The sequence below is a fragment of the Dryobates pubescens genome, chromosome Z (assembly GCF_014839835.1).
Source record: "Dryobates pubescens isolate bDryPub1 chromosome Z, bDryPub1.pri, whole genome shotgun sequence".
In the NCBI taxonomy this organism is placed as follows: Eukaryota; Metazoa; Chordata; class Aves; order Piciformes; family Picidae; genus Dryobates; species Dryobates pubescens.
The window spans coordinates 87,074,009-87,325,061 of NC_071657.1; the positions used below are offsets into that span (position 1 = coordinate 87,074,009).

Here is a 251,053-nt window from a genome sequence, read left to right on the forward strand (position 1 = left end):
CCCCAAAAAAACCCCAACAACCCTCCTGCCCCCCCCCCCATAAAACAAAAACCAAACCCTAAGCCCAACACCCCCCCTCCCCCCACCAAAAAAACTCCACAAACCCAACAAACCCAAAACCAACAAAAAAGAAAAATAAATAAGAAAAAGCAATCCCTGGAGGAAACCATCTGCCAGGACTCACGCTACTGCAACGTGTCTCCTGTCAACGTTCTGCACTGAGAGCCATGGTCACAGGCTGTGCCCAGACACCAGCCATGCCCTGCGGCTTAGAAGTGTAGTTTTAATGTTCTCAACTCCTTTGCCAGGTATGACAGAAAAACTGGCACTGGTGTGCAGCTGATAGTTTGGCTCTTCTTATGCTTACATCAGTGGATTTGATAACATCTCTTTCATCCAGCTGTTCAGCTCCTTTCTGAAACAAAATTATTGGTTTGATGACGACGTTAATAAAAAGATGCCAGCAAAATGTCTTGAGCGTGGACGGTTTTGAGGAGAGCTCTGTTCTTGTAGGATAGCGTTTTTTAGTTAAGTTTCAGCCCCTTTCTTAAACGTGTGTTGTGTGTGAGTAGTTAGGAGAGGTGTACCAAGTGTGAGGTTTATATGGAAAATGTTTTCAGTGCAGTTCTGTGTAAACTGTGAAGCATGCATGGCATCTCTGGTAGCCTTGTCTAGTCTGTTTTGAAGGCTTTGCCAAAATGTCTTCACTGAAGCGAATTCTTAGCTCGAGGATGATGCTACAGGTTTTTCTTCCTTCCTTCCGAAGGTTCATCCTCAAAACATTCTCAAGCTGTCCTTTGCAAAAATGTTGTACTGCCACTTGAAGCTGCCTGTGTTAAAGATGTATTTACACCCCATCTGCTGAGGGAAGTGAAATAACAGAAACTGGAAACTGTAGTGACTTTTCAGGATGTTTATTCTTGGTCTTTGAGACAAAAGCATTTCAGTAGCCTGAAATGATATGGTCTTGTGTTTGGTTATATGTAAAAACCTAGAGAAGAAACTTGAGGTGGCTGATGACTGCGAGTGATGGAGAATTGTTGAGAAAAATGACGTATTTCCTTTCCATCTGCTCTGCTAACCCAGTGGAAAACACCACCAGAAATTTAAGTAAATGACACTGAGCACTTTGTCATTAAGAATGCAAAATGCAGTCAATTTACTAAACTTGAAGGAACATGTTTTCTGAAATAAGTATGATAAGTAAGCTGAGGAGATCTTACAGGTATGAGCCATTGAGCCTCATTAAGCAGAGGGCCAGCAGTCAGAAACACAGCCCTGGATGCCATGAGCTAGAGATACAAGAATAACTTCTGGGGTTAGAAGAAAGTTGTGTTACCTGTCAGTTATTGAAGTAAAAGGAAGGTGCTACTTTTCTTGCATTTTCCCTTTCCACTGAAAGGAACTTGTATTGCTGAGAAAGCAGTGCAGCTGTTAAAAAGAAAGTGGCAAAGCTGCTTTCTTTCCCTTTATAAAAGGTGTGGCCTAAGACTGCATAGTAATGTGGTGTTGGATGCTGTAGACCTGAGATTAAGAAAGAAAGACAATAAAAAATCCCTGTGGAATAAAGGTAGGTGTTTGGGACACTGTGAATAGCCTCTGAACTGCAGATAAAGGGAAATGTGGAAAACCCATAAGTGTCAGTGTAGCAAGAGACCTGTCAGCCAGAAAAGCTAGTGTTGCAGCGTATTTATGTGTTTCCCCTTGAATTACACACATTACAGTATTTTAATGAATGGGTAATCTAGAACAGTGCACACCAAATGTCTCTGAGTGCAGCCTCTGTTCCTGAAAGAGCAGATAACGTGCATGGCGTCTTCATCTCATGTTTAGTGGTACATTTATTTCACATTTTCTTCTTGGAGAACAATTTGTTTTGTTGTGTTCCCCACCCTTCCCCAAATCGTTGCACTGTATCTGCTGTGGAAGTACCTGAGAGAAAATTGTGAGTCTGGACTCATTCACAAGTGTTCAGAGGTTGTGTGAAGGGAGCCAGTGGTAACAGGCTGTTGTAGGAGCAAATTAAAGTATTCTTTTGGAGCAGGAAAATGTGCAGAGGGTGTAAGTGAAGTGAAGGAGAAAACAGATGCTAAATATTATATGACTGCTTTTTAGAGGAGACCTCATTGTATTTTGATTCTTCTGCTAAAGTGCAAAAGAGATTTCATATCCTCCTCTTCAGAGCAGCTGTGTCTGGATTATGTCTGTTAATCTTCTCTTGGCATAGTTTGCTTTATTAGTTTGCATTTAGTGTTGTATTTGTGAAAATAGCACATATTAAATAAAACTAATCCCAGTGAAGCAGTCTACTTTTTCACATCAGTCTCCCATTGTTAACTTTCTTGGCCTTATTATCAAGTCTTGATTTTACCTCACATCTCAATTAAATATCTTCTGATCTGTCCTGCCTTTCTGTTGTGTAGAAATAACTGCTATCTCAGCACAGCTTGCAGTGGTCATAGCAAAGGAGGTCTATGCTGAGGCTGAATTATGTAGTCAAAGGTGCTTCATCTTTCATTCCTTTTGTTCTGTTTGCATCATTGTCTTGCTTTCATTCCTTTTGTTCTGTTTGCATCATTGTCTTGAGACATGCCTTACCCTTTTATTTTCTCACTTTTGTTACATCTTACTTTGCCCCTAGCCTCTGATACCTCAAATTAGTAATGATTCTCTTCTAGTTTCCCCCCTCTACTTTTTTACAGGTTATTATAACAGGTTATACTGTGTCTTCAGTGCTGTTGTGTTCCTAAGTTCTTGGCCTAACTTATCCATGTGATAATTAGAGCAAAAACTCTGTGTCTCATATCCTCTTCACTCTATCAATGTCTGAAGTGCTTTGCTGTTCCAAGGATATTGATAGTGGGGGGTCTTCCCACATCTGTGTGCATGATACCTGGCTCAGTCCCACTTTTGTCTAATGCACCTTTGTTTTGTGGCCCAGTCCTCAGAATCTGTGTGAGATTTGGCTGCCTGAAGTATGAGTTAGAAAGCTTCCTTATCTAGTGAAGCATTTGTCAGAGTAGCTGGTGTGTTGGAATATGCTCAGTGAACTTAAACGTGCATCCTAGTGTTGCCAGCAAAACCCAGGTTCTAGTACCTGTCCACCAACCTGAACTCCATTGGCACAGAAGTGAAAGAAGCAAACAGCGAAAATGGAAATGGGTGTTAATGGTAATAGAAATTAAAACATGCTCATCTTGTGGACTAGTTTGAAGTATCCATAACCTGAAGCCCTTCAGTGAAATGCCAGGACTTTTCCTTTGTATTTAATGAATTTTATTCTTATTTTTCCCTCAATACAATAGCTTACCTTGGTGTTCTCTGTTTTAGGTTGAGTGTAGTCCTCCCAGCTTTTTCTGTCTCAAGGGTGAAGGTCTCAAGCTGGAGCTCTTTTCTATTGCACACTTGTAAATGGTAGCCTTTGCGATAGGGTACTTGTTCTGAAATGGTTGTGAACTTGAAGAAAAACCTTCCTGTCTTTGTGTGGATTGAAAATGGAAAAGAACAGAATTGGACATTAAAAGCAGTAGTAGTACAAGTTGTAAAGGTAGGATATTAATGAAAATATAATACTTCATGAGGACTCTGCAGTGTAAGTATTATAAACTCCTTTTCTCCAGCTGCAGTTAGTCAGGAAGCTAGCAGTATATGTAGTGTTGGAACAAAAGAAAATGCTTTAGAAATGTGGATAATAACACTACAATAGGAGTCTTTGCTGCTAAATGAGCTGCTTTGCATTGGGACTCAAGTTTGGAGTTTGTAAATCTGTAATTGGTGTCTTAATTAGAGAGAAGACTTTTAAACTTTCCTTCACTACAAACTTCAAAGCATTTTCTATTTAATAAGACTTGGAACGTTTAAAACACACAAGCCACGTTTTCCTTGTGATGTACAGGTGATCAAGCTGCGCCAGGGGAGGTTTAGACTCAAGGTGAGGAGAAAGTTCTTCACTGAGCGAGTCATTCGTCATTGGAATGGGCTGCCCAGGGAGGTGGTGGAGTCACCGTCCCTGGAGGTGTTCAAGAGGAGACTGGACGTGGTACTTGGTGCCATGGTCTAGTCATGAGGTCTGTGGAGACAGGTTGGACTTGATGATCCTGGAGGTCTCTTCCAACCTTGGTTATACTGTGATACTGTGATTTATTTTCTTGTTTCAAACCCTCACTCCTTTGCTTTTGGACACTGTTACTGCAATAGTTTCAACGAAGAACAAGGAGTCTTAAGTATTTAGAGACTAACAGCTATTTGGAAAACCCTGTAATTTTGGATGTGGTGAAGGGAATGGAGAGCTGTGCTTCCTGAACATGAAGAGTGTCTGCTGGCTTCTTGCTCACTTGGTGTTAACTAAGTTCTTCTCCCAGGCAGCCAGTACCAGAACAAGAGGACACAGTCTCAGGCTGCGCCAGGGGAGGTTCAGGCTGGATGTTAGGAAAAAGTTCTATACAGAAAGAGTGATTGCACATTGGAATGGGCTGCCTGGGGAGGTGGTGGAGTCGCCATCACTGGAGGTGTTCAGGAGGAGACTTGATGGGGTGCTTGGTGCCATGGGTTAGTTGTTTAGGTGGTGTTTGATTGGTTGATGGGTTGGACGCGGTGATCTTGAAGGTCTCCTCCAACCTGGTTTATTCTATGTATTCAAGTTGGCTCTTTCAAGCTGGGACCGGCTAGGTCAAACTTACTAAAGTTGTTATTAATATGCAACAAAGTGCTGGATTTAATCCAAATGTTGAAAGACCTTATTTCTGAACTGTAACAGTCTTGAGAGAGAGTTGCAATTTACCCTATGGTGTATAAAGTCCAAGCAAATCAAGCTGCTTTTTGAAATCCAGGGCCTTATTTCAAAACTTTGACTTGGAGGCACATGAAGTGCATTAGTCTGATAGCAAATAATTCTCATATAAATTTCCTTTGAAAAGAAGGAAAAAAATCCTGTGAGAAGAGTCTACTCAATGTTTTGAAAAAACACTTCAAGCACTTGGTGAAAGCTGTTCTCAGTGCTCTTCCAAGGGAGCTTAATGTGCCTAGTAAGTCCTTCTCTCTTGCTTTTTCATTCAGATAATTGATTGTCTGGTCTTGCAAACAGATTGGGAGGTGCTGTCAGGGTGTTGTAGGCTCTCCTGTTACTCTGCCTCATTGGTAGGTTAAAGCTTACTAGTACCTGGCATTCTCTTGGTGTGGAAGTGTATGAAAGCAATTTGCTCTTGCCTCTTGTTAGATAGAGACACTTCTGGAGACTGTAGTTTAAATGGTTTCTCCTTAGCATTTAAACTTCCTCTGCTTTGCAATCTTTATTTTCTGATCATTCTTCTGAAGTTGCTTTGGGAATGTAAATTGCATTTAATATTAATTGTTCTTAAATGGAGGACTAGAATCTGCTTTACTCCTCTTGCCAGTTTATGCTTATCTGTGCAGAAGGACTTTGCTGAAATAATATTTTGCTTGTCTACTCTGACCTGGAGAATTTGGCAGATGTTTCCTGTGATACAAATTCCTATTCTATAGGTATATCCTGTGTGCTTGGAACGGCTCTGTCTTCATTTTGCAGGATTTCAGATGGATTTTCTTTTCTGTTAGGGCTGCCTTACACCAAACTAGGCTGCTGTGTATAATGCTGGTTTTATTATTAACCTCTTCCCTGGCTCCCGTGCCTTGCTTGGTTTTGTGTACATGGCAAATGCCCACTCTAGGAGTGAAAATCATGAAATGTGGCAGGAATTTGGTATGGGAAGCCCTGCTAAACATGACTGGTCACTCAAGTGGATAACCATGACTGCGTTTCACTGGCTTCCTACAAAGCTGTGTCATTCTGCACCTCAATCACGCTATCCAGCGTAAGTAAGTAACGCGTCTCAAAATGCGCTGTGTTAAGTCTGCACAGTCTAGATCACTCTCTCCAAACTAGTGTTGAGCGGTAAGCATGACTTTCGCAACTTAAACTCCTTTCAGACATTTGTCTGATGCATTTACTGATCTGTAAGTACCTGCTCTCCCACAAGCATGCTGTGAGGTCATCTCACGTGTTACACTCTGCTCTCCTTGGAGCATCTTTTGTAACCTCTTGGGGTGCATTTACAGAAGATGTTTCTGGCCTACAGAATCCTTCACTGACCTCTGTGCAGTGGTTATCTAGACCTTTGATTTTTATTATTTGCATCTTGGATGTGTAACATTATCTCCAGTTACTGGTGGGCTGGAAAGTGCTCTCCGACAGAGAGCCATGAGGATGATTAAGGGACTTGAGCATCTCCCCTATGAAGAGATTGAGAGACCTGGGGCTGTTTGGTCTTAGGAATAGAAGCCTGAAGGGGGATCTCATCAATGTTTATAAATACATGAGGGGTGGGTGTCAAGTGGAGGGAGCCAAGCTGCTTTTGGTGGTGCACAATAATTAAGATTAATCAAGATGCTGGTTTTCATCTGCATCTAACTTTCTGTATCTAGGGCCACACAGCCTGTGTTGACACTATTTGTCATGCATATTCTACTGTGGTCTACAGATCTTTGAGGTAGAATGGACCTCGACTGTCTTTGAGGAGTAGTGGCTTTTTCCCCCCCATGAAAACTCATAATAAATTATTCCTGCATCTAATATCACAGTTTCCATTAAAATTTATTCTTCTCAGTCAGTTTTCTAATAATTATCCTCAGCTTTATGAAATTAATTCCCTTGGCCACAACAACCCCATGGAGTGCTACAGGCTGGGGTCAGAGTGGCTGGAGAGTGGCCAGGCAGAGAGGGACCTGGGGGTATAGGTTGACAGTAGGCTGAGCATGAGCCTGCAGTGTGGCCAGGCAGACAAGAGGGCCAATGGCATCCTGGCCTGCATCAGGAACAGTGTGGCCAGCAGGAGCAGGGAGGTCATTCCGCCACTGGACTCTGCACTGGTTAGGCTGCACCTTGAGCCCTGTGTCCAGTTCTGGGCCCCTCAGTTTAGGAAGGATGTTGAGTTGCTGGAATGTGTCCAGAGAAGGACAACAAAGCTGGGGAGGCGTTTGGAACACAAGCCCTACGAGGAGAGGCTGAGGGAGCTGGGGTTGCCTAGCCGGGAGAAGAGGAGGCTCAGGAGTGACCTTATTGCTGTCTATGGCTACCTGAAGGGAGGCTGTAGACAGGTGGGGGGGTCTCTTCTCCCAGGCAACCAGCACCAGAACAAGAGGACACAGTCTCAGGCTGTGCCAGGGGAGGTTTAGGCTGGTTGTTAGGAAGAAATTCTACACAGAGAGAGTGATTGCCCATTGGAATGGGCTGCCCGGGGAGGTGGTGGAGTCACCATCACTGGAGGTGTTTAGGAGGAGACTTGGAGTGCTGTGTGCCATGGTTTAGTTGATTAGGTGGTGCTGGATGATAGGTTGGACACGATGATCTTGAAGGTCTCTTCCAACCTGGTCTGGTCTATTCTATTCTATTCTGTTAAATGTCTCTTGTGTATTGCTTGGGATTTTCTTTGGATGATCCATGTTTGATTTGATCACAAGTATTGCAGGGAACTTTTAAATAATTTGTCTGTAGAAGTGAATTGCAGCTGGGGTCCAGAATAGGTGTTCTCCTTTGTAACAGTCTTTGGGTTGGAATGCTATTTACAAGTTTTAGAATAGCAAAAACAACATGGAACTGTTGGAGCGAGTCCAGAAGAAGGCCATGAATATGATCAGATGTCTGGAGCACCTCTCCTATGAAGACAGGCTAAGAGGGTTGGGCTTGTTCATCCTGTAGAAGACAAGGCTCCAGGGAGACCTTATAGAGGCTTCCAATATTTGAAAGGGGCCTACAGGATAGCTGGAGAAGGACTTTTTACAAAGGCGTGTGGTAGGATGAGGAGTAATGGCGTCAAACTGGAATGAACTAGATTTAGTTTAGTCTTCAGGAACAAATTATTCACTATGAGGGTGGTGAGGCCCTGGAGTACATTGCCTGGTGAAGTTGTGGAGGCTCCAACTCTGGAATTGTTCAAAGACAGGCTGGATGGTCTGTTGACCAACTTGGTCTAGTAGGTGAGGTGTCCCTGCTCGTGGAAGGGGGGTTGGAACTAGGTGATGTCTTTGCTGGCTGGGCTTAAATTTGAAAAGGTCTTTAATACTGCTGAGTAAGGGTCATGGGTTAGAAACTGTTACAGGGATTTAAAAACTGGTTTTATTCCCTTTTTGCTTGCCTACATTTGGGGAGTTGGGGCATTTAAAAGAAGGTGTGTATCTTTCAACAACCTTGTGCTGACTTTACCCGTTTGGTGCTCTTCCTTGCAGTTCAACATTTCATGAGTTGGGCTAGAATAGCACATCTGTGGGATAAGAGGAAGTGTCTTGTTTGAGATCATCTCTATCCTAAAACTGTTTGCAAGTTTGAAAAAAACCCCAATTGGCTCACTGTGTCCCTTTAAGGAATACTGGTTTTAACCTTATTACTTAAAAGTCATGTGACTTAACTCTCTTAACTCTTTGCAGCTATATGCTCTGCTAAAGAGATGCCATTTCCACTATGGAGAGATAATGTAAAAAAAGTATAAAATAACTGCAGAAATTACCCTACAAAGTAATGGCATGCCCAATGCTTATTTTATCAGTTCAGGCCAATATAGTCAAAGAAACATCATTAAAAACATAATTAAAACATTATATGCTAAAGGACTTCTTGGGTCACCGCTCTGTCCGGATAAAGTCTGCAATATCTAACCAATCTGCTGCTGGTTTTGTTGGCCTCTCCAGAGGAATGGAGTTTGGTTCTGGAGCTGAGTATGGTAGCCCACAAAACCCTCCCTTCTTTTAAGCTTTTGTGGCAGCACAGTGGTGCAAGCCTTGTGGCAGGGATGCAGGTGTGCTTGAATAAAGCAAAGTGAACTGGTGAAGGGACTGCAACACCTGAAGCTCATCCTGGAGGGTGATACAGGGCTGTTGGATAAGGCCTGGGCTAGGAAACGGATGGTTGACTTGGGAGAAAACAAGGGGTTTGCTTGAAATTCTGTGATGTTGTAGCAAATCTGTGCTCTATTGTCCTGTTTGGCATTTTTTTTAACTTTGTGCTACCAGTCATTCTTTCTGCTCAGTGTGCCAGGGAAGTGCTTGATCCGGGGTGTGGAATGGGTTGTGGTGCACTGCACAGAGACCTAACCTCGCAATTCAAGCTCTGATTTGGAACCTTGTGTGCTGAGCAAGGTGCACTGGGCACCTCTCTTGGCATGTCATAATTTTTTGGAGTCGTCATAGATTTATTTTTAGTGGTGCTGGACATCTGCTCAATGCCAGACAGCTTTATAAACTTAAAGCCTGGAGTGCTTTACTCTTCTGTGCACTGAGTGGTGGCATCTTGAGTATCACAGGTGGTTTCTTGGTATAAGGCTTACCTTTTTTTTTTTTTTTGCCTTCCCCCCACCCTAAAAAATCCTTGATCAGATTGTTCAAAGGCTGTTGTGCAGACTGAGTTCTTCTGTAGTTTTCTGGGTTTATTTTATTTGCTCTGGTATGTGTTTTAAAGCTCTTTCAAAGCAGTTCCATAAAGTCCAGTTAGTGATGGAAAGGCTGGTTATGAAGAAATTCTGGGTCAAATTTCACATAAGCTATGTTATAAACTGAATATTGCTGCTTAACAAACATGGCAGTTTCCAAGGAATGAATATATATGTGAATTTATATATGTGTGAATTAATATATATGTATATGCATTAATATGTAATTGTCTAAATATGTAGAGAGAAACCCTTTAGAGACGTCTTCCTCTCATGAAGGCTTTTATAAACTACAGAACATGTTTTCAGGAAATGTCCAGGGACTTCAGACTTTCAGTACCTGTGGTAATAAAAGTTTAGCTGTCACACAGTCTTCTGTTGCAACAGCCATTGTCCCTGTGAGGTGTTATGCCTGAAATTATCCATTAGATTCATACAAAGTGTTTTCCTGGAAATAACTGTGTGTTTCTGTATGGCCAGGAGTAGCAGATGCTAACTGAGATGATGCCAAGACAGCTTTTCAGCTTTGGGTGAGGAAGAAATTTGACTGCTGAGTAAACAACTACACACATTTTAGAAAAATTGTGTCATTCCTGCTTTGTTCACCACCTTGATTTTAATGAGTTACTCTTCCTTGTGGTACCTGTAAAGGCAAGCAGGTGCTGTTCTTCAGAAGATTGGCCTCTGTGGAAGGCATGCTTCATGTGGCTTCTTTTCTGAGAATCTGAAAGATAGCTTGTCTTTGGATTCGGAAGTTCTAACGCTTCCAAAATCATAATGACTGTCCACAGACTAATAAAGTATTGATTTCTTTTATGAAACAAAATATTCCTGTTTTCTGATTCAAACACACTCCAACCTGGATCTGATCTGAACCTAGACTCGTAGTATGTGACTTGAATTTGGCTCCCAACATAGACGTGGATTGGTGGGGAGGGGAAAATGGATATGAAACAGTAATTTTATTTCAGCCTTCCCTACTTGGTGTAATTTGCTGCATGTGCAAAATTTTATTAGATTCTGGCAGATCAAATTAAGTAAGTGGAGTCTGTGTATGCTCTGTTTTAGTAGGAGATGTTTTGAGGAAATTAACTCCTTACAAACTCTAGTTCTAAGGCCAGAATGGATTGTCATAACCATCTAACGTGACCGTTAGCAGAACATAGTCGTTTTCAGTATAGCGACCCTGAGTCCTTCTAGAAAAACAACAGACTCTGAATTAAAATTGATAAAGGATTTTCTACAATTCTTGGCAGATTTATGTTGATTATCATCATATGTGACAAATTTAAGCATTTAAGACTCAACTGTTTCTGTAGCTTCGGTCTAAGTAGGTGTACTTCCCCTTGCAAGTGGAGCAGCAGCTGTTACGAAATTGGTACTCCTCACCCTTCCAGTGCACTACTGAATGCAGTTTGGTAATACCTGTTACTTGAATAGAGCTACATGGCTGTTTTATTATGACTAATTCACTATAATGAGAAGTATTTACATATTTTTCAGTGGCTGTAAAGAGGTCAAGGCATGCTGCGACCTACCAGATTGCAGTGTTAAATCAGTGTTTTGTTACACTTTGGCTATGTGGGAGAACTGCAACAGTGTTCTACCAACAAACCTTTTGCTTCTGTTGTAAGCTGGAGTTTGAAGTCACTCTTCTCTATATATCTGGCACTTCAGTCAAAGATACAGAAATGTGTTCAGGCTTTATTGGAGCAGAGCAGCACGTGACAGAAGTCTGAATGCATATGACTTAACCCTGTGTAACCTTGCTGGGAGCCTGCTTTGTGCATATATATATATATATTTCTCATAGGGCATCAGGAAAGGGATGGTGGTGTTAGATGAAATAGGGATTGTATGGTCCTGAAATGACAAGTGATACAGTTATATAAAGTAAGCTATGAGAAGTATTTTATTTGATAGTAGCTTTGTGTTTGTTTCCATGAGGATGCAAACACAATGTCCTAAAGCAAAATAGGAGGTTGTCATGAAATATTGGTGGAAAGGGAGCTGTTGGTGTAGGGCTTGGAACTAAACCTTGTGAAGTTACTATGAGGAGTGAGGGTTATGAGGAGAACAGAGGTGTTGGAGGGGATGCTCTGCAGAATAAAGGTGACTGGGAAAATTCCACTGTGTTAGTGATGCAAAATTGTAAAGCAGCATTAGAGTGGATAAAAGAGAACCAGCTGGGCTGAAATTGCTTTGGGGAAAGCTGAAAAGAGATTTTGCTGTGATAGCGCAAGAGATCTACTGCACGTAGTCCAGGATTTAAATGTGGGCAGAAATCTCGTAATATGGTTAGAGAGAGGTATTTCTGGGTATTGTCACTGTGAGAGGCTGACTCTCCACACTGAGAATGAATGCTTATGGTAATGGCTGGGTACAGAGTGCTGTGCTGTCTGGCAGTGTCATCATCACTTAGTGACTGAAGCCATAAAATCGATGGAATCAACTGTAGATGTGGCTTTAAGAAGCGGAGAAGATGCTTCAGGGAAGCTAGACATAGAATTGAACTTGGTTAGAGTAATAGGTAATGTTAAACAAACACAGACCAACAACTGTCAAGCCTCTAGAGAAACTGAAGAAACTTTTTCATGAAGCAAGGAGCTTGGGTACAGAGGAGAGCATGAAATTCAGTGAAACTGCAGGGGTAAATATTAGCATCTCAAATAACAGAAGAGGCTCCACCTAGGAAATTGCCTCAGAGCTGGTGATTCACCTGATCATTGTGTCAGGATATGGTGAGCAAACACAAAACCTCAGAGAGGTGTGGGCAAAAGATCAGATTGTAAAGAAAGGTGTATCTTGAGTATCAGGAAGCTCAGGGCTAAGGCAGGGGTATCCACCTCAGCAGGCAAGGTGACGTCTTGCATAGAATGTTAAAACCAGTTAACAGAAGGTGCTTTGGTTGCATGAAAAGGAGAAAAAGAGTCTCACACAGGAAGGAACTGAATTGCTGTACATAGGGACGAGAATTTGGATGAAGATGATACGAATTTGAGTCTGATAATGTGTTGCCCAGGGTACTAAAACACGCAGCAGTTGCGACCTGAATTCTTGTCAGCAGAAGTGTAGCTACTGCTGTAAGCAAGCAGTGGCATCTTCTAGCCTGAAGAGCAGGAAAGGTGTTTTCTGTGGGTTGTCAGGAAGACAGAGATGGGTGATAAATGTGCATAATTATGGGTCTTGACTTCAAAAGCAGGTGAGACTGTAATAATATGCAAAGTTTAAAATAAAGTTTAAAGAGAGAATAATAAAACTTTAGACATGTAGAAGCAGTGTAGAAGATCAGTGGTTGTAAAATGTCTGGGTTTACGAGAGGAAGATTGTGCTGGGCTCTCTAGTTTTTTCTAGATGGAAGGATGGATCTGTTTGGGCTTTTGTAGTCTCACCAATCAGCACAGCCAGTGTTTCTTTTTAAAGGATGTTGGAAGTGGCAAAAGACAGGTAAGGTAATACCTAAGGAACTGTCAGTAGCAGAAGCTTAGTATCATTGCAAAGACCAGCAAGAGAAGCAGATAGCTGTCTTCTGCTGTGACAAAAATAAGTTGGTGAGGGGTTTGGAGCACAAGGAGAGACTGAGGGAACTGGGGTTGCTTAGCCTGGAGGAGACTCAGGGGTGACCTTATTGCTGTCTACAACTACCTGAAGGGAGGTTGTAGACAGGCAGAGGTTGGTCTCTTCTCCCAGGCAACCAGCACCAGAACAAGAGGACACAGTCTCAAGCTGTGCCAGGGGAGGTTTAGGCTGGAGGTTAGGAAGAAATTCTACACAGAGTGATTGCCCATTGGAATGGGCTGCCCGGGGAGGTGGTGGAGTCACCATCACTGGAGGTGTTCAGGAGGAGACTTGATGAGGTGCTTGGTTGCATGGTTTAGTTGATTAGGTGGTGCTGGATGATAGGTTGGACACAATGATCTTGAAGGTCTCTTCCAACCTGGTCTATTCTATTCTAATCTATTCTGTGTGTGTCACGGTTGATTTTAAGACGAGTCCTAATGGCATGATCGGTTTGGAAGTATATAAAATACAATGTATGAAGAATTGACACTGAGGATATTGATAATGAAAATGAGTTGGTATTATGTAGAAGAGCTGTGCACCTAAAGGCAAGTGACAAGAATTTCTAATAATACAAATCTTGGTGAAAGGCGAGGTGTTGGGGAGACCTTGTGACTCAGCATCATAGTGCTGATAAACAAAAACTGATGGGATCTATGACTTCTGCCCATTAAAAACATTCAGGAAATTAAACACAAGGCGAGGAAAAACATTGAGGTGGAGGATGGTGTTGACATAAGATATAGAAGGTATAAGTGTGCCATTAATTAAACTGTAGGCTGGAAGCCAGGAATTATTTTGAATGGCTAAGTGGTATAGGTGATGGGAGAACCAACATGAGAGCTGCTAACCCCAAAGGGCCCTTACAGTCATGTGATTCTCACAGCATTGCCTTCATTATGATGTGAATTACTACTACGACAACTACTTGCTCTAGACAAATTGTATATTAAGGTAAAATTTTGATGCAGATTCTTGCTTAGTTACAGACTTTAATAATAAAAAGTGCCAAACTGCTTGTGAGGGTACTTAACCCATACCTGAGTGTTACCTAAGGCTCTTTATTTTAGGTAATGATTTTGATTCTAATGACATTTAGCCTGGTGGAATTTCACTTTCATTTTTATGGAGGTCTAAATGCAAGCAAGCAGTACAGGTTTCAGGAGAACAGTGCAGGGCACAATCCTTGGTGTTAGTAAGACCTGGTTGTGATTCAGTTCTTTGTGTACACACTGTGCTAAAACAAAGTATTGAAAGGTGAATGCTAGTGTGTTGGGGAGACACAGCTCCTTCAGGTGCTGTGAAAGTGCCATCTGCCTGATTCTCCCAGACAGAGTTAAAAATCACGTGCTTACTCCAGGTATCAGTCTCTAGGCTGAATTGTAGAAGCTGCATTCTGTCCTGCTAAAGGAAAATCTGAAAGCCCCAAATCATCCTTTTCAGGTGTCTTCTGTGGGAATACTGTGACTGATGTCCTGACAATTTGTGAATGCTGAGAGTGCCAAGAGTAAACTCAGGCTGACAAAGAACTTGTATGCCAACAGTGTTCAGTTGGATCTCCTGCTCCTGTCTGGCAACCTCATTCAGTAACACCATAACTCATGGCCTAAATGGCTCTGTTACTTTTTCTTAATGCTAGCTGTCAGCTTATTTCTGTCTCCTAGATATTAATATTTTCTCTGATTTGTGAACTCAAGGAAGTAAATATTTATGTAGCACAATATGAGTATTTTCATTGAAACTGTCTTTTCTTCAAACTAGACCAATCATGCTTCATTATTTGGTGCAGGGAAACACAGGAAACACAGGAAAACAGGTGCTGTTTTTCCTATAAGGTTATAATTTGCTGTAGAATCTTAGGATATTTTAGAATAGAACAGAATAAACCAGGTTGAGATCATCATGTCCAACCTATCATCCAACACCACCTAATCAACTAACCCATGGCAACAAGCACCCCATCAAGTCTCCTCCTAAACACCTCCAGTGACGGTGACTCCACCACCTCCTCGGGCAGCCCATTCCAATGGGCAATTACTCTCTCTGTGTAGAATTTCTTCCTCACCTCCAGCCTAAACCTCCCCTGGTGTAGCTTGAGACTGTGTCCTCTTGTTCTGGTTGCCTGGAAAAAGAGACCATGCCCCGCCTGTCTACAACCTCCCTTCAGGTAGCTGTAGAGAGCAATGAGGTCTCCCCTCAGCCTCCTCTTCTCCAGGCTATGCAACCCCAGCTCCCTAAGTCTCTCCTCACAGGGCTCGTGCTCCAAACCCCTCACCAACTTTGTTGCCCTTCTCTGGATACGCTCCAGCAATCAACATCTTTCCTGAACTGAGGGGCCCAGAACTGGACACAGTACTCGAGGTGCAGCCTAACCAGTGCAGAGTCCAGTGGCAGAATGACCTCCCTGCTCCTGCTGCCCACACTGTTCCTGACACAGGCCAGGATGCCATTGTCCCTCTTGTCTGCCTGGGCACACTTCAGGCTCATGTTCAGCTGTTTCGCTTTTAAAGCTGTTTAGCTTTAAGAAATAGCTACTGAATACAGAACAAATGTGCTGTTGCATTAAAAAAAAATACATCTCTGCTGTTGAATATGCTACAATTCTAAAGCTGAGCAACAAATATTTCTTTGTATCATTTTTTAGCTTGATGCATTTCAGGGCAAGCTTGTGCTCAGTCCTGCTTGACAAGTAGCCATGTTCCAGTTGGTTGGTTGCAGTCCTGTAACTTAAATCAAAACTACCAGAAGATATAAAAAGGCTGTGATTAGGTGGTGATCACTTCTGGTGTAGTTAGTCAGCAACTCTTGTGGCAGAGTGCATCTTGTTTAAACTAAATCTGAACAGGCACTGTAGGAGTCTGAGTCATTCAGGGGGCTTTACAGATGACTTCAGTGTTGTTTGGTTTTGGTTATTTTTCAGTTTTGTTTTTTGTGAATTTGTGTGTGTGGTTTATTTGTGTGTTGTTGGTTTTTTTGTTTTGTTTGTTTGTTTTGAATGAGAAGAGAAGCACAAGCCAAAGGAAAAGCACACAAGTGTGGTGGTTTAGGCTGGGTGCTGGCCCAGATGCCACTGCGCAGGCCACACCTGGGAGGTCCCAAGGGGTGGGCCCAGCCCAGGGGGTGGTCACAGGGACCTGGTATTCCATTCCCATAATGCCCTGCAACCCTATAAAAAGGCCATGCGGGGTCTGCACTTCCTCTTTCGTCCCCTGCTGCTGCCTAGGTAACATGGCGTGAGCCGCCTCCCTTGGGCCTGCTCAGGCCCAAGGCTGGGTGGGGGGGGGAAGAAAGAGCCCTGGGGGGGTTTGGGTGTACCCCCAGGTGGGGATGGGATGTTCTTGGGTATGTTCTGGGATCTCTCTGTCATGGTGCTTGTGGGTCTCTGTAAAACTTTCATTGTTGTTTGTTATTGTTTTCCTATTTAAACTTTCCATCACTTTTTTTGCAATCTGTTTGTCTGAGTCGTTATTTCTGCCTGTGGTGGGGAGGGGATCTGCCCCAACCCATTACAACAAGTTATTTTATTCTATCTAACTCCTGCTTTTTTGTCTTTGCTTGGTACTGGAGTATTTGTGTCTTGCAGCTGTTAACCTTGCCATGGCCAGGCTCATTTGACCTAATGATTCTGGCAAGACTGTAGTCATTTAAGTGGCCTGTACCTGTACATACAATGTCTGGGCCAGCAGCTTCGTGTGCTTTGTATCTTAGAGAAAGAATTATTCTGTAAAGAGTTGTATCTTACTTAAAAACAAACAAATTAAAAAGCCCAGACTAATTTGTCCACTCATGTAGTTTCTGAATTGGTTGTAAGGTGTAGGTTTTTGTTTTTTGTTTCCCCAGCCCCTCTCCCCTGCCCGAGAAGATTGTCTTAAACCAGTTGAACTATTGGTTTGTCAGCAGTTTATTGACTCAGACTGGCTCCTAGCAGACTTAATATCTTAGCAGTCTGTCTCTTTTCCTGCCTTCTGGTGCAAGGATATGGCTTTCATTATGCATATTTCCTTAGTCCTTGACAGCTGGGGGCATATGTGAGTTGAAGCCTATTTTGTATAAAATTAGGAAGTGTGGGTTTTGTTCCCTTCTTCAGTTAAGGTATTTCTACTAATTTTTATATCTGCACCTTATAGAAAGTAAAAGAAAGGTAATTTATGATACTGAAAATGGGAAGTCTCTTTTACTCTTTGCCCAGTATTATTTATCCTCAACATCTAAAAATTCTGAGAAATACAATGGAATTTTTGGTTTGTTTTTTTTTGTTCTGGCTTCTTAAGCAGGCAGAGATTTGGGAGTAGGGATGCTGTCTTTTATCATAATAATAAATTAGAAGTTCAGGAGGAATCTTGCAGGGATCTTCTTGAAGTGACCAAAGCATAATCTAACAGAATATGTGTCTGAGAGAGTTTCACAGACAATGTAGCCTGCTCCAGTACCTTGCACCCAAGATGCTTTTTTACTAATAAAATAAAATAAAGGCTGCAACAGAATATTGGAGGGAAGAGACAGCCTGGATTACTGTTCAGTTCACCTCTTGTTGGGGAACCAGGTCGCCTGACAGAGTTGTCCATGTTGCCAGCATCAGGAGGATTAACCTCGCGTAATCTCTGCGATTTGAATAAGAGATTTGGTTCCTGTCCTCACTGCTCAGTTCAAAGCAGCTGTAAAGCAGAAACTTCATTGAATCTTCAGCAATGTGTCTGTGTTGGTCAGCCAAAAATGGAAGAAGTAGGGAAGAATTAGGAAGATTTTCTCCTAGTTACTCTTTTTAGCAATCTGTTGTAATGTTTGGGTGATAATTGTACAGAGGAGGAGTTCTGTAGAATCAGAGGAGCTTGCTCCATCCTCAGTTTCCTTTTTGCTGTTTAATAAGGTGTTCCATTACACAAAGAGCATCAAATCCATTTCTCCATCGCTACACTGTGCTTCTCCACCCCTTGGAAAGCAAACACTGGACAAAGGCATAATTTCTTGCTTCTAAGCACAGCATAAGTAAACTACAATATGTGTTTGTTTTCCCCCTTCTAGAGAAAAAATGTAACTGGACCAATCACTTGGAGGTGATGCCTGCCTGTCTGTCAGGCTGAAGCTAGAAGGGATTAGTCAACTAACGTTTCTGTATCTACCCTTGAGAAATGGTGGCGGCAGCAATAAGAGACTTACTAGCCACACAAACTTTGAAGAAGGATTTTCTTTTGTGTGTTGTGATTGGAGGGGAGGCAATTTATTTTATTTTAAAAAACCCCACACCTCAGACTGTATTTGCTGTGTCAAACACTTAGGACAGCATCTTGCCTCAGAGTGATCGTCTTTCTCTTCTCAACGGAGAGCGATGCTGGTTTACTTGTGTTGTCTACCTACTTTAAAACGTCTCATACTGCTTTTGGGAGACAGCAAAGATGCATACTAGATCACAGAATCACAGAAACATTCAGGTTGGAAAAGACCCTCAGGATCACCAAGTCCAACTGATAACCCTACCCTGCAGAGTTCACCATATTCCCGAGCACCATGTCTAAATGACATTTAAACACATCCAGGGCTGGTGACTCAACCCACCTCCCTGGGCAGCACACTCCAGTGCCTGACCACTCTTTCTGTGAAAATTTTTTTCTTGATGTCCAGTCTAAACCTACCCAGTCATAGCTTGAGGTAATTCCCTCTTCTTGTATCACTGATTACCTCTGAGAAAAGACCAGCCCCAAACTCTCTTCGATGTCCTTTCAGGTAGCTGTAGACAACGATGAGGTCTCCCATCAGCCTCTTCTTTTCCAGACTAACCATCCCCAGCTCCTTCAGTCACTCTTCATAAGAGTTCTTCTCTAGGCCCTTCACAGCTTTGTTGCCCTCCTCTGGCACTTGTTCCAGCACTTCCACATCTCTCCTGTATTGAGGTGCCCAAAACTGGATGCAGTACTCGAGGTGTGTCCTCACCGGGGCTGAGTACAAGGGGCTAGATTGTTCAGGGAGATCTCTGGAGCGTGTGTTTCACCTTGCTGTTGCCAAAACCTCACCTCTGGGTTGTAATCCTAGAAACTGGGGGCATATTACTATACAGAGTACGTACTGCTATATCATCATGTTATGATCTTTCCTAGGAATTGTGTAGGTGTTTGTGTGGACAAGATATCAGGCTAAACAGGCTTCTTCTGCAGCCCTTCCCATGATGGTATGACTTCTCTTAGTGTTGAAGATACGCAAAGAGCCTTTTGGTCTGTAGAATAGAAGACGTGCTTTGGGACTCAAGTGCAAGATGTCATTGATCTCAAAGTGGCGCTTGGGAAATTTAAGCATCCAGTTTAAGCAGTGGGAGTGTTGAATGTATTCTAACAATTGCCATTTTGGGAACAGTAAATTATGAATCTGACACTTTGTCATGGTGCTGGTGGGAGGAGAAGCAGCAGCCTCAAGAAAAATGTCTGAGAGATGGCAAAAAGGTCTCTGGAGTATCTTTCATGAATAGTCTTGCATGATTTGGTTGCAGTTCTTGATGGAGAAGTAGGCCAGGAGAATTGACACTTCCCTGATGAAGAAAACCATCTGAAGATGGCTTGAATGCTCCATTAACCATCTCAGACCTGGGCCTTTGGTTTTAAGCAGCAAATGCTGAGGTAACAGCTAGGAGTGCAGTTAAATTTAGGGTAAATGTTCACATGTGTGCGAAGGTAATAAAGAAGCAAATCACAATTCTAAATACGCTTCCAAATGTGCTGGCTGCTACCTTGCTAGAATTAACTTGTCAGTTTCCACTGAGGTCATTATTATTATCAGACAAATTGAAAAGGTGAGTAAGGAGGGATCTCTGAAGAGCAGCATGCAGACTTGGCCTACCTTTGAGGCATCTTGTATTCCAGCACAGGTTGTGGGGCTCTTGAGAGCTGGAGCTGATACTTTCTGTGCAAACTTTAAGGGTGATAATGAGATACACTGTTAGAAGAAAGGTTTTTGTTAGGGTGCTGTCATTCCAGCAAGCCCCAAAGCAGGTAGAAGACAGCTTACGATTCTCAACTTGTGCTGGCTACCTGAAAAATGACTTGAACTCTGGTTGATCTGCTTTGTGTTGGCCAGGGAAGTGTTCTGAGACTGCCGGCCTGCTAGCTGAACTGTGGGACCATGCAGGCAGGAACAATGGAACAATGAGGATAGATAGCCTTGTAGCCTGGCAGGGCATCTGCAGTAATGGGAATTCCTGGAAGAGTGGCCTGGTGCTGGGAATTCCAACACTGCATGTTCCACTCCTCTCCTCCAACTGCCTTTGCAGCGTTTGGCCTCACAAGCTGCCTGGAAGTAGAAACTTCTGCACTTCTTCTATTTCCAAGTATATTTTATGTAAAAAAAGGAAAAATATTTTGTGGGCTATTGGCAATGCTAGTTGAATTCAGGAGACTGTGAAGTTCAAGGCTTGCACGTTCCTGCTGTCCCTAACTGCTTCCCAGCATCCGTTTCCAGCTTTTTGCGCTCTGTGCCTCAGGAGTATACAGGCTTCCCCACCCCCTGCCTCCCTCAGACAAGAAAGAGTATTGCCAAGTTTTTTTTCAGCTGCTGCTTATCTGAAATCTATTGAATGCTTCCTACTGCCTTTCAGGAAGATTTTTTATTATTTTTTTTTTCCCTGAGATCAGCTGTAAGTAAACTTACTGCTTCCTTAAGGCAAAGCAGAAGTTTCTCCAAGTGCTAATTCAATAATGATTTGAGCTGTGGTTTACAACATAACCTGTCAATGTTTTAAGTGTTTTATTGGTAAGATCTCCTGAGACTTCTTGAATAAAATGACCTGCATGTTTTAAAATACTGGAATCCTTCTTCAGTATCAAGTGGTCATGGCATATTGATTGTGTTTTGTCAGCATTGATCCTGTTCTTTGTTATCTTTTGGGTAAAAAACACCATAACTACTTAGAAATTCAGAGAGAAAGGGGAGTTCTGAGTTTTGGGACCAGCTGCTTTGTGAGATCTCCTCCTCCTGGTATGTATCCTGTCCTAACCACTTTAATTCAAATTTGTTTTCAAACCAACAAGTAACAGCATTACTTTGCTGCTGCTTTCCAGAGAACTATTGGTGTTAGGATCTTGGGAGAGTGATGTGATGTCTACTCTAACTTCAGGGAAGGAACCAGTCACAGATCTCTTGAATTTTCCTCTTTTTGTTCCCTGTCACAGTTGCACACAGAGTTTCAGATCCATTTTCCTGTGCTGTATTCTCATAGTAAGGTGCTTTGTTTTCACTTTGTATATATTTTAAGATACAGGTTCATTTCCCCACACCCCCCCCCCCCCCCCCCCCCCCGTCACAATTCTTTGCAGCTGCAACCTCCATAGTACTATTTATTTATTTATTTATTTATTTTTAATGATTGTAACATTTTCTTCACCTGTGAATTTCTGTTGCTGAACCAGTTCAAGAGTATTTCAGGTGGATGAGTTCTAGAGCTAAACAACAACTGAAAATGAATCTGAAACTCTTCAGATCAGGAGGTTGAAAACCTGTGTGGTATAAAGTCAGTGTGTCAAAGCAAATCTGGTAACAGATTAACCTGTAAACGAGACCCAGATGTCTCTCTAACTATCTGAATCTATTTTGTCATTGAAAGTGTTTAGAAGCTACTTACATTAACTGCCTACTACATTAAAGCACCAAATAAGTAAACTGAACTGTCACCTTTTCTGTTGCAATAAATACCTTTCAGAGAGTAGTTTTGTAGGAGAGGACTTCTTTTGCTGATGAGGACTGTGTGTCATTTCAAAAAATGAATTTAAATGGCCTTTCTCAAAGGGTTTGCAAAGTTTGTCTTCTGCTCCAGGTGTACTGTGAGAATGTGGCTTTGGCTGGAGTGTTTGCAACTGCCAGAATGGCTTTCCCAACAAGCCTTTTAATTTGTTCTGATTTATGTTATCCAGTAACTTTGTTAAGGATGGAGGAAGCTGAACACTGAAGCTCTCATGCAGCTGAGCTGTGCTGTCTACACTTATCACCAAGTTTTAGACAAAAGCTGAGCTGAAAAGTGACAGCATCTGCAGGAGGTGTGAAATTACCTAGTTCTCTAAGGTGTTCAGACTGAATGCTTGAGCCAAGCAGTCAGGTGTATCTTTAATCTGGTAACTGATTTAGCACATTATATTAACTAGATTTGCTCAGTTTTTTATAGACTGCCCATTGTGTTATTGTGATAGGCCTCCCAAGTTTGTGTGAATGAAACAGCTGCTGTCAGGCACTGTCCAGCAGGCAGAAAAGGTGGAGTGACTTGTAGCAAGCTGTTTGTTGGAAATATTATTGTAAATCTAATAATCTTAGTAGATTTGTGTGTCTCTGGACATGGTAATGAATTTGCAGATCATCTGAGCAGGAAGATGCTAATTCATGTGACTTAGGAGGGATTCTAATTCATTCTCAAGACATCTGGCAAAATGAAAATCCCTTGTGTAGAGCAATTTGCTACCACAAGCAATAGAATAGAAACTCTCTTCCCCACCCCCTTCCCCTCTCCTCCCCTTCCTGAAAAGAGTCTGAGAGTTGTTGCAGTTGCTTGTCAAATGTGGTTGTCCTCTAAATGGAGCATACCTTACCTTTGTTTGACCTGGTTCCCAGGGCCTCCCAAAGGTGACTCAGGTTGTCCTATGGACATTTAGAGTGGTCAGGTCGAAGAAAGGTCTTTGCTGTGTGAACAGGAGCTGCAATGTGTAAGTGTTTGGAACTCTTTTCCATTCTGATGAGCTATTAAAATTTAATAAACTCTGATTGTGTCCATTCCATTTATTCTGGACTACTTATTAAAGCAGATTGATCGATCTCATGGTTCATTTGTGGTTAAGTTTAGTGGTACTGATGGCTTGCTATTGAGGCTATCAGGACTCTTCCACAGCTGTCTCAGACAAACAGGTGATGGACTTTTGAAGCACTGTTTTGAGTATTAAATCAGAAAAATTCTGCCCTTAGATGCAATGTTAGTTCTTCAGGTCCTGATGGAAATCAGCACTATGTTCTTGCACTCTGTCAGTTTCTAAGCAAAGAGGCATTTCGCAATGGCTTTTCTTCCTTCTGGCTGCAGAGCAATTCTCTGTTCAACTCAGTTCTCCATTCACATCAAGTAATAACAAAATGTTATCCTCCATTTACTCTGAATGTTGTCTCAGCTTTTACGTCTGTTGGTACATGAAGGTACCCACTGTGTTTCTGTCATGTCATTCTTGAAGGGAGAATGCTGGGGCAGAAAGTCCTCTCGTTCCTGCTCGAGTGCTTTATACTTAAACCAGTGGGTTTTTTTCTTCTTGGCAGACAAGGAAATTATAGAGTAAATCTCTTTCAGTGGCCCCTGAGGCTCTTAGCTGCACTAACCATCCCAGTTCTGCAGGGCTGTGAGCCCAAGCAGACCTTGCTCTACTGCAGAGTGCTGGTGTGTCCCTGGGGCTTGCTGTGCCATTATCCTTCCTCTGAGCTAGTTCAGGAAGATCTGTTCCTTCTGAACATAATTTGGCTCTGAATGTATGAGAATATAGTGGAGTCTTTCTTTTCAGATCTGTCTCAAGCTGGGAATACCAAGGTGGCTGTGGCATATCAAATCTTCCTTAACAGGCTCAGAAAATCATTAAGCTGCTTTTTTATCCAGCCTCTCTCATTCTGAGAGTTATGAAGGGATAAGAGGAGCTTCCTGGCACGGTCAGTACTATTGCTTTGCTGTGGCACGTGCAATTGCATTTAATAACATACTTCTGAGCTTTTGTAGGGGTCACGTGAAACAAAACAGTGACCGAGATAAAATCAGGTGAGGTCACTGCGTGGCTTTTGCTCCCTCCAGCCCAGAGCACTTTTTGGTTCAGGTAGTGGGAAAGATAAGGATTCCTTGCTCTCAGGTGGGAGGTGAGGAGGTGCGGGTGCTGTGCACGTAAAGCGTTTTGATTTCCTGCGTGTCAGGGTGGGGTCCACAGGGACAGGAGACATTTAGATACATACATAGAATACATAGAATAAACCAGGTTGGAAGAGACCTTCAAGATCATCGCGTCCAACCCATCAACCAATCCAACTCCGCCCAAGCAACTAACCCACAGCACCAAGTACCCCGTCAAGTCTTCTCCTAAAAACCTCCAGTGATGGTGACTCCACCACCTCCCCAGGCAGCCCATTCCAATGTGCAATCACTCTTTCTGTATAGAACTTTTTTCTAACATCCAGCCTGTATCTCCCTTGGCGCAGCCTGAGACTGTGTCCTCTTGTTCTGGTACTGCTTGCCTGGGAGAAGAGACCAACATGCACCACTTGCCAGCCTCCCAAGGGTTTTATAAATAGGTTTTGAGAAGTGAGTAGAAGTGTTGTCACAGAGGTGTGCTGAGTTTCTGGCAGAAAAAATTATTACCAAGGGCTCAGTTTTAGAACATGAACACCTGAAGGGCTAGAGCACTGCCTAGCCAGCCCTTCCCTCACAGAAGAGATTCCCCTCCCTTCTTCATGGATACCACAGGCTGCGTAGGCTGTGAACTTGGTGTGGTGACTTAGTCTTGGATAGCGTTAAGTGCTGTGGTCTCTTATTTCTGTTGCTTGAGCAACCTTTGCACCTCGTGTGGCATATCACTGTGTGCTGAAGTCTGAGCACCTGGAAAAGGTGAGAAAAGCACAGTGGGAAATGGAAATATGTATTGATTCTTCTGTTCATCTGGGCACAATTGCTGTGGAACTTAAGTGTGCTCTTAAACCCATTAACGCTGCATCCCTGTTTTACGGGGAAGAGGAAGCTATTTGTCAAGTTGCTTATCATGCAAATGCGTTTTGAATGGCTTCACTTCCAGCCTTGCGTTTCTTTTTAAGAGCACTAATTAAACTCTGTCCTTTCATTCTTCTAATTTCTCCCACAGCCCCTCTGCTGTACTGTAGTGACCTCTGCATAAGGATGTAGACTTTATTGTAGTGTGGCGAGTGACCAGCTCCTAAGTCATGTGCTTGATTTAGTTAGAATGTAATCTTTTGGCCATCTGCTCAGGCACTCCCTGTATCTGCATCTTTCTGATTTGCAAGCAAACGTTAAAAGGTGATCTCAAATCTGCAGGTGTTCAAGACACTCGGGTTCCCTTTTACTGAACGTGAGCCTGTTTCTACCTAGGGGGTTTGAGCAATGTGTTGCCTGAACCTTGTGGTAATTTGTCTTGCTTGATTTCAGTTTTCTGGCTGGTGAGTGGGGCCACCTAGTACTGAAAAAACCTTATACTTCAGACTGCCTGAAAAATAAGTGTATAGCCAGAATTGCTCTGTAGGACCGAGTTTCAGAATGTTCTATGTTCTGCCATTGTTTTCCCACTCTCCCACAATCATTCCGGATCTTTTTGCAACCTCTGGCTTGTATTTTCCTTTCCTCGTCTTTAAGATTCTGCCTGAACCCCCAGGCTTTGCATCTGAAATCCTGTTGTGGTGGCCTTTTTTTTCGCTTTTCTTTCTTTCTTTCTTTCTTTCTTTTTTTTTCCCCTAAGCTACAAGCAAGTCTTCAACTTGTTTTTGGAAATCTCTCACTGTTTTGGTATTGCTCTAAACAGACAAGACAAAAGAGTCTCTGGGTTAATTCAATGCTTACGTCCATTTTCATTCCTTCTGTATGTGTCTAATTTGCATCTGATTATTTCAGTGCAACTCATCTGCTTTCTAGCAGCTCCTTGAACTGAGGTGCAGTTGGTGTGTCTTTGATATGCCCAAATTGTCTGTAGTGATTAAATGAACGTTCACGTGCACTGTGAGAGCAGATACATCTCTGCCATCTGCATCACGTCGTGCTCACACAAGGTAGTGCAAAACGCTCGGTTTTGCTTTCCTTACTAGTTCTCTGTCGTTTGCATTCCCTTCCTGCTGTTTTTCCTATACCGTGTTGCAGTGATGTAGGTGTAACATGATTCAGCATAGTCCAGTGTTTGCCTCAGAGTGGCTGGACTTCCTCTGCTGCCCAGTTTGATGAGAGAAGGTGTTTGCAACTGAATGGAATGTAACATTTCCAGGTAGTTAAAAAATACGGCTTCCCCGGAGTCCAGCAGTGGCTGTGGGATAAATGGGAGTGAGCCAGGAAATCTCTGCTTTGATTTACTTTGTCTTCATGTTTCTGCTTTGTGGCAACTCACAAGCAAATGTACTTGTAAAACTTAGTATTACTGAGTGCTTTATAGATTGTTTTCCTCCTGTAATACAGGTTTGGTTTTATAAAAGGTAGTGTTTCACGTGGCTTGATTTTAGCATCCCTCTATGGTAGCAGTGAGTTCTCAGCCTTTGTTTCAACAATGTGAGTAATTAACTGTTAATACATCGGGCTGCTTCTCCACTTCATTACTCCTTTGTGTCCTTGCTTGAGTACTTGGCATAGAGGAGCTCTAAGCAGACAGAAGGAGCAGGTGTGGGTACTTAAGTTTCCCTAGGGAAACTAGCCTTGTTGTTCCTGTGGTCCTTTGGCAGTGGCGTGGTGCATGCTGTCCTGTGCATTGCATCCAGCCTGTGAACTCCCTGGACTGATGAACAGGCTGGGTTTTGGCAATGTCTCACAGCTGTTTCCAGCTCTGAACTCCTGCACAGACCTGCTCTGTTGCGGGTGGAACCCTGTGGTCTCCCAGCCAGTCCTGATGTTGTTGGAGGTGAACCTTTGAAATGATTTTTGCACACTCCTAGGAAGTGCTTTCCAGTGGGCTGAAAAAAATAAACCATGTGTGAAACTGTTTTAATATGAACTTTTTGGACGTGCTGTGTAAACTTGCAGATAGTCCAAAAAAGTTACTGATGAGATGGGACTTCCAGCTTGTATTTGTAAGCCCTGCCTCTGCAGCTAAAAGTGCCATTTATTACATGTGGATTGTCTGGAAGCATGGGGTTCATTCCTCGTAGTTACTAAAGATACAAGACTCCATTTTTGTTCCGTGGGTCCAATAGCAGGCTCATAATCGGTTTAACCTTGCTGGTGCCATAGGATGTGCCTGTTACTGTGAGTTCTTGCTGAAGACCCCCACAGGCAGCCTTTTCAGCATTCCAAGGCACTGTAGGATTTGCTGCCTTTCATCAAATGAACCTTTTAACATGTAGAGGTTGTGACGACAATGTACAAACAGCATCTGGGGTAGTTTGCATATCGTGTGCTGCAGAGGCAGTGTCGGTTCTCTGTGTCCAGGAGCTGCTGGCCCACTCTGGATGCTTTTTTCACAAATACCAAATTTCCATACTGGGGTTGCCTCTGCTTCTCTGCTAACAACAGTGGAGGTTTTTGTGATCAGGGAGACAGACCAGCTGAAGCTCGCTGTATGTCTCCTGCCCTCTTTTTCTCATTTTTTCTCTCCCCTCAAGTGTATTCACTCCTTTCTTTGTCCCCAGCCTCTTGCAGAGGAGGAGAGGATCAGAGATAAGCCGGTGCCTGCCCACTCAAGGGCGGTATTTGGTGAAATGCTTTCCTTTGTGTGGTGTGCAAAGGCACCTACAAAGTGGGTAGATTGCCCTGCCTGTTCTCAGTTTTAAAAAAGACTGATTGATTTGGAGATTAAAAAAGAATCTGCATCTTCAGTCAGCAGGAATACTAGCCCCTACCATTGCAGGTTTTGCTTTGCATCATTAGATTTAACAGCAGGAACATGTCAAGCCCTGAATATGGGAAAGAATGTGTCCATGTATTTTGGACCTAATGGCTTGGCAGTCTAACTAAAAGCTACAGCTCTTTTAACTTCCGTTTTAGATGGCTCTGGCTCATACTGTACTGGTACAGCATCTCCTTCATGCTGGCTTGCAAAGGAGAATTTCTTAAACTGGCAGGAGTATTCTCCAGCATCACTCTGTCGCAGCTATGTGCATGTGTCTGTCTGTCTGTGGGCATCTATATATGTACACACACATATATATAATACATATTTAAAAAAAATATTACAGAATTTTACGGGCTGGAAGGGACCTTGAAAGATCATCTAGTCCAAACCCCCCTGCCTGAGCAGGAACACCTATGTCAGATCACACAGGAATGCATCCAGGCAGGTTTTGAGTATCTGCAGAGAGGGAGACTCAACGACCTTCCTGGGCAGCCTGTTCCAGTGCTCTGTCACCCTCACAGTGAAGAAAAACTTCTCCTCCTGTTTACATGGAACTTCCTGTGCCCCAACTTCCACCCATTGCCCCTTGTCCTGGCATTTGGCATCATGGAGAAGAGCCTGACTGCATCCTCTTGGCACTCACCCTTTACATACTTATTAACACAGTCACCCCTCAGTCTTCTCCAAGCTAGAGAGACCCAGTTCCCTCTTACAATGTCACTAAAACATTTGCCTTGGAAGAAACTTCACCATTTTAAACATATTTTTGTTCTCTTGTGTATCTTGCTTTTCAACCTTGTTAAATGTGTTTTCTGGGAAAACTAGCTGGAACTAGGTGTCTTCTCTTAGTGCTTATACTTAGCAGGACCAGTGAGTATATGAGGTGGAAAAGAAGGAAGCAAACAAAATCTCCCCTAAATGACACAGACCTCCATCTGGTGAGATGAGAACCAGTGCTATTTTATGTTTTAACCAGTGCTTTTGATAAATACCATCCTGAAATTAAAGTAACAGAGAAGAGCTCAAAAAAGTGACATTTGAGTCTACACTGCTGCTTGTTTAGCATAGCAGGTTAGTTTTATTTACAGATGTGTACTAGAGAGCTGCTGTCCCATCTTGATCATTTTCAAGTTGTGGTTTAAAGTTTGCTCTGTGCTATTAGGAGGGGTTCTTTGTTTACCAATAAGTGTTTATTTCTTCTAGGCTGTAACTTTTCTAAGTAGAGGTGGTATGAAAATGATGCCTCGCTGAGCAGTAGTAATTTCTGACTGTAAAGGATTGCTTTTGACATTGCCTTGTGTTAGGCAAGTACTTTTTAAAACACATTGATTTGGAGGGTGGAGAAGAAGTTTTGTCTCCAGATGTGCAAAACTGTTAAAATGAGCGCAGATTTCCAGCCACTAGGCCTCCACTGGGAGTGTTGTCCAATTAATGCTCTGACGCAATACCAGAGCAAAATCACTAATGTCTTATCCTTTTTTCTCTTTACAGTAAAAAAAGCTAAACTCCATGGGCCACCAGGTAAGCCATGTTCTGCTGTTTGTGGAAATGATGACACCTGCTCTTTCACTCCTTCATGCTGCTCCCTCCAGTTTTCATTGACTTCCTCATGTCTGCTCTGTGTTCTCCTTAGCAGTGGCAAAAGCTACCCTGAAAATCCAAGCAGCCTGAGACAATAGAAGTCTTGAGGCTGTGGCCTGGTGTCACAGGCTAACCTCTGCCTGCTCTCCTGACCTGAACAAATGATAGATGAGTAAAGATCTATCTTAACTGTCACCAATTTTCACCCCACCCTGCCCTTTCGCTCTTCCCCTGTCTCTGTTAAAAACAGAACCTGAAAATGCCCACCAAGCAGAACTGGTGTGTTCCTGCCTGGATTTGGTGCCTAGTTGGGATTGCTGGACACCAAAGCGATTCATTCTCCTGTGTGCCAGCCCATAATGGCTGTGCTTGGGACTGAATTCTCATCTGCAAAATAAGATAAAATAGAAGCAAATTGCTGGTGAGACTCAGGATTTACTGTCTAGGCGACCCTTCACTGTGGTCCAGTAACTAGCAAGGAGTCCCATAGCAAGAAAATACTTTAATTGAATGAAATTTGATGTAGAGTTTACAAAAGGAAAAGCAGTTTGCTTCTGGAGTAAAACCTGTTCAGATGTTTAGATCCAAAGCACAGATGTATTTATGTCTTATTTGCCCAGTTTTGTTCTCTTGATGCAACTAACCTCAGGTTATAGCAGATAGCTCCTTGTCCATATACCATAACAGGTCAAGATCTGTGCATGCACCAACCTTGAATTTCCAGGGAGGGAAAGCTGAGTGCCCAGACTGGAAGGGAGATAGTGTGTACTTTATCTAATCAAGAAGCCTTCTCATGGTTGCAAAATACTTGTCCTGCAGTCCAGGTTTAATCAACCAAAGCACAGAGTTTCACTGACCAGAGCAGTGTCCTGGGGGATGCAAGTGATGTAGTTACATATGAAGGAATCTGACTAACGGTGATTTCCACTTCTTAGGCTGGATGTTAGGAAGAAGTTCTTTATAGAAAGAGTGATTGGCCATTGGAATGGGCTGCCCAGGGAGGTGGTGGAGTCACCATCACTGGAGGTGTTTAGGAAGAGACTGGATGGTGTGCTTGGTGCCATGGTTTAGTTGATTAGGTAGTGTTGGATGATAGGTTGGACTCAATGACCTCAAAGGTCTTTTCCAACCTGGTCTGGTCTGGTCTATTCTATTCTATTCTATTCTTTTCCTGAGCTTCTGGATCATACAGTTTCCCTTCCCTTCCTTTCTGTCAGGATACTTGAAGCTAGATTCTGGAATGTGCTATAGTAGCACACTGCAGTGATGCATGCAAATTTTGACAGTACTGAAATAGACTGGGATCTAACATACTGGGAACAGATGCAGTGGAGCATTGCACTATTAAAATATGTACTCTGCTTTCTAGCTACTTAGCACAGGTCTTGTTCCAGGCTTGATGGAACCGATAGGTCAGAGGTTTTAACTCTCCTGGATAGGGACTTAGTTTGTTCTCAGATGTTGGTGTTCAAACTCTGTATGTGTCTGTGCTGGGGTGCTTTTGGCTTTACTAACAAAGAGGTAGCAACTGGGAAAAAAAGTTGTACCATGTGTTTTCTTCAACTTTAGAATAAAAAGCAAAGCATCTGAAAAAAAAAGTCTGTCCTGTCCAAATATGTGTAATGTGGGTCAGCTGGTTTAAGAAATGTGGATGGGTTTTAGCACATTTAGCATAAATCACTGTATTTTTCTTCTGCCCCTTGACTAGTCTTTGAAGTTCTTTTGAATTTATGGGTGGAAAACCAGGTTGGAACTAGGAGAGCAGTTGGGTCAGCATAGAGAAGAGATGATGCAGTGAGCCCAACTGCTTCTTCCTTGTATAGTTTGCATGTTTATTCCTCTCTCTGCGTAGTCTGTATGATGAACCCTGTTCCTTCAGATTATCCCTTCTTCCTCTCATCTGCATTTCACTAATGGTGAAGTGTCTGCATTCTTCAGGGTTTTACATGCTTTGTCCTTGACTTACCACAAGTGCTGAGGCACATCTTTGTGCATGCATTTCTGAAGAATGGTGAAAATTTGATGGCATATGAAAAACATCTTTGCATTTGGCTGCTTAATACAGTGATTTTTATTTTTTCCCCTACATGGGCTTTTTGTTTTGGGTCCCCTTGGGATGCAGTATATGGACTTAAAACCTTGACATGTTGCACTTGTGTGATGAAAGGGCATACTGAAGGAGGTAACTTTTTGTCTCTTTTTCCCCAGATAAATTCAATACATATGTGACCCTGAAAGTGCAGAATGTAAAGAGCACGACAGTAGCCGTGCGAGGTGACCAACCCTGCTGGGAGCAGGACTTCATGTTGTAAGTATAGCATGGCAAAGCAATGAGGTGCTTGTGGCAGAGCCCTTCCATGCCACAGACATGTTTATGGAGCTGCTATTGTGTTGTATGAATTGTGAAGTACTTCAGTAGGTAAAATGCAGAAGCCTGGTGACTGCCAAAAGCATTTGCTTTTCTGTTGTACACACTGACTTGTGCTGAAGGTGATGTGTGTTAGTAGATTGCCTGTGCTGGTGACGTGGGCTGTGTAGAGCAGCCTGTGCCCTTTAATAGTACCAGATTGCCTGGATTGCTGTTCTTAGATCTGTGTGTCAGGGTGCAGTGAGGACTGGCCACTTCTGCAGGGAGCAGGAGCCAGAAGCAGAGTATGGTGAGGTAGCAGACAGGGCAAGGTTCTCACTGGCACAGTCCCACAAGAGCAACGCAAGTGGGGCATACCTAGAGGTCCGCCTGGATCAGGCCATTAGACAAGCTTGTATTAATGAGGCAGGTCTAAAATCAAGTTCAGAGTGCCAGGTAGTTAGCAGGCCAGGCTCAGGGTTGTGCTAATGATACTCAAGGTCAGACATAGTCTAGTGATTTCAAGTCAAGGTCTATAGTGACAATGCAAGTCTGTGAGTAGGATCTGAATTGAAGGGATCCATGTTCAGGCACAGGCATGGAGACAAGCACACTTACAGCTTAGGGAAAACTGAAGGTCAGCTGACCTTAAATGGAGCTCCTGGGCAATAGGAGGAGTGTAGGTGGAGGCCACTGGTGAGGCTGGTCTGGGCAGTTAAGGGGTGTCACTAGTGCATTTGGCCTCGACACAGTGATCCTGATTACCTCAGCATGGGACATACTCTTGTATGGTGATGTTGTCTTTTGTTGGCCTAGTGTAGTGGTGTTGTTTGTCATTGGCCTGCTGCCTGTGAATGTGTTTTCCAGCTCGCCTGCTGCAGCTTGAGGGGCTGTCAGTCCCTGCCATGAGCAGTAGAACCAGTTTCTGTTCTCCCAGGGTTTCTGATGCAGCTGGCACTTCTGATTTGCTCTGGTCCTCCTAGTCCTGACATGTAGACAGGGATTTCTCAGTATGTTTTAGAATTGTGGGGGTTTTGCTGGTGGATAGACAACTCATTGATCTGTTACATCTGCTTCTGTAGCACTGTAAGACAAAGCAAACTGTATTTTACAGTATCACGGAACAGTAGAGGTTGGAAAGGACCTCAGAGGTCATCTAGTCCAGCCTACCTGCTAACACAGGCATGCCTAGACCAGGTTGCACAGGAATGTGCCTGGGCAGGTTTTAAAAGTTTCCAGAGAAGGAGAATCCACAGCCTCTCTGGGCAGTCAGATCCAGTGCTTCATCACCCTCAAGGTAAAGATTTTTTTTCTTTACATTTAGGTGAAACCTCCCATGTGCTAGTTTCAGCCCATTGCCCCATGTCCTATCAGTGGACACCACTGAAAAGAGCCCAGACCCATCTTTTTCACCCCCCCACCTTTTAGATATGGATAAGCACTGATAGATCTCTTGTGCATCTTTTCCAGGCTAAAGAGCCACAGGTTTCATTAGCCTTTCTTCATAAGAGAGATGCTCCAGTCCCCTCATCATCATCATCCCCCGTATCATCTGCTGGACTCTGCCCAGTAGTTTCCTGTCTTTCTTGAATCATAGAATCAATAAAGTTGGAAAAGACCTCAAAGATCATCAAGTCCAACCTGTCACCCAAGACCTCATGACTACTAAACCATAGCCACATCCAATCCCTTTTTGAACACCTAAATGGGGGAGCCCAGAATTGGACACAGTACTACAGGCCTCACAAGGGCAGAGCAGAGGGGAAGAACAACATCCTTTGACCTGCTGCCCATGCTCTTCTTAATGCACCCCAGATCACTGTTGCCCTTCTTGGGCATGAGGGCACATTTAGTGGCTCACAGTGAATTTGTTTTCCACCAGCACTCACAGGTCCTTGTCTGTAGAGCTGCTTTCCAGCAGGTCAGCCCCCATCCTGTACTGATACTTGGGGATACTCCTCTCCAGGTGCAGGACTCTACACTTGCCCTTGTAACTTCATCAGGTTACTCTCTTCCCAGCTCTCCAGCCTGTCCAGGTCTTGCTGAATGGCAGCACAGCCTTCTGGTGTGTCAGCCACTCCTCCCAGTTTTGTATCATCATCAAACTTGCTGAGAGTATGCTCTGTCCCTTCGTCCAGGTCATTGATGAAGATACTGAGTAAGACTGGACCCAGTACTGACCCCTGAGGAACACCAATAGCTACAAGCATCTCCTCATTTCAAGGCCTCCAATTAGACCCTGCACCACTGATCACAATCCTCTGAGGTTTGGCATTCGGCCAGTTTTCAATCCACCTTGCTGTCCAATCATCTAACCCATACTTCCTAAGCTTGTCTGTGAGGATATTGTTGGGGACAGTGTCAGAAGCCTTGCTGAAGTTCAGGTAGACAACATCCATTGCTTTCCTCTTGCCTAGCCATCACAGAAGGCTATCCAGTTGGTCAAGCAAGATTTTTCCCTTTCTGAATCCATGCTGACTGCTCTTGATAGTCTTTTCCTTCACACACTTTGGTATGATCTCCAGAATGAACTGTTCTAAAACCTTCCAGAAATGGAGTAGAGGCTTACTGGCCTGTAGTTTTCCTGGTCTTCCTTAGTTTCTGGGGTCCTTCTATTTACTAGACTCCTAAATGTCCTGGAGCTTGGCAAGGACACTGCTGATGCAGGGATAATGATACTGTGTTCATCTTCTGGAGTCAAAGCTAGTACTGTTCTTTTTGAGTGGATCTGAGGTGCTTACATGGTATTCATAGCAAAGAGACTCACATGGGATTTTTTGAGTATGTGTCTCAATGCAGGAGGATTTGGTTTCTCCTCTGTTGAGAGTGGGAAGCTTTTGCCTGTGGTCAAAGAGTTCACCTGGGTCAGTACAGTGTTGCCAGCATAACTGTGCAGCATAACTGGTGGCACTCTGCATTTGGAGCAGCATGTGAGGTGTGTACTCCTACATGGAGAGTCTGAAGCCTATCTTTGTGGCATCTGGTGAAACATGTGCTGATGAACGCTGTGATGTTCTCAGGTCTTCAGTTCCTAGTCAGAGGCTGTGGCTGTTAGTGACATGAACCATGCAGAACATGGGTAAGGTTGGGGCAAGGATCTGTACCTGTTTGCCAGTCATGTACCCATACCCAAACTACCAAAGTATTCTTCCTGTGATTTTTGCTCATCCTGTGGACAGATTAGCTTCAAACACTACTAGTTACCTAGGAGGCTGATCACCAGTGATTTCAGAATGGCACTTCTTTGTGTTGGATGGGGACTTTCACAGTTGCTCCTCCTCCTTCCCGTCAAACAGCTCCTAGAAGTACTCTCTGATATCAGCTGGGAGCTTAGCTAGCATGCTGTAAGGTCACTGTGCTCCTCCGTAATTAGTTGCTAGGGGATATGAAAGCAGAATATTAGCTGAGCTGCCTCACCGTTATTGTCCTCGCTTTAGCCTGGCAACAGCACAGTTGTTCTGTGTTGTTATACAGAAATATTACACGTGGCAGGGAATGTGTTTTGTATGGTCCCACGTATGTGAAGTTGTCCCAGGAGAAATAACACTAATGTTCTTCCCATACTGCTGTTCACTGGGTTGCTCCTTCTCTTTCTGGAGTTGTAAAAGGCTTTTGAACACAGTAATTTCCCCTGAGGGAAGAATGCTTTTACTCTCTGTGTTTGTGTTTACCTTTTTTATGAGGCCTAGCAGAAGAACAGAGTACAAGAAGAAAACACTTTGTCTGTTGTTTTTGCTTCTGACTTCCTTATGAGGCATCATGCTTCAGAATATGGGGTCTGGATTGTTTTTTTTTTCATATTACCCAGACCAGTAAAACACTTTAATGTATTCTTTGTGGGCATCTTCTAATTTCAAAGCAGCTTTAAGAGGACTGCTTATTTGCAGCAAGCACCTCTTGAGTGAAAGTGCAAACTGTTGTTTAAAGCAAGGGGATTAAATCAAGGTTGAAGATATTATAAATGTCTTTCATTTAAATTCTGTGTATGTGTGGAAAGAGAGGGACACCAAATTCTCAGCTCAGCTCTTTTGTTCTTTGAAGCTATTCTGCATTTAACCAGAAGATGGAGAAAGGGAGACACAAAGGCAGTCAAAGCCCCTGTACTGAAATCCTTTTGTCCTTATCTGATGATATGTCCTGTTGAGTTCTGTACAAACCCCATTTAGTTGCTTATGGTCAAAAGCTTGCTGTGTCAATATATGTTGAAGCAAAGAACATAGTTTTACAGTGTGCCTGAAAAAAAAATGGCCAGTATTATGTAACAGCAAAACTTAATTATCTTTTTCTGAATACACAAAGTATCTTAAAGCATCCTTCCTTCCCCTTATGGCTTTATCCTAGTCTAGCCACCAAATAAAAAAATAAATCCATCATTTGTGTTGTTGTTGCAAGTTGTGCAATCAGATAAATATCATTTTCTGAGAGGCAAGCAGTGGCAGGGCAAAACAGTGATGATGCACGTGGCTAGCCTTCGGTTTGGTTGTACTGAGTAGCCACATCTAAACAAAGGAAGCAGGAGGCTCAGTTTCAAGGTATTAGCAGTCAGCTCACGATAAGCCTCTGTAATATCTTGATGTTGCACTATGTACACTGAGTACTGGACATTCATGACCTCATTCCTGTGTCTTAAGAACAGTGGCTCTTGGGTTTAAAATGGATATCAATGTGCTTTGCTCTAGGGTTTTTATTGAACCTTGTAGATTGTCTTTTAGTTTTTAAAGTCTCTAAGACAAAGCTCAAATAGGTGCTGAAATCTGCAGCAGTTCAGTATTTTTGGCCATGATGTCAGTGTATAGAAATTAGTAACCAACATGCTTTTAAATTCCCTTGATAAGCTTAATATGAATACATTTGGGCAGAAGGACAAGAGGCAGCAGCACTGTCTTCAAGATTACAGAATGGTAGGGGTTGCAAGGGACCTGTGGGGATCATTTCTTCCAACCTCTCTGCCAAAGCAGGTTTGCCTGCAGCAGGTTGCCCAGGATTGTGTCCACACAAGTTTTGAATACCTCCAGAGAAGGAGACTCTGCAGTCTCTCTGGGCAGGCTGTTCTAATGCTCCATCACCCTCCAAGTAAAAAGTTTTTCCTTATGGTTATGTAGAATTTCCTGTATTCTACTTTGCTCCTCTTGTCCTATCGTTGGGCACCACTGAAAAGAGTCTGGCCCCATCCTCTGGACACCTGCCTGTTAGCTGTTGATAAGCATTGATCAGATCCCCTCTGAGTCTGCTCTTCTCTATGCTGAAGAGACCCTCATAAGAGAGATGCTCCAGTCCCCTTCCCTAATGATCTTTGTAGTCCTTCATTGGACTCTCTCCATTAGTTCTCTGAAAATACCCCATTTTAGGAAGTTCCTAGCTCAAACAAGTAGGAACAATAGCCTTTTTTCATTGTGTATCAACAGCCACCTCAGGATTCCTTGTTTTTACCAGCATTTGGGCTGTGTTACATGTTTTTTTATGTAGGCAAGTAATAAACCAGCATGAAGGAGGCATAAATGCTATGAAGCATTGAGAAGAAGCAAATTTGAAAGTCATTCTTTCCTTACTGAGAGGGAAGCTGTCCAAGAAAACCTTCAGATAAGTATTTCCAAGACTTTGGCACTCAGTGACCTTGTGGCTGTATTGACTCTTGCTGCCAGAGATTCCAGTGGGTCCTCTGCAGCGTCACACAGAGGAAGGTGCTAGTGCTGGGGCAGGAGTGGTTCAACACGTCCCTGAGCAACAGACATCGCTGCTGGTGCAGCCATGCTGGCTTTGGGACTGTTACTTTTGGCCTGAGGCAGCTCCATTCGCAGGCCGTTGTTGGCCTGTTTGGACCTGCCAGAGTACACTTGTGTTGCTGTGCTGCCAAGGGAAAGGAGACAGACGCTTTGTTAGAAATGGGGTCCCTGGTGACAAAGGACAGCTCACCTGTAGGTTTTGGCACAAGGTGGATTTCCTCCTCCTGTGTACATAGCTGCAGAGACAAATTCCCAACTGGCAGTCTATGTATGACATAGCTCAGAGTTTTAGTTTGCAATCTTTGTGTAAACTGTGAGAAATCAGTCATTAGGAACTTGTGTTCCCTGGGAGTATGAACTGCATTGACTGCGCACTTCCAGAAGCGTTCCATAGCTTGTCACAGCTGTGTGGAAAGAATTCACTGGTATAATGATGATAGTAATTCAGGACCTAAAGCAGAAGGAGATTGTATTCTTGTTTGTTTTGGTTTTTTTTGTTCCCTCACTGGTGCTGCCTTTTCTTTTTTTGCAGTGAGATCAATCGACTGGACCTGGGCCTAATCGTTGAAGTATGGAACAAAGGACTCATCTGGGACACCCTGGTTGGGACTGTGTGGATTGCTCTGAAGGCTATTCACCAATCTGATGAGGTTAAGCTGACACAGAAGCTTATTATCTCCAATGTTGATAGTTAATGTGTTAGAGATCTGACTTGGTGCAGCCTGGGACTGTGCTTCTCAGCAAAACTTCCACTTGCAAAGTCAGGAAGGCTGGGTGATGGGAGAGGGCTGCTGGCACTCGTCATTGTTTTTTTGGTTTTCAGGGAGGCTGCCAACAGTGAGACCAAAAATGAGTTTAAGTGAGAGTCTTTGGTCTCGCTTCACTCATGTGGACTCAAATAGCAGGGCTTAATCTGTTAAGGAGCACACATAACTGACAAATGTCTGAAGTCTTAAGGACTGACTGCTTAGTCTGATGTGCATATTTTTATGAATTCCTCCTGAAAATAACAGGTGCCCTGCTATTAGGCAATCCAGCCTTTGAGGCAGGCCCAGAACACATCTCAGCATCTTCTGGTTGCAGTTCTAGAGGGTTTCTGGGGGTGCTCATCTGAACTGGAAAAAAAAGTAGGAAATAGGATGTGCTGATGTCTGATTGCTCTAACTACTGAATTTGTCAGTTCTTGTAGCTAAGGAAGATATGTTTGCTTTTTTTTAACCTCAAATTTCAGGGTGTTTATTTTAAAAGAGTATTGAATTTGAGCAAGGAGGGAGATCTTATACTTTCTTTAGAAGGAAAAGAGTGATTTTGCCCAGCAGTGTGGCCATAAGCTCTAGTGCTTAGTTCCTCTTGCTCTCCTGGTGCTTCTTGGTGCCTGCCTTTGAGTACTTGGCAGTTCCACTGAGAAGGTAGTAGTTTTACTAGGAGATGTTGGCTGCTCGTCTTGATTCTTGGTAGTCTTGGGATTTGGAAGAAAAGCTGCAAGGATGTGCTGAATGAATGTAATTTGATGTTAAAATCAGTTATCAGGCCTTGGTGATATATTAAGGCTTTTCCTGGAGTCTTTTTGGTTAGCAAATATGTGAGAGTTGCTACGTAAGGACCTGCCAGACTTGAAACCTCACCTGTGACTTGTGATTAACAGGAAGGTCCTGGGGAGTGGTCTACGCTGGAGGCGGAAGTTGTAATGAAACATGATGAAATTTGTGGAACCAAAAACCCAACTCCTCATAAAATTTTGCTGGACACAAGATTTGAATTACCTTTTGGTGAGTGCACTTCAATAGCTTACTGAGGGCAGAGAGAAAACATTCAGGGGCAGCTTGAGTTTAATAAGGAAGTTGTGCTCATTCTCAGTTCAGTCAAAATGGTTCAGTGCTGATCAAATTGGTGGTGTTCCTTTCTCGTTTGACTTGATCAGAATAAAAAGGGAAGATCTGAAGGTCTCTGGGTGCTGTAAATGTTTAGACTAGCAGCAGTTTAAGAAACTATTAATACTATTTCAGGATTGCACTGTCAGACATTTTGTTCCTTAGCAGGGAACATTCACTTTTTGTATCTAGACAAATTTGGCTCCGGAAGAGGTTAAGTGTGTTGTTAGAGCTGTTCTGTGGTAGGTGCACTTAAACCCTGTTAGAAGTGTGCAATTCAGTTAGTGAAACATTAATGCTCAGTGCTTCTGCACATTATCATTAGCAGGGTATATAAATAACTTGGTGTTAGAAGAACTGCCTTTCTGGCAATTACTTGTGGTTGGAAAGTACAGAGTGTGGGAAAGTGGCTAATTGGAGCAAACCCAACTCAAAGTTGTGTGTGGTTTTTTAATTTTTTAATTTAGGATTTTTTTTTTCCTCTAAATGGTGATTTTTTTACTTAAGAAAAGCCCTTCCCCCTTCTCTCCCCTCAACAAACAGATAAACAAACTGTAAAACTAACACCTTAGCCAGAATGCACTCAAGGTTACATAGCTTCTCTTTCTAGCTCTTAGCTGACTCTGGGGACCACAAATGTTTTTGGTGCTTGCTGTATATTTTTTTTCTTCTGCATTGGGTATTGAAGCCTTTCAAAGTTTTCTGGCTTTCCAAGACTCATCTCTCCCTCTTTGCCTGTTGCTTGTCTTTTGCTGCCAAGCCCTGGGGCAATGTGAGCTATTTGTATCATGATCTAAGTGCAGGTGGAGCATTTGTGCACCTGCTGGCATTTGGCCAGCAACTGTCAGGATTGGCCATCTGTTGTGGAAAAGAAATTCAGGTCACCTGTTAGTCTCATGCCCACTTTCCAGGTGTAAGGGAGGATGCAGGCTTTGGCCCTGCAGTACTGCAATCAATACAAACTCTGTCTGGATCTCTGAGTGTACTGTTGTGAGTGCACAGTTCTCTGGATGGTGCAACTCATGGCAAGTGCAGTGTTCTATAAAGGCACTGCTCTTTACTTACAGTTAAGTGTGTAAAAGGGAAAAGGTATTTGACAACTCTCTTGACAGCTAAGCTGTCTAATGTTGGTCTGAAGCCATCCCTCTTCATGAAAATGTCCTGGTAATTCACTGCTCTGGTCACCCTGTCTGTGGGGAGTTTCTTACTGTAATCGCCATTATGTAAGAGGAGGAAGAACTTACTTGACTTCCTTGTGAGGTGTTTAGGCTTCTGGGAGGGAGAGAATAGAGCACAAGTAGCTGAAGGCAAGGTTTGTAGCTGCAGCCTTCTTATCCAAGTTCATTCTGACATAGTTGTTTGCAAACTGTCTCTGCTTTAAAAGAAAACGAAGTTCTGATCGCTCCCTATGTGTTCACAGTATCCAAAAGGGAATGTCCTTTCTTCTGCAATTCAGTTTTTGCAATGCATTGCATTTTGTGATTATATTTACTTTCAACTATAGGGAAACAGGCTCCCTGTGAGCCATTATGTGTCAGAGAATCTCCATTTAAAAACATAAACATTTTAAGGTAATAGTGTGTTTTCTCCCTGCTACTGTAGTCAGAGCACAGTGCTCTTTGTTTTAGTTGTTGGCTTTTTTTTCAGTTCTGTTTTAAAACATGTGATATTCTATAGGACACAGAATTCTGAGAAGCAGGGTTTAATGCAGGAGCCTGAAAACAGTAAGCAAATAATGACTTTTTTGGTTACTCTTCTGTTTTCAACACAGTAGTTTCAGGCATACCTATTGTTTGTTCCTTTGCTTACTATTCCAAATACTGAAGTAACAGGAGCTCCACACTTCTGTATTGAAGGGTTTTTATTTTAGAGTGTGGAATATTGTCTGCCTGTCCAGTATTTCATATGTCCAGGGGGAAAAAAAAGGGTGTATCATTTAGCTCTCAGAAGGCTTCTACTGCTCTTCACTTGAGGAGTGCTGCAGTTTTTCTTGGATCTTCTTTATTTTTAGCCCATCCTGCCATGGCGAAGTCAGAAGCAGGTTAAAAAGCAGTAGGAACCAGGAGCGTGGAATATTCCTCTGAAAAAATAGTATCTGCCCATATCATCTTAACTCTAGTGGTACTTTCGCAAGTGCTGTGACACAATGTCTCATGCCATCACCTCTAGGGTAGAGAATGACCCTGCAAGATGGATTAGGCTCTGTATCCTCGCATTATTGTCTCTGACAGGGCTCCTCTTGCAGTTCTGTGAGACTTGGAGGGATGCATGGAGGTAGCTCAGCTCTGCATCTCTCCAGATGGATTTGTAAGATCACTTTCTCTTTAAATGGAGAGCAGCAGTAGGAGCTCCTGGTGCCCTTCGTGTTAAGTCTGTGTTCTCCTATGAGGTGGGAACTGTTGCTTTAAACCTGTGCAAAGAACTAAATGGATGACTGACCTGCTGTGAAAGTTCTCAAGACAGCAGGTCTGTTGCTATAGAGGTAAGGTTTTAATAACAGCTTGTTTGCAGTGACACTTAGGAACGTTGTGTATCACCTTTTGTTTCCCAGGTGAAGATCTCTTGGCTCTTGTAGATACACCAGAACTGGACCAACATGTGTGCACATGTAGAGCTTGTGCTGCTTTCCAAGTGTGGTAAAACATAGCTGTCTGGGATAGCAGCTTTAAAAATATAGTGTGTTCTTCTGTTTGGTTATGCTTCTATCCTTTTCCTTCTGCCTGCTCCATTTCATTTAGGTTAGATGATGCTCACAGATGCAGTACACCTGGTTATTTAGTTCATGTATTTTAAAGTGTTTCATTGTATTTAGGTGGAGCTTGAGAAGTTTTTAAGGGATTGTAAAAGGGAATAAACAAAATTGAAAACCAGAAATGCTGAAGTCCTAGTTGTAAAACATGATTGTATATGCAAAGAGATTTAGAAACTGGTTTGTTGTTTGCACTATATTTATCCTGGATTAGTTTGATGCTTCTGCTTCCACCTGGTACGTTCAGGATTCTTCTTCCCTGTCTTCTCCTGGTATTCTGGAGACTGACAACAGCTGAAGCTGAAATAAATGCAGAATGTGCTGGTGCTGCTAGAGGTAGTACATGATGATTGCAGCTTAGAGAGGTTTGTTTGTTTGGCTTTTGTTTTTTTAGCTGTTTTTAAGTGTTCACCAGGCATGGACTTGGGAAACAGTCATTTCCCAAGTGAGACTGCTGAGAGTTGTAATTTCTGCTTGTAGTGATAGAAAATAACCTTTCCTGAGATCTTTCATGAGTTAAATTTTGGTAATTCCCAGATCTCTAATGGGACAAAGAACATCTGTGTTGGCCTTAATAGATCCTTAATATGTCCCATTTCATGTTCCAGATGCACCTGTTGTATTGTGTTCAGTACTGTTAATATGACATTAGACCTACGGTATGTAGGAGAGGGAGCAGCTCTGTGGGCCCTTCTGCAGTGAGCATCTGTATGTGATAGACTGTGGTGCTGGGGGCGAGACTGTCATCTGATGTTCTTTCTCAGCCCTGTGTTCTTAAGTGTTCAGTCTTGCAGAAACAGAATGGCTGAAAATCCTCTTCTATAGAAGTGCAGCAAGGCGTAAGCATTTGCAATGTGAAGTGTTAGTAAGGGTTGATATTAACCCCTAGGGTTCAAAGCATTTTTATGCTTGGTAGTCTTAAAAATGGCAATAAACTGCCTTCTTGATGGGAGGAAGTGGTTGTTAGTGAAGACAGGCTGCAGCAGCTTTCTCCACTGATCATAGCTGTTTCTTCTCAGGAAAGGGAGACAGCTTTTCTTCTTGGGTGGTTTAAAAAAATTGCTGGTAGGGAGAAGATGGTCTTGCTGTTATTTTCTTGATGTAGTGGATGTGTGCTGGCACAGACTTTCCAAGATGCTGCTTTTCAGTTGTGAAATTGTGCTGTTGAAAAGTGCAGTGGCTACGTGCAAGTCCCTCACAGGATGGAGTACTCAAAAATGCTTTTGGCTCCTAAGCTACAGCAGTTTGGGTCTCTGCCAGGCTGTTTCCAGTAGATAGTTGAAGTGAAAATGTTTTCAGTGTTCTCACCACTCCCAGACTGGGAGCATGCTGATCTGCATTCAGCCATCAGGTGGAGTAAATGTACTTTTGTTGTTTTATTGTCTAGGAAACTGTACAGAAAGAAATAGGCAAAGTTTATTTCAGTGAGAACTTGTGCTCTAGAAGGTGAGGAAATTTGGGCTGGGAAGACAGGAAGCCAGGTGAAGGCTTATAGTAAAGTGGGGAAAGAGGAGGTGTCACTTCTGCTTCCTGCACTTTGATGACCTAGGGTGTGCCCCTGTACCAGGACTTGCTACCTGGAAAAAACTGAAATGGCACAAAGTTGTGTGCAAGGAGTAGAGCAAGGACCATCAAATAGAATTCTCCCAGGTGTAGGTATCTGAAAAGGTCTAACTGTGAGTGGTCTGTATAGATACAGCAAATTCTGTTCTAGCTCCTCCCTCAGTCTGATAAATCTATACTGCTGTGTCCCCCTTTCTGTGGTGGTGCAGTGTACCCAGGCATGAGGGGCCTGAGAGCACTGGTAGGTCTTAATTGCCTCACCTGGAACCTCCACCCACAACCCCAATAGGTGTCCATCAGGCATCCATCTTCGAATCAGCTCTGAGCCTGCACTCTGGAGTGATGCTGTTGGAGTTACTTATTCCCCACTTCAGCCATAGATGTGTCTGTGTCTGCTTGTGGACAACATAAGATCCAGGCTGAGGTGTGATCCAGGCCTGGACTGACTTCTGGGCTTGACTTCAGACCTGCCTTGTCATCATGGAGCTGCTTGTTGATCTGGGCTCCTTTTTGAACCTCTTCATGGCATGCCCTGCTCACCTTGCTCATGAACAATAGAATGAGGCCCTAGCTGACAAGTCCTCTGCCCTGCTAAAGATGGAATCTCTCTTGCCTCCCTTCCCTTAGGGAGGAGATGTCACTGCTCCCTGATGCCAGGAACCCAGACAAGACAAGAAGTTTCAGCATTCAGCTGAAGATGGCAGTAGGAGGAAGAACAGCAGACGCCTCAAAAGTTACTGAACATAATCTGCCTATCTTCTTCTGTCTGTTCCTATTCAGCAGTTTTGTTTCACTGACACATGGCCTTGCTCCTCTTGCTTACCAAGCATGATGTCAGTGGAGTTCTCAGCTGACATCAGATGGCCTTTGTTTGGACTAGTTCAACTTTTTGTGTGGTAAGCAAAAGTTAATTTAGCAGAGTACCTCACACATGTAATCAAAGCTGAGCATTGATGTAGAAGCTGGCCAGTGGACATGGCTTTGCAAGCAGTCTGTGGTCTCTCTGCTAAGGATTTCTGTTCTCCACATTCCAAAGAACCAGCTTCAACAAAACTGAGGCAAGACAAAAATGGGTGATGAAACTGAAAAATAGCTATAAACTGCTTTCTGGAAACAAAATTAGAGAATTCTATCTCATTGGTCATTTCTTCTTCTGAGCCCGTAACTTGGCTCAGCTTCATAGGCCAGCACTTTCGTGTTTTAAGTTTGCTGTGTAGTAACTGTACTGCCATTATTATTGATGGCAAGACTTTCTCTAAGATCAAGAAGATGTTCTTAAAGCAGCCAGTATCTAGACAGGAGCAGATTTTTATCTCTGACTTGCATACCAAGGTGTTTCAATAGAACAATAGCATTCCTGCACTGAAAATCTGGTAGCCCTGTTTATGAAATGGGCACCTTGCATACAAGATAGGAACAACAAATTGATCAGGTACATGGTGCTCCTTGATGCCTGTGCTTACTGCTAAACTGTGGTCTATGGGACAGCATTGAAGCCTACCCTGAGACAACTGCAATTTCTGTCATGTTGATGGTAATCCTTTGCTTCATCCCTCACAGATATTCCTGCTTTTTGATTTCAGGTTCTAGAGTTGAGTTGTTTTGACTCTGACCTTTAGTCCTCAGTTCATGAATGTTTTTTTTTCATCTTTTAGAGAAATAATGGCTTTCAAAGACAAAGATTCCCTAAGTTTTGCTTTAATGTTTGGATTACTTCAGAGTTTGTCCTCCTAAATCTCATCAGGTTGTATGCAGATAGCCTTTCCATTATTTGATGTCTTCTTGCTAGATCAGTTCTACCCAGACTTCCTTTGAATGATATCCTTAATTTCTGTGGTCCTTATCTATCTCATCTATGCAGCTGTGATCCACAGCCATGATGTTCAAAAGCATGTATGATTTTCTACAGTTCCTGTTGTTGTGGAAGACTCTCTCATGTTCGTTTTACTTTGCTTTCCAACAGCATATAGCAACAAAGCAAGGAACTCTGTGAGAAACAGCAACTAGCTCTGGGTATTATAAACTCCCTTCAAGCAAGGAGAAATAGGTTGCCGCCTTCTGCTAAATGCTGGTTTTCTAGAGCCAGGTATTAAGTTCCCAGCTGTGTAAAACTTTCTCAAGTAGGGGCCTGTTTTATCCCCCTTATCTGGGTGAGAATAGTTGCATAAAAATACAGTGTTATGAAGATGTAGGCATTAATTCAGTCCAAGAAAATACCTGGTTCAGAGATTCAAATTCCACTAAATCTGGCTTGTTCCTTGTTCTTGTTGAAAGCTGTTTATGTTTAGTATACTGGCCACTATTATCTCCAGATGTTTTGAAGTCACTGACTTCATAAGATGATGGTTTGTGTGGCTGAGAGAGGACCTTTGTAGAACAGATCTCCCTGGTCATTTCTGGAAGCATTGCAGATCCTAATAGAATGCTCACCTGCCAATAAATCTTGTTCTTCTTTTTCATGAGTGGGAGTGGACAGAACTTTTAGAACCACCTTCTTCTCCCATTCTTGCCTGTGCATAGCTTGGTAAATCATTACACTGTTCATGGGTTACAGCTCACTGCATGAAAACAAGCTTATTAGGTGTAAACTTCTTGACTCCTAATGAGAGTGTGAAGAGTTAAAAGAAATGGGAAGAGTAACTAAACTATTCTTATGTTCATTTGTTGGCTTGCATGATTGGTGATGCCTAGCTGGAGCAGTCCCTTCCTGTGTGAGCTTAAAATTTTCTGTGTTGGTGCAGTTTTGGGCCATGAATAGCCAAATTTCACAAGTTACTCCAGTCAGGGGCATGTTGAGTGGCTAACCCCCCCGATTTCCAACCCCCGCTTCCTGGTGATATGGTATTCCCCCCCCCCCCCCCAAAAATATTTACTTAAATTATTTACTTAAATTATTTACTTAATTCTGGATTGAGAGCACGATGCTTTGTGTTTCACTGGGTTGTTTCCCTTGGTGCTGTGCACCTCATGCTGTGTTCCTTAAGCACAGTTTGTATCTAACTTGCCTTGTGTTAAGCTTTCCACAGCAGTTCATCCACACCTCCAAGGGTGAGCTTTGAAAAACGAAATTTTGAGTGGCAGAAGTCTCTGTTCCCTGCAAACTACTAGGACACTATATTACTTCAAAGTGTGAAATAGAAAATAGTTACAAAGTGAAGGTGATAATGCTTGCTACTTGCTGTCAGTCATTAATGTGGTAAATCTTCTAGAAGGTAAAAGGGTTGTTGTGATTCACTTCACAATGAAATTGCAGTGTGGTTTAAAAATAGGAATGTGCTTTCATGTGAATGTGACTGCCTATAGCACTGTTCATTACCTCAAAAGATTTGGCTTACTACCTGCAAAATTAAACAAGAGACTTTTTCTTTTTTGTACTAAATTTGTGTTACACCAGACGTGGAAGTAAGATGAGCTGTTCAAAAGCAGCCCGTGTTCTCTTGAGATTGTAGAAGACTACAGAAGAGGCTTTTGATCTTGCTATGTGTTATCAAGCATATAGCAAGTGTATTATAACATCGTTGTGAAATGGCTGTTCATAAAACTAATACTTTAATTAAATCTGAACCAGTCTGTCTTGCTCTTTCCTACCTTTGTGCAGTGTGCTTTTGGTTAATCAGCTTTAAACAAGAAAGCAACTTAAGCCCTTCAACTGTGTTAGTATTTACAGTGTTTATTTTCTATCTGAGTGCTGACATGAGACAGTGCTATCACTTCAGAGTTACGTGTGGGTTTTTTGTGGTGTGACTTTGGAGTACTCTTGCTGTTTTAATGATGCTGGTGATAAATGCAAAGTTACCAGTTTAATAAGATGATGTGATTTACTCTTTTGGTATAGATATCCCTGAAGAAGAGGCCAGATATTGGACCAGAAAATTAGAACAAATAAATTCACTGGGAGATGATGAGGTAAATATCTGTGTTGAAAGATGAATGGGGCTGGGAACGCCTTAACTTGCTTTTATTCTTTATATTGGATCCCTGTGATTATGGTAACTGCTGAATGTTTATCAATTTCAACTTTCCATGAACTGTTTACAGAACTGTTCCATTAAGCTACTGCTAATGTCTCTGCATGCTGGAAATGCTTGAATAGTGAGAACTGTTTTGTTGATGTGCATACATTCAAAGGAAAGCTAATACCATGCTTTACCTGAGAAGAGAGGGAAACTGGTTTTGACAGGTTGTGGTAGTTTTGTGTCATTTGTGAAATCAAGTCAAAAAGGACATTTTGGCTGTTTCTGGGAAGAAGACAAAGCAATATATTGAATCTTTCTTGGAACTGAGCTGTTAGCTGTATCCTAATACAGTTGTTAATGGCTCAGTTTACAGGAATCTTGTAAAACCTGCTAGCTATGGCTGTGGATTGCTGTGTTGGTTTTTTTTCTAGTATGTACTTGGCTAAACAGCTATGAACTTAAGGGTACATTTTTAAACAGAGACTGTTACATGGTAGAAACTTTTTTTTTTTTAATAGTTCATACTGTTTGCAAAATACCATATGACATATTGATGCCTGTGCCAGAAGCTTAGCATTTAAAAAAAGCCCCAAACATTCACATGTTGGTGCTAACATCCTTGAGTAGGAGCATGGTACTTGCTTAAATGCTTGTTAGATCCCTTTCGATAGCAAGATAGCTTGCAAAATGATCTCCCAGTGACTTCAGGCAGTTTTTGTTCTGGGATCCTTTATCTATTCTTTCCTGCTCCATATGTGAATTGTGCACTTCACTGTGCAGATGGTGGCTAAAAGCATAGCTGCTTGAGGACAACCTCTTCTGACTTCTTAAAAGTTTGAGAACCTCTTAGAATTGATGAAAAGCGTTTTGGCTGTCAGTGATCCATACTGTGGTGCCTCCTGCTCCTGTGGACTGTAGCAGTGCTCTGTGCTAGGTACTTCAGTGAAGCATAGCTGCCCTCTAGTGCCTCACTGCGCTGGTGCTTGCTGAAAGACGTCCTGCGCTTTGTGAGAGACCCCTTTTCCGGGAGTGTGCCATCCACCGGCATGCCAAGTGCATGCTTTTATCAAATACTAGTGACAAAATCCTATCTCTGTATTTGTGACCTAATGTTCTCAAATTCATTATGGATGTTCCCTGTTGCAAGTGAGAAAATTGGGGGGGGGGGGGGGGGGGGGGGGGGGCGCGGAGGGTGTTGGGGAGAGGAGGAAAGTCTCTGCAGGGCCCTGACTTTCATCTTGTCCCATGTCTGACATCAACCCAGAATGGGATAGAGTATCTTCTTTTCTTGTTCCACTAATTTGCAGTGACTTGTAGATCAGGAATCTCCAGAGGCAGTATCTTTGCATTTAACAGCAGCTGATGAATTTTTCTTCTGTGCGTGTCAGTTGCTTTTTGGACCCACTGAGGTCAGTTGTGTTGCACCAAAGGAATCCAGCACCTTAATTGTGTACAGACTGAAGAAATACCTAGTTGGTTTTGAGCAAGCAAACCTTGTGTTATGAAACCAGCTGGAGAGGGGTTTATTTGGAGAAACTCTGAGTGACCTTCATTCATCCACTCTGTGACACTCAGCTTTATGGACCTCGCTTTCTTGCATGACCTTTGGGCTGCAGTGACCCAGTCTGCAACTTGGTGCCTCTGTCTTCTCTGTGCATAAAGTTGAGCCATCTCTGTTTGAGACAGAGATGAACAGCCTAAGATTGCACAGCAGTATGTAAGAAGCAGGTTCATTTGTAGTTCATACGGTGTCATAAATATGCTTTCCAGTCTCTGTTCCTACAAACACTTGATAGTCAGTTTTCTTTTGGGATTTGCTTATAGCTGGTGGGCTGACATCTTGAAAAGAACAAACTGCTGCCATTTTTGGATCTCTTGAGTACTGTAATTCAGAATGGTGTCCTATGCTGTTGAAATTGCTCATCAACAAACTTCCTTTCACCATTTTGTCAACCACTCAGTGCTGTCCTGCAGTTCCTGGTTTTACAATCCTGATTAACCCAGGGAGTTGACAGTTTGCTGATGATAAGACTAAACACCTTTCAGGATCACTTGTACATTTTAAGTAGCTCTGATTGGAAGATACCCACAGGCTAAGTCTGCAGGTTGTCACCTTCCATGTAATGAACTGGTCGTTAATCCTTACCAAATCCAAGGAGAGGCTCTCTGGTGGCCTTGTTTTGCACAAATTGCAGCACCAAGTTGCTAAGGTTGCCACTTCCTTTGTCATCAGACTTTTTTTTCCCCCCTAGCAAAGACTGTGCTCATTATTTTGCTCAATTGGCCTCATTTTCTCATATCTCTCTGTAATACGATACAGAGGAGAATAAGGAAATAAAAGCACTCGCATCCCTCTAAGAAACACTTTGATGCTGTAACAAACATCTCTGTAAAAAAATCAAAGCTGGCTAATGGAAGTATCTGTATTTTATAATTTAGTATTAAATGAGATGAAAAATTTTTTGCTCTGGATGTACAGTGGATCGTGGAGATAGTTTGTGTTACTGCCCTGCCAGGCACACTAATTATCAAACTGCTTCAGTTTCATATTGCAATGTTGAGTTCTGAACTGTTGAAGTCCTGCTTGAGTGTCTAAATGTAAATAGTCTTGTACTCAGTTCTGAGCTCACCTTCACAGTGACACTGTGATCTGCTTGCAGTAAAGCAGACTTTACCTTCAGCAGATGTGCACTTTTTAACACCTGGTTATAGTCTCCTTTTTTTGTCACACCAAAGAAATTGAGGAGAATGTTTAATGCTTTGATACTGCCAGGGGTGTTTTCTTTTGTGTGGCATGCTGTACTCTGAAGCCTGTTTCATAGGGCTACCATTTGCTTTCTTACCAATTTGTGTTCCTCTTATTTATTTATTTTTCCCTTTCCTCTCCTTTAGTATTCCTTTCAGGAGGAAGTTCAGAAGAAACCATTGCCCAGTGCTGCCTCCCAGTGTTGTAAGTTAGACTTAATTTCTTAGTCTTTTTTTCTTTTCAGTGTACTTTATTTCCTTCTCTGCTTAGTTATTAAACAACAGTGTATCTGAAAAAAATTGTCTTATCAAAAGTATTCAAGTCTCCATGAAGCCAATAACTTTTGGCAGTTATGAAAAACCCTGTGCCCCTCTAAATGTTGGTCTAAAGCTTCAGGCATTAAGTCTTTAACCTGTCTTTGTCATTCTCTTGGTGCCATGGGAACACAGAATGTGTTGAAAGTCACCTGGATTGTCAGACCTTTGTCTGTCTTGGAAGAAAAAAAAGATTTTGTAAAATTTCATTTTTATATTCTATTATTTTTATCCTTACAGCTGAGTCAGGCTATGTTCTCTTGACACATCATCTGTTGAATATTATTTTTATGACTTTTCAATGAAATTTTAAGGGGAGGACAATAGATGAAGACAAGTACTAGCCATTTAGAATGCTCCAGAGTTTTGTGTACTAGATGCCTAATTTCTTTTGATGTTACTTTTTAATGATGTGTTGATGGATGAAAAATATTTTTACTGATTTCTGCTTGTCTCATCTTGCATATTTTTATGCTTCTGAAAACATGGATAGAAAAATAACCTGGGACAATACTGTACCTGCAAAGCTAGTTTTCTGAAACACTGCTTATAATGTGCAATAGATGGAAGCTCAACAGTGTCTCTTAGGAGTGTCTTACCTACTCTTGGCAACAATATGAAGAAAATTCAAGTCTCATTTAAACAAATCTTTTATCCTCTACTTTAAATCCTTTAACATGTGCATCTTAACACGTTGCAGGCTGTTTATCCATTAGGCTGATTATAGGATCTCTACAAAACTGTTAAGATGAGGAAACATTAATGAATGTTTACCTTTTTTGAGTAGCATTAATTTATTTTGTTGTTCTGTTATCTTAAAACTATTTTCAACAAAATGTGGACCTTAACCAGTTGCCTAGGAAATCTCAGTGTGTTGTGTAGCTGGAACAGGCACAAAGCTGTATGAAAGTACTCTGGAAGTGGTAGCCCAGGTAATACCAAATGTGTCCTCACTGTTTTTTTTTAGATTGTATGTAAAGAATAAAACTCCTTTTTTGTTAGTTTGTTTTTAAATAGTCAAAAAAGTATAATTGGTTTGTAAACCCCACAAATAAGAAGCGTTGTTGAAGAAATTTGTATTGGACAAGGTCCTATTAGCATAGTGTGGAGAACCCCTAGTGTCAAAAGATCAAAGGAGAACAGTCTGGTATGAAAACTGTCCAAGAAATGAATGCGTTATTTGCTGGAATGACTTTCCTGGCTGTGTGCTTTGGACATTGCTTTTGTTTGAGAGAGGCTGCTTCAATTGACTCTTCTAAGGATTAGGAGGTATAGGCGCATTAGGAGGAGCGCTTCTGTGTAGGGAAGGAGCTGCACCTGTTCCCACATGCATGGTACTTTTACATCCTCAACCACCTCTAGCCTATTTCTTCCCTGGAGAACCAACTCGGCTCTTGTAAATAGCCACAGAAAAGAGAAGAGCTGCAGCTGCCCTTTTTGTGTTGCCTGTTAACAACCTGCGTGGGGAAAGTGACCTTTTACAGTAATTAATTGAAGGCCTCTGGTTTGAACAATTAATATCACATAAGAATGAATCATTTAAGGGATTAGAATGCTTCGCATTGATGTTAAATATTTCATAGCAGTATGTGGTTAATACAAGAATTTTCTGGTAATACCATGAAGCTTTTGGCACTGCATGTACTTTTGGTTATTTACTGCCTACAAGTACCCAGTATCTGTTTACATGGACAAATTTAAAATAGACATTTAATATAGAAGCACATTTGAAAAACAAACTCTGCCTGCATCCATCTGTGCATTAAGAATCGTAAACTTACCTGAATGTAGCATAATCCTTTGGAACTCAAGAGTGCAACCTAAAGGATGCATTGATTTTATCTTTGTTGAAAGCTGACCTGACCTTTTGATGTGATGCTGCACCTCAACCCACTTTTACATAGGAGCAGGATGGGTGTCCTTCCCTAACCTAAAGCAAGTTGAGTACAGAGTGTTTTTTACTTACCATGTGGGTTAAAAATTGGTTTGATATATTTTTAGATACAATAAAAATATCCTCTAGAACATTTGTAAGACTTGTCCAATTTTCCACCACTATGTGTTAAATGAGATGTGATTGCTGCTGAAAACAGGACATAATCAGATGAACAACAGGCTAAGTATCTAAGAGCAAGCAAAAAAACATCCTCAGTGTGAGTAGGATTTGCCTTGTGAGAGTATCTTCCCAAATCCTAAAATCCACAAAGTTATCTTAAAGCCTGATGCACTACAGAGCAAAACACTTCCCATAGCTTTCATGTTGAGACATAGTGAAACAGCTGCATGTCCCACTAGTGTCCTGCTTCTTTGTTTTGACTCTTTCATCTTCTTTCTTTTATCTGGAGAAATTCTGCTCCAACAGATAGAGTCAAGCTCACTAAATAGAGAAATACATGTCCTTACATGTTAAAATTAGATTACACTTCTGCCTTTTTCTGCTTCTGTGTTTTTCATACCTGCCTGTTGCCTTTCCCAAACCACACTCTTCTGATGACTGTCCCCATCTCCTGCATGGATGCTACTTATTTCCCCTAAGTATAGATGGGCAGAAGGGTGTAGCAGGATGTGAGAGGAGAAAGCTGGGCCATGTCTGAAAGCCAACATCTGATCTGTGAATGTGGGTTTTCATCTCTGGTCATGTGTGGGCTGCTACCTTGGCATGGTGCCATGGGAAATCTCAGCCCAGACTAGATGCTCCAATTTTTCTGGAGATTATGTAGCTTTCAAGATCCCTTTCAGAGTATCAAATACTGCTTTGTTCTTAGAAGTCTCTGACTCATGATTTTGGAGGTAGTGCTAGATTTGGGCGTCCTACCTATTCTTAAATGAAGCAGGTGATCTTGTACATGCAATCTCTACTAAGCCCTACTGATTTTGGCACTTCCTACCCCGTCCTTCATCATACTTAGTCATTTCATTTTTCCACCTAGGCTTATGTGCTTCCCTATATATTTCCTCTGCCCCAGAAAGACCACATTCTTCCCATTGATTGATTTATCTTTAGTGATCCCAAGCAATAAGCAAAGCACTATGCTGCATAAGGATCCAGTTTTGTTTGCGTTTCTGTTGAACATAATCATAATTCTTAATTTCCTGATACCTCATTGCTGGATAACTGCACCATCCTCATAGATATATGCACACACACATGTTTATTTTTTTTGCCCAGAGCCTGAAACTGGACATAAATTTAAAAGAAAGCAAGCTTTTTGTTGTCTGGAAATTCACTCTAAATGAAGCAGCTTTAAAAGATGACTTTGTTACGTTGTCATTCATTGAGTCAATAAACTCAAAAGTTATTTGTTGTGGTAGGTATAGATTTATTTTCCTTGCATGCTCAAGATTATTTCTGGCAGCAAAAATAGTCCATTCTTATCCATAAGTGACTCACTCTGTCAGTATTTTAAGCATGAGTATGACTTGCAGCAGACAATGTGCAAACTGGGATGAGAAAAGTATTCTCAATCTTTGCAGAAAAGATTTTTGCTGCCTAAGTTTATTTCAGCTACTGTAAATACTGTCCTATCCCTTTGCCAGGGAGTCAAAAGATCTTGAAGAGAGCGGGCTTGTTCAATGTGATTCTCGGAAAAGATAAACTAAGGGCCAGAGAATCAATCAATTGATTATGTCTGTCCTCTTACCTTTAACTGGTCATCTTTCTGATAATGCTTTATCCTCCCTTCTCTGAATATGCTTGGTTTTTTTAATTCCACTTACTTGAGTCTATAGTGTTGCTCTTTTCACAGCAAACCCCCTGATAGACCACAGCACATGATAGCAGCTCTGCCTTGAATGTCTTTTGCTCTATAAAAATCTGTGTTTGTTTATGTTTTTGTTTGCTTGTTTGTGTGTGTTTTGTTGTTTGGTTTTGCTTGGTTTTCTTTTGTTTGTTTTGTTGGGTTTGTGTGTTGTTGTGTTTTGTTTGTGGTGTGGTGTTTTGTATTTATTTATTTATTTAATTCCACTTCCCAGCAGAGGCAAATTTGTTGCTTGGCTTTGGGTTGTGAGTTTGGGCAACAAGGGAGGAAATAAGTTTTCTGACACAGTGTTTTATACCAGCAAAAAAAACCCAAAGCTAGGTGGTGTTTGTTCTGCTGTGTCATCAGTGAGAAGGGAGCAAAACAGCACAGCATCTCCTCCAGAAGAGTGAGGAGGATCCCTAAATGCTATCCAGAGTGTGTGTACATGCATGCAGGAAAAAGTGCTGCAGCTTTGCTGCAGATACGTAGGCAACCATTTAACTATTTAAAAGCTGGCAACATGTTGTATATCCATTATAGGAGTGGATGTCATTTGATGCCAGATGACTTTGTTGTATTAAGCCTTCTTTTCCATTAGTATCTGAGGAAATCTATTGCTTCAAAATGCACAAGGCAAAATTCTGCTAATATCTATGCATTCACTACTCTTTCTGAAAGTCCCTGGGACCCGAGGGAATACACCCACAGGTACTGAGAGAACTGGCAGATGAGGTTGCTAAACCCCTCTCTATTATATTCCAAAAGTCACGGCAGTCTGGGGCAGTCCCCACAGAGTGGAGAAGGGGAAACATTACCCCATTTTCAAAAAGGGTAAGAAGGAGGAACCAGGGAACTACAGGCCAGTCAGTCTCACCTCTGTGCCCAGAGAGATCATGGAGCAGATCCTCCTGGAGGCACTACTGACACAGAAGAACAGTGAAGAGGTGATTTGGAACAGGCAGCATGGCTTCACCAAGGACAAATCCTGCCTGACAAACCTGGTGGCCTTCTATGAACAGGTGACAACATTAATAGATGAGGGGTGAGCAACTGATGTCGTTTCCCTGGACCTGAGCAAAGCCTTCGACACTGTCCCGCACCACATCCTGGTCTCCAAACTGGTGACACATAGGTTGGATGGGTGGACCACTGATGGATAAAGAACTGGCTTGATGGCCACACCCAAAGAGTGGCTGTCAATGGGTCCATGTCCCAGTGGAGGCAGTGACAAGCAGAGTCCCTCAGGGATCAGTCCTGGGACCAGCCTTGTTCAACATCGTTGTGGGTGCCATGGACAGTGGCATTGAGTGCACCCTCAGCAAGTTTGCTGATGACACCAAGCTGTGTGGTGCAGCAGACACGCCGGAGGGAAGGGATGCCATCCAGAGGCACCTTGACAGGCTGGAGAGGTGGGCACAAGCCAGCCTCATGAGGTTCAACAAGACCAAGGGCAGGGTCCTGCATCTGGGTGGAGGCAACCCCAGGCACAAATCCAGGCTGGGCAGTGACTGGCTGGAAAGCAGCCCAGAGGAGAGAGACTTGGGGGTGCTGGTGGACGAGAAGCTCAACATGAGCTCTCAGTGTGCACTTGCAGCCTGGAAAGCCAATCAGATCCTGGGCTGCATCAAGAGAAGTATGGCCAGCAGGTCAAGGGAGGTGATTCTCCCCCTCTACTCAGCTCTGGTGAGACCCCCACCTGGAGTACTGCCTCCAGTTCTGGAGCCCCTATTACAAGAGGGATCTGGAGGTGCTGGAAGGTGTCCAGAGAAGGGCCATGAGGATGATCAGAGGGCTGGAGCACCTCTCCTGTGAGGACAGACTGAAGGAGTTGGGGCTGTTCAGTCTGGAGAAGAGAAGGCTCCAAGGTGACCTAATTGTGGCCTTCCAGTATCTGAAGGGGGCCTACAAGAAGGCTGGGGAGGGACTTCTCAGGATCTCAGGTAGTGCTAGGACTAGGGGGAATGGAATGAAGCTGGAGGTGGGGAGATTCAGGCTGGATGTGAGGAGGAAGTTCTTCACCATGAGAGTGGTGAAGCCCTGGAATGGGTTGTCCAGGGAGGTGGTTGGGGCACCATCCCTGGAGGTGTTTAAGCCCAGGCTGGATGAGGCTCTGGACAGCCTGATCTAGTGTGGGGTGTCCCTGCCCATGGCAGGGGGGTTGGAACTAGATGATCCTTGTGGTCCCTTCCAACCCTGACTGATCGTATGATACTATTTCAAAAGTACCAAAGGCTGACTTGGAAAGCTTTCATCCCTGATGCCCATTAGTTGTATTTTTAAGTAGACCCACTGGTGCATCTGAAAGGCTTGTATCCTCCTCTACACAGAGTGACTAATGCTGAGGTTATGCTGCCAAGGGGTTTTGTCTGCTAAAAAGCCAGGTGACTACCTTCCCTGCCCATGTCTCTCCAGCAAGCCCTGATAACATCCACACTGATTTTGGTATTGAGTGTGATGCACTGTGGATATCACCACCTTTATGCTGCTGTTAATGTGCTTTTGGGTTAGGACTATCAAACCCTGCTGCTGGGATTTCCACAGCACAGGTGATGCAGTTCCAGAAGAATTGGTGGCACCAAGTGCACAGAGCTTGGTTGGCAGGATATGCATTGCAGACAGTTTTCATGGAATGAAGTCACAGCCATCAAATTTGTGCACTCCTCTGAGCATGCCATCTTGTGCTGTCATTGAGTCATTTGGTTTATTCTAGTCAAAGATACTGGCTTTCACCAGTGTTCAGCTTGGTGAGCAGACCCTGTGAATAGAATAGAATAGAGTAGAATAGAATAGAATAGAGTAGAATAGAATAGAATAGAATAGAATAGACCGGGTTGGAAGAGACCTTCAAGATCATCGCATCCAACCTATTATCCAACACCACCTAATCAACTAAACCATGCAACCAAGCACCCTAATCAAGTCTCCTCCTAAACACCTCCAGTGATGGTGGCTCCACCACCTCCCCGAGCAGCCCATTCCAATGGTCAATCACTCTCTCTATGAAGAATTTCTTCCTCACCTCCAGCCTAAACCTCCCCTGTTGCAGCTTGAGACTGTGTCCGCTTGTTCTGGTACTGGTTACCTGGGAGAAGAGACCAACATCCGTCTGTCTACAACCTCCCTTCAAATAGTTGTAGAGAGCAATGAGGTCTCCCCTGAGCCTCCTCTTCTCCAGGCTAAGCAACCCCAGCTCCCTCAGCCTCTCCTCGCAGGGCTTGTGTTCCAAACCCCTCACCAACTTTGTTGCCCTTCTCTGGATGTGCTCCAGCAAGTCAACCTCCTTCCTAAACTGAGGGGCCCAGAACTAGACACAGGACTGAATGTGTGGCCTAACCAGTGTAGTGTACAGGGGCAGAATGACCTCCCTGCTCCTGCTGGCCACACTGTTCCTGATGCAGGCCAGGATGCCATTGGCCCTCTTAAGCTGCCTGGGCACACTGCAGGCTCAGGTTCAGCCTACTATCAACCAGTACCCCCAGGTCCCTCACTGCCTGGCCACTCTCCAGCCACTCTGACCCCAGCCTGTAGCACTGCATGGGGTTGCTGTGGCCAATGTGCAGAACCCGACACTTGGATGTGTTCAGTCTCATGCCGTTGGACTCTGCCCATCTGCCCAGCCTGTCGAGGTCCCTCTGCAGAGCCTCTCTACCCTCCAGCAGATCAACTCCTGCCCACAGCTTGGTGTCATCTGCAAATTTACTGATGATGGACTCAATGTCCTCGTCCAGATCATCAATAAAGATGTTAAAGAGCATAGGGCAGCAGATGTGCTGAAATGACATCCTATTGGGAGATTTTTCTAAATTTTTTTCTGGTTTGACAACAGTACATACTGTTGGTGCAGTACATAACCTGCTATACCAGGCTCTCAGAGCTGGATAGCATCAAAATCCTTTTCAGCAAGCCACAACTCAAACTTCTTAAGTGTTTGTAGAGCTATGTGGCCTCTTACAGTACTATGGCAGGCACCATAGTTGCATGGATTGCTGGGAAGTGATGCAGCTCTCCTGGTTGTAGAGATGTATGCAATAAGTCTAGATTCTTGCCACTTACTTTATTCTGTTTGCCGGCTTGCTTCTGCACTTAGAAGCAACAGAGGTCAGCAGCTACCTATGACATGTCTAAACCAGGCCAATTTAGGAAGAGTAAGGAAGAGCTTAATGAGTATTTTACCCTTCTCAAGGGTAAGTGGCACTAAAGATTGTGCTGTAGCTACTGAAAAGCTTTAGTATGAGTAAAACTACTGGCCACAGTGCAAACAGTTAACCTTACAGCAGTCCTCAAAAAATACTCAGTGTGTGATTGAAAACAGGGTGCATGGATGACTTTTTTTTAATTGTGGTTCAAGAGAAGTCATTGTATGAACTGTTTTGTGGTAGTTTGCTGATAAGCTGGGAAAGAAAGTTCTTTAACCTCTGCTTCTGGGTGACTGGCAGCTCCTGTTTCTCCTCGTTTAGGATCAATCCCATTTGGAGACTTCTGTTTTGTCAGTGTCTTTGTGGTGCTGACCACCAGGGCTGGCTGAAGGCATGGTATCTCTGCTCAAAGGAATGTGAATTCAAGGTCTTGCTGTGGAGCATCTCTCTGTTTTTCAGGATATAGCTGCTGCCTTAGGACTGGATGTGTTTAAGGAAAAGTTTTCAGCAAATGGAATTTAAAAATAAAGGCTATATTAGAAGATTATATAGTAACAAAAGTTTGACTTACTGCTGAGCTCTAGAGGAGAACACATCTGTGGCTTTGCTGTTGATCCTGAACGTGTGCTTTTTGAATTAGTTTTCCTAAACTATGTGTTGTATTCTGAAAGCTGTTGACAAGGAAATAAAATTGACTTCTAAATAGGCCCCAAACCTAAAGCTCTCCCTGAAACGCTGCACACTGCTAATACTGACATGGCTTTCTCTAAGCAGTGATCAAAAAAGGTAAATATTTGGTTAATCACTGGGTTTAATAATTTGTTTAGTGCTTTTCGTGAATGCTTTTTTTTTCCCCTCCTTCTTTTTTTCCCCTCACTGCTGGAAATTTTTTATAGGCCTCTGAAACTTTATTAGTCATCCTTTAATGTCATAGTAATAATAGAAAGTTATTTGAATTTTGTTGCCACGGTGGAATATAACCTTTTTAAAAATTGGAGATCTTAAACTGGTAGAAAAATTATCATTTAACTTTACACACGAGTCACAAATACGTGTCTTTGAGCTATGGGGATTGTACTCAAAGCCCAAGGTTGAAAATCACAAGGAGAAATGGAACCAGATCTTTTATCTCAGCTGTTGTACAATGCTGCATTCCTCTTGGCTTCTGGGCATATAGGTCCTATTAGGTGATCCACTATAATCCAAAATTGTATCTCATGTACAGTAATTGAAAACTTACCTTGTTTCTTGTGCTTAAATCTCCTTGCCAAACAGAGATTGGTAGCCTGTGAATTTTTAAGATGAGACAGCTGTTTCAGGTATGAGTGCAGTGATAGAGAAGGGCCATGAAGATGATCAGAGGGCTGGAGAACCTTCCCAGTGGGGACAGGCTGGGAGATCTGGGGCTGTTCAGCATGGAAAAAAGAAGGCTCTGGGGAGACCTTACAATGGCCTTCCAATACCTGAATAGAGCTGGGAAGGGACTTTTTACAGGGGCTTGTAGTGATAGGATGAGAGGGAATGGATTGAAGCTTGAGGAGGGCAGATTTAGATTGGATATTAGGAAGAAATTCCTTAGAGTGAGGGTGGTGAGACACTGAAACAGGTTGCCCAGGGAGGTCATGGGTGCTTTGTCTCTGGAGGTGCTCAAAGCCAGGTTGGATGAGGCCTTGAGCAATCTTACCCAGTGGAAGGAGTCCCTGCCAAGGCTGGGGGGTTGTAACTAGGTGACCTTTAAGGTCCCTTCCAACCCAAAACTGTTCTATGACATGTTAAAAGTATTTCCACTGTAGATAAAACTGTGTGGCACTGTTCCTGATCCTTTTTACTATAGCTATTATTGAGTTGCACACAATTGTAATAATTTAGTGGATACTCAATAATTTGACGGTGATACAAGCCCTGCTTAAACTCCCCAGCTGTCAGTCTCATTTTGTCTAGCTGCAGTACGTAAAACTTTCTGGTCAGGAGGGCCATTGCATTGAGTGAAATAAAATACCCAAAGGTTTTAGCATAGGTTGAATGCTAAACTAGAGTAAAATGTGGTGAGAAATAGGGAGTAGGGAGCAATGAGAGAACTCTGTCACAGTAGTCTAGTGTCTGTTGGTGTCTCTGTGAGCTCTTTCTAGCTCATTTTCCTCCTGTGCTTGTTCATCTCCCTTTGTGAAGAAGCCTTGGCTCTCATCTGTGGTGTTCCAAAACTGAGCTGGAAATATGTGAAGAGCTTAAATTGTATGAAACCTTCTTGGTCATCCTTCTTTGCTCAAAGTTTCATTTCATTCTGACTATATAGGGAAAAAAAGTGCTTTGTATTTTAAAAGCTTATTCCATGAAGATACCATGTTTTGGTAAGTATGTTGAATACTTTAAGTGTGTCTGTTTTTATGGGATCTGTCATCTGTGTGCACTTTCAGGGTCTTAGCCAGGAGAAAAGGGTATTTATTAAACCTAGAAGAATGAACTGACCAGGATCTTCTCAGCTCTGTGTTCTGTAAACAGTACTTAATCAGCACCAAATGAGTGTAATTTCCCAAACTCTGTTTACTTTTATAGATTTGTTTAGATGCTCTCTCTTTGCCCAGCATGGGATTTAACAGGAGGAGTAAATAATTTGTTGTTGTGATCATAAGGAGTGGACAGCAGTAAATACATAGAATACATACATAGAATAAACCAGGTTGGAAGAGACCTTCAAGATCATCGCGTCCAACCCATCAACCAATCCAACACCACTTAAACAACTAACCCACGGCACCAAGCACCCCATCAAGTCTCCTCCTGAATACTTCCAATGATGGTGACTCCACCGCCTCCCTGGGCAGCCCATTCCAATGGGCAATCACTCTCTCTGTATAGAACTTCTTCCTAACGTCCAACCTAAACCTCCCCTGGTGCAGCCTGAGACTGTGTCCTCTTGTTCTGGTACTGGCTGCCTGGGAGAAGAGACCAACATCCGTCTGTCTACAACCTCCCTTCAGGTAGTTGTAGAGAGCAATAATGTCACCCCTGAGTCTCCTCTTCTCCAGGCTAAATGGTGATGTTCTGACAGGATAGTGGGTCCCAGGCACACTGGGGCTTGTGTAGAGAAATGAAACAAAATGGCACGCAGGCAATCAAATTAGACTGCATTAAAAATTTGGAATGTTCTGCTTTTCTACAGTTGATCCAGGCTTGACAGTGTGAAGTAGGGAGGAGGAGTTCCTCCTTGAATAGTTGCATAATTGAGACACAGAATGAGCATATGTTATGTTCAGCTAACTGAGGGAACTTAAATGTGTTAACGACAAGAATGCTGCTTCCAAGGCACCAAGCTGCTGGCATCGCTTAGTCCTTAATTGGAGGTTTATACGAAACCTCATTTTCTGACTACTGAAACTTACGAATACAAAATAATGTGATAACCAAGACACACACTGTTGATATTTAAGAGCACAGAGAGTAACTAGACTGACTTGTCTGTGTCATCTATTCCAGTCTTAATCTGTGTTGTTGTTGAGTGTATTTAGAATGACAACTTTCCATTTTTTCTGTGTGGACTTCTTGGTGCTTCAACTCCAATCTGTACAGGCTCAAACTTGTTCCCAGAGGTGGTCTGGAAGGGATTTTTTTTCTTAGCAAATTGAGGTTATGCATATTATTTTCATGAAGCAGAAAAACAACTTGAAAAGGCTAAAAAGGAACTCTGTTTTCATTAACATTCAAAATATCAAGGCTGTCAGCCCAGGTCTTCTGTGATTATGCTGAAGGACCGAGATATATACTGTTAGCTCCTGAATCTCAAATGAAGCAGCATATGTGTTGAATCTTTAATAAATTCATCTTTTATCCGAAATGTTAGATGCTGAAGTGAAGTGGGTGTTAGTAAAAACAAACAGAAGTTGGAGTTTTGAGATTCTGGCTGAAAATCCCTTACTCTTTGTTACCTCATCCCTTTCTCTTCCCACAGCATTGCCTTCCCAGTTTGGTTCTGGTTGTTGGTTAGCCAGGATCCATCTTCTCAGTGTGGGAAAATTTGCAGGGTAAGGAGTTGGTGTCTAAAGGTAGCTGCTCTTCTCTTGACTCTTGCCTGGCGTAGCATTGGCTGCTATTTGCCTTAGGCATGGAAATAAGTCTCTAATCTGCTCTTGCGGGGTTTTTACGCTGTTCATAAGTAACTCGGTAGCAGTGAGGTCGATAAGTAGGTGGCTCAAGGATATCACTGTCAGTTTGAGGACTCTTGTCGTTGTGAAGTGGTTCTGTTTCTTCTTTGAGAGCAGAACTTGTATCTGCAGGTCTTGTTTCTTGCACTCGTTTTTCTTCTTGATGCAGTTTGAAAGCATGAGTAGTGTCATGCCAGCCACTGAACCATTTGGTGTCAAGGAAACAAGGACTAGAAACAGTCTGAGCTGGTTCCAGGGGTCAGGCTTTCACTTTTCGCTTGAAGAGCCACCTAGTCCCTCTGTGCAGTGATTTGTGCTGAGGTTTGTGCAGAGGCTGCCTGGGAGTTTTATTTTTAGGAAAAGGTTCAGGGCAGGTAAGCATCATTTTCTTCATTTTGGGAATTTGTGGTATCTTCTGATACTTCTTTCCTAGTTGCTTTGGCATATTAGATGGACATTCCTGTGTGTGTAACAACATACGTTGCACACAGTCTGAGTGCAATAATGTACCGCTGCAGAGTTTGTCTTGATCTTTAATAGCAATCCATGTTGCAAATGCCAAAACACTGTTTTCCTTTGCTGCTTAATTTTTGTCTGAGACAGGAACCTTTTGATAGAAGGAGTTACTGAGGTCAATATCCCATGTGTTAGTAGCTTGAGATTTTTCAAGAGCGAGGTACATATAAGCTACTGTTTGGTATACATTAATAGGAAATTGTCTTATCTCTAAAGTCAGTGGTTTATTACAACAAATTAAAGCTTGGTGCAGAGTTATGTCAATTTCTTGCTCTTTTTCTTCAGCCCTCTCCCCATGCCCTTCTTCCATGCTCCTTCCTCTTCCTGCCTATTGTTTACTTACACTTTCTTCTGGTTGTCTCCTCTTCTCCCTTTGCTGCATGTGCTTTACTTATGTTTTCTTTTCCAGGTTCATTGAGTATTCCTCTTCTCTCCTTTTGCTCTGTTAAACCCATGGATTGGTTGATGATGAGCTTTTAGTTGTTTAAAAAAAAAGCCTGGGATGAGTGTACCATCAGCAAGTCTGCAGATGACACCAAGCTGAGTGGTGCTGTCCATGTACTGGAGGGACAGGATGTCATCCAGAAGCTGGACAAGCTGGAGTGTTGGGCCCAGGTGAACCTCATGAGAATCAACAAGACCTAGTGTAGGGTCCTGCACCTGGCCCTGAGCAATCCTCATTTTCAGTACATATTGTGGGATGAGGTGATAGAAAGAAGCCCTACAGAGCAGGACTTGGGAGTGCTGGTGGATGAGACTCTGGACATGAGCCAGTGTGTACTTGCAGCCCACGAGGCAAGTTGCGTCTTGGGCTACATCAAAAGAAGTGTGGCTAGCACATCCAGAGAGGTGATTCTGCCTCCACTCTGGTGTGACCTTGCCTGTAGTACTGTGTTCAGTTCTGATGCCTTCAACACAAGAAGGATGTGGACCTGATGGAGCAGGTCCAGAAGAGTGACCCACAAGTGATCAGAGGGCAGGAGAGCCTCTCCTGTGAAGACAGGCTGAGGGAGCTGGGCTTGTTCATCCTGGAGAGGACTCCAGGGATATCTAATAGTGGCCTTCCAGTACCTGAGAGGGGCCTTCAAGAAGGCTGGGCAGGGCCTGTTTACAAAAGCCTGGAACATTAGTACAAGGAGCAATGGCTTCAAACTAGAGAAGATTAGATTTAGGTTGGACGTTAGGAGGAATTTTTTTACCATGAGTGTAGTTGGATACTGGAACAGGTTGCCCAGGGGAGGTAGTTGAAGCCTCATTCTTGGAGATATTCAAGGTCAGGCTCAAAATGTCTCAGGGCAACCTGATCTAATGGAGGATGTCCCTGCTCACTGCAGGGGGATTTGACTAGATGACCTTTGGAGGTTCCTTCCAACCCAAACCATTCTATGACAGCCCTGTGGTCAGAGCTATGTAAGCTCTGACTGGTGGATCCTGGTGGGTTTCTGATGCATCTAAGTGTATATCTTCATCTTGCCAAGACAGCTAGTTCAGATGCATTGTCCTGGTGGTGGCCTGTCACCCTTGCTGCTGTGGACAAGAGATGAAGCATTCATCGTGTCTCAGACTGTAGTCTGTTAGTGCTCAACTGTATGGACTTGAATTTTTCTCACTTCTTAAGTTCTGTTTACAAGGGGAAAAAAAAGTTGGTATTTTTGTAACTAGGGAAGGAATAACCCTTTTATAATCCACAGAAACTGCATATATTCAACATTATACCAGTTTAATGTGGGACTCCATTAAAAAATAAAATAAGAAGATTTTTTTCCATGGACATACTTGGTCAGAGCTGCTTTGTTCAAAGCGAATGTGTTTGTGTTACTTTGTGGGAGTAGGAGGGGAATGACCTGTAAGATAACAAACATGCCACTTAAACTTGAGATACGGCTATACCTGTGCATAGGTCCAAAAGTGTGTGCAAAAGCATGGATTCCAGGGACCTTGTATATACTGAGGTATATCCAAGGAACTGCACTGCTTTGTAAAACTTTCATGTCTGAAAAGGAAGGAGCAGCCTGACTGTAGCTCTGGTGGACCATTATTTCCCAGAGAGGGAGAGTTTGAAAAACATGACTTTTCCTTTATTTTTTTTCCTCCCTTGGGATAGTCCATATTTGTGCCTATTTTTTTCCCCTCTGCCCACTTTTTCTTCCTCTGCAGAACTGAAATGGCAACAGAGCATGGGGACTAAACCCTTAAGAAGCCAAGGTACTTACTGGGGACAGCTGCTGCTTATTTAAGTACCAATCTCATGGTGATTTGGTTTTTTTTTTGAGGACTACAGTGTATTTTTTCAGAACTGTTTTTGCTAAAAGCAGGAGCAAGTATTTTCTAGCTTTGTAAGTCATGTTAAGGAGGGCAGGGGAAGGGAATCCTCTGAGCTGTCTCCCTCCTGGAAGTGTGTGCCTGGCTGGTTGCTAGACAGGAGGCTGACAGCCAGCACAAAACCCCCTGCTTGTTCTCTGTCTTCATATGAGAAATGTATTACCTGCTGCATTTACACATCAACAGTCCTGTAAACTTCACTTTTTTCCAAGTTTTTCATGTGTTTGTTTGCTTGTTTTTACACATTTTTCTGCTATAAATGCTGATTTTGAAGCTTTTCTTGGAGTTGGTAGTTGTGTGCATGTGCTTCCAAGGTGCTTGAGAGTGTAATGTATGCATGTAGTTTGCATACTGGGTGTGACTTTGTGGTGACAATGTGGATATGGAGAAGTACTGACTGTCTTTCCAACTAGCAGTTTGGCTTTAGGATGAATTTGCTGTCACCTTTAATTTTAACATGGAGAGATTTGCATACTGTGGTGGAATTGTGACTGGTTTCATTCATAGGGTGCTGTGACAACTCTTGAGGTTTTCAACCAGTGTGTGTGGTTTCATCATTGTGGGAACTTTGTTCTGCAAGAGGGGCAGAAGTAAAAATGTGAAGCAGCTCAGTTTAGCCTGGAATTAGATACTGCTCTTAACCGAACCTTAGTTTGTAGGATATTTTGTCTCTAATCCTTGTAGTGGGTGTACTAGTGAAAAACAGTGTTTAACTACTCTTGCTAAGTAGTGTGTTGATAAGTATTTTGTCTACTTGTGTTAATAAAAGTGTGATTGCTTAATAGTTCCTAGAATTTACAGTGATCTTAATCTTCAGAGTATCTTATAAACAATCTGGACAGTGAAGAGTAAGCCCCCATATAAATTTAATGTTGTATTTATTAAAGGAAAATTCCCTTACAGTTCAAAGCTTGTAAAGACTTAAAAAATATGTGAAAAGTATACTTGTGGTTTGTTTTTCCTAAGCTTTCTTTTTCCATTCCTATTCTTTGCTGCCATTTGTGTTTCATGCAGGCAACTGGAGTTATTTCGGATGGGGAGAGCAGCTGAGTACGTAACAGTTTGATTTCTTGCAAGTTTTCTGTTCCTGTAGTAGTGCAGCATGCTCCAGTGTGAGGAAAGTGGAAATATTCATGCATATAAAAACCCTGTACTGTTGTATTTTCCTTTACTTTCACTGAATCCTCATGTTTGTGTGGATGGCTGGCTGTTCACTTTTTCACATTTAGCTTTGTTTTGGCCACATTTTGAATGAGTTGCTTCTGCTTTCTACTGGAATTTGAGGATAAGGTGGTGGAATTGGACTACAGTTCTTTTCCTGTGAGAGTAATTCTGATTTTCTGCTTCTATATGTCTTTTGTGTTGGTCTTCGTATCCATGTAAGCCTAAATCAGTGTTTGGAGTAACTGAAACCCACATGAAAACCACAGGGGACTCTGTAGTGAACATTTGACTAAAATGAAAGGAGATGCTTGAAGTCATCACAGAAATTCTAAATACTATAAACAGGAACAAATCTGAAAGCAAAAATGCCTGGTGCACACCAGTGTGTTTGAAGGGTAGTAGCATATTGAAGCTCAGTGAGACAGTATCATGGCAAAAGTGGTAGGGCTTTATCTGGTGCTTACCAGCCCTGGAAAGATTTTAACTCAGACACTGCAGCTGTCTGTAGTGTCTGGATCTAATGCCTGCACCTGAAGACTGCTGCAGTAACTTTTGCAGATGCTGCAGTTTCTGTTGATTTTTCCTGAAAACATGCATGAAGCATCTTTGGTTTGTGGAAGTCCTGTGGGTTGCAACAGGCAAGACTTCTGCTCAAGGTACTGTGCATGGCTTCTAGGGCCTACTGTGCCTGAAAAGATTGATCAATTAGCCTTAACATGAAGGTGTTTGCCTTGGTGAGGCCTCATCTGGAGTCCTGTGTCCAGTTCTGGGCTCCCCAGTTCCAGAAGAACAGGCAACTGCTTGAGAGAGTACAACAAAAGCTACAAGGGGGACTAGAACATCTCTCATATGAAGAAAGGCTGAGAGACTTGGGGCTTCTTAGCCTGGAGAGGAGAAGACGTATGGAAGGGCTTTAATCTATGCTTTTAAATACTTAAAGGGTGGGTGCCAGGAGGATGGGGCCAGTCTTTTTTCATTGGTGCCCAGTGATGGGACAAGAGGTAGATACATAGGAAGCTCTATCTAAACATGAGGAGCAACTTCTTTACTTTGAGGCTGGTAGAGCACTGGAAGAAGCTCTTAGAGGTGGTGGATGTCCATCTCCTGAATCATTCAGAGCCTTCCTGGATGCAGTCCTGTGCAGCCTGCTCTAGGTGAACCTGCTCTGGCAACGGTGTTGGACTGGATGATCTCCAGAGGTCCCTTCAGCCCCTATTGTTCTGTGATTCCATATTGCTGAGGGGGGCATGATTAAAAAAAAACCAAAACAAAGCAAATTTACATTAATTACATTTACCATTGGCATCAGGGTGGAGGTTCTGCCTGATTTTTTGACATAATGGAATTTATAGAATCATAGAATCAATAAGGTTGAAAGAGACCTCAAAGATCATCAAGTCCAACCTGTCACCCAAGACCTCATGACTACTAAACCATGGCACCAAGTGCCACGTCCAATCCTCTCTTGAAGACCTCCAGGGATGGTGACTCCACCACCTCCCTGGGCAGTCCATTCCAACGGCTAACAACTCTCTTTGTGAAGAACTTTCTCCTCACCTTGAGCCTAAACTTCCCCTGGTGCAGCCTGAGACTGTATCCTCTTGTTCTGGTGTTGGTTGCCTGGGAGAAGAGACCGACCCCTACCTGGCTACAGCCTCCCTTCAGGTAGTTGTAGACAGCAATAAGGTCTCCCCTGAGCCTCCTCTTCTCCAGGCTAAACAATCCCAGCTCCCTCAGCCTCTCCTCACAGGGCTGTGCTCAAGGCCTCTCACCAGCCTTGTTGCCCTTCTCTGGACACGTTCAAGACTCTCCAATGTCCTTCTTAAATTGAGGAGCCCAAAACTGGAGAATTTGGAGAGGACATTTACAGGAGCCAAGTAGCTTGAGTGTAACATTCAGTTAATGTTACTGTACCTTTTACTCAGAGACCTGTTCTGCATTTTAGAATTCTTCTACCATTGACTTCCCAGTCTCTTCTCTTGCAAAATGTTTTATTCTCCTTATTCTCCTGTCTTTGATCAAGCTGTAAATTATTTGGCATCCACAGTGCTGGCCAGCATTCTCACACTGTGAGTCCTGGGTGTGTAAATTGTTTTGGGTTATTCTCTGAGGTGTGAAAGGATAACTGAGAATTGTGCAAACTTTTTTATACTACTGAAACACAGATTAGTGTGTTAAATAGCTTTTTTTTTTCACTGCCCTTTAATTTTTTTTTTTTTAAATTTTGTATTTGTGAGGGAAATTGAGTGTTCAGGCATTGGTCAGTCAGAGATGTCGGAAGGCCATGCAGAGGCTATTTTTCCTGTTTATCTGCAGTGCTCATGTGTGCTGGTTTTGTTTTGAAAAGTACTTGTATTCGTGGAGTGTCATGTATTCCTTCCCTGCCTCCCTCTACTTCATCCTGCTCTTGCTGCCCTCTTTGAAATCATGTTTGTATAGGCAGGCTTGGGCCAGTGTTGGTGTTTCCAGTAAACTCCATTGACTTGATGATGTAATGAAAAATAAAACAGCAACTGGGAGGCAGCAGAAACAGCATGTTGGTAGCTGAAAGTCATTTTGCTGGTGAGAGCTCCTTGTAAAAAGAGTGTTGTAGCTCAGAATCTTGCTAGTAGGGGAGAAGGTACTTTAGAAAAGGGATCTTTTGTGCTGCTGACCCTCTGTCATTTTAGGAAAGGGAAAGACTTAAAGAAGTAGAGTAGATATTCAAGCTAGCCTTTCCACTTCGGACTGTCAGTCCAATCCTTGAGTGTTTTAGCAACAGAAAGTGTTTGCAAGTGTGGAAAAACAAGGTTATGAAAACTCTTAAACAGAAGACCAAATATTGCTATCTTGCTATCTTAAAATTGCACAGATTTGTAATTTATTTTGAAGTGGTGAGTACAATAGGATGGACTAAGGCCCTGCAGTGTTGCTCTTAGTTTTTTAGCATGGAGAGCTATAGAAGAGCCTCACAAAATGCCCTTTGAGATTATTGTGGGGGGTTTTTCTCTCCTTGTTACTTCAGTAGTCCTTGTGAAAGTGAGGTGCATTTTGGTTATAAGATTTCATAAGTGGGCATGATTTTTCAGCAGTGACTGATGATTTTGTAGAGGATGGAGTATTGGGGTTTGAAACTTTGGCTGCTTATGGTGAAAAGCAATTGAAATGCATGAGGGGTAGGGAAAGTGAGTTGCAAAAGCCAGGGCCTGTAGCAGGCAGAGTTCTTTTCTGAACTTTGACAGGAAGCCATTCCTTCAGTCAGTACACTTTCTTCTCTTCTACCTTTGTGAAAAACAGACAAAAGCTTATTTTGGAGAAGCAGTGGAGATCTGGGGACACAGAACCTTACATGAACCTTCCCTAGTCCCTGGGTGTGATACACTAAATGCTTTTGTCCATATTTTTGCTCAAGTTTGTGGAGGATAGCTTAGCTTAGGGACTGGACTCTTGCTCCCAGAGGCTGATAAAATATCACTCCTAGTAAAGCAGGAGGCAATTTCAACCAAATGCAACCTTTTGAGAGGAACTCCTGCTGTGCGTTGGGACCTTAAATCAACAAAAACACTTCTGAAAGTGCCTTTATTCAGCCACCTGTAATAATTTTGCTGTTAGCTTTCTTGTCCTGGAGCTTGAAGTAAAGAAAGCTGCCAGGGGTTAAATGTGACTGGTAGAGCTGGTGTGACAGAGTTGTGCAAAGTGGTTTTGAGGTCAGTATATTAAATACTGTTTGTGTTCTTCCCTGCAGCAGTGATTTAATAGCTCCTAGGGGAAGACGTGGGGAGGAGTAACTGGGTTTCCAAGAGGCAGTTTTTCAGAGACCCTATCTTCTTTCTTGATCCCCCCCACTTTCTAAAGTCCTCCTGTGTGATGTGACTGTTCAATGGATTTTCTTCTTGTGCTATCTATATGCATGAATATTAAACTATTAAACATGAATGGCACGCTTTTGCCCTGCCCCTTCAGCCTTGCTCCTCCACTTGCCACACAGTGTGTCCAGCAACAAACAAACAGCTGTCATCCCTTGAGTGCTCTTTGGTATATGTGAAATATCTCAGACTGGGGTAAAATAATTACTGACTTTCAATGTTTATTGTTATGTATATTGTTAATAATTAACCAATCTTCAGAAAATGAGGCTAAGCTACAACTTTCCTTACAGAAGACTTGGTGTATCATCTGTTTGAAGAACACAGTGCTTGAATTTATCACACCATGTGTGTTGTGAGGGATATTTTGCTTGAAACATGGGCTGTAATGCCTGACCTCTCCTTTTGAAGGGATGCTGCATCCCCAAAGCTGCCTCTGCAAGTTCTTGTCAGTCTCTTGCTTAAATAAAATTTAGATGTCTACTATGTTAATGAATGGGATCATCATCATGGATAGACATTTCACAGTATGCTTTGTTGCATTGGTCATGTGTGCTGTAAAGCCACACATGGGCCAGATTTTGGTGGTTTTAATCAGGCTGAGCAATGTCTTCATTTGTGAACACTTTCGTTAAATAAAGTGCTATAGGGTAGGTGCAATTCAGCACGAATGAGAGTTTCTGGGATTGGCTCTTATTGATGAGTCAGCTGAGGATTTCTTCCTGGTATTAACATCTATGGGTGTTCTAGGTGTGTACATCAGAGAAATAACATGTTCCTGCCTCCTCGTTGTTTGTGGTAGCTAGAGCCTTGCATCCTATTAACATGTCACGGGGGAAGATGTTTTGTGTCATGACCTCTGAGCGATTTCCTCGTGCTCAATGCCAGTAGGAACTGGGAGAACTTCTGGTGCCACCTTTTATAAGCTGTAAATATTTGATTAACACTTATGCTAATGGGCTATTTTTAGGAGTTGCGTAGACATAGTGGTTCATATTGGAAATCTTCATTTGATAATGTAGAGATTGGTTAACAAATCCAGGTGGTGCTTCTGCAACAGCCCGTCTGGGGGGTCCTGAAATATCTGAGCTGATCAGCTGGGCAGTCACTGACCTGGAAGAGCTGTGTCCTGCTTTCTGGTGACCATAATTGTGTAAGGCTTTGCCTGCCCTTATAGTAAGCTTAGCCCAGTATCAGTGGGTTGCTGGATTCATTGTCTTTTTGACCCAGATTATTGGAGAACTGATTTATATTTAGAATAGAATAGAATAGACCAGGTTGGAAGAGACCTTCAAGGTCACCATGTCCAACTTATCATCCAACACTACCTAGACCACGCAACCAAGCACCCTATCAAGTCTCCTCTTGAACACCTCCAGTGATGGTGACTCCACCACCTCCTCAGGCAGCCCATTCCAATGGGCAATCACTCTCTCTGTGTAAAACTTCCTCTTAACCTCCAGCCTAAACCTCCCCTGGCGCAGCCTGAGACTGTGTCCTCTTGTTCTGGTGCTGTTTACCTGGGAGAAGAGACCAACCTTTGCCTGTCTACACCCTCCCCTCAGGTAGTTGTAGAGAGCAATGAGGTCACCCCTGAGTCTCCTCTTCTCCAGGCTAAGTAACCCCAGCTCACTCAGTCTCTCCTCATAGGGCTTGTGTTCCAAACCCCTCACCAACTTTGTTGCCCTTCTCTGGACACCTTCCAGCAAGTCAACATCCTTCCTAAACTGAGGAGCCCAGAACTGGACATATTTTTTTTTTGTCCCTGAACTTGTAACTCAGCTGTGCTGCCAGAAGCCTCTGCAAGTGCAGCCAAAGCTGTAAGAACTTTGGTACCAGGATTACTTAGGTTTTTACCTTAAGTGAGATGTGTCTGATGGAAAGAGGAAATTAGTCCAGCAGTGAAGTGGGGCATTAGAAAGCTCTTTGGAAGAGCATTTCTGTCCTAATAAAGGCAATTATTGTGCATTAGGTGGTAATGGCTCAAGTGTTCAGCAGTGATGTTGCTCAGCTGAGTAGTATCTTGATATCTTTCTGAGGGTGGCCTGTGCCTTGTGATTTACAAATTGATCAGCCCTTGCTCCATGGACTGGAAGTCTGGTGCTTCTCAGAGGCACTTGGCACTTTGACATACCAAATAATTTTTGTCTTGCACATCTTGAGTGTTTCTCCTAAGCACTGAACTGCAATAAAATTGATGGACAGTGTTCTTTTAATAAAGCAGTATATGATTGCTTTTAATTTCTATTCAATTGATTTGAGACTGGCAAGAACTCTGCAGCATTTGAACTACTAAAAAAGCAGGAAGTTTAACTTCATCTTTGTTGTGGACAATCAAATTGAATTGTTTGGGCTTAACCGAGTAGAGCTGGGCTTTGTCAAGTGGTTTATATTTTGCAGACATGGTTTCTGCTGGGGCTGTTTTTCACTCTTCCCTCCAATTTAGGACACTAATAAAATCTTAGTCAGTTGGAAAGGAACTGAGAAGGTCACCAAGGACCTTGGATTGAAAAAAAAAAAAACAAAAAGAAAGAAAAGAAATTGGATGGGAGATGTGTGAAGCACCAGTGGGAGCAATGGGTGTTCCCTGAAACTGCATCCCATCTGCTTGGAATCTCAGAAATAAAATTCAGGTCTTCTTAAGGATCTGGCATGAAAACAGCACTTTCACTGTATTGTTCAACCTCATAGTGAATGGCTGTGTAGGGCACAGGCCATTGAATAACTTACCAGTGAAGGCTTTAATTTGATTGTCCTTTTTAGGCAGGCTTTTGGTGATGGAGAGAGTGAATAATGGCTGATCCTTATTCTCCTTTGTTTCAAGCATGTAGATGGTGCACTCCACTGGCTTACGGTGTGTATATTTCACTTGGAGCTTGCAAAGATAACCTTGCATCCTGCGCAGCCACACACAGTCATATTCCAATACTGTATTTTGATATCTTTCCTCCCTGTGATTCTGTGTTCTCTTTTTTTCTGAAGAGTTAGCAGGCAGAAGCATTTCTGCACGGAGAGGGACTCGCTGGGAAGGAGCTTTTTGCTTTGGGGAGGTTTCCATTAGCACTGACTACTACATTTAACCTGATGTACCTTTGTGTTTTAAATGTAGCAATTTTGCCCTGTGAGAAGTAGAGCTGCTCTCTGTTGTTCGTATTTTCATTGGTTTCTCTTAAACTAAGATGTTTAATTCTCCCCCCCCACCCCCCAAAAAAATAAAAGGCACACACCAATTAAAAAAACAACAACTAATATTCCAGAACCCTAGAGCACTGGTTAAGATCGCTGATCAGGGACAGTATTACATCCTAAAGGTCTAAAAGCTTGCAGAAAAGACCTCCCTGCTATAAAGGAATAGTTTGGTGTTCTTTTTCCAACATCTAAATGTTAATTTTAGCATCAGACCCTGAAATTTAGAGCATTGTGTTGTTTGGTGTTTTTTTGTTGTTGGTTTTTTGTTTGGTTTGATTTTGTTTGTTTGGCGTTTTTTTGCTTTAAATAAAATTGTCTTCATTTGCTCATTAGGAATGACTAAAGAGAACTAAACCACTATCCACTATGGTAGGAAGTGGGAGAGAATGGAAGAAATCACTGGAATTCTTTAGTGTGTACCTGAGAGAACTGGAGGGTTTAACCAGCTGCCAGATGGAGATACATCCATCACAGAAACTGAGCATTGTTTTGGTCATTCTTTAAAAACTAAATGGGCTTCCTTGTACCAGCAGTGCAACTTGAGGGAGCTGTGCCCTTAACTGCTCTTGTTTCTTAGCCTTTGAAGATGGTGACAGTACCGTGGACGATCGGGACAGCGACTATCGCAGTGAGACCAGCAACAGCATTCCTCCTCCGTACCACACGACCGCGCAGCCCAATGCCTCTGTGCACCAGTTCACGGTGCCATCGCGCCTGCAGCAGCAAGGGGTCTTGAGGGAATCCTGTGCTGACTCCCTGCAGAATTATGATCTGGATTATCGGGACCATGTGGCCATCAGGTGGGTGATCTCTTCTGGGTAACTCCTCTTTTCTCATTGATTACCCACAGAAGACCCTGAAGGTGCCATGCCAGCAGAGGAGGGCAGCTCAAGGGCTCTGAAAGGCTTCCTACAGGAATGTGTTAGATGTTTTGTTAGCACTGGGACTTTGCTGTGAATGAGGGAAACCCTGTAAGGCTATGTGTTAGATGAGATCTGGTAGTTCAGTGAATTACCCTTTAAGAACATGCTTGACTCCAAGGTAATTTTTTCACAGCTGTATTTCACTGCACCTTTTGAAAGCCAGGTCACTGGGTAGCTGGTTATTCTGGTACCATTGCATGGGTGTGCCTCCCAAGCCAGTGAAACACAGGTTAGCAGAATTTTCCCTTTAGGAGTTTCTTTCTTGGGGCAGGTTTATTTTCTGTTCTGCTAAAACAGAAGAAAGTCTGTAACAGTTTGAGGTTGTTTATCATATGTTATCATGTAGCACTCTTGATTAGTGTGTTTTATCTTTTTTGCTTTCCTTTGAGCTGCATGAAAGTTAGTTTATTTTTTCTAAATTAGCTTATTTGACCATAAATACCTACTCTCACACGTGGTGTTGTCTTAAGTATTAAGCATTATGGCATTAACTTGCCAGAATCATTGGTTGTGAACTAGAGCTGGTTGTGCTGGGAACTGTAGGAACTTCACAAAACCACTGTTCCAAATAAAGGATGAAATTAAGTGTAAGGGGAAAGTGGAAGAACTTGGATGTTGCTGGTCAGCTTGGTAAGAGTGGGTGTACAGAACAGGCCACGCTGCCTTTGATGTGGAAGCAAGAGGTAGTTGCTTAAACACTGTCACAGTTGGAGGTGCAGGATTTTGCATGCATTATAACTGATTTGTTCTACCTTAGCCCCCTTGGTAAGAATGTTTGTGCATCCTGAAGACTAAGCCTGTTCTGATGGGTGTTTGGCTGAGGCTAAATTTTATTCTTTTTGCCTCATGGTCTTTATGGAACTTCTGCTTTTACCATTAACAACATTCAGCGCTGTTACTGAGTTTTCAACCAGCAGAGGCAAACGTGCCAACTAAATTCACTTACTGTAGTGCAGCACGTCATTCTTGGTGCTCTTTTCCTAGTACATTAAATATATAAGCAAGTCATTCCCTCTCCAGTGCTGTTCTGTACTGCTGTTTTGCAATGGTAAAATTGCTCAAGATCTTACTGAGAGTGGTGGAAGATCAGCTGAAGCTTTTTCTTTATGGAAGAGCAAAGTTAAGTGTGTTGGGCATGTGTCCTGAGGAAGCCAGGGGTGGCCAGCTGTTCCTGAAGTTAATGTTACTTATTGAGCTGGTCCTGATGATACAAGGGATCTTCCATGGCTCGCCTTGCTTGGAGGCAGGGGAATGTGTGCACTTCAAATGGCTAAATGTGTTTGTAAGATGTTCCAAAGGAGCAATTCTGGTTTGAACTGTTAAAAAATACCATAAATGGAATATAGTTTTGGTTTTTTACTTTTTTTTTTTCCCCTCTAAGGTGTTGATGTGAAAGAATCCCAAACAGTGAGGTTTATATAAAGGCTATGAGCTTTGTAGTCTACTCTGGTCTGAAGTTATTTCCACTTCAGGAAGACAAGTCTGAGTTGGCAGTTGATTTCCCCTGAGCAATTCTGTTTCCATGTGCATTTTCCACATGCCTAGGAAGATGATTTTTTTTTTTTTGGCTACATAGCTAATCTTGACACTTAGAAAATGCAAATAAGCTTTCCAAAGAACCTGTGTGCAAATCTTCTTTTTCCTGATCAGAAAAGGTGTTCAGGAGTTGGCTGAAAAGAAGCACGTAGGTAGATCTTAAATATTTTCAAAATACAATTGTAGCTGAGTATTGCAAACCCAAATTGTTTGATTTTTCACTCCTGAGTGCTGAGGAGAAATGACAGCTTGCAGGAGCCTGTCCTGTGCAGACTCAGAGGAACCAGACTAGGTTCTGCTAGAACCTATCATGAATTGGGCAGGAGATTGGAAAGATTGTCTATGCCGCAGTGTTTCAATTGAAACTGTCTATACAGAGATCTCTTCTTCTTGTTTGGGGGGGATTTCTTTCCTTGTTTTCATGGTGGTGGTATTCTTGGTCAGGGTGGGAGGTTGTGTTTTGGTTTTTAGGAGTGGGTTTGTTTTGTTTGTTTGTTTGTTTGTTTGTTTCTTTGTTTTTCTTAGGACATTTGAGTTTGGCTGGGAAAATTCTGATCCTCTATCAGCTGTTACACATGATTGTGTTCCTTTTGATAGAAGTATATGTTTCACTGCCAGCAGCCAGTTTGCCTTCAGAGCACCAGACACCTTCACCTCAGATTTTTTTTGTTTGTTTGTTTGTTTAAGCACTAACTTTTCTTTGCAGCATTTGTTTAGTGTAACCATGTGTCCTCCATGTCTCCTTGCTCTTGCTCTATTTACTTCCAAGGCGATATAATAGCCTAGATTCCACTGTGAGTGTCCGAACTGACCTAGAGTCCACATCTGAGTCTAGTCAAATGACAAGCTGCCAGTGCTCACTAGAGAGCAGACGCTCTCTAGATCTGTCTGATAGGTGGGTTGACCTCTTTGCAGCCTGTGTGCCTGTCCCCTTGCTATTGCTGCTGTCGTCTTGTGATACCTTTCAGCTGATTCCTGCTGTTTGCCATGGCTCTGTTTCAGATCTGTGGTAGTTTAATGATGGGCTGATGTTGTCATCTTTTTCTCCTCAGTTGTTGGACTTCTTGTCATTGCTTTATTTCTAGTAAAAGGAATGCTTTGTAGAGGAAACATTTAGGGGAGGAAGGAGATCAATTAGAAAAGTAATTCACTTTATGCCTACATTAGTCAGTTACTGGTGTAGCATTTACAGCTAATAGTACTTCAGGCATTCATGTATCTTGCATTGGAATCAGTTGAGATTGGAAGGGCTTGATCCAGTAACTATGGTAGCCTTTAAGTGCTTTTAAATGTATTATCTTTTTAAAGAAAATTATTGCAATTAGCACCTTAAAATTGCAAGCAAGAAGTATAGTAAGTGTTCTAAACTGTGTACAACAATGCTCATTTGAAGTAATGAGTATCTTTCCAGTTAGTGTAAGTCAGCTAATACTGGTGGAAATGAAGCACTAAACCAGCAGCAGTGAAAGTGCAGTTAACTATTTCTCTTTCAGGGCTGTCCCATCAGTTTCCTCTATTGAGGTACCCCATGTAACTCTCAAGGTGAAGGCTCTTGTGTTAGCAGTATCCACAGTGCCTTTGTTCCCTCTCTTTCCCTTGCTCCTCCCCGGTCTTAAAGGATCAAGGCATATGTGCCCTCATGCTACCTAGTTCTCAGCAATTTATCATATGAGACAAAGCTGCCCTGCATCTTTCACATGAATGTTTTGCTATTTGGTGTGGTGTTTTTTTTCTTTTCTTTCCCCTCCCCCCACACCCACTCTCTGAATAATGTAGGCTGGCAGGAAATTTTCTTGGGAGAGTTAGATAAAGAGTAAGCTTTCTTGGTACAAGCCTTTGGATTGTTGAACAATTAGATAGCCATTGATCAGCAGGATTAAGAATTAATCCCCAAATCCTTGGATTCTTATGAAGCTTCACACCGGTGGGAAAACACTAGCTTAATCCATTCTCCCACAAAGGACAAAGATATTTTGCTGGATCTGTTTCGCTACGTTGTAAATGGGAAGTACAGATCCTGAAAAGCATTTGACACTTCCTATGAGATAATACCCATTGCCAGTGTTTTTGTTTGTCTTCTCATCCTGTAACAGATCTTAACTCTGTGTCAGTAGCAGCCTCCTGTGGGAGCTGGTGGCGGTGAGACCCCTCCTAGCAAAAGGAGTGGCTGGGACTGTTTGTGTGCACAGTCTGCACAGTTTGCATTTTGTCCTGTGTCCTCACCTCCCTGGAACCCAGTGATTCCTGAGTCACTGCATTCTGTCTCTGCTCTGTAGCCACCCTTGGGAGGAGCAAAGTCCCTGTGTGCTTTATGAATACTGCTAAAACAAAGTCTGGAGCCTAGAGTGACCAAAGTGCACACACAATGTAGTGGAGTGGTGTTTGTGGGCACTGTATCTCAGTGTAGTCCTGTAACTGTAATAGGTGAGTTTCTTCAGCATGCTTAAAAAGGCAACAGCAGAGTACTGGTACAGCAAAGGCTGTGTGCTCCCACTTGATCATCAAGACCTGTTCTCCTTCAAACAGACATTTTTTAATTTTGTGCAGCTGTGTCTGGGAATATTGCAGCCCATGCTGGGTTTTTTTGACTGTTGGATTGAAATGATCAGGTGGTAGATCGGCAGGTTTTCAATTTTGTGGTCTCTGGATGCTTCTTATTTTAATTTCCCTTTATTTAATGCATGTTTTTCATTACTATTTTTTTCTGTCCTTTCTGGAGTTCTTTTAAAACTGTTATTTTTTCCCCTTCCTTTTTTCCCCCCTCCCCCTGTCTCTTTTTCCTTTCCTTTCAACCCCCTTTTATTTCTCATCTTAGACAAGGATCTCTAGCTAGAAATGAAAGAGTCAGGATCATTCCATTTAACTATGAAGATGGAGAAGAAGAACAGGAAAGTAACTACGAAGAGCTAGGAAAACTGCTAATAGAGGAATTCTTAGAAAAGAGTCATAAAAATAGAAGTTGGCAGGAAAGAAACATAAACAAGATGAAAACGCTCTCAAAAAGAGAAAAATCCAATCACTGTGAAAGATCAAGGTGCTGCCAAAATGTCTGTGTGGTGTCAGGGTCTGTAGATGTCCCTAGGTACCCTCAGGAATATGATACAATAGATAGGAGAAGGAAAAAGAAGCTGCGGTACAATTTTGATGAAAGCGAACATCTCAACCTGAGAACCAGTGAAGGTCTGCGGTTTCCTGTTGAGAAAACAGTGTATTTCAATGGTGTGGCAACTGGTTCTGAACCTAGTGATGAATTCCCAGAGTATGACAGACCTGGAAAGTATACCAGCAGCTCCAAAAGTAAGAAACAATTACCTGCCTATCCCGTCTTGTGCCCGTACAAAAACGGCTTAATGGTTAAAAGTGGTAAGTTGCCCAGCAAGCAGGGAGTGAACCATGAGGGGTCACTTTGCCTCAGTGACAGTGAAGATATGAAGCTCGTAGGGATGCCAGATAACACTTTTGTGCCTGTGGATATCCTTGAGGAATTTGACAGTGGTGCTTCTGATGAGTTCCAGTACTCACCCGTTTCAGATGAGGAAGTGGCTACGCTTTCAGAAACATGGTGTGATTCTGACATCAGCCATTTGAGAAACTTCACTGTCAATTACCCTGCAGATCTGGGCCCCCAGGTAAAGACTAGCTGTGATAAAAAACACAAGACTAAAGGGAGCAAGCATAGCCACCCTATGCAAGATTTAACACTGTCTCCTGTTGAAGAACCCAGTGAGGAGTACATTGACACAATGGATGAACTTCAGTGTCTGGTAGAATCAGTTTCAGAATACTTGGCTGAAAAGGAAGAAGAAATCAGCAAATTTGGTACACTACCAGAGACCAAAAAAAGTGTTGAGAGCACATTACTGAAGCAGGACAATACTGATAAGGCAGTAGAATGTAAAAAGACTGAAGAGACCAAACATCCTGCTGCAGAGGAGAGTACCAAAGGCAAATCTGAATCTCTCCCAGACTTACGTGGTGTTAAGAATACAGTGAATTCCCTGTTCAGTTCTTTCACTGAAAAGGTAGGGTCAAGCACAAAGCACCTTACAGCCTCTGTAGAAAAGCTTGTTTCTTCCACTCCAGAGAACACAGAAACCAAAACCTCATCAGAAAGTGGAATCTCTAATGTATTTTCTACTAAGTCCAAAAGTGAGAGTTCATCTTCTGAAGTGATGGCAGATAAGAAAGCTGACACCAAGTTCTCCATTCACTCTTTGCTACCATCCCAAATGAGTGGTGATAAAAAAGCCCAGAACTTAAGCTCCAACAAGCCAGAAGCCACTGAGATGGACAGTAAGGCTTCCGCACAGCATCAGCCCCAGCAGCCACACAGTACTGCTGAAAGCCAGCCAAACCAGTCTTCAGTTGTGAATTCTGTTCTAGGCATGCTTAATCCTTTAAAGATCTTCTCAGAGAAGGAAGTGCCAAAACAAGAAGTCACAAAAGAGGAGCATGCCAAGGAGGACAGCCATGCTGTGAAAGCAGACGAGGCAAACAGAAGTGAGAAACCATTGGGACAGACGGCAACCAGGACCAGCAGCCTTATTTCAGAGGTTCAGACAAGTGAAACTAAAAGTGAGGCACAGGTAAATGCAAATAGTCCTTCTGTGTCTTCGATCTTTGGCAAGCTCACAAACTCGGTCAGTTCCTTCAGTCTGAAAGCCAGTTTCGATGGTCTCTTGGCTCCCAAGCAGCAAGATGTGCCCCAGAAGCAGCCAGATTTGCATTGTGTTGCAGATCAGCTGGATGCCACTGTGAAAGAGGCTGCACCCACTGCCAGGGAACAGCCGCCTGCAACTTGCTTGAGAGATCAACATACTTCGGGTCAGGGACTGGGAAACAAGCAAAATAGAGATAATATGGAACTTAAATCACAACCTCAGGATCAGGGTACAGTATCTGAAGGCTTCTTCACTCCACTCAAAAAGTCTTTCAGTCAGTTGTTGCTTCCTTCTGCTGAGCAAGGGCAGAAAGAGAGTACAGCAGGGCATGTTAAGGGGCATAAGTCTGAAGAGGATGTAAGACAAAATAGCTCATCAAATGAAGGACACTCATTTCCTTTCAGTGGGAAACTTTCTTTTTTCAGTGGGCTGGGTTTTTCAGAAAAACAGGAGCATGCAAAGGAGAAAGGAGGCTTCATTCCTTCATTATTTAAGTTTTCTTCTGCAGAAAATCTAGAGGCTTCACAGGAACAGAGAAGTCATCAGAAGTCAAGTGGCATTTCTTTGCTTGAAGACAGAAACAGTCATTCTGAAAGTGCCATTTCATTAAAATCTAGCTCTGTTCCGAATTTGTCAGACCGTAAGGAGGAACTTGTACAAGCAAAAATCAGAAATAAAGAAAACTTACCTAGTGCCCAAGTACTTAGAAATAAACATGAGGAAAATGCCTCTGCTACCCTTAAGGCTGTGGGAGAGCAGAAGAGAACTAAGAGTACTCACGAAGAACCTAGAAATGTACAAGGAGAATTGACGAGAGAAGTACTGAATGTACCCAATGTAAGTGACAGCTCAGTTGAATCCACCTCTTCAGCCAGAGGGCCAGAAGCTGGAAGCACAGATGATCTGCAGAAGAAGCACACACCAGGTTTTCTTTCTGGGTTCCTTCGCATTTCTTCCAATGAAAACACAGCCAATAGTCAAGAAGTGACCGCTAGAAGTGAGAGTGATGGCCAGAAAAGTACTTCTGGATTATTTTCTGGCTTATTTAAACTTGCTTCAAGTGAAAACTTATCTGACTGTAAGCAAGAGAAGGTGAAAACAAACTCTCTAGGCTTCATGAAGCTGTTTGATAAAGGGGAGGATTCTGGTGTGGAGACAAACCCCAGCAACTCAGAAACAGCTTCTGATGCCCAAAGGGGCACTGAAGAAAAGCAGGAAGTTCCTAGCTTCTTAAAAAATCTCCTTCCCAAGCCAAAGGAGAAACTGGATAATTTGAAGATGGTGGAAACTTCCAAAACTACTGATAGCCCATCCAGTGCAAGAGCAAATAAAACTGTTGAGCCTCCTGTTACCCACAGTGGGCCTCATGTACTCCCTGATGCACTAAATCCTGAAGACAAGGTACAGGACTTATCTGGGAAGCCTGTAAATAGTGGGCACGTTGTTCCTCAGGATGTAGGCTCTAGAGTTCTTCCAAGTCTCATAAATAAAGGATCAAATGAGTTTCTGAATTTGACTAATAAAAGCTATAACCTTATGGAGCACTACTCACCTTATCAGGACACAAGAAGCCGTTCTAGCTTTGAATGGGAATATGAAGCAGGGGACCTGGCTAACACTCATGAAATAGCAGTACCAGTCTACTACGTGTTAAGTCAAAACTCTGTTCTGCCCCCTCAGTTCTTGGACTGGCCTGAAGATGATACAGTAGTGAATCTCTGTAAGAAAGATGGAAATGCCAACGTGATGGATTGGCAGACTAATGCCAATTTTGACGGGCAGAGTTTAGATTTAAGTGCAATGTCATATGAGTCATTCGACCAGTTAACGTTTCAAGATGTTTGTTCAGAAGAAAATAATGCCTGGACTGCTAATTCCCTCAGTGAAAGCTACAGTAACTTTCCACCATTTGAAAGAGATGTCAGTTACTCGTTTGAAGAGTTGCCCATGGATTTAAGCTACTCCTCTGGCTGTGATGGAACTATGTGGACTCTAATTGACCAAGAGACTTTAAGTACAGATGAGAACTTTATGTACTCATCCTATAGCCAGGAGTATCAGGAGTGGCTAATGATGCTTGAGCAGGGTATTTGGTGGCCCTCAGAAGATGGTGACTGCGGGTACTACATGTACAGTGACAGCCAGTATGTGTATTCACTGCTCACTGATCTCACTGGACAGTATGTCTATGTGTGTGCTCCTGAAACTTACTCCTACTTAGACTGCTGGGATTATAATTTTCAAATGGATTCCATTCCAAGAGCTGTGCTAGAAGACAACACAATTGCTGTTTGTGGCTTTAAGGTCCCTCTTGGCAGTGAAGATGAGCTGTTCTGGTTTGCTGAAGAAGAGCCTTTAGATGATTATGGGACAAATAAACCCCTGGATTTATCAGTAGCCTTGCAGAGGAGTGATCAGCTAATGAATATGAATTTGGAGACTTTTTCACAAATGTTTGAAGAGTCCATTTATTATCAGAGAGAGCAGCCATTAGATTTTTCAGGCTATAAACTTCAAAAACTTAAAGTAGATTTTAGACCTGAGAAGGAAACCCTGAATTGTTCAGAAGAGTCTCCAACAACCCTTGATCTCCGAACACATTCCAGGGCAGCTTTCAATAAACCACCAAGCCAGGAAGTACACACTAAGGAAGTGGATAAGACTGTCCCTGTGACAACTTCTGGCAGTGGGTCATCAGGATTCTTTGGGTTTCATCTGTTTCAGTCTGCTTCTAAAGCAGAAGAAACCGTGGCATCTACTGAAAGAGCAACAGAAGCAAAAAAGACTGAAGAAGATAAAAAACCACCAGTGAACAAAGTTAGCTCATTATTTTCTGCATTGGGTGGATTAATTGGTAAGTCTTCATGTCCTGATGCTGACACATCTGAAAATTCTTCCTTGAAGAGAACAGAGACACAGTCAAAATCACCTGAAGGTAAAACTGATATTTTATCACTTGCACCAAACAGAAAATTAGATGAGGCACAAGCAGAGCAAAAGTTTCCTGTTACATCAGAACTGAGAAGAAATGCTTCATCAGAACTTAATGTGGATCCTGCTAGAAATGAAAAGCCAAAATTTAATCAGAATGAAAACATCCATGTCAAAAAACCAGGATTAACAAAATCTCCCTCTCTGCAGAGCCAAACTGCTCCAAATGGCAGGCCTACAGGAGAAGAGAGACCTACTAGAGCAACACCAGCTTCCAAGCATCCTGAAGGGCATGTGACTATTAATGAACCTAGTCAGTCACAGCCAAATCAGAGCCACCCAAACACTGAGCCTGAGGAAACATTATTTAAAAGTGCTCTGAAATTGTTCAGTCTTGGAGAAGATTCTCCTGCAAGCTCAGCTGCCAACAAACCCCAGACTTCTGGGTTTTTTGATTTCTTTAAAACACAAGTAAGCAAAGCACCACAGCCATCACCAGATGTGCAAAAAAGTCAAAGTGATAAACCAGACAAGGTAACACAGCCAGAACAGAAAGAAACCTCCAGCATCTCATCGTTATTTGGATCTCTTGGAGATCTCTTCAAAGGGGAGGCTGTGTCTTCTCAACCAGCCCCAAGTACTATGACTCTGCCAAAACCCAATAGCAGAACTGTGGGTGAGTCAAGACAGCAAACTGAGAAGTCCGGGGGTCTTCAGAGTGCCAGTATGCCATGCCTGTCCTCCACCTCTAAGGATGGAGTGAGAACAGTGGGCAAGGGTGGGCAAGTCTCTTCTAGGGTGCAAATGGAACAACAAAGGAGAAAAACTGAGGAAGAATCTCCTGAGAGTAAAAAAGTGCCCCCTGGGAGCACTTCACGGAAGCCAGTGGCTGTAGGTCCCAAAGTAAGCCAGTTGTCTCAGTCAGCAGTGCAGCAAAGCAGTGTACCTGTGGTGACACCAAAGCAACAAGGAGAAATTCACTTAGGAGGCACAGGTAGTCAGGGCAAACCAGCACCAGATCAGACACCTAAAGAGTCGGGTTTCAGTTTACCATTCAGCTTTTCTGGTGTCACTGCTTCAAAATCACAGCCAGCCAGTAGGAGCATATTCTCCTTCTTCACAGGATCAGAGGAGCCAAAGCCTTCAGCACCTGCTCCTCCTGCTGCTCCTGCTTCTGGGAAGCAGCAAGAAACAGAGGGGCTGTTTCATCTGCCCTCCTTCTTCTCTAGTGGTCCAACTGCTGAGAAGAGTGTACCTCAACGAAGTACCAGCTTTAGCTTCTTCAGTTTGACATCCTTTTTGGATGAAAAGCCACAAAATATTCCAGCACAGCAAAATAATACAAAACAAGCTAAACCAGTGAACTCTAAGCAAAATATTTCCCCTGACCCCAGTGGCAAAATTAGCAGTTCTGCCAGGGAACAAGCTGCAAACAATAAAAAAGAAGTGGATGATATTATTGCAGCAGTGACGGGCAAACAAATACCTAATAACCTCCCAACCCCAGAAAATGAATCAGAAATTGTAGCAGTGGAGAATGTAGAAGGTGTTCCTGAGGTAGCTGAAAAGAGAGGCCCGGAGAAGCTTCCGCAGATTGATGACACTGCAGTACCCAATTCATCTGCTTCTGGTCCTTGCCTCCAGCCTCCCAGTGAGCCGGAGGGTTCTCAGGACCAACAGACCATTTCTCTAGAGGCAGAAGAAGATGCTTTGTGTAGCACAGAGAAAACAGACAGTGTTTCATTTCCTGTTGATGAAAAGCCATATTCTTCAAAAGAACAAGCTCCTGAAAACAAAAATTACAGCATGACCTTAGATGATGAAATGAATTCCCAGAGTCTGAATGACTTAAATACTACAAGCGATGTGAAAGATGAAATGGTCTCTGAAGAAGTATGTGTACAGCATGAGTTGCCAGAACATAAATTACCTGAACAATCTCTTGGTGACAGGTTACAACAGGCACAAGAGCTACACCCTCCTAAAATGCCAGAGGCACCTAATTTGCAAAACAAACCTAAGGAAGCTGAGAGTGATAAATCAGTGCTGGATTCTTCAGTTGAAATGTTTTCAAGTTTCATGACAAAAATGAAACCACCTAAAACGTTTTCTGGTTTCTTCTCCCAACCTCAAGCTACCACACCTCCTACTGCACAGAAGAAAAGCTCCTCTTTCTTTGGTTTCTCATCACTCCCAAGTGGCCCAGCACCATCTTTCACAAATGATCTCTTTGGCATCTTCAAAGGTCCAAAAGAATCTCCAAAAGCATCTCCAAAAGAGGTGCCTCCAAAACCCATCCCTAAACCTCAACACAGTGTTGTGAAAGATGGCCCTGGGTCTGTTCCAGCAAAAGAATTGATGGAGGCAGAAAATACAGCTGCAGCCACAGAGGCTAAAACAGACGTGACGAGCTCTCTGAAGGAGGATATATTGCCTGTTTCAGAGGGAGAAAATGCCACAGAAGAGTTGCCTATGAAAACAGAAATTGAGGAAAATAGCAACTCAGAAACCTGTAAAAAGGAACCTTTGAGCATCACTCCAGAAACAACAGTCTCTGGTGAAAATCAAGCCCTTGAGGTTCTGCAGTTGGACCATGACGTGCAGCCCTCTGAGACAGCAGATACTAAGCCATGCCAGACTGATTTTGGTAACGCCATTGATACAGAGCAGGCTGAGGCCACTGACCAGACTGATGTAAATACAGGTCCATTAGATGTGGGGTCTTCGCATGTAACAGAGGAACAAGCTACTCCTACAGACAAGGCAGCCACTGACATTGTTCAGACTGACTCTTCTGATGGGCTTGAACTGAAACTGGCAGTCCCAACTAATGGGGCAGACACAAACCTTTCCCAGCTGGATGAATGTGCTACACCTGCATCAGAGCCTGCTGTTACAGAGCACCAGGCCAACACTGGTATTGATGAGCAGGAGATGAGTAATAGTAGCAGAGAACCCACAGTTCCCACTGATGAGCCCAGTGTTCATCTGTTCCAGCTGACTGAAGAGAAGACAAGTGAGATAAAGGAGCAAGTTGATGAACAGAAGAAAGATGTAGCAGTTGATGAGGTGCCGGCAGAAGGGATTTCTTCCAAATCTGACTCAAAGAAACAGGGTAAACCTAGCAATGTTCCTCCAGAGACAAACAGCAGTAAATCTGTCTTTGAAATACCAAACATGCCCAGTTTGCCAAAGTTCAGCTTTATGTCATCTGCTGAGAGTGGAAAGCCATTTGGGTCATTCTTCTCTCAGCAGCCCCCTTCTGTTAATAAAACAGGGACAGATCAGGGCCTCATGTCCAGTTTTAAGAAATTTTCTTCAACTCTGTTTGAAGGTGGTAGTGAAGAAAAGGTGAGTAAACCAGAGAGTGCCCAAGGTGCAGTGTTTGGGAAAAAGCTAGATTTCTCCTTTCCCTGGCAAAAGGATGGTAGGGAAACCTCTGCCAAAAAGGAACCACATGTACCACCACAGGCTTTGTCAAAAGTAGATGACAAGGTGTTAGGAACAGTCAGTTCAGATGAAAACTCAAAATCTGCAGTCTCGGATCAACTGACTGATGCAAATATAGAAGTAAACTCGTCTTCAAAGCAGCCTGACACTGTAGACAATGAACTTTCTGAAGAGCCATCTGGTACAAGCACTGTTGATGATACATCTAACAAAGAACTGGAAGAGAAGTTTGGTGAAGAGTCAGAAGATCAGCAGAATGTGATTTCAGGTGATCTGCAGAAGGAAGATCAGGCAGAAGAACACACATCAGACCAGTCTGAACTGAAGGAAACTGAGCCTGATTCTGCTCCTAATGGAGCAGGGCTTCAGCCTAGCACACAGGCTGCAGATGTGAATAGCGTGGAACAACTGACTGAGAAAAGGCTAGTTACAAATGAGGCATAATAAATGGTTTCAAATTTTTGACCATTTATAATGCAGTACTGCAGCAGTAGATATTGGCCTTGGTGTCTGGTGCTTGTAGCTCAATCCCATCCCCTCTTTGTTTTCAAGTGCTTGTGGTATTACTGATAGCTGTCACAAAGGATGTGGCAAACTGCAGTCACTAGTTATGCACAAGCCCTTACCACCTTTTTCTTTCCTTTCTCCACTCTTTTCTGTAAGTGTAATTTGATTGCCCGTGTCCTTATACTGTGTCCCACTGAATGAGGTGTTTTTAGTGCTAATTTCTTTAACTTTCCAGAGTTGTGTTCTTGTGTGTTGATTCTGCTGCATACAATTCACTTTGCTTTCTTATTTAGTGATAATTATGTTGCATTTGCTAAGGGAAAAAAAGTAACAATAAGTTAAAAGGTATTAAAAGGAAAGAGTATATATATATATATATACATGTTCAAAATGCAAGGTAAAGACTTTAATTTTAGAGGAAAGTTTAATGTAGTGCTGGTGTATTATATGACTAATAAGATTCATTTCACGTTATTGAAGATTTGAAAACATGTTCAGAGCTACCAGTGAAGGTATTCTAATGCCTGCTCTTCCTAAAATCTGTGCAAAGGTTATTTCATGCAGATAGGAAAGCCACTAAAGGAAGGTATCAATATTTTAGGAGTTTGTGTTCAGTCCTGTGCATGTATTTAAGTTACAGTTGCCACACAAAATCAAAACAGACGCTTGCTAAACTTAGGGCTGTGCATGATGTAAGTGAAAATTCTGCCTTTGATCACACAGCTGCAACACTGCACTCCCAAGGCTTCCTGTCTGGCTTCAAATTTTTCTCTTAATTCTTTGCCACAGTTCTCCTGACTGCATGAAAGCTCCATCCACTTAATTTTGTGTGAGGATTCTAGGAATTCAGTCCTGGAAGTGGTGTCTTGAATCACAGAGGTCACACTGCTGTGTAAATGTAAATCAAATGACTGAAAAAGCTTAATTAGAGTGAGACACGTAGCTTCCCTTTGAACAATTGCTCTACTTTTGTAAAGGGTTCAAAGTTGATAGTCTTGACAAACTTAAGTGCTAACTGCAATTTTTTTTAATCATAAATGTGTAATATATAGATGTAAAATTTTAGTTAACTGTACTTCTTAACAAGTCAGCCTAAATGGATGTGGTGAAGACCCTCGCTGCAGTCAAACTGTAGAAGACTTGAAACACTTCCACTCTGAGTTTCTCTGTTTCCATTCTTATTTCTGTCTGGTTATTAGAATGTCTTCACTGGCAGTTTCTGGCAGCTATAAAGTGAAGGACTAGTCAGTCAGACTGAAAGAGATACCATTGGCATATACTGTCCATATACTGGTAGGCTGTGCATGGAGTATTTCTACTGTCTTCCAAGGTTTTGAGGTACAAAGTCTAGTTCAGGGAACGCTGCAGTTAAATATGACTTCATAATATGTATTTTCAGTAATATTTAGCATCCCACTCAGTTTGTTAGATGTGCTCATTGCTTTGTGTTTCTCCAAGCCACTGTTTTTTTCTGATGGACTTTCTTATTCTCTCATAGTCCTGCTGGCAGTAGTAGATATGGCTCCTCTTGTAATGTCAGCCAGGGGAGCTCTCATCTAAGTGAGCTGGACCATTCTCATGAAAGTGCCCATGGCTCTGAGCAAGAAGAGGATCATCAGGAAAAAGAGTCAGATCATTCCTACCACAGTTTGAGCAGCTACCAGAAGGATGGTCAGGCGTTGTCCAGGGAGCAGGAGGAGCCTCACGACAAAGGACAGGAGGAGAAGGTCTGCAAGGCAGAGGAGAAATGTGCAGACCATTCTGCAGCTAAGCTACCTACGGAAGCTGAGAAGCTCAATGATGTTGATGTAGGAGCCCAAGTAAGGTAGGTGAAACTATTCCTGGGTCCTTTTCAACTAGTTCAAAGAAGATTCTTCTCTTTGCTATTTTCTGGGGCAAATTTTGCATGTTGCTCTTTCAGCCTTTTGTAACAACTAAATTGATGTTGCTTATCTGTGAAACATCTTTATAGGCAGGACTAGTTACTTACGAGGCATTGGTTGAGCTTCATCCAGGTTTGCTACATTTGCAGACTGTACATTTGCAGACATGAGCCTGCTAGTGCCGTGAAGCTCATTTACTTACTTTGGCTTGATGAATGTAGTGTGGCCCAAAGACAGCTGCTTCCATTGCTCATCTGTGATCAAGCTCACGTGTAAGCGACCAAGAACTACATGCAGTTGTGGTTGGTGCTGCACTAGTTCCGTTCTTGTGTAGTAGGCTACCACACTTAGTGTTTGTGTGGTTGGAGGTTGTGGAATTACAATGTGAATAGACATGTTGCTCTGACTCACTGTGGCAGCTTTTCTTGTCCCTGCAGTTGGGCTTTCCAAGCTGTCAGCAGTATTGAAGGCAGCCTTGAGAAGTATTTCAATGAAGTTTGGGGGAGTAATGTGCTGGATTTTGTGTAGATTTTACAGGAATTTCAAATTTGACTGCTTAGGGAGTGACTTCTTTTTTCCCCTTCAGGTAATTAAGTTGTTGCAGCCCCTAGAGTGGATGTGGTTATACTTTTGTGAGTATGAGGGGATGTTTTCATCTAATTCAGTTAGATCCCTGGAAAGATGTCTGCCTGTCTGTATCTTTTGAAGGGTACAGCTGGTGTCACTTCTCTTGAGGAGAGGATTAGCCACAGCAGTTCATATGTAGGCAACCCTTATACTGAAGATGAAAAAAGGAAAAGAAGACATGAAAAAAAGAGAAGTGTTAAACTGTTTTTAAACTCTGACTCACTTTACTCTTTGCCTTACAGAGCAGCAGGAGTCTTGTCCCAGAATGGCTGGCCTATATTTGTTCACGGGGAAGGTTATTCACATAGTCTATTTCAGGCTAATTTAGGCATCTAACTTGGATACTCTTGCACTGGCTCCTTTTCTCTCCATTCTGTCAGTGTTTTCCTGTCTCCATGGAATATGTATGGAACTGAGTGCTGGATTTTGATCCTTATAGTTGCACCTGAGCAAGCTGTCTAGCATGGATGCATGCTGTTCTCAGCAGTGGGGTTTATTTTGGTTTTGTTTGTTTGGTTGTTTGTTTGTTTGTTTGTTTTTTATTAAATGTACTGCCAACAGTACTGGGTGCTTTGCAAACAGGGAATAATGCTTGTTTTAGTAGTTTACAGCTCAGCAACATGAAAAAGAAGATTTCAACCAAAGGCTTAATAAGTGTCATAGCGTTAGGGAGTGTAAAATATGTTGTGAGCCATTGAGATGGGATGCTCATGACCTCTTGAAAAGGTATAGGAAAGGATGGAGTGAGAAACATGCAGTGAATGGGGAAAACCACAGCTGAAACCTCTTGCCAGTGTTTCTCCTAATGAGGGGCTGTAGATCTGTAGCAGTAGGTGTGAACAGGAAGAGGCAGTGTTTAGAAGAAGCCTGCAACAGAGATGGGGATAGAAGATCTTCCTCTTTAGGCATGCAGTTGCAGTACCAGTGTGTTGAACTGACTCATCAGGTATCTTAGATGCTTTCCTGATGTCAGTATCTTGCTCCTGGAGCTGGACTATATTGTAACTTTTAACTCCCAGCTCATCAGTTTCCAAGATGATTCCAGTCTATGAGGAAACCTCTGCTTTAGCCTGACATCCTGCATGTGCAGGGCTTTGTTGACCACAGCCTGTGATTACTTCAGCTTCCAAAGCTGAAGCTGTGATCGCACTGTGTAATGTTGCCTCTTTAATGCTACAGGGCAGTGTTTTATCATGTGGTGATTTTTTTGTTTCTTACCTTTAAGCTACCATGGTGACACCGAGGCACCACCATTTCCTCCAGCAAGAGCCCACTGGATTAGAGCCATTAGCAAAGTTCGACTGCGGCTTCAAGAGGTAGGATGGAGTATTGCATCACTTCTGCTATGTGCTACCTGGGATTTACACCTGTGGCTAACAGTTTCATTTCTTCTTCCTTGTAAGATACCTTTTACAGTTTTGAGGTTTTGCAGACAAAAGTTCAAAACAAAAAAAAAAAGAGAAGAGAAGCGTTGTTTAGGACTGCAGCATGCTGTGATGGTCTTGGGCCTGCCTAATTCTGCCAGAGATTTTTAACATCATTCTGTGGAACTAAAAATTAATATCAGAAAAGATGCAGAAGCAGAGCATTTATCTCTGAATTTATAAGTAGTAAGAGTAATCTCTGGGACTAAATGACTTGTGTTAAGCTATTTAAAATGATTTATTTTTTTTCTGAAGGCAATTTAAGGATAGCTTGTTAGCTTAATAGGAGTATTATTTGTTGTGTGAAAATGTTCCTTGGGAAACTTCACATCAAATATTTTTATATATACTAATTGAAAGTGGGTGTATAATATGTCTTGGTATTTCCAGCTCATGAAAGTAGGGTTTAAAAATAAATAATCTTGATTTGGGAAGTCAAAAGGAAAAGGTTGTGACATTTTCTTCAACAGTGTAAATACTCTTGTTTTAGAAAACAGCAATTAAGACCCCAAAAGTGGTGTTTTTTTAAATGAAGTCTTATGCTTTCATCCATCTGCATGCCCACAGAAAGGTAACATACTGTGTTCACATTCTATGGATGATAAACCATTGCCTACTACCCAAAGTGCAATACTACTTTCTTCTAGATCTCTTTTGCTTTGTTTTTATAAGAAATTATTTTATAGTGTCTATCAGTAGCTGGACTTCTCATTCTCTTTTGGATTGTTAGGAAAACAAAAAAACAAGTGGTTCTATTTTTTTTTTTTGGCCTCTGGGGAGGCATTTGAAATGCCACAGCAGAATTAGTTTCTCCTGTGGCTTATCTGGTTTGTACATTCTTTCCCATCTAACACTTACCGTGTCACCTTGCTTCTAAGCACAAGAGATCTGGGTCAAAACTGTCAGTTTGATGTGGAAAGTGACATTTAAGAAGAAAAGAACTTCTGTTGAAGTTTTTTGGAGCATGCAAGTGAAAGAGTTCTGTGCCTTATAGAAAACAAGTGCACAAATGTACTGGAAGGGACCAGAGATTCAGTGAAACTGAAGAGATGGAGCTTTCCAGCAGCCTGTTCCACAGTTTAGCTGTCTTTACTATACAAAGGCTTTTCCTTACTTGCACTAGATCTCCCTTGTGTCACATAAACCCATTTCTCATGATTAGGACAAGGAATAAAGGAGCAGGATTCATTCCTTCCCTCTCTGTAACAGTGTAGGGCTCCTGAGCTCTTGTCATGTTCACTAAATGACCCTTTTTCCTCTAGTTGTTTCTTGACATTTTGTTGTTGTTTTTGTTTGTTTGTTAGATATTATTATTTTCTTTGGTTTAGATGTTATTTAATCAGGCCTTTCCCCCCTCTTTCTCTTTCTTGTATTCTTTGTTTTTCCTGAAGTGCAGCATCCAAAACTGAATGTAGAAATCCAGCTGAGAGCCTGCTTGTGTGCACTATAGAGCAGTGAAAGCTTTGTTTTACCCCAGGATGCCATCTGTCCTGCTGTGATGGTGTCTTTGTATTGCAGACTAACAAGAGGCATATTTAGCCTCTTACCCTTTTCAGAGTTGAGGTTCCTTCTGAAGAAGAGCTTTGTCAGTTGTTCCTTAGCCCATATTTATGTTGGATTACAGCTGAATATGGTTTTACACTTGTTCTTACAGAATTGTTTTTTTTCACTCCTTAAGCACATTTCTGTCTGTCTCTTCCTCATCTGTTATACCCACAAATCCTTCAAGTTGTATGTAAAATAGTTGTGTAGTACCCAAGCTGTCTGGCTGTGTGCTACCAGATCTGCTCGAGGGACCCTGCCTGATGTATTCTTTGAGTGTGGCTACCCTGAGTGTAATTTTTTTTCCAGTGTCTGCAACTGTATTAGCAATTCAACCAGACCTCAGGATATGAAACTTCTGCTGTTGTTCTCGTATCCCTCAGACTGATTTACTTTGTCACAGAAGAAATTTAAATGCATTGGTCACAGTTCTACTCTTGATGAAACCATGCTTGGTGCTATTTCTCTCCTTTTTATGTTCTAGAAGACTTGAAAAGTATTTGATTATTTGTTCCAGTCTTCGATTCCCATGAGAGGGGAAAAAAAATCAAGTTACTGCTTTTGTAATTATCCAAGGCCTCCTCTTCTATTTTTTTTTTTTTTAAGCATAAATGCTTGCTTTTTCCTTTTCAAATCTTAAATGTATTGTTTGTTTTTCGACTTGCTAGTGCATTGTGATTGTTAGTGTAGCAACATGGTACCTGAGAATGAAGGTTTGTCAGGGCCAGCTGACTTAGAAATAACTACCTTACCTGTTCCAAATTGCTTTCCTTTTGTAATATTACTTGCTAAACTTCAGACCCCTACCCCACCATTCTGAGAAACCAGTACTGATTCTGTCAACTGTCAGACTATGGTTGTCAGTGTCAGTGAAGACCTGAGGCAATTAGGCATCAAATATTCCAGCTTTTTTAATGCCACCTGATGATAGCTATGCCTCCCTGTGAGCAGCAGCCTTATTTTTTTTAAGAATATAGTGTGTTCACTGCTAGGTTTATAATTTTGTGCTTCAACATTTTGACTTTTTTCCTGTGCAGTCATGTTTATCCTTAAAAACTTCATCAAGAGGAGGATCCAAGCCCTCTAAAGAGGGCTATATCTTCTCCTGTGAGCTTTCCTTTCTCAGCACTGGGGTAGCTTCTGTTATTTGTGTGTTAGTGCTGTTTCATTAACTATTAACAGCTTCCTGAACGCCCATGTCCTTTAAGATCTGGCTAATAATTTTCTGAGAATTTCCTGTTTGTATTCTTGAACTACATAGTTTTTATAGCTTGTCTAATAATTTCCTTGTAAGGTATCTAAGGAAGGCTGTCACTGTTTTCTCAGATGCATTTGCATCATCATTTCTCCCTGTGCCATTGCCCAAATCTAGAAGAGTGTCTCGGTTAGTTGCATTCTGCACCTTGTGCCTCATCAGCTTCTTCCTGGATCTTGTTTGAAAGTCACTGGTAGGAATACAGACTATCCAGATAACTATTTTAGAATAGAAATAGAACAGAATAGAACAAACCAGGTTGGAAGAGACCTTCAAGATCATCGCATGCAAACCATCAACCAATCCAACCCACCTAATCACCTAATTTTAAAGGTCCCTGTGATGATAGTCTAGCCAGGTTACTTCTGTTGGCAATTAGGAAAGATCATAGCTCATTTCTCTGGTCATCTTACTAAAATCTTCTCACATTCTGTTATTACCAGGAAGCTTTCAAGAGGACTACCCTCCTTTTTTGTCCCAGCACTTCAAGCTGCCAATGTCCTTAATGTTCAAAGTGATACCTCCAGCTATTTCTTATGTTCCCATTCCCCAGTGTGCAGTGTCTTTTTATTAATACACATGGAGCTCTAGCACACAGATCAAAACCAATGGACTTCTCTCACAGAGGTTACTGGAAAGGTTCTTAAGACTTTTCATTGTTAATGATCTGGATGAAATTTGAAAGAAAAAGAAGACACAGAAGAAGTTTCCATATTTGATGTGATTATATATCCCCTGAGAAAATCAGCCTCCTACCTGGGAAGAGATTAATATTCATGTGAATAATATACATGCATCCTACAGCACCATGAGTCAGAGAAATGTAGTATTTTAATTAGGACTTGAGAATTATAAAATGACACAGAAATTTGTAACTGTGCATGTTAAAAAAGCTTTGTGGTAGCATGCATGTTTTTTTCCTTTATTTCTGCTGTTTCCCTTGTTCTCCTTCTGTGTTTGTGAAGAGAAAACTTAATTATGCCAGAATCAAACAGGGTTTTCAGCCCTGAGAGGAATGACTCAATAATTCTCACCTTCATGCTTAGAACTTTGTCTACAGAGAGGGATTAATTGATAGCTCATCTGCTGCAGTCCCTCTGTGGAAGCTTCTTTTCTAGAACAAACACTTAGCTATTGCATCTTCAACTTGAAACCTTTTTTAATTGAAACAGCCTTCAGCTAGGGACACAGCTGTGTGACTTTTAAAATTACTCAAATTTGAAACTGAGGTTTGTATAACACAAAAGAATTGTCAGACTGCAGAAGAACAAAATTTCACTTAAATCATCAAATTGCCTCTCTTACCAATTCTTTCAAGTATGTTTAAGTATTGCAAGAGTACAAGGTCTGGGATTTCTGGGGTTTTACCTACTTATATTGAAAAACACTCAGGCATAATTTTAATCTTTTATGCCAGGAGATTAAATACATCAGTTTACTTCACAGAAATCACAGAATCATCACAGAAACATTCAGGTTGGAAGAGACCCTCAGCATCACCAAGTCCAACTGATAACCCTACAGTACAAGGTTCACCCCTAAACCATATCCCCAAGCTCCACATTCAAATGACCTTTAAACACATCCAGGGTTGGTGACTTGACCACCTCCCTGGGCAGCATGTTGCAGTGTCTGACCGCTCTTCCTGTGGCATTTTTTTTCCTAATGTCTAGTCTAAGCCTACCCAGTCACAGCTTGAGTCCATTCCCTCTTGTTCTATCACTAATTACCTGTGAGAAGAGACCAGCACCAGCCTCTCACAATGTCCTTGCAGGTAGTTGTAGAGAGCGATGAGGACTCCCCTGAGCCTTCTCTTTCCCAAACTAAACAACCCCAGCTCCTTCAGTTGCTCTTCATAAGATTTATTCTCCAGGCCCTTCGCCAGCTTCATTGCCCTCCTCTGAACTCACTCCAGCACTTCCACATCTCTCTTGTATTGAGGTGCCCAAAACTGGACACAATACTTGAGGTGTGGCCCCACCAGAGCTGAGTACAAGGGGACAATCACTTCCCTAGTCCTGCTGGACACAGCATTTCTGATGCAAGCCAGGATGCCATTGGCTTTCTTGGCCACCTGGGCACACCAGCTCCCTTTCTGCCAGACAGCGCTCCAGATGCACTTCCCTGTTGCTTGAGGTTGGTGTGACCCAAGTGCAGGACCTGGCATTTGGCCTTGTTTTCTGTTCAAAGCTAAGTTGTTGAAATAGTGTTTCCTCTTTGCTTCTTTCTTCTTCTAGGTGCCATTTAATAGTAATCACTTAGATTGTAGTATTTTTCTTTCCCTGTCCAGAGTCACAAGTCTATTCTTTATGACTGGTATGTAACTAAAACACATACTGAGATGGTAGTAGTAGTTCATGACATTGTTTTTCCTGAAATATAGTAAGCACCTGAAACAAGGGGACTAAATGACTGGTCTACTCTAGTCTTATGGGCACCCAGTCTCACTGTCAGTCTTATTTTTCCCTGTCTCATAGCTTCACAGTCAGTACTTCTGATCAAGCATCTGCAAATACTTAAGAACCATCAGGGTCTTATTTTCAAAAGCCCTGTTCCAGGGATGATGTTGTATTACCGATTTGTAGACTGTGAACCCAGTTTTAACTTTGAGAAAGAAAGCTATGGGTGCAAACTACCACCATTCCCCTCTTCTGTAGCTGTGTTAGGCCCTGAAGTTGCTTTATGGACTTTCCCCACTTAGGGAGGAGACCAGCAAGGCACTAACTGGCTTTGGTTGCTAGTTTGACTTTATGAGTTTCCTGTCTGGCCGCACTCCCCACATGTGAATCCATGCCCTCAGATCAGTAAAACCATGTACTGTAAAGTAGCCCAGACGGCTAATGGGACACACTTGCTTTGAGCAGTCACCAAAAGATCACAAACTGTCCCTTTTCAGTTGTCATGATCTGTGCAGTCCATACAATAGCTTACTTTCAGCATTTCATTTCCCTAAGCTTTGTTGCCTAGGTGTCCTTTTATCAGTCCCGTGAAGATGAGTAAGCTCAGCATTTTCAAAGCCTCCCACACAATGGCAAACAGCAAACTGAAATGCTGTGACTCTAACAGAGAGTTACTAGAAACTTCTCTTCCATAGAGAAACAATACATTTCTAGTTAAATCTTTTCCTTCCTTTCTACCTGTAGTATTTATGAAGGTTTTAGAATAATTTTGGTTAAAGAAGACCTATAGGAGAGTCAAACTCTTGAACTAGCACCACCAAGGCCACTCAGCCATGCCCTGAAGTACCAAATCTACACATTTTTTGAACACCTCTGGGGATGGTGACTTCATCACCTCCCTGGGGCAATCTATTTAAATGCCTGACCAGAGGAGGCTCAGGGGAGACCTTATTGCTCTCTCAACTACCTGAAGGGAGGCTGTGGACAGGTGGGGGCAGGTCTCTTCTCCCAGGCAACCAGCATTAGAACAAGAGGACACAGTCTCAAGCTGCACCAGGGGAGGTTTAAGCTGGATGTTAGGAAGAAGTTCTTCATAGAAAGAGTGATTGGCCATTGGAATGTGCTGCCCAGGGAGGTGGTGGAGTCACCATCATTGGAGGTGTTTAGGAGGAGACTGGATGGGGTGCTTGGTGCCATGGTTTAGTTGATTAGATGGTGCTGAATGGTAGGTTGGACTCAATGATCAAAAAGGTCTCTTCCAACCTGGTCTGTTCTATTCCATTCTCACTCAGTAAGGAAATGTCTCTTAATATCCAAATCTAAAGCTCCCCTGGCACAATTTGAGGCCGTTTCCTCTCACTCTACCTCCTTTCAGGTAGGTTTAGGGAGCAATGAGGTTTTCCCTCAGCCTCCTCTTCTCTAGACCCTCAGATGCTTCTTGTAAGACTTATTCTCCAGACCGTTTACCAGCTTCCTTGCTCTTTCTGGACACACTCCAGCAGCATCATGTCCCTTTTGTAGTCAGGGGTCCAAAACTGAACACAGTACTCAAGGTGTGGCATTAGCAGTGCCAAGTACAGGGGTATGATCAGTTCCCTGCTCCTGCTGGCCATGCTGTTACTGATACAGGCCAGGATACTGGTGGCCTTCATGGCCACCTGAGCACAATGCTGACTCATGTTCAGTGGCTGTCAACCTGCACCCCCAGGGACAGCTTTCCAGCCACTCTGCCCTAATCCTGCAGCACTGCATGGGGTTGCTGTGACTCAAGTGCAGGATCTGGCACTCGACCTTGTCGAATCTCATATAGTTGACCTCAGCCCATCAATCCAGCCTGTCCAGATCCCTCTGCAGAGCCTTCGTACCTTTGGGATCTTCTGCAAACTTACTGAGGGTGCTCTTGATTCCCTCATCAAGATTATGGATGAAGATCTTAAACAAGAATTGCCCTAGTGCTGAGCCCTGGAGGAACACCACTTGTGACCAGCCACCAACTGGTTTTAACTCTGTTCACCTTAGGCCTGGCCATCCAGAAAATTTGTAACCCAGCAAAGCTTCCACCCATCCAAGCCACGAGCAGCCAGTTTCTGCAGGAAAATGCTGTGGCAAACAGTGTCAAAGGCTTTTCTAAAGTCCAGATAAACAACACCCACAGCCTTTCCCTAAGCGGCTTACCTTGTTGTGGAAGGAGATCAGGTTTGTCAAGCAGTACTTGCCCTTCATGAACCCATGCTGACTGGGCCTAATTACCTGCTTGCCCTCCACATGCTGCATAATGGCACTCAAAATGGCACTCAAAGTGATCTGCTTCATGACTTTTCCAGGTACTGAAGTCAGACTGACAGGTCTGAAGTTCTCTGGGTCCTCCTTTCAGCCCTTCCTGTAGGTAGGTGTCACATCTGCCAATTTAGTTAGACAGGACTGCTGGTAAATGGTGGAAAGTGGCTTGGTGAGCACTTTCACCAGCTCCCTCAGTACTCTTGGGTACATACCATCTGGCTCTATAGGCTTGTGTTATGTTTGAGTGAAGCATCAGGTCACTAACCCTCTGTCCCTGGATTATGGGGGCTTCATTCTGTTCTCCATCCCTGTTTTCCAGCTTTGGGAGCTAGATATCCAGCAAACTACTGGTCTGACTGAGGCAGAGAAGGCGTTGAGCACCTCAGCCTTTTCTCATCCTTGATCACAATGTTCCCCTCTGCATCCAACAAAGGACAGAGATTCTCCTTAGTCCTTCTTCTGTTGTTAATATATTTGTAGGAGCATTTCCTCTCTCTTTAACAGCTGGAGCCAGATTAATTTCCAGTTGGACTTTGGCCCTTCTAGTTTTCTCCCTGCATAGCTTCATGACATTATAGTCCTCCTGAGTTGCCTGGCCCTTCTCCCAATGACCATAAGCTCTCCTTTCCCACCCTCAGTTGCAATTAAACCTCTCTATTTATCCAGGCCAGCCTTCTTCCCTCATGACTCATCTTTCAGCACATATGCATGGCCTGTTCCTGCATCTTTGAGAGTTCCCTCTTGAACACTGTCCAGCATTCCTGGACTCCTTGGCCCTTCAGGACTGCCTCCCAAGGGACTCACTCAACCAGTCTCTGAAGCAGGACAAAGTCTGCCTGCTGAAATTCCAAGATGGCAACTCTGCTGACTTCACTCTTCTGCAGCAGCTGAGACCTCTGTCATTTCTTGATCACTGTGTCCAAGACAGTCCCCAGTTGTCACAAGTCCTTCTCTGTTCACAAACAGCAGGTCCAGCAGGTTACCCCTGCTAGCTGGCTCCCTCACCAGCTGTGTCAGGAAGTTTTCCTCCACATGGACTAGGAACCTCCATGGCTGCTCCCTCTGCTGTGTTGTGTTTCCAGCAGACGTCAGGGAAGCTGAAGTCCCACACAGAAACAAGAGCCAGCGATCGTGAGACTTCTCCCAGATCCCTGAAGAGTATTCTATCTGTCTCTTCATCCTGGTTGGGTGGTCTATGACAGACTCCCACCAGGATATCTGCCTTGTTGGTCTTCCCCTGATTCCTTACCCTTACCCTCAACCCTATCATCACCATCATTAACTTTAAGACAGTCAAAACACTCCATGACATAGGGGGCCACCGCACCACCTCTCCTTTCTTGCCTATGCCTTCTGAAGAGTTTGCACCCATTAATTGTGACTCTTCAGTCATGTCAGACATCCCACCATGACTCTGTGATTGCCACTGCACCGTAATTTCCCTGCAGTACAATTGACTTCCAGCTGTGCCTGTTTCCCATGCTGCATGCTTCGGTGTAGATGCCCTCCACCACCTCTTGCCACCTTTTTGCAGGCAGAACTCCTAGTTCCTACTTTACTGTTCTCAGGTGGTCCTGGGGTTGCTAATTCATCAGTCTTTGCTGTGTGTCTTTGCTGTCCTGTGGGTCTGCATTCCCTACCTCCACTGAAATGGCAGGCCAAAAGGCCTAACTAGCACACCGTCTTTCAATCTCTGATGTGCTGCCTTTAAGCTTATTTCTAGAAAGCCCAGTTTTGTGTCTTACCCACTTCAAATCTAGTTTGAAGCTCTTTCAGTGGGCCTTGCTAGCTCTTGTGCTGGGATCCTTTTCTAACAGGATCACAGGATGTTAGGGGTTGCAAGGGACCTCAGGACATCTTTGCATCCAGCTCCCCTGCCAGAGCAGAACTGTAGAATCTAGCACAGGTTGCACAGGAATGCATCCAGATGTGTCTTGAAAGTCTCCAGAGAAGGAGACTCCACAACCTCTCTGGGCAGCCTGTTCCAGTGCTCTGTGACCCTTATAGTGAAGAAGTTCCTCCTCATGTTGACGTGGAACCTCCTGTGCTGTAGTTTATATCCCTTTGCCTATCACAGGGTGTAAGTGAGAAGAGCCTGTCCCTTCCCTCTTGACACTCAGCCTTCAGGAATTTTTATACATTTATCAGATCCTCTCTCAGTCTTCTCTTCTCCAGTCTAAAAAGCCCCAAGTCTCTCAGCTTCTTCTCATAAGGTCCTTAGTCATCCTTGTAGCCATCCGTGGGACTCTCCTAAGTCCCTTCCGGACTGTGGAGCCCAAAACTGGACACAGTATTCCAAGTGAGGTCTCACCAGGGCAGAGTAGAGCGGGAAGAGAACCTCCCTCAATCTGCTGGACACACTCCTCTTAATGCACCCCAGGGTACCATTGGCCTTCTTGGCCACAAGGGCATGTTGCTGACTCATGGATAACTTGTTGTCTGCCAGGACTCCCAGGTCCTTCTCCACAGGGCTGCTCTCCAGCAGATCACCTCCTAACCTGTACTGGTGCAGTTTATTGTTCCTTCCCAGATGCAGGACTCTGCACTTATCCTTGTTGAACCTCATTAGGTTCCTCTGCCCAGCTCTCAGTCTGTCCAAGTCTCACTGAATGGTTGCACAGCCTTCACGTGTATCAGCCAAGCCTCCCACTGTCTGTCTCTATCAATGTCATTGATGAAGATGTTGAACAGAACCAGTCCAATCACTGATCCCTGGGGACTCCACTAGTTGCAGCTCTCCAGCTAGATTCGGCACCATTGATCACCATTCTTTGGACTCTATTTTGTCACCAGTTCCTAATCCATCTCACTGTCTGTTCTTCTATCCACACTTCCTGAGCTTACTCACAAGGATGTTATGGGAGACAGTGTCAAAGCCTTTACTAAGGTCAAGGTAGACTGCATCCACTGGTAACTGCATCTACCCATTCAGTTATGACATCATGGAATGCTGTCAGATTAGTCAAGCAGGATTACCCCTTGGTAAATCCATGCTGACTTCTCCTGATCCTTCTCTTCCAAGTGCCTAGAGATAACCTCCAGAATGAGCTGTTCTGACACAGTGGATTGATTGTGGACTCCAATATGATAATTGAAGACCTTTATTGAAACATCTGAGGGCTTTTTATACCTGCCCAAAGAGAGATGATGTAACACGTAAAAGATAGACACAGAGACCAGTGCTGTGTTAATTAGCTCATTCTAACATAATTGGCATAATATATGAGTAAAGATAAGTCTGAGGCTACACTAAAATAACAAGCATACATTCCTTTCACTACTCTAAATTGTTTCTACTATCTTATCTGCAAGGTCAGGACTGTCTTGGATAGTCAATGTTCTTATACAGTATTCCAAGGCTTTGAGCTTACTTGCACAGGGTCGTCTCTGTTTGTTTCATCTGCTATTGCTCCTCCGATCCCCAAACTGCTCCATCATTTTTCCAGGGATGGAGGTGAGGCTCACTGGTCTGTAGTTTCCTGGAGCCTCTTTCTTGCCCTTTTTGAAGACTGGAGTGACTTTGGCTTTCCTCCAGTCCTCAGGCACCTCTCCTGTCTGCCAGGATTTTGCAAAAATGATGGAGAGTTATCGGAAAGCATGCACGGACTCCCTTGGTGGTGAGGCAGGAATCGTTTATTGGTACAGAACAAGCAGCTTATATAGGAAAAATCGAGCAGGGTAAGCAATTCCCTGACATTCTTGCACCACTGCTGCTAATTGAGTTTTCTCCTTTGATATGCAGCTGTCCATTGTTATCTTCATCCCATATCAGGTTGATCTTCTCCAGCATGGAGGCAAGTGTCCTCCTGTCTCGCACTTCAGGTTGTTTACCACAGTCAGCTCTTCTTTATCATCAAGCCATCCTTCCAGTATGAATGCCCTGTTGTTCTTTCTTGTCCTGAAACCTTCCATAGATACTTTCTGCTTTCCTACAGAGAGTGGTAGAGCAACACCACCCAGCTCTCTCAGCACTCTTGGGTGCATCTCATCAGGGCCCATGGACTTGTGAATATTCAGTTTATGTAACTGATCCCTAACCCAGTCTTCATTGGCTAGTGGAGAGTCTTCCCTCCTCCAGTCTTCTGCTCCTTCATTCAGGGTCTGGAATTCAAAGGGAGTTCAGTCTTAGGAATAAAGACTGAAGCAGAGAAAGCATTCCGCGACTCTGCCTTCTCTGCATCCTCAGTTATCAGGGCTGAAGTCCCTCTGAGACGGGTGCATGCCATCTGTTGCCAGCATACTTGGTATCCTGTAAATCAACTCATGATTTAAGGACCTGAAGTCCTTCCAGAGACTTTCAGGCTCATAGACAGGCATCCATCTCCTGGCTTTTCCTCTTTATTCTCCCCACAAGTAGAGGGATAGAGGAGAACACTGCTTGTGCTCCTGATCCCTTAACAAGTTGTTCCAAAGCCCTGAGGTCTTTCTTTGTTGCCCTTAGGCTTCTTGTCATTGCATCATCACTGCCTGAAAGTTCATCAGTGAATAGCAGTGTGAGGGCCATACTAGGGAAAGGAAGGTTTTTCCTTACACCTCTAACCTGGGCCCCTGGGAAGCAGCACATTTCCCAAAGACCTATATCAGGCCTTCTGGTCCCTTCAGAAGTGGGTCCCCCATGACAAAGACCTATCTTTTATTGTTTACTGATGGCAGGGCTGGGCTGCTCTCAATCTCATCATCCTTAAGCCTGTATTGATAATGGGACTTGTCCTGACTCAAGTGTAGGACCTTGCACTCAGCCTTTTAGAATACATAGAATAAACCAGGTTGGAAGAGACCTTCAAGATCATCACGTCCAACCCATCAACCAATCCAACACCACCCAAACAACTAACCCACGGCACCAAGCACCCCGTCAAGTCTTCTCCTGAAAACCTCCAGTGATGGTGACTCCACCACCTCCCCAGGCAGCCCATTCCAATGGGCAATCACTCTTTCTGTATAGAACTTTTTCCTAACATCCAACCTGAACCTCCCCTGGCACAGCCTGAGACTGTGTCCTCTAAACCTCAAAAGTTCACCTCAAAAGTTCACCTGGGCCCACTTCTCCATCTTGTCCAGGCCCTTCTGGATGACATCTCATCCCTCTGACTGCACCACTCAGTTTGGTGTCATCTGCAAATGCGGATGATGCACTCCGTGCCACTACCTGTATCATCGATGAAGATACTAAACAGCATTGGTCCCAGCAGAGACCCCTGAGAGACTGCACTTGCCACCCATCTCCATCTGGACATTGACCCATTGACCACTATCCTCTGGATGTGACCATCCAATCAGTTCCTTATCTGTTGAACAGTCCACCCATCAAATCCATATCCCTCCCAAGTTAGAGGGAGTTTGTGGGGGACTCTGTCAGAGGCTTTGCAGACATCCAGATAGATGGTATCAATTGTCCTTCCCTTGTCCACCGATGTAGTCACTCCATTGCAGAAAGCCACTAGATTGGTCAGGCAGGACTTCCCATTAGTAAACCCTTGATGCATTTTGAATCACCTCCCTGTCCCCCATGTGCCTTATCAGAGCTTCTTGCCTGGCACAGAGGTGAGTCTGACTGGTTGGTAGCTCCCAGGGTCATCTTGGTAGCACCCAATCTCATAGTGACTGTGCTGGGATGCATGTGAATAATACATAGAATATACATAGAATATACATAGAATAAACCAGGTTGGAAGAGACCTTCAAGATCATCACGTCCAACCCATCAACCAATCCAACACCACCCAAACAACTAACCCACAGCACCAAGCACCCTGTCAAGTCTTCTCCTAAAAACCTCCAGTGATGGCGACTCCACCACCTCCCCAGGCAGCCCATTCCAATGTGCAATCACTCTTTCTGTATAGAACTTTTTTCTAACATCCAGCCTGAACCTCCCCTGGCGCAGCCTGAGACTGTGTCCTCTTGTTCTGGTACTGGCTGCCTGGGAGAAGAGACCAACATCCGACTGTCTACAACCTCCCTTCAGGTAGTTGTAGAGAGTAATAAGGTCACCCCTGAGTCTCCTCTTCTCCAGGCTAAGCAACCCCAGCTCCCTCAGCCTCTCCTCGTAGGGCTTATGTTCCAAACCCCTCACCAACTTTGTTGCCCTTCTCTGGACTCGTTCCAGCAAGTCAACCTCCTTCCTAAACTGAGGGGCCCAGAACTGGACACAGTACTCGAGGTGCGGCCTAACCAGTGCAGTGTACAGGGGCAGAATCTGCTGCTGTTATATGTCAATTCATGTGTGAGCATTTGACTTCTGGAGTAAAGTCGAATGGAAGGTACCTGCTGCTTCTACTAAGTGTGGTGTGGTTAGACTTTCTAGTTCTGACTTTGGAGTTTGACTGGTGTATGGCAGATGGGAGACCCATCTGTGGAAGAGCCATCACTGTAAACTAGAATGTATCTAGAATAAGAGGGGAATGGGGCTCTGATTCCTGACACTGGTGAATGCTGGTATTTTTACCTAGGTTTCCCATGCTTAAGAAAAGTACATTGACTCCTAAACTGTTACCACCTTCTTTCCTTGCTCTTCCTCCCCTGTTTGGACATCTTAGACCAGAGAAATATCCCCATTCAAATGTATCATGGTCCTGTAAAACAGATTTTGATTCTGACAAGTTGACATTTTTCTGAAGGAAAAGGTGTCTTATTTACCTTCCTACCTCTCCATGGAAGTTATGCCTCTACTTCAGAGAGCCAGATGTGGGTGGCAGCAGTGGACTGGTGATGTGGGTGGATGACCTATGTCTTGTGCAACTCCTAGGTTCCCGGTGTGGCTACGTACCTGGAATTGTTGCCTTTTTCTCTGACAGATTCTAAGATCTGACACCTTAGGCAATCTGGTCACAACAATTTCTGTGTTTATGATCTCCAGAAGTGACCTGTGTGATGCAGTCTGAACTATCCACGTGCCCACAGCACATGACACAGGATGAACTGCAGTCAGCTCTTTTCACCTAATACTGCTGCCCAGCTTGCATTCACATTTTTACCAAGACACTTCCAAATACTTTGTCAAACAAGTGCTTGTCTTTTCCCAGGACCTGCTACAGCAGTTGTCAGAAGCTTTTGGGAATGTTGGAACCCAGACCTATTTGTAGAGTGGACCAGGTCCTCTAAATAGAACATACTGAAGGCTGTAGAAAAATATTGAAAATTTTGGAGCTGAGGCAACTGTTGCCACTGTATGCAAATCTTCACTGTTTGCACCTTGTGTGGAGCATGCAGTGGCAGGGAAAAAAAAGCACAGGTGTGCTGTGTTGGTAGAGGCTTGTATCTGGTGTGGAGTGGACTCCAGTGGTGTCCAGAGCACCTTGACATGGCACTTACATATGGTGCTCATCAGTAGAAACTGAGAGCACTAAATCTAGTACTGGAGTAAGTCAGTTCCTTCTGCTCAGAATAGGGGTGCAATAGGAGAGGTGGGTGTGGGGGACTCCTACCTGCCACATATGCAGCCCTTTAAAAATAGCATTGGCTCTTAGGAGAGTCAGATTTCACAGTCTTATTTTTAAGGCTCTGTGTGGGAGGAGGGGATATTTCCCAGTGTTGTGTATTACTTGAAGCAGTCTGTACAAGAAATGCTGCACCAGAGAGATAGCAGTGGGCTTTGGATTACAAAGCACATGACTTGAGGAAAAGAAGAGCTAACCAGCCCTGGCTGAGAGCATTAACACTGAAGTGTTAACTATTTGTGCAATATAAGCAAGTACTTTGAATAACATCATAACTTCAAAATAAAAGGCAGTAGGTCAGAAGAAGAGATTTGGTACATGACAACGTTGTCTTTTAGTGGTGTTTTTCTTTGCTTGTTGCCTGTTTTCTAAGCTGCAAGGTTACACAACTTGTGTGGATGTAGGGCAGGGTTGCCTTGTGTGTTTCTGAGCTAATTTTTGGAGTTGTGTAAGTGTTGTTGTAACTGGAATTTTCTCATACTATGAATCTGGGTTTATGTAAGATGATTTTGTGTTTGTCTGTTTCCCCTCCCCCAACCCCACTGTAAAAGTGACATTTGGAATCCAAATGCTGTTATTAGTGCTTAATGTAATGCTGGAAGACAGCAGGACTCTAGTTCTGGGTGGTGCGATGTAAGAAGTAAAATAGAGTAATGTTATTTCCTGCATGTCAATGATTTAATGAATTCAAGACACTTGAAGGTGTTGTGGTACATAGAATACATAGAATAAACAAGGTTGGAAGAGACCTTCAAGATCATCGTGTCCAACCCATCAACCAATCCAACACCACCTAAACAACTAACCCACGGCACCAAGCACCCCATCAAGTCTTCTCCTGAAAACCTCCAATGACGGCAACCCCACCACCTCCCCAGGCAGCCCATTCCAATGGGCAATCACTCTCTCTGTATAGAACTTTTTCCTAACATCCAACCTGAACCTTCCCTGGTGCAGCCTGAGACTGTGTCCTCTTGTTCTGGTACTGGCTGCCTGGGAGAAGAGACCAACATCTGTCTGTCTACAACCTCCCTTCAGGTAGTTGTAGAGAGCAATAAGGTCACCCCTGAGTCTCCTCTTCTCCAGGCTAAGCAACCCCAGCTCCCTCAGCCTCTCCTCATAGGGCTTGTGTTCCAAACCCCTCACCAACTTTGTTTCCCTTCTCTGGACTCGTTCCAGCAAGTCAACCTCCTTCCTAAACTGAGGGGCCCAGAACTGGACACAGTACTCGAGGTGTGGCCTAACCAGTGCAGTGTACAGGGGCAGAATGACCTCCCTGCTCCTGCTGGCCACACTGTTCCTGATGCAGGCCAGGATGCCATTGGCCCTCTTAGCTGCCTGGGCACACTGCAGGCTCATGTTCAGTCTACCGTCGACCAGCACCCCCAGGTCCCTCTCAGCCTGACTGCTCTCCAGCCACTCTGACCCCAGCCTGTAGCTCTGCATGGGGTTGCTGTGGCCAATGTGCAGAACCCGGCACTTGGATGTGTTCAATCTCATGCCGTTGGACTCTGCCCATCTGCCCAGCCTGTCGAGGTCCCTCTGCAAAGCCTCTCTACCCTCCAGTAGATCAACTCCTGCCCCCAGCTTGCTGTCGTCAGCAAATTTACTGGTGATGGACTCGATGCCCTCGTCCAGATCATCAATAAAGATGTTAAAGAGCACAGGGCCCAGCACTGATCCCTGGGGCACACCACTAGTGACTGGCTGCCAGCTGGATGTGGCACCGTTCACCACCACTCTCTGGGCTCGGCCCTCCAGCCAGTTCCTAACCCATCGCAGTGTGCTCCCATCCAAGCCATGGGCTGACAGCTTGGCCAGGAGTTTGCTATGGGGAACGGTGTCAAAGGCCTTGCTGAGATCCAGGTAGACTACATCCACAGGCCTGCCCACATCCACCAGGCAGTCACCTGATCATAGAATGTGGTATGGCAAATGAATGCTGCCCATTCAGATGTAGTTCTTGCTGGTTGATATAAAAACTTTCTTTGCATTCAGACTCCTTTCTTGGTATCCAAACAGGATTTTTAAGCTGTATCATGGCCACCACCAAGTTGTCTACTCCTCACATCTAGAGTCTAAACAATTTTGTGTATGAAGGGCTGATGAGACTTAACCTGTGTCAAGCGGTGGTTAATTTCTGTTGCTGTGATGGTTAATCACTGGTGCTTTCAGAAAGACTTTTTAGTGGTTCCTCATTGATACAATTTGCAACCTGTGTGTAGTGAAGGTGAGACTGGTTGTCTCCTTGGCTTTTGAATCTCTACGGAAATGCTCACAGCTTTTATTTTTAGTCTGAGAGCTGAGTTTGTAACATGGAATGTTTGCAATGCCTTGAGAACATCATGGTATTGCACATCTGTTCTGCAGGGAGCAGTTCCTGAGCTCATTGACAGCTTTGTCCTTTATGTGCTATAAAACTGAGTAGAGCAGGCCAGTTCCTCTAAACAGAACATACTGAAGGCTGTAGAAAAATATTGACAATTCTGGAGCTCAGGCAACCATTGCCACTGTATACAGAACTCCACTGTTGGCACCTTGTTTGGAGCGTGTAGTGGCAGAAAAGAATGGCACAGGTGTGCTGTGTTGGTAGAGGCTTATATCTGAAGTGGAGTAGTGAATGGAAACTTGCAGTGTTGAGAGCACCTTGCCATGATGCTTACGCATGGTGCTCATCAGTAGAAATTGAGACCGCTTGGTCTAGTGTTGCAGGAAGTCAGTTCCTTCTGTTCAGAATAGGGGTAGATGATGTAGTCTTAAGGCTGGACTAAAATCTCAAATTTAGCTTGAGGTTTTTCATCTGTTGCTCAAGCATATAGGTACCAGATGCTGGAAGGGCTGTGTTAAGTCTGAGGGACAGTTTACTGGGGTGCCATAGGCAGTGAGCTGCTTGCTGTAGAGGGCAGTGCTACCACCTATGGGAGTATCCTTTATAGGCCGCTCTTGTGCACTGTATCATGAACAGACAAGACAGGGCGGTTCTGGGTAACTTCAGGTTCATTTAGTCTGCCCTTAGTAGTGTGTTGGGAAAGTGTTACTGCCTGACAAGTGGGAAATTACATGCTGCTTTGTACTCTGTGCCAACAGTGACAGATCAGGTGGGCAGCAGGTCTCATCTGCTTGTATTTCTAAGATATTTCTAATATGTCATGTAGGAAACCAGCAAATGGTTTGGGAAGAACGGTGACTACTGCAATCAGCAGAGAATAATTTATAGAAGTGGGAGAGGGGACTCTGAGGCAGTCCTGGGAGGGGAATTGGCAAGAATGTGTGAGATGAGACCAAATAAGCGTGGCTTAGCTTAGCAGACTGGAAGCTGAGAGCGGATGTTGCTGCCATGTACTAATAGATCATGGGAGTAAATATTGGCAAGTTTTACAGCTATTTAAGCTAAAGGTTAACGCTAGCACAAGAACAGAAGGGTATAAGCTGGTTATGAACAAAAAAAAATCAGAAAGCATTTTTTCTGGTTCTTAGCAAAGAGCATCCAAATGGGTTTCATTGCCCTTTCTGTTTCTAATTAATCTAAAAATGGGTCTGTTTGTGGAAACTATTGTGTGACAGTTGCCTGTGGGAGCAAAGAATGGGACTTCATCATCCAGGAAGCCTCTATGTAGGCTGTGAGAAACGTCCATGGAACCACAGCCTCCGTAACTGGTTTTCATAGCGTGGCCTTCCCATGTTCATACTGCCCACCTGCCCTGCCTTGACTGCTGAGCTGCAGGAACCTGTGGGTTTCAGAGCACAACCAGAGGTGTGTAGGAGAGGTATTTGCTGCTTAGATGCTATCACTGAAGTGAAATTGTGAAGGTCACGTTGCCTCTAGAACAGTAGCTTTTCTGTGCAGCAGTATAGTAGATATTGAGGATGCTAGACTATGCGAGGGGCTTTTTGCAGGCTGGTGGTTATTAGTGACTCATACCTGGTAATGAAGCTGCCATAGATACAATTTTATCTTCTGACGTGTTCAGAAATGTATCAGTTTCAGAAAATGTATTGAGTTCAGAAATGTGCCTGTTTCAGAAAGTAGGGAGTAGTTTGTAGACAGATTTGTTCTTAAATGAGGTTTCAGAAATTCCCGACAGGCTTTGCGTTGCTTATTCTAGACAGCAAATTGCAATCAAACCTATGTTCATTAGACCTTTTTAAAAGCTAGTGCTGGAAAATCGTTTTTTTTTTTTCTGAGAGAGCTTGAAAGGCAACAGAGAATGTGAAGATAAAATTTGGTGAAGTGTAGTAAAAAGGAGATAATGGAGCTCTCCAGCTAGAAGGGAATTTAGATTTAGCCTTGAGCGGATTTATCTGTTTAGCCTCACTTGGGTCAATACTTTTAAGTTGTTAAATGCAAGAATGTCTGAAACACAAATAGACATGGCTTTATGTGAAAGATCAGTTTATTTTAACTGTGTTTCCATCTGTTTTTTATTTTTGTGAATGAGTCAACATTCACCTTGTGTTTTAAGACAACACACATTTTTGAGAAGCTGTTACTGAGAAACGGAGAGTACTAAATTTTATTACAATTTATTTGAGTTTTCCTATTTTTATGCTCTGTATCATCTTAGTGCAGCAGATTGAAATGCAGGCAAGTATTTTTGTGACACCTCATACAAGGGGTGCTTGAAGGTTCCAGTTTTGTCTACACAAATATCTATGGATTGGCTGGTGTATTCACTCTGAATTCTGTTATGCCTAATTTAGGGAACCTAATTTACAGCAGCTACAACTCTCCTTCATATTGCATGACATATATACATGTTACTCATCCTAATTAAGTAGCCCTATTTTTAACTTGCAGTAGTAATAGCTAGTTAATATACAACTGTGTACAGCTGCTAGAATCACCTCTCTCTCATCCCTGCCTTCACATTCACTTCTCTCCAGTTTCAGTGAAAGTGGAGTGGCATGTATGACCTCCTTGCTCAATATTTGAGTGTGTTTTGGTCAAATTGTGCTTGTCCCTCCTGCCACGTATTTACCAGTGGGGCTAATTGGCCTCTGAATCACTTGACTTGGGTCAGCTGTCTCATTAAAGCCTGCTTTGTAGTGTACTTTTCATCGCCTTGTGGAAGCTTTCTAAATCCAATAATTTTTATTTTTTTCATTAAATGTCTTTACTTGTTCCTCTCAGTCAGGGAGCAGGCTGCCTGGGCTTCTGGACACAGTTAATTCAGTCCCATTGTGTAGAGTTTATGAAGTGCCTTTGCTGGAGGTGTGAAAGCTGTGTCTGGACTTATTAATACAGATATGATTGCTGAGGTCAGCTTTGTCAGAGCTGTGGTCTGGTAATGTCCCTTTTTTTCTTGTTCAGAGCGACACTAACAATGTCCTCAGAGACTGAGAGAGGCGTATATGTGGTTTGTAACAAGTATTTGTTGGGTATTTGGGTCTATTAATCAAATTCTGCCTTGTGCAGGAAATATAAATATGCGAAATTATTCCTACCTATAGAGAAAAGTGTATTATTTAAGTCAGGAGTCATAAGGATGAAGCTAGACTACTGAAAAAGCTGATTTCCCTGCTTTTTGGAAGTTGGCACATCAGTGGCAAATGAGGAAGTACAGGTAGAGTAGGCAATGTTAGCTGAGGTCCACCAGGTTATTAGTTGTTACTCCTCAGCCAAGTTGTTACATAATGCTGGACAAACAATAGTGGCTTTTGAATAAAGATTATGCTATTACCCTCTGATCCATTAAGTGAGTTATGTTTACTTGATTTAAGATTGTGGCAATGAGCCTTCAGAGCAGTAAGTGAAGTAGCTAGAAGCCAGTCTTCTTAGTGTTTGATATGCTCCATAGTGAAGTATTATGAAAAGTCAGGCTTTTTTAATCCTGAAATGGCCACCCAAACAAAAGAAGGCCTTGACCTGGCTCTACCATCATTTTTCAATTTTAATTCTTCATCACAATGAAGTTTCTCACTTCACAGGTATGCTATGAAAACACCATTTAGTACTGGAATTACTTGAGAGTTATGATGATGAGTGCAAAGAACACTCCTTAACTTGCTTCATGTAGTGGTATGGCCTGGCTGCAATACAGTATGTAATGCCTGTGGTCATGGTTTGAATAACATGAAAGAAGCTGTTAAACAGTTTGTGGTTCAGTAAGCAGTAGAATAACCTCTCTTCTTAATGAAAAATGGGTTCCCCTTCAACTGGATTAAAAACTGTCTTTAAATTCATAGTAAGTGCTATCCTGTAGGATCAAGGCACTGAATTACTGTAGCCAGATCCTTACATGTTGCACCTACCTTTTGCAGAATCCCCAGTTTTATCAGAGTCTCTTTCCCTGTAAAGCTGAGGTAGGAAAACATGCTGTACAGTTTTTGAACTAAGCTGTTGTCTGGTGGGCAGTTGGTTTGTCATACAGAAAATCTATGGGGAGCAATGCACCTTCATGCCTGTTAGCAGATGCACATGTTACCATGTAGTTTCCCACCTGTTCTCCTCTGTTCTCCTGTGAGGACAGACTGAAGGAGTTGGGGCTGTTCAGTCTGGAGAAGAGAAGGCTCCGAGGTGACCTAATTGTGGCCTTCCAGTATCTGAAAGGGGCCTACAGGAAGGCTGGGGAGGGACTTCTCAGAAAGTCTCAGGTAGTGACAGGACTAGGGGGAATGGAATGAAGCTGGAGGTGGGGAGATTCAGGCTGGAGGTGAGGAGGAAGAAGTTCACCATGAGAGTGGTAAAGCCCTGGAATGGGTTGTCCAGGGAGGTGGTTGAGGCCCCATCCCTGGAGGTGTTTAAGCCCAGGCTGGATGAGGCTCTGGCCAGCCTGATCTAGTTTGGGGTGTCCCTGCCCATGACAGTGGGGTTGGAACTAGATGATCCTTGTGGTCCCTTCCAACCCTGACTGATACTATGATACCTGACACAGATTCTGGAATGATACAGGTAAGGAGAAGCACAACTAAGACCTGGGCAGTATTTAAAAAGATTAAATAGATTAATCATCTGTCTTCCTCAAAAGCACCCTTGAAAAATGCATGTACTTTCTCTTCTTAAACCTGGGAAAGAAATGTTGGAGCTTCCCTACACGATCCATGATGTCTAACCTAGCACTGATGCAAGTTGAGCCTGTTACTTTTATATCTGTATTTACAGTAGAAATGATGAATAGTTTACTTCCTTTGTGCTTGCCTCAACTAGTTCATTTTTTGAATGCTGTTATGTCTACTTGAGGTCTACTTGTCACAGCCTCTGCAACTTTTCCTTCCCAGGTTACTTGATCAAAAAAGCAATTACAGCTCAGAGTGTAATTTCAGGTTTTTCCATCCCCAGCACACATCTGTTCTCAGATGCCTTTGCATTTTAGTGATGTTGATTATTTAATTAGATGTGCAATTAAGACATTGATTGTAATTTTCCAATTTCAGGAAATTTCAGTCCTCATGTTTTAGATGCCATTAAAAGGGAGAGAGGGTTGTAATTTGAAGGAGGAAGCAGCAGAGGGAGAGTTTTCTCTGCTGTAGATGCTGCTTTGCTGCCTATTGACCTAAGCTGTTCAAGCCAACTCTATTTTAAAAGGCAGCATAATAGTTGTTTGTGAAATAGAGGCACCCAGCTGGTAAAATTTTCAAGTCAGGTCAGTTTCAGAGAGCAGTATAGATTTGCTAAGAGTCCATCCTCCATTTTACTTCTTGATAAAAAATGGAGAGTGACATGTCACCTAGAGAAGGGCTTCCATAGTTTCAAATGGGCAGCCAAAACCTATCACAAGGGCTCTGGGGATCATTCCGTTGTTTTTGTGCTACCAAGGAGCCTGTCACCTGAGACAGATTTGCTTTTAAAGTCTCAGTCTGATTTTGAAGGCAGCTAGGCTGTGATGGGTGGAGGGGGATTTGGTGTTGTCTTGATGTCGGCTTGAGAGAAGCGTGGTGGCTGGGAGGTAAGGCTTGGCTGTCTCCCAGAGCACCTGGAATTTACTGGATGAGGAATAAATCTTTTCTGTGAGAAGTGTGGGGTTGCAGAACTGACACTATTTGGTTTTGTATCCCAAAACATCAAGGGTTTGAACATCCACATGGGGACAAGAAAGGGACAGGCAGGTTTAGCTTGTGCATTTAAAGGCCTTAAGCAAGGCTTTGTCATTGTGCATGACACTGACTATAAACAAATCAGCTTGGAGGATGATTTCAATCTGAACATGTCTAACTTGACCAATACTCCATTGCCAATACTCCATTAAATATTCAATGCCTTTAAAATCCCCATGTCATACTAGATCTGTACCAGCTTTGAGTGGAGTGTTTTAGTTTGGCAGCAGCAGCTTAAAAAGAGGAGTTGGGAGGACTTGTTGCAGGCAACTCTAAGGTCTCTGATCAATCTCTGCCTGATGTAGATTGACCTATACCGTGAAGCATAAACATTTGTAGCTCTTCAAAGAAAACGGTGCTATGTTAACTAATTTTTTTTTTCATTAACCTTAGAAAATTGCAACTCCTTGAATCTTACTACATTCTTGGCCTTGAAAATATCCTTTGTTTCCAGGCAGCGTGAAAGTCTCTCCTTCTATTAGTTCAGAAATGCTCACGTCTCAGAGTTCAGCAGACAACCTTGCAGTCGAATGATGTTAGCACATAGAGTGTAAACGTCTTATGAGTCAGCCAGTGGTTTGATGTCACCTGTCCACAAAAACAGGGAAATATGTTGTTTGCCCGGAATGTAAACATTCCCAATACCTCTGATCTTTAGCAGTTTTTCCAGTGTGCAGGTGCTCCTGTTGTCTTTCTATAAACCAAATAATTCAACCTTTTATGAGAGCGACAAAAGCCTTTTTGAGCAGATAGAAGTTTTTGTGACTTTGGGCAAGATCACCTCCTTGCTTTTCTTCAAGGGTTTCAAGGCTAATGGCTGGCTGTTACCAGTTTTCAAGGTGCCATAGGTGCCTTTATTTCCTTACAAGCTTGTAGTTGCCCCTGCACCTTGCCTTACCCTTTGCTAAGGGGAAAAAAGTGCTTTGAGTGACACCTTCTTAAAAACGCTTGATCTTTTGTCTGAAAGCAACATCTTAGGCATATGTTTCATAAGTATGTTCTGGAGCTATTGTAACAACAGGAATGGTATGGACAGTGTAGTTCTAAATGCCTTGGAATATGAAATCTCTCTTGAGGTTTCTGTCTTTGAAGCACTGCTTAGGCTGTGGTGATGCACAGCTCCTCTAAGGATGGCATTCACTGAGGACAGCTGTCAAACAGTAGGAGGTCATTGCTTTTTCATTAACGCTTGTCTTTAGACTGCTGATTGATCTGATCTTCTCATAGCTTTGATGAAGATGATAAATAGCATGTTTTCACTGCTGATTCAATTGATGAACTTTACACTGTGTATTTGAACTCCTAAGGTCTAATGCAGCACTGACTGAGAATTCTGTCTTTAAAGAGGTGCAGCAAGCAGCTTAATTTGGGATGCATAGTTCTTACTTTTCTTCCAGTTAAACAAACAACAAATATTTTTCTTAGCTTTTGGGTCAGAGTTGTCTGAAGCCATTTGTGGGACGGATGTGTGAGTTGGACGGAATTTGTTCCTGATCTTCCGGACAAGCTCTCTCCATTGACTTTTCCCTCTTTGGCTTCATTGTTTCACTTCTCAGTGTTAACATTCTTACCCTTTAATTTTGTTAGCCATCCAAGAGCCAGGACTGTGGAAGTCTTATTGCTTGTCTTCCTGCAGGGAGAAGAGGTGTGAGTGTGGCAGAGGGAAGACCAAGACCTGTGCTTGGAAAGTGCATGTTTGCCTTTGGTTACTACACTCATGCTCATAAAGGAGTTGCTTACTTTTGTAATTTTATCAGCAATTCAGTACTTTACAGAAAGTTGGAATGAAACAGATAATGAGGATTAAAAAAGAAGAAAGAGTCATGTATACCTCGCAGACATCAAAGCATTTGGCCTATATAGCTGAGCCTGGCTTTATCAGTTTTAATAATTCCCTGCTGGCTCAACCTAAAATTAAAATCTGTTGGTGAATTAAAAAAAATCACAGTAAGAAGTATTTAAATTTTTAAGTGGAAGTTTATTTCTCTAGCAGAAGGCAAATAACTTAGTGCTCTGAAGCTTAAGGTAAAGCACATTCTTTCTCGTAGCCTGTGTTTTTGGGTTTTTTTTAGATGCAAGTCATGCCTGTTTTTCTCAGTTCTGAATTATCTCAATTGTTTCATTAAACAAAACATTCCTGAAAAGCAAATCCTGTCTCAAATCTCCTGTGCATTTGGTAAGGGGGTTTGAATGTTTGAAATGCCCAGTCTTCCTGGCTTCGGAGGGCTCCTGGGTTTTGTCTTTTGGTAGCCACATTTTTCTCTCCACCTCCTCCTTGTGAGCTGTGGTGGGGGCAGTGGCATTTTTCAGCACATTGCTGCTCATGACCTCCGTTAGTAATGTCTCCTGTCTCTGCCTAATGAGACTTACTCCCTTTCCCCATGTTTTTCTCGGCTCATGTTGGTAAGGGAACCATAGGATTATTGAGATTTCATGTGGTGGTGTTTGGGTATCTGCACAGGCTCTCTGGGTCTCAGGCTGTGGCTGGAGGATTGTGTTTGCATCAGTGCATTTTTGATTTGGATGTGCTAATGTCTGGTGTTGATGACTGCAGGGATGGGCAAAGGCCTGGGAAGGAATAGATGTGAAAGACAGACAGTGCTGGCAGGATGACACTGGCTGCACTTGTAGTGGGATTTTTGGAAATGGTAAGGCCTGGGAGGCTGTCTAATGGATGCTTCAGGTGCTGCAGACAGTTAATGCAAATGAGAAAGATCTGTTTGATGGATGCTTACTTTTTATTTTTTTTTAATATTGCTATGAAGGAGACCCCTGGCAAGATCTTTTTTGTCTAATTCCTATGCAGAGCTTTGAAGATACTAAGAGCCACACAAATCCTGGATTGCATTTTTATTTTCTCAGTTGGGCAGTCTTCATCTTTATGTGGATGAATTTGATACGGAGCTTCATCTCTGAGCTCAAGTGCCTTAACTGATGTTCAGTAGCAATCGTTTCTAGTGCAGTGGAACTCAGCACCTTCATCTGGGTGCGAGCCTTGTTCTGCTGGTGGGGTACAAATGTATATGGGAAACTTGGGGGTTTGCCTTGAAATCATTTAAAGCTAAAGCGCTTCTGAAAATCTGACTTTTGGTCCCTGGGTCTGCAGCAAGGGAAAGAACAAAAAGAGGGAGGGATTTCTGTGGGATGAAGAATATGTGTAGCCACAGAAAAATAAGGGGTCTGAAAGGAGTCTGGTGGCCTGATGTTTATGCCTGGCTGCAAGGGGCAATTCTGTGGTTGCACATGGGAAGAGCTGGAGGGCACTGTTCACTAGCGGTGATGCTGAGAGGCTGAGGGAGCCTAGAGAAGAGGAGGCTCAGGGCAGACCTTGTTGCCATCTACAACTACCTAAAGGGAGGGTGTAGCAAAGTGGGGGTTGGTCTCTGCTCCCAGACAACCTGTGACAGAACAAGAGGGCACAGTCTCAAGCTGCAGCAGGGGAGGTTTAGGCTGGATGTTAGGAAGAAGTTCTTCACAGAAGGAGTGATTGGCCATTGGAATGGGCTGCCCTGGGAGGTGGTGGAGTCACCATCATTGGAGGTGTTTAGTGCCATGGTTTAATTGATTAGATGGTGTTGGGTGATAGGTTGGACTTGATGATCTCAAAGGTCTTTTCCAAACAGGTTTATTCTGTATTCTGTGACAGTGTTGTGAGCTGTGGCTGGGGTTTACCTGTTTGCAAAGCTTGCGCTTACGTCCATGGAACAAATGAGCTGATGGGAATGCCAGACTACCTGTTGTCAGCTGAAGCTTCAGTTAGGTGCTGGGATGGAACTGTGAGACTGGAAAGCAGGGGGTGTCAGGAGAATATCCTGTACACCAAGGGCAAGGCTGGGAACACAATGGTGCTCATGAAGGAAGTGGTGAATAAAAGTTAATGTGTAGGTTAAGAGTTTGGAGAGGAGGCATCATTCACAGCAAGGATGGCTCAGAAGGAGGTAGGAGGTATTTGAGCAGATGGGAGGATAGTGGCATTTCCACAGCTAAGTCATATAGGCCTCTTCAAAATCCCACCCCACATTGTGGAAAAGCTGTTTTGAAAGATGGAGTGAGCTGTCGTTGAGAAATACCAGGAACTGTGCACAGCTCCTAAACACTGATTTTTTGGTGCTGAAGTCAGAGAAACAGCATTTGGGAAGAAGGTGGGTGCTTATGTAGAGTGCACAAAGAAGTGGAGAGGATGAAGGGAGCATTTGTGGAAAGGAGGATGTGAATGTGGATCAGCTGGCCAGGAAGACTTTCTAAGCAGCAGTGTGTTGGATGCCCTTGGAACAGCCTGAACAGCTGTTGGGGGACAAATAAATGATGCCTTAAATTCAGGGCATTTTTGTAAGATGAATGCCTGCTCATTGCTGCTCAGTCCCAAGAGAGAGGTGTCTGTACAACGTGAGAGGATCTGATTCTGTGCATAACAATTCTGCAGTCATTCTTTTATGTAACAATGTGACTTTTATTTTTGGGAAATGCAAGATCAACGAGTGTTCTCAATCCCCCACACTCACAGCAGAACTGGTACTAGTCTTCCTTGGAAACGGGATACAATTCATTTCAGCAAGGGCATCGCAGACTCTTGCAGGTTAGTCTGGGGGTGAACAAGAGATACAAAAATAAACAGCTATATCAGAGCTTGATGAAGAAATCATCTTGGAGCTGGTTTTTTCCTACCCCCATCCCCCCCAACCCCTGCTACCCTGCTTTTCAGTCCTGAAGGATGCCAGGAGCCAGGCAGAGTGCTGTTCCAGCAGAGGTCGGCTCGCTGCGCTGCCTGCTCTCGTAATGCCAAAGGAGTGCGCTTTGTCTTTAGTCGGATTGGCTCCATCAGTTCCTATTTCCTTCTGAATGGATAATAAAGTGGAGAATCATTGCGAGGCAAGGAGTGTTGGTGCGTGAGTGAAGTGGGGAGGCTGCCTGTGTGAGGAGCTAGGCAGTAAGCAGCTGACGAGGAGGAGTAAAGTAGCAATAGCTGCACAGCTTTCTCTCTGCCCCTGAAGTACAATATTTTCTGTTGAGTCACAACTGAAGAGAAGGATGAAGTTTTAACTGCGCTTGGTACTGCCTGAGAAAGGGAAAACAAGCACTGTGGCAGTGAACTAAAGGATGTGTGTTTTGGGATACTCCTGGGAGCTGACAGGATTGCTGCGTTTTTGGCTTTTACATTCATTGATTTCTGCTGGGTTTTGCTTTTTGGATTTTTAGTAGCTGTTTGCATTTTTTTTTCCCCCCTTCAAAACATGCCTACAACTTTATGTAATTTCTCATCCTAGTGCTACTGTGGAACAGGATACTCTTGGTGCCTTTAACGCTGCGTTCCCTGGTGCTTGAGATGGGACACCAACCGTGTGTTGATAATCTCCATTGTGAAAGTTCATTGTCTGGTGAATCTTTAACAAGATTAGGATTTCTTCAGGACTTGTCTTTTCTTTGAGAACAAGCTGTTGTATTCTGTAGTTTTCTATTAATTATATAAATGTACTTTACATTTTAACCTTTTGTTTTATTTTGAAGCAGCAAGGTAAGTGAACAATCGGAACAAATGAAGTGACCGTGTGTAAATTGCAAGTAGGCAGCAACAAAGGAGAACTGTTCTTTGATTTTGAAGTGGGCTCTGTGTGTCTCTGTGTGTGGGTATGCCTGTGTTTACTTTAGCAATGCAATAGCTCCTTTGCAAGTGACCGGGTTTAAACACGTGCTTTGTGAAAACAATTTACTCTTGGTATGTTCATTTGTATGCTCTGTTTCTTAGGCTTTGTGTTCACCTGTTAGACACTAATTGTAGCTGTCTTACTGCTGGTTAATTGAGGTTGTGTCTGTTTACTTCTCATACTTTTCTGTTAGGAGGTTTTGTATCTTAGCTGGAATTTGGCATCAAAATCACTATGTGAAGGAGAGTTAAAGGGGCAGGAATTTGGGGATAATTTAAATTTGAACCCTTGAAAAGCAAATAGCCTGAGAGTAATTAAATTACTGGTTTTATTCCTTAAATGTCACTTAAAAGGATTCTTGCTTTTAGCCAAGGGTATTTGTCATTGGCCTGATTTCCTGTGCTGAGAAGCTTCTGAGTTGATGAGATGAAATGACTGGCATGCAGGAGTGATGAGGATGCTGTACAGGATTGTGAATCAGAGCAGATGGTGTGACTGTTTCAGATATCTTTTCAGTTTTCATTCTTTTTATAAGGGCAGCCTTTGGGGAATAAACATCAAGGCTTAATTCAGAATGCTAAGGTCTTCTGTCCTCAAGATGAAAGGAGAAAGCTTATAGAAGAAAGCTACAGTTTTAGCCCAGAGGATTTTTAGTTGCCGAGTGCTGCAGTTCAGTGGCATGAGCTGGAAAACCCTAACTATTCTATCATCTGCCCACATTAACTTTGCCCAGCCTGGCTGGATGCTGCCCAGCATCTGCTCTGAAAGAGAGCAGGTCAGAAACAGTGAGCAAGATCATGCAGCACCAGTCTGTACCACAGCTCTGCTAGCACTGCTCTGACAGCAGAAGTTTTGATCTCCAGCCCATCACCCTGAATTTATGAGTGCTCCCTGTCTCTCCCCTACTTGAGTGTCCCTGTGGGCTGAGGCACTGTTAAATGGAAAACCAGCTCCAGGCCTCCTCAGTGAGTAATCAGAGTTTTTGAGAAAATTCTTAGGCGTGAGTGTTTCCTGGTGGTTCTTGTGAGAAATGCAGTATTTGGAGAGTTCACACTACTGCTTCAGCACTAGGTTGTAAATAAGATTACAAGTAGAGGAAAGGTACAACATGTTCTTTTGCTGTTAGTCTAGGCAGAGCACTTAGCATCCTTCAGTGTTTTCATAATGGTGCACACAAACCTTATATAAACCAGAAGTTCTGGGTTTGCAGTGTCAGTGCTGTCAGCCTGCTCCCTGGTTAGATATAACTGAATAATTGGAACCCCTTCCCCACAGTATAGCAGACATTTCTACATTTCTGATCCCAAGGCCAGACAACTAGTCAGCATTCTGCAGTACTTGTGTTTCAGTTTTTGGTGGTGTTTCACTAATCAAAAAGTTAGTTCTCACTCCTGGCTTGTCTGTTCAGTATAGCACTTGGTCTTTCAGATCCTGATTTGGGAAAAGTCTCTTTTCAGGAATAACTAGTGCTTTATGTTACCATGAGTAAACAATTTACTGATTGAGTCAGCTGTGTACAAAAGCCCCATGCTCCAGAAACAAGGTGGCCATTGAATTTAACTGCTTCTCAATTTTCTTTCAGGCTGCTGAGAATGGCTGCTCAGGTTTTATACTTGCTTCTAAGGATTGAAGTAACTTTAAGTAAGAATTACAGAAACAGTGGTGATCTCTTCTGGTTTTAATTAGTAGTCAGTTACTCTTTTTGCCTTTTTCTCAGGACAGGGTGGTCTCAGAACTAGGTAGGTGCCTAGACTTAGCTTGCAGCTGGCTCGGCATGAGCCTTGTGCTTCTGTGGTAGGCAACTTCAAGCCTGCACCTCTTTCTGTGCTTCAGGACAGTCCCTGTTTCTGTCTCTGGATGCTGCCTTTTCTTGGCTGCCAGGTAACAACAGACCTCATTTATTACTGCAACTGGTACATCACTGTGCCAGCCACTGCTGCTTTTAGCTTGCAGAAAAAGCTGTGATGAAAGATACAGCTGCAGAGGGATTGAACACATCCTGGAGAAGGAGGCCTGGGCTGCCTGATGCCAAGGTACACTCTGCGGGGCTTCCAGGATAGCGGGACTCAGAAGTCCTGAACATCACAGTTGCTCTCCATCTGGCTTGCAGAAGTGATGCTAGGTGGATGGCCGGTTTCAGTCCCATTTTACAAAAAGCTGAGGCACACATAGCAACTTCTGTGGTATCCCCTGCATTGGTAGTTGAGGCAGGGTGTGCTATCTCCTTGCTCTGCCACCCTGTGATAATCTTTAATGACATGAATTTAATTTCATGCAATTTTGCAACAGAATTTTGTTACGTTAGTGAATGCACTTGCAGTAATTCAGTGGGTGTTTTGCCCTCATACTTTTCATTTTTACTGTTCCTTTACTTTGTACCTACACTGATAACTTGCTGGAACAGGAGAGTATTATTCAGAGGTATTTTTTGCCTCAGTTGAATGGTCTTGTGTAAGAGGTAAGACATAACGGCGATGTGGGAGGTGCAGAACCATGTAATTAATTCAACCAATATGCAGTGTTCTCTGGATCAGTTTTCCACAGTGAGAGAAGGTGACTGGCCAAACATGACCTCCTGCCCCACCAATCGAACTGCTTTAGAAGGATTTAAAGTGTGGGGTTTTTGTCCAGAATGTGACAGGTAGGAAGGCTGGTGCTAATGGTTGTCTGCATTCAAGTGTTCTGGAAAAGTTTTTGCTCAGCTTTATTGAAACCTGTAGGTACAGATGAAATCTGGAAAACATCACTGGAAGTGCTTAATTTCAGAAGGTTCTACAAGCTGGGCTAGGATGTGGTTTTAAAGCTCATGCAGTAGTTTTTCAACAGGAACATAGGTTGGCTGCAAAGTGACTGTAAAGGGTTATGGAGGGGGTAATTTTTTTGCTCATATTGTTTTGTTTTTAAAATTATTTTCATGCTTTTGTAACTATTGTCTTTTTAATGGCATGGTTGCATTTCCTCTTTAATCCATTGTGAAGTGCCACACACCTTAGTTTTAGATGAAATGTTCCAAGGTGAACACATTCTTCAAGAGTATGCTTTGTTCGCCGGTCCTGCAGCTCTTCGCCCGGGAGCACTCAGCTCAGTACCTTCTGGTTCTTATCATTCATGCCAGGTCTCAAAAGCTGAAGACTTTTTTAATTGTCAGGAGAAGGTTTGAAGAGAGGCAGAAGCAAGCAATGCCATGTTTAGGTATGACCCAACCCAAAATTAAATCTAATCTCGTTGATCAGAAAATTGCATGCTCACCTCAGAAGCCATACATCGGCAAAGCTAGCAGTGACCATTCACATCTCTGTCAAGCCTCATTGTTAGGATCCTTTCAGCAATTAATGTGTTTAAAAATGCTGTAATGTCCCCAGGAAGAGTCGATGCTTCAGCACGCAGAGTGCTGGGGTGATGTTGCTATGGCAGCCTTCTCTGTGATTTCTTTCTCTTGTTAATGCTCAAACCATTTTTTCCCCCGGAATGTCCGACATTTTAGTTATTGATATTCTTCATGTTTAAATGGTTCTTTATAAAGTAGCAGGACCATTTATCAGTCATTGTATTGCTTTTCCTAATGGAGTTTCTAGTACAGGTAATGCAATACCACTCTGAGCAGAAGATACTGTAAATACAATCTAATCTAAAAGACTTCAGTCAGTGCTGTGATGGCATGAGTCAATAACCAGAGAGACTGCTGTGAAACGTCTGCATTTGATTTTAGTTAATTGTTTTTATGTCTCTTTGCTGGTGACTCTCAACATCATGTCTGCCCTGGAGTACCAGCGCCTTGCAGCATGAAGGTGTGGGGTAAAGATGTCTCAGTATTTCCCTTAGAGTGGTGAAACCTAGATAGCCAGAAAAAGAGACCAGCCTGATTTTAGCAGAGGTTTAATGGACAATAGGGGTTATGTTCTCAACCCATACCCTTCCATATGAGTGTAGCCAGCTCACTGCTGTGTGGGCCCATGCTGAAGTTGCAGCACTGCCTTTGTTTTGAATCATGTTTGTCCAGTGCCTCAGGGAAGTGAAGATACTGCTCAGAGGCTGTTGCAGCCAGCTCTCACTCTCTCTGGCGAGAGCCGCCTGGAATTCCCCAGAGTGCTCTGTTTTTAGAGTATAACTGATCCCTAGCTGATGAACATTTTATTTTTCATGAGATTTCTCATGTACTTTTTTCTCATTCATTGCTGCTTTTACTGTCATCTCAAATCCATTTATCAGAAGGAAAAGTACCAATCATTCACATACTACAAAGGTGTTCCAGAAGCATACCTGGTGACGAGGTAATGAGCTGTGCAGTTTGTGGTAGTTCACCCATTTCTTTTATTTAAATCTTAACATGCCAGTTTTGACCTCATGGGAATACCAAGACAACCCAAATGAAGCCAGTAATGTCTTCCTTCTCCCTGGGTTCAGCCTTGCTTCCTCCTGGGAAGTTGGGAAATGCAGATATGGTGATACCTGTTCATATTGCTCTTCAGCCTGCACAGAGACAGCTGTGCTGAACTGAGCGTGGAGTTTTCCTGGAGTGAAATGCCTGCTAAAAAGGCAGTCATAATAAAGCTTGTGTAGTCAGAGAGAGGGCTTGCAGTATCTGGCAGGATATCAGGATGCACATACTCTTTCTTTAAAGACTTGGTTTCTTGTTATGTGTTAATGTGATTCCTGGAGTGATTCTGGAAGAGAAAAAGACTTCGGCAAGAATTTGCATCCAGATTAGACTACTTCTGATTTATTTTTTTTTTTTCTCTCTCTCCTGGCTGAACTCACATTAACTTTTGTTGTCACTTTGCTCATTTGTGCTACAAGCAAACATGAGCCTATCATAGACAGTGTTAGACAAGGAGTCTTTATATGGGGTAAGTGACTGCAGAGCGCCTGGTGTGGAGCAGTGAAAGGGAACTGAAGCACACAAACTACCCTGGGTGAGGAGGAAGAGTGAGGGACCCTGGCAGGAGATGCAGAGGCATTGTGTGGCCAGCCCACAGGATGAAGTGGGTGAATACCCAGAGTTCAAGGTCTGAGTGTGTGTCTAGGGTAGTAGAAGAAGGGGAACAGAAGAAGGAAGCTTGTGGGAGAGGTGCAATGAGGGCGATTCTCTTACCTGCTTCTGGATATGCTTGTAAGTGGGCAGTGATTTACTCTTTGGTGGAAATAGAGATTTCTGTTCACTTCCACCCACTGTAGGGAGAGGTGGAGAGGCTTCCCTCTGAGCCAAAGCTGCTGTCCTCATATTCTGCTCTGGCTGTGTTCCCAGACCGGAAGGAAATAGCTCCTGTCTCTAGGGGCAAGCTGGAAAAGTATGGTATGTGAAATCAAAGATAGAGTTTTGAAAATCTCTAATTAAAGAAGTGTACACAGAATCACAGAACATTAGGGGTTGGAAGGGCCATCGAGAGATCATTGATGACAACCCCCTTCCAGAGCAGGATGACCTAGTCATCCTGTGGTCACACTGGAGTGCATCCGGGCAGGTTTTGAATGTCTCCACATGAGACTCCACAACCTCTCTGGGCAGCCTGCTCCAGTGTTTTGTCACCCTCACAGTGAAAAAGGTTTTCCTCATGTTCACTTGGAACCTCCCATGCTCTGACTTTCACCCATTGCCCCTTGTCCTCTCATTTGTCATCACTGGGAAGAGCCTGGCTCCATCATCCTGACACTCACTCTTCACATATTAATAAACATTAATGAAGTCACCATTCAGTTTCCTCCAAGCTACAGAGACCCAGCTTTCTCAGCCTTTCCTCACAAGGAAGATGTTCCATTCCCTTAATCATCTTGTGGTTCTGCACTGAATTCAAAATTTCAAGCAGTTGCCTATCCTTCCTGAACGGAGAGGCACAGAACTGGACACAGTATTCCACATGTGGTCTCACCAGGGCAGAGTAGTGGGAGACTAACCACACCCCTTGTAATACACCCTGGAATGGCATTGGCCTTTTTGGCCACAAGGGCACACTGCTGGCTCATGGTCATCCTTCTACCCATCAGGACCCCCCAGGTCCCTTTTCTCCGTGCTGCTCTCAAACAGGTCAATCCTTAACCTGTACTGATACATGGGATTGTTGTTTCCCAGATGCAAGAATCTACACTTGCCCTTGTATTTCATTAAATTACTGTCCACCCAACCCTCCAGCCTGTCCAGCTCTCTCTAAATGGCAGCACAGCCTTCAGGTATGTCTGCCACTCTTCCCAGTTTTGTATCATCAGTCATACATGTGCATATATATATGCACATGTGTGTATGTATATATATATATATATACACGCATATATATGCACCCCCCCCACACCCCCTCCCCCAATACTGTCTGTCTCTGTTTCTCCATACATATAAATAACACCGTTGTGGTGCTTGCACTGAGCTGCCTGCTTAGGAGCACATGCAGACCTGCAAGTGTTCAGCAGGAAAAAGCATTGTCTGTAACAAACCACTGCTGTTGAGTGTTGCAGGAGACAAAGGAATGAAAATGGACTCCAGCTTGAATTGGTTTCTTTTTTTTTTTAAACTAGTATGATCATTAAGCCCCTCTGCTGCCTCGAAAGCTGCCTGTGGAAGGAAGCCTGATGAACACCGAGTGTTCTGTGGAAATCCTTGCATGTGCATGTGTAGACATTTCTGCCAGCACTTAGGGCTCAAGAGACAGGAAGATAGTTTGAAACGAGCGTCTCTGTGTGCTACCCTCAAACAGCATGTGTGGGGAGCCATAGCTGTAGAGCTGTCATCTTGAGTTCAGGTGCTTGCTTTCTGAGGGTTCCCTCCTTGATATCGACATAAGTGTTTTTCTGGTATTAAATACCAGTTAGCCACTCCAGTGAATAGTAAACTCTGTAAGTGGTGGAAGAGCCCGAGAAAATATTTCTTGGCTCTAACCCTGTTCCATGAGGGACTAGTTAGATAAGGAAGTCATTGATAAGAAAACCTGATCTTTATGCAGCAATGGCCTAAAAATTATGTGAAATTAAGACTTGTTTCCTTTAAGAAGCTGACAATCAAACAGGAAATTGTTTAGCCTGCACAAGGGCTAAGGTATTCCCTTTGGCATGGAAGTTCATCTGGGATGCTGAATTATGGGTCATGGGGCTTAAACCTGGAGAACAGATGCAGGTTATAGCAATTTTGCTCTGTTATAGCAAATTGCCTAGGTCTGATTATAGAGATTCATATTTGCAAATGCTGCTTCCTTCAGATCAAAACCCACTCTCCCCTTCTCTGCCCCCAAAGAGAAAAAACAGAAATTAAAACAAGGTATTCACCAGGGTGAAAATGCTTACTCACAGGAGAACGCTGGCAGTAGCCTAACGAGCTGTTAGGTGGAGCTGGAGGATGTGTTAGGGTTTCTGCACTGCATCATCTTCAAATCACTGCAGGTATAGCAACCTTTTGCAAGTGCTTTCAGAATGGGAGCCATTGGATGACATCTCATTGAGGCACTGCATGAAAGATCCTGTGATCACTGTAGCTAGCTCTTGGGCAGTCAAAATGCTTGGACTAAATTTGTTGGACCTTAGGTCAAGGTCTCAGTCTAGTGCAGACACACCTATTGCAGTGTCCAGTTCTTCACTTAGCATGAGATTGTGAAATATTTGGGCTCAACACCTGGTACACCTGGTCCAGAGTTCTCTAGTGGGTGCAACTGGAACATGTGACTCTCACAATTGAAGTCTTAAGTGTTGCAAAGGCAACATTGGGATAGCTAAGGTTACTAAATCTTAAAAAAGGTACGAATGGAGCAGCAAAGAAACAATCTTAGTATGAACTCTATCACCTTAGCCAAAACCAAGGTGAGAAACACTGTTTCTGTTCCTTTCAACATGGCAGAAAACCTTCTGGCACAAAGCCAGATGAGCTTGGCAAAAGTTGAGTTACGCTGGAAGTTGTGTGCAGTGATGGCTTTATGCACTGTGGAGCTTAAAAATATATTCCACAACAAAGTAATCATCAAAATGACAAAAAAGCAGTTAGTCTTAGGCCTTAAACAAGGGTACAAGAAAGAATATGTGCTTTAGCCGCAAGTATGAATTGAATTGTCAAAGGCATTGCGTTCTCTGGACACCTTGGCTCCAGGAGGATTGTTCTATGGATCTCCATCAGCCTTACACTCGGGAGGAAAAAGCCACTTTAATGTTGCTTAGTAAGTACAGCAGAGAAGACACATGAAAGCTTTCAGTAGCCAGTGTAGTATTTTTTAATTTATTTTGCTCTTTACAGAGGAGATTTAAATGGGGAAAATTATCCACTGCAAAATCTCGAGGGTTCGGGTAGAAGTGACGTGCAGGATGCTGTCAGCTCAGACGGTTCGTACATATGCTGAGTGTGGCATATTTAACTGAAGGTTAGCTTGGGAGCTTGTAAGCTTTGAAGTGTTGGGGTTTTTTTACTGCTTGGTGGCACAGTATTACGATAAAAATATTAAAATAGCAAAAAAGGTTTCACACTTAAAATCTGTCATCCAGTCTTCCTTCCACTCTATGTCACTTTGTCCAATTCCTGTGGGAATAGCAGGTACTGCGCCAAGTTAAACTTGATTTTTGCTTTGGTTTGGAGCAATAAAGGATGAAGACTGTGGACTTGAAAGGAAAGAAAATGTGCAGAATTGTCAGAATTCTCTATTCAGACTGTTAATTAAATCACACAGCTCACCATTGCCAGGAGCTCAGCTTAGAGTAATTTGCAAACCTGTTAAATAAGGGAGGGGCCATAAAGAATTGATCTTTATTTCCTGCCTCCCACCCCTCTTTAAGGATTGAAGAAGGAGCATGAAACAGTTAATCTGGGAAAGGGCCTGATCTGGGGAGGTGGCCAAAGCAGAGATGTTGCCTGTACATTTTAAAAGACATACCCTCTTTTTGTCTGCTTTTATGTGGATGCTGTTTATATTTTATTCTACTGTTTAAGTTACTCTGAACCAAACTGTAATGTTTTTTCCCCTCTTTCGGTAGCTGCTTCGTGACAGAATGAAAACTGGATGTGAGTTGTGCTTTGGGAAGTGATTGATGTGTGCTTGTGCAGCTTGTATCACTATGAGAAACACAGGTGCAGCTGCTGATGATGTTTGCTAGAAGTAGATTGAAAAAGCAAGAAAATGAAATTGCACTTCTGCACAGAAAACCTGTTGTAAAACTGTGGGGCAGGAAGCAATACCGGAAGCAAAAACTCCATTTGTTTCTGCGAGACAAAATGAAGAGGCTTCTTCATGGCCAGGTAGATGAGAATCCAAACCACTCTCATCACTGCCAGCTTTCCCCTGTGGAGATTGAAACGGATCTGTTTGTTTGTGGAATAAAGAGGAGCTCTGCAAGCACTGAATTTTCCACTGCTGGAGGGGACTTTCATCAGGATGGAGGACATGATTCCAGGGGAGTGAGCGAAGTGTGTGTTGGTGAGGTTGAGTTGAACTGGGATGGCTATGTCAAAATACCATGCTCGGTTCAACAGAACAAGAAGGACTTGCAGGGAAATGCTTTTGGTGGTACGACGCAGACCTCTTCTGAAAGAAAGGACAGAGCATCTGAGGGGCAAGACCTTTCTTCTGTGAGCATTACCATGAGCTGGAGGGAGGTAGCTGAAAGGCAAGGGTGCTTTCCCCAGGAAAAGCCCATTGCATACAAGAGTCCTAGGCGGCACTCAAGAGATCGTTCAGCTGATGTGGTTGATTACATTGTCAAAGAGCTCCAGGGAATAAGCCGCATCCAGACAGAGATTGCAGAACTCCGGCAGCACCTCACCTTGATAAAAGGCTCTGTGGATGAAGTCTCCAGCTGTGTGGATACAGTTTTGAGTGAGATAGAAGGCCTGCAAGGTGGTTCCACTGGCAAGACCCAGGGTACACATGCTCGAGAGCCTAGCAGGGAGGTGCACAAGGAAGAACCAGTGTTGTATTTTTATGGCATCCCAGAAGAAGATGGTGAAAACACAGTAGAGCTTATCTGCAAATTCTTGTCTGAATATCACTGTTTCAATGGTATTCAGTGCAGTAAGTATATAAAAGATGCTTATAGATCAGATATTGGTACAGGCAAGCCATTAACACCAAGACCAGCAGTTGTGAAACTTGTTAATTGTGAACAGAGAGACTTTATTTTACAGAAGTCTATCCTTCTGCAAAGCTCAGGGGTCCAGATTGCTACCAGTCAAGAGCAAAAACAGCAGAATGGCCAGAGGGGCCCCAAAACAGATCCAGTCTCTTTGCAGCCTGGCTCCAAGAAAAATCATTGCAACTCAGTGTGTCCTGATGCAGCTCAGGGAACTGATGCCACTGGGCCCCTTCAGATAGACTCATGCCAAGTTAAACATAAAAGCACGAGCAGAAAAACACAGTGTGTAGGGGAGAGACTTGATTCTGTGCAGAAGTCAAACTTGACTAAGAAAAACAACTTGATACCTGAAACTGGGAAGGATGTCCAAACAATAAGCAGCAATGAGCAGCCTACAAATGATAGTGACACTTGCCAGGGCCTTCATGAGCCTCTACAAAATCCAAAGATGACAACTTTGGCCAAATCAGGTGATGGAAATTACTGTTGCTTATCTGACTCTTTGGACCGTGCAAGCCAGATGCATGCTTCAAGCAATGATCGTGAGCAGAGGCTCGACACTGAAAGTGTCACTGGGAATTGTCCTTCCCTTCTAGATAAAGATGAGAGGATAGCTGCAGGAGAAATGGAAATGGACTGTGATACCCCATGCAAATTTACCAGTGTGGAAAAAGTTGATATTCAAAGAGAAGACGTTTCCAGTGGGGTGACAACCATTAGCTATGATCATACAACTGATGAAATGGCCTATAGTAGTGATAGCTTGAAAGATATCATCCAAATGGACCTGAATGATCAAGATCCAACTGATCAGGTTTTTAGGGATGTCCTGGAAAATTCCCAGTATTTTCTTGACCATTCCCGGGATAACATTGATCTTGTAGACATGAAGTTTTACACCAATAAGCTTGGGAAAGCTATTAATCACTTCAGGTCTGCTCTACAGGTGGTGTTTCACAAACTGGAGTCAAGCGATTCTGAAATCCTTCTGGAAAATGATAGTGGCTTACAGATGGATGATGACAATACACTTATGCTGACCAGTTCTGGTATGTGTGGCAGCTCTGACAACTTCACAGAAACCCCTCTCAGTCAGTCCTCCGAGAGCCAGGCAAACCCAGCTGTCAGCAGTGAAGCATCTGCTCAGATGCAGTTTACTCCTTCCAGCCTTTCCTTGGTTCCACATGAGCTTCCTGTCTCCAGTCTGATGTCACCATCGGACTGTGAAATCCCCACTGGGCACCGCTCGCCTACTGAGGAGATGGGAGGAGATGTGAATTCTCTACCTGAGCCAGCAAAGGAGTGCAGACCTATGAGCCTTGACAAGGTGTGCGCAGAGACCATCTACCTGAACAAATGCATCAACAATTTCAAAAACGTTCTGAGGGAAAAGAGACAAATGCGTAGGAGGCTCTTAAAAGAATTAGCGCAGGAAGGAAACTGGATTTCCGCTGAGGAGACAAACTCAGGTAAACCAAAACAATGTTTTTAAGGAGATGTCAAAATCTGGTATTTGTGCAGGCAGCAGCCAGCACCTCACTCTCTCCCTGAGCAGTTTGTTAGAAGCTGTGACCAAATAGTTACCAAGGCAAATGCACGCTTTCTACAGCTGTACTGTTCACAGTTTGTTCACTCACTGAAATGCAAGTGAGCAAGCTTCAAGCTTCACCTGTTTGTTTGAGGGAGAGAGGGAGGTTTGCAGTGCATCTTCAAAACAGCAGATGTTAGAATTTTTCAAAATAACTTGTGACTTGGTTTCCTTCTCATGGAATAGTTAAGACATGGTAACAGTGTGTGTTTGAACTCTTACGTAGACACATTAGCAGTTTGGGGAGTTGAGTGGGTCTGTGCTTCAAGTGGCTGCATTGCAAAGTGGAAGTTCTCAGTGTTTAATCACTGCTAGTTGTTATTCTAGTAGAGACCTTTAAAAATAAAAATTAAAAAAGGAAAAGAATAGTTGAGGCCTGTGTTTTGGTATTGTATAACTTGCTCATGAAGGAGAAATTTCCCATCTTTGCCAGCACTGGTAACGTAGTGTTTGACCACGGACATGTAAGCTGGTACGGCTGTGGATCTGTGCTGGTTAACCCTTTCCTGAGGGTGTGGGAGATACTAATGCCCAACATGATTTGATGGACCATGTTTTGATAGGCCTTGCTTTGGTAAATGGAAACCTAACCTTGAAACATAGATCCATCTGTCTCCTCCCCCCCTCACTCAGTGGGAAAACTTATTCAGTATCATTTCTGTCCAAATCACTACACAGTTAAAGGAAGAGGCTTGAAATCTTCACTCCCCTATTATGAACCCTCATATATCAAATAGTCCCTTTTCTTCTTGCAGTCACATAAGCTAGTGAGAATAATTAGTGTGCTCTTTTTTTGCCATTGAAAGAGTTGTCTCTCTACAGGTGTCTTTTCTAGTGACCATGATTTCTCTGTCAATCTGTATTTCATTTTTGTATCAGTGACCTTCTCAGTTATGCAGCTCATAAAGCGTGTAATCAGCTCGCTGCATTCCTGTTTTGCATGAGGTCCTTAGTACAGAGCTGATTCAAACAATAAATCTTCTAGTGTGGAGAACACCAGGATTTGTTAGCAAGCTTCGCATGGATGCATACGTACTTTTATGTTTCAAGGGAATTTGTGGAGTACTAAAATATGGATAGTACAGATGAAACTGATCTTTTATTTACATTCAGAGATCTATTTTTACATTTTCTGTGGGTTGGTGTGGGTTTTTTTTTTGTTTGGTTTGTTTGTTTATTTTAGAGTTTAGGTAGTGCTCACATCCTGCATGTGTGTCCTAATGTTAGGATGCAAGGGAGCACAGTGGTTTGAATTAGCATTTGCCATAGTGCAAAAAAAAACACCAACAGTACTGAAATAACCCATTTCTGAATATGGAAGGAGGTTTCTCATCTCGGTAGAGTTTGAGCAGTACAGGCATGTTCAGGAGGCAACAAATAGCTAGAATGGTTAAGGAAGAGAATCACAGCTGGGCTGGGTGCCTTAGATTTGACTCCAGAGTGGATTTGCATTCCTGAGCCTCCCTGGTTCAGTTCTCCTCAGCGATGTCCAGTGGTGTGACAAAGAGTTGATGCCTGTGTGACACTGGTGCAAAGGCATATCTTTGTGGTAGATAGGACAATTGAAGTTACAAGATGAAATCACAATATAGTGAGTGTGCTCTGAGAAATAGGAGGAAACTAAAGGAGTCCAGGCTAGTGGAAAACACTGGATAAGGAATGAGAAAAGGAAGAGAACATGAAGAAAGCCCTGGAAGGCATATTAGGAAGTGAAGCAGCCAAGACTGCTAGAGCAAGGCAGAGGAGCTGGGCAGCATGTCTGCCCAGAGTGAAGGTGAAGAGACATAACCAAAGCAGCAGTGCATTCACAGGACAGAGCAAGCAGGCAGCAAAGCAGTGAGTAAATAACCTCTTGGCAGTAGTCACAGTGAGAGAAAGGGATTCATAGAATGGATTGGGTTGGAAGGGACATTAAAGATGTATTGCCAAAGGCTGTAAACAGGGCAAAATTAATCATATAGTGATTCAGTTTGAAATAGTGTTGTTTTGTTATGCATTTTCTGAGAAAGTGAAGCAACAATTTAATGTGATTCTTCACTGAACTCTACATAAATTTGAGCCAAGCTCTTATTTTCTTCCTTTGGAAAAAACATCATACTTGGAAGGCAGTGAAAGGTTATTGGGTGTTTTCTGCTTTTTTTGTTCCCAGCTTTTATGTATTACTTTAAAACTATAATCTGTTCTTAATAGGCTTTTAAGTTCCTGGGTCAGGTCCACTGAAAATGCAGTTGTCTGCTAGCTTTTTGGTTCTGAGCCTGGACCACTATATTATTCATGCATGCCTGAAAGTTCAGTTCAAGGTATTTTATTTGAAGTGTTTGGCAGCAGTCTGCAGCAAAGGAATGGTTGATGACTTCGAAGGTGTTGGTAAATCTGTGTGTTTTGGTGATTCAGACATGATGCACTGGCATAAAGGTTTAAATTATTTATAGTTGTACGTATTGCAAATTGCCAGAACAATTTAGAACTTAACAGATGCCTGTAAATAATTGTTGAGTTTAATTTGAAATTGAAAGAGAAGAACTAAAAGTATCTCCTGAAAATCCAAGCAAGGTTTTAAAGCTCTAATTTAAGGAACTGAAAAAAACAAACCAAAACACAACCTAAGTGAAGATGAAGATAATTTAACTTTGTATATGTTCTATGAAAGGCCTGGAAAGGGTAGAGATTCTAGCAGATATGATTTGAGGTTTATCCCAGTTAGTCACTATTGATAATGCTGTGAGCACACCTGCTGTAGTGAGACATGAGCAGAAAATTTTAAATCTTTCTCTGCAGTTGGTCAGAGCTTGATATCATATATTTGGGTTGAAGCTATCCTGAACAGCTATAAGCTGAAAGGAATTAGAAATCTAAAATATGTATGGAATTTAATTCTAAAGAATACTTTTTTTTCCCTCTCTCTCTCTTTTTTCTCCCTTAAATTAATGTAATGCAGGATTTATTGCTTTGTATAAAAATAAGGTTGACCTGTATCTGAGAAGCTCTAGTCCTCTCAGGCCTTAAAATTTGTCAGTGCTAGCCTGTGTCAAGGTTTTTCTGTGGAAGATCAACCCCAGTTGGGTGAAGTGAATAAGCTTCTGAAAAATGTGTAGTTTGCATATGCTCACTGGTAGCTTGCTGCAGTTGAGCTGTTGCACTGCCAGAGACTCCATCTGTCCTCCGTGATTTCCACAGGCTGGGTTAAAGAAAGGCTTTCCTTGCTTGGCCTGTCTGAGAGCCATGGCAGACCTGAAAGAGGACACAAGTTCAGGTCTTCTGTATCTTCTGTGCTCAGAGACTTCACAGGAGAGACATCAGGAAAGTATCTGGTTCAGATACAATGGGAGTGAAGAAAAGCAGGAATAAGGAAAGTCTGGATTTGCCTGGGACACAGGGAAGCAACCTCAGGGAGCAAGTCTGGAGATATTTGGCTTGGTTTTGAAGGGTTTGGGATGACTCTGCAAAAAGAATGACAGAACCAGAGGACTTGAAGTGGAACTGGGTCTCCATAGGTGAAAAAGTTTTGTTTTAGACATGAGCCCAGCAGGAGGCCTAGAACTTAACAGTTTAGAGGGGAGCAGTAAGAAGTGTGTGCACCCCAAAAAGCATGTTCCTATCTGAATCTAAAATGGACCCCAAGTTTCCTCAGGTTCCCTGGGACAGCAAGTCTGTGCAGAGCTGATTGCCAAAACATGCCATTCCTGCAGCACTGGCTGTGATGCAAAATCCAATAGCAGAAGACAGCAACAACCTGCTGTGTTTGTATTTTCCCCTTTGTTAGCTCAGGAAGGAGAGGCCAGCATAGCGGTCCATTGACTTTTTACCCTTTTGAGGATCCATGTAGGCGTATTTAAGGTGTAGAACTGAGTTTTTACTTCAGCTACAATCCAGCCTTTCATTTGCTACAGTAATTTGACTTCTCCTTAGTGATTGAGTTAAAATAGCTTCTCTATTTTCCTGTCTTAGTGATGGCATTTGTATAATTACACCCGTATAGACAGCAACTTTCAAAACTATTTTAGCTTTTAAACCAATCTGAGTGGCCCTTGTTGCCATGAAGATATTCCTTACCCTCCATCTCTCATATGCAAGTCAGTAACATGATTCTTCTCTGTAGATACAGAATAATCTGACTGGAAAACTCAAAAAAAAAGAAAAGCCACGTCTGTACCGGAAGTTTTGAGTAGGGTTCTCATAAAACTTTACTAGCCTTGAAATTGCCAATCCATAAACATGAGATTCAGTGTAGGAGGCTTCTGGATTTTCATTTTTTTTAATTTATTTTTTTCCTCTCCTCAAAGGAGAGTTGCCTAGATTTATAAAACCAGAAAATATCTCTCTGCATTATGGTATTTGCAAAGGCAAAGCATGTTCTGTGGGAGCTACTGGCTTCCTCCTCATAATGGGCAAAAAGTACAGGGGGAGAGGGAGGGAAGGAGGATGCTTCAGATACAGGCAGTGGATGCACTCTGGAGAAAGGGGGAACAAATCTGTTCCTTTCCTTAATAAACTCAGGTTCTCCTTCCAGTGTGGCAAATAACAGCTTTAATTCTGCGTTAAGATTACTTAACATTCTTGAGTTAACAGAACAGGAACTGTAACTCTCAAAATCGGCTCTCAGAAGCATATGTTCTAATTCAAGTGCAGTTATGGATGACATTTGATTAGATGAACTTGAGATTAACTGGTAGTGATTAACTGGTGTACATCCCAGGAAGCAGACAGGAAAACCCTTCACTGCACAAACATTTTATCAGCTTGTGGCAAATGTTTTCCCCACTTTTGAGATAATTCTATGTAGCTCACAGCAGAAATCTGGTCTATTAACTTTTGTTCCTCTCCTTCTTTTTTTCCCTTCACAGAAGGAGGTAGAGGAGAGCTCCAGGTTGTACCTGTTGTTCCTTGTAACCAGCATCTCTTTCTGAAATTCTGCGAGTGCATGCTTTGTCTTCATGTAGCAAATTGCTCCTGCTGTGGCACTGAGATTCAGTTCAGCATGTTATGGTTGTTGGAGGAATTGCTAACACTGTGTTTGGGTTAAGAGTCTGTTCAGTGCATATCACCTTGCACAAAGAGGAAAACATGAATGCTTGGAGTGATCTCCTCCTTTCAGTGCTTTGTGGGGCATATGTAATGTGCACAGGCACCATGTTAATAGGCTACAAATTGTTTACCTTGTTTTTCCAGTCTTTCTCTTTATGAATCCTGTTTAAACCAAGTATTTCCTTTTTCTTCCTCAGCTGTATTATTTCATTCCATCTCTATCTGCTTCTTATATTTACAGCAATTAGAGTGAAAAGTACCACTATGCTGAGATTAAGCAAGACTGTGGGTGCTGGGAGGTGTCTGCTGCAGATCCCCTGCCTTTTTAGCTAACTACACTAGCAAAAATCAAAGCTAGCTGCACTTCACTGCATTTTGCTCTGATCAGGGCTGTGTGCCCCATGAGAAGGGCAAGACTCTTCCCTTAATACCCACAGATGTTGCCTCTCCGATTATGGACTGTTTGCCTCTCCTTATTGCCCTGTGGGCAACAGGTAACTCTTTCCTCTTAAGAGGATCCACAGAACTTTGTTGTTGACTTCTGTGCACTGTCTGAGTTTGGTTTTGCAGCTGTACCTCATATAGAGAATTTTCTGTCTGTTAGATTCTCACCTGTTTTATTTTCTTGAATTTGTGCAGTGTGAGTTCAGTGCTGTGCTTCCACCCTTAGTTCTATGAATGAGGCTAAATCAGCTTCCTGGACTAGGCTTTTGAGCCTCCATATAGATTTCATCCTTTGAGCTTGATGAATTTGCATTTCCAAGTTTTATTGACTTGTGTATGAGCAGTTTTGTTTCATTCTTATGGTTAATGTCTGTCCATTAATGCTTTATTCAGAAATGCAGAGATTCCTGGTGTCAAATACTGGTGTCAAATTTTATCCTTCTCTGGATTCAGTGCAGAAATACTGCAGCCTCTTTTAAGTTTCTGATCTGTCAGTTGGAAGACTGGCACTGGAAGGGGTATCAGGTGGAATGAACTTGCTTTGAGTCTTTTCAGTCATTATTTAAGCTGACACTGTTCCAGAACACGGTGAACGTAAAATAATGACTTGGCTTATTGCTTTGGATTCCATGTAAAATTCAGCATGCTTGAGTCAATGAAGACATTGCACCCCAAGACCAACTAGTTTAATTGGGAGGGTTTAGTTCAATATGATTCTGCTGATACCCCTGAAGAAACAGGCTAATTAGGCATGACCGTTAAGTTTAGTTTCGAGTGAAATGGTTGCTTCTTGGTTTAGCCTGATTCAGATTAATCTGAAGCTAAATTGAGATCTTTGAAGTTTAATAATGAAACATGGTGTTTGAAAACAAGTTAGCTTGATTTTCAAAACAAATAAAAAGTCATTGATTTCTTTTTTTTTCCCTCCTTATCTGTTTAAATAAATCAGCTTTCCATGCTTTACATCCATTTTTTGTTTAAGAAGACAATATGCTGGACACGGTTCTTAAATACGATGGAGAGTTACGTTGTTTGAAAACCTTTTACGTGGAGAGATGGATTTATATGTAGGAAGAGGGCTAGTGGATCTGGGGTATTTCTTCTTCCTTTTGCTGCTCCAGATTTTATTTTTTTTCCATACCCCTCTGCCGTTTTATGGACTTTATCTTGTATGGAATTATGTAACTGTGTGCTCTGTCTAATAAAACATCCTCTTGTGTATGAAACAAATTGTGAAATATACAGTTTGCAGCTTGGTTAAGTAAATTCTGAAGTTATTTGTAAGCCTAGCTGCTGCTTTGCCTGAGTAAACAAAACTTGAACTAGTTTCCTTTTTAGGCTTCATCAAGCTTCCCTTCCCTGTGACCTGATAGTGTGCCTTAAATGATCATGTCTGTTGAGTTGTTTAGTCCAAAGGATTAAATTTATGCTGTTCTGTCACTGGCATTGTTTTGCTAACTGGATCTTGGTTGATAAGAAACATTAGTTACTTGGATAAGACCTTCCAGCTGATTGCAGCTTGCTTTACTGTGAATTGAGTACACTGCATTGCCAGTGGTGACAAGCACTTTCCCAGCTGAAGGTATTTGCTGGACTGTAGGTGTCAAACTGTCATCCACTGACATGATAAAGAAGAGTAGAAACGTGATCAGCTGTTTTGTTTACATCTTTGCTTCTCCATCTTTTCAGTGCTGTTTTGTGGTCACTGGAGTTAAAAAAAAAACCAAACAACCCCACAACATTTTAGATTCTGACTGCTTTCAAGGAGGGATCAAGGGACACTCCTGTGCAGAGAAGTGAAGCATCAGCTAGCAAAACAGTTTCTGTGATATGCAGCATGCAGATGTCTAGGTGTTAAGCATGTCTGCTTTCCCTTTGTCCTCCCATTTGTTTTGGCAAGAACAATGCTAAGAACTTCCACAGTGTTGCTCTCATCGGCCTGTGATTTCCTTGCAAGCCTGGCTGTTTTGAGCTGAAGTCAAGCAGATCCATGGCTGGAGCAGTTACTGGAGCTCTGCTGTAGCTTGGAGTGTGTGCTGCTTTCAGAGAGAGTGACTCCCCAGCTGCAGCAAATCCATCTACACAGCATTGCCATTTGCCTTCTTTAAATGAAGAGGAGTATATTCACTGTTCCACCCCACAAGAGTGGTGTAAACTATGCATTACTTTAACTGGCACTCCTGGAGTTGTATGAATCCTGTTAACCCTCATGCCAGCACTTGTTGGTAGTGGAGCCTCTGGTTCTTTAACTAGTTCAGTTCAACAGTGGACTGCAAAGAACTTCTTGGTGCTCTTCCATAGTGTGATACATTGCCTTCACTTCATGTGTGCACTACCCAATTTCCCTATGTAAACCTGATTGTTTGGTGTCTGCTTCTCCTTTTGAAAGGCTACTACAGAGCTGTCATGGTTAGACACCTTTGAATTTTCATCCTCCCTTTTGTATTTAGCTGCAGTTCTTCAAGGCAGTGTGCTCTCCTGTCAGAAAAATGTTCTTTTTGCTAGCGTATGTCCTGTTCTCCTCCTATGTTGTCTTATGCTGCTTTTACTATTTTCCTTTGTGATTATTTATTTACTTTGATATAGAATAAAAAGGTTGTATATGCATTTCTGAAGGAGTCTTGCCAGCACAATACAGAGGTATTTTGCTTTTATTTCTGTGGAGACATTTTATTGGACATAGTTTATGGATGGTGTTCTCTCCTTACATGGCTGTATCGCAGAGGCTTATGGCTGATGCAATGGCAAGAAATCAAGGCCATTGCCATACTCCTTTCTCCACCAAGGAACACCTTACATGCAATCAAATTCACAGCAGGCTTTGGGGCTGTAACCTTGCCATTTATACCGTGTTTAATCCTCCTTTGTTGCAATCTTGTCTACCACTGGTTCTTTGCACTGGGCATCTGAGTTCTGTATCAATACTTCTGTGTTTGTCATCGGTGGATTTCATCAGCATAGCCTACTTACTCCCACCAGCTTCCTTATTGTGTTGCCCATGCTGGCTCAGTTACAGTTACTTGTTTACCACCTTAAAGCTCCCTACTCCTTTCCAGCTTATCTAGCCTCATTAATGTCACATGGCATTGCATCAAAAGTTTTTTGTTGACATGAAAATTCAGTTGATAATTCATTTTACAGTCCAAAGAAAAATGGTTCCTTATGTCAAACAAAAAAAGTATGCTTTTAAATGTCATGTGCTTTGTATTATGTTGTTTTTTCCTATTTTCTAGCTGCTGACGTGTTAATTCTTTCTTTTTCATTTGTTCTGGAGCTTTTCAAGCTGTTGAAGCCAGTAATGAGACTATGCTAGTGTAGATCATATTCCTTCCCCCACTCAGCTGTGGGTACTGTGTTGGCTTTTCTACAGTTTCAAGGCATCAGCCCTCGTTTGATGATGTCAGGTGCTGGTTCTCTTGGCATTTTCTCAGAGAGAATGCTGCCTGGAGCAAATTAACCTCTTTGAGCGGGTGATCACTCCTGTTTCCACACAGCCATCACCTGCCTTGCCCCTTCACTTACTGGAAGCTCTTTGTTTTGTTTTGTTCTATTGTACCCAGATGATTTTTAATCTCAACCTTAGAGAAGCTCTTTCTCTTCCCATTTTCTTATTTGCATGTCTAAAAGGCTCAGTGAAAGTCATTAAAATAAATGAGCAGAAGTACAGTTTATCTGAACTCTCAGAAATGTCTGCTTGGTATGTCTCAGAATCTGGGAGATGATGGAGGTTTGTTTCTTGATCATGCTTTCTGTTCTTCTCTGCATCCACACTCTTGACCGTTCTCTGATGACTTGTGGTTGTCTGTAGGAAATAGCTATTGCTCAGTTAGGCAACATCTTTCCCTGGATCTTTTTCCCCTGAACAGAGTTCTTGATGCTCCTGTGGTCCCACACTATTTCTGGTGTTTTAATGTCTTTAGTATTGTTCACTTATATTTTGAGTTTCTCAGATAAGCTGGTTAAAAAACTGTTAACACTAATTTCTTTTGCCTGTAAATGTTGCCATGTTTGTCATTCTCTGTCATTCAGCTGAACCTACCAGTATACAACACTGTTCTGTTTTAGGATTGCTTTTGAGTCACAGCTCTTCCGGGTGTTTAAAGGCAAAGGCAAAGATGTTCCTCCCTTGCATGTTTTGAAGGATGTGGTTGCATTTGCTTAATGAAATCATGACCAGCAGTTAATTCAGATTCCTTCAGAGGAAGTGCAGGTTTCATGCTGAGGTGGTTTAGAAGAACAGCTGGGAGTGGAGATGCTGCTAGCGCAGGCTGTCCTGGAGGACCCTAGAGCCTGGTGTGCTGTTGTGGCTGGTGGAGAAAAAGCCGCTAGCGTTGCACCATGGGCATGGGCTCCTGCTTGGTCTGCAGGCCTGTGTGATCACCTAGAAAAACTCAAGTGTCCTTTCCATAATGGATGGTGTGATGCCTGTTTAAACATGCCTGTCATGTTCATGCCCGTTTAAAAGTAAAATAATGAAAGTGATAGTGTTTTCAGATCTCCCTATCCCTGGAACTGTTGAATTACCAAATATTCTGTACATATTCTGCTATGCAAATCAAGACCTCAAATAGGAACTTTGGTTATTTCTGCTCTTCTTGGAAGATCTTTTCTGTTGCCTGTGCACAACCTGAGGTCACACAGCTCATCTAAATTGCAGGAACAACAAAAAATAATAAAATCTTTCTTTTGGATCTGTATTCTTTTATCTTGTATCATCCTGGAGCTTATTTCCTGACAGATACTCCTTTATTATAGTTTGCAGTTTGACTCCCATGGCTGGAAATACTTTGTTTTCAACGGTGTGCAAGTTGCAGCCTTTTTATACTCTTGGAAGACATCATTAGCTGAGGTTGGAGAGTTAGCTATTAGCAGTGTATCTTGCTTAGTCCTGCTTGAAACCAGTGTGTATTTCAGGGAGTGCAGGACAATGTGTCAACTGTAAGCTGGAATAAAGAGGTTTCCAGAGGTAAACCATTTCCCCTTACCCAAAAACTTTTGTTTCCTCCAGGTACATTGCAGGTGTTTAAGCACCTCTCAGCTCTAATCAGTCCTCTGAAGATTCTCAAAGAAACAAAACATCACTGTGTAAATACACTCCTAATATGAACATAAGAACATGGTTTGATTTCATGAATAAGAATCCTCATATTTGCAGTCTGTGATGTTTGCCATTATAGTGTGAGATCCCAGTTCACCTGCAGTCATCTTGCCACTGATGGCCCTGGTTTGACACCTGTTGGAAATTAAATACTTGCATATGAATGGGTGGAACTGCAATGGGATCTCACTGCTTCAGGAGCTAAAGAGTCTTTGCATTTGAGCATGAGCAAAGCTCACAAGTGTTCATACAAAGTTTCATGCTGGTCGGTTACCTGTGCATTTCATATGGGTGCTTTCAATTTATTGCATCTTCATTATGACCATATTCATTTCAGTGGTGACATTTAGTAACAGGAGCTCTCCAATAACTCATGTTGTTTTGGGGCCGGAAAAAAAAACCAAAAGTTGATCTTTGAGACTGCCTTTGGAAGCAGGAGGTGCACTGAACAGGCTCTTCAGGTTCCAGTCCTAGGTGTTCAATGAAATCGCATAGCTTGTCTGTGTCTGTGTAACATGTCCTGACATGTTGGTCACTGGAGGTGCTTGAGTGAGTTTCTGTCTGTATTTATTTTCCTGCATGCAGTGTGCTCTGTTCTCCTTTCCTCAGATACAAGTTGAATAATATTTCTGGTGTTTTGGGAAACTGATTTCATATCATTCCTTTCCCTTCCCCCATTTAAGGGTCAAGATGAATCTGATCCATCGAAACCACCCTGGCTCAAAGGAGGGTAAGTGGTATTTTGAGACTTTGTTTCCCTGTATTTGTAATTGCAGTGCACTTTGAGGGCTGCAGTTTGACCTAAATGAAAGCAGAACTTCTGAAGTTTTTAATGGCTATTGTCAGGAATAATCCAGTGGCCATGCCTCACTTAGGACCAGGCTGCTGCTCTATTTCAGTCTCTTTTAGACAGCTGGAGGGAGACTGTGCAGCATTTCAGATGTGTGGTTATGCACCAGGTATATAGTTGCAGTGCATAATCTGTAACATGATGATTGTATAAATGCTTGCAGCAGCAGTAGTATCACACAATCCTCGCTGAATGTCACAGAGAGTATCTGGATGAGATCCTTTTTCCTGCTAGTCACTGATGGTACCAGGGAAGAGAAAAAGTACATCAGTAAAAGACGCAGCAAACTTTCTGTTAGAAGGAAAAAAACTCTTCTGTCTTTGCAATGATTTCTGTGGCCATTGTAGTGGTCAGCAGTGCAGTAACTTTGGAAATCATTGCAGTTTGTAATTTTTAAAGCAGTGATCTTTTGCACAGGTGAGAGTGAGAGGCTGTGTGCATTCTCTCTACAATACACTACTCACAGCAAGTGAAGCAGACAAATTCTGATTGTGGGTAATTTCAGCAGGATCTGTGCATAATAGGTACCAGCATGGTAGCTTCCCTAGAATCTTCTCTGGAGAAAGAAAAAAAAGACAACACATTTTACAAGCTGCTTGGTTATGTGTCTTGTACGCGATTAGGGGGTGGTGCACTCATTAGGAGCTAACTCAGGAGCAGATTTACCCAGAAATCTCAGCAAGAGTTTGGCTTGCTGCATTCGTAAGTTAATTCTCATCCTGATGAAGGAAGTTAAATCAGGAGCTTCTGCTTTTGGAGTCATTGTTCTGCAGTGTTGGTATTCCTGCAAAGCCTTCTCCACACCTGTGGATGCCTGGGGCTGCCTAGCAACCCCATGCTTTCCTAAGGAGCCCAGGACTTCACTGAGCATGTTGCTGGAGAACTGGCAATTACCAGGAGCAGAAGACAGTGATTTATTCTGACTATAAACAGCACCTTCTCCTGCTTTAACAGGCAGACAATGTACCAAGTTTATTGGTTCACACAAACAAAATGATTTTCCAGCCTGAAAGATGAATACACCTACGTCCCTGAAATACTTTAAAATGTGTTTTGTCAATTCAAGGCAGTGTTTGCTCCAGTCTGTAATTTTTCCCCTGTCTCTGTGAACAAAACAGACAGGCTAATACAGTTTTGAAAACAAGTTTGGCTTATTCACCGTATCTCCTTGTGCAAAGGATTTCCAGAAAACATGGTTGTGGGTAGTCAACCCTTTAATTTGTGGTTTGTTAGCTACAAAGTGTATTAAAACATTGATGTCTGCTGTTGTACTTTGATGCAGAAGCGGTGCTCTTTGAAGGATATAATAATTTTCCATCATTGCAAATCATCTTTGCTTGCTTAAATTTTCAAGATTCAGTGTAAGCATCTGTGTGATAAAGCCTGTATTGAGAGATGAATACTTGCTCAAAAACAAAAAAAAGAGTACAATTGGTATTACAGGTCAGTCTCTGGGTATAATATCTCATATCTGTATACTTTATTGATTAGTGCAAATCATCTTCTCGTACAGAAATCCTATTCATTCCTCAAAGCAGCACTCCATAACAATGCTATAAATATTACATGCATTGCAGGGGAAAGTTACCCTATTACATCCAAAGCTACAGTGTGCTTATTTGAGTACAGGCAATACTTCTGTCTGTGTTAACACTGTAATTTTGTTAAACAGAATAAAGAGACAGAGGTAGCTGAAAGCACAATGAGTTGAGTAGTTTCCAAAATTAAGAATTACTGCTGAAGAATATTAAATATAAAGCTAAAAGCAGGTCATCTGAGTTTATAACTGTGTAGGTACTAGGATACCGCTCTTCAGTGTCAAATGTGCTTGTTCTCTCTGTCTGGCTTATAATTGGGCTCTGTCATAAAGCAGAGTCTATGACTGAATTTATATTTCAGTTGAAACTAGACAGGTTTCTCAAGCACAGTAACTTATTTGGGCTCATCCTGAATTTATAAACCATACAATTTTAATGTTTTTCTTTTCTGGGAAATGTCAGAATACCATCCTTGAAATAAAAAAGTAAAAGCTAGAAATCTTGTAGAAAATAAATGTAAATTCCTGGGTATGCCACTGACTTCTGACAGGAGCGTTGGCTATAAGTTTTCACTTGTGACCATTTGTGACCTCTTCTCAGATTGCAGACTCTTCCTTTCTATTTTACACATACTTTCTTAATTCAAATGATTTGACACACATCTTTGGCTTAAAACTTACCAACAGTGTTGTGATTTCAATAATGCTGGAATCTTATCATCACATCACCTGGGTAGTCTTCTAGGACACCTATTTTACCCTAAATCACCAGTATTGGGAATGGTTTGTAATGTCAGGGCGGCAGACGAAAATTTTGATCCCAGCGTGACTGTTCTTCATTCTGACAGTTCACACATCAAACAGATGTTGCTTATTTGTTGATGTGTGTCAGAAGGGATTATTGCAACATAACGTGGACACAAAGCTTTTCTGGGATTCTCTATTGGAAACGAGGGTATCCTCTAGTAAGGACACAATGTAGTCTCCCTGTAAGGATTTCCAGCATTCAAAAACTGTTCTTATTGTTGGCCAGAGATTTCAATAGTTTTAATTAGCTGCTGTAAATCTCCACCTCTGTCATGTCCAGGCTTGCCTTCCAGTCCCAGCTGTGAGGTCTAGCTGTCACAGCTGACTGGGGGCGGTTTGCATTCATTGTGTAGGAGCACAGAGAGCTGTGCATGGTGCTGAGGTGCAAGTGTGACTCATGCGACATGCAAAACCAACACCGTTCGTGCAGTTACGTGTGACTGGTCACCTCCCCACCAGCCTTCTTTAGCCAGCAGCAGCTGTCAGCTCAGACATGGCTTGGACATGTCACCCTCCTACAGCCTGTCAAAAAAGTCAGTTTTACTGTTACAGTGCTATGACGTGTTTCTGTGCATAGCAGACTCTGCCCGTTTTTTGACACAGCCTCATGTTGTCATGCATATCCTTGTCCATCCTAGAGTGTAGACTGCTATAATGTAGGTTTGGTCACCCTGAAAGTTGTTTTATTTTCTACTTTTGGCTGTATTTAAAGGGGATTTGGGTGAATCCTGCTTGGCAAGGGGGGCAGGTTGCCTCTCGTCACTTCGCAACCTCCCAATTTTCATGCCATGTGCAGATTTGTAATGACAGTTTGGTTTCCTAGATTGTTTTGAAGTCTAGCTCCATGCATGTCTCTTATTGCAGTAAGACCAGTTTGTCCCCTACTCCTTTTTCCTGTGGTTGCGTCCTAAATCATTTCAGCTGGGTGTGGTGTATCAAACCACCAAAATACGCAGGTTGAAAGTGCCAGCCAGTCTATCACGCAGCTGCAAAAAGTGTAAGCATGGTACGGGGTGATAACAAATGGCTAAGGGTGATAACAAATGGCTAAGGGTAAAGAGGCAGAGAGTTTCTTACACTCTGTAGCCAAGAAAAAGGCCTCAGGAACCCTATTTGTAGTGTTTTGCAAGGCTTGAGATGCCTTGTGGAGTTGTGTGAGGTGCTGAGAAGGGCTGTACGTTTTGCCTAGCAGTCTGGGTGTTTGTAGAAGGGTGGGAGTCACACCAGAGGTCTGTCTTTCAGTTCAGGATGGATATGGAAGGCACTTCGGCAGAGAAATGTGTGCTCAGTTCCCAGCCTTAGCAAAATGCATGATCTTAAAGCCCTACAGGTGAATGCAGTTGATTAAATGGGGGCAGGAGCCTTTAAGCTGAATTAACAGACCTTCTTCAAGCTTACATCAGTGTGATATTACCAGTGAAGAGCAGGATCCCAATGCAGGAGTGAAGCAGCTTGTAGTGTTTTATTTCATTAGGCTCCAGGTGTTTCAAGGGTAATGGCCATTTTGCTGCATCACCACTTCCACCTGTAAACAGCAGCTCTTGTGTGTAGAGGTCTGCATGGGTTGAAAGGCTGAGCACCACAAGGGGTCCCTTTTATAGAAACTTATCTCCTCTGTCCTCAAATACAAGGTTTTTCCTAATTATTATGTGGACCTTGAGGGCCAAGTTTAAGTACATTGTAGCCTAGAATCAGATGATGGGTAGCAGTATCCTGCTCTTGTGCAGATCCACTTTGACATCCTCTCTCCCAAGTACTGCCACCAGACCCTGAACATCAAGATTCTGGTGTGTGAAGAAGCTAAACAGTTGTTTTCAGTCTTAACCTTGCACTTTAAGTACAATCTGGCTGATTTTGCTTCCTTCAGTAAAGCATCCCTCTCCTCATCCCTCCAACCCTGAAGTAATTAAATGGAATGAAAGAGGATGGGAAAAGACTGGAGAAAGGATGTTTTCCAAATTATTTCCTCCCACGAGGCTCAATGGCAGTTGTAACCTATATACCAAGTTCTCCCTAAGGAATAAAAAGTACTTCTGAAATCAAAGGCATGTGGGTCAGTTGTCACACAGAATAAGCCACATGTGAATTGCAGCTACAGAGTTCTGGTTTTGCCGTTGGGTAAGTATCTTTGCCAATCTGTGCCCAGCAAAAACTATGGGCATAAGTCTGCTTTCACCCACCATGCTGGCAGTCATTCTGAAGCTCTGGGTGCTCTGTAAGCATGTGTCCAGCCTATTCCAAGCTAGCTCAGACATCAGAAGAGAGAAGGAGAACATAATCTTTTTTTCCTGTGCGTTAACAGCTTTGGTTTATTAAAGTTGCATGAAGTGATTCTTCCTGCTCTCATTGACTACATTAGTAAGGAGACTCATGTTTTAAGGCAGTTTTATTGTCATCTTTTTACTGTCACTGCTGGTAAGATGAATACATTCATGTGGTTTTTTTGCCCCTCTGTATTTCCAGGCCTGCAGGTGGTCTCTATGGCATCGATAGCATGCCTGATCTACGCAAAAAAAAGCCAATTCCTCTCGTCAGTGATCTGGTAAGAGATTTGTTTTTCCTTCTGGCGTGTAGCCATTATTGCAAGTAGCTTTTACTTTTCAATGTATGGTGACGTTCATTGGCACTTCAAGAAGCTGAAGATTTCCTGCTTTGTTAAGGAGGAGTTGTACTTAGAAAAAATTTCATTGAGAATTTGCTATGCTTTTGTAGACAGTTTCCTTCATTTGACAGAATTAAGATAATATTTTGGTGTTCTTTTTCCTTTTTATTCTGCACAGAATATTTGATTAATTTTAGACTGGCATTATTTTAAAATATTTTCCTAAAAATCACAGGCTTTAGAGAAAGTTATAATATCCATGTGAGGTTTGGCAACTTACCAGAAACTTGGAATTTCAGAGGGTAGATATTCGAGCATATGCGCTTGGATTTTTGAAGCTGTTTGCAATGTTGCCAGTAGGCTTCTGCACTGAGGAAGCACAAGAACCAAGGAAGTAATGAGGACAAGTTTCATATGCTCACGTGCTGTGGTGAAATAAGGCATTTGCTGGGCAAATGGCTTTCTGTTGGCTGTGTTCAGTACTTGGGAGAAAAGCTTGAACAGCTGAAAGACCAGAGTTCCCATATCCTGTAGTTCATGTGGAAAGATGCATACAATTCTCTCTTACCAGCTTATGCATGGGAAGCTTAACGTGTGTCTGACTTACTGCTTGTACCTTAAATCTTTGCAATAATGCCATTAACTTGTGTTACTTCCTTTGTATGCTTTCATTCTCTCTCTCCACAGGCCATGGTAAGTGGAACTAACGACTGTCCGTCCAGTCTTCACCAGAAACAAAATTTAGTTTGCCTTATTTTCCATCCACTTGTTTTGCTTTTTGTTTTGAACCTGCAGTATTGCAGTACATGCACATCTAGCACTCTGTCCTGCTCCATCACTGATAAAATGAACTTTTTCGCTGTGTCTTCAAACACTATAAAACAAAGCATAAATGGAGGGTTTTGATAGGATTTGATGATTTCAAAGCAGGTGTTACTAGCTTCAATATCCTCCTCTGCCTTTAACTGGAATGGCTTTGTATGCCAGCTCAAGGTGCTGCAAAGACACTGCCTGAAGGCAGTGCTGTCCAAGGCTGCAGAACATAGTATTAACCTGATGTGGAAAAGGCAGTTATGAGGGGAAAATGATGTTCATTGTGTTCAGTGATGGCCAATGAATGTGATGCACCAGCACATTCAAAACTGTGCTTCCAGCCCACTCTGTCCTTTTTTTTATTGTTCATTTAGTGATGTTGTGTGTTTTGTGAAATTAGTGAAACAATCTCCTTTGGGATGTAAATGAGGTTAGATATAGAAGAGCAAATGTCATGTAGTGATCTTAGGCAATAGCAAAGTTACGCTTGCTGCCAGAGCACAGTAGTGAGGATGCAAACCCCGGTTTCATTGGCAGCTCTTAAGAGAGAAACAAATAAGTTTACCATAGCCAGGCTGGTTGTGGGCAGATGGAAACTAGTTGGAGACCTTTCAGAGTGTGAATTTGACTCTTCTGGGATGTGAGCTATCGGTTAAGAATATGGCTTGAATGTAATAGACTGATGGTTTGGTGTCTGGCATGACTGGGTCTCCTTGGTCACATCTTTGATCATGTAGTGCCAGGCCATTTCTGAATAATGGTGGTAAATGATGAACTTTCTTCCATTTTAGTCACTGGTTCAGTCCCGGAAAGCTGGAATTACCTCAGCAATGGCCACTAGAACATCTCTCAAAGATGAAGAGCTGGTAAGTGGGAGGGTTGCTTGGCTCCTGTTAACTTTTAGTAAGCAAATTAAGGGAATTTGGCTCTTTGGGATATGGAGCCAGCTTCACAGATGTCTCAAAATATACATGTAAAGCTGCTTCTATCATTTGTTTAAAGAAACCAAACATGTGAAAAAATAACACTTAATGTGTCAATATGACCCTTCCATGCTATCTACTGTGGGGAGCAGTGTGTAGAACTTGCTTTAAGCAAGACATTCCTCATTTCATAATTCCCACCCATTCCTTATCCATAATTCTTTTCTTCTCTTTCCTCTGTGTTTTTTAAAGCTCAGAAAAGTATTTTTGGAGGCATGTCCTCTGCTGCTGGTTGTAAAAGTTTGGTAAATTTGTCTACCACAAATGTGTGGATTTACTGCGCTGTTCATGCCTTCTCCCTTAGAACTCAAGTGTTAACCAGCAATACTAGGTTCAGTCACCTTCCTAGATATTGGTCTATGCATGTGGTCTTGTCTTTCAGAAATCTCATGTCTATAAGAAGACCTTGCAAGCCTTAATTTACCCCATCTCTTGTACAACCCCACACAACTTTGAAGTGTGGACAGCCACAACTCCCACCTACTGCTACGAATGTGAGGGGCTGCTGTGGGGCATCGCACGGCAGGGAATGCGCTGTGGTGAATGTGGAGTCAAGTGCCATGAGAAGTGCCAAGACTTGCTCAATGCTGACTGCTTACAGAGTGAGTAGTGGTCAGTGGAGAGTGGCTGTTCCAAAGGTAGTACCAGAGCTTTCCAAAATGTATAGGTCAGTGGAGCTGCAGTTATTACAATGAATATATATTTCCTGCAAAGGTGCTACTGAGCTAAACCTACCCCTGTCACCCTGTGGACACAGACAGCTCAGTTGACTCAGAACAACAACTTTGCATCATTGTCCCTGCTGTGCTTTAAAATAAGGTTTATATCTTGATGCATATCTATTTGGGTTTTTGTTTTAACATGTGTAGTATGTTTAATTTCCCTCTGTCAGCTCAGGTGATAAATTTGCTAGCATGGAAGAGAAGCAGTGGGCTGGGCAAATAGAGTACTAGGCTGGATATTTTGTCTTTTATGTTCCTCCTACTGTGGTATGTCAGTCCTCTTGCTTGTTTCAATTATCAGCCTGTACCACTTTCAAGCTCTTCAGAGCAGCACTGGGCTAAGTCCATGGACTTAGCTTAGATTCTCTGTACCAAGTGCATGTTGGAAGGACATTTTGTCCTTTTAACAGTAGTTTCATGGCTGAATCACTTCAGACACCTGAGGCAATCAGCAGAGATGATGGGTTAGATAGGGAGGTGTTGTTTATGTGTATGAGCATTTTTATTTGCTTTGTAGTTGTCTTCTGCAGTGTTCAAAAACTTAGAGGTTTAAAAAGAATTTTATTACAGGAAAAAAATAGTAAAAAAAAAAGAAAGAAGAGAGAAAGTATTAATTTAAGCATCTAGCTTGGGCAAGTTATTTTTATTTGCTTGTAAAATAGTTTCTTAATTTGGTCTCTAATTTACATTCCTGCTTAAGAGAAAAATACCCTAGTCTAAATGAAATAGAAATTTCTGCCATATGTGTTAAATCTTGAGTAGGAAGGTGGGGCTGTTTCTGTTCACTTTTGGTTTTCTTGGCATTGCAGCTTGATGGGACTAAATCTAAGGAATCAAAAAGAGTTTGTGAAGTATAAACAGACTTAATGCAAATCAATGTCAGTGTTTTTAGGAATTTGAAAAGTCAAATCTGTGTCTGCCTCAGGCTCTAGTTGTTTGGGAGAGCCAGGCTGGATGACTGAGCAAGGGATACCAGGGAATCATAGGTCATTTGTGTTGTACTATGCTTTATCTTAACATCCCAAATGGATGTTGTGTGTGCATTTTGGTTTTGACTTTTGTGTGTGTGTGTGTGTGTGTACAGGGTTTCAGATCAGTCATAGTTAGGACAAGGGCTATTTGCAAAGGCTGATTTGTTAGACACAGTCGATACTGGTGAAACATCTCTTCCTCACTTGTTTGGTGTTTCTTAGTGTCTTTGATGGTTGCAAGGTGAGCTTTACAGTCTAGAGCGTTCAAGCAGTTGCATTGTTGATGCCTTGGTTTTCTTGCAACCTGTTGGTGACTCAGCAAAGAGCTGCTGTGTTTTATCTGGTTCAGGAGAATGTAGTTAAGTTTTCTGACACAGCCCAATGCAGAGGTTCAATTAGACTGAGGATAATTGTTTCTGGAATTCACCAGAAACCTCTGCTAAAAAATGATTTTCAATACTTGAGATGGAAAACTCCTGATTTGCATATCTGGACTTGATTCAGATACGTGTCCAGCATGTGTTACAATCTTGCAATAGAGTAATGATATCTCAATATGGGCAAAATAACGTGGAGAGCAGAGGAAAATCAAGTTTGCACCAGCAGTAGTGAGGGAACAGGCACAAAGCTGTTGTACCAAGGAGAGGTTGTGAAGTTAAAAACAACAGATAAAAAATAAATTGATGAAATAATTAATGACTAAGAGGGAACATATTCCTACAGAGGATAGATGTGGCTATCCCTGTTCAAGAGGGAGACTTCAGGGTGGGATGGGAACTGGAGAGAAAACAATGGTAAATGGGGAAAATACGACAGTGTTTTGAGAAGGGATGGTCTAAGCTTGTTGATCATTCAAAAGAGATGTTTGGCAGTGTGGGACAGAAGAAGGACAGGAGGGATGCTGTTTTCAAAAACCAAAAATAGCCATACCAAGTCTGTCCCAATGGAATATTTCTAAAGGGATGCTGTGGAGCCTAAGGCACAGATGTAAGGGATATGAATATGGAGCTCATGCAGTTCTCTACTACAGCTAACAGCTATCCATGGTTTAAAATCTTCCTGAGCAGTGAATATTCCTGATGCTATGTTTAACAGCTGGCAGTGAATTGGTTTAATCCTTGTTTGAACCTGTTTATACATGAAGAGGCACTTTGAGGAAGAGGGGAATAAGCAGTGGGGAGAAAGATGTTCTGCTGAAGTTTACTGTTTAAAAAAGAAAAAAAAAAGGAAAAAAATTAAAAAATAAAAATGTTGTGTCAGAACATTAAAGGTGAAAGTAGAAGGCAACTTCAACAATGAGAAGAGAGTCTCTGGAACATCCTGTGAAGGATAACCATGGGGTTAGGTTTTGTGGTCTCTGGTTGGAATTAAATGAGCTTATGAGATGGGCAATGGGATATGATGATGGTGATAGTCTGTGCTTCTCTATGAAATAGAAGTAACCGCTGCACAGGATCGCTCTTTTGCACATTTCCTATTCAAATGTAAGCGCAAGATGGAGAGTTAAAGAAACCAAGAGGAAAAAACTGAGAGTACACTGGGTTCAAAACTTAGGAAGCATGTGGACAGGTAAAACACAAACAAAATCTGTAAAACTGAGTTACTTGAAAGCTGCCCAGTGTCAGAACAGAGAAGACAGGGATAGAATAGAATAGAATAGACCAGACCAGGTTGGAAGAGACCTTCAAGATCATCACGTCCAACCTATCATCCAACCCACCTAATCAACTAAACCATGCAACCAAGCACCCTATAAAGTCTCCTTCTGAACACCTCCAGTGATGGTGACTCCACCACCTCCTCGGGCAGCCCATTCCAATCACTCTCTCTGTGTAGAACTTCCTCCTAACCTCCAGCCTAAACCTCCCCTGGTGCAGTCCTCTTGTCCTGGTGCTGGTTGCCTGGGAGTAAAGACCAACATCCGCCTGTCTACAACCTCCCTTCAGGTGGTTGTAGAGAGCAATAAGGTCACCTCTGAGTCTCCTCTTCTCCAGGCTAAGCAATCCCAGCTCCCTCAGTCTCTCCTCATAGGGCTTGTGTTCCAAACCCCTCACCAACTTTGTTGCCCTTCTCTGGACACGCTCCAGCAACTCAACATCCTTCCTAAACTGAGGGGCCCAGAACTGGACACAGGACTCGAGGTGTGGCCTAACCAGTGCAGTGTACAGGGGCAGGATGACCTCCCTGCTCCTGCTGGCCACACTGTTCCTGATGCAGGCCAGGATGCCATTGGCCCTCCTGGCTGCCTGGGCACACTGCAGGATCATGCTCAGCCTACCATCAACCAGCACTCCCAGGTCCCTCTCTGCCTGGCCGCTCTCCAGCCACTCTGACCCCAGCCTGCAGCACTGTGAATCTGTGAGGGAAGGTGCCCAGTGAGAGTGTGGTTTGTATCATTACCTGGAGGAAAAATGTAAAGGGAACTGAAGATGGTAGTTGTAAAATTAAGAGACAAAAGGCAAAGGAAAGATAGTTGTGGGAGATTAAGAGGTTAGTAGGGCCGGTATGCGTGTATGTTGCTGGACTGGGAAACCTAATAATATCAATACTAGAAATCTGCTCAAAAGTTTTTGCAGGTAACTGTGTTCTTTGCTTTGACATGCCTGTGCTAAAATTCTTCTAACTGGAACCCAACAGGCCAGAGGAAAACGGAAAAATTCAATTATTTATTAGGTGTGTTCCAAGAATATAGGCTGTGCTTGAGAAATGAGAAATGGTGTTTGTGGAGGACAAGAAACAGGTTATAGATAAAATAAATTCAAGACTGAACTTTTGTATGTATTGGAGTGATTCCCTAACAAGCTTTATTGTTGGTGTCAGTTAAAAAGCCACATTGCTGGGATATATCTTCACTGTGGTGTATTTAAGACTTTCAGAATATGTTACATTGTAGTAAAATTAATTTTCAGGCTAGTAACAGATGCAATTCTATTGATTATAGCTTGGTGTCTCAAAATGTATTTTCACTTCAGTCAGTGTATCTTCCAGAAGATGTTGCATTGGAGTAAAATGAATTTTCAGGCTGGTCACAAATACAGTTCCGTTGGCTATGCCCTTGAAGTTTTTAGACCCTTGGGGGTTTATTTCTTAGAGTCAGAATGCACTGTTTATCCATCTTCTGCCTTGTGGGGCCTTTCTGGGGGGTGGGGAAATAAAAGGATCTCTTTTCCCAAGTCCATTTAGAATTAAGTCTGGTTATCTATTCTGAGGGTGTTTCGCTTACCCTCAATATTTTTAGGTAACTGAGTATCTGGTGCAGTCAACAATGCATGGGACTGCAGTGACAAAATATTCAAACTCAGCAACACTTCATTGCAATTTAAATAAAAATTGATTTGCAGACTAGTGTAGCAGGGCTATTCCATAAATTTGGCAATGTCTGAAGTGCAGTAAACTGAAATCAGGCTGTCTGCAGCCTGTTGTCAAAAGGTTGTTTCTCTGAGGATATTTCTTTATTGTAGGTACTTGGAAGATATTCTGATGATGGGGTGGTTACATTTTTATCATAAGCTCATAAATACTTGCTCAAGGGTAGATGCTCTTTTTAGCCTTCTGCTGTTCTTGGAAGTACTTGAAGTCTGTGCTGCGCAGGTAGACTTCCTTTCTTGCTTGGCTGACAATGGGTGGAGGGATGTCCTTTAATATCCCTGTAGCATGCAAAGCTTTTGGGAAAAGAGAGCTTTTATCTCTTATCCTGGGCACATAATACGATGTGAGGCTGAATGTGCAGGATACCAGGGAATAGATGCAAAGTAAGCAGGGTTATAAAGAGCATGGAAGAGAATGACGTGATACTAGCAAGGCCCTAGTAAAGGGGGATTGTATGGTTCTGGGCTGGCATTTGAAACCACTTGCTGAGAGCGTGTCTTAGATTGAGTTGTTGGGTTTTTTTATTGCTGTTTTTTGGTTGGTTGGGTGGTCTGGGGTTTTTTTTGGTTGGTTTTGTTTGCTTTAGTTCATTAGTTTATGGGGTGTCTTTTTGTTGTTGGTTTTGTTTGTTTAGTTTTGTTTTGGGTTTTTTGCTTGGTTTTTTTTTTTGGTAGTGACTCTAATCTAGTTTTCAGTAGATTGCAGTTAAGCCTGAGAAAAGAAAATGGGATATGAAAATCCAGTCCCCTGGAGATCTTGACAATGCGGAAATGAGATCTCCAGCTTCAAACTCTTGTTGAACATGAAATCTGTGTTGAGTGTGATTATCCATATGTCTTTATTAGTGCCTCTTTATGGTGTGTTGGAGCAGCAAACCTTGGAGAACTTCACATGAGCTATCAGGTCTGTCCCTGAATGCCCTGCTTTTTGTACTCTGTTGGCTCCCGGGGTTGTAGTTCACCTCTGGAATTACTTGATGTTTTTGGACTCAGGGCCTGAATTCAGGTGCGTTTGTTACTTTCTAGGTGAGAAACTTGTGTTGTTGCACTCTGAATTCAGAGACTGCAATCTAGAGACCAGCTTGATGAGTGGACTATTAGTGAGGCCAATTAAGTCACTCTTGTGGCTCCTGGGTTGAATGATGAGGAACACTTGTTTGCCTCTGGGATTCCTTTATAGGAAAACACTTGCACAGAAGGAGGAAGGGTACCTCTGTTTGAAACTTGAATACCTATTTTAAGTTTCAGGAATATGTAATCTCTAAGCATTACCCGCCTACTGAACAGCTGTCTTCTATCCTGCTGGTGTTGATTTCTTGACTTTGCCCTATTAAAGCATAGAATAACAGCAGTGATGGTTTACTAATAGCTGTATCAATACAATTCCTGGTATAGGGACATATTTGCTTCCCATTTCCAGTCATAAATTGACTCATCAATCAGTTCTAGAGAGGAAGAGAGAAGGAAAGTCCAGCACTATTTGTATGATAATGTGCACAGTACTTAGATATTCCTGTGCCTGTCTGTTGCCATTTGCAGGGCTATTGGAAAAGCTGATCCACTGGCCAAGCCCCTTGTTTTACAGTTGAATAAATACGGTCCAAGTCCAACAGCAGGAAAAGCCCCCTCTGCCATCCAATACATGAATGTGCTTTGGGTTTATGTCACATGTATCATCAGTAATTAGTCCCCCAGTAGTTGTTTAGGAAAGTCTAATTGTTTTGTACCAACAAACAAACATTAAAACTAAGAAAAAAATTGCTGTTGGTGGAGAAGGTTTGTCTGTTCTTCATTAGTCTGTATTGTTAAATAAGGTGTCTGGCTGATCCTGGCTTTTGGAACCTCTGCAGGCGGAGACGCCTTTCTTGGGGATGCTATCATGGAGCTTTTTTAAGCTGGGTAGATTATCTGGGCATACTGGGGAAGAAGTGTGGGTGGAAGTGGGGGATTTCCTTTAAAAGTTAGGAGGCAGAGCCAAGCCTTTGAGGTGACAGAAGAGAGGGCTGCCTGCAGGTCTGCATGACATGGCTCGTACATCCTGCAACGCAGGATGTATTGGGGTGCTGCTTGCCTTGAGGAAGGTTAAGTGCAATACATAGGGTGTCTGGAGATGGTGAGGATTGTTAAACATGCCTTTAACTAGAATTCCAAGTCTAAGTCTGCATTGTGAAGCATCACTTGATGCTCCTGGAGTGCTTCCATTGAGGCAATGATGCAGACCATGCCACCAGAACTGTGATAAGGTTTGTCCCACGTGTGGTGACAGGGAAACTGTGTATTTGCAAGCTGCCTGGCTAGTAATTTATTTTGAAAACAGTTCTGAAATAGTGTACTCCACTCACACAAACTTTTATGTTTGAATTTGGTTCTTAATTTTCCTAAAGTCAGAAATGTCAGGGCAGGGTTGGTTTTCTTAGCTCATGACAGATTTCAGAATTTCACTTAGAAAAGGCTAATTGTTTGGGTTGGACTTTATTCATTTCACAAAAATTTTCTGCAGCTCTGCACAGAGCTCTTCACAGAGTCCACCTCCATTATCAGAAGACTTGAGTTCTATTAAAGCTGAATGGCACTTCTGTCTGAAGTTCAGGATACAGCCCCTGGTATTGTGTTGGTTTCATATTCCTTTAATAAATGTTGGCTCTGCATACAGATGATTACCTGGTGTAAGACATCAGTTTGGGTGGTACTAGTGTTCATCACCAGTGAGTAGACACCAGGGACAGTGTTACTAATTCTAGTATTTTTATTTCATTTCGCCTTAAGCCAACAATTAGAAACTCTGGGGAAAGTACATTTTGTTGTGCTAAATAAAATAGTGATCATCAAGCCCCTAGCAAGTAAAATTAAAACCTTATCATGTAATGTGAAGTTACAGCTTGTTTTACAGCCAGGTCTTAAACAGCATACCTTGGTATGCAGTGTCCTTAATGAACTTCTGAATCTTCATCTGCCACAGTCTGCTCCAGACTGTGGTTTTGTTCTTATTGATGTGGGTTTGATTGGGATGGTGGAAGCTGCAATTGAATTTTGTTTCTCTGTGGAAGTGAATTTAGTAACAGTGAAGGGTGTTTGATTCAGGGCCCTAGAATTGTATGTCTTCAGGCAGCGTTAGTCGCCAGATACCATGTTGAGCCTATTAACAAGTTTCCAAGTTGTGTTGTACTGTTGGGGGTCCTTTATGTGTCGTGTATGTTTTCACAGAACTTTATTCATAGTTGGTCATTACCTGCTGAGACTCTTTCACGTGCAAAACTGTGTAAGCCTTATATTAAAGATGCTCCAGATACTGTATTTCCCCACTTCTTCCAGAAAAAGACAGTTTTATGTGTCTTTGTGATTGATGACTCCCTTTGCACACACTTGCACCTGTTCTAATACATATTTCTAAGGTAATTTAATATTTGGTGAACACCTGGATGAAGACTTTTTATTTCTCTAGGATAAGGATTACTTTAATTAAACTATCCCAGAGAAGGAAAACAAGCAAAACCATATTATACAGAAATACTGTGATTGAATGTCTACAATCTAATTTAAGGTCAAAATTTGAACTTGCTGCAGACAACATGTAGAGAACCTGTGCAGAGTCTTGGGCTCCTGCTTTTCATTTCACTCCTGGGTTTGTATGCCCTATCAGAGCTTTTGGTAGCACATGCCTCATCTGGCACAGCAGTCAGGAGGTGAATTTTGACATGAAACTGTTAAAATTGAATAGCTGGTTGTGGGAGCACTCTTACATGAACTTACAAATTTTGTGAGAGGTGTGCAAGTGACCAAAGAGGCCTCTCTTTTTCTGGGTACAGTTGAATGCTATTGTAGTGCAGACCCTATGCCTGGCTTCTCTGTTTCCTACTGCTGTGTTTGTGCCCCCACACTTATGATGGCCTAAGTGTTTTACTACTGAATTTGCTACCTTATAGGTACTTGTCATAGTTACTCTACCTATATGATTCTAGGAATGGATTATTTGAGTTGTCTCCTTGCAGACTGATAAAATAGTAGGATCAGAGAGGCACTTCAGATGCCTTCAGTTTGCTGCCTGATCCAAATGAAGTGGTTCCAGTCAGAATGGAATGTAGACTGTGGAGTGACTGCTGAATAGGGAGTCTTGTGACACACATCAGTAGGACATGCTAACTGTCTTGGGCCCTCTGAAATTCTGCTTTTCTGTGGTGCTGAAGTGCATTGAGACAAGCTCATAGATGCTATTTGTAATGCAGGTCTTGCATCCTCTGTCCAACCAGGTATTTATTTATTCAAAGCAAGGTGATGAGAGGAGGGAGCGTGCTGATGTCTGATCTTAAGGAGAGAATCTAATTTCTGGATCTTCCTTAGCTGCAAGGGTATTAAACTCAGAGCTGTCATCAGGAGGGTAACCTGCTCCCAGGTTCTAGAGGAATCTTGGCACTGCCCTTTATTATTCCCTCCCAGCTCTGAGTGATCTCTTGCCTGTATGTTGAAAGGAGGGGAAGGTGTCTGACTGTAAAAATCAACAGCAAGAGTCATCATGTGGTGGGTAACTCATGGGTTTTATCCTGCTGTCCAGATTCAGTGAAACTGGACTTTGTATTTGTCTGTTTCTGATAAGCACTGTGTATACTTTCTGGTGCACAGGAGCAGCGGAGAAGAGCTCAAAGCATGGAGCAGAAGACCGAACCCAGAATTTCATCATGGCAATAAAGGATCGCATGAAGATCCGGGAGCGGAACAAGCCAGAAATCTTTGACTTGATCAGAGATGTGTTCTGTGAGAGTAAAATGACACATGCTCAGCAAATGAAGACAGTGAAGCAGAGTGTCCTTGATGGCACCTCAAAATGGTCAGCAAAGATCACAATCACAGGTGTGTGAGGGAAGCATGAGTTCTCTTGACCTTGCTTGGGAGCCTAAAGCAAAGAGCGAGTTAGCATGAAGCTAGAGAGAACTGAGAGGAAGGGTTTCTCTGATCTGTATCTCTTTCTGTTCGGTGTACAGGTAGGTTGTGGAGATACTCCTACCTCAGGCACTGTAGTGTACCATGAGCTGAGGCTCATCATCAAAAAATGATGCTCTGCACTATTCTTTAGAACAGTGCTGCTTCATATTGTGTGTGGACATTGTGTATTATTGCATGGTCATGATTACTCTTCTCGTTTCCTTCCAGTGGTATGTGCTCAAGGACTGCAGGCCAAAGACAAGACTGGGTCCAGTGATCCATATGTAACTGTTCAAGTGGGTAAAACAAAGAAGAGGACGAAAACCATTTTTGGGAATCTGAACCCTGTGTGGGAAGAGAAGTTTTACTTGTAAGTACTCATGCAACGACTCTCAGCCCCATTTTGTCTGTTTGTATGATCTGTGTTTCGACAACTGTGTCTTTTCTGTCAGTGTGCATTTCCTCATCACCTGTAATGTATGATGGTGTGCATGCACCCAGGGGGTTGATATCCTTAGCAATGTAAGTAGTGCACACCTATTCATCTTATCTCTCTTACCTGTGTATGTATCTAAGTTGTCTGCTCTCTGAACACTTCTATAGCGAAAGCTAAAGAGAAAGGAAGATCTTTAACTCAGCAACTTTTGTTCCTGGGTAACAGACATAGAGTAAAGCTTGAATAAAAGATGAAGGAAACGTTCCATGACCTATTGCTGTGACTTAATACTGGCGTTTGATAATAAATGCTAAAGATAGTCAGTTGTCTGTCAATGGAAAATACATGTGACAATAATGAGGGCTTCTCTGCTTTCAAGATGAGCAATGCATCCACGTCTGAATTGAAAGCAAGGGCTTGTTCTCTGGTTCTTTCTTTATCAACTGCTCTCAGAAGGCTGAAGAATGTGTTACATCTTGCCCTTATTGAATAATTAAGCAGTACCATCAGTTTACCATTGAACAAGTTGTAAATCAAAATGGAGACATGAAATCCAGCAAACCTTTTTTGAAGGTTCCGAATGATCTTATTCAACCTCAAGCATCTTTATCATCTTTATTTCCTTTAATGTGTGAGCTCTTCCTTTGTACCTTCTCTCTTTCCTATTTTTACTTTCCTGATTTTTTTTTCTAACCTGCTTTGGGAGAGCTCTCTCTGCAGACTGAAATTTGTTTGTGTTTTAAAATCAGGCTTGTATCAGCCCAGCTTTGTCTTTGCAATGTACAGTACAAACAAAATTATTTTTAATGTAGTATGGAGCTGCTCATTAATGTTGAAAAAAATCTTGGTGCTATTTTGAGTGAGTAAGCCCTTGGCTTTATTCTTAGTTTAATCCAAGGTAACATTACTGCTTGGTAAGTAGTAAGTATGCTTAGGTGCTATTTGGATAACTCAGTCACAATAGCAGTTAAGTCTGTGTGGGAGCCTTAAGGACCTTGATTTACCATGCCAAGTAGTTACCATGGTGTTTGCAGTGTGTTCCCTTCTAATTTTAGGAGCTCCAATAAATATGGTGTTTAAAGATAGATAGTGCAGCGTGATAAATGTCACAGTTTTAACAGTGCTGCTGTTGAGATTTTTATCACCATGTCTGTGATTCAGCAGATAATATGCTGTTGGGTATTAGAGGTGATGCTACTTTCTGTCTTGGCTGTGTCTAGGTGGTTGTTTTAATTGCCTTGGAGTAGAAGGGAGGAGATGAAGGAAATGAGCACTGTGTCCAGATCAATGTCAGGAGAGCGTTCGTACCAGAATCACTATGCCATCTCATTAGCAGTAGATGTCAAAGCTCACCTGATGCTGGATGAAGAGACAGTCATCTAGATGTATATGCAGCACTGGTCTTTTACACACCCATCTTCCTTTCTTGTATTTATGGATTTTTGTCATCTTACAGCTCTTAATATATCTGAAATTTTCTACCCTGTAATCCAATGGAAACTTAAATCAACATATGCAGGCCAAAAATACCCATTACATACCAAGGTATTTTTAGAAGAGATTGTCAAATTTAAAAGGTGTGTGGTGGGGTATATGTTTGTTTCTTAGAATAGAGTTAATTTGTTACAGTGAGAAAAAGGCATGTTGATGGATATTAAAAGCCTGCCTTGCACTAGATATGCAAGAAACTTGGTGTTCAAAATGCTTTAACTTTTCAACATGCCTAAGATCTGTGAGTAGAGAGAGGTCAGGTGAGTAGCTAACTAATGTGTGTCTGCAATTGGTCTTCCTTTTGTGTTTGGCTTGGTGGACAGACTAGCTTGTAGCTGGTTTTTACTAGCAGCAGAGTGTTTTTCATATCATCCCAATTCCAGTGCCTTTTGAAAGGCTGGATATAGACCCAAAAAATCTGTGTGCATCAGTCTTTATAGTGATGTTATTGTAATCCCTGTCATGAATTGAGGCAAAGTGTGTGCAGCTGAGTGATGTAATTCTTCCCACAGACTCAGTGAAGTCTATTAAAAGCAGCTTAAACAAGTTTTAAAATTTCTAAGCATGCAGTGGCCTATTTCAACTGGTTTGTGCTTATTTACAGGGATGGATAGAAAAGTTATCAACTTAAATATCTCTCCTTAAACATGACTTTGTCCCTCTTCTTTATATTGTCAGGAAAAAAACGTTGTGGTAGCCTTGACCCATTTCAGAAGTCCAGAATTAGAACTGTATTATAGAAAAGGCAAGATTAAAAGTGGTCAGGGCTTCCATTTTAAGTGCCATTTAGGTTGTTAGCCTGTGTCACCAAAGGCATATGCTCAGATTAATGACCAGTTCACAGGATGTTAGGGTTTGGAAGGGACCTCTGGAGATCTTCCAGTCCAACCCCCCTGCCAGAGCAGGACTGTAGAATCTAGCACAGGTCACGCAGGAACACATCCAGAGAAGGAGACTATGCAACCTCTCTGGGGAGCCTGTTTCAGTGCTCTGTGACCCTTATAGTAATAAAGTACCTCCTCATGTTGAGGTGGAGCATCCTGTGCTGCAGTTTACATCCACTGCCCCATGTCCTATCACTGGGTGCAAGTGGGAAGAGTCTGTGCCTTCCTTCTTGACACGGAGCTCGTGTATATTTATATAAATATATTAGATCCCCTCTCAGTCTTCTCCAGACTAAACAGCCCCAGGTCTCTCAGTCTCTCCTCATAAGGCAGTGCTCCAATCCCTTAATCATCCTTGTAACCCTCTGTTGGACTCTCTGAAGTAGATCCTTGTCCCTCTTGAACTGGGAAGCCCAGAACTGGATGCAGTGTTCCAGGTGAGGTCTCACCAGGGCAGAGTAAAATGGAAAGAGAACCTCCCTTGATCTGCTGGACCCACTCTTCTTAATGCACCCCAGGATACCATTGGCAATCTTGGCCACAAGGGCACATTGCTGTCCCATGGATAACTTGTCCATCAGGACTCCTAGGTCCTTCTCCACAGGGCTGCTCTATAGTAGGTCACCTCCCAGCCTGTACTGGTGCAGTTTATTATTCCTTCCCAGATGCAGGATGCTGCACCAGAGCAGAAAGTTTCCTTTTTACATCTCTAACCCAAGCCCCAGGGAGACAGCAGACTTTCCCTGTGGTCTGCAGATGTTCTTGGAACATACATATGTTGTCAAGGCAAGTGATTTGCAGGTCCTGTTTCTTTCTAAATATTACCTCTTTGTAAACTGACATCCTTAGCTGTAGGAAATGTGTTGTAGAAAGAATTTTGTAGCTTCACTAAAGTTTGAAGACCTATGGAATTATAATACCCTCTCCCTCGAAGTGTTCAAGGCCAGGCTGGATGGAGCTTTGAGCAATCTAGTCTACTGGAAAGTGTTCCTACCTGTGGGAGTGCACTTGGAGCTAGATGATCTTTAAGGTTCCTTCCAGCCCAAACCATGACTCTTTAGATAAGGGGTTCATATTTCTCCTCAGTTCAGAGTTTGGCATACTTGATGCAGAGACTCTGCATATGTGGGGTTTGGCAGGATGAAGCTTGATGGGGGACTCCACCCATTGCTGCAATACAGCAATGTTGTTCTGTGAGCATGCACTAAGGAAGGCCTACTTCCCTTGGATTTACAACCTATTCCCCATTAATATCCTGCACCTGGAGAGGAATAACCCCATGCACCAGTACAGGTTAGGAGTGGACTTGGGACTAGGAAAGCAACTCTGCAGAGGAGGATCTCTGGGGGTTAGAGTGGACAAGGTCACCAGGAGTGAACAATGTGCCCTTGTGAAGAAGATCTTGAACAGTATCCTGGTTTGCATTAAGAAGAGTGTGGCAAGCAGGTTAAGGCAGATTCTCCCCTGCTTCTACTCTACTCTTGAGAGGCTACACCTGAACTGTTGTGTCCTGTTCGGGCTCCCCAGTTCAAGAGGGGCAGGGAACTCCTGGAGAGAGTCCAATGAAGTGCCACAAGTTGGGGTCAAGAGGAGAGGACTAGGCAATAGGATGAGGGGCAACAAATAAGAAGACAGGAGGTATCATTTGAAATACAAGGAAAAAAACTACTTTCTTTTGAGGGTGATGGAGCACTGGAACAGGCTGTCTGGAGAGGTTGTGGACTGCTTGTCTGGAGACTTTCACAACCTGCCTGGGTGCATTCCTGTGTCTAGATCAGGATCTAGGCAAACTTGCTGTGGTGTGGGTCTTGTACTAGATGATCTCTGGAGCTCCCTTCCCACTCATACCTTTCTGTGATTCTGCAGTAATCCCTTGTTCCTTTCCTGGTGTTATGTGGAATAGGCTTACAGGTAGCCTCCTTAATTTGCCAGGTACAGCATTCCTAGAATCTTGCATTTGTAAAGGCTGAGGATTCATTTGAATGGGTTACAGTAGCAGACAGTGTTTAGGAGAGCAAACTTGACTACAGGACAGTTTCCATTTTGAAGAGAGTACTGGGCTCATTTGGAGGCTGCTAGTCCATACACTTCTGTGAGGAAGCACCCCAGCCCTTAATGACTCTGAGACTATAAGTTAGTGGATTCCAACAGGACATTGCTGGTTTTCTTGGCCGAGGCACAAGTGACTCATTCATTTTACAATAATGTCCCCTTGAAGATGTATCATAGAATGGTCCAGGCCAGATGATCCAAAGATCATCTAGTCCGACCTCCCTGCAGTCAGCAGGGACGCCCCCAGCTGGACCAGGCTGCCCAGGGCCTTGTTGAGCCTTACCTTGAGTATTTCCAGGGAAAGGTCCTCAACCACCTCCCTGGGCAACCTGTTGCAGTGTTCCACCACCTTCATAGTAAAAAAACTTCTTCCTGATATCCTGTCTAAATCTGCTTGTCTCTAGTTTGAAGCCACTGCCCCTTGTTCTATCACTGCAGGCCCTTGTAACAGTCTCTCTCCATCCTTCCTCTAGGCCCCCTTCAGGTACTGGAAGGCTGCTATTCGGTCTCTCTGGAGCCTCCTCTTCTCCAGGCTGAACAACCCCAGCTCCCTCAGCCTGTCCTTGTAGCAGAGGTGTTCCAACCCCCAGATCATTTTCATGGCCCTCCTCTGGACCCTCTCGGTGTATATCTGCTTGCAGCTGTGTCTGAAGCTTTGAGTGGTGGTTGTGAAATCACTTCCTGGAACAGATTACATTGTCGCTGAGCAGTTTGCCACAGGCACATTTATTCTTTCTCACTGCAGAAAAATAACTGAGTTAAATGCAGTTCCTCCTGCTAGTATGTAATCAGTATTTTACTAGAACGTGCAAAGCCCCACATGACATGCATTCCTGTTAATCCTCTGGCAATGGTGCTATTGCATAACTGGCTACCGGGCTGTCACCCAAAGGCCTCTGTTCTGTTCCACCATTTTGCTTTCAGCTGCCAAGCTTGTTATCCCTCAGCGCATTATGAGACCAAGCTGTGTGCAGCAGACATGCTGGAGGGAAGGGATGCCCTCCAGAGGGACCTTGACAGGCTGGAGAGGTGGGCCCATGGCAAACTCATGAAGTTCAGTGAGACAAACTGCCAGGTCCTGCATCTGGGTTGGGGCAATCCCAGGCACTGATATAAGGTGGGCAGTGACTGGCTTGAAAGCAGCCCTGACTTGGGGGTGCTGGTGGGTGAGAAGCTGAACATGAGCCACCAGTGTGCACTTGCAGCCTGGAAAGCCAATCATATCCTGGGCTGCATCAAGAGAAGCATATCCAGCAGGTCAAAGGAGGTGATTCTTCCCCTCTACTCCACTCTGGTGAGACCCCACCTGGAGTACTGCATCCAGGTCCGGAGCCCCTCTTACAAGAGGGATCTGGAGGTGCTGGAATGTGTCCAGAGAAGGGCCATGAGGATGATCAGGGGGCTGGAGCACCTCTCCTATGGAGACAGACTGAGAGAGTTGGGACTGTTCAGTCTGGAGAGTTGAAGGTGACCTTATTGTGGCATTCCAGTATCTGAAGGGGGGCCTGCAAGGAAGCTGGTGAAGGACTTTTTAGGGTTTTGGGTAGTGATAGGACTAGGGAAATGGGGAAAAAAGTAGAAATGGGTAGATTGAGATTGGATATCAGGAAGAAGGTCTTCACTGTGAGGGTGGTGAGACACTGGAACAAGTTGCCCAGGGAGGTGGTAGAAGCCCCATCCCTGAAGGTTTTTAAGGCCAGGCTGGATGTAGCTCTGAGCTAGTGTGAGGGGGGAAGGGGATGATCCTTGAGGTCCTGTCCAACCCTGACAATTCTATGATTCTATGATCAAGCTCAGCATCTTTCAGTTATCTCTGTGTTTATATGTGATTGTTTTAGAGCTGTATTTTAGAATTCCTCCTTCTGAAAGACCTCTGTGTTTGTAAATGCCACTGTAACACTGCACCCTCAGTCTCTCTTTTTATGATATGGCAGGAGCTATTGAGTTTATCTTACTTGCTTTATTTTCCAGTTGCTCCAGATGCTGCTGAAACTGGCACTCTGATAAAATTCTACATTTCCATGCTCAGTGACCAATGTGCAACAGAGTTGATGCCTTGTGGCAAGTTCCTGTTGGGAAGCTGAGTTAACATATCTAAGGATGTAATGCTCAGAATCACTTTATCAGCTCTTTGTGGTTAGGAGAGCCACACCATTAATTTGTCAGTCAGTGTTGTAGCATTGGGTAACAGGAAAATGATTGTACTTTTTCCTCTAATAAAAGAGCTTCATGCTAGTAAGAACAGAAAACTCATTTCTTTGTTCTTAAGGCAGCAACAGCTGCATCTTGGGGCATATTGTGCTGTCATGCTTGACTTCTGAGCTGCTAAGGATTTTAGCTTTGTTCTCTGCCACTCTGATTTTGCCTTTGGTGTTTTCTTCACTTTCCTTTTTTTTCTGCCTAATAGAGGAGACTTGGCATTGTTTAAAAATTAACTTGTGCTGGGAAGTTTTCCCTTTCATTCCCATTGAGGTTGGCAAGAACAGAGCTGCTAGTTGGACCCTACTGTGTCTCAACACTTCATTTGAACCACATCCAAATATTCCTGCCTTTTCATTTCCCGTAGACAACTTCTTTTCTGCTCCTTTTTTTGTGTTTTGCAGTAATTCTTCATGAGGTTTTCTCATACTTATTGCTACAATTGCCCCTTCTGGAAAATCACTGTTGTTTTGTTTTGTTTTGTTTTAAACCTTTGCTCCTCAGAAGCAAAACTTTCTTGCTAAAACAATCAGAAGGCTTAAATGGTATAATCTGTTTTCTACTGTGCACTTTCCCACCTCCTGCACTCTCATCTAGTATGTCTGCAAGCAACTGTGCACCCTTTCTTTCACCACTATTGCATAAAATGTCCCCTGCTCTGTGAAACTTTGCAGAAGTGAAACTTCTTTGAACCACAAATACTTTTTTTTTCCCCTTAATATCAAAACACTACAAACTACTTAATCCTTGTCTCGACTAACCTGCTTTTAAATCTGCAAAATATTGTTGCTTCCTGTTCTTTCTCACTTCCATTATTTGTTCTTGCTACACCTCCTTGCTGCTTTTTGTCTTTATTAGCCTGTCAGCTCTGCAGAGCTGTCTGCTATGGGAGCTGCCAAGCACAGTGGAATCCTGGATGCATTTGGGGCTGCTGGGCTGTCCTGTTCTTCAAGCAGAAAATAGAAGAGAACAACATAATTTAAGGAAATGTTTCTATGTCAAATGGGCATGTGGAGGTTAACTAACAGTCCTGGAAATATTGTTGGTAGAAGCAGTAGATTACTAGCAAATTCAGCACAGATGCCATTGGCTTTTTTGCTTCAGAGCATGAGTTGTTGGCTCAAAAGCAGTGTTCTGGTCCTTTTTAGACATTTCCCCTTTTTCTTTCTGTCTGCTTTTTGGAGGAGACAAAACACATGCAGTACTCCAGCCCAGAGCCCTGACATCATCTGAACTGATTTAAGTCAAAGTTTACAGATGGGCAGACATCTTGGAACTAAGAATCCCTTTCTACAATTTATTGGTGAAATCTGGAACTAGATTGGAAGGATACAAACTGCTAACTTCCTTGTGGGAAGCACCATAGTGCCAATTCAGCAGCTGCCTGGTCTGTTTAAACACCAATATACAAATTAGTGCATGTGTGTGTATACAACACTCTTGTGTGCAGATCAGAATTAACTACAGCTTTTCCCCTCATCCCAGTTGCTAGCAGGGCAAGGGAAGAGGCCAGAGAATTGACAGTCCAGGGGATGCATGGTAGGAACTGGTGGTTTGGGTAAAGCCAAACCCAAAGGGAAATGTGGCAGAGGAGATGGAGGTAAAGACTGAGACAGGAAGTCAGTAGAACCCAGCTCAGCTGCTTCCACTGCTTCTGCAGCCACTAGCTTTGGGCAGAAAAACTTTCTGGAAAGAAATTAATGATTAATTTGATCTTAATTTTTCTTCAGGCGTTGGTGTGCTGTGCTTCGAAGATGGTATTTTATTTGGTAGCTTGAAGGGTAAATGTAAGTTCTTTATAAAAGTGGCACTACTGTAAACATCAGGACAATATGGATACAGAAAAAAGAGACCATTTGTGTACAAAGGGAACCTGCTTTCCATTCTCTTTAAATCCCATTCTGAAATGGGATTTAAAGCATTTGGTAGTTTCTCCTTTGCAATAGGGTCACAGTGTTTGTGCATCTTCTTGGGAAACCTGTGGGAGTTCAGCTGTGGGAGACTGGATGGACGTGTATGTGCACACAGTGAAATCAAACGTCACAAAAATGTAGCAAGAAGTGGGGCAGGCATCTTGAGAAATGTGACAGCTCATAGTGAAGGGGGAAGTTTTTAGCAGTTTTTAGAGTTTGTTAGCCACAGTCTTCTGGAGTCATGGTGCTCACAAATTGGAAGCTGTTTCTCAGTTGGAAAGCCTTTTAGCAGTCAATAAGCCCAAGTCCTCCCGGATTCATGGTTCTGTTTTGGGGTGCTCTCTGGAAGGTGAACTGGTGTTGACACAACTGTTCTGCTTCCCTGAAGGCAAGGTATTTTGGCTCCTAGAGACTTAGGTGACATTTTATGGGTAAGCCACCAACCCAAGAATTTCATCTGCTGTGAGAGAACAATAAGGTTCATTCTCTGACATGGCAGAAGTGTGAGGAATGTGGATTGAGCAGTCTCTTGAAAACAGCTGAGAGCTGTGGTAATATAGAAGCTTCAGTAGCTCAGTAAATGCTACCGGAAAGTTTTATGTAGCACTTAGCAGTGAGATATGATGGTATAGTCGAATGAAGGATGATTGCAAATCACTCCAGGAGGATGGGATGATGCTTGTGGGACTACCTAAGTTATATTTAGGTCTAAACAGTGAATGTTTTTCCTAAAGGAAAAAGCAAGTTTCTGATTACTGGTGGCAAAGAATAAAGATAAAAGAGATCCTGCCTGACCAACCTGATCTCCTTCTATGATCAGGTGACCCGCCTGGTGGATGTGGGGAGGCCTGTGGATGTAGTCTACCTGGACCTCAGCAAGGCCTTTGACACCGTTCCCCATAGCAAACTCCTGGCCAAGCTGTCAGCCCATGGCTTGGATGGGAGCACACTGAGATGGGTTAGGAACTGGCTGGAGGGCCGAGCCCAGAGAGTGGTAGTGAATGGTGCCACATCCAGCTGGCAGCCAGTCACCAGTGGTGTGCCCCAGGGATCAGTACTGGGCCCCTTGCTCTTTAACATCTTTATTGATGATCTGGACGAGGACATTGAGTCCATCATCAGTAAATTTGCTGACGACACCAAGCTGGGCGCAGGAGTTGATCTGCTGGAGGGTAGAGAGGCTCTGCAGAGGGACCTCGACAGGCTGGGCAGATGGGCAGAGTCCAACGGCATGAGATTTAACACATCCAAGTGCCGGGTTCTGCACATTGGCCACAGCAACCCCATGCAGAGCTACAGGCTGGGGTCAGAGTGGCTGGAGAGCAGTCAGGCTGAGAGGGACCTGGGGGTGCTGGTCGACGGTAGACTGAACATGAGCCTGCAGTGTGCCCAGGCAGCTAAGAGGGCCAATGGCATCCTGGCCTGCATCAGGAACAGTGTGGCCAGCAGGAGCAGGGAGGTCATTCTGCCCCTGTACACTGCACTGGTTAGGCCGCACCTTGAGTACTGTGTCCAGTTCTGGGCCCCTCAGTTTAGGAAGGATGTTGACTTGCTGGAACGAGTCCAGAGAAGAGCAACAAAGTTGGTGAGGGGTTTGGAACATAAGCCCTACGAGGAGAGGCTGAGGGAGCTGGGGTTGCTTAGCCTGGAGAAGAGGAGACTCAGGGGTGACCTTATTACTCTCTACAACTACCTGAAGGGAGGTTGTAGACAGACGGATGTTGGTCTCTTCTCCCAGGCAAGCAGTACCAGAACAAGAGGACACAGTCTCAGGCTGCGCCAGGGGAGATACAGGCTGGATGTTAGAAAAAAGTTCTATACAGAAAGAGTGATTGCCCATTGGAATGGGCTGCCTGGGGAGGTGGTGGAGTCACCATCACTGGAGGTTTTTAGGAGAAGACTTGACGGGGTACTTGGTGCTGTGGGTTAGTTGCTTGGGCGGAGTTGGATTGGTTGATGGGTTGGACGCGATGATCTTGAAGGTCTCTTCCAACCTGGTTTATTCTATGTATTCTATGTATGTATTCTAACTAGTGTGCCAAAAGTGAAGGTCTGAAGAAGTCCAGAATGAGCTTGCTGGTGCTTTGTAAATGACACTGTGCGCCAACCTGTGGTTTTAGGCACCCATGCACTTCTGAACACTGAACCTCTACAGTGCTGATTGGATGTACACCATGTCAGGAACAGAGGGTCTCTTTTATGAGCTTATGCTGTGTTGCTGGTAGATATGGCAATGTACTTGGAAAAATTTGAGAACTGCAAATTGTAGTAGTGCAAGATTTCCTTGCTTGTGAACGCTAGGTGCATGGTATTGTTAACAGAAAGCATCCTTGAAGTAGAGGAGTAGGAATGGGAGAATAAAAGTGGGAGAGAAACATTGAACCTTATTTCTTTTGAACTCTAAATGCATCTTTGATAGCGCAGCAAAGGCAGGGAGCAGTGGTGCACTATGTCTGTGATCAGAACTGCATGGAATTGACTCTGAGGTTCTTTGTCTAATTTCCAGCTGTTCCTACTAATTTTTCCAAATCAGTAGGAGCAGGGTAGCAGCCCTGGATCACAATGGTAGCAGTAAGAGCCCAAGTGATGTTTTTGGTAGTGAGCATGCAAATATCAGTCACTACTGCATTTTATTGACTGAGCTTAGCAGATCTCTTCTGACCCATTTCTTTCTTCTCCCTGTTGCTTAGCAACAGATGCAGCATGTTAATGTTTAAAAGGCTGGAAAACAGGCCTTCAGGAGAAGTTGCCTGTTTTCATAGGTCTTTTATCCTTGAGGGCAGACATTTATAGTGGTTATGGTGAGTAATCACCCTTGTCATGGTCTCATATGAGCATTCAGATTGCTTTATTGTATTGCGTGCCCTGTAAATGAGCAGAGCTCTTTTAATAAGGTTCTTCTACCCTCTTGGACGTCCAGCAGCCTATCTGAATGTAGAAAAGGTATCCAAACACCTAAAAAGAGGGAAAGGCTGCCAGTTCTGCCAGTGCTTTAAGCTGGAGAGTGCCAATTCAGTAAAGTGTCCAGAGCACAAAGTATCATCCTGAGCTGTGAGTAAGACACAGAATCAATTCTAGTAATTAAATACCAACTTTGTAACTACCGTATCTCACCCTTTTGTACCAGGTACAGGCAATGTACTACTTGTTTGTAACTGCCTTGAAATAAGAGAACCATCTCCACCTGAGTTGTCTTTTATTAGAAAACATCATGAAGGGTGTTTGTTACAGCGCTTGGCCATGATTTCCTGTATGCTGTGCATGCATGTACACAAGTAGCCTTTAACAGCTGAATAGATGATCGTTTATGGGGAGAGCTGTCAGGAACCAGTGAGACAGTCATAGATATTTTTCACACATATGCTGAGTTTACTAGCCTGGGTATCGCCAGGCTCTTGTGGGCTTCGCAGCAAAAGCAAGAACAATGAAGAGAATTGCCAAGTTACAGGGACTGTTGCTGAGAGTAATGACGAATCAGAGAGTCGCAGCCGCTTAGCAAGTCTGAAGATGGTGGTTGTGATCATTCCTTCAACATGCCTCTGAAGTGCAGTCTCTACTGTGTCACAGGAGCATTTGTTTAGGGTGCACCAAACACTTGTGCGGTTCCCCTTGGATGCTTCACTTTTAAGTAAGTAGGCATTTGTTAACATTGTGGTCATACATCCCGCTACTTCTGAACAGCTGTGTCAAGAGGAATGTGAAGCAGCTGGCATATAAATGTTGGCTACATTATGTGTTCTTTAAAACTATCTTTGACTTGTTTGTAGTGAGTGCCATAATTCTTCTGACCGGATCAAAGTGCGAGTATGGGATGAAGACGATGACATCAAGTCTCGTGTCAAGCAGAGACTGAAGCGCGAGTCGGATGATTTCCTGGGGCAGACAATCATTGAAGTCCGCACCCTGAGTGGAGAAATGGATGTGTGGTACAACCTTGGTGAGCAGGGCTTTGGGTTTGAAAACCTGTCATGTGTTAGTTTGGGAATGTTTGAAAGCACTTGGGTGAATCTGTACAGTTTGCAAGGGAAAACGCTCGTGTGGTTTCAAGGAGCAGGATGGTGCTGTGGAGCAGCTGTGAGGCTTTGGTTCTACTTAAAATGAAGAGGACAGTAACTTGTCAGGAGTGTAATGTGTTTTACCTGTAAGGCACTGAAAAGTACAAGGGTTAGATACCACCTGGATACACATTTCCTGTCCTGTGCCCTTTTTTTTTTTGGTGCCAGCACAAGCATTTTAACCAGTGTGTAAAACTGCAAGCGCAGTGCACTGGGCTGGGAAGTTCTTGAGACCTTTCCTAGTAAACAAAGATGCAATGTTGTAGAAAGTACTGGCAACAAGTAACCAGGTGTTGCTGAATTGACAGGCATTTTAATAATCCTAGGAAGTCCAAAATCATCTTGACAGGAGAACCAGCAGGTCCCAAGACCTCAGGACTATGGTGAAGTTAGGAACAATTTCCACATTGGTCAGTTGTGCTTTCAGAAAAGGGACCTGTCTTTAATTCAGGTGACTGAATTCAAGACCCTGTAGCACATTTGCTGTCAGGAAGGCTGTTTTATATATAGAATATGTAATCTAGTTCTGGCTAGATGTGTCATATTGAGAGTGTATTATGGCAGTTGTTTTGCTGATGTCTACTTAGTATTCAGTGTTCAGAAAGGGGAAAAAAAAAATGTCAGAAAACTGTGATCACAAGCTCAGCCCAAGTTTCCAGAAGTTTCTCTTCCAGTGTTGTCACCCCAAGATGGCTTCTGCTCTGAACATGAGCAGTGTATATGATTGCTGATGATTTTTCCCTCTAGAGAAGCGAACAGATAAGTCTGCAGTGTCTGGAGCTATTCGCCTGCAAATCAGTGTGGAGATCAAAGGCGAGGAGAAGGTGGCTCCATATCATATTCAGTACACTTGCCTTCATGAGGTAAGAAGTCATCACCATATTCCTTCTGTCTGTTGGAGAAACAATTTTCAGACCTTTCTTTCCTGGAAATGTTCCTGCTAGCCTTAGATGAGTTTTCTTCTCCCTGCCATGCAGGTCTAGCGGAAGCACACTGAATCATCAGACCCACATTTGTCAGGGAGGCAAAGAATGCTTTAGGCTGTCTCCTCTGTGCTGGTTGCGTCAATGTGTCCCACTGTCACAGCCATGCTACTGTCAGGCAGAGATCAAGCACTGGTCCTCAGAACCCTCTCCCAACTTCTAAGATGAAGCAACCTCTAAATTTCCTTCAGTGATGTTTTCAGCATGTACTGTGCCTATATATTTTTTAGAGAAGGCATGCTGCAATTCTTTGAGTGAATTCTGATCTGGAGAAGGCTTTGACTCTAGCTGTCAAGTGATGCAGATATGGGTGATATAAATTCTTCTGTGCTACTGAAGTGTTACGTAGCTGTGAACAGCTGTTGGAGAACCAAAGATATGCTTCAGTTACTGGGTCGTTGCCTGTCTCAGGGTAGACTGAGCTGGGCAGGCAGAAGTTGAGAGAAATCTAAAGATGTCTTGTGAGAAAGACTGAAGGGAAACCCCTGTCTCAGAGCAATTTATGTTGCCCAGTCTATCTAGTGGCACTCTAAGTGCCTAAGAGAGAGTAGTCAAAACCTCTTTCACCTGACATGCAATGGGGTTTAAAGAAACTCTGATGACAAAAGGACTGGTATATCACAGAAAGGAATGTTCAGCAATGGAAACAACAGATTTATCCAGATGCTGGGCTAGAGGGGCACTGTGGTGTCTTCTGGCATTACCAGTGAACAGACAGATGCAAAACTGAGGAAAACATCAGTAGGCATCTTTCAGCAGGCTACGTCGTGTCCTTCAATATGTATTCATTGTCTTTTAATTCAGTGGTGCCTCCTATTTGGTAAGCTGTTTCTTTTTTTCCCTTTCAAACATTTGTAACCACTTACTGTCCTTCTTTTTTATCAATTTGTCTCCATAAGACTCAACATTCTTTCATTTATGTATGAAACAATGAAGATCACTTACAGCTAGAATAATTTAATCAGGAAAAAAATAGTAGGATAAAGCAGAGTCCTCTGGCTCCTAATGACATCATTAGACTTTTGCATTCCTTACTACAGGGAGCCAGCTGTGTGAAAGGCTGATGGATCTGTTAGTGATATGAATTGGAGGATTACTGAGAAACTTACTGAACTGAACATGCAGTTTCTGTACAGCAATGATAGCTGAAAGCCTTTGCAGTGTTAGAAAATGTGAAAGAGTACATGGAGTAATAATGGCAGCATCGTAGTTATTAAGGGTAATCTTAAGGATGTGCTTTTCAGGAAGAAAATTATCTGTCTGGACTCTTCTGCTGTATAATAATAATTACATATCTGATACAGTGCTGTTACATCAGCTAGTTTAAATAGCTTGTCCATGTGAAGGCATTTCATTCTGAGGACAGAAATGTGTAGGTAGTCTGTGGTTTCACTGCATTGAAGCACTCAGCTGCATTATTCACATATCTGTTGGGTTAAGTTGTAGATATGCATGCAAATAACTCAACTAGCAGTGATTAAGAAGGAAATAAGGTAACAGATGAAAAGTACCTTGTGGATTGGGGGTTAAAAAAAAAAGGAAGGCAAAGAAATTTGTTAGTTTCACCTTTTCATTGGTTCTAAGCTCTTCAAGAAACTCATTTGCAGGCTTCAGCAGCCTCCCATACAGTGTCATTCCTCTTTTTTGTATTTCAGAACCTATTTCACCATCTCACAGATGTACAAGGGAATGGGGTGGTGAAGATCCCTGATGCCAAAGGAGATGATGCCTGGAAGGTTTATTTTGATGAGACAGCTCAAGAGATCGTGGATGAATTTGCAATGCGTTACGGCATTGAATCTATATACCAGGCCATGACGTAAGATGTGTTTTGTGTGGTCTTTATTGCAGATAATCGGTGTAACTGAGGAGACTCAGTGTTTAGAAGGTGAGGCGTATTGGTAATGGAAGTCTTAGCAGTGACAGTTGCTCCTTATGGGCCTTATTGAGAGCAGGAAGAGACTGTCTGTGTCTGAGTTACTGTTTTCCTCAGTGCCTCAGAAGTTAGTATGTGAGAAGTGCTGGAATTAAGCATCTGTCTGATCAGTTTGTCTGAACATCTTTAGAACTAATTCTAAGGAATTACATGAGCTTTGGTGTACTGTAAATGACCTTATTTTGTTGTTGATGACTGAGCAATTTTGGGTTAAGAGTCTGAAACCTCTGTTTGAGCACTCTTCTGTTAAAAAGATACTGCCCAAGGATCCTGCTGAAGATTTCTGATGATGTGAGAAGGGATAAGGTTTTGTGAAATTGTTTGTCCTACATGTCTTTTGTGGCAATTGGTACAGCCCTTTGAAGTCACTAATTTCCCAGGTACTGCTGAAGGCATTTATAGGAAGTCTGAGTAATAGAGACACATATTTGTCCTCTTTGGATCTAGGCTAATGCAATTCTTGATCTTCAAAGAGCCTTTTCCTTGTCACTGTATTTTTCAGTTGTATTTAGGATTAGCCATTTTTCCTCTTAAAAGTCTAGTAGTGCTATATGTAGCTCATTTCTTACTTCAAGTGTAATATTAAATACTGCAGACAAAAGAACTTTTTTCATATTAGAAACTGGAAGTTTTGAAGTCTGGATCCCTCCGTAAGTTATAATCTGTACTCATGTCACCTTGCAAGAACCTTGTCTATTTACTGATTTAAGCCAAAATGGAAAATAATTTGAAGGTACCTCCAGAGGTCTAGCACAGCTTGTATCATGGCTAATTTAAAGTTGGACCACGCTGCTCAGGGCCTCTTTCAGTTTGTTGGAAATTTCCAAGGATGGAGATCACCACCTCTCTGGGCTTGTGTCCTCAGGCTGTGTTACACTGGGGAAGAATATCCTCAATGAAATCCAGATTGGAAAGTCCTGCTTTGAATTTCCTGAGCTGTAACTGCTGCATGCTATGGCTAATCTTCTAGTCTTCTCTTTTAAAATCATTTTGGCCTGGCTCAGTCTTCTCCTTAACCCTTCCCTCTCTTCTAAGTAGTCAAGACATTGATTAGTTCTCCACTGTTCACGCCTTCTGTTCTTCCAACTAAACAAAGGCATTTTGTGCTTGTATCTTTATTTACCAAGTGCCTGAATGACCAATTGGTGCTCAGATATCATATAATAAGGAAGTTAACATTGAGGCATCAGTATCGTGTAGATTGACTATCACAGAAGCTAATGGCTGTGGTTGATACTGTGATACTGTGATGAGTCAGAGGGACAGAACACCTGAGAGGGATCCCTCAGAAGGCTGAAACACTGCTGGGATAAAGAAAGGCTGAGAGAGTTGGGTCTCTTCAGCCTAAACAAGAGAAGGCTTTAAGGAGACCTTATTGCAGGCTACCAGTACTTAAAAGGGCCTCTAAGAAAGATAGGAACAGTCTTTTTACTAAGACCTGTTACAACAGGATGAAGAGTAGTGGTTTTAGACTAAAAGAGGGCAGATTCAGGCTAGATACAAGGACAAAATATTTTGCTATGAGGATAGTGACCTGGCTGGAGGGCGAAGCCCAGAGAGTGGTGGTGAATGGTGCCACATCCAGCTGGCAGCCAGTCACTAGTGCTGTGCCCCAAGGATCAGTGCTAGGCCCCAAGCTCTTTAATATCTTCACTGATGATCTGGATGAGATCATGGAATCCATCATCAGTAAATTTGCAGATGACACCAAGCTGGGGGCAGGTTTTGATCTGCTAGAGGGTAGAGAGGCTCTGCAGAGGGACCTCAACAGGTTGGACAGATGGGCAGAATCTAACAACATGAGATTTAACACATCCAAGTGCCGGGTTCTGCACATTGTCCACAGCAACCCCAGGCAGTGCTACAGGCTGGGGTCAGAGTGGCTGGAGAGTGGCCAGGAAGAGAGGGACCTGGGGGTACTGGTTGATGGTAGAGTAGAATAGAATATAATAGACCAGGTTGGAAGAGACCTTCAAGATCATCGCATCCAACCTATCATCCAACACCACCTAATCAACCAAACCATGCAACCAGGCACCCTATCAAGTCTCCTCCTGAACACTCCAATGATGGTGACTCCACCACCTCCCCAGGCAGCCCATTCCAATGGGCAATCACTCTCTCTGTGTAGAACTTCTTCCTGACCTCCAGCCTAAAACTTCCCTGGTGCAGCTTGAGACTGTGTCCTCTTGTTCTGGCGCTGGTTGCCTGGGAGAAGAGACCAACCCCCACCTGTCTACCCCCTTAAGGTAGTTGTAGAGAGCAATAAGGTCACCCCTGAGTCTCCTCCTCTCCAGGCTAAGCAACCCCAGCTCCCTCAGTCTCTCCTCACAGGGCTTGTGTTCCAAACCCCTCCCCAACTTTGTTGCCCTTCTCTGGACACGTGTTAGGCTGAACATGAGCCTGCAGTGTGGCCAGGCGGCCAAGAAGGCCAATGGCATCCTGGCCTGTATCAGGAACAGTGTGGCCAGCAGGAGCAGGGAGGTCATTCTGCCCCTGGACTCAGCACTGGTTAGGCCACACCTCGAGTACTGTGTCCAGTTCTGGGTCCCTCAGTTTAGGAAGGAGGTTGACTTGCTGGAGCATGTCCAGAGAAGGGCAACAAAGCTGGGGAGGGTTTTGGAACACAGCCCTGTGAGGAGAGGCTGAGGGAGCTGGGGTTGCTTAGCCTGGAGAAGAGGAGACTCGGGGGAGACCTCATTGCTCTCTACAACTATCTGAAGGGAGGTTGTGGATAGGCAGAGGTTGGTCTCTTCTCCCACGTAACCAGTACCAGAACAAGAGGACACAGTCTCAAGCTGTGCCAGGGGATGTTCAGACTGGATGTTAGGAAGAAATTCTTCACAGAGAGAGTGATTCCAACCTGATCTCCTTCTATGATCAGGTGACCCGTCTGGTGGACGTGGAGAGGCCTGTGGATGTGGTCTACTGGACTTCAGCAAGGCCTTTGACACTGTCCCTCACAGCAAACTGCTGTCTAAGCTGTCAGCTTGTGGCTTGGACAGCAGCACTCTGTGCTGGGTTAGGAACTGGCTGGAGGGCCAAGCCCAGAGAGTGGTGGTGAATTGTGCCACATCCAGCTGGCAGCCAGTCACTAGTGGTGTGCTCCAGGGATCAGTGCTGGCCCCCATCCTCTTTAACATCTTCACTGATGATCTGGATGAGGGGGTTGAGTCAGTCATCAGGAAATTTGCAAATGACACTAAGTTAGGAGCAGATGTTGGTCAGTTAGAAGGTAGAAGGGCTCTGCAGAGGGACCTCGACTGACTGGACAGATGGCTGGAGTCCACGGGATGTCATTTAACAAGTCCAAGGGCCAGGTGCTGCACTTTGGCCACAGCAACCCCATGCAGTGCTACAGGCTGGGGTCAGAGTGGCTGGAGAGCTGCCAAACAGAGAGGGACCTGGGGGTGCTGATTGACACCCGCCTGAATGTGAGCCAGCAGTGTGCCCAGTGTGTGGCATCCTGGCCTGCATTAGGAATAGTGTGGCCAGCAGGAGCAGGGAGGTCATTGTGCCCCTGGACTCTGCATTGGTTAGGCCACACCTTGAGTCCTGTGTCCAGTTCTGGGCCCCTCAGTTTAAGAAGGACATCGAGACACTTGAATGTGTCCAGAGAAGGGCAACAAGGCTGGGGAGATACCTTGAGCACAAGCCCCATGAGGAGAGGCTGAGGGAGCTGGGATTGTTTAGCCAGGAGAAGAGGAGGCTCAGGGGTGACCTTATTGCTCTCTACAACTACCTGAAGGGAGGTTGTAGCCAGGAAGGGGTTGGTCTCTTCTCCCAGGCAACCAGCACCAGAACCAGGGGACACAGTCTCAAGCTGCCCCAGGGGAAGTTTAGGCTGTAGGTGAGGAGAAAGTTCTTCACTGAGAGAGTAATTAGTCATTGGAATGTGCTGCCCAGGGAGGTGGTGGGGTCACCATCCCTGGAGGTGTTTAGGAGGAGACTTGATAGGGTGCTTGGTTGCATGGTTTAGTTGATTAGGTGGTGTTGGATGATAGGTTGGATGTGATGACCTTGAAGGTCTCTTCCAACCTGGTTTGTTCTGTTCTGTTCTATTCTATTCTATTGAAAACAGGTTGCCCAGGCAGGTGGTAGAAGCCCCATATGTGGAAACCTTCAAGGTTAGGTTGGACAGGGCTCTGAACAACCTAGTTGAGTTGAAGATATCTCAGCTTATTGCAGGGGGGGTTGGACAAGATGACCTTTAAAATGTACCCTCCACCGAATCCGTTCTATGATTTTATGAGTCCCTTGGGGAGAAAGCTACATTTAGAAAATAATTTCCAAATTTAGTTTGGGAGCTTAGTGAGGATTCTGCTTAAAGATGGCCCAACACTCCTGTCTGTTGAAATGAACTTTACTTGCCATGTCCCATAAAATCAGACCTCTTAAACTCTGGTTTATTTTTTTTCCCTTAGGTCTAACAGATTTTCCTTGATTGTTTAATCATGTCACAAGCCATGTCACTTCTGGCACAATATTGAGAATTCCTGCAGGAGGGCTTCTTGCACTCCAGTGAGAGCAGTGAAATGCGAAAATGCAAATGATTGTGTGTGCTTCCTGCAGGCAGGAAGGGTTAGCCCCAAGGTATCACATATCAGTGCAGCACAGAAATGCCAGTGTGTGATCTCGCTGCGTTTGAATGCTTTCCAATTGCTGCTGCCTCGTGTCACCTCGAAACCTGTAACTGGCTGCAGTCCCAACAAATTATGTAGATTTTCTTGTGTCAGGCTTGGTTTTAGAAGCTAGCATCAGGACCCAGGGTATCATCTAAGTCACAAACTGTTGGCAACAAATAGCTGAAAAGCTGTATTACGATCTGGAAAGGGCTGTGGTGAAGAGACTCCTCTGTTCTTGAGCGGGTCTACTGTCTAGATGGCATATGTCCGAAAAAGCTCTGAGATGCTGGAGATTTACAGAAAGATAGGAAACACAACCTTCATCTGCTCATGGTGCCAGCCAGAGTAAGGGAGGGGGTTGTTAAAGGGATAGAATCAATGAGTGCTGCATGAAAGAGATCAGGATGGCTTACAGAACTGTCCTTTTGCAGGCATTTTGCATGTCTCTCCTCCAAATACATGTGCCCAGGAGTGCCAGCTGTGATGAGCACCTTACTTGCCAATATCAATGCTTACTACGCGCACACCACTGCCTCCACAAACGTGTCTGCTTCGGACCGCTTTGCAGCCTCCAATTTTGGGGTATGTTTATGTATTTGGTGAGCTTACAGTTGGACTGCTGTAGTTTTCCTGCAGTACTCCTGCCTTTCAACCAACAACTTATTGTCTTTAAGGAGCATGAAATCCGTGAGTAGCTGCAAGCTGCGGGGCTTGCAAGACAAGACAGGACAAAGAGCACAATTTTGTTGTTGTCATTATCACGCATTTTGGATATTAATCAGCCTAATGCATTGTGATGTTTATTCGTTGCGTTCACATTACACTGGAGCACAGATGGTGTGGAACGAGCAAATAATAATAAACTCTGTGTGGAGATGCTGTTGATAAAATACACCGTACAAGGTGATTGTTTCAGAGCTTAATTTTTAAAAGCAGCAACTGCTTTAAGAAAAAAACCCCCACCAAACCCCCCCAAAAACCCCAACCCAACCAAACAACAGCAAACCTCCCTCCCCAAAATAAAATACCCACCCTCCCCCCCAAAAAACCCACACTCAAACAAGCAAACCAACCAAAAAAAAAGTCTTATCTCCTAATGGTTCAAATATGTTTTGCATAACGTGCAGTAGAGTTGAGCATGTGGGAAACGTGCTTGAAAAATCTTGTGCTTCCCATCAGACTGAAAGTTACAGACTCAGGAGCTGTTCACAATGCCAAATCAGTATCCAGTGGAGACACCTGGCCTTGAGGAGATAGTCACGAGAGGCCTATAATACCTGTCACTGATCTAATATCTTGGAGCTGTGTCATAGCTCTGCGTTAGACCCTTTTCTGCCTGTTCCTTTATTCATTTCTGAACAAAGATGTTCTCTTAAGTATAAGTTTGGTGCAAATTGCAGGCTAGAAATCAGAGTGGTTTTGTTCTGCCTCTACTTCAGAGTGATAATGCAGTATTCTTCTGACAATTTTAATGTTACACCGACTTTGAAAATAATTACTGGATAAGAGCAAATCCAAGAACTAAAAGAAATTACTCTCTGCGCAGTCCTGTGCGTCCGTATCGCTTCCTTCCAGTCTCCTGAGATCTGACACTAATTCCCTGATATCCTGCTGCTTACCCTGAGCACTGACTGGACAGTGGTGATATGTGATGTTTATTGGTGTTTTCTGCTTAACAGAAAGAACGGTTTGTGAAGCTTCTGGACCAGCTTCATAATTCACTTCGGATTGATCTCTCAATGTACAGGGTGAGTGAGAACAACCAGAATCCTTTCAGGCGCTCTGAAACACGTCGTTTGGATTTCTTCCGTGTTTCTAACCTTCTGGGTAGTTTGTGTCTTATGAACTTACCATGGCAAGACTGCTGCTTGAATACACTGCTTTGTTTTCCTTGTGGATTGAATTTAAACCGTTATTTTTTTTCTTCCATTATAATTTCCTCAACAGTTCTGAAATAATGTAAGGATTGTGACCTACGCTGATCTCTGATACTCACTCAGAAACGCAAACTGGATTGAATTAATTAATTGAGTCATTCTTGTCAGCCCCTTCAAGAATCATCTGCAAAGGGAAAACAGATTTGTTCTCCCCTTAGTAAATCAGACATCTTTTAGAAGACCTGCAGCCTTATTGTTGCTTAGTTTAGATTTGGTAAGCTCAAATCACTGTCCCTGATTCTGGACCTACAGGATGTGCTCACAGGTTAAGACACCCCCAACTTCAGCACCCTGGGAAGAGATGAGTTTCAGTGTTGACATTTGTCTGTCAGGCTTCCACAAATCTCTAGTTTCTGTCTTTGTTACTCCAGAGTCAGCATAGTCTTGTTGTGAGACTCTGCTTTTTCTTTTTTTAATTCCATACTGTATTGGTTTGAGTAGTGACTAATTCACTTGAAGTTTTAAAAATGGTGGCAAAATGTGAGCTTTGATTTTACTTATGTAGAAGTATCATAGAACCATGGACACTAGGGGTTGGAAGGGACCTCCAAAGATCATTGAGTCCAACCTCCCTGCAAAACAGGGCTGCTCAGGGCATGTCACACAGGAATGCATCCAGGCAGGTTTTGAATATCTCTAGAGAAGGAGACTCCACAAACTCTCTGGGCAGCCTGTTGCTGTGCTCTGTCACCTTCATCCTATCACTGGGTGTCACTGAAAAGAGGCTGGCTACATCCTCCTGACAGCCACCCTTCAGGTATTTGTAGGCATGAGTAAAGTGCCCTCTCAGCTTTCTCTTTTTCAGACTAACAGCCCCAGGTCTGTCAGTCTTTCCTTGTAATATAGATGCTCCAGTGCCTTAATCATCCTTGTAGCCCTCTATTGAACTCCCTCCAGTAGTTTCCTGTCCCTGTTCAACTGGGGAGCCGAGAACTGGACACAGTATTCCAGATACGGTCAAACTAGGGTAGAGTAGAGAGGGAAGAGAATCTTCCAAGATCCTTTTCTTCTTAGTGCATTTATCTGCAATACAGTAAAACATACAGAGGAGGGAAACATGAATGGATTAAGAGGAGAGGTGCAGTAGGAAGACACATAAAGAGGACAAAAGGAACATTGTGTAAAGACCTATTCTAAACCACCATGTGGCAGTAGGTGGTGATGACTTTTCTGTTTGCTTGGTCTTTAATAAAAGCTGGACAAGTTTTGGACAAACAGGTAAGATTATATGTGAAGGACCAGGATAGATTTGTGCATTTAAAATAATTCAGGTGTTACCTAATTGGCAGCATATTTAGAAAAATGGCTGAAGCAATTTGGGATCTTAAGTAGTAATGTTAAGATTCCTGCAGGGCAGGTTAATGCATGGAAGCAAAAGGTGTTAGTTCCCAGATTTCAAGGTAGGAGAAGGCAATTTACAACTTAAATTACCCAGACTATGCCTTCCTCTAAGTGAATGAAGATATTTGTAAGCACTTAAACTAATGAGTGACCTGCAGTGTGGATTTGTGGGGGGAAAAAAAGTGTTAAACCAGTGCCTGCTCCTTCCACGTCAGGGTGGCAGGTGAGGAGAAGAGAGGTGGAGCCCTCTCAAGAGTAGCTCCAAGTCACCCTCTGAGTAATTATTTTCAGAACTGTTTTATGAACACGTGCAGTTATTCTCTCTGTCAGTTGTTGGGGTTTTTTTGATTGGTTGCTAGCTGACATAGGCATAGAGGAGGTTGAATTGCAGCAGAGATAAAGTTATTTTTCCCTGATTATTATCCCTAACCAACACATCCATTCAGTCCTAAGCACTGAACCGGTGGTTTGTGTTTAACTCTTGACCCAGAGGAGCCTTTGATTTTGGTAAAAACCTCTGTGTGCCAGGGAGTCCCTGTGTAGACAACTTTAAAATGCAATTACAAGTTACTGTAAAGAGTATTAAATTGCTTGCAGTCATTAGCTGAACTGCAGCAATACTCAGCTGCCCTTAGGAGAGCGTATTTTTCCGAGTCCTCGCTCATGAATGAAAAGTTTCTCCCCTCTCCTTTTTTCATCTTTGTCTCTAGTAATTTTTGAATGTGCAAATGTGACTATCAATGTGAAGATTGCCTTTGCTGCTTCACTTGCAGCAAAACCAATCACACCAGCTTGAATGTAAGAACATGCTGAAAAGCATGAACACTGTTAAAGGGCACAGGAAGAAAGAGTGCCAGTGCAGGAAAGAGCACAGTGAGAGAGGTCAGAAGTGCAACAGACTTTTGCAAGAAGCAAAGCTTGCTGCATTCAGCGTACGAGCACATCTGTATTGTATCCAGAGGGACAGTGAGACTGACAATTTCAGTGAAACCCAGAGGAAGCTGTGACTACAGACAGGAGGGTGGTGGTCAGAGTATGTAAAATAAATGCTTTAGAGTGAAGAAGGTGCTGGAAAGGATACATGCTTGTCTTGGTAGAGTGGATCTTACAGGAGTCTGAGTGGTTACAATTAATTCTTACAGGAAACAGTGCATATTTTCCCTTTTCAGTCCAATTTATTTATCTGGAGAGGTAGTTAATTCAGCACACCTCTTGGTGTCTCTGAAGAGAAGCCAAAATCTAAGCAGTTGAATCAGAAAGGAGAGAGCCCACACAAGCAACCTCAAGCAAGAGGCCAGGGCTGCTAGTGGTGAGGCTGTTGCTCCTTGCCTGCTCCTTCTGCAGCCACTCAGTCTGCTGGCATCCATGAACTTCACATTCATATGATAAGCTATGTAATTAAGCAAACAGATATGCTCCTGCAACAAAAAGGCTGTATTTATTGAGCATTATTTTGACTGGTACAAGCTTCTCAAGCAGAAAATGTTTCCAAGACACTTTCCTTATTTAGCACATGCTTGAAGCCTTGCATGGATCTGAGTGTGCTTTCCAACAGGATGTCCCTTTTCTGTCGACAGAATAACTTCCCAGCCAGCAGCCGTGAACGGCTGCAGGACCTGAAGTCTACAGTGGATTTGCTGACCAGCATCACTTTTTTCAGGATGAAGGTACTGTTATGTGTGGGGTTGGAAATGCAGTTTCTGCTGCAGGAGCTGGTTTCCCATTTTCAGAGCACCGTTTCACGTTGGTGTGCTTTAGGCACTTAAGTAAAACGGAGATCATCTCCTGACCATGTAATAAACACCCACGTTTTTACTACATTGTATTTTGCTCCTTGAACGTGAAAGTTGACTTTTTTTCCCCTCTGGGGTTCCTCAGTCATAAATACAGTACAAAATAATGTTAAAAAAATAAAATTAAAAAAGGATAAGAAAAAGAAAGTTGTCTGGTTTAAGGAAGATAATGTACTTTTCTTAATAGTATTAGGAAGCTTTTCCTAATAAGTTGTCTAGAAAATTTATCAGTCATTACAATATTTTCATCATCCTTTATCTAGTAAATATTGTGAAATCTATTGCTTGGAGGATAAGATGCTGAAATGGGATGTTATCTCTCAGTGGAGATCCAAGAGAGTTGTTACAAATGCTGATGTGCTAGTTCTGTAGTTACATTTTATTGTCCTAGCAGCGTGTAATGAGATTACTTTTAATTCCTGATTTTTGTTTCTTAATTTTATTAGAAATACTGTTGTAGATCAGCACGTGCCACTTAGTAATCTTCGTCTCACCAAAAGCAAAGCCAGTCTTTAATTTGAGCTATTTCAGGAAGGGCTTAAAATTTTATTCTTAAGCCCCCAGGGTGAATAGTGTTTTAGGATTTTATTCAGTGTTTATTCAGACAATATGTTTATGTCGAAAGTTTGCTTTATAGAAATACTCTGAAAAATTTAGAGATAGTGACAATATGAAAACTGTCTCAGCTTACAGCTTTATTTTCAGAGTGACGCCAGTGTATCTGTTTTAAGTAACCCTGCAGTGTTTTTCTAAAGCAATGCAATAATGGAAGGGGCTGTTGATGCAGGTGGAGCAGGCCTGTCGCTTTGACATGTCCCTGAGGGTTCTGGCATGCTTCAAGATTCCATAAAGCTTGTGATGAAAGATGTCCTTAATGAAAGTTTTTGTATTTAAAGGCATGCAAGTATTTGATCTTCAGTAAGGCTTTCCCCATCAGATGTAACATGCTTTGCTAGAAAGGTGGCTTGCTGACTTCATAGCAAAACCTTATAAATTTTGCAGAAATTGTATGTGCTTAGCTTGGATTATACATGTATCAAGCAGCATAGTTTATTTGTTTTGAGGAATCTTCCTTGGCACTTTGAAACCTTTTATGCTCCAAATGATCCTATGGGAACATAAGTGTACTGCTGTTTTATGCTTGGGAAAAGATCCACCAAGTCCTGCATAGTTCCAAACCCCCTAATTTGTTCTTTCCCTGCCTGATTTATGGACAGTGCTGTGATTCTTCCAGTTCAGCTCTCCTTCTTGTCTCCTTGCCAGGTTCAAGAGCTTCAGAGTCCACCCCGAGCCAGCCAGGTGGTAAAGGACTGTGTTAAAGCTTGCCTGAATTCCACCTATGAGTACATATTCAACAACTGTCATGAGCTGTACAGCCGCGAGTACCAGACAGATCCTGTGAGTACCTGACAAGAAGGCAGAAATCAGCGTTTCTGATGGATGTTCCTCAATAGTCACAAGAATTAAAACTGATATAAAAAGGCAATACAAAGAAAATTGTGGCTTACCTTCTGAATGCACAAAACTTGTAATCAGTTAATGGGTACTAATTTGTAAGTGGAGGATGATAATTGTTTTACACTAACTAACTATGATTCATTTTGCCAGCCTTAGCTATTTCCTGAGCAGTTATTTGTGAAGGGAACATTTGATGCAGCTTTGACTGAGCAAAAGAAAATTAGGCCAAATATAAACTGTTCAAGAAAACTCTCTTTAGCATAGGGGAACCTCAATTTTCATCTTGTTTTCTAGCACCAGTGTTGTGCACTGGTGCTTAGGCAGTACCTTTAGGCACAAACTGTTTTCAAATCCATGAGAGCTCTGTTGGCCGCTCTGGAGTAATGCACACGCCATGTGTCACCATGGATATAGTCATCAACCCAGGTGCCTAAAAAGCAAGTGGTTAGATCAAGCTTAGAGGAAATGATGTTGCAGCAGACCTCCTGGAGCCTGACCTGCTCTTGACATAGTAAATGGCAAAGGAGTACAAGGAATATTTGTATTTGAGGCTACCAGTAAGCAACATAGCTTAGCATGTTACTGTGTTTTGCACTAGACCATACAAGTTGCCAGCAGACATTAATAATTGTAACTTCTTCAGAAGAAACAGTCCACAGGTTATAGGGTTTGGAGTTTATATGATGATCTAGGTTTACCTGCTTTTTTTTTCCACTTTAAATTTACACTCTTTTTCCAATGGCTTCCTTCCCAGAACAAAAATCAGGACCTTCCTCCTGAGGAACAGGGCCCCAGCATCAGGAACCTGGATTTCTGGCCCAAGCTCATCACCTTGATAGTTTCCATCATAGAAGAGGACAAGAATTCTTACACTCCTGTCCTGAATCAGTAAGAATCTTCCATGTCCTGTATGGCTAATGCTAGTCTCTGTGTGCTCTGCTTTGTTTGTTAAACTGCTTTCTATCTCTTCTGTCACTTGTGTATTTATAGAAGTACTTATCTTGTCTGTCTGTCTTTCTGTCTTATCTGTCCCTATCTAAATAACTCTTTTTGATTGGGATGGAAGAGTTTCAAAAGGTTCAGTTACGATGGCGTTCGAGCACAAACACCCAGATTATTACAATCCTGAACTCAGGGAGGCACCTGAAAATGGGGTGAGAGTTCTTTTGGTTTTTTGGGATGTTGAGCAGTTCTGGGATGCACATTATTGTACACAGTGGTGCCAAGGTGACAACACCTTACATTGTGATTTAGGAATGTGGTGTTCTGTGCAGCACTGGGAGATTACATTGGGTGGGGTTGGTACAGCATTGGAAAGGAACCTGAAACCAGTCTGTTTTATCAGTGGATATTCCTTCAACAATCCCACTGGGCAGGAGAGAGGGAGATACCTGACAAGGTATTATACACACAGCTGGATTTTGCCCTAGTAATTATTGATTCAACCTAGCAGGGACAGCTGCTAGGTTAAATCAAAGGGGAAAAACAAATGTACAAGGGGAAAAAGGCACAAGGGCATTGGGGGCATGCTCCTGGAGTTATTGTGTGCATGTCTTCTAGGAGAGACATAGAGGGCCTGCCTTTTTAAGTTAAAACCAGTCTCAACAGCAGTGTCATTTTCAGGTTATTCGATATGCCACAGAGTCTAGTCCAGGAGCTTCAGTTTCTACCTGGTCATTTATCTAGGAGGAAGGAAGCATCTGTAATGTTGAGCTTTTCAACTTGTAGCTTAGCTCAGAGTTGAATGAAGAAGAGCCCTTTGCTCTGATAAATGTTAAAGTCTTTCCCAAATGTCCCCTCAGGTTTCCTCAGGAGCTGGCTGTTGGGAAGATCAGTGCAGAGGTGATGTGGAGTCTTTTTGCCCAGGATATGAAGTATGCCATGGAAGGTGAGGGGGATTCCTTCATGCTGATGGTTGACTTGCTGATCGCTTGTTCTCCATCCATTTGGTGTGAATGAGGCATAACCACTGTTTGGAGCAGGGATTTCTGGTGGTTTGTGGACAGCCACTTTATGGGTGACAAGGCTGAGATCTACATGAGCTGTAGACCTGTGTGTCAGGCTGTGTTTCAAGCTGCTTGAGATCAGAAGTTCACGTTGCTCTGAGGATACAAGAGCTCAGATCATCAGCAGCTTCGTTCTGCAGTGTACAATGGTAAAAAGGGCTGGAGGAATAGGTGGGCTCTGTTTCATGCCATGAGTGTAGTTCCCTGGATGATAGCATAGATGGTCTAAGCCTGTGGCAGAATCATGCTCTTACAACAAATCCTGCTTCGGGCTTCTTCATTTTTAATTAATCTTTGCATAATTCCACCAGATTCCTAGTAAAGGAGAATGTCTACTGTTCCTGAAGATGAATTAGGCATTGAAAGCCCAGCAAATTCTCCAAAAGGACTTTTCTTACTTGCAGTGCTCTTCTTAAAAGGTTTGGAAAGCACCCAGTTCCCACTGGCTCTGCAGCTGTGGTAGCAGTTGTTTCCCAGTATTTTGCAGGGTCCAGCTTTATGATCATCTATATTGCTGTGATAAAACAGACGTGCCAGTGCTGCCTATGGTATGACAGCTGTACTCATATTCCAAACACAAGTCAAGCTACTGCATTTGATTACTCAAAATTATGCTTAATTTATTTCTCCTCAGATTTATCTAAGCTTACTTGTAGGATTGCAAGCCAATTAGACTCCTACTTCAGACTGCTACAAAAAGATACCTCTTCCAGTAAGAGAACTTCCTGTGTTTTATTCTTCAGGACCAGATTCTGGGGTTGTTCTATAAGTGAGCAAGATTGACCCCATCTGTTTCTTCACATCTCTCAACGCCACAGCTCTAGCCTTGAATTCAGCAGATCTGAATGAAATGTTCTTGCTTCTGCGTTACAAACTTTTCCATACACTTGTGCCTTGCAGTGTCTTTCTCTTGCCAGGCTGTGTTGCTGTAAAAACAGGCTCTGGGGAAACCTCATAGCGATCTTCCAATAGATGAAGGGGGCCTACAAGCAGGATGAAGAGAAACTGTTTACAAAGGCCTGTAGTGAGAGGACAAGGGGCAGTGGTTTCAAACTAGAGAAGGGTGGATCTAGATTGGATGTTAGGAAGAAATTCTTTACCATAAGGCTAGTGGAACACTGGAACAGGTTGCCCGGAGAGGTGGTTGTGGCCCTATCCCTGGAAATATTCAAGGTGAGGCTCAGGGCAACCTGATGTAGTTGCGGATGCCCCTGCTTACTGCAGAGAGTGCTGGACTAGATGAGCTTTGGAGGACCCGTCCAAATCAGACCATTCTGTGATTCTGTGTTGAAAAGTCTCTTTTATAGTGGCTGTCACTACTTGCTCATGTATTAGAGATAAGACAACTGTGATAACTTCACGTTCACTTCCCGTAGAAACAGCTCCTGCAAACCATTTTTTGGCTCTGCTTTCTGTTTTGTCCTTATTTACCCATGTGCCCCACCCTCAGGAATTTACAATGCAGTTTACCCTTCTACATGCTGAATGTGCCAGATCTTCCTGCTTTACCTGCAGCCACAAGAGGTGGATCTCTCCAGATCTTACTGCTGAACTTTGCTAAGGTTCCCCTTCCCTCTTGCATTCAAAATGCAGCTGCAATAAGGCTACTGGTTGTGTGTGTGAATTTTACTCTCAAAGGAGGCATCACTTTATTATTTATCTTCTCTCCCTCTTTTAAATAGTTCTATTTGATTGCTACTGCCCAGATTAATTCCTCCTCCAAGGTTTTGTCTGTTCACATCTCAAACCATGTTTTCTTTAACTCTGTCCACCTAAGCTGAGCTTATTGTAGCTTTTACTGACATCCTTCTGGTCATTTGTGAGCTTGTTAAGATAAGGACTGTGTAATGTCATGGTTTGGAACTTTACCACCATATTAACAAAAACTTGGCTTACTCAGTTGGGGAAAGCAAATGGAAGCTATATTTACAAGCAATAACTATGCTCTACAATGGAATGCAATGAATATGTACAAGCATACAGTATTTGCAATATTATACAGGTATTTACAATCAGAAAACAGCAAGAAAACCCCCCTGAAAAGGGGAAACTACCCTGCCTCCCCCCCTAACCTCCACCCCCCCACCCCTTTTTCTCTGTTTAATTAGAAGAAAAGAGAAAGAGATGTTAGAGAGTTCTGTCAGTCTTACCTGCAAGGTCAGATAGTAGTGATAAAATCCTCTCATCCAAGCAGAGCCTCAACAGCCAGAAGAGAGAGAAAGGACTGAAGGAGAATGTGAGACTGTTAGAATACATCCCACACCTCTGACCAATGAAATGGGTTGGACGTGATGATCTTGAAGGTCTCTTCCAACCTGGTTTATTCTATGTATTCTATGTAATTTAGAATAATCTCTTGTTTTCCTTTTTACACCCAACTGTGGATTTGTTTATACTTCTTTACTCTGCTGCTCAAAAATCTGCAGCTAAATTTTAAAGGCATAGACTAAAACTGCCACAGACTGGCATAATGTTTCCACCTGTGAGTTTGTCACTACATAGGAAATACTTGCAGAAAGAGGATCCCTCCTCAAAGTATCTCTTGGTGAGCAAAGTTGAGGCAGGTGATGGAGAGGGAACAGTTTGCATTTTGGACTAGAGCTGAAAAGCTGTATTTGTGGATGTTTGTTCTCTAGCTGTTCAAGTCTTGCAGGAGCATTGAGCAGTGATAAAGGTTGTGCTGGTGTCTGTCTCTTCCAAATATATGTTCAAGAAATCTTCAAAGTGTAGAATTTTGAGGGAAACATGTTTCCTCACTGCTTTGTCCTCCAGAAATTTATTAAGATAAACTTTAGAACAAGCCCTACAAGAATTCAGTTAGAGGCCTTATTGTACAGATGACTGGATTAGCTCACTGCATTTTTGTTTTTTAAAGTGAGGGGGGAAATTGCATGAGAGGAAACAGATTAAGTGATGTGAAGGGTGACAATTGACAATTAGATTTGCTATCCTCCACTCTTGGCTCCATCATCAGTTTGAGTTGGTCATTCCTCAACTAGTTTAACCACACCATTTGGTGGTCTCCTGTGATGGGGTAATAGCATTGATGGACAAGGGAAGAGCAACTAATGTCATCTACTTGGACTTCTGCAAAGTGTATGACATTGTTCCCACCACCTTCATGTTCTGTGAATTAGGAAGACATGGATTTCATGGGTGAACCACTCAGTGGATAAGAATTGGCTTGATGATTGCACTCAGAGAGTGATGGTTGGTGGCTTGATGTCTAAGTGAAGATGAGTGATGAGTGGTGTTCCTCAGGGATTGTTAGTGGGACTGGTACAATGTATCATCTTTGTCAGCAATGTGGATGGTGGGATTCAGCACATCCTCGGCAATCTTGGTGACAACACCAGGTTGTGTGGTGTGGTTGGCATAGTGGAGTCAGGGGATGCCATCCAGAGGGACCTTGATAGCCCTGATAAATGGGTCAATGTCAACCTCATGAAGTTCAACGAAGCCAAGTACAAGGTCCTGCACCTGCTTTGGGGCTTACATACAGCTGAAGAGGGACTTTTTATGAAGGCATGTAGTGATAGGACAAGGGGTAATGGTTTCATACTGGAAGAGGCTAGATTAGGAAAAAAATCTTCATCAAGGGTGGTAAGGCACTGCAACAGGTTGCCCAGGGAAGTTGTGTAGGGTCCAACCCTGGATGTGCTCAAAGCTGGCTTGCATGGGGCCTTGAATAGCCTGATTCTAGTAGGAGGTGTCCCTGCCCATGGCTGGAGAGTGGAACTAGATGATTTTTAAGGTCCCTTCCAACTCAAACTGGTCTATGATTCTATGCTATTCTGTCTTTGCTGGTTTGTGGAGTAATCACAGGGTACATTGGTATGCTCCAAGATCTCTTTGCATCAGGAGCTCTAAGCTACAACAGTTAATCTTTTTTTTTGTGGAGGTATGTGCACATGAACTCAGTATATAAAACTTGCTTCTTACTTTCTTTATGATGTTTTCCCTTATGTTCTGTTCCTAAGTTCTGGATAACATGAGCTCATTCACCTCAGCAAGTGGTAAGTTCCTGCTTCTTGGTAAAGCTTATAGCTGTGAGTAAGCAGAGACTTTGATCAGGTGCTTGTAGTTTTAACACTTTGGATGTAGTTGCTAATATTAGCTGTAGTGTCCTCTAGTTCTATATCAGTGATGAGCAGACCTACAAAGAAGACATGGAAGACCATACTACTGATGCAGAAATCGCTGGTATGTGCTGTAAAGAGACCACTCTTCTGACTAGTCACTGCACTTGTCCTTTTGACAGTACCCCATACGCTGAGCAGTTCTGGGCAATAACCCCCTTTGCTGAGTCTGTGGCATTAAGATGTACACAGTGTCACATTACAACTACTGAGGTCCGAGCTCCTCTTCACGTGTGGCTCTATTCCTTCCCTTCTGGCTGGAGTGATGCTTGAGGATCTGTGGCCCTTTCATGGTGCAGTGGTGGTAAATTTTATTCTAGCTTAAAAGCCATGCAGGTCTGGCTGTGTGAAACTGCTGCCTCCCTTCTTCCACCCTGAAACTTCTACACTGATCTCCAAAATGCAGTGTGAAAAAGAGTTGGGAGGCTCGGGTGGGAGATAGTTAATGTGAGCTGGAAAGCAGTGCCTGGCTGTGTGAGCTGTTTTCCCCCATGAGTAGCAGCTAATTGTGTTCTCCCAGCTCAAAGCTTACCTCCATGTGCAGGGCAGTATATAAATACTAATTTATGTGTAGGAGACAGTGCTAGGACCTTCAGAACCAAAAGTTTGCTAATCTGTGGATGCTGCAGCATGTGTCCTTTGGGCACCTTCTTAAGAATTAAACTTCTGATTTGTAAAATACTCAAGTTATATAAAGGAAACTCCTATTTTCTGGTTAAAATATGTTCAGCAGCTGGTGGGTTTGACTGCTGAAAGGCAAGTGCTCTGTAGACCTATATTATGCCTTCATCTCCACTAAGGAGACTCAATTTCTGAGACAGCACGGAAGCTCCAGGATTTACCATGCTTGTTTTGTTTTCTTGCTTCCCTGAAGCAGTGAAAGCTCAGGGCACCATAAACAGGAGACCTGTCCCTTCCCTCCTTGCTGACAAGGGCAACACAAGATGAGGCGCTGAGGAATGTCCCTCGTTCTCCATCATCCCAAGAGTAAAACAGATCAGATAGACATATTGTGTGGCTCACACTTGGCTGACAAGATCATGCTACCCTGGAGTCACTGTCATGTAGATGATGATTTTTCTAAGCCTCTGTGACGCTGACACTAGTAACTCCAGTTACCAGTGGGTTCAGCAGCTGGCTAGCCTCTTTGTGCATCCACTGGTAACTGGAGTTACTAGTTTTCTTGCTGTCCTCTGTGAAACCTCTGTGACCTAGGAGGCACAAACACCCCAAGCAAAGAGGGCTTCTCCTCCTCCTTTACTATGAAGACATTACAAAACAGTAATAGAAAATCAATGTCATCCTTGACAGCAATGTTTTGTCTTATTCTGGATGCATTAGGAGAGCTTCAGATTGGAAGCATCTCTGATAGGAAGAGAGACTTGTACAGACTTGGCAGGCAGGATTGAAATCAATCATTCTGCCACATTCTCACTTCTAATAAAGGGAAGGGGGGTTAGATACATACACAGATGCCAGCTGTCTGAAGTGTGAACACTTCATGAGCCTCAGTACCTATTAGTATCTATTTTTTTGCAGAAATTCAGTATTATTTGCTAGAAATTAACCTGTGGGAAGTAGGCTGGCAATCAAGAAAAAAATTAAGGATGTGGTAGAAATCTTTTTCTCTGCCTGAAAAATAGAACTGGACATGAGACTATAAAGTGTGCTGCTAGGAAGCAGTTTCCTATTAATGCCTTAATAACATGGCCTTGGTGGCCCTAAAAGCTCTTCTCTGGAGAAGGCTGCTTGCAAATGAAATCTGCTGAGGAAATGTGAGAGACTTGCACAACTCTGCAGTCTTTTCAGGATAAAACACAGCAGTTCCTGTGAAATATCTGTGCACTCTTGCGCTGCTGCTGCTAAGCTCTTTAAAAGCCAGCAGGTTATAAAGTAGAACTGAAATGTGCGAAGGCTGCTGGCTCCTGTGCTCTTCGCTTTTCCTAAAATGGGTTTCCAAAGTACGCCTCTGGCTGACGTGTTCCCACCTTCAAGTGCTCTTAAATATGCCCCTTTACAAAGAAAGCAGCTGATCAAAACTCTGCAGGGTCCACTGAAGGGGTGAAGGCAGATGGTACAAGCTGCTGGGGATGAAGGGTTTGTTGGGTTTCTTTGTCCTCTGGTCTGTTTGAGCTGTTATAGTTCACCTTTGTCTTTTCTCTGTCACAAGCCCGTCCTTTGTTTCGCATACGTAAAGTTCTCTTTTATGGTGGTAAGACTTCTTTTTTATCTCCCTCTTGGTGTCAAACCTCTCCTTTACTGCTTATAGATAGCTAGGTAGTCATAGTAGCAGTCCCTGGGCTTATGCTTCTGTGGCTGCTTTGTGTCTTCCTCTTCTGCAACTTAGTTGTGTTTTGAAAGTCCTAAAAATAAAAAGAAAAAAGTAGGGAAAAGCTTGAGTTACTTGCTCTTAGTGGACTGCTTAATTTTGAGGAAATGAATCTGGTTTGAGTCCTTTTTACTTCCAAGTCAGACCTTCCCTTTGCAGGAACAACACTTTTCCTGTGCAACAAGAGCACCTGGACGGCAGTGCGTGTCAGAGTTAATGAAGTTATAATTGTCCATTGATTTCCTCACTCTCACAGGGAGCTAAGTGGGCATGGTTATTGCTGTTTCCAGGTTTAGATCTATGGGGAGAGCATTGCATTTCTTTCTGTGGTTGTTCTCGAGGGAATTCAGCATTTCACACCCTGTGCTTGTACGTCCTTAGGTCTCAAGAAAGATAGTAGATGTATTAATGTAAAATGAGAATAGACTTAACTTGGCCCTGGTGCAAGCAAATTAATTGTGGAGAGTAATGGATCATATAGTACATGTGAAATAGTAGTGCACATCAGGTAATTTGTCCATTGATCCATCACCTCTGGGGACTATGTCTCTTAGAAACTGGGCATTTTAATTTCTTTAAAACAAAGGCTGGATTTCTTTTGGGGGGGGGGTTGCATCTGTGAGGATCTGCTACGTGTGAATTAGAAGGATATCTGTGTTTCACTGCTACAGAGGTTTGCGAACAACCCACCGGAGCGTTGCACTGCTTGGGAGTTGACAAGGTTTATAGAATAATTATGCATGAAAAGTTCTTTATTAGTCATGTTTTCAGTTGGATAATTTATAATTTATTTGTCCTCTCTTCTTGTTGAAGCTTCAAGAGAGATGTCAGTTTTCTTAATGCTCTTAAACAGTTGCACGAATTTGCATTTGCATGAGAGTAGGTGATGGTATTGAAAGATAAGCATGTCTGTCACGTGACTGAGTAGAAAGCTAGGGATTTCTACATCATTAAGACACATCTTCTGCTGACAAATACCTGCAGCACTCATTGCTCCCATGTGCATATCTCTACCTGGTTAATGGATACTCACAGCAAAGTCCTAGATTAAAGCCATTCAGAATTAAGAGAAAGAATTCTACTATTTAACGTAGTTGGATCCTGTCTACATGTGAGCAGCAATGCCCGTGGAAGGTTACATCAACGATAAGGCAACCACATAAGAAGTAAGAAGATAAGTCTACAATCAATTTTGGGGAAAATAACATAGAGTCTTAGGCACATTGTGTCTGTTGTTGTAGTCACTTTCTTACGCTGTAGTCATGGACTAGTGGCTTGGTGTGGTGCTAGAGTGAACAAAGAAGCCTGCCACAAAATGTATTCATGCTGTTGAAGCTTGGCAGAAGAAAGAGATGGATATGGTGGCACTAGGAGGCAGCAGTGAAGGATTGGTCACCTGGTCATTTGTTGTCACAGTGCAGGCAAAAGACAGCTGCTGAGTTCTCCTAGCATTGTGAAAGAGGAGTTAATTTTTTTTGGTCTCAAAGTGGGTTTTGAAGAATAGTAGTGCAGTAGAAGAAGCTGCCTGTGCAAACCAGAGGGGTGGCTTGGGAAAAAGCATTGAGATGCTTTTAGGGGAACTTAATGAGCAGTAAAAAAAGCAGGGACTGTGGGCTGATCAGAGGTAGGAGTGAAATGCTGAAAGATGATAGTGTGGATGCAAGCTATGATGGCTCTTGAGAGCTAAGACATGGAGCATGCATTTCTCATGGGAGGGAGGAGGTCTAAGGAGATGATCTCTGCAGAAATACAGGACTGAGTATTTCAAGTGCTTTAGCAGCATATGCATGTAGCTTTGAAGTATCATGTTGTGAAGGCATGTGTGTTATACAAGAAGGAACTGCATTGTCCTGACATAGCTTAGGTACAGAACCATAAAGCCTGCCAGGAGGAAGAAGCTCAGCAGCAGGTAGGTATCGGTACGTTAGTTCAGTGAACTGTGCTCAGGGAGGCAGGAGGGATAAGAAAAAGTTGCCTTCAGAAGTGTCATGAATTTCTCTGGGCATCAGGAAAGGCTTCATCTTCTGTATAGCTCATTTGAGCTTTCTTGTGACCCGCACTTTCAAACCTTAAAGAACCCAATGCTTTCCACTCTTTTGTCTTAGAGGATGCAGTGTAACATGTTGGTGTTGCCTTTTTTTCTAACCAAGAAGGAACAGATTCAATCTCCTTGATTTGTTTCCTGCAAAGATGAAATCTAGTCTGTCATTTGGTAAAAGGAAAGACCATAACGTACTACTCTATTGTTCTGACAAGGAAAAAGTCTGTAACAAATTGAAGTATTGATTTGAGCTGCAGAAATAAACTCCAGAGCCCCAGTGGTCAACCACCAGGAACCCCGGGCTGTTGCCAAAATCCTGTGTAACTGATATTTTTTGGCTCAATAGCTGCTTCATCCTCAAAAACATTGCATACTGTGGACATTCTTTACAAGACCCCTCCTCTCCCTGATGCAGCGACAGTGGTAAATTCAAACCTAACTGCCTTTTTTTCCCCTTCTCTACAGAGCATGAGAAACACAGGTTGTGTAAAAGTGCAGACTATATGAATTTACACTTCAAAGTGAAGTGGCTGTACAACGAATATGTTCGTGATCTGCCTGCCTTCAAGGGAAAAGTGCCTGAATACCCCGCGTGAGTATATTATGTCTCCTGTAGCAAGTCCCCACTATCTGCTTGCTTGTGTTACCTCGAGGGTAGTCGTTTGGTTCTCCTGTGGCTGCCTTCACGATACACTGTTTCTTCACTCAGTGTTTTCCTGTCTTTATGTGAATGTTTGTGCCTTCTGGTGTTCTGTGCCGCTTTCACAATTCGATCCCTTGTGGCACAGCATCTCCCAAGACCTCAAAAGGTTTAGCAATGTCATGGGCACTCTGTAAGCCACTTTGTGCCTGCAGTGTGGGTGCTAGTTTCTGAACAGCAGAATTCCGGGTGTATGCTTACATTCTTGAGTTAATAGATGCAGCATTATCTGTATGTATTGTATGTACATCTCTATGTGTATGTGTGAATGTCATATGTGTACACACACAACAGGATTTGTGAGTTTTCTGCGTTTTTTTAGTAAGACCAGATGGTTTAGTTGGAAACATCAGATAAACTGTCACTCTTAAGCTCCGAGCCAATTGTTCACAACTTTTATTTAACTTTAAAAGAGCAGCAGTGGATTTCAGCTCTGGAGAAGTTTTAGGAAACCCCCTGGAGAAGGTTTATGGAGAGAATACAGTAGCTTGTGTCTAACACCTGGCCTAAAGCAAGAGATGATCTATTATTTCTGGCCATTGTTTAGCAGGTGTTCAGAGGCTTTCAGGGAAAGTTGCTTCATTTCTCATTCAAACAGTTTATTTCACTGTACTTTTCCCATGCTTCACTCCATTTGATTTTGAGGGTTTAACACACTCCCCTTTTTCTTCTTCAAAACCTTTCTTGATTTGATTTGATCTTGTTATATCCTGTCCTGCAAGCCTGGGCACAGAGAGCCCACTTTACAAAAGTAAAGTGTGATTCTCATATCCCTTCCCAACCTCCTGCTGGTTCCTATTTTTTCCCAGCTTTCCTTGTTAAGTGAGGTTTACTCGCCTCTCTCCAGCTGGTCTGTATCTGGACATAAAACACATAGACTTAAATACTGCTGTTTATCTAGACCTTGCCCTGCAGGCAGTGCTGCTGTTCAGACATGCTAGGTTGATAGCAAGTTTTTTTACATATAATTTTTTTTCCCATTTAAGTGTTATTTTATGACTAGTGATGCTTCCAGTGGGACACAGGCAAGGCACCCTTTACAGAGTGTCCTACCTCGCTGCTTTTCCTACCCTGTATACAACTGGCCACTGCTCTCTAAGTGCTGCACTTGGCAATTTTCCCTCTCTCTCACACACACAAAAAAAAATCTTGCTTGGGCTGTTTTCAGCTTGGCATTTTGAATTCTCTTCCCATCCTGTGATGCGCACAGTCCCTTTGAGCCTGGTGCTAGCTGCATACTAATAAGAGTTGAGGCAGTTGGCAGTTGGCTCAGCTTGGGCTATAGGCCTTGCTTAACAAATCAGGTCAGTGAGAGGCATTACCTTAGTGAGCAGAGTGCTGGAATGACAGTCTCAGAAGCCCTGTTCTGTTTGCTGTGCCTCAGAGTCAGTGCAGTCTCAGGCAAGCCATCAGATATTCTTAATCTCTCTTTTTCTCCTGTGTGATCATGGTAACGATGCTCAGTTCCATTCTGCGGTCATTTGCAGACTGTTCTGCTCTTCTGGCCTTTGTGATAGGGCTTCAGTGCTCACGTACATTTGCACCTCCTGGCTTTGTTCCTTCACTCTTTCAGTGCAGTAGCCTGGTTGTCAACCAACCTTCACCTGTTGCAAAATATCCCTAGACAGCAGTTATAGCAGTGTTCTCTTGTCCTTCATTTTGTGTAACAAGAATTTTTAGTCTTCAACCTTCCTTAACAAAGAAGTCCCACTCATCAGGCTTGCACATTACTAAACTCTTTAGATGAAATTTAATTGTTGCTGTCCAGAGAACAGATGAGTTGTCTGTCTACTTGTCAGACAAGACCCTATCCATAAACTCACTTTTTGAGCTGAAACTGTAAGAAACCATGTTTCTGATAGCTGTTAGATATGATTGAATAACATAATATCCAAAGTATTGAAGCTTAAGTTTTTATACTCCCCTTACTTTCTGAAATTCAGCAGCAGTTTGTGAAACTGAAGTAGCAATATAGCTGAGAGTGGGTCTTCAAAACTTCCTCTCCTCACTTTTCAGCTGCCAGCTAAAAGCTGTGAAGAGTCACAGTTTCCGAAAAACTCTTGCCTTTTTAGATGTGTCAATAAGTGTTCTATATTTTGTTTTAATGCTGATGTTGGCATGCAGCTAGCATTGTAGATGTACTGGAGACTGCCTCCTCTCTGGTAAGGGAAGGCATTCCTTCCTTTGAAATCCAGTCTTACTCCTTTGGCTCACTTAATCAAACACAGTATTTATTCTTGTACTCTTTGAAACCCTGCCCACCTTCTTGCCTTTGCGCTCGCCAGGACCCACAGGATGTTCACTGGGTACCCACATTTGTCAACATACCAAATGAATAAGATTAATTTACCTGTAAAGTCTGAGACCACAGGAGCCAGGCTCATAGCCAAGCTGAAACCGCAGCCTTTTGTGTCACTTTACTGTTTGCAGCCAACAGAAGTAAACTTAAATTTAGTCAAAAATGACCACTCCCTTTCTCACCAGGCAGGACTGGGGCATATTCTGTGCAAACCTCATTTGGAGACGTTGGCTGTGCCATCTCAGGTCAGGCTTTGCTGACCCATGCAAGCACAGAACATCTCCAAAGCAGCAGTGTGAGCCTCTGCCTTGAGTGCTGGTGTGTGAGTCATTATGGTGCTTGCTTCCATATCAATAATTGAAGCAGACGATGAAGAAGCTATTTGCCATATAACAACATTTAGAAGATCTGCATGAAATCAGATTATTTTTATTAGTTTCTGTGCTAGATAATTTTGAATATCATTTTGGTTATGTTGCCTTTTTAGTCCTCACTTAGATTAGCAGCCCAAGACATGATAGTAAAATACTGTAAGGGGTATTTGGCCTAAGATAACTCTAGGTGTGTTACAGCTCAAAGCATTTGATTAGGTGGTGTTGGATGATAGGTTGGACATGATGATCTTGAGGGTCTCTTCCAACCTGGTTTATTCTATTCTATTCTATTCTATTCTATTCTATTCTATTCTATTCTATTCTATTCTATTCTATTCTATTCTATTCTATTCTATTCTATTCTGTTCTATTCTGTTCTGTTCTGTTCTACTCTATTCTATCCTATTCCATTCTATGCTATTCCATTCTACTCTACTCTACGCTACTCTATTCTATTCTACGCTACTCTACTCTATTCTATTCTACTCTACTCTATTCTATATTATAATTATGTGACAATGTCAGTGTGTGCCCAGGCACTGGAAGTATTTATAGATGTTTTGTAACTCTTCTGTTTTCCTGCCATCTAAACAAGGACAAAATTGAGGCTAGCTTTGCAAATGTAGTTAATGAATTTCTTACCTCACCTAAGTGATTAACTTTTCACTTAAACATTTGTCTTACCTCTTTCTGGAGGTAATGCTATTTTTAATGGATGTGAGGACAAACACAGTGCTACCAGCTACTCAGCAGTACCTTTCCACATTCTACATGGACCCATGACATGTGAAGCAGTCAGAACCTTGCAGCCTAGGAAGCAAGAACCAGGTGGAAGATGTGTAGTTGCTTCCTTGTAAACTGGCCGAGTTCTCTTCTAAGGACTGATTGAGCTGTTGCTTTAAATATGCTATTGCAGTTTAAAACAGAATGTTGAAAGCTTGAGAAACTTGCAACAGGCTCCAAAATATGCTGACTTTTAGGAGCCTGAAGTATCATTTGGGAAGATTTTTTTTCCAGAATACAGGAAGTCCGTATGTCTGTGTCAGTGTTCCATGGTTGCTGCCTGTGTTAAATACGGCTTCATAGACAGGTTGCTGTTGGCATTTAACACTGTGTCAGTTACAGTTTCCAATATTAGCATTGATGTGCTTTATATTTCAAAGTGTAGAGAGTATTCAAGGCTATCTAATATGCTCTGTCTATGAATTTGCTCTTGATCTCCCTCTCATGTCTAGCACATGCTTTCATGTTCTTTGCAGACTCAGCCCATAATTAGCACAATCTCTACGAACACAGCTGCCTGTTTAGAGGAGGCTGTACTCTCTGAAACTCTGTAATAATCTTTTGTATGGACTGAAATCACACTTGGGCTCTTTCCCCCCTTATTTTGAATGCTGTGTAGTAATATTTGAAATTAAGACCTGTTTAGCTGCGGTATGTTGGCACTTGAACACCACGAAGCCCCAACAGACATTTAAATAAAGCTCTAAGTTCTATGTTATTCCTTAAATGCAATATGCATCCCCCCCCCCCACTTTTTGACAGAGTCACTATGTCCCACAGAGCAAAGCAAAGGATGACCAGCTGTAAGATCCCATCACTGAAGCTGCTTATCACCTTGCCTATTTAGCCAAGGCAGGAATGGCAAAAGCCTTTTGTTCACTGCAGGAGCTAGCTCCAGACACCACTTCATGTAAGGCATTTCCCTGAGATGTATCAGTGGCTGTTCAGCAGCTTGTTGGGTTGTGCTCTACCATTTAGCTTATCCTTCTAAGTGAGGAGAAGGAGCAGAGAAAAAGCTTAGCTGCCCTGCTTCATTTTGTGCCCTGACCCTACTCCAAGACTGTTGGTCAAATACTTAAAATATGCTTCTTTAAAAGAAAACAATGAAGAGCTGCCTGAAGGGCTGGACGGGTTCTGGCAAGCCCCAGCAGATGTGCTGTGTAATCTCTAGAAGTTAGTCTTACTCAGTCCCAGTGAGATAGTAGCCCATAGAAATGGGAGGATGTTCAATAGAAGACTTGGAGAAAGGAAGAGCAGAATTAAAGTGAAGAAAATTCTAGCCTCAACTCTCCTTCCTGGCACTACAGAAATAGGTCTATATCTGCAGATAAAATGTCTGAAGGGTCCTGGAAAACAGACCCGTCTGTTCTTCCCTTTTTACTCATTTGAAGTTCTCTCACAAAAGATGCTACACCCAAATGAGCAGCTGGATGGTGTCTTGGCATGCAGAGGGAGTGGGTCTGGAGGTCACCCTGTCATGTCTGACACAGGTGGAAGGGGAAGGCAAAGTGCTCTGAACTGACACAAAGTCAAAGGTCATTCTCTAGGGAAAAAAAAGAAGGGGAAGGTACTAAGGAAGAGGAAAGATAGGGGAGGACAAAACCAGCTCAGGACAAACAGTTTGTAGAGGCTGGGCTTCTGCTGATCCAGCCCAAATGATGATAAAGGCCCTGCTCACCAGCAGCTTGGAGTACAGCTAGGAGTTGTACTCCAGTACTCCAGTACAGTTACAGCTAGGAGTACCTTTATGAACATTGCCTGCATGCACAGATCACAACATTTGGACATCTAACAGTGGCAAACTTTCACAAGGCTTACTGAAGCATCAGAATGGTCTGAGCCTGGTTGGGGTGCTCTGCTTCTTGCTGTAACTTGCTGTCTTTCGTATCCTTCCTGCAGGTGGTTTGAGCAGTTTGTGATGCAGTGGCTGGATGAAAATGAAGATGTTTCCTTAGAATTCCTGCACGGTGCTCTGGAGAGAGATAAAAAAGATGGGGTATGTATGTCACTTCTAGTGGAGGATTGGGGCTGCCTTCTTCAGCGCCCAGAACCAAACACCACCACTTTAATTCAGCTGTTGTACAAGTGGAGGATGCAGTTCTTTTCGTTTGCTAAGCAACTAGGAAACTTGTGTTTTATAGGGCTTTTCTCTGCAGGTCACAGAGAGCTATTTCATAGCAAGGTGCATATCATGCATTTATGTCTGTTCTGCTGAATCTGTCAGCCGGTGGCTTGGTGATCTCATACCTCTGTGAGAAGTAGTTGAAGCGTAAGGCACTTTGTGTGTACTTAGTTAAGCAGTGAGAATGTGACCTGTATCTACTGACAGAGTGGTCTTATTAATTTGCTGAGAATTCTGATGGAGAAGCCTTCCCATTTGTTCAGGGATTGTTGGCCCTTTAGTCTGTGGTGCTAATGTAAGCATTCTCTTTATGACCTCTTCAACTGACAGGAAGGGCATGCATTTCATTAAGGATCTCAGCATCATACTGCATTTTCCTGGTTCTTGTCATACAGTTAGTGAAGGACAGTAAACTTCTAAGTTGAAAGAATGAAACATTTAGCTCCTCTGGGCCATTTGGAGAACTTTTAACTAATTCTAAAGATGATGGGGGGTTTTTTTGGTAAAGTTGTTCTGCTTCCAATATGGCAGATGATGGAGACATTGAAATGGATGTATTTGAGATCTTTCCATTTGAGAATGACTTCTTGTTCTTCTGGTTTAGTTCCAGCAAACATCTGAGCATGCTCTGTTCTCTTGCTCAGTGGTGGATGTCTTCACACAGCTCAATCAGAGCTTTGAGATCATTAAGAAGTTGGAGTGCCCAGACCCTGTCATTGTTGCTCATTATAACAGGAGATTTGCTAAGGTAATGCCCTCAACATCCAGCTGTTTACCTTCCCTTGCTGGGATGCAAACCAGCATGATGTTTTACTTCCTGGAGTTCTCCTGCAGCAACAGAGGACAAGTAATACTGCCTATATCTTGTCTTTGTAGACTATTGGGAAAGTGCTGATGCAGTATGCTGACATTCTTTCCAAGAGCTTCCAGTCCTACTGCTCCAAGGAGAAACTGGTGAGTTGTGCTGAGCTTCCCTTCTGCTCTGAGGAATCACATAATCTTCCTAATCACATTGCAGCTGACTGTGTTGATGGCATAAATATTTTCTGTATTGTTTTTATCATCACTTGTGTGCTTCTGCAGATTGGATTCTGGCTTGGTCATGAGATAAAACCAGATCCTGAGGATGATCTGCAGGGTTTGGAATCTGTCAGGTCCATCTGAAGTTGACTTCTGTTCTGTCTGTCTGGGTTGTATGTCAAAAGAGTGATTAAAAAAAAACCAAAGCAACAAACAACTCCTCCCCCCCTGACCTACCCTACCCCTGGAAAAAACAACCAACTAAGAAAAAGCCCAGCACCAAAGAAAGAAACAAACCCAACAGAAATATTGCCATAGTAAATGGGCACAGATTGCTCTCTAGGTTTGGCTCTTAGCAGCACTCTTAACTTACGTTGCCTTCATCCAATTAGCTTGCTGTTTAATACTGAATTCTGCCTATTAACTAAACAGGGCCTCACATTTTTGAACATAGGGGCTGCCATATGCTGGTTTTGCTTTCTCCCACACCTGTGCTGGGCATATAGCTGCAAAGGGAAGAGTCTATTACTCAGGCTGCCCTTGGCTGTTGCTCTCAGGCTTGGCCTGGCAGGGCCCAGCTGTGTCTCTGCATCTGGAATGTAAACCCTTCAGAACTGCACATTGCAACATATCTATTCTATTCTATTAAGAGTCTGAATGTGACACAGCTTGGACTCTTGCAGGGCATAGCATGAGCTGCAGAGAGTCAGGCCTTGTTCTGACTCTGATTTCTTCTTTGCTCTTTCTCTGAGTGTGATAAATCTAAGGAGGACAATGCAACAACAGAGATCTGAATTTTCTGGAACCGGTCATCCCATTTCAAGCTGAAGGAAGGAAAAAAAAGGCAACTTAGCTTTTTTAACTTTTGCTTAAAGCTGTGAATGCCTTACCTCTCACTTGACCCTCAGATCTGATGGTAATTGAGGAAGGGTGTTGAGGTGCAGACTCTCTCACGCGTAAAAATGCGTTGCCATCCTGAGCAGTAACATGCACCTGCTTTTCTCCCTTCAGCCCTGCATCCTGATGAATAACATCCAGCAACTAAGAGTACAGCTAGAGAAGATGTTTGAAGCCATGGGTGGTAAAGAGGTAAGAGTGCTAAAAGATTGAGTATCACCTATCCCTACTGCACTTCTACTAGATGACTTGCATCATACTGTTTCTTTAAGATTTCAGTCACATAGAGAGCCCTGTGACATCTGGCACTGTAGTAAAAGTCTGAAGGGACAGCCATGCCTGAAGCCCTTAAATTTGTCATAAGATGTAGGTACCGATGTTTTGAAGAACAGAACAGCATGGAGAAGGAAAGACAGTGATACATACTGTGCTTACATAGGCTGGATATAGGCATGGCTGGTGGTTTCACAACTCTGAAGACAGACCAGTCTGAGAACTGTTGACACTGAATCATACAGCATGGCATGTAAATGTGGGACAGGAGCTTTGGCACTAAATGTCCATTATCTAATATGTTGCAGACATGCAAGCCAGCATTCTGTACTCAGGCTTGGTTGGATACTCAGATGTGTCCATTTGTTCTGAGATGGCCATTTTATCAAAAATAAGATTTTCCTTCCCCAGATCACTGTTTGTGTCCTGATGTAATCCACTTTTTTTGTTTCTTTTTCTCTTCTTTTTCCATTGCTTTTCAAGATTCAGGAAAATGAAGAAAAGGCTGCTGATGCTGATGTTAGGAAAAATTATTTTCAAAGCCTAAGTGCATTTTCTTTGGTTATGTTGTGGTATAGAGCCTGTGCTATGACCTGTATGGCCGAGAGGAAAGTTAGCTTTGCTGATCAGCAGCTCAGTTTTTGCCTGTATTGCTGTTTCAAAATTTTCTTGTGCTCAGTGGCAGAATTCTATGAAGTAACAAAAATCTCAGCAAACGGGAGGCAAGGAAAAAACTGCTGTCATTCTTTTACACGTGGTCCCAGCAATCCTAATTTCTGAGGCCTTCATCAAGAGCTAGGAGTATATGCTCACAGATCTAATATCAGTGGTAGCAAAATGCTCATTTTTCATGAAAGAATAAACTGTTTATGAATTGGTTTAGAAAGTTTTAATCCATGTGTACTTAATTCCCCTTAAATAATCAGTTTGCTACTATTTTACATAGTGGTGCCCATTAAGGAGGGTTTCCTTGTATTTCAAATTGAAAGTATCACTTGATACTGTGTTAAATAGGGGGAGAAGAAAATTATTTTTTAAGAGTGTTGGCTACTTTTCCTGGCATAGGCCTCTCCTCTTCATTCTGCCCTTTGTCAAAGGTTTCACCTTTCTCAGCAAGTGTCAATAAGGTAGAACAGTGGTAATGAATCCACTATTTCCCCTGTACTGTGGAATCAGATTTAAAAGGGTGAGAGAAACCCAGACTGTGAGCAACAAAACACACGGGAAGAAATGTGGCAAATGTACTAGGAAGCCTGATTTTTGTGACTTTTTCTTTTCACATGCTGCTTGTCCACTTCATTAGGCTGCCACTGATCACCAGAAATACATTGTGTTGTGTTAGGTGCCTGCATTACTTATTATCACCAGGAGTTTCTCTCTTGGTGACTACTGTAGTTCTTTGCTTCTTGGCTTGAAACCTTCCAGGTCCTCTGTTTTGCTAGAGTAATGAAGGTCTTGTCCTAGTTTGAGTAGTCCTTTGTCTGATGCAGATTGAATCTGACTAGTAACAATTGGTGAGACCACAGCTTTGAAAACAGATCATGTAGACAAATGTGCTACAAGAAATGCAGCTATGGGTTTCTCTCCTTCAAGAAGGCAATTCTTATTCTCTGTAACAGATTTTATTTATATTCATCTAAACATCACACAGTAGCTTGCACAACAGTAAGCATTACCCTGACTGCTCTACCCAAAAAGGAACTGCTTCCCTGGGGAAGTAAAAAAGTGACATAGTATGTCCTGGTTGTCTTGAACTGTTCACCCTTCTGTGTTCTCAAAGGTGCTTTTAAGAACTAGGTACCAGATATTCCATTGTTACTCCTACAGGTATGTTAGATGTGCCATGTGTGAAGCCAGACCCTTGGGGATTGGTTTCAGTTAATGTGTGCATGTGGCTTCATCTGCTCTGATTCAAAGATCCAGCTCCATCTGTAGCTGTAGCACTGTGCAACTGTGCAAAGCTTTGAAATACTGCTGCTTCCTAGTGCTTTTTGCCAGTGGGTCTAAAACACTCCTGTGGAAATCCATATCACTTATTCACTGCTGCAGCAAGGGAAATGAAGAGATAAGGCTCACTCATAGTCATCCTGCAGTATGATATCATAGCATGGAACAGGAGGGCTTGTCCACTACAAAGAGGCATGGCACCTTTGCCCTCACTTCTTGTGCTTTTTCAAACTGTATTATTCAGAAGACACGTAACAGTGCCAAAATGGCTCAGGATCTCTGGGTTTAAGGTGTTGACACCATTTGGTCTGTGAACATTGCTAATCAGAAATAATAAGGAGAACAGCAGATGCTTTAAGAGCTCCTTGTGGAGGGATTCTCTTGGATTTGTGCTTGAAATCTCAAGGCACATATATACACACACACACAGAGAAAGAAGTATCTTAAATGATTTTTAAGATTCATAATTAACACTTTCATTTGCATTCTGAGCTATGTTAATTTCACAGAATCAAAACAGCTCCACTGTGGCTCAGTGGCATTCTCAGACATTCCTGAAATTTGTTGTAGAAAGGCAGTGTTTATAGAGTGGCAGGTAGCATTAAAATCATAATGAAGAATGGAGTCAAGGGGCAAGCCCTGGACTGTAATTTGGTACATGAAAATGTTTTAAAACCTTCATTTCTTGGGATTATAGAATCTAGAATGGTTTGTGTTGGAAGGGACCTCTAAAGGTCATCTAGTCCAATGCCACTGCAGTGAGCAGGGACATCCTTCATCAGATCAGGTTGCCCAGAGCCCTGTGAAGCCTGACCCTGAATGTCTCCAAAGATGGGGCCTCAGCTAGCTCCCTGGGCAGCCTGTTCCTATGTTCCCCTACATTCCCAGAGTGGAGGTTGTGCTTTAGCTCTATGCTAAAGTGGGCTGACGCTGGTATTTACTTGAACTTGGCCCCATTTATTTAATTATTCATACATTATTCAATAAAACCTTGTATGACATGTATTTTCTACCCACCTCTGCAGTTTTCCTGCAGATTTCAGTCTGTGTGCTGTCTCTGACACCAGAATAAGCCTTCCTCTCATTTCACTTGAGAGAGATGGCTGTCTGCAGTCTGGTTTTTTGCTTATCTTTTTTGTGAGCTATGAACTCATGTTACTGAAATTATGGGGTGCTGTACTGCTGGAGCCTAGATATGCTGTGAGATCCTACTACAAAACATTTGTGTGGCTTTTGTTTCCCTTTTACAAGGTGAATCATGTGAGGTGAGTATCAGAGACAAGCCTAGGGACCCAAAGAATTAGCTGCTGAGCAGCAGCAGATTGTTATCACACAAGTGTCATGTCTTCATTTTCATGTTAATCTGTACAATTAATGCTTCAGGAAATTCTCCTTTTAATGCTCAGCCAGGGCTAGCCTGCATTTTAAATCCAGAGTTAGCCACTTGAATAACAAATTGCAGTAAAGCAGTTATTTGAAATGTTTGAATGAATCGTGAACTGGTCCTGCCTCAGATCCACTGTTCAGTGCCTTTAATTCTAGGTAGTGAACTGGACTACTTATGACTCATTGTCCCTTTGCACAGTAGGAGAAGGGAAAGATTAATGGAGGGGCAAGACTAACCACCATCAACATGCTGGTTTTGTCTTGCCTACCAGCTTGGCTAGAATGACTGCTGATTGGCATGACATTAGCTTCTGTCTGCCTTGATAGAGCAAGGGAATTATAAAGGTAGTATGAAGACGCATTCCCTTTCTCTAAAAAAACACTAACCAGAGATTGCAATATCTACAGTTACAGACCTTTGGGGGTTTTAAAGTTTGTTAACTTCTTTTTTTTTTTTTCTCTTTTTTTTAAAATTCTGATCCAAGAATTTCATGAGCATAGTTTCTAATGCCTAATAGAGCCAGTTTTCCATGCCAGCTTACAGAAGGAGAATGAGTGGATTAGAGTCACAATTCCCTAAGGCCTGACTTTGTCTGACAGATGCTGAGGAATATGAAGAGGAATTCAGCAGTGAATATATAAATGGGAACTCCTGTCATGTTAAAATCCTGTATAGCTGCATATGTGAATATACCATAAAAATCAAAGCTGGTTTTTAACCATTGTGCTGGCATCTGGCTTGTTACACTTACAAGTAGATGTTTTGCCCCAGCAGTAAGGGCTGAAGCTCTGAACGCCGAATGCAAACATTTCTGGAAGGTTTTTGTTTCACAAGCAGCTCGCCTGGCTGCATTCAAAGGCAAGCCTCCTTTACAAGTTAGTCTTTCAGAGCAAGTGATACCAAAGCATTCAGCATGTGTTATGTACATGTACAGGTAGGTTGCTGAGAAGTGGCTTTTTTTGAGGCTGGAGGGATGGCTGTAGTGGTTCAAGGCTGTTCAAGGTGAAAACAGGTGGCTATGGGCTGATAATAGTGGAGCAAGCACTTTCTTACAGCATGTGGCAAGGTGTCATCAGTGTCCATGTAGTGCTTGGGGCATTTTTTCTTTTTCTTCAAATGAAGCCTCTGAACATATAAAAGAAAACATGTAAAACAACAGAAGAGCTACTTTTGCTGAATACCCAGAGCTGAGATTGTGCTTTCCAAAAGCAAATGGTACACATTTTCTGCAATAATATAGTGGCCAGATTTTCCAAATAGCTAGGGTCCAGTCTTCTGAGAGCAGTGGCTGGGTCAATCTTCACTTTGAACACTTGACAACAGGGTGCAAGGTGAAATAGCATCTTTCAAGAGATTGAGAAATGCACAAGTAAATCACATCCAGTCTGAAAAGCCCTCTCTCCTTCTGGACTTACAGGGTTGAAATGACTTGTGAGTCCAAGATAATGCATATCACTTGATGATTTCTCAGTCTACTTACTCTGTTGGTCATAGGGAGTTCACATTTCTCAGCTTTATAAATATCAGGAAGGATATTGAAGGGTACTGAAGCCTGAGGAAATCCAGCCTCTGTAATAGCAACAGGCAGTGAAGGAGAGCATAGTCTATTGCAGGTAGTTCACATGCTTAATAAGAGTAGCCTCAACAGTGAAGAAAAGCACTGTGAGAGATGGCAGACTGCAATCTGGGTTCAAGCTAAATGTTCTTCTTTCATCCACAGTTGGATGCAGAAGCAAGTGACCATCTCAAAGAGCTCCAGGTGAAGTTGAACAATGTTTTGGATGAGCTAAGTGCTGTGTTTGGTAACAGGTAAGTATAACAAAGTCTCTGAAGTATTCCTCTCTTCTGTCTAGTCTCATTCAGTCAGGTTAAGAAGAGAAAAGAAACAGGTGTCAACTGTGCTATATTTATCTTTTTGTTGTAAATTCATGGTCTTTCATAAATTCACAGGGACCATCTAAAAAAGTGAGAAATGTTTTTAAAGTCTCTCTAGCACTCTCCTTAGAAATGTAACATGGAGGTTTCTCATCTGTGAAATGTATTTGAATTACAGAGAGTGATGTTTTTATGTAAGCAGCGCTTGTCAGTGAGAGAGCTGTCTGCTCCTTTATTGCTCAAAAAGCAGTTTCCAGCTTAGTGCTTCTGCAGCAGTGTTCCATTTAAATGTTCTGCTCTGAGTGTACAGAACAGCCAACTGGCTTCTCATTGTGAAATGAATACTGGAGTAAGAAGGAAATAGGTTTAGAACTTGAGATTAACTTGTTCTAATGCTTTGTTGAATGATGTTTTCTAATGTTTCAAGGGAAAGAACTCTTTAGATTATTGCCATAGTAATTGATGCTAATTAAAGTTTTACTGTAAATCATGTTGACATTTACCTGAGCATAAAAATGTGCTTGACTTCGTAATAATTTTGTAGTGAACCGTGAAATATGTCGATTAAGCAAAGCCTAGAAATACATGGCTTCCAGCTGATCTTCAAAAGCAACCACTTCTCATGATGAACCCTGTTCATTTAATGATGTACTTTATGGCAAGATTAATGTAGACGTGAACTGAAATATAGGTGAAGCATGGACAAGGGGAATAAAGCAAATTCTACCCGCTTGGCCTTCAACAGTCTGTAGATCTGCAGTACTTAGGACCAAAATGTCACAGTGGGATTTAGAATGGAATGGAATAGAATAGGACAGAATGGAATAGAATAGAATAGACCAGACCAGGTTGGAAGAGACCCTCAAGATCATCGCGTCCAACCTATCATCCAACACCACCTAATCAACCAAACCATGGCACCAAGCAACCTGTCAAGTTTCCTCCTGAACACCTCCAATGATGGTGACTCCACCACCTCCCCAGGCAGCCCATTCCAATGGGCAATCACTCTGTCTGTGTAGAATTTCTTCCTAACACCCAGTCTGAACCTCCCCTTGCACAGCTTGAGACTGTGTCCTCTTGTTCTGGCACTGATTGCCTGGGAGAAGAGACCAACCTCCACCTGTCTACAACCTCCCTTCAGGTAGTTGTAGAGAGCAATAAGGTCACCCCTGAGTCTCCTCCAGGCTAAGCAAGCCCAGCTCCCTCAGTCTGGCTTCATAGAGCTTTTGTTCCAAACCCCTCACCAATTTTGTTGCCCTTCTCTGGACATTTGAGCACACAGATTTAAGTGGGGAAGTGAGGCCTTCCCATTGCTAGTAATAGATACCAGCAGCAGAGATGGAGAAACTCAAACTGCAGTTGAATTCAATTCAGTAAGTTTCATGATTAGATGAAGGATGAGTGAGGAATCATAATTGGGGGATGGTCTTTGCTATCAGAGACCTGTCTCCATGGTGTCACTGCTACAATACAATTAGGGTACAATCTTGATGTTTGCAAATACAGTTTAAAGAGATTATTTGGTATCAGCATACATACCAGGGAGTGTTTCAGAGAGAGATGCCAGCAAGAGATTTAGCCAGTCAAATGGCTCAGATGCTTTGCTCATTCCTTAACAGTGAGAGGGAATGGAAAGCAGAACTGCAATTTCCTATATAAGCAGGATCTTCTAAAATACGTAAATGTGGGAGGTAAGATGGATACCCACAATATTCTGTGCAGCGTCTGTAAACAGTTGCTCCTACAGCGTTGTGTGCACCTGACACTGCAGATCCTGGCTTTTCTTCATCTGTGTGAGACAATTGTGCCTGCTGGGAAAGCACAGGTGTCCTAGGTGGCTCGCAGCAGAAGTTCAGGCCACTTACAGAGATCTAAAGCTGACTTCCAAACCTGTCTACTTAAGTCTTTACCTCCTATCACTGACTTCTCTTCCTGGTTTCAAAACTTTGTGCTGTCAGTGAATAGCTAAATGCTGATTTTGGTAGTAACTGTTATTTTAAGTGTCAAAGCATTTTGTTTTATTTGCTCAATTGATCTGCTGACAGCTGTGATGATCTACTCATCATTTGTAACCTTTGTATTATTTTGCTTTGAATCTCCTCTTAAGAGATGGAGAAATAACTGTGCTTTAACACCTTGCATTTGCTGTATTACAGTGACACTGCTCGTTGTGCAGCTCAGCCCCATGTCCTGTTTTGACATCCTTGACATAGCATGGACTGTATGGCATTGGACTGGTTTCAGTCTATGCCTGCCTTCAGGCTGTTTCTGTTATTTTAAAGGCTTAAGTTTATGATAGGTCATAACCAGATGCATTACTGCCAATGGACTTCTGGGTGCTCAGAGTTGTGCATTCATAGTGCCATAGCTCCTTGCACAACGTCCCAGCCTCTGTAGTGGAATATACCCTGTGTACAGAAAGCAAAGACACAGCAGGGTGCTTTGAGCTAAGAACAGTGTTTCTTCAAATCAGGAAGTGATCAATTCTTTCTGCAAGCTGAAAAAACAAACTCCTCTCAAATGTGATTGTCTTGTGCTCAGAGGTGCTAGGCTGTCTGTGGATGCTTGGCACAGGGCACTGAAGAGCATACCCCTTGGTATGCTATTGATCTGCAACTGCAGACTACAGAGGCAGGACCCAGGCCCCCACCCTGCGGAACGGCACGTCCCCCTCCCCATCCCCCCGAGCCAGCATTGCTCTCCCGAGAGGCCGGCGCGCCGTGAGTGGAGACTGCTGCAGCAGCGGTGGTGCCTCCACCAGAGGGTAGGAGGTGCTGAGCCACCTGTGCTCCTGCATGAATTGTTCTCCAGTCAGGTCTCGTGGCCAGGGATAGGGGTGGTGGTAAAGATCTGTGTCCACCCAGACTGAGGTCGAACTTAAGCAGGCAGGTGTCCAGGCAACTGGATGTGGAGTGCTGGAGCCTGGCACCTGAAATGGAGGGCAGCAGTGATAACGCCTGCATTAGGTGTGAGCAGCTCGATTATCTGCTTAATCTAGTGGCTGAACTGAAGGAAGAAGTTGCTAGACACAGGACTGGAAGGGAATGTGAAAGGGAGTTGGAATTGAGGAACCAGGCTCTGCAGGCTCCCCTAGCAGAGGGAGGTGACCCAAGATGCAGCAGGAAATGGATACAGGTCCCTCTTAGGAGAGGCAAAGTAAAACCCTCACAGCTCCCCTCACCTTCCCAACTGCCCTTGCAAAACAAGTATGGGGCACTGGAAGTTGAGGGTGAGGTGAATGAGAAGACAGAAGAGACACCATCTGAGGTGTTGCCTAAAGCCAAATAGCCTATCCCCCACATCAGGACTTGTTCCCTTAAAACAAAAGAGGAGGGTAATTGTTATTGGTGATTCCCACCTGAGGGCAACAGAGGGCCCCATATGTCAGCCAGATCCTTCCCACAGGGAAGTCTGCTACCTCCCTGGGGCCTGGATCAGAGATGTTACCAGAGAGCTGCCTAGTCTGGTACAGTCCTCTGATTACTATCCCTTGATAGTGATGCAGGTGGGGAGCAATGAGGTTGAAACCAGAGGTCCAAAAGCAATCAAAAAGGACTTAAAGGCTCTGGGAAAACTAGTTGAGGGATCAGGGGCACAGGTCATGTTTTCATCAATACCCTTAGCTGCAGAAAGGAATACTGAAAGGAACAGGACAGCAGGTGTCATTAACAAGTGGCTCAGAGGCTGGTGCCACCAACAGAATTTTGGGGTTTCGATCTTGGGTAACTTTCTATGGCACCAGCTCTGCTTAGCAACAGATGGAGTACATCCGTCCCAGAGGAGGGGAAAGACCCCAGCACATGAGAACAGCCTGTCCCCCAGAGGGAAAAGGGTTCTCGGAAGGGATTGGCAGGACTCATTGACAGGGCCTTAAACTAGATTTGAAGGGGGAAGGGGCTGAAACCAGTCCCCCCAGACAGGAGTTTGAAGGTGGTAAGCTGGAGTCAGGGGGTGAAACCAGCAGCCCAGCTGCAGTGCATGTACACTAATGGGTGAGAGGAGCTGGAAGCCTTGTTACAGCAGGAAAGTTAAGATGTAGTTGCCATCACAGAAACATGGTGGGATGAGTCACATGACTGGAGCACTGTAATTGATGGCTGCAGGCCCTTCAGGAGAGACAGGCAAGGGAGAAGGGGTGGAGGGGTGGCCCTGTACATCAGGGAGGCTCTGGACACCATGGAACTAGAGATTAAGGATCATCAGGTTGAATGCCTGTGGGTGAGAATTAGAGGGAAGGCCAACAAGGCTGACATCCTGGTTGGAGTCTGTTACAGACCACCCAACCAGGATGAAGAGGTTGATGAATTATTCTATAGGCAGCTAGAGGCTGTCTCAAGATCACCAGACCTTGTTCTTATGGGTGACTTTAACCTGCCTGATATCTGCTGGGAACTTAGCAGAGAGGAGGCAGTCTAGAAGGTTCTTAGAGGGTATGGAGGATAGCTTCTTATCCCAGCTGCTGTGTAAGCCTACCAGGGGTAAGGCTTTGCTTGACCTTCTTTCTACAAGCAGAGAAGGGCTGGTGGGAGATGTGGTGGTTGGAGGCTGCCTGGGGTCCAGTGACCATGAGATAATTGAGTTTTCAATATGCAGTCAAGCTAAGAGGGGCAGCAACACAACCTGCACTCTGGACTTCTGGAGGGCAGACTTCAGGTTACTCAAGGAAGGTTCCTTGGGAAACAGCCCTTAAAAACAAAGGGGTCCAGGAGGGCTGGGCCTACTTCAAGAAAGAACTCTTGAAGGCTCAGGAGCAGGCTGTGCCAATGTGCCGGAAGATGAGCCGCCGGGGCAGACGGCCAGCCTGGATGGGCAATGAGCTTCTGAGTGAATTAAGGGGGAAAAAGAGGGTGTATCATCTTTGGAAGGAAGGAGAGGTTATCCATGGAATGTCTAAGGATGTTGCCTGGTCATGCAGGAAACAAATTAGAGAGGCAAAAGCCCATTTGGAGCTTAGACTGGCCTCTGATGTGAAGGACAACAAAAAATCCTTCTACAAATATGTTAATGGCAAGAGGAGGGACAAGGACAACCTCCACTCCTTAGTAAATTTGCAGATGACACCAAGCTGGGGGCAGGTGTTGATCTGTTAGAGGGTGGGAGAGCTCTGTAGAGGGATCTTGACAGGCTGGACAGATGGGCAGAGTAAAACAGCATGAGGTTTAACACATCTAAGTGCCAGGTTCTACACATTGGCCACAGCAACCCCATGCAGTGCTATAGGCTGGGGTCAGAGTGGCTGGAGAGCAGCCAGGCAGAGGGACCTGGGGGTACTCATTGATAGTAGGCTGAACATGAGCCATCAGTGTGCCCAGGTGGCCAAGAAGGCCAATGGCATCCTGGCCTGTATCAGGAACAGTGTCGCCAGCAGGAGCAGGGAAGTCATTCTGCCACTGTACTCAGCACTGGTTAGGCCACACCTTGAGTCCTGTGTCCAGTTCTGGGCCCCTCAGTTTAGGAGAGATGTTGATTTGGAACATGTCCAGAGAAGGGCAACAAAGCTGGTGAGGGGTTTGGAGCACAAGCCCTATGAGGAGAGGCTGAGGGAGCTGGGGTTGTTTAGCCTGGAGAAGAGGAGGCTCAGGGGAGACCTTCTTGCTGTCTACAACTACCTGAAGAGAGGTTGTAGGCAGGAGGGGGTTGGTCTCTTTTCCCAGGCAACCAGCACCTGAACAGGAGGACACAGTCTCAAGCTGCACCAGGGGAGGTTTAGGCTGGATGTTAGGAAGAAATTCTTCACAGAAGGATTGATTGGGCATTGGAATGTCATGCCCAGGGAGGTGGTGGAGTCACCATCACTGGAAGTGTTTGGGAGGAGACTGGATGAGGCACTTGGTGCCATGGTTTAGTTGATTAGATGGTGTTGGGTGATAGCTTGGACTTGATGATCTTGAAGGTCTTTTCTAACCTGGTTAATGCTATTCTATTTGTGTAACAAATACAGTAAGGAAATGAGCAGCAGATCCCAGGAAGCATGTTTACTGACTGCATGTTTTGTGGAATTGCATTTTCCCTTATGTCTTAGAGCTGAGATCTCTGCTGCTGATAACCCTGGTTTTGCCTCTCTCCTAACTGTTCAGCTTTCAGACTCGTATTGATGAGTGTGTCAAGCAAATGTCTGATATCCTCTGTCAAGTGAAAGGAACAGGAAACGTTGCTGCCAATGCCAGAAACACGGTTGCACAAGATGCAGATAATGTCCTGAGGCCACTGATGGATTTCCTGGATGGAAAGTAAGGGAGTGTGCAGATACATGTTACAGATACAGTGCATGGGGTTTGGAACACAAAAAAATTGCTCTGTGTTCTTGGTTTGTTCATGAGATGCCCAGGCTCCAAATTTTCAGGAAGAATTTAGTGGCTTTTCTTCTCATATCTGCCTCTCACAAGCCATGGATCACCTCTTTAGACTTCATTCATTGCCAGAGAACACTGAGTTCTCCTTTTTCACTCTGGCATTTACAGCAGTCAGCACAACATGCTGATGATCAGGTAGAGGGAAAGACTGGGATTTAAAATTTACTAGCTACAAGTTTTGTTGATAAATACAATTGCAACAAGTCCAAGAAATGCTTTGAGGTGTTTATAGAGGTGTATAATTGAGAGACTCGAGAAGCTGTCAAAATGCATGCAGGAACTTCTGCATAATAATCTGGGAAGTACTAATTTGGGGATTCATCAAAAATCATTATAGTAATTACTTGAAGTTTAAAACTACTATTCTTTTTTTTTTTTGTATGCTTGTTTGGTTTTTTTTTGTTTGGTTTATTTTTGCTATATAAATACTCTGTAAACCTGGTACATTGGGAAGTATCTTCTTAAAGGGAGCCAGTTCAATGGTGCCTGCTCTTAGGTGGATTATTCCCAACCACTGTGTCTTCTGTACCCTCTGTAATCCTCAGGTCAATAAACAGAAGTTTCTGAGATCAGAAATGTCAATAATCCATTTTGGCCAAATGTCTTTAGTGCTAGAACTCCAAGGGTGAAGACAGGTTGTGCTTTATGAAAAGGGAAGAGTTTTACACTAAATGCAGCTGTTATGACAAACTGCCATAGATGGGCCACCAGTTCTCCTATGCACATCTCCTTTTGCTTTGCAAACTGCCTTCTTTCAGCTTACTAAGTTCGTGTTCTTTCCCTGCAGCCTGACACTGTTTGCTACCGTGTGTGAAAAGACAGTGTTGAAACGGGTGCTGAAGGAGCTCTGGAGGGTGGTAATGAACACCATGGAGAAGCTGATTGTTCTGCCTCCTCTTACAGACCATACGGTAAAACATTTTCTCTTTGCTGACTCATAGCAGAAAGTGTTGCCATTGTCTGTGTAACTCATCTCCTCGACCTAATGAGTCATCTGTCCAGGTACATTTGCCTGCATGCAGCCTGCTCAGGGATGGAAAAATATGTCTGTAAACCAGTGAAGTAAGAGTGCAGGGCTTCCAGATACAGAGCACGCTCTAGGAGAAAAGCAGTTAAATATTCATCATCCAATAGGAGTTGCTATTGAGTGAATCAAATCACAGTGGTAAGAGTTTCACAATCCTTTAAAAAGAGCTATATATGGGATTATTGGGCAGTTAGCGTTGTATCAATACCTGTAAACACTTATGCCTAATTATTGTCATCTGCTAGTCAGGTGTCTCTCTGTATGAATGTGGTTAATTTGGGCTTGTTTTTAATGACATCACCTCCTAGTTTAGCCCGGAAGGCTTTAACATCAGTATGAGCTGGCATAATGTATGTCTTTGATGTTGGGTAGTAGGAAGCATGTCCAGATAGTTTGCCTTCAAAGGTAGTCTTTTATATAATTGTTCAGCTGTGTGGATGTGATGGATGAATGTGTCATGAAGGTAGTGATGTTTTTAACAATGGAAGATTAACTCTTCCTCAATTTTGAGAAACCACAGACACTGATTAAATGTCAGTCATGCATACCCAGCTGCTTTGATGGATGACTTTCAGTTGGAGGCAGTGTGAAGGCTCATTGTTTAGAGATGATCCAGCACTTCTCCTGTGTGTTGGATTGTACTTATGGTCTGTAGCTATTGTGTGCTGATCATCTCCCCCCCACCAACAGAGGGCAGACCAATAGTGGTTTCCACTGTTCAGGAGTTGCCCTCATATTTTTTGTGAACTTCACAGAATCACAGAATATTGGGGGCTAGAAGGGTCATCAAAAGATCATCTAGTCCAACCCCCCTCCCAGAGCAGGGTCACCTATACCAGATCTTGCAAGACTGCATCCAGACAGTCTTCAGAGAGAGAGACTCCACAAGGCCCTGGGCAGCCTGTTCCAGTGTTCTGTCACCCTCACAGTGAAAAAAAAACCTCCTCATGTTTCCATGGAACTTCCTATGCCTCAACTTCCACCCTATTCCACCCCATTGTCATTGGGCACCACCATGAAGAGCCTAACTCCATCCTCTTGGCACTCACCCTTTACATATTTATAAACATTAATGAGGTCACCCTAAGTCTCCTCCAAGCTAAAGAGCCTCAGCTCCCTCGGTCTGTTGTCATAAGGAAGATATTGTGGCTCTGCACTGGACTCCTTACATAGAATCATACATAGAATAAACCAGGTTGGAAGAGACCTTCAAGATCATCGCGTCCAACCCATCAACCAATCCAACACCACCTAAACAACTAACCCAGCAGTCCCCTGTCCTTCCTGAACTGAGGTTGTGGAACTGGACACAATATTCCAGATGCAGCCTCACCAGGGCAGAGCAGAGGAGAAGAACCACCTCTCTTGCCCTCCTAACCACACGTCTTCTAATACACCCCAGGATGGCATTGGCTTTCTTGGCCCCAAGAGCACATTTCTGGCTCATGGTCAGCCTCCATTAGGACCCCCAGGTCCTTTTCCTTTTCACTGCTCTCTAGCAAGTCAGTCTCCAACCTATGCTGACACATGAGGTTATTCTTTCCTAGGTGCAAGACACTAGTCTTGCCCTTGTTGAATTTCATTACATTTCTCCCTGCCCAGCTCTCCAGCTCTTGGGCTGCAATGTGAGGAAAAGAGATGCAAAGGTGCGTCAGGCATGAGGGTTTTTTTTGCTCTGAGAGGAAAGGCCTTTGTCTCTGGCCTTGATGATGACAACTTCAAACAAAACTGGTGAGATGCAATTTGCTGCCATACCTACTAAGCAGGAAATAACCATGAGATAAGGACTGCTTGCTTCAAGCTCAGATCTAAAGTAATCATTTCTGTTTGCCTTTTCAATTTACAAAGGAGAAGAGAAGGAAATGTAAATGGTGGTGTTTTTTTCCCCCTCTCAGTTGAATTGCTGTAAAAAGGAGTCTTTGGGGACAGGTGCTAAAATCACCACGTGAAAGCAACATTAGCGTGACCCCTGCAGAATGTACATAGTGAGTTCAGGAGCCTCAGAGAGAACCAGGGTGGAGCTGCTTGAGCTTTATACTTGCTAGTTTTGAATTTTAAAGGCACAGCAGGAAAGTGCTTGTGTCATGAAGGAGGCAGCAAATGTGATCAGTCAATTCTTACAACCTGCAGAAGGGCTTTGAGGACCTTTTAAAAGAAGTTTCTTGTTACCATCACTTCACATTTCAGTTTCAAACTGAGAGGCTCTTATTTTGTGTAATGAAGCAGATCCTCAGTTGTCTGAGATAATGCAGAATGCTAATAGCTGTTTGTAGAGTGGTGGTGAATGGTGCCACATCCAGCTGGCAGCCAGGCACTAGTGGTGTGCCCCAGGGATCAGTGCTGGGCCCCATGCTCTTTAACATCTTTATTGATGACCTGGATGAGGGCATCGAGTCCATCATCAGTAAATTTGCTGATGACACCAAGCTGGGGGCAGGAGTTGATCTGCTGGAGGGTAGAGAGGCTCTGCAGAGGGACCTCGACAGGCTGGGCAGATGGGCAGAGTCCAACGGCATGAGATTGAACACATCCAAGTGCCAGGTTCTGCACATTGGCCACAACAACCCCATGCAGAGCTACAGGCTGGGGTCAGAGTGGCTGGAGAGTGGCCAGGCAGAGAGGGGCTTGGGGGTGCTGGTCGATAGTAGGCTGAACATGAGCCTGCAGTGTGCCCAGGCAGCTAAGAGGGCCAATGGCATCCTGGCCTGCATCAGGAACAGTGTGGCCAGCAGGAGCAGGGAGGTCATTCTGCCCCTGTACACTGCACTGGTTAGGCCACACCTCGAGTGCTGTGTCCAGTTCTGGGCCCCTCAGTTTAGGAAGGAGGTTGACTTGCTGGAACGAGTCCAGAGAAGGGCAATGAAGCTGGTGAGGGGTTTGGAACATAAGCCCTACGAGGAGAGGCTGAGGGAGCTGGGGTTGCTTAGCCTGGAGAAGAGGAGACTCAGGGGTGACCTTATTACTCTCTACAACTACCTGAAGGGAGGTTGTAGACAGACAGATGTTGGTCTCTTCTCCCAGGCAGCCAGTACCAGAACAAGAGGACACAGTCTCAGGCTGCGCCAGGGGAGGTTTAGGCTGGAGGTTAGGAAAAAGTTCTATACAGAAAGAGTGATTGCCCATTGGAATGGGCTGCCTGGGGAGGCGGTGGAGTCGCCATCACTGGAGGTTTTCAGGAGAAGACTTGATGGGGTGCTTGGTGCCGTGGGTTAGTTGTTTAGGTGGTGTTGGATTGGTTGATGGGTTGGATGCGATGATCTTGAAGGTCTCTTCCAACCTGGTTTATTCTATGTATGTATTCTATGTATTCTATCATAGTCACAACTGAGAAGAGGAGATGGCATCAAGTTACACCAGGGGAAGTTCAGGTTAGACATTAGGAAAAACTTCTATGCTGAAAGGGTTATCAAAGACTGGAACTGGCTGCCTAGGGAAATGGTTGAATCACCATCCCTGGGTGTATGTGAGAGCTGTCTAGATGTGGTGCTTAAGGATATGGTGGCCCTGATAGAGTTGGTTTTGATGATCTTAAAGGTCTTTTCTAACCAGAGTGATTTTGTGACAAGGCTGAACTAGTCATACTAGAGAGTGGCTGTTTCAGAAGGGTGGTTTTAAACAGTGCATTGATTAAAATGATCTTGTCTGCAGTCCTTGAATGGGGAACTTGTGGTGAGGCTTGATGGGATACAAGGACAAAGGGCCTCTTCTACTATCCCCTGGGACTTAGTGATCTATTCTGACAGCACTAGGTTTTTCATCATGCCTAGTAGTGAAGGCTGGCAGAACTAGACAATGCAAAACTCAGGATTGGCAGTGTGGGCAGAAGCAGTACTTTCTCTTTGCTGTTCTACTTCTCTGCCATGCACCTCTTACTTAATTTTACTTTCTGTTTGGGATTTTTTGTTTGGTTGGTTTGTTTTGTTTTTCTTCTGAGACCACATGAGACTCAGATATATATGCAGGCACTTATTTTCCTCCCAGCTCTCAGCAATAGAGGGCTGCCCCCGCATGGTTGAAGGACCACTGGATAGGGACTTGCCTTCTAAAAGTCCTCTGCAACCCTGAAGAAGTATTAGAATAGAATTAGAATTACAGAATTAACCAGGTTGGAAAAGACCTTTGAGATCATCAAGTCCAACCTATCACCCAACACCATCTAATCAACTAAACCATGGCACCAAGTGCCCCATCCAGTCTTTTCTTAAACGTCTCCAGTGATGGTGACTCCACCACCTCCCTGGGCAGCCCATAGGAGATATTCATGGTAGGAAAGAGTCCCTTTTTATGGAATGTTTTCTCTCCTTTCTCTAAAATTGCTGGAGGTGCGAAAGTGGTTTTGGTGCTGGTCGTGGAAAGCATCCTCCAGTAGAATGTTCCTGAAACACTACTGCCTGTCTCACGTGTCGCTTACATGGGCCTGTTACTGCACAGTGCTTTGGTGCCCATTACTTTCCTGACTGATCAATTCCAGTTAGATTAGCTTTGCCTGTGTTACATGGGGAAGATAATCTGAGCTCTGCTCTTCCATTCTCTGCTGCTTCTGGAAGATTTTGTATAGTGTTGGCTTAGGTGAGTAAGCAGTCAGCTACTGCCTGTGAGCTGCCCCAGTAGAGACAGGGCAATTTTACAGACTCCCACTCTGAGGACCTGAGCTGCAGGTACCTTAAATGACTTTCAGATGAATGTCTTCTACCTCTCTGAGCATTGACTGCCCCTGCATTGTGAGATTAGTAGCAACATAACCACCTCCAGTAACTCACCAAGCAGTTTACACCTCACTAGTTTAAGTAAAGGTCAGCATTTAATTAAACACTCTGTGTTTTGGATGAGCAGATATGCAGACATAGCTCTCTGGGAATCCTTATTTTGGGGTTCAGTGCACAGCAGCAGGAGATATTAGCAGATGAGTTATACATTTCTTTATCCCTCACTGCTCAGGATGAAACTACAGCATGCCAACAGTGACTAGTCAGGTCAGTGAAGAGTTGCTTAATTTACACACAGATGATACCTCTGGAGTCTTTCCTTGATTTATTTCACACAGTGTGCTGCAGCCATTCATGTGAGGCTCTATTTGCACTTGCACTTGCTTCTGCCTTTTTTTTTTTCCCTACTCATCAGACTTATGTTCACTAAATGAGAATGTGGCCCAGGGTTAAGAACAACATTTTCTTCAAGCTGTGGGCAGACTTTACACATGACTTCCAAAACAGCTGTTCTTCAGGTTCATATGCAAGTGACACCACTCCCAGAACTGTTCTGTTGTGGAGATGGTGGCTTTAAAAGGTTTTCCAAAACCTTTCTGAACTGGTGTTAGTTTAAATGAATCCTCCCTCTTGTGCTAGCTAGGAGCAGGAAAGTCCAGGACTACCTCTGTGATGAGGAGGAAAAGATTTCTTAGCCTTGCATGAAACAGTGGTCTTTGAACTGCATGTGTGTCCTAATCTCTGTATGGGCAGGTAGCCAGCAGGAACAGGGAGGTCATTCTGCCCCTGTACACAGCACTGGTTAGGCCACACCTTGAGTACTGTGTCCAGTTCTGGGCCCCTCAGTTTAGGAAGGATGTTGACTTGCTGGAGCATGTCCAGAGAAGGGCAGCAAAGTTGGTAAGGGGTTTGGAGCACAAGCCCTATGAGGAGAGACTGAGGGAGCTGGGGTTGCTTAGCCTGGAGAGGAGGAGACTCAGGGGAGACCTTATTACTCTCTACAACTACCTGAAGGGAGGTTGTAGACAGGCAGAGGTTCACACAGTATCACAGTATCACAGTAACTAAGGTTGGAAGAGACCCCAAGGATCATCAAGTCCAACCTGTTCCAACAGACCTCACAACTAGACCATGGCACCAAGTGCCACGTCCAATCTCCCCTTGAACACCTCCAGGGACGGCGACTCCACCACCTCCCCGGGCAGCACATTCCAATGACGAACGACTCGCTCAGTGAAGAACTTTTTCCTCACCTCGAGTCTAAACCTCCCCTGGCACAGCTTGAGACTGTGTCCCCTTGTTCTGGTGCTGATTGCCTGGGAGAAGAGACCAACCCCCACCTGGCTACAACCACCCTTCAGGTAGTTGTAGAGGGCAATGAGGTCACCTCTGATCCTTCTCTTCTCCAGGCTAAACAATCCCAGCTCCCTCAGCCTCTCCTCATAGGGCTGTGCTCAAGGCCTCTCTCCAGCCTTGTTGCCCTTCTCTGGACACGTTCAAGTGTCTCGATGTCCTTCCTAAACTGAGGGGCCCAGAACTGGACACAGGACTCAAGGTGTGGCCTAACCAATGCAGAGTCCAGGGGCACAATGACCTCCCTGCTCCTGCTGGCCACACTATTCCTAATACAGGCCAGGATGCCATTGGCCTTCTTGGCCACCTGGGCACACTGCTGGCTCATGTTTAGGTGGGTGTCAATCAGCACCCCCAGGTCCCTCTCTGTTTGGCAGCTCTCCAGCCACTCTGACCTCAGCCTGTAGCTCTGCATGGGGTTGCCGTGGCCAAAGTGCAGCACCCGGCGCTTCTCCCAGGCAACCAGCACCAGAACAAGAGGACACAGTCTCAAGCTGCACCAGGGGAAGTTTAGGCTGGAGGTTAGGAAGAAGTTCTACACAGAGAGAGTGATTGCCCATTGGAATGGGCTGCCCAGGGAGGTGGTGGAGTCACCATCATTGGAGGTGTTCAGGAGGAGACTTGGGTGCTTGGTGACATGGGTTAGTTGATTAAGTGTTGTTGGATGATAGGTTGGACACGATGATCTTGAAGGTCTCTTTCAACCTGGTTTCTCTCCTCTCCTCTCCTCTCTGAACCTCCCCTCCCCCTCCCCCTCCCCTCCCCCTCCCCTCCCCCTCCCCTCCCCCTCCCCTTCCCCTCCCCTCCCCCTCCCCTCCCCTCCCCCTCCCCTCCCCCTCCCCTCCCCCTCCCCTTCCCCTCCCCTTCCCTTCCCTCCCCTCCTCTTTTTGCACTCACATTTAAGCCTCAGAGTTTAATGCACCCAAGGAGCTAAAAAATACTCTTAGTCTTTAATGGGTGGTAGCAGACATTCATTGATGATGAATTAATTTTTTTTAATTAACTTCAGTTATGCTAACAGATCACCAGGTCGCGTTGTCATCGAATGTAGGAATTAAATCTAGGGAAGAAATGTACAATCTCAGATGAAACTTCCTTGCATTGGTATGGTCCCAAAAAGTAAGCCTGAGTAATAATATGTTTTTCAAAAAGGGGCTGGAATTCAGAAGACTTGCTGCAGTCTTTTGTTTCCTAACTTTATCAGCTGAGTGGTAGGATAGTTAAGCTATGACAGTGTGAGCCTCACGCAACACAAATCAGCGCTGCTCTGTTGGCTTCTAGCAATTAGACTTCAGCCAGCCGATGATCTTCCTCTAAATGCTTTACCTTTGAGGAATAAAACAGTCAGGTTGTTAACAAGGAATTAAAAGCCATTGTGTTATGGGCTATCAATGTGTTTTATGTTTCCAAAAAGTTTTAAGAAGCTAAAACTAATTTCCTGGGAAGAACCTGGAAAACCAGCATTAAGGTCTGTCACATTCCCAGCCACATTTGCCACAAATCTAGGCAGAAATGTTTCAGAATAAGGACTTTGTTTTCCCTCACATTGTGCTCTTGACATTTTAATAAATTCTGCTGTGGGCAGCTTTTCTCAAAGCTTCTTGATATGTTTGTTGTCTTCACTCCCTGGAGACATACCTGGAATAAGTGCTGTCTGTAGAGTCTTGTGATATGTTTCCCATTAAAAAATAACGTGTTTTGGGGAGGGATAGCATCTTGTTTACAAGAATGCCATTTGGCAAAGGAGGAGCTGCTGTCCTGATTTTCATTAGATACTACCAGCACTGATGACAAACCTGAAGAAACTTCTTGCAGACACACTGACAGGGATTGGCATTGATTGATGGGGATTTTCTTACTGGCCAAGAACTGAGGAGTAGTTATCTGAGCAGCTTTGTTCCTTGAAGCGTAACAAATCCCTGGTTATTGCTCAGTGTTACCAACCTGCCCTCCTTAGCAACCTGTGGCAGGGAGATTACCTGCCTAGGCTAGTTAATGTTGTTGTTGTTCAAGTGTACAGGAAAAATAAGTGTCCAATGAAGGATGAAAAGAATGGCTCAGGAAAAGTTAATTTTAGTGTGTTTTGATACTACTCATTTAACCTTTTCAAAATTCAGGTCATAAATATGTGGGTTTGTTTTGGTTTTGGTTTTCTTTCTACTTGGTTACCAGGCATGAAAACCTTAAGTTTTAAGACCCATCAGTCAAACAAGCTTTGTAACCAATTATGCAGACGAGCAGGTGCATCTGTTAGGTATCTGTTGAGTACTGGCTGAAGCCATGTCCCTTGCTGGATTAGTTGCTCTGGGAAGGTTTAATTAGCAAAGAGGAGTCATGTGTGACTTTGTTTTGTCCCTACAGCCCACTAGTCTGAAGTGGAGGGCAAAGTTTCATGATTCAATAAATGCACAATTCATAGCCAAAATTACAGTAGGCTAGAGTTCTATGCTCAGTGGAGTAATAGGCAGATGTGACTTTTTTAAAGAAGAAGGCAACATTAGATGAATGAAAAGGAGCAAAGTAGAGGAAAATAATTTCCGGCATACCCCGCAAAGCATCTCTGGGAGGAGAGTCTGAAGAACTGTCTTGGCTGCTTTGGGCTTTCTCATTGACTTTTGGACTTAATTGGGAAAAGGAAAAATATATTAGTTGTAATCCTTGCAGAGACAGTATGTGGAAGTCCATTATACAAGAGCATACGTACAAGATTTCCCATGAGTTTTGTTTCTTCATTGGTCATAAACCATCAGTAAGCAACAGTGGAGAAGGAGAGCTGTTGGCCAAGCTTGTGATGTATACCAGTGATACCATAACATTCACTGAGCTTTGTTTGCAAAAAACACTCAGATCCAGTTTTGTGTCTGATCTGCCTTCTCTACTTCTACAGAGAGATTACGATCACTTGTGTGACCTTTTGCTTTGCATGGTCTTATTCTGTCTTCATGTATATTTAGATTTGAAATATAAAGTTGCACTTGGAGACAAAGCCAGTGCACTTGCCTTCACCCCCCACCCCGGTCCATGCCATTTGTTTGAAGGCACATCCTGTTTAAATACATGGCTGCTGTAAGCAAGAGTGAACCAGTTAGCAGGATGCTGTGCTCCGAAATAGTTCTTGATGTTGTATGCACAGAAATGCCAGGTTTTATACTAGGTAATAAACTGGCAAGGAGTCAAGTTATTGTGACTTGCCTTGGGGTAGTTATGTAAGGTTCTGGTTGTGGACTGACTTGCCTTGCTCAAAGGGAAAACATTCAAAGCTTGTTTATAATCTTTTTTCCCCTTCATCCCTTCTTTTCTGACTTCTTGCAATCATAGGGCACACAGTTGATTTTCAGTGCTGCTAAGGAACTGGGACACTTATCAAAGCTAAAGGTATTGTTCTGCATGGCTTGTGTTAATGTCCATGTGTGTAAGCGTGAAATTGTAGTAGCGAGTCTCATGTCTTGTGCTTCCAGAGGTTTGTTGATAAATGTAGTCTTAGAGAAATGTTTTTGAATGCATTAAATGTGCTTTTAAATACATTCTGCTAACAGTAGTGTTGTGTTTAACTGTTGAATTTTATTGTGGATTTAATCATCAGTGTAGTTTTTGTCTTCTGTGGACACGGTGATCGGTTCGGTATACCGATGTGAAAATTCAATACAGCAGTGCTCTTAATGTCTGACTAGTTCCTCTGTATCCCCATCTGTAAAAGAGGAGTGATCCTGGTAATGAGATGTTGGTCAGAAAGATGATTGTGCTGTTGATGAATTGTATGAACTGTTGCTGAAATAACTGTTGCTTATGGAAGAGAGCCTGTGTCTGGAAATTTCTTTCTGCATGGGCTCTCTTTACAGGCGAGCCGGCATTTAGCAAGAAGGCTGTGTCGATGTGTTGTGACAGTGCACGGCGTGACAGTGCATGACATGTGGCACGCATGTAGTAATGCTCCATCGTAAGACAACCAAGCATTAATTCACTGGTCACAACAGGAATGGTATGGCAATAGCCATGCTGTGTAACATTCAAATTGCACTTTTTTGTGGTTTGACTTCTGATACAAAACAGGTATTGTACAAGAGGGTCTCTAATCTGGAGTGTCACAGTGCACACACCGTTACATAGAACACAGAACTGAACATGAACTCTGTCTTAGAGCATGATCAGGGGAATCTTCACTCAGCAAAAGCCATTCTCTGAAGTGATTAGTGTAATTTCAAAATGCATTTGTCTTTTCCCATAATTATTTTTGTGTGTGTGTATGTATGCACTTACTGCAGCTGTCTTTGTATGACTATATTTCATGTCTGGTAGATACATTTTACATAAGTAGGTTTATGAGCCAGGACAGCACACAATTATTAAAGCTAGTGTTTGTTAGCATTCCTCGTAAGTGATCTGGTCATGCACGTTTGTCATTAGATGCACATGCTGTTCTCCAGCTGTATTCTGAGGCTGGTACAAAGCAGTTAACAGTGACATAGCATAAACCTGCAAGTGTGGTTCCTCAAGGGAATAGCTTCCACACATGCTGGAAGACAGTCTCGTGAATTCCCACAGTCAGATGCTGTCCTTCCTGGTGAAACAGTGTCTGCCAAGGATTGCACTTCCTATGATGCTTCCTGCGCTTACAGTGCTCTGCATCACTTCCATGGAAGGTAGGGGTAGACAAGTTTGTAGCCAGCCTGGGAGAGTGGGAGCTGAACCTCCAAATGTGACTTCTTTTTCCTGGGAGTCCTCTTTCCCCTTCAAAACATCCCCAAGAGCCCTGCATTTGGAGGAGAAGCAGTTGCCATCCCTGCCTTCTGCTGCACACTCAGTGTCAAAGCTGGGAGAGCTCTGAATTTGCTCCATTTCTTCTCCTAGGTCACAGGGTCAGGTTCCTGCATAGATGACTGTGAGTTCCTGTGGCTTGCTTGTGTTCTCAGGCACAGCCAGTGACATCACTGTTATCTTTTATGACTTTCATACGGTCTCATTACTGGAATTTCTTAATATAGACAGGCTGCCTTTTGCCACAAATTAATTGGAAGCTTTGCCAGCTTGCATTTGCAGAGGTCAGATGAAGGCCATTCCTCAGCACCAGCTTTATCCTCTGTTCAGTTAATGTAAAGCTTATCTTCAGTATCTCTGGTCTGCATTTTTAGAAATACATGTAACCATGCAAACCAGACAAGTCCTGGTGCATGTTCAAGGACTTTTTTACGTGGCAAGAGGGCCAATACACAAGTGTGAAAACACTCTGCCACCTGAATTTTCTGCAGAACTTCAGTTCTGTGAGTTGGTGTGAGCTGACATTGCACCCAAAGGTTTCCAGGAGAGTAAAGATGTTACAAGAGTGTAAGTCATTTGGGTCTCTGTAAGCATCATGGATATATTGTTGGATTTTTTTCACCTTCTATTTTTTTTCAGGCACATATGAGCAAACAGGGAAGGCATGAGGAAATGGCTTTTCAGAGCTGCACTTCCTGTGCATTTTGCTGTTCAACTATAAGTCAGCAAAAACTATGGGAAGGATTTTAAAGTTTATTTGTCTTAAATAGAATAGCAGGAACAGAGCCCTAGTGAATCAGATAACTCAGCTGAAAACTGAGACTGACAGACCTGACAAGCACAGGCACTTGTCCTGATGACAAATCAGTTTCACTGAGCATTTTAAAATGCTTAGAAAATCAACCATAGGCTTGACACCTTGGTGCCAAATATCTGCCTCCCATTTATTATCAAACTCTTTCTGCTCAGTTTGCTTATTAGCCAGCAGCTGGAGCAGGAAACAGCAGCCTTCTTTCCCAAGATCTGCCCCCAGGGTAACTGTCTGAGCTCTGACCACTCAGGTTCTTCTGACAGCACCTGTAGAGAATGCAGGGATGAGTCTGAGCGACTTAGGAATTTGGTTTTTTAATTTATATTTTTTTCAACTACTTCTGCCAGAAGTTGCATAATTATTTGATGTAAGTATTTGTGGCTTGCTCCTAGCTAGCAATCTGGGAAGTGCAGGGTAGCACTCTGCAGTCCTTTATTGGAATAGTGTGGGATTTGCAGAGGGCAGGTATGCAGGGGAATGACAGCTGTGGGCTCCTCTGTGTGTAGGTGCAAGCATTACCAGTCCAGTCACTGGGCTATTTTTGCATAATGCATTGAAGTACATGGCACTGGGAGGGTCCCTTAGAAAGCAGTGAGGTGTTGCTGTGTGCTGACAGCATGAGCAGCAGCAGGGTGACCGCTCAGAGTGGGGCTTAATGAGCTCTTTAGGTGTTTAAGAGAAAAGTGATGACCATCTGGTTTGTGTCAAAGTGTGTGGAATCCGGCAGACAGATCTAGAAAGTCATTTCAACAGACATGAAAGTCACTCTGCCTTGGAGTCACAGCAACCCTGACTAAACTTGCCTCTTCCATGAGCGTGGCCTTGGGCTCTGACTGATTGTGCACTTAATGTGACTGTCAGACAGAGAAAAGGATGTTTTACTCTCTGTGTACTGAAGTGTGAAGCCACATCATCTTCAATTGAATTACTCCAAGCTCATGAAGAAGGGGAAGGAAAGCCATTGCTCCCCTAAGGACAGCTTATTGAAACAGAAGATAAGTTGCAGCTTACAGTGTACTGTGCCAGTGCACGTAGGTCCCCAGACCAGCATCATCCTGTGTAGGGGAAAGAGGCAAATTGAGGCATGTCTTTATTACTCAGGAAAGTGTGTTGCAAACTTGTCCAAAGTATTACTGCTTGAGAGACATCTTCTTTACAGTTTAGTACAGTACTGTGCAAAGGTATTAGCTAGATGTCTGTGAGAAGCATGGCAAATGCCTAGCACTTCACCTGGAGTGCAGTGAGCCCCATCTCCATCAGACAGGAGATGGGTCATGGTTGATAATGAACAGGAACAGCACCAGGCAATGTGAAGAATCACCAGGATTCAGGATGGTTTATCAGTGTGAAATGCACACATTGAGTGATGCCACACACTAAGCCTGCTTTACTCAAAGACAATTTAGTGGATGTGTCTCCTGGAAATTGTCTTTTATCAGATGTTTAAAGTAGGGATAAGCAGCCTTGGCTTGATTTGCCAGCGTCTTTTTAATGAATGCTTCAGCACCAAGCTGCAGTCAGTTGGCCTGATCCTCCAGCAGCTCAGTTAGAATTTGGATTTATGCAAAGCTTTGACTTCCTAAATGTGCCATTTCCCCCTGAAACCTAGACTAGGCACCAGACAGAAAGAGCTTAGTGAAATACCAAAGGATGTCACATCCTTGTAGTCTGGCAGGGGTCTAGTAGGGCTATCCCTTCCCAAGGGATTCTTGGCTCTTCACTATTGGAGATTGTAGGCCTTAATGGGAACAACAACAAAGACATTTTCTAGAATGTGTTGTTTGGGGGGGTTTTGTGGTTTTTTTCTTCCTCTGCATGACCAATGTGAAGAATTAGTGACCTTTGTAGATGAAAGAATTAAGAATAAAAATCCACAAAAACCATATAACAACTTTCCCCAGTATCTGATTCTTGATTCCTTGGTTTAGGTAATGTTTGAGAGTTTTGCTGTGGCTGTTCTAGAATAACAGGTAGCAAGCAGACATCTGTTTGGGTTATCTGAGAGACAAACTGTGATTTTACGTTACTATTTATTTCTGTTGGGTTCCTTTCCTTATTTCCCTCTTCTGTTCTTGCAAGAAACAGAGAAAGTGGGTTTATTTTCAAGTTAAGCTGTAGTAAGTGGCTCTGAAAGACTCCATTAAGCATTCCTTAAGCAGCTGAATTAATGCTTTGGCCGCATAGGTACAGTATGAATCCACAGAAACTGAGTGGGAATTCCTCTTGGTTCAGTTTCTGACAGCATACTCATGTCAAATGTAATGGTTGTTTGCAGGATCATATGGTGAGAGAAGAAACTAGGAGTCTCACTCCAAAGCAGTGTGCTGTTTTGGATCTAGCACTGGATACAATCAAAGTAAGTGATTCCATTTATGTTTCTGTCTTTCCCTTGCTCTATCCCAAATACTATTTGGAAGAACAGTGCCTGCCCCAGTTCAGGATGTGGCAAGAGTGTTGCTGCTGTTAGTGATAAAGTCACTGAGTGAGCGATACTGCCATGTATATAGGCTCAGGTGACTGACATGTGCAGGGAACCAATTTATTTATATGTAAGTGCCTTGGAAGAGGAAAGCCATGGGCAGATGGTATTAGTTGGTCTAGGAGCTGCATTTTCAATGCAGAAGCTGTTTTGTGAAATGTTCTATCTTTTTCCCATCCACACACACAATCACTTTTAAACGCTGATTACTGGCTGCAAGCCTTCCTCAGTATTTTTCCCATTTCTTTTTACTCAGCAATATTTCCATGCTGGTGGGAATGGTCTGAAGAAAACTTTCTTGGAGAAGAGTCCAGACCTGCAGTCACTTCGATACGCACTCTCTCTCTACACTCAAACCACAGACACTCTCATCAAAACCTTTGTCCAGACTCAGACAGCTCAGGGTAAGACTCTTTTGTGCTGTTGGCAAAGTTTGATAGAGCTGTCTGCTCTGTTTGTAATTGCTCTGTCTTGTACTGCCAGTTTGTTGAGTATTTTTGGTAGCAAATGTTTCTGGAAATGTGACAGTTCAGAGCTTTGGAAATGGGAAGGAGGGAAAGGGGGTCATTTCCCACTCAACAGCTACATTTTGCAAGAGCAGAAATACATGAAGCATAAGGCCTGGGGTGTTTATGAGCTTCCCCCCCCCCTGCAATTCTCACTTAACAGTCACGTTTCGTGAGTTAATATGGGCGGGTGCCTTCAGTGACATTTGAAGTTACTGTACTGAGACATACACAGTGGTGTGAGAGACCATTTCGGCAAGACACCACCACCACAGAAATGCCTGTGCCACAGGCCAGCTGCCAGCAACCTGTGTAGTCCTAAGGCTGATTGACAGCAATGTAATGAGTCACAGAGCTGCACACTGCCTGTAAAAGAAGAAATCTCTTAGGAGAGCAACAAAGGCACTGTTCTGTCTGCAGCCAGTACAGGATATGTGCAACCTAGATGATTAAAAACCACTACAACATATTAGTGTGAACTGCTGGCATGAGTCACCTGAGTTCTTTGGTAGCTCTTGGGGAAGGCACAATAATAGTGTTATTTAATTGATTTGTAAAGGGTAAGAAGTTAATTTTCTCTGTCTTTCGTTGCTTTCATGTAAACATCTCCAGACTGTTGTAGAGAACAATTTGGTCTCTAGTCAGGGACCTTCACTGGCTGAGTACGAATCTCAGTAATCTCAGGAAGAAGGGACAAAGGCTGTTATAGATTAGGTCAAAACCAAAACTGATATTTTAAGTTTTCAGGCTGTTTAAATACAAGCTTGGGATTGTCTACTCCATCTCAGCATCAAAAGTCATACAACTCTGGGGTTGGGGGGGAGGGGGAGTGTCTTTTTCTCATCTGTTGGCTTGGGGTCCATTTTCCTTTAATCCTTCCAAGCCTATGAGAACTGACAACCCCACAGGCTGTACTGATGTTGTCGGTGTGCTGTCACACTGAGCCCTGAAATTAATGGCAATACCCTTCCTAGACAAGAAGCTTTTCCCTCATGTGTGAAGGAGTCTGCTCAATACTGCAGTCCACAGCCACTGGAGAAGACTTGATGGGGTGCTTGGTGCCATGGGTTAGTTGTTTAGGTGGTGTTGGATAGGTTGATGGGTTGGACGCGATGATCTTAAAGGTCTCTTCCAACCTGGTTTATTCTATGTATTCTATTCTAAAGCACTGAGAATGCTTGAGCAAAACCATATTTGTTTTCAAAATGAAAAGTTAAGTGTAGTTTTCGTGGGCTAAATCATCCTTGCCTTTAGCAGCATGATTTATTCTTAAGTTGGAATATATTACATTGAAACAAGTAACTTAGCTAGTCAGTACCTGCATTTGAGAGAATGGTCCTATTGCTGCGTCCCAGCAGAGCAACGATGACATCCAGTGGCCAGAGAGGCCAAAGACTGCAACATCCACAAGGGAGTCCAGGAACGGGGCCGTTGCCATTAGAGTTACACAAAACACTTTGTGATGGGAGGAACTTGTGTACCTAGTGTGTTTTCAGCCTTTGCTGTTCCATGGCAGATGTTTTCCATTGTATATCCAGACTGTGAATTGAAGCTTGTTTCTACATGGATCCTATTCCATTGTTGTGTTGAGCTAAGATACAAGGGTGTGTGCAGCACTGCTGTTCTATGCTCTCTGCTAGTCAGGAGAGTTTAAATTTAGTGGAAGAATATGTTCTGTTGATGTTGCACAGTGGCAAATTCAAAGCTAATCTAAGGAAGCAGCTTCATGCAGTGCATGATTTGACTAGGAAACTGCTGAGGGCAGGTGTTCAGCAGATACACAAAGGTAATTGAACATCATCTAAGATCAGCAGGAATACACTGGGTTGTCACAGAAGTTATGGGGGGAGGGATTTTTAATTATATATATTTTTTCAAGAAGCATAAAAAGAATGAAGCTCTAGCTTTAGAACAGAAGATGCCCTCATTACAAAGTCATTGATAATGTCTCATAACTCTCTGGTGGCATTTCTTTGTGCCTTGTATAGCCACTTCTTAGGAGATAGGTACTAGACATAGTAGGCCACAGAGCTGGTCCAAATCAGCATCTTCTACATTAGTGGGCTTCAGAGATTAGGACCCTATTGGGGCATCAAAAGCCTTGCATTATGCTACCTAATATTTATAGGATCAAAGATAGAATATCTCTGAGAAAGGTATGACTTGCTGTTGGGATTTGCTCTAGAAAAGGAGAATGCATGGGTGCACTACCCCAGTAGATTGGTGTGAAGATCTGATCATGCTTTGAAGGGACAGCACTAGAATTTACATCTAACATCTGCTTACTGGAACTCCTTGGCTGATGTTTCCCTTTGCATAAGTAAAGCATCCCACAAGCCTATGGAGGAGAGAGATGCATGCAGATCTGTTCAAGCTTTTGCCTCTCTTACTTCACTGCTCAGTAGCTGCATCTTCCAGTTTGTGAGGTATTTGTCACCCTAATTTTCTTACTGAGCAGGCTTCTGTAGCACTTTGCTGTGAAATGTTTGCAAAGTTGGATCATAGCTTGCAGTTTAGTTATGCCAGCACAAATTCTGGTCTTGCTTTAACTCAGACAATCCCTTACTCACAGACATCCTTCCTTGCTCTCCAAAGCCTGAGATGGTGCGGAAGACCTAAGAGGTTATTTTGCCTATTAAGAGCTAGAATGTTTGTCTTGTATTTGTTTAAGTGACACCACTAATTGGATTATAATTCATGCTCTTCTCTCTTTATCCTGCTTGCTTCTTGCCTTTTGAATTCATGTCTCAGTGCATGATGGGAAAGGTATTAGGTTTACCGCTAATGAGGACATTCTTCCTGATAAGGGTATGTTCAAGACTAATGTTGTTACCATAACAACATTAGCCCACTGCCTTGCTTTTGAAGTCATCTTGTCCGTGCTCAGAAACCTTTTCCAGAGACCCACTCCCAGTCACTCCTTGTAGAAGTGGACTTTCACCGAGTGCTTGCATCCCACATGCAGAGCCACAGGTTGTGTGGTTTAGAAGTCTGTAGCTTGCCTGAAAGCCTGTCCCTCAAGCTTGAGATTTATTCATGAGATATGAAAGCTGTCTCAGAAGAGGACTGTTTTTGAAGAGATGCTACAGACTTGTTCCCCTACCCTTTATCATGGGCTGTGTATTGCTTGTTTCAAGTTTAGACTTGCATGCATATGGTCTGCTGAGAGGGGCTACTGTCATACATGGTTGTGCACTCAAGGCTATGGCCGAGCTTGAACCATCTGGCTTGAAGGGGGGTAACTAAAAGTCTGAGTGCTCAGGAGAGCCCTGAAAAAATAAGTCTTGCTGTGTTTTATTTCTTAGTTTAATTTTATCTTAGGTGAAATACCTCTGTACCCCATTGCACGAGCTCAGTTCTGCAGTTTCACCTTCCAGTATCACAATACCAATGAGACTTCCATGTCAAAATTTAATTCTCCTTGTCCCTAAATGTGCAAGCATGTATATGTGTGCAGTTATACATGCTCAGAATAGTTTTCACTGTCTGTCTGCAAAGGGGTTTTTTTGTCTCTGAACATTTCAGTTAATAGAACAAGATCCTTATAGGAAAAAGACAAGAATGAAGGTTAATTTTTTTTTTTTAAATTTTTTATTTAAATATCTAGATTTTGTCTCCCTCAAAGGTGATGAAATGATTCCACTGTCATTCCTCTGAAGCATCAGTGTCTTCTTTTTAGCCTGTTAACTACACTGAAGTCCTGGGTATTTGGCAACTGATGTTACTGCAGGTGTGGCCTGACAAGTTTGTTATATACTGTTGGTAATCTTGTATATTCCCCTGGCAAATGCCATCAAGTATAAGCTGCACCCTAAAATGTGTTACATCAATAATTAAGTATACCTAGAGCTCTGTTTTTATATACAGGCAAGAAGGAATACTGTCCTTCTAAGCAGGGAGAAAACAGTACCTTCAGGGTCATTTACAGATGTTTCAGCCTACAGGCTGGTTGTTGTGCTCAGGTTAAGAAGAAGACGCTACCCTGAGATAATCATTTGAGATTCTGTTTTGTTTGCTCAGATACTTTTATTTGTGTATTAATGTGACTTTTACTGCCTACAGTTCTGGGCCATGTAGCCCTCAGAAAACTGCACAGATTAACTCTTAACCTCTGGGTTTTAAATGAGACTTTCTGCTGCCTGCGGACTGCTCTTGTGAAAGTCGGCATGCTAGATCTATCTAACCAAAATGTTTGTTTAATGATACCCTTCAAGCTCATTATCTTGAATTTCAAACACATCAATTCTTTCACCTAATAAGATGTCTTAACCTCAAAATTGACAAAATAACACTGCTGTTTATAAGGACTCAATTACCCTGTAGGTATCCCAGTTACAACGGCATTGCTAATTGCCAGCCTGAGGTCAGACAGTTATCAAAGAGAAATTAAAATCAATCTCACTGTCTTATCAAAGAGCTCATTTTCATTTTGCAAAGCAGTCTTTATTCTGTAATTTACATTATATCTTGACTTTCCTACCCAGAAAAATGTCATTTCCATGTATTGAATGATAATTGGAATTAGAAGTTCAAAAGTTTTAAGTATCATGATGCATGAATTGAATGACATGTTATCTTTTCCTCCATGAAGCTACATCTTGTTTTCTCCCTGGCTAATTGATGAAAGGAAATAAGTATGCAAGTTATGAGTGCTTCTTTCTCACTGTTTCTGGTGCACAACAGTGAACAGGTTCTCATTATCCTCTGAAGGGAAGCAGATAGGCAGTCAGGGTGACAACTTTTAGCTGTTGTACAACGTGGAAAAAGGTTCTTGGAGGGTGAGACTGCACTATGGCTCTGTGCAAATCACTAACATCTCTTGTCTATTTCCGCCCCCCCCCTAAATTTCCTTTCTGCTTTTGTATTGCTCTGGGGTTTTACCTCCCTTCTTCCCTGAGCAGACAGGAATGCTGATGCCCACCACTGGAATGCCTGCATGTGCACACAATAGCTTGGCAGGAACCTCTTGAATTCCTTACTTTCTGTGAGAGTCCATTGTCGAGCTTTAGGTCATTTGTTTTTTTTAAAAAACTCTTACTATTGTTCTCCACAGGATGCAATTTTTGTGGTGGAGTGGAAAAATGTTACTGTTTATGCATATTGAGCCTGCAGGTCTGACGTTATCTTGCACTAATGTTACATTATTGGTGTTGACTGAAGAGCTAGGTATGGAAGGAACACAGTGAAAATGCTGTCTTGCTTTGCTGAGGCCATAAACCAAAGGCAGGTGCCAATAATAATCCATGCATGCATGTGGGGGTGTCAATTTTCTTCTAACAGGCTCTGGTGTGGATGATCCTGTGGGTGAAGTGTCCATACAGATTGACCTGTATACCCACCCAGGAACCGGTGAACACAAGGTCACAGTGAAAGGTACGGCAAAGCACGTTTTACTGCTCAGGTGCTGTGACTGTGTTGAGGCAAATCCCTGGCTGGAAGCCGCTGTGTTTCTGTGATAGTTCCTAGGGTGCGAACCGAGAATTGTTTTCCCTGTTTCACATCAGGAACATGTAAAGAAACAGCAAATGAGCTTGTCCAGCCAGTGACAAGGCAGTGTACAGTGCTGTTGTTTATTGGCAATGATACGTGAAACAAACAGAAATCAGATGATGACTCTCAGCAGGCGCCACCACAGCTCAGCCTGTGCTGCAGACAGTGGGGCAGCATGACAGCGTGAGGTTGTGAAACTGCTCAGTGTAAACTGAGAGACTGCAGAGCCACAAAGAGTTCAGAGGCTTCTCTCCCCGGTCCCGAAGGCCACATTGGTCCCTGAAGACCTGCTCTGAAAATAACCCAGTGATTCATCCCGGGCTTCCTCTTCCTCCTTCGTCTCCTCTGCTTGAATGCAGCATACTTAACTGCTTTAATTTCCTCTAAAGATCTATATAAACAGCTCCTCAGGCTTCTCTTCTGGCTAAATCTACACTGCAGCACAACAACTGATTTTCAGAGCTATTTCCGGTGTTTCAGACGGTTCCCTGCAGTGGCCTAAGAGAGAATGAGGTTCTGCAACCACCCACATCTCATGGGCCTTTGTTTATCTTACCTGCAGTCTCATCTTGCTTTTCAGCAGAGACCTTACTATCAGCCCCTAAAATGCCACCCCCCACCCCTCCCTTTTTACTTACTGACCTCATCCCACACATGATGTAAATGTAAGCACCAAACTGGAAGAGCAGCCTGCCCAAAGCTGCAGGAATGTCTGATGGTTTTGGACTCATTTCTTGACTATTTCTTGTATATTGCAAAGTTTAAGTGCTGTCCCAAGCATTAAATTCCTTTCACAGCACTTAAACTAGAGCAAAGAAGCTTATCTGTCACAGAATCACAGAAACGTTCAGGTTGGAAAAGACCCTCAGGATCACCAGGTCCAACCAATAACCCTACTCTACAAGGTTCACCCCTAAACCATATCCCCAAGAGCCACATCCAGATGACCTTTAAACACATCCAAGGTTGGTGACTCAACCACCTCCCTGGGCAGCACATTCCAATGCCTGACCACTCTTTCTGTGAATTTTTTTTTCCTTAATTTCCAGTCTAAGCCTACCCAGTCACAGCTTGAGGCCATTCCCTCTTGTTCTGTCACTAATCACCTGTGAGAAGAGACCAGCACCAGCCTCTCACAATGTCCTTTCAGGTAGTTGTGGAGAGCGATGAGGTCTCGCCTCAGCCTCCTCTTTTCCAAACTAAACAGCCCCAGCTCCTTCAGTTGCTCTTCATAAGATTTATTCTCCAGGCCCTTCACCAGCTTCATTGCCCTCCTCTGCACTCACTCCAGCACCTCCACATCTCTCCTGTATTGAAGTGCCCAAAACTGGATGCAATAATTGAGGTGTGGCCTCACCAGAGCTGAGTACAAGGGGACAATCACCTCCCTACTCCTGTTGGACACAGCGCTTCTGATACAAGCCAGGATGCCATTGGCTTTCTTCGCTACCTGAGCACACTGTTTGCTCATATTCAGCTGCTTGTCAATTAGAACCCCCAGGTCCCTTTCTGCCAGACAGCTCTCCAGCCACACTTCCCCAAGCCTTTGTATAACAAAAACGTTCTGCTCGTGTGTGTTGGGATGCTGGCATGTGCTAATGAGTTGGACTGCATCCTCTGAAAGAATACACTGAAAGCAGAGCAGAGTGCAGAGGTGTCCAGAGCAATGGGAACAGCTGTTTAAAACACATTGTGTGACTCTTTTCCAGTTGTGGCAGCCAACGACTTGAAGTGGCAAACATCTGGCATGTTCCGTCCGTTTGTTGAAATCACCATGATTGGGCCCCACCAGAGTGACAAGAAGAGGAAGTTCACAACCAAGTCAAAAAGCAACAACTGGGCTCCCAAATACAATGAAACTTTTCACTTGTAAGTGTGGAAAAACAGTCTGGGGATCTGACATAGCAAGTGCAGATGCAGAGGACAGAAAGGGTTGTCCAGTGTCCACAAACAGCCTGCTTAGGGCCCAAAAGACTACATGAGCCATCATCTTGGTCAAGCCTTTGGTGTCTTGGCAGGAAAAGCTATTTTATGGGAGATTTGGTTGTGGGTGGGATGCTGATGTCTGTTCCATACCAGCAGTGTCCTTTGCCTACCTTCTGAAACACATCGTGCGTCCTATGAAGATATTTTGCTGTGCTCTGCCATTTTAATGAACTTTGTCTATCTTACTGGTAGAGTGAGGCTAAAAGTTCATCACATATTTTTAGTTCTTTTAATCTTAATGCTGTATTTTTCCCATCTTGACCTGTGAGACATGCTTTCTGAACTTGTTGCCAAGGATACAGCCCTTGAAACTGGTAGTAAGTCGCGCTGCTAAAATGCAGTCTTTCTCAACACTCTCTTACTTGTCTTTCATTATTACAAAGGCATCTTCCTTCTTGGCGTGCCCAACAAAGGGAACTACAGAGCAGTGCTCATCCAGATGTACAGTAAGAATGAGAGGAGAACCACAAAAGACTGTAAACATCTTGAGGGAGAGCGACTGTGCATTTGATTTTTCCTCAATGTGAGGAAAGGCAGGCCTCCCCTAAGTGAAGGGATTTTATCCCTTCTCTTTTCTTTGTATTTTATTTGTCATTTTTCTTCTCAATGCCAGGAAGGTTGGGGGTGTATTTTTATTAGCTTTTATTTTACTGGAAGGCTCTGAATCTTTTAACAAAGACTTCATCTAATCAAAGTACACATTACTGAATTGAAGCAACTCTCAGACGTTTAAAGGCATCTGAGCTGAAAAATCTATTAACGTAGCTTTAATGCTCTCCACTCCTCTCATTTCACAGTTTAGCACACACGCACAGATGTGAAGGCAACTTGATAAGGGCTGTTTGTTTTTTCTTCTTAAGTGGCCAGGTTGCCTTTATCAGCTGTAAATCAGCAAAAATGCCCATACACAATAGGTTATACTTCTCCCTCTCTGACCAGGGTTTTCTGTATAAAGGACTTGCCTGTGGCTCAGCTGATCAGATGCTGAACCCTTCATTTTGCAGAGGAATTTATGCATTCTGAGAAACTGTGAATAAACTTCTTGTGTGTGTTTTCAGCATACTGGGGAATGAAGATGGCCCTGATGCCTATGAGCTCCAAGTCTGTGTGAAGGATTACTGCTTTGCTCGGGAGGACCGAGTACTGGGGATAGCAGTGATGCAGCTCAGAGACATAGCAGACAAAGGAAGCTGTGCTTGCTGGTGCCCCCTCGGGCGCAGGATTCACATGGATGAGACTGGACTTACAGTCCTGAGGATTCTGTCTCAGAGAACCAATGATGAAGTTGCCAGAGAATTTGTGAAGTTGAAATCTGAATCCCGCTCCACAGAGGAAGGCACCTGAGCTGAGCTGTGTAATTTTCCCTTTTCTCTTCTGCCTTGTGCCAATATGTGCAAGTGTTCAACAATTCTCTTTTATCGATTACAAAAGGTTTTTTTCCATGTTGTCTTTGTCCGTTCCGATAGCGCACGTGTGCTGTGCAGGAAACAAATCCATCAATCTGATGTGAATTATTTATTTTTCAGTAGCTGGGTAAGACACCATAGAGAATGAGGCAATCTCTTCTTATTTATGATGCAAATTCTGCTTTGTGTATATAAATTATTTTATATTGGAGGCTGGGTATGCTGGGTTTTGTTGATATGCAGCACTGTGATTTTATCCTCTGAAGCTGGCACATGTTAAAAAGGTTTTACATAATCACCCCATGATACAAACACACAACTGTGTGGAAATTGGGAGAAGAATAATGATGGTGGGGTTTTGGCAGAGCACAGTTCTCTCGTTCAATTTGTGTGCTGTGGAGCTTCCACGGGATCTTCTGTCACAGGTTACACCGGTGTGATACGCAGACATCTCAACGTTGGCCCAAAAGAGCAGTTGCAAACCAGTCTGAGGATACACACGAAGTGAATGCTGTGACCGTGGATGTGTTGCTGTGAGCATGGGCAAGACCGGTGGGACAAGGGCATAAGATCTCCTAATGAAGGCAACACACCAGGAGCAGGCTGCAGCTGCCCTGCCATTGTAATTAGATGTTGTGTCTTGGAGAATATAAATCCCCCACCCCTGCCCCGTGCTGCTGAGGATCAGCATCACCATGGGGGTGCTGTAAGCTGCTGAACTCCGCCAGTCACACTTAGGCTACTGTGACTGACATAGTAAGGAAGGGAACAACTTTAGTGCCACGAGAGATAACATGGCTGCTATGTACTTTTTTTCCACTTAAATATTCTTTTCTTCCCTCTCCCCCCCTTTTTTTCTGTTGATATAGGGTTAGACAATTTAATATTTGCAGGCTTTGTGTAGCATTTTATTACCCTGGAGTAGCTGAGACAGTTCCTCACTATGAACTCGGAAATGATGGCTTGCTTGGGAGAGAGCAGCTCATCTCCCCTCTGCAAGCGCTCAGTCTGGAGTGCTGATCATGGGACAGCAGGTCCATTCGGTTCTAGTCACAAAGTCCCTGTTGGCTGTGCTGCAGTTGATCCATGCTGATTGTGATTAACCTGTGATTTCATCATGCTACTGAAAATATTTTTGCACTGTCTTAAAGAAGCATCCCAGTTTTGTTTTCTTGCAAAACAAAACACTGTCCTGAGCAAAGTGATTGCAGGGAAGTCAGACTTTCTGACTGAAAATTCATAAGCAGGAAGGCCTGGAGCAGTGATTGCTCCTGAGGTATGTTTCTTGGAGAGTCTCTATTGTTTTTTGGGGATATTTTTGCTGTTTCCAGCTGCCCTTGTGCTCTGGAAAGTGCAGCTGGAACAATCCAGTCCTTGCCCATAAAGTACTGTAATACTGTCAATAAATTCAAGGACTGCATACTGAATGACTTTTTTTTGTTGTTGTTTTTTTTTTTTTTTTCCTTTTTCTATTTTCTCTGACACTTTTACAGCTGTACAATACAACTCCTGTATTTCATGAGCCTGCTCACAGAGTTCTGAGACGGCACATCTGCTTTGTTGTTGTGCATGGTGTATTGTATTGACGCTCTTCGAAGCTCCACACTATTTGTCATGAATTTGAATCATTGTACGTGCCATTGTTAAGAGAACTGTTAGTACAGTCTTTAATAAACTCTTTTAGCAGCAGTTGGAGTTGTCTGTTGGAGTGTAACTGTAGCTGGGTTTGCTAAATCACACACGACAGAACCGGCTTTGTGTCTTTGCAAATATCGCTTAGTACGTCGACGTTTCGTTGGCGCTGTAAGTGCCCAGCAAGGGGTATGAGTCAGACAGTCCCCTGTCCTGCACAATACCTCTGTCTTGGACATCTTTCCCTAAAGTTCTTGCTGTCTAGTAACACACTGAGATGCCATAGAAAAGTTTTGAGAGTAACTTCAGTTTCTCCTATCTGACCTTTAGTCAAGTTTTCTTTGTATTCGGGCAGCCTCATGAATGTGCTGAATGGAGACGCTCAGGCAGGCAGTAGGACACTTCACAGATAATGTAAAGAAAAGTGATGACACAACAAACTTGATTCACAGCTTTCCCTGTGGCAGGAGAATTAACACTCTGTAGGTAGTATTGAGGAGAGATGAAAACATCAGCTTTCATGGTGCCAAGTGAACTACTGCCCCTCCTCGTTCTTTGGAGATGCTGTCAGTTACCAGCAGGCAAGCTCAAATAACTTGGAGACTCACATTTCATGATAATGGGGGTCACTGAATCGTTGTGATCAGAGATGACGTCTCGTCCTTAGCTAGCGTACACCCAGCAACATGAGGAACCCCGCTAACTCTCAGTCCAGCTTGCAGCTCTATTTCTGTTTCTGGCTTCAGCATGGGGAATTTACTGAGCTTGGTGGCACAGCCTGTGCAATGTGTTCTTCAAAGCCCCAGTTCAGTACCAGGGTAGATGGTACATGGGTGTGCTTGTTTGTTAATCATTTCAGCGAGTGCTGCAGTGGAGAGAAAATAATAAAGAAGTGTCCAAAGGAGAAGTACTGCCTGTAACCATGGGGAGGAGGCCTGGGCTGGTCAAGAGGTCTGTCTGTTACTCATAGAGCCAGAAACCCAGCACTCCTGAATGCAGTGTTTATCCAGCACTCTGCTGCTTCTCCTGTAAAACGTTTGACTTGTAGAATCAGTTTCCATAAGCGTTGCTTTGTAACATGTTTGTCTAAAGCCATCTGCCCATCTTGCCTGCTTTCTTTGGTTCACTCTCATTGTGACACTTTCAGATGTTCCTTCCCGACTGAAAAAATCTTCAGGCTCAAGTTCCTCAGACCTTTTCTTCTGCGGCAGCGGTGCCCTGTTGTGGATGTGGCTCTTCAGTCTGTCTGAATGCTCCTCAGAATTACAGCTGGGTATTACAAAATTGTAGAATTGCCCTGGCCAGAAAAGACTGTTACGATGAGTCCAACTGTCTACCCAACACCACCATGCCCACTAAACCTTGTCCCAAAGTGCCATGTCTACACATTTTTTAACACCTCAAGTGATGGTAACTCCACCACCTCCCAAGGGCAGCCTGTTCCAATGCCTGACTACACTTTCAGTACAGAAGGTTTTCCTAATAGCCAATCCAAAACTCTCATGGTGCAACTTGAAGTAATTTCCTCCTCTAACCCTTCTCTTCTCCAGACTAAACAATTCCAGTTCCCTCAGTTGCTCCTCATAAGACTTCTTCTTCAAACCCTTCACCAGCTTCTTTACCCTTCTCTGGACCTGCTCCAGCAATTCAGTGTCCAAGTGAGGGCCCAAAACTGAACACAGTATTTGGGGTGTGGCTTCAGGGAATGTATGGAGCACAGGGAATGTATGGACTATACAATGTGTGTATTACATAGACATATAATAACAAGTTAATCATAGCATCATCAGCCTTGGAAAAGACCTGTAAGATCAAGTCCAACCATCAGCAGTACCATGCCCACCAAACCATGTCTCAAAGTGCCATGTCTGTATTTAAATGAATAAGTAGAGTACATACTTTGTAAACATAATACATATATACACACACATTTATATATGCACGTGTGTGTGTGTATGTATATGTATGTGCATGCTGGTGTACCTGGGGTGGAATTGGCTATCCTGAGTCAGAAAAGGCTGTTTCATGAACATCACGACAAAGATGACAAGCAGCAGAGCGTGGTAAGTTGCCTGCTGTTGCCTCCATCCTGTTTGTAGAGTGGAGTGACATTGATTTAAGGTGAGACAGGAGAAAGGAGAGAGTTGGGGGTGGATGCTATAGGCAGGTGGGTGATCTGCCTGTGGTCTGTCCTTGCCTGGGGGCTTTCTGTGGGCTCAGTGAGAAGAGCAAGGTGTTTTCAGACCATGAGACCATCTCATGCAAATTTTGCCTCAGGACTAGCAACAAGCAGCTGTGCAGTGAAGAGTAAGAACAAGGTAAACTAATGATACTTCCTTATGATGCATTTTATGGTGATGGTAATTTTTAACTTGGGGGAATGTTCCAGACTCCATAATTCTTCTTTAGTAACTCCTAAGCTATCTTTCTTCCATCCCATCTTGAACCCCTACAAAGGAGCTTCATGAATCTATAAGCTGCTGCACAAATACATATCTTCCTTTGATTTGAATCTGGTTCTAACTAATTGAGCTTGATGCCCTCCATTTTTCTGTTCAGAAAGATGTAGGAGTGGTGGTCCTTCCCATCCTTTCCTTCACAACGGAGATCCTGCAGACCTCTGTTACATCCCACCCTAGTTACTGCTCTTTTGAGGTTACAGTGTCCCAGTTTGTTCAGTTACCCCAAACTTTTAGTAATCTCCTTCCTTGAAACTTTTCACTTTGTATGGATTATTTCCACGATGTGAGGACCAGGAAAATGCATTAAAAATGTAAACCAGCTTCCAGGAGCTATAGTGTTCTGAAAAATTATTTCAGGCTGCCAGTATCCTGCTGGGAAGAGCAGGGAGCAGATACACTGCCAGACCTCCCAGATGACAAGGGAAACCTTTTCTAGGAACCCAGAAGGGGAAGTTCAAGAGGTTGCTACAACTTGGGAAGTCAAGGCTACTGAGAACAAGCCTGATAAAGAAGCTGACCTGCTGCGATTTGGTGGATAGGGGAGAGCTGTTAACAATCCTTTCTTTTCTGGCCTTTATTTGAAAGCATGAGATAATTTTCTAAAAGTGGAGAGACAGAAAGCAAGCCTGACTTTTGGACTTAACAGACTTCCTGATCTTTGGGAAAGTCCCTTCTAAAGCTGTGGTCAGCTCGGGGCTGAGACACTAAGAAAGGAGAGTTGTAGGAGTGAGATAGCAGGGCTTGAAGGGATGTGATACATCCTTGTGAGCACGTGGTGGGGATAGAAGTGGCTTACGGGAAAGGACTCTTGTGTTTCTGGGTGTGTGATGAAAGAGAGCAGGGACCCAAGGGCAGAGGTAGGGAGGGCAGTTTATCATTCTTCCTGGAAGAGATTAGCAAGTTGATGAATAGAGACAAAGTGAGCAGGAGAATGGGAGGGTTTGGAGTGTGACTAGGATAGGCTGAAAAGGCAACTGGCACTTCAGGCACGGAATTCAGTTTCCCTGTTTCTGGAAAGGAGAGAGAAGGCAGTGAAGGTCAGGCTGCTTGTGGGATTTCCTCCAGACACGTCATCTTCCTTCTTTTCTGCTCTTATGCTCTTACTTCCTCCCTTCTAGAGGAAACTGGACACAGGGCTATGAGCATGTGTGATACAGCTAATGATCATGGTATTCCCTACTGTTAGGTGGAACATACACTGTGGGCCTGACCTCTGCCCGGGAGTTGTGGGGTAATCCTCCCCATTCCTCTTTTGGACCAGGTGTGTGGACACTGGAGGGTTTTTTTCAGGACTTCAGTTATCTGAGGGTTGTAACTATCATCTCATTTGCTGCCTGGGGCTATGGCCAATCTAGAAATGCCAGTTCTTGCACCACAGTCTTGCTCCACAACATCATGATGAAGTCTCATTAACAGCTTTTGATAGGTGGATAACATTGCCATACCCACTATACTTTGTTCCACTAAACAGGGCAAGACCTAGGTTTCTATTTGTAAGCAGTGCTCTCCATTTCCAGTCATGTGTCCAATCCTTTGCATCTGCTCTATGTACAGACTTTCTAGCACCACTTTACCCCAGCTTTAAGAAATTCCCATCATGAGCTTCTTGTATTTCTCAGCTGATTTCCATTGTGTCACCTCACAGTCCAAATGGCCAAATATCCTCTAGTTTCACCAAGAGCTCCCATCTGACATTATATGCAACACTGGTTTATCCCTTCCCTTCCCTTCCCTTCCCTTCCCTTCCCTTCCCTTCCCTTCCCTTCCCTTCCCTTCCCTTCCCTTCCCTTCCCTTCCCTTCCCTTCCCTTCCCTTCCCTTCCCTTCCCTTCCCTTCCCTTCCCTTCCCTTCCCTTCCCTTCCCTTCCCTTCCCTTCCCTTCCCTTCCCTTCCCTTCCCTTCCCTTCCCTTCCCTTCCCTTCCCTTCCCTTCCCTTCCCTTCCCTTCCCTTCCCTTCCCTTCCCTTCCCTTCCCTTCCCTTCCCTTCCCTTCCCTTCCCTTCCCTTCCCTTCCCTTCCCTTCCCTTGCCCCCCCTCCCCCTCCCCCCCCCCTCCCCCTTCCCCTTCCCCTCCCCCTCGATTTGACCTGCTTAGATTTGTCCCTAGAATTATGTTGGTGCAGCCACAACCCTGTGGCAAGATTCAGCTGGCTCCTGAATGACTCTGAATGCTTCTTACCATCATGCATTTAGGTCTGCAAGCAGCTACTGCTCTCAGGTCTCCTCAGAAGCAATGGAGCCAGCATACAGAAATGTATGTCCTTGACAGGTTGGAGCTGGGAAATCATTTGTCAAAGCCAGGATCAAGCAGATCCTGCACATTCTAGCTTTGCCAAACCTATGTTGCCTTCCTCACTTTCCGTCCTTCCTCCTGTTGTTCTTTACTTCAAGACTTCTAAAGCTTTGCTTGCTACTTGGGTCAGTCTAACAACTGGAAGGCCCTTGGATATGTTATACTTTTTGCATGTTGTTCTCCAGTCACATAACCACCTTCACAGAGGAATAGCTCCTTTTGCTTAGTGTTCAGTTCCACATTTGGTGTTGTTGGAAGTGTGGCACAGAAGTGGTCTTTCCCTGGGAATCAGAGGAATTTGTGCCCTCTGAACTTTCGTGACCATAGTGCTATGATTTCTGGTTCCTCAGTGTGAGTTTCAGGACATGTCTTCCTCTGTGAAAGGTCTTCTGAGGCTGTCTTGGTCCAGAGAGGGTAAGAGACTCTGTTCTTTTGAATAGTCCCATGTCATGAAATTACAGGCACAAATGAGGCCAAAATATCAACAGCGAGGCTATTTATTAAGAGAATAAAGTGGACAGGTCAGAAGGACAGAGAGAGAGAGAAAATACAGAGAGAAAGAGAGGAGGGAAAGAGAAGAGGAAAGGAATTATATTACCACCCCCAAGATGGTTTGGGTCTGTGGAGGAAGGGTGCTGCCTTGTTGGCTGTGCTCCGCTGGAGGAGGGGAGGGAGAGATCCTAAAGTCCAAGTCCAAGTTCTTCTCTGGGCAGCTTCTTCAGCTCCATGAGTTGCAGCAGGAGGAACTTTGGACACAGAGAGAGGATTGCTGCTGGTCTGCTTCTTCCAGGCTACATGGTGATGTCTCTGTCCTTTTCTCTCCTGGTATTATCTTTGTTTTTCTTCAGAGTGGCATTGCCCGGGTATTTTCCTTCTTTTGACCCAATAGTTGCTCAGGTATTTTATACAGTTTTTTAGGTATGTGTCCAGGTGGTGAATCCTTTGCACCATCCTCCTTTTCCTGGGTAGCTGATGGGTAGAGATGATCTTGTCTAGGCACATTCCAGAGAGTCATTACCTAGTGGTGTGTGCCCAATACACATCAGCTATTGTCTGGGCAAGGAGCAAAGGTGATTTTTATCTTTGTTGATTCACATCAAGAGAGACAAGATTTAATCTCTTACAGAGGCCAAGTTCTTCTTCCTGAAAAGCCCTCAGGGTCCCTTTGAATCCTATACATCAGTCACCCATGACCACAAAACATATTTTAGACCCAGCAGAGCCCCTAGAAACATCCATTCTGCTTTTCCTCATACTAGAATGCCAAGGAAATCCTCCAGTATTGTATCAGCAACCTCAAAATCTCAAGAAACCCTGAGGAGCTACAAGGAGAAAGCAAGCCAGAACTGCAGCTCTGCAACTGTATTATCAGATTTCACACTCCTGAATGTGTCCAAGGCAGGTACAAGCAGAAGAGCAACAGGCAGATCATGCCTCTCTAATTCCAGACCCCAGTGATACCGGTCGGTCTGACTTGGGGACTTCATGCCCACAATCCTGCTTACCATGGAGCAAAAGCAAGATTGTGAGATGCTTGAGCTGATTTCTTTTCCACCTTTTGTGCACTGTTAAATACATTAAAAATCAGAGCAGTTGCACAGTGGGAAGGGAGAGCAATAAATTCTGGAAGCATAGCATTAGTTATTTCAGAATAACACTAGCTGATAACGTAAACATATTAAAAGTTCAAGGAATATCAGGTAAGATTCAGAATTCTTAGAGACTAAAGCTTTTATTGAGAGATACACATCTCACTCTGAAACACTCAGGATGACATTAGGCCTGCAGTGCTCATCACAAACCTTGTCAGAGACTTCTTCCAGCCCAGTAATGAGACCCCACAAAGCACTAGCTTCAAGTTCTGCCATGATGTACATGTGCTCTCTATCTACATGCCTCAAAGAATCTTTGTATTTCTTTGTTCCCTTTGCAAGATTAACTTCAGCCAGTTCTTATTTATCTGTAGGTGATTTTCAGTACACAGGGATTTTTGTTGTTGTTCCAGGAATTAAATACAGAAGACAGAATACAGAATTAACCAGGTCAGAAAAGACCTTCAAGATCATCGAGTCCAACCTATCACCTGACACCATCCAAGTAACTAAACCATGGCACCAAGTGCCTCATCCAGTCTCTTTTTAAACACCTCCAGTGAGGGTGACTCCACCACCTCCCTGGGCAGCACATCCCAATGGGCATTCACTATTTCTCTGAAGTACTTCTTCCTAACATCCAGCCTAAACCTCCCCTGGTGCAGCTTGAGACTGTGTCCTCTTGTTCAGGTGCTGGCTGCCTGGGAGAAGAGACCAACCCCCACCTGGCTACAACCTACCTTCAGGTAGTTGTAGACAGCAAGAAGGTGTCCCCTGAGCCTCCTCTTCTCCAGGCTAAGCAACCCCAGCTCCCTCAGCCTCTCCTCATAGGGCTGTGCTCCAAACCCCTCCCCAGCTTTGTTGCCCTTCTCTGGACACATTCCAGCAACTCAACATCCTTCCTAAACTGAGGGGCCCAGAACTGAACACAGGACTCAAGGTGTGGCCTAACCAGTGCTGAGTACAATGGCAGAATGACCTCCCTGCTCCTGCTGGCCACACTGTTCCTGATGCAGGCCAGGATGCCACTGGCCTTCTTGGCTACCTGGGCACTCTGCTGGCTCATGTTCAGCCTACCATTGACCAGCACCCCCAGGTCCCTCTCTGCCTGGCTGTTCTCCAGCCACTCTGACCCCAGCCTGTAGCTCTGCATGGGGTTGTTGTGGCCAATGTGCAGAACCCAGCACTTGGATGTGTTAAAT

At 43.2% G+C, this 251,053-nt stretch overlaps 1 protein-coding gene across 5 annotated transcripts; it reads left to right on the forward strand.

The window, feature by feature from the left end:
• Positions 1–119,047: 119,047 nt before the first annotated feature.
• Positions 119,048–242,302, forward strand: UNC13B (unc-13 homolog B). Of its 5 annotated transcripts, XM_054178624.1 has the most exons (34): positions 119,048–119,821; positions 128,886–131,449; positions 136,413–136,435; positions 142,819–142,865; positions 147,793–147,871; positions 149,536–149,610; positions 150,110–150,329; positions 159,406–159,633; positions 159,934–160,075; positions 172,448–172,617; positions 173,483–173,598; positions 175,374–175,537; positions 180,711–180,861; positions 181,959–182,027; positions 185,135–185,224; positions 186,614–186,748; positions 187,563–187,696; positions 188,611–188,696; positions 197,789–197,915; positions 203,379–203,475; positions 204,206–204,349; positions 204,478–204,555; positions 205,633–205,710; positions 206,275–206,310; positions 210,846–210,934; positions 217,081–217,233; positions 218,144–218,267; positions 227,761–227,817; positions 232,284–232,364; positions 232,744–232,891; positions 235,745–235,801; positions 238,274–238,366; positions 240,193–240,352; positions 241,528–242,302. In XM_054178624.1, the coding sequence occupies exons 2-34, from the start codon at positions 128,992–128,994 to the stop codon at positions 241,811–241,813; spliced, it is 6,195 nt and encodes a 2,064-aa protein (XP_054034599.1). In that variant the 5' UTR covers positions 119,048–119,821; positions 128,886–128,991; the 3' UTR covers positions 241,814–242,302. The 5 variants fall into 5 exon arrangements, with proteins under 5 accessions (XP_054034599.1, XP_054034598.1, XP_054034601.1 ...); XM_054178623.1 differs by lacking the exon at positions 119,048–119,821 and having other exon boundaries at positions 128,851–131,449; XM_054178626.1 differs by lacking the exons at positions 119,048–119,821; positions 235,745–235,801 and having other exon boundaries at positions 128,851–131,449.
• The last annotated feature ends 8,751 nt before the right edge of the window (positions 242,303–251,053 follow it).

What these genes read in the sequence shown, in the direction of transcription:
- UNC13B (XM_054178624.1), top strand. Translation starts at nt 128,992, where the DNA reads ATGATGTTTGCTAGAAGTAGATTGAAAAAGCAAGAAAATGAAATTGCA. An exon ending in GAGGTAGAGGAGAGCTCCAG is followed by an intron (nt 136,436 to 142,818) that starts GTTGTACCTGTT and finishes CCCCCATTTAAG; the next exon opens with GGTCAAGATGAATCTGATCC. An exon ending in TAGCACTGGATACAATCAAA is followed by an intron (nt 232,365 to 232,743) that starts GTAAGTGATTCC and finishes CTTTTTACTCAG; the next exon opens with CAATATTTCCATGCTGGTGG.